General features: G+C 37.5%; 1 protein-coding gene and 1 pseudogene across 1 annotated transcript; both read right to left on the reverse strand.

The window, feature by feature from the left end:
* Positions 1-26,505: 26,505 nt before the first annotated feature.
* On the reverse strand, positions 26,506-28,440 carry LOC113625344 (synaptotagmin-like protein 3 pseudogene; annotated as a pseudogene).
* A 31,553-nt stretch (positions 28,441-59,993) lies between these two features.
* On the reverse strand, positions 59,994-202,158 carry CPS1 (carbamoyl-phosphate synthase 1). The gene is made up of 38 exons (XM_027122405.1): positions 201,897-202,158; positions 182,736-182,845; positions 179,387-179,531; positions 178,187-178,276; positions 175,828-175,884; positions 163,432-163,524; positions 161,001-161,090; positions 158,723-158,851; positions 158,063-158,169; positions 157,058-157,196; positions 156,343-156,420; positions 154,287-154,385; positions 152,524-152,619; positions 149,402-149,591; positions 148,241-148,398; positions 146,461-146,589; positions 136,208-136,352; positions 134,291-134,501; positions 132,724-132,922; positions 130,504-130,680; positions 127,071-127,189; positions 108,248-108,389; positions 106,845-106,910; positions 106,331-106,394; positions 104,481-104,662; positions 97,897-98,091; positions 97,409-97,476; positions 95,671-95,746; positions 89,953-90,030; positions 87,421-87,528; positions 78,218-78,307; positions 76,639-76,809; positions 73,893-73,967; positions 71,057-71,155; positions 66,057-66,116; positions 65,201-65,313; positions 61,803-61,932; positions 59,994-61,077 (listed from the first exon to the last, which is right to left on the reverse strand). Exons 1-38 carry the CDS (start codon positions 202,020-202,022, stop codon positions 60,979-60,981), a joined length of 4,503 nt encoding a protein of 1,500 aa, XP_026978206.1. The 5' UTR covers positions 202,023-202,158; the 3' UTR covers positions 59,994-60,978.
* Between the last annotated feature and the right edge of the window lie 86,200 nt (positions 202,159-288,358).

The raw sequence follows: 288,358 nt of genomic DNA on the forward strand, positions 1-288,358 counted from the left end.
TCTAAATCTTCAAGTAGACTCTTGAAGGTGTTTTCCCCTGTGCTGTTCCATATTTCTTATCAGTGAATTTTAGTGAAGGTGTAAAAATTTAAGAAGAAAAATGTCTGACTACATTGGAAGTAATAAGAGCAGTTACGGTAGTTGAAAGATTCAAAAGCACAAAGAGTTAAAACTGGGAGAACTTGGAAGCACCATAAACAAGATGAAACTGTTGCAAGCTCAAAATGATCCCCATAAGATGGGTGGCTGTCAGTTGTTTCTGGACATTGAGAAGGACAGTATGCGTCTGAGCAGCATCTTGGCAGGGATACCTTAGTCGACATGAGACTGCAAAGTTGTGGCTGGCTGGCGTGGCTGAGTATTTAAAGGCTCATGAAGCAAGGATAAGATGCCTGGGAAAGACCCCAAGACAAATAACTCTGAAATGAAGACAAAGTTTTCATTTGTTGACTTGCTCTTTTGACTTCTCTTGTCTTTTATGCCAAAGACCTCATCGCTTATCATGGAGTGGGTGCTATTAGGATGATCAGAAGGAAAGAAACCATGAAAAGGTAATTATAAATGATCATACATAATATAGAGAGAGATATAGTCTAAATAAACTTGTCAAAGTTTATTCCTTTGAGTTATGTTTTAAAATGTTATCCCATATTTTCTTGATGTCACCATGCATCCTGTTTCATTTTTTGTTTTCTTTTTTGGCGGCACCATGTAGCTTCTGGGGTCTTACTTCCCCAACCAGGGATCGAACCCAGGCCCTCAGCAGTGAAAGCACGGAGCCCTAACCACTGGACCGCCAGGGAATTCCCTACCATGCATCCTGAATTCCATGGATCCTTCTAAGATTTCCAAGGAGAGCATGTCTACTGTCTAAGGTATGAAGAAAGGGTAATATGAATAAACTTTCAAGTCAACAGCTTCAGTCAGGTGTAAAACTAAACAAAAAAACAAATAACAAAACAACAGACAAGGTTAGGTCAGAAGGGAGGAAGGTGGGAAGCCAAGCCAAAATGTCTGGATGAACTTGACTAAACCATCTTTTATTTCAAGTAAGGTGAGAGCGTGGTCAATGTCCAGCAACATTTAATCTTTACTCTCTTTAATGAGACTAAGTTTCCATGAGGATAAAGATCACAACTTTATACACTCTCTTCCAAACTTCCTGCAGTGCTAAGCTTCTACAGTCCTCACACAAAAATTACTTTTTTTTGTTCATTGAAGTATAGTTGATTTACAATGTTGTATTAGTTTCAGGTGTACAGCAAGTGATTCAGTTATATATATGTATTTTATCTCAGAAAATCCAAGATCGAATATTTCTTATGTCATAATGACCACCCAATAACATATTTTACCTCTTTTTTTCTACTTTTCAGCAATTTGTGTAGTAGAGATGCATCCAATAGAAAGTCAGTGCTTGTAATTGTAACGTCTACATGAATGAGAAAAATTAGAAACAAAAGCACTAATTAAATTTAATTAGGTTAGGTGGAGACTGATCATCTCACTTCATGCACTGAATTATTTGAGCCTGAGGAAATGGTAACTCATTAAACATTTCTCATCACACTTCTGTCATGCTAGCAGATACTATTCTCTCCATATCATGATTAAAACAAAAAGAAAAAAATATGAGATAGAACTGATAGTGAAACTCCAAAAAAAAATTTATAGGGTTAACAAAAGAGACCAAATGGCACTTACAGATAATCATAATGAACTTGGAGTGACATACTCTTCCCCTCTTTAGCATATAGATAATTTTATAGTTAGCAGTAGGAAAAGGTTATAGTAGAAGAGACTAAGATATGGGTTTTTTCCCCCTCAGGCTAGATTTATAAATTCAGCACAGAGGTTCTTCAGAAGAACCTAGGGGCAAGATGGGAATAAAGATGCAGACCTACTAGAGAATGGACTTGAGGATACGGGGAGGGGGAAGGGTAAGGTGGAACAAAGTGAGAGCGTGGCATGGACATATATACACTACCAAACGTAGAATAGATAGCTAGTGAGAAGCAGCCATATAGCATAGCTCGGTGCTTTGTGACCACCTAGAGGTGTGGGATAGGAAGGGTGGGAGGGAGGGAGATGCAAGAGGGAAGAGATATGGGGACATATGTATAACTGATTCACTTTTTTATAAAGCAGAAACTGACACACCACTGTAAAGCAATTATATTTTAATAAAGATGTTAAAAAATTAAAAAAATAAAATAAAATAAAATTGATGGTTATCAAAAAAACGGAATTGAGTTATTTGTAGTGAGGTGGATGAACCTAGAGTCTATCATACAGAGTGAAGTAAGTCAGCAAGAAAAAAATTAATACCATATGCTAACACATACATATGGAATCTAAAAAAAAAGTGTTCTGAAGAATCTAGGGTTAGGACAAGAATAAAGACTCAGACGCAGAGAATGGACTTGAGGACATGGGGAGGGGGAAGGGGAAGCTTGGACGAAGTGAGAGAGTGGCATAATATATACTACCAAATGTAAAATAGATAGCTAGTGGGAAGCAGCCACATAGCACAGGGAGATCAGCTCAGTGCTTTCTGACCACCTAGAGGGGTGGGAGGGAGACACAAGAGGGAGGAGATATGGGGATGTATGTATATGTATAGCTGATTCACTTTGTTATAAAGCAGAAACTAACACACCACTGTAAAGCAATTATACTCCAATAAAGCTGTTAAAAAAAAAATCATTACCAGTTCAAGAAATGACACAATCTTACACCACCATTTTAACTTCAAATTTCTTAACATTCATGGGCACAAGTCTCATTTTCAAACTTTTCCTGTGTAGACCAATGTGGATTAGGTGGTAAGTGCATAGATTTTATAATAGAAAGGTTGTGAGGTTCACTATGAAACTATAAAATGAAAGGCTATTAATATGACATAAATCATTGAGGGAAATATTCTAGCTTTCTTCAGGCCTTTACTGGAATGTTTATTTTTAGTAGGTAGCTGTTATCTTCCCAGGAGGTGGGAGAACTAGCAATCCTCATATGATATAGTAGCACGAACTGTTAATTGTCTTCCAGGAGAATGTTTTTCTTTACCTCCATAATAATACAGCAAAATAATAGCCAGCTGGAACAAAGACTATAATTCTCAGTCTTCTTTGTAAAGCTCACGTGTGTAAGTTTTAGCAGGTGAGATAAAGCTTCATGAGGCACCTTCTTGAACACTCTTGAAAGACTTTGGCAAATGCTCTTTGTCTTTTTTGTGTGTGTGTGACCCTTCTTTCCTGCTGGATGTAATATGAATTTGAAAGTCGAAGCTAGAAGAGCAACCTTAGACTATGAGGTGATCTTGGGAATGGAGCCTTTTAACATTGTAACAACACGAGAGAATAAACTTGAGTCCCTAAAAATTCCATGAAGCAGAAATGTCCCTGTACTTCCATCTTGTCTACGCCAGTGTTGTAGTTAGGATTTCTTGTGAGTAACAGAGATCCTGACTCTACAACAAACGACCCACCCTTGTATGTGACCACATGACCTGGACTGGCCCATTATAGGACTCCCTATCCCCACAGTGGTGGCTGGCCTAGCAATGAGCACAAACTCTAAGTTGGATCAATCAGCAGCCTTCCCAGAAACTTTATCTATATAAGCCTCCTTCCTTTGGGCTGTTAGTCTGAATGATGCAAGTGTAGCAATGGTTGCAGCCTCTTAATTTCTCCTACCACATGGAGACACATCCTACAGTAATAAAGAAGGTGGAAAGAACACAGAGGGAAACAAAGATAGAAAAGAGGGGAAGAGACAGAAAAATATCGACATTATGTGAGTTTCTGATACCAACTCTACCCATAGATTTCCCAGTTCTTTACAGTACTCATTTGGTGGTGGGGCAGAGGTGGGTAGAATTAAGGTATTATGCTTTGAGTTGAGTTTCTGTCACTTAATCCTATAAGAAATCTAACAAGCCACTTTATAAAATGGCCATTCCAAAGACTAGTTGTTTCATGTGCTGTACCTACTTCCAATCCTCTTGATTTTTGTAGATGTTCTTACTACCTAAGTTATAATGGAAAAAAAAAAAAGAGAGAGAGAATCCATCATATGAAACTTCCTTTAACTTTTTAGACCACCCTAATAATATCATGTGATCAAACCCATTCTATCTACTGTTATCCTTCTACACTTTGGTACAATCATGGGAAAAGTTGCCCAGCTTTCTTTTCCAAACTAATGTTCAGCCTCTTCTTTCATTAATTTCTTCACTAAACATGCACTGAGCATCTGACCATGTTTATGCATCACTTATTGGGTTTGGCTCTGGAGATATAAAGATGATTAAAACTCAGCTCTTGCTCTTAAGAAACTCACAGCCTAGTAGAGGACACAGACATAGAAATGCACAATCGATCATTATTGCGTTAAATGAATAGATAAAGACATGCATAGAGCTTTGGGGGAACAAAGAAAGCATTCTCTAACCAAGCATGCAAGGGAAGAAGAGGAATGAGGTACTCTAGATGTAAGAGTTAGTAGGTATTAGGCAAATAGGGAGAAAGAATATTCCAGGCAGAGGAATCCATTGTAGAGGACACAGAGACAAGAAGCAGCACCATGTATGCAGTAAGCCAAAGTTCTAAGTTGGTGACAAAACTGAACCAGAGAGCCAAGAAATGAAGCCGTTTATAGTCACTGTAACAAGTATAATGGAGGGTCCAGCCTGTAGAGTGGAATTATTGGAGAATTTTAAGCAAAAAATGACATAATAAAATTTATGTTTTATAAGCTCACTCTGGATGCTCTGTGAAGATCATGGGGGGGAAGGGCTGAAGCAGAGAAACAGTCAGGAGCATATTTCTGGAGTCCGAGAGATGAACAATGTGGCTTGGCTAAGGGTGAATGTGGTTAAGAAATATTTCGAAGATGGAGCTAACAGGATTCATCAATGGGTTAGAAATGTAAAGGAGAGGAAACTAGAATGATACCAACATTTTTGGCCTGAGCAACTGAGGAAGTGGAAATGCAATATATTAGGATGGAAAAGACTGGAAGAGAAACAGTTTCTAGAAGAAAATGGGGACATTATTTATGATCATGGCATGATAGAGATGAAAAATAGACGTTCAAATAGAAGTATGGACAAAGAGGAGTAGTTAGGATTGAAGGCATACATTTAGAATGCATTAGTATGTATACATTATCTCAAGATATGAGGCTGTGTAAGATCATTCAGGGAATGAGTAAAAACAGAATGGAGACCTGAAGACTATAAGGTGTTTCAACATTTAGAGGCTTGACAGGAGGATCCAGCAAAGGACACAGAAGGAAGAGTTCCCAATAAGATCCAAAGAATATCAGAGAGGAATATGTGAGAATGTTTCTAGGAGGAAGAAGTAATCAAATGCTGCTGAGCACTTTATTTTCAAATTTAGGGTTGGAAAACATTTCCAGCAATACCATTCTGTCATCATTCTGTGCCCCTCCAGCACCCCCCGGCCTTAACCCTTACTCCATCTCCAGTGTAGTCCTGCCACCTGACAACTGGTTCTTGCCTAGCATCTAGGAAAGTAGCCCTTTTAAGTTTTAGCATCTCTTCCCAAAGATAGGGTAACTAAATTATATTTAATATGTATTGGGGGCGATAGTTTAATAGTGCACAAGACAGCAGAAGCAAAGAAAAACAGACTCAAAAAGCAATTACCTTGGACATAAAATTAGAAGTTGTTTAAATCAGGTGAAAAATGTTGCAGTCCTTTATGCTTTTCTGATTTTCTTGCCTCTACAACTCACTGAGGCAGCATTACATACAGCTCAGGGATTACCCCAATTTAGGAGCTCCAATTCTTTCCATTTGGAAAGTGATTCTGATTGACAGTATTAATATTATAATACTGCATCAGAACAGCTATCAAGTATTCATTTTTAAGTATTTGTAACACCAATTTTCATTACATAGAATGATAACAGACATCACCTAGGACAGTACGGGCAATTTCACAAACAAATCCTAAAATTGATCTAAAGCTTTTGTTGATTTAACCTGTGAAGCAGAGACCAGGGCATCATGTCAGTTAAAGAAGTAGCTCTTAATGTATGGTCCCTGGACTGGAAGCAGCAGCATCACCTGGAAATTGTTAGAAATGCAAATTCTCAGGTCCCAATGCAAACTTACTGAATCAGACACTCTGGGAGCAGAGGTCAGCAACTGGTGCTTTAATAAGCTCCCCAGGTGATACAATGCACAGAAAAGTTTGATAATCACTGAGTTAAAGGATGGGAAAGGGAGAGGCAAGGAATACAGAAGAGAAGGACCAGGAAGAAAAGAGTAGGAGGGAGAGAGAGAAAGGAGAAAAGGAAGTGAAAGGGAGAGAAAGAAGAGGCGAGGGCACAATGAAAGAACAAGGGATAAGGAAAGTGAGGAGAAGTCTGAGAAGAAAGAAGATGGGGGAAAGGAATAGGAGCATGAAAGGAAGAATCACAGGTGTCTTTTGATGGATAACTATGAGCACTTACATGGATATATGGTCATCAATTAGGTGTCTATTAATTAGAAATGAATAATAATCACCTCACAGTATTGTAAGAATTAATCTGAGAAAATTAAAGTAAAACATTTTTTCAAGTGCCCTGGCACCTAATACTGGTAATATCTGTATAAAATTACTGGCCACAAAACAGCTCAATATTAGCTCAACACAGCCCCTTCAAAACCTTTATTTTCCTCCATTATTAACAATTATTTTCATTTACTTTCTCCAAGGCCAACATCTCTTAGGAGGCCTATTCTCTGTCTAACTGCCCTCTTGGCTTACTTTACCTCTGCTTTGATTCTAGATTCTTCACTACTTCCTTGAAACTCCCTTTACTGCCTATATTCTAACCCATCCAGCTGACTTCCAACTAATAAAAAAAAGTTGAAAAAGATGCCATTTGGGGAGTGGTGAGACTTAGACCGCCATGTACAGTCCACCAGTGTAAAACAATCTCGGCCAAGAACTATAGATGAGATTAATATTTGTTCACATGGAGACAGGAACACTTCCCATTTAAAAGAGAACCAAAGAGAAGCAGTCAAATTGCTTTTTAGTATCCTTTGACTTCTTCATGGAGACCTAAGATTTCCTGGAGTTTTATTACCAACAGAAAGCACCTGAGAGGCCAACTACTTCCAAAGATTCAGCTCTTCTTCCTTGTTTAAGAAAAATCATAAAATCCACCTGGCTAGGAAATTCAAAGATAAAAACAACTAATTAAACTTAATTGGGTCAGTCTGGGCAGGCTGATTACTCTGATTGGCCTCAGGAGAATCTGATCATGGATTCACCAAGTGCAACTTGGCAAAGGAAAGCCTGAAATTAGGACAGGTGCTGTATTCCTAACTGGAGATGTAATTTTTAGCAAAAAATACACAAAAGAGGTTAAAGAGGAAACAGTGTATTGGGTATAGCACAATCAACCACAAACAAGTCATTTCAGGCCCATCCTAATTTCTCAGAGTGGAGCAGAGGGAATTATTATAATAATAAACAGGATTATTTTATACGCCCTGGATTTCTTTCACCTGAATTAACCAAATACATTTTATCAGGTTGTATTTTTTGGGTGGGGTTTTTTGTTTGTTTTGGGGGGTTTTTTGTGTGTGCAAGTTCTTTCCTGCTGGCAACCAAGAAGAGGAACTAAAGAGAGCCATGTGGAATGGCCATCAATGATGGTCAAGTTTGTCTGAGGGACCCAAACCACAATATATCACTGATAGGAGTACTGATTCCTAGAATTCAAGGACAATCTTATCCCACCAGCATACATGCTTGCAATAATCATTTACTCTGGGACCCCTTCTTCTGAATGTAGTACTAGTTAATCTGGTTAACTAAGATTGGTTTTAACTGCATCAAGATAAAAATGTTATAGCATATAAAAATGATTTTTGCTCTTATAAAACCACTTGAGAATTTCAATCTTATATCTTATCTTATAGAAAAACTCAAAGGATTAAATGAGTTTTAAGGTTATATAGATCTATGCTTCTCAAAGTGACCTATGGAACACCTGCATTTAACTCATTAGAATTATGGCTTAAAAATACAAATTTATAGGGAGACTGGTTCAAGATGGTGGAGTAGAAGGATATGCTCTCACTCCCTCTTTCGAGAACACCGGAATCACAACTAACTGCTGAACAATCATCTAGAGGAAAACACTAGAACTCACCAAAAAAGATACCCCATATGCAAAGACAAAGGAGAAGCTGCAAGGAGACGGTAAGAGGTGCACTATCACAATAAAATCAAATCCCATAACCACTGGGTGGGTGACTCACAAATTGGAGAACATTTATACCACAGAAGTCCACCCACTGGAATGAAGGTTCTGAGTCACATGTCAGGCTTCCCAACCTCGGGGTCTGGCAATGGGAGGAGGAATTCCTAGAGATTCAGACTTTGAAGGTAGCGAGATTTGATTGCAGAACGTTGGCAGGACTGGGGGAAAGAGAGACTCCACACTTGGAGGGTACACACAAAGTACTGTGCACATTGGGGCCCAGGGGAAGCAACAGTGACCCCATAGAGACTGAACCAGACCTACCTGCTAGTGTTGGAGGGTCCCCTGCAGAGGCGGGGGACAGCTGTGACTCACCAAGGGACAAGGATACTGACAGCAGAAGTTCTGGGAAGTACACCTTGGCATAAGCCCTCCCAGAATCCGCCATTAGCTCCACAAAACAGCCTGGGTAGGCTCCAGTATTGGGTCGTCTCAGGCCAAAAAACTGGCAGGGAGGGAACCCAGCCCCACCCATCAGCAGACAAGAGGATTAAAGTTTTACTGAGCTCTGCTCACCAGAGCAACAGCCAGCTCTACCCACCACCAGTTCCTCCCATCAGAAAACTTCCACAAGCCTCTTAGATAGCCTCATCCATCAGAGGGCAGACAGCAGAAGCAAGAAGAACTACAATCCTTCAGCCTGTGGAACCAAAACCATATTTAAAGAAAGATGGACGAGATGAAAACCAGATGAAGGAACAAGATAAAACCCCAGAAAAACAACTAAATGAAATGGAGATAGGCAACCTTCCAGAAAAAGAATTCAGAATAATGATAATGAAGGTGATGCAGAAACTTGGAAAAAGAATGGAGGCAAAGATCGAGAAGATGCAAGACATGTTTAACAAAGACCTAGAAGAATTAAAGATCAAACAAACAGAGATGAACAATAACTGAAATGAAAACTACACTAGAAGAAATCAATAGCAGATTAACTGAGGCAGAAGAACGGAAAAATGACCTGGAAGACAAAATAGTGGAATTCACTGCTATGGAAAAGAATAAAGAAAAAAGAGTAAAAAGAAATGAAGACAGCCTAAGAGACCTCTGGGAAAGCAATAAACACAACATTCGCATTATAGGGGTCCGAGAGGGAGGAGAGAGAGAGAAAGGCCCGGAAAAAATATTTGAAGAGATTATAGTCAAAAAATTCCCTAACATGGGAAAAGAAATAGCCACCCAAGTCCAGGAAGCTCAGAGAGTCCCATACAGGAAAAACCCAAGGAGAACATGCCGAGACACATAGTAATCAGATTGGCAAAAATTAAAGGCAAAGAAAAATTACTGAAAGCAGCAAGGGTAAAATGACAAATAACATACAAGGGAACTCCCATAAGGTTAACAGCTGATTTCTCAGCAGAAACTCTACAAGCCAGAAGGGAGTGGCATGATATATTTAAAGTGATAAAAGGGAAGAACCTACAACCAAGATTCCTCTAGCCAGCAAGGTTCTCCTTCAGATTTGATCAAGAAATCAAAAGCTTTACAGACAAGCAAAAGCGAAGAGAATTCAGCACCACCAAACCGCTCTACAACAAATGCTAAAGGAACTTCCCTAAGTGGGAAATACAAGAGAAGAAAAGGACCTACAAATACATACCCAAACCAATTAAGAAAATAGTAAGAGGAACATACATATTGATAATTACCTTAAACATGAATGGATTAAATGCTCCAACCGAAAGACACAGGCTTGCTGAATGGATACAAAAACAAGACCCATATATATGCTGTCTCCAAGAGACCTGCTTCAGACCTAGGGACACATACAGACTGAAAGTGAGGGGATGGAAAAAGATATTCCATGCAAATGGAAATCAAAAGAAAGCTGGAGTAGCTATACTCATATCAGATAAAATACACTTAAAATAAAGAATATTAGAAGAGACAAGGAAGGACACTACATAATGATCAAGGGATGAATCCAAGAAGAAGATATAACAATTATAAATATATGTACCCAACCATAGGAGCACCTCAATAAATAAGGCAACTGCTAACAGCTCTAAAGAGGAAATTGACAGTAACACAATAACAGTGGGAGACTTTAACACCTCACTTACACCAATGGACAGATCATCCAATAGAAAATTAATAAGGAAACAAGCTTTAAATGACACAACAGACCAGATAGATTTTATTGAGATTTATAAGATATTCCATCCAAAAACAGCATATTACACTTTCTTCTCAAGTGCACATGGAACATTCTCCAGGATAGATCACATCTCGGGTCACAAATCAATCCTCAGTAAATTTAAGAAAATTGATATCATATTAAGCATCTTTTCTGGCCACAACACTATGAGATTAGAAATCAATTACAGGAAAAAAACGTAAAAAGCAAGAACACATGGACACTAAACAATACGTTACTAAATAACAAAGAGATCACTGAAGAAATCAAAGAGGAAATCAGAAAACACCTAGAGACAAATGATAGTGAAAACACAATGATCTAAAACCTGTGGATGCAGCAAAAGCATTCAAAGAGGGAAGTTTATAGCAATACAAGCCGACCTCAGAACCAAGTAAAATCTCAAATAAACAATCTATCCTTATACATAAATGAACTAGAGAAAGAAGAACAAACAAAATCCAGTTAGTAGAAGGAAAGAAATCATAAAAATCAGAGCACAAATAAATGAAATAGAAACAAAGAAAACAATAGCAAAGATCAACAAAACTAAAAGCTGGTTCTTTGAGAAGATAAACAAAATTGATAAACCCTTAGCAAGAATCATCAAGAAAAAGAGGGAGAGGACTAAAATCAATAAAATTAGAAATGAAAAAGAAGTTACAACAGACACCGCAGAAATACGAATCATCCTAAGAGACTACTACAAGCAACTCTATGCCAATAAAATGGACAACCTGGAAGAAATGGACAAATTCTTAGAAAAGTATAACCTTCCAAGACTGAACAAGAAGAAATAGAAATTATGAACAGACCAATCACAAGTAATGAAATTGAAACTGTGATTAAAAATCTTCCAACTAACAAAAGCCCAGGACCACATGGCTTCACAGGTGAATTCTATCAAACATTTAGAGAAGACCTAACAGCCATCCTTCTCAAACTCTTCCAAGACATTGCAGAGGAAGGAAAACTCAAAATACTCATTCTATGAGGCCACCATCACCCTGATACCAAAACCAGACAAAGATACTACAAAAAAAGAAAATTACAGAGCAATATAACTCATTAATATAGATGCAAAAATCCTCTACAAAATACTAGCAAACAGAATCCAACAACTCATTAAAAGGATCATACATCATGATCAACTGGGACTTATCCCAGAGATGCAAGGATTCTTCAATATATGCAAATCAATCAATGTGATACACCACATTCACAAATTGAAGAAGAAAAACCATACGATCATTTCAGTAGATGTAGAAAAAGCTTTTGACAAAATTCAACACCAATTTATGATTAAAACACACCAGAAAGTAGGCATAGAGGGAACGTACTTCAACATAATAAAGGCCATATATGATGAACCCACAGCAAACATCATTCTCAATGGTGAAAAACTGAAAGCATTTCCTCTAAGATCAGAAACCAGACAAGGATTTCCACTCTCACCACTATTATTCAACATAGTTTTGGAAGTCCTAGCCACAGCAATCAGAGAAGAAAAAGAAATAAAAGGAATCCAAATTGGAAAAGAAGAAGTAAAACTGTCACTGTTTGCAGATGACATGATAATATACATAGAGAATCCTAAGATGCCATCAGAAAACTACTAGAGCTAATCAATGAATTTGGTAAAGTTGCAGGATACAAAATTAATGACAGAAATCTCTTGCATTCCTATACACTAATGATGAAAATTCTGAAAGAGAAATTAAGGAAACACTCCCATTTACCATTGCAACAAAAAGAATAAAATACCTAGGAATAAACCTACCTAGTGAGACAAAAGACCTGTATGCAAAAAACTATAAGACACTGATGAAAGTAATTAAAGATGATACCAACAGTTGTAGAGATATACCATGTTCTTTGATTAGAAGAATAAATATTGTGAAAATGACTCTACTACCCAAAGCAATCTACAGATTCAATGCAATCCCTATCAAGTTACCAATGGCATTTTTTTACAGAACTAGAACAAAAAGTCTTAAAATTTGTATGGAGACACAAAAGACCCCGAATAGCCAAAGCAGTCTTGAGGGAAAAAAACGGAGCTGGAGGTATCAGACTCCCTGACTTCAGACTATACTACAAAGCTATAGTAATCAAGACAATATGGTACTCGCACAAAAAGAGAACTATAGATCAATGGAATAGGATAGAAAGCCCAGAGATAAACCCATGCACCTATGGTCAACTAATCTATGACAAAGGAGGCAAGGATATACAATGGAGGAAAGACAGTCTCTTCAACAAGTGGTGCTGGGAAAACTGGACAGCTACATGTAAAAGAATGAAATTAGAACACTCCCTAATACCATACACAAAAATAAACTCAAAATGGATTAAAGACCCAAATGTAAGACCGAACACTATAAAACTCTAAGAGAAAAACATAGGCAGAAAACTCTATGACATAAATCATAGCAAGATCTTTTTTGACCCACCTCCTAGCGTAATGGAAATAAAAACAAAAATAAACAAATGGGACCTAATGAAACTTAAAAGCTGTTGCACAGCAAAGGAAACCATAAACAAGATGAAAAGACAACCCTCAGAATGGGAGAAAATATGTGCAAACGAATCAAAAGACAAAGGAGTAATCTCCAAAATATAGAAACAGCTCATGAGGCTCAATATTAAAAAAACAAACAACCCAATCCAAAAATGGGCAGAAGACCTAAATAGACATTTCTCCAAAGAAGACATACAGATGGTCAAGAAGCACATGAAAAGCTGCCCAACGTCACTAATTATTAGAGAAATGAAAATCAAAACTACAATGAGGTATCACCTCACCAGTTAGAATGGGCATCATCAGAAAATCTACAAACAACAAATGCTGGAGAGGGTTTGGAGAACAGGGAACCCTCTTGCACTGTTGGTGGGAATGTAAATTGATACAGCCACTATGGAGAATAATATGGAGGTTCCTTAAAGAACTAAAAATAGAGCTAGCATATGACCCAGCAATCCCACTACTGGGCATATACCCAGAGAAAACCATAATTCAAAAAGACACATACACCCCAGTGTTCACTGCAGCATTATTTACAATAGCCAGGACATGGGAGAAACCTAAATGCCCATTGACAGATGAATGCACAAAGAAGATGTGGTATTTATATACAATGGAATGTTACTCAGCCATAAAAAGGAACGAAATTGGGTCATTTGTAGAGACGTGGATGGACCTAGAGCATGTCACACAGAGTGAAGTAAGTCAGAAAGAGAAAAACAAATATCGTATATTAATGCATATATGTGGAACCTAGATAATGGTACAGATGAACTGGTTTGCAGAGCAGAAATTGAGACACAGATGTAGCGAACAAGTGTTCGGACACCAAGGGGGGAAAGTGGTGGTGGGGGGTGGTGGTGGTATGATGAATTGGGAGATTGGGATTGACATGTATACACTGATGTGTATAAAATGGATGACTAATAAGAAAATAAATAAATATACATTAAAAAAACAAACAAACACATTTCTAAGCCCTAACCCAGGTTACTAAATCAGAATCTTTGGTATTAGATCCAGGGAAATGTATTCTTTTATTAATGCTTCCAGGTGGCTATGAGTCCCTCTAAAACCTGAGAAATATACTTCCTGAGTATGAGACAAGAAATGTCATGCTAAGTAGCAAAGTAGTAAGGGATTGAATGCCAGCTCCACTGTACCATATAATGGTATAATTTACCTTAAGCAAGTCGTTTTTACCTCTTTGTACCTTGTTCCTAATGTAAGGATATTAAGAGCCTTTATCCAAAAATATTGTGACAAAGATTAAAACATGGAAAGTGTTTAGTATGGTTCCTGGCTATGTAAATCTTGGCTCTTGCGGTTGTTAAAAGGAACATTACCTACATAAAAATAGTAGGCCAATTAAAAAGAGTGTCTCGGTGAATCCACGTGGTGATCCTGTTTTACTATTGAGTTTCTGCAGTTCCTGCAACATGCTAGACACTCTTCATTTTACTGTATTCCTAACACTGTGAATCTCCTGAAAGAGAATAAATCAACAGAGAAGGAAACTTTCTATGGCACAAGGATAACACAAGACACCCACGTTGATGAGGTGCCTACCACAGGGCAGGACTGTCCACACGTGACTGTAGGAGGAAGTAGCTGTAGGTCTTACGACCCGCAATTACCCAACACAAAGGCTGATGACCCAGAGAAAAAAAAGCACCTCAGACACTAGCCACAAGTATCAAAAATGCATTAAGTTAGTTACGTGTATTGTGAAATGTTTCTCCTTACTCTGGGATATGTACATTTTTCACCAAGAAATAAAAACAAAAAAGATAACGAGGTGCATGTCATGGAAAGGACACAACCAAGTTATCTGTGCTTCATCAACCACAGTTTTTATGCTGTTCCTACAGATTGATATGCATGAGTTCATTTAATTTAATTGTCAGAAAACTATGCAAGGAAGATATTCTTTTTCACAGGGAAGGAACATAAGGTTAGCGAGATTAAGTAGCCTGTCTATGGGGGCAGTCTGCATTCAACTCGTGGCTGGCTGTTTCTGGCCCCAAATCCTTCTTTTCATCACTTGACCAGAGCAGTAGATACAAAGCAGCCTGCTGGGTGCCCAACACTACTAGCAGCTGAAGACACAGCAGCGACATGCCCTCAGGGAGCTCTCAGTCTAGCAGGGAAGCTAGAGAATGAATACATTCTGAGCAGCATTACAAGCGTTATGGACCACAGGAGGTATAAGGAGTTCTAAGAGCATACATCAGGGAGACTAATTTTACTGCAAGGATGGGGAAAAGCCCCCTCAAGGAAGGGACGTTTAACCTGAAAGATGAACAATAAGTAGGGTCAATAAAGGAGAGGGAAAGAAAGTACTGATAGCAGAAGGAACAGCATGTATGCAAAAACCGAAGCCAGAATGAGTCAGATACTTTGAAGGAAAACAATATCCAGGAAGGCTGGAGCACTGGAAGCAAGGGCTGAAAAGAGACTAAAGAAAAAATAATGGGAAGTCTTGCAGGTCACATAAGGTTCTGAAAATTCATCCTAAAATCAAATAATAATAATAATTTAAAATAAAAATTCAGGGGCTTCCCTGGTGACGCAGTGGTTGAGAGTCCGCCTGCCGATGCAGGGGACACGGGTTCGTGCCCCGGTCCGGGAAGATCCCACATGCCGCGGAGCAGCTGGCCCCGTGAGCCACGGCCGCTGAGCCTGCGCGTCCGGAGCCTGTGCTCCGCAACGGGAGAGGCACAACAGTGAGAGGCCCACGTACCGCAAAAAAAAAAAAAATTCAGTGAACAGATTAAGCAGATGAAAGGTAATGAGCAGATTTTCTGACTTACAAGGTTCTCCCACATCAGTGACTGGCATAGACATATTAGAAGACTCTATACTTAGGAGTTGTCAGCCTCTGCCCAACGTGTTTTTGAGCATCAGATCGATGGCTCTCTTTACACTGATGCATCAGTTCAGCTGATGCACCACAAATATTCAATACAGTAAGTATTATAAATACACTGCAATTTCTACTAAACTATAGCTCCAAGCACCACCTCTTATCTTGATCTCAAGATGTACATCATCTGTTCCTCTCTTGGCTTATTGCCTGCAGCTGTGTAATAATGACACCCCAAGCACCCATTAGAGTCAATTTTATTGGTAACTTCTGCTTACTTAGGAAGACTATTACTCAGCTTCTGGAAATCAAAGCCAACAACAGCCTCTGGGCTGACATATACCTGCAGTCCACCAAGTACTAGAACCATGTGGAAAGACAGACAGAACAATGAAAAAAAACCAAAAAACCAAAAATTTGTATAGAGAAATAGCCCTTTTGTGTCACTGGCTGCCTTAGTAGTTTTTCGTTGGATTCACTGCTGACTATAGGATGAAATTCATCGGGTAATCTTGACTAATGTCTTAGCCTTGAATTCTCCTCACACCTTCTAGACATTTTTTAACATTTCATTAACTGATTTACCTGATTTAAAAACAGGTGTGAGTCAACAACTGAGCTGATTTTCTTTTTTGATTTGCTACTGAACTATAAAGATTACAAAGTCTGCCCTTTTGTTCCCTTGCTGTTCCTGTTCTTATCTCATGTATACATTTGTCTCCTAAAATCTTCCCCTTGGCTAATCTAGTCCTGCTTCTTCACAATGTTTCTCTCCCAAAGTTCCCACTTTTAAGATTGTTTATTTATTAATAAATTTATTTATTTACTTATTTATTTTTTGCTGCATTGGACCTTCGTTGCTGTGTGTAGGCTTTCTCTAGTTGCGGCGAGCAGGGGCCACTCTTTGTTGCAGAGCATGGGCTGTAGGTGCACATGCTTTAGTAGTTTTAGCACATGGGCTCTAGAGCGCAGGCTTAGTAGCTGTGGCACACGGGCTCAGTTGCTCTGTGGCATGTGGGATCTTCCTGGCAGGGCTTGAACCCGTGTCCCCTGCATTGCCAGGCAGATTCTTAACCACTGCATCGCGAGGGAAGTCCTAAGATTAAGTTTAGAACAGTTTCCAAGGATGTATGTACCCCGTTGCTTGGAGGCTGAAGCCACAGAATGTAAAGTAGAAATGGAAAATAAATAATGTATATTGTAATCTGATGTTGTGATTCCCTTCAGAGCCTCCAGAGCAATACATGAAGTTTGGGGCACTGCCCTGGAAAGAAATTCTGCATCAAGGAGGTCTGGAAGGAAGATGTTCAGCCAGCTCTTCTCTGTGAACTGATTGTTCAACTAGTAACCCGCCACTGACTATCCTGAAATTAAATAAAACCCTGTATGCTGACATGTATTAAATATTCTTTTGAAATGTTGCTAGTATAGAAATTTGGAGGTCACCTTCTGAGGTGATCCCAATGAGTCATGCCCTCGTATAATTGCCTGCTCTTGAGTGCAGATGGAACCTTCTAGTGCTTCTAAATGATATATTATGGCAAAAGTGATAAGATGTCAAGCCTTTGATGAAGCTGCTTTATATAGCAAAGGTGATGCAATGTCACTCCTATGAATATGTTATATAAGACTCTGGCTTAGAAGATTGGAGAGAGAACTTCTCCTGCTGGCCTTGAAGTAAGGCTGCCACGTTGTGAGACGGCCCGTGAGGAAGCTCACATAGTAAGGAACTGGGGGGGCCTCTACTAGCTGAGAGCAGCCGACCCCCCAGATAACAGTGAGCAATACAACGGGGACCTCAGTTCCACAGCTGCAAGGAGATGCATTGTCAAAAACCAGAGGGAGCTGAGAAGCAGAACTTCCCTCAGCCGAAGCCCTGATGAGCCTACAGCTTGGTTAGAACCGAGATAGACTGAGACCCTGAGCAGAAACTCCAGCTAAGCTGAGCCTGTACTCCTGCCCTACAGACACTGTGAGAGAAAAAATAGCTGGTTTATTTTTTTTCTTTTCCTTCAGTACTGCAATAATATTCCATGATCTCCTTGCAACCAGTTTTCTGTTGTAAAAAGTGTGACTTAAAACTGATTTGGGGCCCTTTGTAGGTGATTCCCCTTGTTCTTTTGCAGTTTTTAGAATTTTCTTTTTATCTTAACCAAATTGAGATTTATACGGATTGCACATTCTTCTCAAGAGAGCATGGATAGAGACGTTTCGGGAACGGCACATGAGGAGCTCTGTTGACCCTATCTCTGGTGAAACAGCCATAACTGGTGAAAATTAGTGAAAGAAGAAAACTTTAGGTCTCTGGATATTGCCCTAAAGACATACAGCAAATGGAGAAACCCTTAAGAAAATCTATGCAGTCTTGGTAAGGAAAGAGAGAGTCTGCGGCATTTTGAGCCTTTACCTTCCCTTCCCGCAGCTCACCGTGACCGTAGCTCCACTACGGCAGGTTCAGCCGAGAACACAGGAATCTCTTCCGCCAGGGTCATGCCATCTCCCGTGGCAGGGCAGGATGCCAGTATGTCTCATGCTCCAGCTCCGTGTTGCAGAAGCCATACTCCAGGCAAGAGTCACTGAGCGGTCTTGCGCGCCCTTCTTCCACCCAGCTCTCACTCAACGGTGGAAGCCGTCTTCCAGGTGCATCAGATCAAGAATACTGGTTCCCGATTGGCTTGCTTCTACTCCCTTGTAGATAGGGCAGAGTTTCTACACCTGAAGACGCTAGCCAAGACCAGAAGCTAATGCCCCACACAGCGGCCCACTTGTAAAGAAGGAATATCATCTCTTGAGAAGTGGGTTACTGTCCTTGCCACCAGCTCTGGAGCAGTGGTGCTGAGGTTTTTGTGGTAAGCAATTAAAAGGAGGCCCAGAGCGCCATGAAAGCAACAAGCTAAACCATAGACCAGGTAGAGTTTAACAAAGAGCACCAGGGAAAGAAACAACTAGGAGGATCCCTTCTGGGGTCAGAACAAACCTGAAAGGCAAGCTTCAAAAACTACCCCTGCAGAGAATGGACTTTAATTGGACTGGTCTGTGGAGCGGTTTACACCCCAGGACATTGCTGAAAACAGTAGAACAATCAACCAGTAATTAGAGGAGGCTGGCAGCTAGATGTGATACCATCAGAGGCAGACAGTTTAACAAAGATCAGAAAAACAGAGAGAGATCAGCTAAAGCCATTGTCATCCCAGGGTAACTGTGTGTGGCCGGAGGCTGCATCCTCTGAGGCAGCATGCTGTGAGGAAACAGATTTCACTGAAATATCCAGCCAAGCAACTAAAAATACAAATAAACAAACATCAACACCCACAGCAAGTCCTGGAGGGACATATCAGTATCCAGAGTTGGAACCCACATAGAAGGCTGATGGAAATGCAATATGGTGTAGTCACTTTGGAAAACAGTCTGATGGTTCCTCAAAAGATTAAACATGCAGCTACCATATGATCTAGCAACTCCACTCCTAGTTATGTACTCCTCCCCCACAAAAGAAAGCATATGTCAACTGAAATAAAAGCATACAATGTGAGAGCCATGAGTTTCAGTTTTATTTGGTGACTTCCTGAGGACTGTAGCCCAGGAGACAGCCTCTCTGATCGTTCTGAGAAACTGCTCTAAAGAGGGGAGTGGTGGGGAGAGGCCAGTATATATGTGATTTTGGCCAAGGGGGTATGTGAAATCAAGCACACATCTCAGTTGAAGTGCCAAGGAACAGATATCAGTTAATGGTTTTGGTGCTTTTCTAAGTATGGGAAGATGCAAGAATCCAAGTTCATTAAATTTTCTCCTGAAAATATCTAACTATCTGAGGTTCTGTTGTGACAGTTTTCCCAGAGCAGAGTGCCTTATTTCTGATCTCCCACTGAATTCCTTTCAGGGTGTGTTGTAGGTCAATGCCTGCAGTGGCTAGTGACTTAATTCTTGTAGAACTGGGTAGTGAGCGACATTCCTTAGTTGCCACATGTACGGTTAGGCCATTCAGGATGGCTGTTCTCTGGCTCTCTGTACATCCTCTGCTTGACCAGGCCCTGTTTCACTCACAGGACGATCCAATCCTCTTATATAGAGCTTAATTAGTAACTGCCCATGTGCTTGCCCCCTGCCCCAGCTGCTGGTTTCCTTGGTAACTGATGAGCCACCCTGACATCAATTCCCCCTGTAAATGGTAGCCTCCTTCTCCCCCAGGTAGTGGAGATTGCTGTCATGTTCTGCTGCCCTCTGCCATCCACGGCAGGGTGTCATTCCAGGACATTTGGTTCATACATATAAAATCCCCTGTCCAATAAACTGTTGATGTCTCTGTCCCTGCCTCTGGGATCTTTTTTCAGTCTCAGGACTGGGCAACTACCAGGCTTGCAGGCCTGTGGGGTACAGCCCAACAGAACATACCTCCACTCAAAAACACATACACAAATGTTCATAGCATTAGTCATAATAACCAAAAAAGTAGACACAACCCAAATGTCCATCACTGGTAAATTTATAAATAAAATGTGATCCATATATTCATATAATGGAATATTATTTGGTAATAAGAAAGGAATGAAATGCTGATACATGCTATAACATGAATGAACCTTGAAAACATTATGCTAATGAAGAAAGCTACTCACAAAAGACCACAATTTGTCCATAGACAGAGAAGGTGAGTGGCTGCCTATAGCTGAGGCTGTTGGAAAGAAATGGAAAGGGACTGCTAAATGTTATGGGGTTTCTTTTTGGGGTCATTAAAATTTTCTCATATTGATTGTGGTAACGGTTGCACAACTCTGTGAACTTACTAAATATAATTTACTAAATATAATTGAATTGTACACTTTAAATGGGTGAATTGTATGGTAGGTAAATTATATTTCAGCTGTTTTTTAAGAACTGGCAATGCAACCAGTCACCTTCCTTAATGAACTTAATATTAATATTTACACTATTAGAATTTTACCTAAAACTTTGTGCTTCTGCCAGAGAATTTTTAGAGTATTCCTTTAGTTGTGTGGTAGAGAGAGAGAAAATTTTTTAATTAACCTCTTTGCAGATTTTTTTCAGTGATAAAGTATGTGTTGCTAGGTGAACACATGGCCAGGAATTGATAGGTTCAGCATTGCTCAGTGATGTGAGGTTTGCCTCTAAAGATTCTGAGGCTTAGTAAATAAAATCCATATTGTCCCTTCTGTTCCCAAATCAATGGTTGGCCTAATTCATTATTAGTAATTCTATTCAGGCATACAACATGCTTCTATGCTGTGCTTTTAGTTTAGGAGAGTCAACTTTTAAAATTAGGCTATTTACCACTCAAAGACATTGGACCCACAATTTTTTCTCACCATGCCATATCTGTGCTTTTTAAAAAGGCAGTTTAGCCATTTATATTTAAGAAAAGAGATTGGAATATATCTTTTGGTACTGAAACATAACTCTTTATTAAAGCAAGTAAATATAAGGGATATTAGGCAATGAAACATAATTCCTTTAGAGAAAGATTTCTTTCCCAAATAAAGACCTAGGATGTATTTCTTAGTAATTACTTTAAAGGGAAAAAATTTAAAAAGACCTCAGACATTTCTTTTTTTTAACACACATTACACAACTTGTGCTTAAAAACCTCTCCAGAAGTTTACGCTCAACCATCTTCAGCGTTTGAATGTGCAGGGGTCTCTTAACTTCTGTCACAGCCACAGACACAGTGTCCACATTAGTTAGGGAAAAAAATTGGTTTACTTTTGTAAACTGCTTGCATGCAGAACGTCTATATTCTTTCCTGCACATAGAAGAAAAGAGAAACTTCTACACTTTCCTTATACCTTTCACGTGATTATGGTCATTCAGAAAGCCCACTTTCACAGGGAGCAGTACGGTCCTTTCTTGGCTTACTCTTTTTAACTCCTCCCTCCCAGCAGTCATTTGTCATCTGACTCCCAAACTGGTGCCAGATGTCACTTAATTGATATTTATCTGTTTACATTTTGAAAATAACCTAAGGTAGGCCCCATCGAAAAACAAAGTTATAGAAACTCTTCTAAAGCACTGAGGTTCCTGAAATGATCATAATATTGTGAAAACAACTTAAATAGGACTTTTAAATAGAAATAATGCTTGTCAAATATGGCAAAATGCTGAACCTCACTGGGCATCAGTAAGAAGCCTGTGTTTAGCCAACCACATCCAATTCCGCAATCAGGCCCTGTCCTAGCTCATGGCAGCAGCAATAAATTGATGGCAAGGATGGATCATTAAATTCTGGTAATTAGTGGGATATTATTCCTTCTATCAAATTTGAAGTATAATTGATTAATCCCTTAACTTTGAGATATGTCACATCAATTTATTTTGCTTGTCTCGATAGCAATCTTTCTATGTTCTTAACACAGTTATTCCAAAATTATAGATCAAGCAATCAATACAAATTTATAAGTGACAAAGAGATGTGAGTTATTATGCTGGACTTTATGAGAAATATGACGTCAGATAAAATTTCTTTTGTCACTCAAGTTACTTAAATATTAGATGGAAAATTAGGAACTGATGGGGAGGGGGAAATTTCTGCCTCTACCTGTCTTGAGTTCTTGTGGCTAGACTAATAATAAAACTGATACAAAAGGGATTAACAGGAGAAAAAGAAACAAATTTTAATTCACAGGGAGGTCTCAAAGGAATGAGACCTAAGAAGTGTCCAAAGCAGGCAGCTTTTGTACTTTTTAGATAAAATAACAATAAACATATGAGAAATTGACAGGACAAAGAAATTTAGGATTTGGATGCTCAATTAGTGAAGAATCTAAACAGAATTTGGGCTTGGGTGGTAAATTAAAGTAATAAGATTTCTTTATACAGTCTTCTGGGCCTGAATTCCCTATCTCTGGCATTAAAGGTGTCCTTCTACCTCCTTTCACATAAGAGATTTATTTCCTGCTTTCAGGGAGATAGAAAGAAGTGTCAGAGTGTCCCTCTTGCATTGGCCGTTTCTTAAGTAACTTTAATTCAAAATAATCAATATGCCACTGTGGCATATTTGTGGGTGGCCTGCCTTGAGCCCCAACAGAACTAAATAAATAAAAGAAATTTTTAAGTAAAAGAGGTATAGTGAGACAGAGAGAGAATAAGACATAATAAGTATGCCAAATGAGTGGTTTGAATCTCTTTAAAGCAATGACCACCATATTGGTCTTCAGATTATCATACACCAGGTTTATTACTCATAGTGTTCACACTAGTTGCCCAAAGCTTCTTGTACTTGGTGGTATAAATAAGAATATTTTCACTTCCTTCAAAAATGAAAACTGTGAAACAGCCCAATTTCTAGCAACAAAGGTATTTTTGTTTTGACTTGACATTACAAATTATTGGCCTTTAAATTACTCATGGAAATATTGCTTAAAGCATTTTGATAATCAATTATTACTTTCCACATTAGGCTCTCATTTTTATTAGTGAATATTCTAGCTATGGTATAGACACATTTTTTAAAAAATTTAGTCTGCTAAACCAACTAATCTACAAATTGCAGAGTTGCCTACACTTCACACCCTGGGGAAGCAAAACTGACAATTTGGAAGAGTTTTAAAACATACATATTAGGGAAACCATTGACTGTGTGTTCATGGCTCAGTTATTTTCATTTTCATTGCTCATTTTTAAAAAAGGGAACTTTTCACACTGGATTATTTAATTAATGATGAATGTGTGACCCTGTGTACATTTCAGTTCACTGTGATCCCCGACTACACAAATAATTCATATCAAGGAAACTGCTCGTATACAGGAAAGAGAAGCACTGACCTGGAGCTCCATTATCAGTTTCATCTTTAGTAGGTGTCATATCATAACTCCTTCTTCCATTTCCTTTTAAATTTGATTAACAAAGAGCAAATATGTTACTGCGGTGCAAGAATGACGCATTCATTAATCACAATACCGTTTACAATTATGAGTACATTTGTTTTTTATACTAAAATAATAGCTGCCATAATAAATAATCTGACAATAATATTCTATTAAGAACGTTCAACAGTGCATTATAAATCTAAACTACAAAGAGAAATTAGAGTGATTGGCGAGTTACTGTGTTCCAGAATAGAAGGTATCATATGCCAACTATTGTCATGAGATGGTCAGTAGAAAATACATAAGGTGCAAATTCCATGGTGAAGATACCTGTAAGTAAACACAGAGGAGAAATATTTCCTTTTATCCTTATAGCATCTTGACTTCAGTTATAAAAGCTGTTTATTCAAAGAGTACATGAAGGCTTAGGGTTATTAAAGCAATTCGTTTAATGATATGTGCACAAAGATAAAGGTAACTACAAATGTCTGGCTTCTAACTCATGCTGATAGTTTGGAATTTTCTCTTTCTCACAAGCTGCCCTGGGGAAAAGGGACCTGGAGAGAAAAGGGTAGTAGCTATTATTGGGAGTTTACAAAGTGCTGCACTCCATTAACATTTCTCATTCCCTGGGAGCCTGTTTCTGACAGCTCCCAAAGCTCAGCACTAACGCAAAGCCTTAAGCAGGTGGATGGTGGGCTGTTACACAGGCGCCTCTGCATTCTGGAAATAACACAAGTTTAAAAATCACACAGATATGGGTTCAAAACATAACTCTGCCACCTACTAACTCTGTTGCCTTGGGCAGATGATAACCTCCTGAGTTTCAAGTTTCTCATATGTAAAATAAATAGAGATTCTCCTCCATCAAGATAAAATGATATTTTGGAGATTAATCCTTTGTCTGTTGTTTCATTTGCAAATATTTTCTCCCATTCTGAGGGTTGTCTTTTTGTCTTGTTTATGATAGCATCAACATATATACACTACCGAATGTAAAATAGTTAGCTAGTGGGAAGGAGCAGCATAGCACAGGGAGATCAGCTCGGTGCTTTGTGACCACCTAGAGGGGTGGGATGGGGAGGGTGGGAGGGAGACGCAAGAGGGAGGGGATATGGGGATATATGTATGCATATGGCTGATTCACACTGGTATTGTATTATACCAGTGTTGTGTAGCAATTATAGCACAGTATTGTGAAGCAATTATACTCCAATAAAGAGCTATTTTAAAACAGATAAAATGATATAATGCATACAAATACCTGGTAAATCTAAGTGTTCAGTTAATTAAGCTAGTATCTATTTGAAATACTTAAGGTCTATCATGTGGCAGGTACTACGCTGGGAGATAGTGGTGAGTAAGACAGACAGAGTGACTTAGCCTGACCAACTCTCCTCATTTGTCCAGGATTTTCCCGGTTTTAGCAAAGAAAGTCCTGCATCCCAGAAACCCCTCAGCCACAGACAAACAAGGACAAACTGGTCATCCTACCAGAGCATTCAACCTAAAAGACTATATCTAGATGCCATCAAGGATACGACCACAGCATGAAACTGTAGTTTCAAAGAGTTGTCAAAAGGGAAAGCAAAGTTGTCATCGCTCATCCTGAATTGAAGTGAGCCTGAGAATTACACGATTCTCAAGGGGCTGGCAGGAGAATAAAGAACTGGATTATGAACAGGGTGTGCTAGAGAAATTAGGAGAGTAAAGAGCTGACAGAGCTAAACAAGAGTCCTTGAAACTCCAACCTGTCCTTGAGGAAACTTTCTATAGTTTGTGACCTACCTATAGACATCCAATTCAGAAAGAAGGTATAAAGGAAGTCAGGCATGTGGGTAGGTAACCACATCACTTGAGGAGGCAAAACACTGAATATTTTGCAAGAAAGTCTCAGTGGACAAAGCCTGACTGGAGCACAGACTTGAAGCATCATATACTCTTGGATAATATCTCCATGGTGCCTCTATCTAGTAGTGATAGAAACTAAAGCTCCGGACGTCACCCTCAGCCTCGTGTTCCTGAGCCACTGCTCCAGATGTAAGCTCCTCTGTGTTTTTTCTTCCTTTCCTGGACTTTTATCCCAATACTTCTCCAAGCTTTCTGCCTCCAGTACTCCCTACCTTGCCTGCCCTCCCAACCAAACCTTCCTACAGCCTCCGGAACCCACAATTTCTATTGGGAACTCCCATCAGAGTCTATCTACTAAGTCTGGAAAGAATTTTTTTCAGTGTTTCTAGCAGCATTAATATTCCTCAAAAGATATTTTGGAAAGTGTTACTCTAGCCTCACCTCCTACCTGCAGTAGCCTTTACCCACTGTATATGGAGCTTCTGGAAGCCATCACACTCTTCACACTCTCCTATCTTTGCATGTGTTCTTTTCTCCTAGCTAATTTATACTGCACCTTCAAGACTAAGTTCAAATACACTGCTTAGGCCCCTCCATCTGGTTTATAGTCCCTTCCCCATACCTCCAGGGCACCCAGTTCATTCCACTTAGCAGTCAGTTTCCCAAGGAAAGAGCTCCTCTTATTTACCTTTGTTACTTCAGGGATTACTACAGTATCTGACTTTTTTTTTTTTCTAACTGTTGAACATTTATTGAAATCGGGTCATTTTCCACATCTCTCAAAGCACAGATAACCAACCTGAGACCTGACTAACGTAGCATCGATAATGGTTCCGTCTAAATACTCATAGAGGAATGTGGAAGAACATCTCAGCAGCAGGACGGCTGTAGACGGGGAAAGCTCACACCCCCCAGGGCCCTTCGCCACCCTCCACCCCCGTGCCCGCACGCCCAGCCCCGCAGCCGACCATCAGGCCCCGGCACCTGAAAACCCACTGCGCCCGGAGCCTCCGGTCAGTGCAGGGTGAGGGTCATGTCTGTCCACAGGTTGGGGCTGGAAAGCACTTTCTGCCATTGGAGTTTTGATTGTGAGCATGAGTCTGCGCCGCCCGCTGGCTCTTCCTTGGAACCAAGGCTGGAGCCTCCCAGCAAGCGGTCGTTCACACCGAAGGTGGCCTGGTCCCAAACGGTTAATTCTAGGGTGGATTGCCTCAGCTGAGAAGGGGTGACCCCTTTGAAAACGAAGGAGTGCTTCCACTGGGGACAGGCTTGCTTCTTCAGGACAGAGGACTTCAGTCTCAACCTCTGCTGGTCTGGCAGAGTGAGACAGCCCTTAACAAATGAGTTTAAGGTACCATCTGAGGGCACAGGTAAATTCTTGGCTCCCAGCACTACCAAACAGAGCTGACCGTTATGTGATGGCTGATCTCCCGTCCCTTCTTGAGCCTCCTGGAGCTTTCTGGGCCCTGCAGGGAGGACCAGTTTGGCCCGGACTACAAGTTCTCCGTTATTCGTGGGAACACAGTCTTCGTCTTTCTCTGCCTTGGCCTGGAGCGGATACCAATGGGCAGACTGGGTCGTGCGGTCATCAAAGTCCCACGTGGCCAGAGGGATGATCACTTCTCCAAGAATCACCCTCCGGGCGAGCGTGCCCAGGTGCCACACAGACACCCGCAGCTGCCGGGTCGCCAGCTGGGTAGGCTCCACCTGGTACTTCAAGGTCTCCTGAAAGGTCGGCTCCACCGTGTTCTTTTAGACTCCAGTCTTGCGTTTTCCCTGGGAGGATCTGTCAGGCAGCAGATAGGTCTTTACATACGGATTGCACTTTTTCTTCTTTTCCTCCCCATAGGCAAGGTTCTTACAGGCCTTGATGCGTATGCTAGGTTTTTGCTAATTGTTGAATAAATAAGATGTTGAAGACAATGGAGAATAAATCATTGAACCAAAATTTAATGGGGGAATTTGGACGAGCAGTATACCAACTGCCTCTCTGCAAATTTAGTAAGAAGAAACAAAGTTGTCTTTCTGGAGCTCTCTTAGAACAGGAAAATGAACTGCATGACTTCTGGGGTCTTCCTCTTGCCTTTGGAGTCTGTAAAGTTCTGGGAGAATAATACATATCTCTATGAGTTTGATCTAGCCCTTTCAAATGGATTTATTATTCTTTATTTAAATTATGTATGACTTACACTTCCAGCTGAATATCAATAGGAGAAACCAGTCTGATCTTAGATTTCTTAACATCTCCAAGTTAGAATCTCATTCAAATTCAACGAGATTAAAAGACCTTAGATAAAAATTATTAGGGATTTCTCCCCACTCTTTTAGCTGTCACGTGTATGATCTTTTTCACATCTATTTTGACTTTCTAAGTCCTCTTGTAGAGATTTTAAATTATCCTTTCTTGACTTGTTTAGTGAAAACATTTGAATGTTCAGAGGAAATCTGTTGCATTTATAACCATCTATTTTTCCCTTTTAGATTTTTTTCTCTTGCTCTTTTATAACTTCTTTTTTTCACTAATCTACTCTGCCAGGGATTTTGACAGCTGAAATATGTGATTAGTGCCATTTTATATCTCAATGTATGTATTTAAATCACTCACAGTGGTTCTAGTTGAAGTTTTGTTCTGTCAAAATATTTTAGTCTTAAATGAAAGCTACCCACACGTGCTTTTTACAAAAGCAATTCTTGCACAAAAAGATTTATAGCATCTCTCTTTTTGAGTAATTCTGAATAGGTGACCTAAAGCATCTAAAAATGACAGGTTTCATTTCACTTTCTGTATTTTGGGCTTAGATATACACAGTAAAATTTTTCATGCACACCAGTACTTAAGATTCAATAAAGGAGTTAACTTTCTTCCCCCTGGAAATCATTGTCTGCTACCTTTTCTTCCACCTCTTCCTGCTCACTCTTCAACACACTCAAGTGTGGCTTACAATCCATCACCTCATGAGAACATTATTTTAAATTCTTTTTAACATTTGTGACATTCCTCAGCATTGTATGAGAAGTAAGGGAAAATTAAGCAGTTCAAATTCTGATATAGATTAAAAAAATAGAATTTGGGAAAATTTGAACTGTCTCTAATTTTAAAAAATATATCCATATAATAATGTCTTCAACTCTATAAATGTAGTTTGTTACTCTTTTAAAGGAGAAATGTTACCAGAATACTAGCAAAGCCAGAAATTTCTAAGTCAAATGTGTTACAGAAACAGTATATTTTAAAATGTATTGCTCTAGAAATAATTTAGTTTTAGATTTATGCATGTAAATTTAATATTTGAAGAGTTAACACATTTTCAAAGTTTTGATGTGAACGTTAAGAAATAGTCTCTTAAAAGTAAACTCTCAGAACATCATGAATTCCTTGAAGAGCAGTCTATGCTTCATGCTTCTTTGTCTATCGTGACTATCATGCAGCTAGACACAATGTTAGTATGTAAGAAGCACTCCAAATTGAACTTGAAGTAGAGAATTGAGACAAATGACTGAAAAATCAATGAAAGGCAGATTTTGATTTCTTACTTTGGAATCCACCTGTTGGCCTTACCAATCACTGTTCCAAGGGGAGCTGTTATTTAAGAGAATAGAAATACCTTACATGGCGAATCTACCACATGATTTTCCTCAGTTAAGCAACAAAGGGAGTTTGTTCTACAGAGGTCAAACTAGCTTCTCTTTGGTCTAGTATTAAAGTACGTTGGAGAGAGACAACACAGAAACTCTTTCGGCCAGACTTGAGATGCCAGGGTCATTACCTTTAATCTTTCTTTTTTAGATGGTTCCAAATTGCTGGAGAAAAATAACACAGTGGGGCACACTTATGGTTTCCCAACCCAGCAAGGCCCTTAGGACTGCCTGACTAGCTTTCCTACTCACCACAATAATCATTTCAAGTCTTCTGCTTTCTTCTTAAATTTTGATCCTTCCCTATCCTCTGGAATTTCAATGGATGACACTCTCTCTGATTTTGCTAATAAATTAGAAACATGATAAGGAAGTTTTCACAGCTCTCATCACCAAATACACAGACCTACTCACATAGACACCTGGATTCACCTCTTTTTCTACTTTGAAAATGGAGGAAATATCCCTCCTCCTAAAAAGGGCCTTACCTGCCACCTTCTTATAACTCCATGGCTAGAGGTTATCTTCCCTGGCCTCTCTGCTATCTCTCTCTTAGACCCTACCCTCTACTATTTAAACATGCTTTAATCATTCTCTTAAAAATTAAGAAAGATAAAGTGTCCCTGGACCCTACATTCTCCTAACCTATTCTTCTGTCTCTTTTCTCCCCTAACTCTTGTAAAGAGCTCTCCGTCTTTAGTATCTCTACTCTCTATTGACTCTTCACCCATTTCAGTATGGCTTCTATTATACCACCAATGAAAACACATTTTAATAATGCAAATAATCTTTGTGACTCAAAGAAAGTTTTAATTCTTCATTTTACAGGACTTCCTAAGAGCATTTCACATAATTGGCCTCTCTCTCCTTTTTAAAATACTTTCTTCCTTGAGTTCTGTGACGACAGATCCTCCAGGGTTTCCTTCTACTTTGCTGTGACTGGCCATCTCAGTTCCCTTTGATAGTTCATTCTCCTCTACCCAGCCTGCTGAGATACTGACTGATGTACATTATTTAGAGCAATAGGAACAAAACAAATGGACTGGGAACTGGACTTTCCCAAGATTAGATTTGGTACTACAGAATGAGATGACACAGGCATGCCATCTTTACAGAAAATATTCTGCAGGTGAGTCTAAGGAGAGTCTTAATTCCAGTCATTTTGGGCAACTGAAAAGACAATAGATTATATGGGAACAGGAGGGCAAATAAAGCCTAAACAACTCATATACAAATTAATCTCTGCCACTTATACTATTGCCCCCACACATTCCCACATAGGCTTAGTGCAAATAGCTGACTCAAATGTGATTAAAAAGTGAATTATAATAATTTTAAAAGGATACAGCACAGACAAAATCATTTAAAAATACTTTTTAAGAAGGAAGGAACAGAAAAAGCAAAAGGCAGACCAAAAACAATAACTAGAAAAAATATTGCCACCAAGCAGATAAAAATGTAGGCCAAGCATATTGCCATAAATCCAATATAACCAAGTAGAGTAATCAAAGAGCTCAAAGAAGAATTACAAAAACTCAGAAAAAAACATAGTGAAACAACAGAGTGAGATGAAACATAATCTTTCAGAGCTCAGGAAAGAAGTAAAAAGAATCACAAGAAATCAAATCCATCAGAGAAGTAATGAAAAGAAAACAAGCCGGCTAAAACACAGTAGGAGTTATAGAGAAGAGGTTTGGGGAGAAGAATTTTAGAACTGGAAATGATGGAAATGATAACTGGGAAAAGAAGGAGATAGAAGTGTGTAAGACTGATTCCCTCAAATTTCATATACAGAATATAAAATATATTACTGAAACAGAAAATTATATAAGTAGTATAAGTTTATTTAAAGGAGGTAAACAATAGATAACCTAAGAAAAGTGATATAATCCATGGAAATCATTTCATAGACAGAAGGGGCTAAAAAGATAGAAATATATACTAACTTCTTACTGTTCATTCTGGGAAGTAAAATGATATAGGTCATTAGATCATGAACTCAGAAAAGAGATAAATGTAGATAAAATAAAATATTTTGGGTTTGAACTCAGCTGCTCCCATGGACACAACAAATATACAGCTACATATGGAATGATTTTCCTCTGAAAAGTAGATGAATGGTGTGTCTACAACAAAGGATAAGAGGCACATGGAGACAGGTAGGAGAAACAGAGATACAGTCTCACCCTGGACGATACCCCAGGAGCAGTGACCTACAATCAAGAGATACACCGAAAATATAAAGCTTTCCCTCAAGGAGTGAAGGAATCGAGCCCCACATCAGGCACCCTGACCCTTGAATCCAGCACCAGAAGACAAGCACCCAAAATATCCAGCTTTGAAAATCAATGTGGATTAAGTCCAGGAGAACCATAGCATTGTAGGGAATGGAGACTCCTCTCTTAAAGGGCTCATGAACTGTTCCATTTGCACTGATATCCAGCACAAAAGCAACAGTTTGAAAATGCCTAGAACATAAGAAAAGGAAGTCTACTTACAGATTTAAAGCTGCTGCTGGAGAAGCAGGAAACTGCTGGGACTTTCGCCAGGGATAGAAGCACTGGTGGGTGCCATTTTTGTAATCTCATCCTAACTAGCTCATGACAGAACTGGCAAGTGCCATTTTTGGTGCCCTCTCTCTAACCTGCTAGCACCAGTGCACGTGCTCTGCCCACCCCATGCCACAACCCAGCTGGGTGAGTGCCCCAAACCCGTATTCACCCCATGTAGCAGCCACACCACAACTAGGCCAGGCAAGCACTCTGTGCCTCACCCACCCTACACAGAAGCTGCAGCCCTGCTATAGCTGGCAGGTACGCACAGCCCATACAAGGGACACCTCTTTAGTGCCTGACTCTGGTGGCCAAGAGAGACTTCACTTCCAGGCCCCACAGATAATACCCTACATAAGGACACTCCCTCAAGACTGAGAGAGGTAGCCTGTTTCACCTAATACATATAAATAGAGAGTTAGGAAAAATGAGGAGACAGACAAATCCCAAACTAAACTAAAGAACAAGACAACCCCCCAGAAAAAGATCTTAATGAAATGGAGATAAGCAACCTACTTGATAAAGAGTTCAAAGTAATGGTCATAAAGTTGCTCACTGAACTCAGGTGAAGAATGGATGAACACAGTGAGCTTCAACATAGAGATAGAAACTATAATAAAATATAGAACAGAAGTTATAACTGACGTGAAAAATACACTTTAGGAATTCAACAGCAGACTGAATGAAGTAAAAGAACAAATCAGCAAGCTAGAAGACAGAGCTGTAAGGTCCATTGGCCCGGGTGAAAGGAGGCCTGGAGGGTAAGAGAAAACATCGACCAGTACGAGGTAGGAGAGGCATTGGGACATAACGACCTCACCTGTTCTGGGAATCAACAAGAAACTCTAACTTCCTGCCCAGAAAACAATGGGGCTGATGGGAAGGGAAAATGGGCTTACGCCCCACAACAGACCAACCAACACCTGGCCCTGCTGTATCCTCACCAAATAAGGAATTACCCTGTATAGCAAACCACCCCCTCCCCTTGCAAGCCACCTTCTGCTTTTACCCCAATAAAAATCCCCCTCATCCAGTACTGGATGCGACTTCTCTGGCCCCTTTCTCTCGGACCAGTGAACCTCGCCCGGGAGCGCTCCCTAATAAAGCTCACTTGAAGCTTTCCTCTGTTTCGCAGTGCCGTCTGTTAAGATCCGACCTTACAAGAGCAATGAAAATTACCCAGACAGAGCCACAAAATGTAAAAAGAATTTTAAAAAGTGAAGATACTGTACGGGAACTCTGGGACAATATCAAGCAGAATAACATTCATATTATTAGCTTCCCAGAAGGACAAGAGAGAGAGAAAGGGACAGAAAAATTATTTGAGGAAATAATGGCTGAAAACTTCCCTAATCTGGAGACGGAAACAGACATCCAGGCTCAGAAAGCCCAGAGAGTTCCAAAAGATGAACCTAAAGAGAAACACAACAAGACACATTATAATTAAAATGGTAAAAGTTAGGGGTAAAGAGAGAATTATAAAAGCAGCAAAAAAAAAAAAAAAAAAAAAAAACAAAAATAATTATTATGTACAAGGGAAACCCCATAAGACAATCACCAGATTTTTCAGCAGAAACTTTCCAGATCAGAAAGTGTAACATGATATATATATCCAAGGTGCTGAAAGGAAAAAATTTCCAACGAAGAATTCTCTACCCAGCAAGGTTGTCATTCAGAATTGAAAGAGATTATGAGGTTTCCAGATAAGCAAAAGCTAAAAGAGTTCATCACCAATAAACCATCCTTACAAGGAAAGTTTAAAGGATTTCTCTAAGCTAAAAAGAAAAGGCACTAATTAATAATAAGAAAACATAAGAAAGAAAAAGCCTCACTGGAAAGGCAAATATATAGTAAAGGTAGTAGATCACTTATAAAGCAAGTATAAAGGTTAAAAGACAAAGCTAGTAAAGTAATCATTTTAAATATAAATGATCTAAATATACCAATGAAATGACAGAGATTTTCAGAATGGCTATAAAAACAAAACTGAAATATATGTTGTCTGCAAGAAACCCACTTTAAATATAAAGACTTAGGTTAAAAATAAAGATAGCTCATGATAATACTAACTGTTTAAGAAGCGGAAGCAGTATATTAATTTCAAACAAAGCAGATTTAAGAACAAGGAAAACTATCAGGGATGAAGCAGAGGAAACACAACTGATTTAAAATTCTATATCCACAGAAAAACCTGCATGTAAATGTTTGTAGCACCAAATGTTTATAATCACTAAAGACTCGAAGCAACCAAGATGTCTTTCAATAGGCCAATGAATAAACAAGCTGTGGTATGCCCATAAAATGGATATTCAGCAATAAATGAAATGAAGTATCTGTATTAGGTTGATTGGATCACATAAAAAAATACCACAGACTAGGTGGCTTAAACAACAGAAGTTTATTTTCTCCCAGTTCTGGAGGCTAGAAGTCCAAGATCAAGGTGTCAGCAGATCTGGTTTCTCCTAAGGCCTCTCTCCCTGGCTTGTAGATGGCCACTTTCTTGCTATGTCCTCACATCCCTGGTACCACTCTGTTTCTCCAAATTTCCTCTTCTTATAAGAATATCAGTCAGATTGGATTAGAACCTACACCAAATGCCTTATTTTAAGTTAACCACCTCTTTAAAGGACCTATCTCCAATTAGAGTCACATTCTGAGGTACTAGAGGTTAAGACTTCAACATATAGATTTTCAGGAGACACAACTTAACCCATAACAGTGTGAAACCATGAAAAGACCTGAACCCATATTTATGTAAATAAGTGATTACATTCATAAATTCTGGAGAAGAGACAACTCATTGCAGAAGAATATCAAATAGTTTATATAAATATTCTGCTCTCAAAGCAATGGGGTATGACTCCCCACTCCTTAAATATGGGCTGCACATAGTGGCTTTCTTCCAAAAAGTACGGCATAGAATGGGGGAAATGAAGAGTAATTTTACAATGGAGAAGACTGACAAGCATTACCTCAGTCGGGGAACCAATATTAACATCAACAGTCATACCTAATACTGATAGTACGTACCCATCATACGATGTAATGAAAATAATACTTCACCGCTGTAGTATCTTTTCCCCAAAACACATAACTTCACTCTAATCATGAGGAAAATTTCAGATAAATCCCAACTGAAGAACTTTCAGTATTTGACAAGTGCTCCTCAAAACTGTCAAGTTCATCAAAAACAAGGGAAGTCTGGGAAAATCTCACAGCCAAGAAAAACCTAAGGAGACAAAGTAAATGTAACCTGGTATCCTGGATGGGACTGTAAAAAATAAACAGAAGCCTCAATTAAACAGAGCTGAGAGACCAGAAGGGGGAGCGCTCAAGCTCTGTGAAAGCAGAGTCCAACAGGAAGAAATACTCCTCTTCTTTCCCGGCAACACTCAGTTAATGAAAAGCCATGGATTCTTTACTTACTATAGCCCTGTAAATTTCCTTTTCTTCTTCATAAAAGAGGTCTTCCTTTGTTGTGCTTGGACTTGTGTGTGGCTTGCCGTGGTTGCAGACCCTGTATTACAATCCTCTGCTGATTCTAAATAAACCCTGCTTTGCAGGAGGAATAGCTGGCAGTTTATTTGTTTTAGGTCAGCAGGATCCTGGAACAGGAAAAGAATATTAGGTAAAAACTAAGGAACTGCATAAAGTATAGACTTTAGTTGATAATAATATGTCACTATTGGTTCATTAATGAAATATACCATACTAATATAAGATGATAATAATAGGGGAAACTGAGTATAAATTATATGTCAAATTCCTGTACAACCTTTGCTATTTTTCGGTAACTCTAAAAGTGTTCTGAAAGAAAAGGTTGACTTACCAAAAAAACCAAAAAATAAAAAAACCCAAAACAACAACAACAACAAAAACAGGAGTGGACACATAAAAACCAAACCTAACTGTTAGCTACATAAAATAAATGCATGTGCATTTAAATAAATGTGACTTTGAAGACTGAAAACAAAATTACGAACAAAGACTTACCTGGCACATGCAAATTTAAAATCAGTAAATAAATAAAAATAAGAAAATCAAAATTTGGCCATAATCATAATAGCTAACCAAGCTGAATACAAAGACAAAAGTAATAAAATAAGGTAGGGCATTTTTAATGATAATATGCCATATCAATACAATATGCCATATACAAAATATGATATGCAATAAAGGTCATCCCACCCTGAATATTTTTGTACTAAATAGAGCATTAAAATTCAAAGCATAAAATCTATAAGGACAATAAGTGAAATACACAAAAATAAATTTGCCTAACTCTAGCCATGATATATCAAGTGAAAAATATAAAAAAAAATCAGTCACTACACATATCTTGTTTGTATATACTCTTGGAAATTCAATTATATTCACCATATGTAAAGACACAAAAAACTGTTCATTAAAATTTTAAAAGTATAAATATAGCAATGTGATTTTTTTCAAGATGCAATAAGTCTAGGAATTAATAACAAAACTCAAAAACAGTTAAAATCCAAATACTTGGAAATGTAGGGCTTTTTTATTACAGAATTATTTGATTTAAAAATCAGGACTCAAATTGCAGATTTGTTAGGAAATAACTAAAGTTAAAACAATTGCAATAAGAACCTATGGGATTCAGATATAATGGTGGCTTAGAGTAGTATTCTTAGCATTGGAGACATATTAATTATAGAGAAAGAATAAAAATAAATTAATAGATCAATCAGCAAATGATGTTACAAACAAAATGTAACAAAATAACCTAAGAAAATTGGAGGAGGGCTTCCCTGGTGGCACGGTGGTTGAGAATCTGCCTGCTAATGCAGGGGACACAGGTTCGAGCCCTGGTCTGGGAGGATCCCACATGCCGCGGAGCAACTAGGTCCGTGAGCCACAACTACTGAGCCTGCGCGTCCGGAGCCTGTGCTCCGCAACAAGAGAGGCCGCGATAGTGAGAGGCCTGCGCACCGCGATGAAGAGTGGCCCCCGCTTGCCACAACTAGAGAAAGCCCTCGCAGAGAAACGAAGACCCAACACAGCAAAAATAAATAAATAAATAAATAAATAAATAAATAAAAAGAAAATTGGAGGAAGTAATTAGTCAAGGGAATAGCAGAAATCAATGACAGGAAAAAAGGAACATTTAAAATTATGAATAAATCTGGGTAGGTTAATTGTGAATGGGAGGAAGAAAAAATGATACAACACATTAACTATTAGTTAATCTAATGAAGAAACAAAGGATGGGGGAAAGCACAAATACACAAAAGAATAGTAATGGGGATCCAACCACATATAAATTTTAAAACATGGAGGTATATTGCTTAACTCTAAACAAATTTACTTTAAGCCTAAATTAAATGAATAACTTTCCTAGAAAAATATAAAGTTCCAAGAATAACCCAAAAAGAGATAGAAAACCTAAATAGAACAATTATTTTAGATTAAATGATGTTCAAAAGTCAACCCCTCCTCCACAAAAAGGTGCCAGTGCTGGACAACTTCACATTGGATTGATATCATGCCTTTAATTTTTAAGTTCTTAGTATATCAGAGACATTAAACCAGACTAAGATAAAACAGAAACGAACACCACAGTCTAATTTTGTTTATTAATATGGATATAAAAAGTCTAAATACAATAAGAGGTAACTGATATTTTTCTTAACATGATTATGCTTAATGGAAAAAGAAGCATCTCCTTAAGATCAGAAACACAAATACATCAGCTATCACGATTATTGTTTATAATTCTTTTGGAGAAATAACTAGAAGAAAGAGGAGTGAAAAGAAGTGAAAAGTGAACAGAAAGAGGAAAAATAATTATTTGCAGATGAAAACTTAGAAAACTCAAGCAACTGAAAATAACTATAAATAATGAAAACCTTCAGTTAAGACGGCTGGATACAAAATCAATATGTGAAAATAATAGTCTCAATATATACAAATAAAAGTCCATTAGAGGGTGTAATGGAAGAGAACATGTTCTTTATGGAGGTGATCATGAAAAAAAAATAACATAACTAGGAACAAGCTTAAGAAAAGTAAAAGATCCTTATGTAGAAAACCTTAAAGTGTTACTTCAAGGTTTAGAAAAGACCCAAAGAAGCCTAGGATAAATGGAAAAGCAATCCTTATTCTTGGATGTCAAAGCTTAATGAATTAATTTATAAATTTAAGATGACCTCATTAAATAAAAAAAGACAAGCAGTACACTGGAGAAAGGACAGTTTTTTCGAAGAGCAAGGCTGGGAAAGCAATAAACCCTACGTCCTACTTCATACTCTATGCAAAAATAAATTTTAGATGGATTGTAAATGTAAATGTGAAAGAGAGAAATATAAAGTTTCTAAATTTAAGGCAAACACATCATGACATTTAGTTAGAAAAAAAAATTCTGAAATGGTGTACAAAATGTCTGATCAAAAATAAATAAAGATGTTTAAAAAAAGTAAAACATTGTTAAATTTAATAGTTTGAACTTAAGATTTATCAAAATATTTCATTAAATTCTGAAAAAAGCAAACCGCAGAATGGGAGAAATTTGTAATACAACACAAACACATACATTCAACTATAGTCACCAAAAGTCTCAAATCTAGAATATATAAAGTGCTCCTGTAAATCAGTAAGACAAAAGAAGATGACCCAATAGAGAATAGATAAAAGATTTGAACAAGCAGTTACAATAAATGGTGTCCTAATGACCAAACATGAAGAGCTGTTCAGCTTCATTCGTCATCACTGAAACACAAATTTAAACCATATTACAACATCACCACACATCTACCAGGAGAGTTAAAATACAAAATAAATAAATAAATTTAAAAACATACAAGTGTTGATGAGGGTGTGGAGAGAATAAAACATTTACTGTTGGCGGGAGTGTAACAGTTTCAACAGCTTTGAAAAATTGCTTGACAGTATCTACAGGAGCTGACAATGTATGCACACTCTCTGACTCAGCAGTTCTCCTTTCAGATAAAAACCCAACATAACTCATATCCACCAAAAGATATGGACAAGGATGTTCACAGCAGTATAATTCAGAATAGCCAATAAAATAACTATTTCAATAACAATCCAAACACCCATTAATAGTAGAATGGATAAAAAAGAAATAGTATATTCACACCACAGACTATGATTTAACAATGAGAATGAACAACCTACAGCTACACAAAACAATGTGGATGAGTATTATTACCATATCTTTAGCCAAAGAAGCCAGACACAAAAGAATATATGTATACAATTCTATTTCTGTAAAGTCAAAAGCAGGCATAATGAATCTATGGTGTTAGTAGCAGGGTAATGGTTGTTACCCTTGTGAGGAGGTAGACCGGAAGTGACGTCTGGGGAGCTGGTTATATTTTGTCTCTTGGTTTGGGTGACGATTACATGCGTATGTTCACTTTGTGAAAATTTGTTAATCTGTATATGTATGATATGCACACTTCTCTGTATATATGTTATAGTTCAAAAACAAAGTTACTAAAGCAAACTTTTAGAACAAGATATGGTAAACTTTAAATAGAAAAACTAACATCAAGAATTAGCTGGGGGTTTCCCTGGTGGCGCAGTGGTTCAGAGTCCGCCCCCCCGATGCAGGGGACACGGGTTCGTGCCCCGGTCCGGGAGGATCCCACGTGCCGCGAAGCGGCTGGGCCCCTGAGCCATGGCCGCTGAGCCTGCGCGTCTGGAGCCTGTGCCCCACAACGGGAGAGGCCACAACAGTGAGAGGCCCGCGTACCACAAAAAAAAAAAGAATTAGCTGGGAGATTATAATAGTCGAAGTATAACAAGAAGAGACAAGTCTTTTATTAAATCATATTTCAAAGTTACAATAATTAAAAGCATAAAAGGGTCAAGTAGTCATTGCCTGCTTTCTTCTGCAGATCTGTTATTGCTTTTGTCTACCCTGCTCTGGAGAAGAGAAATGACTATCCTGGGGGACGGTTGTGGCCGGATGACATACTTTTTCACCATATGTACCATGTGCACAAACTACTTATCCTAAAAGTAAATTGATCATGGTATTTTGTTTAAATCAACATTTTCCCATTGCTCCTGGGATACAATCTAAAATTCTATTGTTGCCCAGCCTGATCTTCCTCTCAACTGGCTTGATGAGGCTGTCAACAGCTTGAGAATAATTATCAAACTCTTATTTCCAAGGCAACCCTCTCTATCAAAAAGACTCAAGGACCCAGGTTATAGAAAGCAAACTGTCTACACTGGCTGACTTGACTGGTGAGAAAGATCAGTCTCCTCGCTACCCCAAGAAAAGACCAAAAGTTTGGGAGAGGGAGTATCTGTATATACTGATCATGTGTTTTATTGTCATCAACTAAGAGTGGACTCAGTGGATAACTGATTCTGTCACCTAATTACTGACAGAAAGTATGGCTTAATAACACCTACTTGAAAGCTTTAAAATCAATTGGCAGACTAGCAAAGTTTAACTGGCTTATAGTTAAGAAGTTTATATCATAGGTCAATTCATTTAGTTACCTAGGGGTATATATTTCTAACCAGTTTATCTTGGAGATATACCAGAAATTGTCTTTGATTAATATTAAGCATTCTATTGTTGCCTTATTGATATTTTTATGGCTACTGTGAACAACTGGCAACACCTGCTTTGGCTTTTCTTTTTTCTCAGAATAAAATGGTTATGACCATGTTATATAGTTATCTGTCATAGAATTTGAGGAACTTGAATGCCCCTTTATTCATTTGTTGAAATAGACTTGACAGTAAAAAATCCTTTGAGATCATATGGCTTGTCAAATATTCTACCCAAATTCAGATAACAAGTAGAAGTGAGTCGCAGTCCTGACCTTAAGGGAATTTCTTCTGATTTCCAGGGTTTGCCAGAGAAGATATGGTCAAATCATCCAATGTTCAATATTTTTTAATTGTTTGACAGGAAATAAAACTCAAAGAGGATGTCAATTACCCATTTTTATAGACATTCCAAATCCTATAACCTGTTTCCCACTGCTCTTAGAATAAAACCCACATGTCTTACCACATGTTACTATGCCTTCTAATCCCATCTCCACCCATTCACTAAAGTCCAGCCACACCAGTTTCCTTGTTATCTCTCCAACTCACCAGAACTGTTTCTTTCTCTGAAACCTAAAAATTGTTGTTCTCTAGTAACTTTCTTCCTAATCTTGTCATGACTGTTTCCTTCCCATCATTTAAATGTGCTTCAATTATTGTTCTTCAGAGAGGCTTCCTCATCCTCCTAGTTATTCTCCATCACATAATCCTGTTGTATAATTTTCATGACACTTACCACTATTTGAAACAAGTTTAGTGATTTGTTTGTTTTATCGGCTATTTTCAAACAGTACATCATCTCTGAGACCTTATCCATCTCAGAGTGCAGAGTCCAGCACATGGCAAATGCTCAGTATTTTGAGTATTTCCTAACTGAATAAATAAAGCTAGATTATCAGACTAATGACCTACATTGAGAGTAATGACCTACAATCAGCCATAAAATCTAATGTTTATATCATATACAAGTTTGAGGATTTAATCCACTATACCCTACAGTATTCCTCTAAAGGATTTATAGGAGTTATTTATCTTACATATTTATATACAGGAGCAACTAGCAACTTGTGTGCTCTGATCTGGGATCATATATCTCTTGTACCCTATCTTGTTTCTATCCCTTGCTGCCAAGAAACAAAGGACCAAATCTGAGACCCATCTCCAAAAGCCAGACTGAAATTTATGGTGCATATTTGGAGTCCTGAGCTCAGCCCTAGAATCACTGCATGGTGTCGTTTTTTTCCGTCTCTATTTTATTTTATTTTGTTTTATTTTTTAATTTATTTTATCATGTTGTCCTGCATGCATTTTTGTAAGTTGTCTCAAATTCTATTTGGAATGAGACAAGTTAAAAAAAAAAGAGAGAACTATATAAAATATGTGTGTCCATTCAGTGTCTGTAGGCAACCTCACTCAGGATGTCCTCCTCTGCAAATTTCTCAAGTGCTTACCCTTCTCAGAATTAAGGTGGCTCTGGTCTATTGGTTACAGTCAGGTCCATTGGTTACAATTCAGCATTTGATCAAATACTCTCTTATAGTATGTTTTAGTTGCTTCATAATATAGATTCTATAAGATTTTAAATCCTTACCTGTTTACGTATGTTCTCCATAACACTTATAACAGTACTTGCCACATAATAGGTATTCAATAGACATTTATTAAATTAGTAAATGAGCAAATGAGTAAATCAGTCCCATGGCTCAATGAAGGGATAAAATTGTTTTTAAAGCCTCTAAAAAAAAAAGCAAAATCAGTTCAATCTTTCTAATATTCTGTAATCCTACCAATCAAAACAATGGGAAATTAGGGGATATTTTTTTGTCTATAGGTTTCCTACAAGAACAAAGAAAGCATTGATGATGTTCAACTATATAAATAATAAGAGAGTCTATGCCATGCTTTCAGGATACAGTATTTTACTAGACACAGATGTGTCAACCCTGCAGTGCTTTTGTATTGATTCTAAAGTGCTTTTTGGATGAACTTTGGAAGCCATTTGCTGAGTGTGGGATTTTGTATGCTTGGGGTTGTCAATAAATATGTTTTCCTGTAATTAATAACTGTATGTTCTTGCACCTGTGGGGAAGATGAAGCATCTTTCTAATTTCACATTCAGCAATAAACATGAACAACTGTCTGCAGGATTCCTCTTTTGATTCCAGCTGCCAACAGCTTGGAATGCTTCGAGTCCAGCTAACTCTACATCCCCCCTCATTAGCTGGTGCCCCCATTTATTTTTCTGCCTAAATGGGTAGAAAAGTCATTTTGTTTAGCTCATTTGGATGTGTTGAGAAAGATACCAGCAAATCAACACCTGTCACATTTCAGTAATTCCTAAGAGGAACTGGGGCTTTGTAGCAGATTTGCCTTGGCAGGAAACGAAATGCTGAGGATTGCAATAAATGACTGGGTTCTATGAAACTGCCATCTCCTCCCTTAAAGTGGAGAATGAACATCAGCCTATTATGGACATAATTAATCCAAATCACTTATAAGGTAATAAAACTTAATTATATATTCTTAAAAGCTAATGACCCACCAATTGGTGTTAAGCTTTTTCTTGTTTGTAGCTAGTGAGTTAAATTTTTGAGGCTATTTTTCCAACAGTTAATTTTTTTTTTAAATCTTTATTGGAGTATAATTGCTTTACAATGGTGTGTTATTCCTGCTTTATAACAAAGTGAATCAGTTATACATATACATATGTTCCCATATCTCTTCCCTCTTGCGTCTCCCTCCCTCCCACCCTCCCTATCCCACCCCTCTAGGTGGTCACAAAGCACCAAGCTGATCTCCCCGTGCTACGCGGCCACTTCCCACTAGCTATCTATTTTTTGTTTGGTAGTGTATATATGTCCATGCAACTCTCTCACTTTGTCACAGCTTCCCCTTCCCCCTCCCCATATCCTCCAGTCCATTCTCTAGTTGGTCTCTGTCTTTATTTCTGTCTTACCCCTAAGTTCTTCATGACATTTTTTCCCTTAAATTCCATATATATGTGTTAGCATATGGTATTTGTCTTTCTCTTTCTGAATTACTTCACTCTGTATAACAGACTCTAGGTCCATCCACCTCATTACAAATAGCTCAATTTCATTTCTTTTTATGACTGAGTAATATTCCATTGTATATAGGTGCCACATCTTCTTTATCCATTCATCCAATGATGGACACCTAGGTTGTTTCCATCTCTGGGCTATTGTAAATAGAGCTACAATGAACATTTTGGTGTATGACTCTTTTTGAATTATGGTTTTCTCAGGGTATATTCCCAGTAGTGGGATTGCTGGGTCATATGGTAGTTCTATTTGTAGTTTTTTAAGGAACCTCCATACTATTCTCCATAGTGGCTGTACCACTTCACATTCCCACCAGCAGTGTAAGATTGTTCCCTTTTCTCCACACCCTCTCCAGCATTTATTGTTTGTAGATTTTTTGATGATGGCCATTCTGACTGGTGTGAGATGATATCTCATTGTAGTTTTGATTTGCATTTCTCTAATGATTAATGATGTTGAGCATTCTTTCATGTGTTTGTTGGCAATCTGTATATCTTCTTTGGAGAAATGTCTATTTAGGTCTTCTGCCCATTTTTGGATTGGGTTGTTTGTTTTTTTGTTATTGACCTGCCTGAGCTGCTTGTAAATTTTGGAGATTAATCCTTTGTCAGTTGCTTCATTTGCAAATATTTTCTCCCATTCTGAGTATTGTCTTTTGGTCTTGTTTAAGGTTTCCTTTGCTCTGCAAAAGCTTTGAAGTTTCATTAGGTTCCATTTGTTTATTTTTGTTTTTATTTCCATTTCTCTAGGAGGTGGGTCAAAAAGGATCTTGCTGTGATTTATGTCATAGAGTGTTCTGCCTATGCTTTCCTCTAAGAGTTTGATAGTTTCTGGCCTTACATTTATGTCTTTAATCCATTTTGAGCTTATTTTTTTGTATGGTGTTAGGGAGTGATCTAATCTCACACTTTTACATGTAGCTGTCCAGTTTTCCCAGCACCACTTATAAAGAGGCTGTCCGTTCTCCACTGTATATTCCTGCCTCCTTTATCAAAGATAAGGTGACCATATGTGCGTGGATTTATCTCTGGGCTTTCTATCCTGTTCCATTGATCTTTATTTCTGTTTTTGTGCCAGTACCATACTGTCTTGATTACTGTAGCTTTGTAGTATAGTCTGAAGTCAGGGAGTCTGATTCCTCCAGCTCCATTTTTCGTTCTCAAGATTGCTTTGGCTATTCAGGGTCTTTTGTGTTTCCATACAAATTGCAAAATTTTTTGTTCTAGTTCTGTGAAAAATGCCAGTGGTAGTTTGATAGAGATTGCACTGAATCTGTAGATTGCTTTGTGTAGTATAGTCATTTTCACAATGTTGATCTTCGAATCCAAGAACATGGTATATCTCTCCATCTATTTGTATCATCTTTAATTTCTTTCATCAGTGTCTTATAATTTTCTGTATAAAGGTCTTTTGTCTCCTTAGGTAGGTTTATTCCTAGATATTTTATTCTTTTTGTTGCAATGGTAAATGGGAGTGTTTTCTTGATTTCACTTTCAGATTTTTTGTCATTAGTGTATAGGAATGCAAGAGATTTCTGTGCATTAATTTTTTATCCTGCTACTTTACCAAATTCATTGATTAGCTCTAGTAGTTTCTGGTAGCATCTTTAGGATTATCTATGTATAGTATCATGTCATCTGCAAACAGTGACAGCTTTACTTCTTCTTTTCCAATTTGGATTCCTTTTATTTCCTTTTCTTCTCTGATTGCTGTGGCTAAAACTTCCAAAACTATGTTGAATAAGAGTGGTGAGAGTGGGAAAACTTGTCTTGTTCCTGATCTTAGTGGAAATGCTTTCAGTTTTTCACTATTGAGGACAATGTTGGCTGTGGGTTTGTCATATATGGCCTTTATTATGTTGAGGTAAGTTCCCTCTGTGCCTACTTTCTGCAGGGTTTTTATCATAAATGGGTGTTGAATTTTGTCGAAAGCTTTTTCTGCATCTATTGAGATGATCATATGGTTTTTCTCCTTCAGTTTGTTAATATGGTATATCACGTTGATTGATTTGCATATATTGAAGAATCCTTCCATTCCTGGAATAAATCCCACTTGATCATGGTGTATGATCCTATTAATGTGCTGTTGGACTCTGTTTGCTAGTACTTTCTTGAGGATTTTTGCATCTAGGTTCATCAGTGATATTGGCCTGTAGTTTTCTTTCTTTGTGACATCCTTGTCTGGTTTTGGTATCATGGTGATGGTGCTCTCGTAGAATGAGTTTGGGAGTGCTCCTCCCTCTAATATATTTTGGAAGAGTTTGAGAAGGATAGATATTAGCTCTTCTCTAAATGTTTGATAGAATTCGCCTGTGAAGCCATCTGGTCCTGGGTTTTTGTTTGTTGGAAGATTTTTAATTAGTTTCAATTTCAGTGCTTGTGATTGGTCTGTTTGTATTTTCTATTTCTTCCTGATTCAGTCTCGGCAGGTTGCACATTTCTAAGAATTTGTCCATTTTTTCCAGGTTGTCCATTTTATTGGCATAGAGTTGCTTGTAGTAATCTCTCATGATCTTTTGTATTTCTGCAGTGTCAGTTTTTACTTCTCCTTTTCCATTTCTAATTCTATTGATTTGAGTCTTCTCCCTTTTTTTCATGATGAGTCTGGCTAATGGTTTATCAATTTTGTTTACCTTCTCAAAGAATCAGCTTTTAGTTTTATTGATCTTTGCTACCGTTTCCTTCATTTCTTTTTCATTTATTTCTGATCTGATCTTTATGATTTCTTTCCTTCTGCTAACTTTGGGGTTTTTGTGTTCTTCTTTCTCTAATTGCTTTAGGTGCAAGGTTAGGTTGTTTATTCGAGATGTTTCTTGTTTCTTAAGGTAGGACTGTATTGCTATAAACTTCCCTCGTAGAAGTGTTTTTGCTGCATCCCGTAGGTTTTGTGTCGTCGTGTCTCCATTGTCATTTGTTTCTAGGATTTTTTTGATTTCCTCTTTGATTTCTTCAGTGATCGCTTCATTATTAAGTATTGTTTAGCCTCCATGTGTTTGTATTTTTTACAGATCTTTTCCTGTAATTGATATCTAGTCTCATAGTGTTGTGGTCAGAAAAGATACTTGATACAATTTCAATTTTCTTAAATTTACCAAGGCTTGATTTGTGACCCAAGATATGATCTATCCTGGAGAATGTTCCATGAGCACTTGAGAAAAATGTGTATTCTGTTGTTTTTGGATGGAATGTCCTATAAATATCAATTAAGTCCATCTTGTTTAATGTATCATTTAAAGCTTGTGTTTCCTTATTTATTTTCATTTTGGATGATCTGTCCATTGGTGAAAGTGCGGTGTTGAAGTCCCCTACTATGAATGTGTCACTATCGATTTCCCCTTTTATGGCTGTTAGTATTTGCCTTATGTATTGAGGTGCTCCTATGTTGGGTGCGTAAATATTTACAATTGTTATATCTTCTTCTTGGATTGATCGCTTGATCATTATGTAGTGTCCCTCTTTGTCTCTTGTAGTAGTCTTTGTTTTAAAGTCTATTTTGCCTGATATGAGAATTACTATTCAGTTTTCTTTTGATTTCCATTTGCATGGAATATCTTTTTCCATCCCCTCCCTTTCAGTCTGTATGTGTCGCTAGGTCTGAAGTGGGTCTCTTGTAGACAGCGTATATATGGGTCTTGTTTTTGTATCCATTCAGCCAGTCTGTGTCTTTTGGTGGGAGCATTTAGTCCATTTACATTTAAGGTAATTATCGATACGTATGTTCGTATTCCCATTTTCTTAACTGTTTTGAGTTCGTCATTGTAGGCCTTTTCCTTCTCTTGTGTTTCTTGCCTAGAGAAGTTCGTTCAGCATTTGTTTTAAAGCTGGTTTGGTGGTGCTGAACTCTCTCAGCTTTTGCTTGTCTTTAAAGTTTTTAATTTCTCCATCAAATCTGAATGAGATCCTTGCTGGGTAGAGTAATCTTGGTTGTAGGTTTTTCTCCTTCATCACTTTAAATATGTCCTGCCACTTGCTTCTGGCTTGCAGAGTTTCTGCTGAAAGATCAGCTATTAACCTTATGGGGATTCCTTTGTGTGTTATTTTTTGTTTTTCCCTTGCTGCTTTTAATATGTTTTCTTTGTATTTAATTTTTGACAGTTTGATTAATATGTGTCTTGGCGTATTTCTCTTGGATTTATCCTGTATGGGACTCTCTGTGCTTCCTGGACTTGATTAACTATTTCCTTTTCCATATTAGGGAAGTTTTCAACTCTAATCTCTTCAAATATTTTCTCAGTCCCTTTCTTTATCTATTCTTCTTCTGGAACCCCTATAATTCGAATGTTGGTGCGTTTAATGTTGTCCCAGAGGTCTCTGAGACTGTCCTCAGTTCTTTTCATTCTTTTTTCTTTATTCTGCTCTGCATTAGTTATTTCCACTATTTTATCTTCCAGGTCACTTATCCGTTCTTCTGCCTCAGTTATTCTGCTATTGATCCCATCTAGAGTATTTTTAATTTCATTTATTGTGTTGTTCATCGTTGCTTGTTTCATCTTTAGTTCTTCTAGGTCCTTGTTAAATGTTTCTTGTATTTTCTCTATTCTATTTTCAAGATTTTGGATCATCTTTACTATCATTATTCTGAATTCTTTTTCAGGTAGACTGCCTATTTCCTCTTCATTTATTAAGTCTGGTGGGGTTTTATCTTGCTCCTTCATCTGCTGTGTGTTTTTCTGTCTTCTCATTTTGCTTATCTTACTGTGTTTGGGGTCTCCTTTCTGCAGTCTGCAGGTTTGTAGTTTCCGTTGTTTTTGGTGTCTGTCCCCAGTGGCTAAAGTTGGTTCAGTGGGTTGTGTAGGTTTTCTGGTGGATGGGACTAGTGACTATGTTCTGGTGGATGAGGCTGGATCTTGTCTTTCTGGTGGACAGGTCCACGTCTAGTGGTGTGTTTTGGGGCGCCTGTGGACTTATTATGATTTTAGGCAGCCTCTTTGCTAATGGGTGAGGTTGTGTTCCTTTCTTGCTAGTTGTTTGGCATAGGGTGTCCAGCACTGTAGACAGTGCTGGTCTTTGAGTGAAGCTGGGTGCTGGTGTTGAGATGGAGATCTCTGAGAGATTTTCACCATTTGATATTATGTGGAGCTGGGAGGTCTCTTATGGACCAGTTTCCTGAAGTTGGCTCTCCCACCTCAGAGGCATAGCACTGACTCCTGGCTGCAGCACCAAGAGCCTTTCATCCATATGGCTCAGAATAATAGGGAGAAAAAGGGAAAGAAAGAAAGAAAGAGAGAGAGAGAGAGAGAAAGAAAGAAAGAAAGGAGGGAGGGAGGGAGGGAGGAAGGAAGGAGGGAAGGAAGGAAAGAAAGAAAGAAGATAAAGTAAAATAAAGTAAGATAAAATAAAATAAAGTTATTAAAATAAAAAATATTAAGAAAAAAACATTTTTTTAAAGAAAAACAAATGGACGGATAGAACCCTAGGACAAATGGTGGAAGCAAAGTTATACAGACAAAATATCACACAGAATCATACACATACACACTCAGAAAAAGAGGAAAAGGGGTAAAAACCATAAATCTTGCTCTCAAAGTCCACCCCCTTAATTTGGGATGATTGGTTGTCTATTCATGTATTCCACAGATGCAGGGTACATCAAGTTGATTGTGGAGCCTTAATCCGCTGCTTCTGAGGCTGCTGGGAGAGATTTCCCTTTCTCTTCTTTGTTCTCACAGCTCCCGGGGCTCAGCTTTGGATTTGGCCCCACCTCTGTGTGTAGGTCGCCGGAGGGTGTCTGTGCTTCGCTCAGACAGGACGGGGTTAAAGGAACAGCTGCTTCGGGGACTCTGGCTCACTCAGGCCGGGGGGAGGGAGGGGTGCAGATGTGGGGCGAGCCTGCGGCGGCAGAGGCCAGCGTGACATTGCAGCAGCCTGAGGCACGCCGTGCGTTCTCCCCGGGGAGATGTCCCTGGATCCCGGGGCCCTGGCAGTGGCGGGCTGCACAGGCTCCCGGAAAGGGGGTGTGGATAGTGACCTGTGCTCGCACACAGGCTTCTTGGTGGCGGCAGCAGCAGCCTTAGCGTCTCATGCCCGTCTCTGGGGTCCGCGCTGTTAGCCGCGGCTCGCGCCCGTCTCTGGAGCTCCTTTAAGCAGCGCTGTTAATCCCCTTTCCTCGCGCACCAGGAAACAAAGAGGGAAGAAAAAGTCTCTTGCCTCTTCGGCAGCTCCAGACTTTTCCCCAGACTCCCTCCCGGCTAGCCGTGGTGCACTAACTCCCTGTGTTCACGGCGCCAACCCCAGTCCTCTCCCTGCACTCTGACCGAAGCCCGAGCCTCAGCTCCCAGCCCCTCCCGCCCTGGCGGGTGAGCAGACAAGCCTCGGGCTGGTGAGTGCTGGTCGGCACCGATCCTCTCTGCGGGAATCTCACCACTTTGCCCTCCGCACCCCTGTTGCTGTGCTCTCCTCCGTGGCTCCGAATCTTCCCACCCCCCTCCACCACATGCAGTCTCCGCCCGCGAAGGGGCTTCCTAGTGTGTGGAAACATTTCCTCCTTCACAGCTCCCTCCCACTGGTGCAGGGCCCGTCCCTATCCTTTTGTCTCTGTTTATTCTTTTTTCTTTTGCCCTACCCAGGTACGTGGGGGAGTTTCTTGCCTTTTGGGAGGTCTGAGGTCTTCTGCCAGCATTCAGTAGGTGTTCTGTAGGAGTTGTTCCACGTGTAGATGTATTTCTGGTGTATCTGTGGGGAGGAAGGTGATAGCCGCGTCTTACTCTTCCGCCATCTTCCCCTCGTCTCTCTCCTATATATTTTTAAGAGGCATGTAAATCACACAGGATCGTGTGGTGATTATCAATAAGCTACACTCTATGAAATATTTGTCCTATATTACCACATACACTCCATTTCACCCTGTATCCTAATGCTGCTAAAATATAGTAGAAAGCAACAGCATAGTACAGGGAGATCAGCTCGGTGCCCTGCGATGACCCAGAAGCAACAGTTAATTTTTTAAATATCGTTTTATTTTTAGTTAAGTAGCTTTGATATAACATTGCTTTTAGTGGTAGATCAAATACATCCATTAACTTCAGCTTAATTCCTGTATTTTGGGAAACATTAATTAGGAACTAACTTCCTGGATGTGTCTTTATATAATTGTCATTTTCTGCACCTTAGAGACTTTCTCTCTTCATTATCTATTAAGAGAAGTATTTCCCTCTCATCTCTGAACAGCCGTGTATCTGTCTTTTCATTGATTTTTAGGTACCTCTGTGCTTGAGAACACGAACATGACAAAACATTTCAAAATTCATTCTGATTTGGTCAGATCCTGTTGTGAGTTGACTGACTGTTGTAAATGAGTGAGATCATCCCTTGAAAGTGTACTAACAAGCACATTATGGATTTAATGACCCTTCTATCCACAAAAGCTTAAGCTGACCCCAGAAATCAGCTGTTCATTCTTAAAAAGTAATTATAAGAACTAACATTTATTAAACTTTTGCTTAATAAATGTACTTTTATTAAGTGTACCAGGTAATTTTCTATAGCAGTCTACATGGATTATCTTATTTACCTGAACTACAATTCTATAAACTAGGTACTATTACTGCCCCCTCTTTAGTAATGTGGAAACTGAAGCACAAGGAGTTTAGACAGCTTGCCCAAAGTTATACAGCCAGTTAGCGGTGAAGACATACTTTAAGCCCAAGAAATCCAGATTTTAATCGTGATACTCCAGTACTCTTGCTTGGCTAAAGGGTACAAAAGTATGCACACATACATGTACACTCATTTCTCTAAAACCTATCACATGCTTACTGTTGTTAGCACTGTGATATCGCAATACCATAAAATCTCATATGTGTGTATACTGTATGTAGGTGTCTTTTTGGTAGATCATGTCCAAAGGATGATCATGTCCATCATCTTGCCAGGATGACAAGTCTGCTCCTAGTTGTAGTTACACAGCTGCTTCAGAAATTCCTGCCTTTCTCTTTTCTAAACCTCATCCAAATAGACCTTTCTGGCAATGATTCTCTGTTTTCCTTTTGAGTCAGTCAGAATTACTATTATTACAGATCTTGACCTCGGTTGACTTTAAAGTACCACCTAGGCTACAACAGCAAAATATTACTTTGTGCCGTGGGAGAGCCAGGTATGTCTTCAAATAAGATAATGCTGTGCATACACTGCTGATGAGGTTTGCACTGTGAATGGCGTTTACAGGCATGATGGTGACGATGCCCAGAAGTCTTCAGACTCTTGAATCAATTGAAATTGTTTGCAAGTTATCTAATTGGAGTTAGGGATGTGTGATTAATTAAATACAGCTATAAATTCTTTGCTACTTCTCCCATTGATAGGTGGAGTTTCATGTCTCTGTCTCCTTGAATCTGACCTGGCTTTATTGGTGTATTTGACCAATTTCAGTGTGGAGAAAGTGATATTCTGAGACTTCCAAGGATAGGTCATAAGACTTGCAGCTTCCACTTAGGTCTTTCAAACGCTTACTCTGGGGGGAAGCCAGCTGCCATGTAAGAAGTTCAACTTCCCTGAGCTCACCATGTTGGAGATGCCAAATGTAGGCACTCTGGTCGACAGTCTCAGCTGGAGCCACGCTTCCATTCATTCTTTCCCAGGCACTAGATGTGAGTGAAGCCATCTTGGAACTTCAAAACAAACCCAACTACCAGCTGAGTATACAAAATGACCCCACCAACGTCACAAAAGCAGGTGAATCATACGGCCAAGTCTGGCCCAAATATCTAACGTACGTAACTGTAAGATATAATAAAAAAGTCGCTTAAAGCCACTGAGTTTTGGGGTAGTTTGTTATACAGCAATGGATAAATAACCACAGCAGAAAATGATAGATGGCTCTGCCACGAAAAATCAAACCTGACATTCTGTCATCACATAACCTCAAAGTCCCCAGGCTCTAAAGAAGTCATTTCACATTTGTAAGCAGATTTCACTTCCGTGTTGGGATCCAGATCAATAAACATGGATCTCTGACTCTCCCCTGTTACCGGCCCCTCGGAGTGCATCTCCTTTGTATTCATAAATGAGTCCATGCACACTGGCTACTCAACTGACAGAATTCTTTATCCCCTGGGTCCACTGAAAGCTCCCACAGCTTCTGATCATAATTCACATTTTCTTTAACATCTTCCCTGGAGCCCAAAATCAGTTCATGTGACCAAATAAGTATTCGGACAACACCCAACTCTTCCTTCATCTGCTTGTCCACTCCTCCTGACCTCCTCTCTCAACTTCTTTGATCTTCCCCTTGCTCTCGTTGACTCTCCCCTGCAGCTCCATCTCCTTCCCAGACCTACTGCTTCTTTCTACTTCCTCCTTTCACCTCTGTATGAACTTGGGCAGTCACTTTACCTCTCTTCACATCTGTAAATTAAGGATGCAGTGAACATTAAAATTGTCATATAATTTCAATGTTAGCATATCACAGGATACAGAGTAAGTGCTCAAAATATGTTCACCTTCATTAAGATCATTACTATTATCCTTCAGCCTAAAGCAATAGTGGCCCTGGCAGTCAACTCATGCCAATAAACACCTGTCTGACTACCAACTACTACAACATGTCGTCACTCCTTCCCATAAAAATCTAAATTCCATTTGGGCTCATTCAGGACCACTTCAATCATAATGAAAACCTTCAAATCAAAGTAACTACACTTCCCAGAAAATCAGAGCTTGCCATGGTATGAATAAGTATAATGTCCAACCCCAGCATACAGAGAAACTATCTGGCAAACTGTCACGGAGGTCCTTCCAGAAACCCAAATTTGTGCAACCAAATTACTCTTTATAATTTCATGGTTTTGTTCAATATGATTACATTATTTCTGATGGACATATCAAAGTTATTTCAGATTGGGTTAATCTGATTAGCAGAATATTAAAACTTGTTATTTTAGTCCAAGTAGTATAACACTGAACTACATTTTCTTATCAACCAAGAAAAATAACAATTTGCAATTTTGTCTTCCTAGAAGACATTCTTGTTCAGAAATTTCAAAACATTTTAATATTGCATGAATTTCATTTTTATATTGCAAAGAAGTTAATAATAACTATTAGAATTTCCTCTTCTGGGGCTCTTTTTCCCCCAGTATATGATAGATATTGAATATGGTATGTACTTACTTATAAGCGATATCTTTCCAATCTTTAAAACTAAATATAGAGCTGCCCGCTAGACATCTCCATTTAGATGTTCCATCACAATAACAACAACAACAATGATAATAATGGCTAACACTTACCATAGCACTTACTCTGTACCCAGCAGTATTTGAAGTACCTAATTTCATTTTCTCAATCTTACAATCATGACAAGCCTATGAATAGGGATTATTATTCCCATTTTATGGAGGAAACTGAAGTATGAAAAATGTAAATAAGCTGCTCAGGATCACACAGCTACTGAGTGTCAAGAGCCTGGATTCAAACCCAAGAAGATTGGCTCCAGAGTCTGGCTTTTAACCACTGACTACACACCATTTCCATTCTGCCTCTCATGGACACCTGAAACTCTCGTGATTAAAACAGAACTTATCGTTTTTAACCAAAACCCAGTACTAAACTCCTGTGTTTATTAATGCCAAAAATATCACATGATCTCTCACCTATTTGCTCAGGCAAACATGGAGCTCTGAATCTAAGTAACCCCTCTCACTCATCCAAACAAATCGTGACAGTTCTTTCTCCCAAATACATCATTCTTCAAATTGATTTCTCTTTCCTATTCCAGTCCAAGTGATGCTTGTCTCTCCCTCTCTCTCTCTCTCTCTCTCTCTCTGTCCTGGACCAGATCACTGCATTAGCCTCTTAACTAGTCTCTGCCTCCAATCCTGGCTCATACAATTCATTCTCCGTTCGGCAGTCAAAGTGAGTTTTCCAAAATGCTAAAGTAATTATGTCACCTTCTAACTTAACTTCAACAGTTTCCTGCTATCCTTAGCAAAGTGTCCAAATTCCTCAACATGGCTTATAGGGTGCTTAGGGTTTAGCCTGTGCTATTTCCCAGCCTCACCATCAACCGTGCATGAGTGATGCTCCAGTCACACTCAGCCTTCTTCAATTCTTCAAACACAGTATGTTTTCTTTGCCGCGGGGTCTTCACACACATTATTTTCACTGTGCATACACACTGTAGAACACACCACACTTCTTCACCTGGCAAATTCTTACTTATCCCTCGAGTTCCAGTTTATGGAAGCCTGCCCTGATCTGCCCCAGGCATGTGTGCATATAGCCCCTAAATTTCCCTTACAAAAGCATTAATCAAGTTCTATCATAATAGTTTTTTTTTAAACTCTCTGCATCCACCTCTAAACTGTAAACTTCATAAGTCCAAATCTATTTTATTTATAGACGCTCAACAAATGTTTGTGAATTTAATGAATAAATATAAGACACAAACGGCTAAAGAAAAGTGATACAGAGATACTATATACAAGAAACTACATATTCTTAAATTGTCTATTTTCTACCAAAAAGTAGATTTGCATGGCTACTCTGTGTGAACTACTCTATAATAAGCAATTATAAAGATGAAAAAGGAATGGTAAGTGAGTGGCCATGAGCAAACTACAATGGAGAAAGAACAAATGAAGGTATAGATTAAACATCACTCTTGGAGGTGATAAATATGTGCTTATTTAAAATCATGGTCACTGAGATATACACAAGTATTGATAAGATTACTGAAACAATAACTAAGGTTGAAGAGAATTCTGTTGATCTAGTCTTGAGGAGAAAGTTGATTGAAGATTTTGGAAAATTAGCGTTTACAGCGTTTCCTTTACAAACTCTGCAGCCCCCTAAATTTATGAGGAGTGAAATTAAGACTGGAGGTCCAGTGTAAACTGGATCAAGATTCCTTAGCCAGAGGAGGAGAATAGGAACTTATAACTAAAAGGGAGGACAGGAACACAATCATTCTGATCAAACACTTTGCACCACAATCATTTTTAAGAATCAAAATTTTGTGGATTCAATAGTTTTGAACACCTATTATAATTTAGGTTCCAGGAATGTAACAGGGAAATATGTCCTTACTTTCTGTAGATCTGTGTAAGTACCAGAGACTCATGATTTCTCCTCTAGGTTTCAGGTTGAAGAAAATAAGTGCTGAGATGACCTGAAATTATTTACAGTGGAATAACCTCAATGGATCAAAGAAAACCATCATTGATTAAAAGCAACCCCTTCATATGGACATTAGTACAAATATGGCAATCAAAGAACCATGTGTTTCATGTACTTCTGAAAATATGTTTGAAATCACCCTTCCAGAGAGATTAGCATGGCAAAACCCAATTAGGGTAAGCCAGGGACCATTCCCTGATGAATCAGTCTACAAAGTACCATGTGTTTACATTTATAAGTCCCTGGGGCCCCAAAGAGCCACAGATTTCAACAGAGTCAGACCCTAGAGTGAGTGAATTACTTCTGAAGAAAACAGGACTTCACACAGTACACCAAGGCAGGTAATGATAGATTTAGCACAAGGTAACATTTTGCTCTGGAGGCCCCCCCAACATTGGGAAAGTCAATTCAGTGTTGCTTTATCTTATTCTGATATAATAAATAAAGTATGAACCTAATTTACTTCAAATGCTTGTGCCTCATGGTTTTAAAACAATCTTTAAAAATTCCTGTTCACTCACGTCTTAACTGCAACAATACCATTTTCCCCCTGCAGCTCCCTATATATTTTAATTATGAAGGGGAAGGAAAACCTATAAAACCTGGCAAATAATATGAAATTATGTCCTTAGTTTAATTAGAAAACATTCTTTAAAAAGGATCCATATGTAACTCCTCTTGAATGGAGAGATTCAAATAAATATTAGTCTAAATTATTCCATATAAATTTCATTTGCAGCATTCTATGTGGAATTTTGTAAAGAGTTATGGGAAACACTTAGCAGAATATTTCTGTTATGCTAATGACCTCAAAGCCATGCCATATTTCATCCTTCAGGACGTTGCATAGGCAGGTAGAAGAGAGACTATGAAGGAGATTACTGAATGTGCTTAAATTTCAGAAAGGAAAGTATAGTTATCTAGACACTGGATATTAGAGTGTATTTTTATTAATAAAATACGTACATTTTCAAGTTCTTTCTCTTTTTTAATAACATGTTTTGAGCTTTTGTTTGGATTCTCTCTCTTTTCTGCATGCTCACATCTCACCTGTCTTCATTGCAGCTGCCGACAGCACTAAGCTTTGTGTGGGAAATTATCACTTGGGAACACAGCAGTTTTGACTTTTTTGTGAGACTGCTTGTTTCTTCCTTTGATGAACAAAAGCACTTCTACAGAGTTTGTGTGTTTCTTCTAGGAAACACCTTAAAGAAATAATTAGCTAGGCTGGTAGTTTCAGGAGAGAGAAAGTGAACCTTTACCGCTAACAGAAAAGCCTATTTTTTTGTTTTGGTCAATAATCAATAGTTTTCTTTGTGAACACAAGTCCTTTATAAAATGAAAGTTGTAAAGACCTTTAAAAATGATCTTAAAGCAACAAGGATCACTCAAAAATGGTGCTAATTTTGACTTGCTGAGGGTTTTTTTTGTTTTGTTTTTTATTCATTACTGCATTGATCTCAACAGCTGTAGGTACTTAAACTCTCTTTCTGGACCCCTTGCACCCTACGCTGTGCACAAGAGAAGAAGTAGGGACAATTATTACCAATTTTTCAGAGCCCAGGGAGCTGCTTAGGAGGAGGATGGACGTTCTTCTTTCTGCCACATTCCCCTCACACTCACCAATTGCAACAGCGTCTCATAAAATAGCACAGTAATATTCATTAGGAAAAATAGAATTTTTATACATAAGAACAAAGGAAAAAGAAGTGGTAAGAGAAAGACAGGAAGGAAGGAAATTTAAGCTAGTCTTTTTCAAGCTAAGGGTGTCTCCAGTGGTATACAATGAAAGGTCTTTGTGGATTTCATTGGGTGTATGTGAGCATTTATGGCACCTGTGCCTGCAAGGGAGCCGCACCAGCATCCAAATGGTAATACTGGTGTGTAATTACAAGCACTTAACTGCATTCAGCCTTGGTTTGTTTCTCTGATAATTTCCACTTTCCCTGTTCAAGAAGCTGTGGACACTGTAGAAGCTGAGGTTCAAGTACCTGCAGCTGTTGAGATACATGAATGTAGTAGCTGTTTTTAAAAAAGTTTCCAGTAGGAATGCTGTTTAAGAGGAAAGTTTGACAAAAGTACAGTTAAGATACTCTACTTACCTTTCCAAAGCCGTAAAATCCTACATCTCTAATTGGATCATTCTTTAGTCCTCTTTCTTCTTCATTTCACAAACTGGCTGCGCTCCTTCACACCCCACTCAGTAGACCTGGTCCTCCTTGCCCACTGTTGAATTCTCAGCATGGAAAATGCTACTTTGATTTTTATTCAGCTCTACAGACAGACATAGCCCGTATGTTGTCTGCACTGGTGATATAAAACAGATTCAGAGGTTTTAAAATGTGTTAACCTGTTTGTATAAAAGAGTACAAATGTTCCAAAAGGACAAAGCCTTGTCAAATGTGAACACAAATCTGCTTTCATTTTCTTGCATTTCCCTCCTCCAACCAAACTACTGAATGCGTTATTTATTTGTGTTTAGTTCTTCTTAAAGTTTGGAACATTAGGAAACCCAAAGGTAACAAAACCAAAAATTAATATAATTTCATTTTCAGCACCTTGGAGAGAGTGTGTATCATCTTCCGTTTCCCCAAAACCCTTTATTTCAGGAACAAAAATATAGGGATTATTTAAAAACAGTACTGCTTGATTAATTATTACTACTCTTCTCATTTTATTGTATTTTACAAATAGCTTCTTCAAATTAATATAAAAATTGAGAGCCTTTATAAAATTTCCACGACACAAAGCTTAACTATTACTTTGACCTTTTGGTACTTTCAGCAAGCAATTCTTTTGTTTCTAATTATGAGTTACTTTTCTAAATTTGTCACTAACTGCTTACTTTTGGTCAAAGTGTAATTTTTCTCTTCCTCTGAGTGTGTATATACATATGTGTATTTAGATAGATAGATACATGATAGATACATGATAGATAGATGATTGATAGAGGATAGATAGAGAAAGCAATACTAAGTCAAATGGGGTAAAATATTACCAATAGGTAAATCTGGGTAAAGGATGTACTATTTTTATTTTTGCAAATTTTTAAGTACAAAATTCTTTCCAAATAAAAAGTTTTAAAATTTCTATGTGGCTTAAACACGCATAACTAAGAATTCATTCTCAACCTCTCCCCATAGCTCTTTCTCTCCACACATGCCTTGAGCTCCAGGTATACCAGGCTGCTTGTAATTTCCTCAAATGAGTGTGCTTATCCTCTAGTCTACCTGGAGAACTACAACACACTGTACAAGACAACACCTGAGACCATCTCCCCAGAAAAGCCTTTTCCTGATCTCTGCAAGCATTTTCTTCACTGTGAGAAGTGATTTTTTTTTAACATGTCTGTCTTCATTAAAATACAAGATATAAAAAAATGAAACTGCATTTTGTGTGACCCTGGGCATGTTAATTAACTTCTGGTCTTCAGTTTATTTATAATATGGAGATGACAGCAGCTACTCATAGGGATATTTTGAGGATTAAATGGGTTAACTCATGTAAAGGACTTAGAACTACCTGAGGAATAGCAGATACTCCATAATGTTAGTTACTTATTATGGTTGTGCTGGTGGTGTGATGGTGCAAAGTAATACAGCAACAGAAAAGTACTAGAATAGGTGTAGGAGGGATCATAGTATATTCTACACTAAAACTTGAAGAAACTCATTAAGTATTTTTAGGTGAATGAATCAATGATCAGGGAGTATATTAATATAATATTACGGGGAAGAAGTAAGGAAGGTCTTGGGCTTCCCTGGTGGCACAGTGGTTGAGAGTTCGCCTGCCGATGCAGGGGACACGGGTTCGTGCCCCAGTCCGGGAAGATCCCACATGCCGCGGAGCGGCTGGGCCCGTGAGCCATGGCCTCTGAGCCTGCGCGTCCGGAGCCTGTGCTCCGCAACGGGAGAGGCCACAAGAGTGAGAGGCCCGCAAACCACCAAAAAAAAAAAAAAAAAAAAAAAGTAAGGAAGGTCTCAACCACAATGATAACAAGAGGGAAAGAAGGGGAAAATAAATTTTAAAAGCCTTCATGTAGATCTATATCAAGGGAAAGGATAAAAGCTATTATGTCCTCATTATCTTAGAAATTTCACAAAGCCACGTTTTAGGTGGTATTTCTGGGATATGGTATCACCACGGCCATTGGCACTATGTTTCAGACGATATGGATCAGCCTCTGACTGGGTTCAAGTGCTGTTCTCTGTGTTATGCAAGACGTTTTTTAAAAGTTTAGTTTATTATGTATGTGTGGCAATCATTAGTCAGTGTGTGATTACAGCTGTATGTTTGAAAGGGTCCAGATCAAGGGTAGTATATAACTACATAAAAAGATAATAAATTTTTAATGAGATAAGCAAGCTATGGGAGGAGAAAAAAAAAGAGAAATGTAACAGTTTAAGCTTCATTAATTTTAATATTAATTTGTTCATATCCTATAGGGCTTTGAATAGAAAAAGAAAAAAAAGATATAATCTTGGCCCAAAACCCTGTTTCATCAGAGAAATGAACAGATTTTGTGTATCAATGTAAAAATAAATGAACACATAATAGCAAGAATACAACTGTCTTGTCTGTTGATAGTATTTTATTTAAAAGTTCACAATTAGAGCGCTTGTAATAACACAAAAAGTTTAAAAGTGACAAAGGCTGCCTGTAGGAAGGACTTTTCTTATATGTAGAAGGAACAAGGATCTTGTGCTTAAAATGTGTAAAACGCTCATCGCAGAGTGGGACTCAGTAGATCAACAGAATCTATAATCTGAAGGGAATGAACATAACTTCCAAGTTATTCCAAAGTTGGCAGGAAGGAGGGGGGGTTGCAGAGATGGCATAAATCTGAGGATTTCACTTGGCTCAGGTTACAAATCCAAAGGAAAACAAGAATAAACCACCTCAGCGGTATCCACCATCTGCTGACGTACTACAAAACACAAAACTGCAAACCAGTGTCCTTTAAAGAAATCCATACTTTAAAGACCTCTGTCACACGTCTCAAATTCAGCACTGTGGGAGGGGATAAGGATATTCCTGGTTAAGCCAGACAGAATGATGATTAAAAAGAAGCAATACACAAACATCATGATGGAGGAGTTCATAAATTAAATCCATATTTCATTTGAACCATTTTTATCGTATTCTGCCTTTGTTAAAGTGTCCTGAGTATGGCAGATGGTATTTAAAAACAATGACAATAGTGTCCGTAAAGTATATATAGAAAGAGTTCAGAAGATAGAGCAGCAACTTTTTCGACCTTGATCATCGTTAATCAGCACCATAAAATGTTAGCTGCAAGGAAGCATGTAGGTAGGCTTAGCACACCAAAAATAAGGCATTTAGTAAATGAAGGAATTCTCGTGAAGGACTCTCTAAGTAAGGTTTTTAAAAAGTGACTGACAACAATTTAATTGTGAAAGAAGAGAATATTAAGGCATAACTAAGTAAGCTGAAAGAAACCTTGATATCAATATTCATCTCTGGGAAAGAAAGTTGTGAATCAGTTTCTTTAGATAAAAAACTGGCTTAGGTTGATTTAAGAATGGAGATGGGGCATCCATTTCTCTATGCCGCTTTCCCAGCACGGTACTGTCTGTAGTGGAAGAGACTCTTGGCGTCCACATTGCGAGATTTCTTCACAGCTTCCGCAAAAAGTTTGGTCACCTGAAAATATAAGGGTAGGAATCTTAGCAACGCATATGAAATGAAAGCGAATGTTTAATGCAGCGGGAGTGAAAAGTCAGTTTCTGTTCCCAATTTTCAAAGGGGCAGGAGATGGAAGACACAAACATTTTTATTTAACGGGGACTTTCTCCTGTATCTCAGACCTCAACATGAATAAGCTTGTTTCCCCCCACCCCCCATGGGGATTAAAACTGACTGAGGGGGAAAAAATACAATGGGCAGAAAGTTAACGAGTCTTGACAAACATTTCTTCTCCCTGTGATAAATTTGGTGGGTCATGTCCAAGTAGAAGGGAACATACCTCCTGCGATCATTTCCTGTGAATTGGACAAGTGCTTGCACTGTATCTGGATCTTCAATGATCATTAACCTGTTGCTTTTATGCGGTGGCTTTCATTTAGACACGATGGAATAAAATTGTGTATCTTTATTCCATGCCACACCACACATGTTATTTAAAGGATAATTGTATGGGTAATGAGAGAACCATGGCTATCCATGGCTTCTGATTATCTCAACTCCTTGATCACCAACTGTCTCAGATAGGCCATGACCTACCAAAATAGACCATTATCTTAGATTCTATTTAGAAATTCTTCTCCATTCTGAAAGTTACAAGAAAGGGAGAAGAGAGATGTGCACTCTTAAGGGAGGCGCAGAAATAAAAACCCTCAGGCAGGCTATCTGTGAGAAAAAGAACATACCTGGAAATTAGTGAGGAGAGCAATTCCACTGTCAACAGCTGTCCTCCGAATCACATAATTATCATGGACAAATTTAGTGTTGTTATTGGGGAGGTTAATCACCAAGTCAATGCTGCCGTCTCTAATCAACCTGGAGGAATAAACAAAATAAACACAAGTTTGCAGGAGACTATGTATATTTTATAATTAGTTTTTTTAAATACTAATGTAAATTACTTCTCTTAACCATTCAAGTCCATTCCATACTGAGTTGATTGACACCTGCCCTCCTTTATTCCTAAGCAGATGTACAAATTACACACATTTGGGGGTTATAAATTTCTGTTGTGTTCTTGAAAGAATTCTGGTGAATGCCTAACTAATCGAATGGAAATATTTGTTTCTCTTTAAAATGCTATCTATCCATAGCAAGAACTAGTAATTTGATAGACAATTATTTATTTTACAGGAGGTGGTTCCTCCAGCACTGAAGGCCATTTGGCCCCCATACTCCCCCCTCAGATCAACTTTACTTCATTGCCTGTTTCCCAGTGCCTTAGCTGATGGTGTGGAAATACAGGTCGCCTGATTTTAAATTAAAACATTTCACATTCTGTTGCTGGGCTACTACACACACTAGGAGACATTTAATCAAAATGTCAAAAGCATGAAGTATTGTTTTACAAAGCCCTAAGGAGGGCATATAGCATCATTAGAAGTCTACTAAAGTCAGAACCATGTGCCCTTCTTTTATTAATTTGATAATAATTTAGGTTACTTTCTTAAGAGCCCTATCAAATAGTATATCACATAGAATTTGGCATGACTTAGCCATTCAGTAGGCTGTAACATCCTGTAGCACCTGAGAATTATCTCCCATGTACCCGTGCCACATAGCTCCATAAGTGTTGATGTAATGGTGTTCCTGAAGGCTCACGTAGTGTGCTGAAATAAATGTCTTACAAAACCTAGTGATGTACAGAATCCTAAAGACGCTACCAGAAAACTACTAGAGCAAATCAATGAATTTGGTAAAGTAGCAGGATTCAAAATTAATGTACAGAAATCTCTTGCATTCCTATACACTAATGATGAAAAATCTGAAAGAAAAATTAAGGAAACACTCCCATTTACCATTGCAACAAAAAGAATAAAATACCTAGGAATAAACCTACCTAAGGAGACAAAAGACCTGTATGCAGAAAACCATGACACTGATGAAAGAAATTAAAGATGATATAAATAGATGGAGAGATATACCATGTTCTTGGATTGGAAGAATCAACATTGTGAAAATGACTATACTATTGAAAGCACTCTACAGATTCGATGCAATCCCTATCAAACTACCACACTTTTCACAGAACTAGAACAAAAAATTTCACAATTTGTACAGAAAAACAAAAGACCCCAAATAGCCAAAGCAATCTTGAGAAAGAAACACGGTGCTGGAGGAATCAGGCTCCCTGGCTTCAGACTATACTACAAAGCTACAGTAATCAAGATAGTATGGTACTGGCACAAAAACAGAAATATAGATCACTGGGACAGGATAGAAAGCCCAGATATAAACCCACACACCTATGGTCAGCATATCTTTGATAAAGGAGCAAAGAATATACAACGGAGAAAAGACAGCCTCTTCAATAAGTGGTGCTGGGAAAACTGGACAGCTACATGTAAAATAATGAAATTAGAACACTCCCTAACACCATATACAAAAATAAACTCAAAATGGATTAAAGACCTAAATGTAAGGCCAGACACTATAAACTCTTAGAGGAAAACATAGGCAGAACACTCTATGACATAAATCACAGCAAGATCCTTTTTGACCCACCTCCTAGAGAAATGGAAATAAAAACAAAAATAAACAAATGGGACCTAATGAAACTTAAAAGCTGTTGCACAGCAAAGGAAACCATAAACAAGATGAAAAGACAACCCTCAGAATGGGAGAAAATATTTGCAAATGAAGCAACTGACAAAGGATTAATCTCCAAAATTTACAAGCAGCTCATGCAGCTCAATATCAAAAACAAACAACCCAATCCAAACATGGGCAGAAGACCTAAATAGACATTTCTCCAAAGAAGATATACAGATTGCCAACAAGCACATGAAAGAATGCTCAACATCACTAATCATTAGAGAAATGCAAATCAAAACTACAATGAGGTATCACCTCACACCGGTCAGAATGGCCATCAACAAACAATAAATGCTGGACAAGGTGTGGAGAAAAGGGAACCCTCTTGCACTATTGGTGGGAATGTAAATTGATACAGCCACTATGGAGAATAATATGGAGGTTCCTTAAAGAACTAAAAATAGAGCTAGCATATGACCCAGCAATCTCACTACTGGGCATATACCTGAGAAAACCATAATTCAAAAAGAGTCATGCACCACAATGTCCATTGCAGCTCTATTTACAATAGCCAGGATATGGAAGCAACCTAAGTGTCCATCGACAGATGAATGGATAAAGAAGATGTGGTATATATATATATATAAAAAAAAAAAGGTTCTGAGGAACCTAGGGGCAGGACAGGAATAAAGACGCAGATATAGAGAATGGACTTGAGGACACGGGGAGGGGGAAGGCTAAGCTGGGACGAAGTGAGAGAGTGGCATGGACTTATATATACAACCAAATGTAAAATAGATATCTAGTGGGAAGCAGCCATATAGCACAGGGAGATCAGCTGGGTGTTTTGTGACCACCTAGAGGGGTGGGATAGGGAGGGTGGGAGGGAGACGCAAGAGGGAGGAGATATGCGGATATATGTATATGTATAGCTGATTCACTTTGTTATAAAGCAGAAACTAACACACCACTGTAAAGCAATTATACGCCAATAAAGATGTTAAAAAAAAAACCCCAAAAAACCTAATGATGACATAGCCTAAGGCATAACAACCAACCTGATCAAAGAATGGCAAATTAGGTAATACAATAGATGACATTACCATAGCACGCCCCCTAGTGTCCTGCATGCTGCAAGTCCTCAGTAAACTGACTGATTCATTGATGTACAACCTCAGTGAAATGCAGCTGAGCATTCTTGATATACACAATATAAGTTTGCCATAAAATACAGAGTGCTGCATTACATTCTTCATGCCCATGATTCTCACCACTGAGATCTTGGTGTCAGTCAAGGAATGGATACTTACTAGGAGACATTTTGAGAGATGCTACATATCACCATGTACATATATGGAATTATGTGTTTTGTAGTAATAGCAAAGTTCATGAGAAGGAAGCTTTACTATCGTTCACCAATTTCGTCATTTTAAATTGGATGACTAAGAAGACTTGCTATAGGGTAAGGTGATATATTTACATCACAATAGTTCCCAAAGTTAATCCTTCATCTGTTTTGCTATCTCAGAATATTCTGCCCAGTTCTTACTTTCTGATGGAAGAGAGGCTGGGATTCTGTCCTTCTTGAGACGGCCACGCCACTGGGGTGGCAGGGACATTGTTGGCATTGAGCCAGTCTGATGTGGCTTCCGTAGCAAAGAGCTGCATTTAAGATGGAAAAGTCGGTTACTGTATCACAGGGAAAGTTTTCACAGAACAAAGACACCCACTGGGACACACGTGTCATTTAAAGCATAGAGCAGAAAAAACTGGTGAATATGAGATGCAAAATGATGTCAGAAATAGAGATTGAGACTCAGCATCTAGAGTCATGGGCACTTTAAATATTTTTAAAATATTTTCAGTAAGAAAAAATTTATTAACCTCAATTGTAACTGCTTTTGTAGAGGAGAAAAATAAAGAGTTGTTGATGGCTGAAAATTCATTGTTATTAGGCCAACAAACCCTCATGACCACAGGTCCAATGAGCCTTGGGACTCATTCTGTTTTACAGAACCAGGCTTTGTGTGGAGATATTCATGGCAAAGAATTTTTGCCTGTAACTGTAACTGTAACACCTGGAAACTATGACTTCGTATGGAAACAGAAAAAGGAAAAATGGAAAATATATGGAAATACATTGAAACTTTATCCCAATTCTGTGTATGCAAAACTCTCTAAGTTTTTAGCCAGCAAATTTTATTGAGTTTGTGGTAATTGTGTTAAAACTTAAAGCTAGTCTTTCTAATTAGTTTATTCCATTGAAGTTTTGAAACTGTCAAGTTAGACATCTTTCAAGTGGAGAGGTTATATTTTGCGCTATTTTATTCGCTAATATTCTTCAGTATGCTTTTTTGCAGATAGAATGCTGACAGAAAACAACTTAAAAAAATAATATCACATACCTTGAAGCCTTCATTGTGTAATTGTTCAGCCACACCAAGGAATTGTGGACGGAATGATTGCTGAAATTAAAGGAATTTAACTGAATTCACTTTCCAGATATACATGTTATTCATTTAGTCATGCAATGTGGCATTCTCTCATGTCATAAAAGGCAATGCCATGTGTTGCCAGGTGCTTTCTATTCAAAGATGACAAGTTTTATCCTTTTATTCTCCTTTAATGAGTATAACCTCTTACTTATTTTCCGATATAGATGAAATTCCATCCACATTGTCTTGCTTTCTACTGTCTTACTTCTTACCCCTCAAATTCCTTCACCCCCTATTTAATCCACTTAGTCTCTGCCTGTAGAATCAGATTCGCCCCAGTTCTGGATGAACCCTTCTCCTGGATTTAGAGTCACCTGGATTAGGCGCTCAGCACCAAGTCAGCCTTGTTGGATGTTTTGCTGTTCAACCTGTTCTAATTGCTGAATTCTAACTTTGGGCTGCACTTCAGTAACTAGGTCCTGTCCTAGTAGTTCATGCACCGTTCCCTACAATAAGTCAATCATTTGGAACTCAGTTTGGCAAAGGGTAAAAGAATGGGCTCTGGAGTCACTAAGCTGCCTTTCAAATACTGTCTGACCTGCAGATACCAGTCAGAACCTCATTATGGATCTGTTTCAGTGTCGTCCCCCAGGTGGAAAAGATAAATATTTGATATGACAGTATTGGCAGTTTCCAGCCAGGGAGCTACTCTGCCTTCTGGTCTGGGGTGTTGGCTTTCATAGTCACATTAAAAACTTCTATCACACATGTATTGAACACTTGTGACACATAAAATAGGCTCTCTACAAAAAGAAATTACAGCTGTCAGCTTGCATCTGAGTAGCCCCAGATTTAACAGCTGATTGAAAATACCTGGGTAAGAAACCATTTGTTACTAAAGGTGAAAAGTACAAGCTGATTTATTTCCTGGAGAACATTTATAAGGAAGAAAGTCTTTTAAAAATGATAAAAATAAATATTTCCTCTAATTATCATTTTCACATTAATCCAACTTCTGGCTACAGAACCAAAAGCCAAGTTAAGGCTGTGTCATGCCTGTGGACTCTACTGGGACGTCTGGATTGACAATGCTATGGTTGTTCCTAATGATTCTGTATTGAAGATAAAAGGTTATTCATGTCACTTGGAGTCGTCTCTTCCAAATAAAATGCTTGCTTTGTGTTCCTGGGCAATGCTGAAGCGCAGATGTCAGGATGGTACTCTTCACAAGCATCACTGAATAGCCCAATCAGAGGGGAAAAAACAGTGAGGGCTCTTGATCTACTCTAGAGTAAATCATTTATTGTTAAAGGGTGTTCCAGAAAACTTCAAAACAAGGCGATTGCCTACTCATAGCAACTAAAAATAAACCCTGATGGAAATATTGCAGGAAAATCAAAGACGATTTTGTTGCCACATAAACCTACATTACGTCTTTCTTATATTAGGATCTATGCTTATGGAAAGGGTCTTGGTAGAGATACAGTACATATACTAGTTGACAAGGATCCGTTTTTTTTTTTTTTTTTTTGCAGTACGTGGGCCTCTCCCTGTTGTGGCCTCTCCCGTTGCGGAGCACAGGCTCCGGACGCGCAGGCTCAGAGACCATGGCTCACGGGCCTAGCCGCTCCGCGGCATGTGGGATCTTCCCAGACCAGGGCACGAACCCGTGTCCCCTGCATCAGCAGGCGGACTCTCAACCACTGCACCACCAGGGAGGCCTGACAAGGATCCTTTGACAAAATCTAAATCTTGATTTTTTTTTCCCTAAGTCCTAGTTACGCAAGATTGATGTCATGAATATTTCAAACTTCCCAAGTAATTTGACCATAGGATTAACTTTGAGAAGGCAGAAACAGAGGGTCTCTGTGTGTGAAGGAGTAGGGTAGGAAAGAGAAAATAAAGAAAAATTAGGAACACTGAAATATAACCAATGAGCATGTACACATGAACACACACACACACACACACACACACACGATCTATTTACTAAATGTTGAGTCGTGGTTGATACTTGCTAGTGATAAATTAAAATTTGAAATATGTGTTAAACTACCAACAATAAGAAAAAATGTTTCCCGGCTCAGCGTCCCTTTTGCCTTTCCTCCATATTTCTCTTTTCCCCCAATTTTCTCTTGCAACCTGCTGTGAAAAGTTAGAGGTAAGGTTTCTTCCATTAAATCTTTCTACTCATAGCAGGTAGCTGGGTCAGGGTGGGGCAATGACGAGAAAAGAAGACCTTTACTTCAAATAAATGGTATAGATGTTGACCAGTCTCCCCATATATACATGAAGGAATAATAAAGCAAATTAACTGCAACAGTGCTGGCTACCAGGGCTCTTCCGTGATTGAAGTCTACATAACATCATGCTAAATGAATGTGTATCTCAGGAAATCAAAATGCAATGGTGGACTTTCTTTCTTAGTACATAACTCAACGAAATGTATTCTCTTGTATTTACCGGCCTTAACCCCGTTTATATATTAGCAGTACTATTTTAGGTCCTTTTCAGTTCTGACTTTATGTATTTGGATGAATTTATATGAATTCTTCTGTCCAAGTGGAATCATGTTAAACAAAATGTGTTTTTTTAAGCATAATGTATCCTGAAATATGGAATTATAATTACTTTATCCACAGTTAATATGAAGCTTAGGTAGATTTGTTCCCATTCTGCCTAAGAAGATGTCCAGTGAGTTTTAGCTATTAACTCTAGGGTTAGTATATTCTGTCATATTGTTCAGTTAAATTTGTGATTATCCTTTTTAAAGAAATCACTATAAATGAAAATCCTCCATATAATAGTGAAGAGATTATACACTGACTGTTGGTGACGGCAGCTTTTCTTTGCCTCCCATATAAAGTAGGTTAGAAAATGATTTCTGCATATCTCTAGAGGCTTAGAGTCTTAATGGTCAATTTTACCACAGCTGCAAATATTTTATTAAATATAACTTTATTATTAAATATTTCTTTAAATATACTTTTTAAATTCTGTAATTAAAATACATATATATTTAAATTCCTTACACTATGCATGCATGCATAGGGAGAAAGTTCTTTGCAAAAATTCATGTAGCTGCTGGAACACTGATTTCTTTAAAAAAGAATACACCGAAAGGTAAAACTCTAATGGACAAACCTCATTGCTTTAAGAAAGCTTTTTGTTCCCTACAAACCCCCTTTTTTCCCTACAAAGCAAAAATTCTGTTCACTGATGCCAAAATCACACTAGTACTTCATGGGGATCAAATTAATTTTTGCTTTACATTTCCCTGCAGCACTGGAACCAAACAAGGCACTATTTTATACATCACTGCCTTCTTAAAGTGGTATTTTAAAATGTTAGCATTATTCTGATTAGTTGTGAGGACGGGGACTAAGGGCATGGTCTCCTCTGGATGCCCCCAGGTCTCACATTAAACTTTAAGCCATAACTAGAAGTTGGAGAAATACTCTTATACTTGTGACTTAATAATACTTAATACCCATTATAATGTGATGAGTCTCTCATATGGTGTGATGTGTCTCTGAACTGCCATTAAGCTTTGCAATTGCAATTCATCTTGTTAGCTTCTGTTCTAACTGTTCACCATCGCCCTTCTGGCACCTTTATGAAGCAAAATCCCAATTTAGTCTTTGCAGAAACTTCTCCAAAGCCGCTACCCATCCAGTCTCCAGAGACTAATTTGCTGATATTAAGGCACTCTAATGCGACAGCATCTCTAATAATTACCCACTGATTTGAAAATACCTGGTATTATTCTAATTATATTTTTATTGATTTGTATGTAACCATGCAGGATTTGAAATTATTAAAAGTATGGCAGGGGTGATATATAAAACCATCTATTGTTATTATAGGCTCCAAGAATTACTAACCTCAAATGAAAGTGAATGATCAGTTGGGAAACATCTAGTATTTTTCAGGAAATTTATAAACAAACAGTTTGTACACTCTTGTAATAATATTCCAAGGAGTAATAAGAGTTTCCTGGCTCCCATTTTGCCCTAAGATTTACATTTGACTTGCAATAATAAACCAATAATGTCCTTCTCACCGTATGAAGATATTCACGTATAATTACTTCACCCTGCTTTGACTTAGAAGGTTTACTAAGTAACAATATTTCAGGAACTTCCACAGTACACTGTGGGATGTACTGACTTTCTTAAGCCCATTAAGTCACTGCCCTTTAAGAACTTTCAATTCGTCTTGGAGTGTCAGGCTAAGAAAATTTCTCAAATAATGCCCATGTCTTCTTCAACTTTGAATCTTTGACATCTTTAGTAGAAACTGAAATGTGAATGAATGAATGTAAGGAAGGAAGGAACAGAGGTCAGGAGGGGATAATACTGACTTCAGTTTGGGATGTGCTGTGTTTGAGACATCCAGATAGAGGTATCCAGCAAATTGTTGGAAACAGGGGATGGCTGAGGATAAAGATTTAAAGTTGATAGTTTTAGATGGAGAGTGGATACCAAAGACATGAATGAGCTGGCAAAGGGGAAAGTCAAGAGAAAGAACTAGACATAGACATAGACACAGACTCAGAAAAAGAGTTAAGACCCAACCTCATGGAAAGCCTAGGTTCAGAGGCTAAGGAGGTAGAACTAAGAATAAAAATATAGAAAAGATGTAACCAAAGAGTAGAATAGAATCCTTTTGAAGTTGCCCTAAATCCTGTTCAGGATAAGTATCACTTCCCTAGAGATTTTTTTCTTTTCTTTCTTTCTTTTTTTTTTTTTAGTTGTTTATTCACTTATTTGTGTTGGCTGCTGCAATGAGAAAAGGCAAAAATCAGGGAACAGACAGAGTACAAATGTCCATTCTTTATAGAAGTTGCTGGGTTTTTTTTAGTGGAACTTTAAACAAATCTCCCCTCTTCTATACCACCATTAAGGTCATTTCCCCCACCAACTCCCAGCATGTGCCCGCAGGCATGCATACAACCACACACCACTTACCTGAATTCCAATCAGGATGCCTTTCTGGGGTAACTTAAATCCTGTGGAAAGCATTGCCTTTAGGAAAGCGGTATGAATACCTTCACCAAAGCAAGCCACCTGTTTAGAATAAATGAAAAAAATAAAGTAAAAGAAAGCAAATGATAGTCACTCAACGTTACCAAAAAACAAACACAAATGAAAAGTCAGAGACTCCTATGCTAGATTTTATTGAGTTACCCAAGGACCATGTAATCTGAATCCAGGGATTAAAAATCTGGCTAGGGCAGACGTATCTTGTGTTTTTAATTAAGCATAATGAATAAATAAGCAATTCTTTCTCTATCCAACAACACTCCATGGAGCAACGCAACTGGATTCTACTGTGAGATATCTGGATACAAATTACAGCTTCTGGCCCATAATATGGTGAGTTACCAAATGTTAATACGACTTAACGTTTAAATAACGGTATATGTCTTGTATGCTATGCAACAGGGCATGAATTCATGGGTCAGTAGCACAAATGCATAACTGCTGATCAATCAGTTAGGAGTCATTTCATATGTATGAGAAAGCCTTCAGAGAAATTCAATAAATCTATGAAAATCTCAAAGGAACTTGTTCTTTTATTATTATTATTGTTTTCATAAAATGAACCAAAATACCTTGCTACTAGTTCTGAATATTATAGCCTAAAGTAAAAAAAATTCCAAATTAACATATAATGTTGGGATATACAGAGGCTTCCCCTAGGGTAACTGTGCTACAATATAACTACAAGTCAAACGCCCACACTAACTACAGAACAAGTGGTATATCTGAGCATGATAGGAGTAGGTTCTGCCATGCACATCATCATTTGGCACGGGTAGAGAACCACCATTAAAGTAAATAACACTGATGGCTAAATTCATTCTTTAAGCAAATGACGACCTTACTGTCAAAGGAAAGTTCTCATGACTATGATTTTCAGTTGATCACCAGTACATGCTGCTTTTTACTCCACAGTGAACATTTTCTTTGGTCAAGAACTGGCTAACCAAATTAGTAATGTCACCCTAAGCTAACAGAACCCAAACCATACTGAAAGAACCTGGGCAATTCCATCATAAGTGCATATACAACCCACAAGAGGTTTCAGCAGTTTTCTACAAACAACATAAAAAGTAGTTAAATATGTAAGTAAAGATTAGGACTAACATTCCCACCTCACCACTAGGAAAGCTAAAGGTTTATTTAATCCCACAACAAGCCATTTTAACACTGAAAATGTCTCTGAAGCATAACTGAGATTTCACTAAGCTAGAATTATTATTATGATTTCAGTTATAAAACAGAACTTGTAATATTGTACTTAGTGACACTTGGAAATATGACTCTAATGGAAGAAGAATTATCTCTCTGTACTTCTGAAACAGATACAAGTAAGGGGGAGCTGAATTTCTAATTCTCTCATATTTTCGTATTTCAACAACTCCAATAACGTATGTCTGGAGGCAGAATGGACATAGATACAGTACTGAAAATAGATTTGCCACACTAGAGAAAACAGCATGAAGGAAAACAGATCTCTCCCTGATGTGAATCCTGGGCTGGCTGAAAACAGCCTTGCTACTGAGTGACCAAGGGATCACGATGAATATCAGAGTAGCTCCTTAAACAGCAGAGAAATGTAATGTAAGTCCCTTGTTTTCAAGTTAGGTTTTCTCATCTATTAAATTAACAGAAGCAGCAAAGGAGCTAAGAGAAGGCAATCATCAGTCCAAATACGAACAAGATAGCCATTTATTCCTCACTGCCTCCCTTCCTGTTTCACTTGGCTTCTCATCACAGATCTTGCTTGCAACCAGGCAACCATATAAAATATCACGTATATGTTGCAATTAGGTATTTTCCCCTTTCAGGTTTTCCTCAACACCAAGAGGAAACAATGACGCCTCCCAGTCTGATGTTGCCACCCCCATGGGCACTGATGAGAATCTGAAGGCTGTACCTAGTAAGTCTGTCAAGGGCTAGGTGATTCATAAAATGTCCTGGCACTAACATGTAGGGAACTCTCTGGTATCTGACAGCTTTCTACAAGAAACACATTTCACATTCTTAAAGAAACCTTCAGGGCTTCCCTGGTGGCGCAGTGGTTGAGAGTCCACCTGCCGATGCAGGGGACACGGGTTTGTGCCCCGGTCTGGGAAGACCCCACATGCCGCGGAGCAGCTAGGCCTGTGAGCCATGGCCGCTGAGCCTGCGCAGCTCGTACCACAAGAAAAGAAATCTTCAGCTGACAGAGTCCTCAACACAAGTGAAGAGGGACATCCAGTGGCCAGTCCCACTACAGTTTTTAGATAATCCCCAAGAAGTTAAAGTTGCTTTTAAAGTGGTTCTGGGATTTTGCAAATATCTGCAGATCCCAAAATATTTTGGCCCCATTATCTTTCTGCTGCTGTACATTCATTCCACATATTGCTAGTAAAATCTCGATGATCTAATTTCATAGTAGCAAGGGAAGTTAGAGGAAGCAAGAGGTGCTGTTACAGAGAGATCTAAGAACCTTAAAATAAAAATACCTGGCAGATATTTACCTAGACATCTAGAGGAATATTTGAAAGATGTTCTCAATGTGTAATGTGGAAGTGAATGACACATGTTGAAATATAAGTGAGGATTTAGACTCTGGGCTACAAAAGTCAAAGATTTTTCCTCAGCTCAAAATGCCTAAGTCCTTTCAGACTTACTCTGATAGCAAAAGAAGTATCCCACTAACTACTTACTAACTTGCTTTACTATATTCAGATCATAAAAGCATAGATTTCAAAGTAGATTTAATGAAAGTGGTCATGGATCATTAACTAGTTACCTCTCCAGTAGAAGCCATCTCACAACGCAGAATGGGGTCAGCGTCTCTCAACCGGGGCCAAGAAAACATTGGAGCCTGTCAAAAATAACGGGTAGGAAAAATATGTTGAGAGAAGGGTATAAAAGGTATAAACAAGGATAAAAATATTTAGTGAATCATCTCTCATAGGGTTCATTTAGGCTACAGTAGACATGTAAAAAATTTCTTTGGTCCAAGCGTCTGACTTGAAAAGTGGCTTTAAACCTCTGTTCCAGGAATTTCTTGAGCTTTGGGCCAAAAATTGGATTAAATAATCACAAATTATTTCTGTAAATAGGGCCCCAGTGACCTGTCTAGGCCAGTGTTTCTAATCTGGCTTACACATATTCTTACTGGAGTGATTTCAAACGAAGTATATTGGGCACTGGTCTCCCCAGACACAGAGTTCAAGCACACTTTTTCCTTGGTAGGCTTCTGAAACATTCCTCTTCTTGTTCTGATTATTTGGACTTGCAACAAGCCACATTGCCAGAAAGGTCTGTCTGCAAGCTGACTTCTGAGACATTAAACTGCTGTTGATACCTCTTTAAAAGCTTTGAAAAACATTCTGCTTGGGAACACTTTTGCCCAGAACTTTCATATGAACTAGAACATAGATAGCAGTGCTTCCTTTTCATTTATTTTACCAATGCAATTCACTAAGAATCGAATTCTTGTTTCTTGCATATATCCATTTATCTAGCCTAGACTATACATCTTTGATTCTGGTACCCCTCTAAGTCATCATGGGAATTCTAGCTTGGGGTCATTTCACTGGGTCATCCTAAGTCAAGTTATCATATATTCCTGCCCTCTAGCCTCTCTCTATCTCATCTGTTGATATCCATCCACCTCACTAGGACTATATTAAGATTGACTTTGAATAAGTAATTTGACAAAAAAGTCAAGATTCATGCACAAGGATAACTAGGAAAGAAGTAAACTGAAAGATACAGTGCATTTTGAAAAATTCATATCTACCCCTCAGTATTGTTATTAGTTGGAAATTATTTCATACACATATGTGTGTGTATGTGTGTGTATATTCCTGTGGTTAAGAATAAAGAAACATGAATTTGAAATTCATATATACAATTTCCAGTGGAAAAATACTTTTCGGGGCCTTCTTCTTATTGGTCTCAAACAGTAAAATCCTATGTACATATATTCCCACTGAAAGCTTTTAACAATTTATGTTGTGTCACAGCTTCCAGGAATAAAATGTTACCCTCCCCCAACATAAGAGGTGACATTCCATCCCAGTGCACTATGAAATCCAAGGCATCCTAAATTATTAACTTAAATAAGATTAATAAATATTTTTTGATTTATAGCTTCAACTTAAAACTTCCACTGTAAAAGTCAGAAGTCAGAGTCTCAGCTGTAACACAATTATGGTTGAGGTCACTAGTACACATAAGAGTGGAAACCTGCGAAGGCATCCAAAGTACGTAAATGTCACATAAATATATTATACAATATAAATTAATTTTTTGTATGCTTTATCTAAAGAATTCAAATATATTTACATAATATCTCACTAATCCTCAAAATGTCCAGTGAGGTAGTTAAAGGTCATTATTATAAATACTCTGTTCATGGGTATACTGAGGCAGCTAGAGGAACACAATGGATTTATGATAAAGTTCTTATTCAAAATATACACATATACAGGCGTATCTTGTTTTATGATGCTTTGCTTTTATTGCACTTCACAGATACTGCAATTTTTACAAATTGAACGTTTGTAGCAACCCTACATTGAGCAAGTCTATTGGCACCATTTTTTCCAACAGCATTTACTCACTTCATGTCTCTGCATCACATTTTGGTAGTTCTCACAGTATTTCAAATTTTTTCATTATTATTATATTTGTTATGGTGATCTGCGATCGGTGACCATTGATGTTACTATTGCAAAAAGATTATGACTCACCAAAGGCTCAGATGATGATTAGTATTTTTCAGCAATAAAGTGGTTTTTAATTAAGGTATGCACATTGTTTCTTGAGACATAATGCTATTGCACACTTAACCAACTACAGTGCAGTGTGAATATAACTTTTATATGCACAGGGAAGGCAAAAAAATTGTGTGGTGGTCTGGAACCGAACCCACAATATCTCCAAGGCATGCCTGTATTTGAAGTTAGTGAACAAACCTTAAATTTTCCTGGTCACTCTTCCTAAAGGTGCCATCAGTTTCATTGCCCTCACAGTACCACTGTGAGAAAATTCTGCCACTAGAGAAAATAGGAACTAAGCCAAGGCAGTAAACATTTAACCACCACCACAAGGTGACACTTTTACAAGATTCATGCATTCCTGAAGTCTTGGCACAACTGAAGCCTTATCCCAAGAAGATACGTTCAGAATTTCTGTCTACCAACTAAACTGGCAGCATTAAGCATCAGCTTCATAAATGTAGTTTATAAGTCACTCAGCTAGTTGGTTTTGAAGTTATGTAATTCTAAATATTATTTTAATTTTTGAAATGCACAATAGTACACATAAATTTGCCTGTATAGCAACTGCACTGCTATACATTGCAATATGCTATACATGCATTGCAATGCTATACATTGCATCGCAACTGCATTCAAAGCAAACATCATAATCCCCTAGTCTAGCACTTCAGTTACAAGGTTCAGAAGATTATTTTTGATGAAAAATTATTCCTTTCATTTCTTTGGAACTTAAAAAATCACTAAGATTTTTGAAAATATTACCTTAATTGCAACATAGTCAGCAGGAATTATAGGATGCTCCAATGTTGGAAGGAGTTTCTCATCAATGTTCTCTCCAATCATCACCTTGGTGGCCACATCAATGAAGTCTACCCCAAGGGTCTTGGAAACAAAGGGGAAGGATCGAGAAGCTCTCAGGTTACACTCAATCACCTGGAGAGATAACAAAATTCAAAAGAAGAGGAAGGATGGTGAGAGACAATGACAATATTAATATGCTCCTGGCCACTTTGGTTCCAGCTGTTACTGGGGCCCAGTCTTGCTTTGCCAGCCTCTTCCTTTTCTCCCCACTGCTTGACTTTTGCTAACTGGTTTCCTTTCAGTCAGTGTCCTTGAACTCTGACTTTTTCCCATCCCCGTTCCACAATTCCATCCCCACACACTCTTGACAGATTTGTTTTAATGCAGAGTTCAGATAATGCCACAGCCCTACTAGAAAGCCTTCAGTGGATTTCTACTGGCCATGAGATTAATGTCCAGCCCTTGAAAGACTTCTATCCTCTTGCCTCTATGTTATCTTGTACCACTTTTCTGGCCCCAATCTTTCTTTCTAAGTTTACCTTCCATGATTTCCCTGGAAAAATAATAAACTGAGCTAATCATCATCAGCTGGTCATTGATAAATTGAACTAGTCACTATCTCCTAAAATGCGCCAAATTTACCCACACATATTGTATGTGTACTGTCCTTTCTATCTTCCTTTACTTGTCAAAATTCCAGCTATTCTTTAAGACCCAGCTCAAATTACAAAATCTTCCTTGAAATCTTTTATGATCCACCCCAAATCAGGCATATGACAGTCAAATACATGCTCATACACATATGTGCAGGCACACAGACATACAGACACACACACACACACACACACACACACACACACACTAATAGATAGGTTCTCTCTGTTCTGTGCCTCCGATACCACTTTACTTGTACCTTCCTTCTAGCAGCTATTATATTCTGACTTATGTTATAGTCATCTAAAAATTCATCTTCTCCCCAGTTCTCACTAAATCGTGGATCTTTGAGAGCAGAGACTGGGCTCTATACGTCTCTGTAGCCACCTTATGACTTTGCATAGTAGGTGAGGAATCAATATTGGTTACTGGTTAGTTACATTAAATAAACTAACTTAACTAAGACTAACCTAGTTGACTTAACATTTTTTATTTTTTTGGTAAATGGTATCCAAAACAGCTTTCTTCTCTGAGAAAGTAAACTTCAGTACATGTAATTTATGACTATCCTACAGTAACCTGGACAGATTACTTTATGATAGTTACTGCATCCATCTATATTGTACTGAAGATGGCAGTCAGTGATCTTCTTTCCAGTGGGTCAGAGTGCTTTTCAAAGCTGTGACTGACATCAGTGCCACCAAGAGCCAGTGCTTTCAAACAAGGCAGGCATTATGTGCTGTGCAACTCCCATACTCAGACACAATGAGCTGCAGGGGTCTCAGCTGCTCTGTGGCGGTGTTCACAGAGAAGAGTACCAGAGGGACACAAACCAACATGACATAACACAGCAGTGGTGTCCTCTAAACACCTTGGCATTTCTTACCAAGACCTCATTTCCTTTGACAAGAAACTGGACGTTGAATGGGCCAGAGATGGCAAAAGCCTTTGCTATCTTCCAGGTAGCATCCTTCACCTAGATAAAAAGGACAATGATACAGTGCTAAAGAACTTTCCTTAGTTTAAAAACAAACCAACAAAAAAGATACAGCACCTTAAATTTAGATTTCTTTCAGTTCTCTTTACAAAGAACTACATCTCCACTGATAACAATAATAGTAATAGTAATCATAGAAGCCATTATTAGGCTTCTATTAACAAAGTAATATTTGTACCAAATGTACTGAATATTCACAACAGGATAGCAGGGAAAAGAACAAATAATCTTACAGGATTATCTTTCTGCCAAATGCATCTATCTACCTACAGTTATATACTCTGGTTTTATTTTGAGGGCTAAATGGAATCCTTTCAGTCTAGTTGCTTTAGCACCAAAACTGCAGTCCAAACTCTGTATCAATCTAATGACCCACCTGCTGAGAGGTGCAGGTCCTAAAATTACATGGTACTGCAAAGAGACCAGAGAGGTTTCTTTTATGTGCTTTTCTTTTGCCCTAGACTGCAAGGGTAGACATTATGGTCAGAAGGAAACATGTTCCCTTGCAGAGAGGCTCTGCATGTCACATATAGGAACTCCTGTATCCAACCAGAGATAGAAGGTACTCATGCAAAGAGAGAGCACTGACTGCTGGAACCAAGAGTTCCTCATTCATTACTCTTACAAGAGTGGTTCAGCAACTTAGTCAGTTATAAAAGGAAGCAGAGTCCATGACACAATGAGCTCTGAGAGATTTGGAAAAATCTGAGTTCTAGAGGTCATTTATCCTGATATAAAAAATTGAAGTACATTTGAAATCCCGGGATAGTGTTCCTTTATGTTGCTGCTGTTACAAAGCATCCTGCTACCTTCACATTCTAGAACAAAGTAAGACCTTCAGAATTCAGTCCAATGTACAACTAGCCAGACAGGCCTGCCTAGATTCTGATGGCAGGATTATTGGAAAGTCTCACTAAAAAAGCTAAGCCTAACCTCATATACCAGAAGACTAAAGGAACATCCCCAAGTTACTTAAGATGACAGAGAGGGACCTTCTAGATGGTGGAAGAGTAAGACGTGGAGATCACCTTCCTCCCCACAGATACATCAGAAATACATCTACATGCAGAACAACTCCTACATAACACCTACTGAATGCTGGCAGAAGACCTCAGACCTCCCAAAAGGCAAGAAACTCCCCACGTAGCTGGGTAGGGCAAAAGAATAAAGAAAAAATAGAGACAAAAGAATAGGGACGGGACCTGCACCTTGGGGAGGGAGCTGTGAAGGAGGAAAAGTTTCCACACACTAGGAAGGCCCTTCATGGGCGGAGACAGGGGATGGTGGGGGGGAAGCTTCAGAGCCACAGAGGAGAGCGCAGCAACAGGGGTGCAGAGGGCAAAGTGGAGAGATTCCCGCACAGAGGATCGGTGCCTACCAGCACTCACCAGCCTGAGAATATTGTCTGCTCACCCGCCGGGGCGGGTGGGGCCTGGGAGCTGAGGCTCAGGCTTTGGAGGTCAGATCCCAGGGAGAGGACTGGGGTTGGCAGCGTGAACACAGCCTGAAGGGGCTAGTGCACAACAGCTAGCCGAGAGGGAGTCCGGGAAAAACTCTGGAATTGCCTAAGAGGCAAGAGACCATTGTTTCGGGCTGTGAGAGGAGAGGAGATTCAGAGCACCGCCTAAACAAGCTCCAGAGATGGACATAAGCCCCAGCTATCAGCGCGGGACACCAGAGATGGGCATGAAACACTAAGGCTGCTGCTGCAGCCACCAAGAGCCTGTGTGCAAGCAAAGGTCACTATCCACACTTCCCCTCCCGGAAGGCTGTGCAGCCCGCCACTGCCAGGGTTCCGTGATGCAGAGACAACTTCCCTGGGAGAACACACAACGCGCCTTAGGCTGTTGCAATGTCATGCTGGCCTCTGCTGCCGCAGGCTCACCCCTCATTCCGTACCCCTACCTACCCCCAGCCTGAGTGAGCCAGAGCCCACTAATCAGCGGCTCCTTTAACCCCATCCTGTCTGAGAGAAGAACAGACGCCCTCAGGCGACCTACACGCAGAGGTGGGGCCAAATCCAAAGTTGAACCCCAGGAGCTGTGCGAACAAAGAAGAGAAAGGGAAATTTCTCCCAGCAGCCTCAGGAGCAGCAGATTAAATCTCCACAATCAGCTTCATGTACCCTGCATCTCTGGAATACCTGAATAGACAACAAATCATCCCAAAATTGAGGCGGTGGACTCTGGGAACAACTGTAGAGTTGGGGTTTACTGTATGCGACTGACTAGTTTTTGATTTATACGGTTATCTTAGTTTAGATTTTAGTGCATGTTGACACTGGTAGATTTGTTTATTGGTTTGGTTGCTCTCTTTATTATTTTTTTAAATTTAATAATTTTTTAAAAATTTTATTTTAATAAGTTTTTACTTATTTTATTTTTTTAATTTTTTTTTCTTTCTTTCTTTTTCTCCTCCCTTTTCTTCTGAGCTGTGTACCTGACAGGGTCGTGGTGCTCTGGCTGGGTGTCAGGCCTGAGTCTCTGAGCTGGGAGAGCCAAGTTCAGGACATTGGAACACCAGAGAGCTCCCAGCCCCACGTAATATCAAATGGCAAGAGCTCTCCCACAGATCTCCGTCTCAACACTAAGACCCAGCTCCACTCAATGACCAGCAAGCTCCAGTGCTGAACATCCCATGCCAAACAACTAACAAGACAGGAACACAACCCCAACCATTAGTAGAGAGGCTGCCTAAAATCATAATAAGGTCACAGACACCACAAAACACACCACTGGAAGGGGTCCTGCCCACCAGAAAGAAAAGATACAGTCTCATCCACCAGAACATAGGCACCAGTCGCCTCCACCAGGAAGCCCACGCAACCCACTGAATCAAACTTACCCACTGGGGGCAGACACCAAAAACAAAGAGAACTACGAACCTGCAGCCTGTGAAAAGGAGACCCGAAACACAGTAAATTAAGCAAAATGAGAGGACAAAGAAATACACAGCAGATGAAGAAGCAAGGTAAAAACACACCAGACCAAACAAATGAAGAGGAACTGGCAATCTACCTGAAAAAGAATTCAGAATAATGAGAGTAAAGATGATCCAATATCATGGAAAGAGAATGAAGAAAATACAAGAAATGCTTAAAAAGGAACTAGAAGAACTAAAGAGCAAACAAATAATGATGAACAGCAAAATAAATGAAATTAAAAATTCTCTAAAAGGAATCAATAGCAGAATAACTGAGGCAGAAGAACAGATAAGTGACCTGGAAGATAAAATAGTGGAAATAACTACTGCAGAGCAGAATAAAGAAAAAAGAATGAAAAGAATTGAGGACAGTCTCACAGACCACTGGGACAACATTAAATGCACCAATATTTGAAATATAGGGGTGCCAGAAGAAGAAGAGAAAAAAAAGGGACTGAGAAAATATTTGAAGAGATTACAGTTGATAACTTCATTAGTATGGGAAAGGAAATAGTCAAAGAAGTCCAGGAAGCACAGAGAGTCCAATACAGGATAAATCCAAGGAGAAACACGCCAAGACACATATTACTCAAACTATCAAAAATTAAATACAAAGAAAAAATATTAAAAGCGGCAAGGAAAAGCAACAAATAATATACAAGGGAATCCCCATAAGGTTAACAGCTGACCATTCAGCAGAAATTCTGCAAGCCAGAAGGGAGTGGCAGGACATATTTAAAGTGATGGAAGGGAAAAACATACAACCAAGATTACTCTACCTATCAAGGATCTCATACAGATTCGACAGAGCAATTAAAACCTTTACAGACAAGAAAAGCTAACAGAATACAGCACCACCAAACCAGCCTTACAACAAATGCTAAAGGAACTTCTCTAGGCAAGAAACACAAGAGAAGGAAAAGACCTACAATAATAAACTCAAAAACAACTAAGAAAATGGTAATAGGAACATACATATCAATAATTAACTTAAATGTAAATAGATTAAATGTTCCAACCAAAAGACATAGACTGGCTGAATGGATACAACAACAAAACCCATAAAAATGTTGTCCACAAGAGACCCATTTCAGACCTGGGAAACATACAGGCTGATAGTGAGGGGATGGAAAAAGATATTCCATGCAAATGGAAATCAAAAGACAGCTGGAGTAGCAATTCTCATATCAGACAAAACATATTTTAAAATGAAGACTATTATAAGAGACAAAGAAGGACACTACATAATGATCAAGGGATCAACCCAAGAAGAAGATATAACAATTGTAAATATTTACACACCCAATATAGGAGCACCTCAATACATAAGGCAAATACTAACAGCCATAAAAGGGGAAATCGACAGTAACACAATCACAGTAGGGGAATTTAACACCCCACTTCCACCAATGGACAGATCAACCAAAATAAAAACAAATAAGGAAATACAAGTTTTAAATGATACATTAAACAAGATGGACTTAATTGATATTTATAGGACATTCCATCCAAAAATAACAGAATACACTTTTTACTCAAGTGCTCATGGAACATTCTCCAAGATAGATCATATCATGGGTCACAAATGAAGCCTTGGTAAATTTAAGAAAATTGAAATCGTATCAATATCTTTTCTGACCACAATGCTATGATACTAGATATAAATTACAGGAAAAATATCTGTAAAAAATACAAACACATGGAGCCTAAACAATATGCTACTAAATAAACAAGAGATCACTGAAGAAATCAAAGAGGAAATCAAAATATACGTAGAAACAAATGACAATGAAAACACGGTGGCCCAAAACCTATGGTATGCAGCAAAAGCAGTTCTAAGAGTGAAGTTTACAGTAATACAGTCCTACCTCAAGAAACAACTCAAATAAACAAACTAACCTTACACCTAAAGCAATTAGAGGAAGATGAACAAAAAAACCCCTCAAAGTTAGCAGAAGGAAAGAAATCATAAAGATCAGATCAGAAATAAATGAAAAAGAAAAATGAAGGAAATGATAGCAAAGATCAATAAAACTAAAAGCTGGTTCTTTGAGAAGATAAACAAAATTGATAAACCATTAGCCAGATTCATCAAGAAAAAAAGGGAGAAGACTCAAATCAATAGAATTAGAAATGAAAAAGGAGAAGTAACAACTGATATTGCAGAAATACAAAGGCTCATGAGAGATTACTACAATCAACTCTATGCCAATAAAATGGACAACCTGGAAGAAATGGACAAATTCTTAGAAAGGTATAACCTTCCAAGACTGAACCAGGAAGAAATAGAAAATATGAACAGACCAATCACAAGCACTGAAATTTAAACTGTGATTAGAAATCTTCCAACAAACAAAAGCCCAGGACCAGATGGATTCACAGGTGAATTCTATCAAGCATTTAGAGCAGAGTTAACACTCATCCTTCTCAAACTCTTCCAAATTATAGCAGAGGGAGGAACACTCCCAAACTCATTTTACGAGGCCACCATCCCTCTGTTACCAAAACCATACAAAGATGTTAAAAAAAAAAAAGAAAATGATTGGCCAATAAACGCAAAAATCCTAACAAAATACTAGCAAACAGAATCCAGCAGCACATTACAAGGATCATACACCATGATCAAGTGGGGTTTAGCCCAGGAATGCAAGGATTCTTCAATATATGCAAATCAATCAATGTGATACATTGTATTAAAAAACTGAAGGAGAAAAACCATATGATAATCTCAATAGATGCAGAAAGAGCTTTTGACAAAATTCAACACCCATTTATGAAAAACACTCCTCAGAAAGTTGGCATAGAGTGAACCTCCCTCAACAAAATAAAGGCCATGTATGACAAACCCACAGCCAACATCATTCTCAATGGTGAAAAACTGAAACCATTTCCTGTAAGATCAGGAACAACACAAAGTTGCCCACTCTCACCACTTTTATTCAACATAGTTTTAGAAGTTTTAACCATAGTAATCAGAGGAAAAAGAAATAAAAGGAATCCAAATCAGAAAAGAGAAGTAAAACTGTCACTGTTTGCAAATGACATTATACTATACGTAGAGAATCCTAAAGCTGCTACCAGAAAACTACTAGAGCTAATCAACGAATTTGGTAAAGTAGCAGGATCCAAACTTAGTGCACAGAATTCTCTTGCATTCCTATACACTAATGATGAAAAATGTGAAGGAGAAATTAAGGAAACACTCCCATTTACCATTGCAACAAAAAGAATAAAATAGCTAGGAATAAACCTACCTAAGGAGACAAAAGACCTGTATGCAGAAAATTATGACACTGATAAAAGAAATTAAAGATGATACAAACAGATGGAGAGATATACCATGTTCTTGCATTGGAAGAATCAACATTTTGAAAATGATGATACTACCCAAAGCAATCTACAGATTCAATGCAATCCCTATCAAACTACCAATGGCATTTTTCACAGAACTAGGACAAAAAATTTCACAATTTGTATGGAAGCACAAAAGACCCCAATAGCCAAAGCAATCTTGAGAAAGAAACACAGTGCTGGAGGAATCAGGCTCCCTGGCTTCAGACTATACTACAAAGCTACAGTAATCAAGATAGTATGGTACTGGCACAAAAACAGAAATATAGATCAATGGGACAGGATAGAAAGCCCAGATATAAACCCACACACCTATGGTCAGCGTATCTTTGATAAAGGAGCAAAGAATATACAACGGAGAAAAGACAGCCTCTTCAATAAGTGGTGCTGGAAAAACTGGGCAGCTACATGTAAAAGAATGAAATTAGAACACTCCCTAACACCATATACAAAAATAAACTCAAAATGGATTAAAGACCTAAATGTAAGGCCAGACACTATAAACTCTTAGGGGAAAACATAGGCAGAACACTCTATGACATAAATCACAGCAAGATCCTTTTTGACCCACCTCCTAGAGAAATGGAAATAAAAACAAAAATAAACAAGTGGGACCTAATGAAACTTAAAAGCTCTTGTACAGCCAAGGAAACTATAAAAAAGACAAAAAGACAACCCTCAGAATGGGATAAAATATTTGCAAACAAAACAACTGACAAAGGATTAATCTCCAAAATTTACAAGCAGCTCATGTAGCTCAATATTAAAAAAACAAACAACCCAATCCAAAAATGGGCAGAAGACCTAAATAGACATTTCTCCAAAGAAGATATACAGATTGCCAACAAGCACATGAAAGAATGCTCAACATCACTAATCATTAGAGAAATGCAAATCAAAACTACAATGAGGTATCACCTCACACCAGTCAGAATGCCCATCATCAAAAATCTACAAATAATAAATGCTCGACAGGGTGTGGAGAAAAGGGAACCCTCTTGCACTGTTGGTGGGAATGTAAATCGACACAGCCACTATGGAGAACAGCATGGAGGTTCCTTAAAAAACTAAAAATGGAACTACCATGTGACCCAGAAATCCCACTACTGGGCATATACCCTGAGAAAACCATAATTCAAAAAGGGTCATGTACCATAATGTTCATCGCAGCTCTATTTACAATAGCCAGGACATGCAAGCAACCTAAGTGTCCATCGACAGATGAATGTATAAGGAATATGTGGCGCATATATACAATGGAATATTACTCAGCTATAAAAAGAAATGAAATTGAGTTATTTGTAGTGAGGTGGATGTGCCTACAGTCTTTCATACAGAGTGGAGTAAGTCAGAAAGAGAAAAACAAATACCATATGCGAACACATATATATGGAATCTAAAAAAAATATTTTTTTGAAGAACCTAGGGGCCGGACAGGAATAAAGACGCAGATGTAGAAAATGGACTTTAGGACACGGGGAGGGGGAAGGGTAAGCTGAGACGAAGTGAGATATACACTACCAAATGTAAAATAGCTAGCTAGTGGGAAGCAGCCGCATAGCACAGGGAGATCAGCTCAGTGCTATGTGACCACCTAGAGGGGTGGGATAGGGAGGGTGGGAGGGAGACACAAGTGGGAGGAGATATGGGAACATATGTATATGTATAACTGATTTACTTTGTTATACAGCAGCGACTAACACAACAATGTAAAGCAATTATACTCCAATAAAGATGTTAAAAAAAATGTACACAAATAAACATGTGTTGACTGATTAAAAAAAAAAAGATGACAGCCTCAAAGACAACACCTAGCATGCATATTGAGTACTGAGGCAGAGTCATTATTACTGGAAAGGTCTTTAAAGCAGTGGTTCCAAAAGAGGGTTTGAAAGAGATATATCATAAGGTACTATTTGAGGTGAGGGTAAGGGCAGACAGTGAAAGCATCGGTTCTAGAAAGTTCTCACGTGACTGCTGCATACCTGCTTCTGAGAAACATTGCTTTAGATGCCGCTCACCTGTAAGTGGCCCAAACATTAGAATCATCTGCAGCAGTAGTTATGCAAATGTGGTCCCCAGTCCAGCAGCAATAGCATCACATGGGGACTTGATAATAATACAAATTCTGGGGGCCTGCTCAGAACTACAGATTTAGAAACTGGGGAGGAGTCTTGTAACCTGTATTTTAACGAGTCCCCCAGGTGGTTATGATGCATACAGTTAGAGAACCACTGCACTATCATACAACCAAATGGGCTCTGAAGGAAATTGTCATCTTTAAAATACCCAGCAGACTCAGAGGAGGAAGTTCCCCTCAAAATTAAATTTTACCTGGGGCATGTCCTACTGCTACCTAGTTAACAAAATGTTTTTAATGGGATTCCCTGGTGGCACAGTGGTTAAGAATCCGCCTGCCAATGCAGGGGACACGGGTTTGAGCCCTGATCCAGTAAGATCCCACATGCCACGGAGCAACTAAGCCCGTGCGCCACAACTACCAAGCCTGCGCTCTAGAGCCCATGCGCCACAACTACTGAAGCCCATGTGCCTAGAGCCTGTGCTCCGCAGCAAGAGAAGCCACCACAATGAGAAGCCCGAGCACTGAAACAAAGAGTAGCCCCCGCTTGCTGCAACTAAAGAAAGCTTGCATACAGCAACGAAGACCCAACACAACCAAAAATAATAAATAAAATAAATAAATTTATAAACAAAAAGAGAAAATGCATAATAAAAAAAGACCCTTCACAATCCAGCCCCAATTAAATAAAAATGTTTGAAATCTTTTTCCCCTTCCACTTTTCTTTATAAATGATGACCTTTTCAATGGCTCCTTGGCTGATGGTTTGTGTGGGCAGCATCAGAGTAGCATCTCCTGAGTGGACGCCTGCATCTTCCACGTGTTCAGAGATGGCATGGGAGATGACCTGGCCAAAAGAAGATTTGCAAAAGAAGTGTCAGCTCTTCTTCAATGAATCTACTGCCTGACCCATCCCCCTAATTCTAACAGATGCCTCCAGCATTGAGCAGTTTCTTTGCTAAGTCTCTGATGAGAGGAGTAGAAAGAGCTGCATAGGTAGCGTCACCAAGCCTCCCTGTGCAGTGACAGATCATCTCTAAGGGCAGCTGAGAGTGTCTGAAAGCTTACCTCCCTCTTCCATTGATTAGAATAGTTATTAATACCAGGAAAAGAAGGCAACTAAGCCAACTCATAATGACTTTTAAAAATGGATAGGAAAATAAAGCATTTGGGGGGCACTGGAGATAGCTTTATCTTTTCCTTCCAGGTTAAGTTTTAAACACTGGAAAAGAAAAGATGGGAGAGGTCAATATCTAGCTTAGGTAAATGTCATAACTTAGATGGATCAGAAAGAAAATGTAAGATCTAAAGATCAAGAGCTCTTTATCAGCCCCACACTCTAACCAACTGAGCTAACTGGCCACCTACAAGAGATCTTTAAAATGAAATTTGAGACAGGAAGGAAGCAAGAGGAAAATATTCTTGTCCTCTTTTAGAGGTAAGAAAACCAAGGCAATATAAGAATAAATAACCCAAGTCCATGTGACTGCTATGTGACCAAGTCAGGATTTTGAACACTTATCTGTCCGATTGCAAAGTTTACGGTCTCAACCACAATAACCTGAATGTTAACAGTATGTGTGTCTTTGGCAAATGATAAAGCTGAGAGTGGGGGAGAATAATTGGGTGGCGGTAAAAGACTTAAATAAATTACAGTGAAGATTTGTTTATCAGATTTATAGATGATTTAAAGCAGAGTGACATTTGAGTCCCAGTACTCCTGCTGTCACTTATGAGTTCTGTGACCTGGGTGAGAGACTTTATCTCCTTAGCCTTGGTTTCTGATAAGATAGGAATAACAATGGTATCTGCCTCACAGAATGTTTGTAAGGATAAAACAGAACACATAAACAGTGCCTGGCATGATATTTAGTGCAGAGTAAGCGCTCAAATTTTTTACACTGTCTAGAAATGGGGAGGCAACACCTCACCGAACTCTGAAAAAAAGTTATATGTCTGAAGTACTAGGTCCACGTCTGAGTGTGACTGTTTAAAACTTATGTGAATAACCTGGAACACTTCCAAAAGAAGGAGTCCAGGATGATAAGCAATGGTCAAGGTCTAAGAGAATCTTAGGGCAGGAGCATATCCTAGCAAAATGGAACCAAATCAGGCCAACTGACCAGCATTACTTTACCAGCACAATATGTGAAAAAACATAAATATCTGTAGGCCAGTCTTACACTCTCCACTTCCACATTGGTATGATCACATTCCTCTTATTTTATACCTCAGTCTCAAATACATAAATGTTCAAGGGGGAAAGAATATACATATGCTCCATAACTCTGGAGGCCAGCAGGTCAGGGATGAACATTCTAGGGCAGCAGATCTTAGTTCAAGAGAAGGAATATATTGGATGTCCAAGAAGTAAAAGCAAAAACAAAACAAAACAATATATATATGTCATCTTACAACTTTTTATGCTCTGTATAACCAAGAGTTAAACAGAAAGCAAATGACCACTTTCCAGGGTTGCTGTGAAGAAAATTCTCATCCTTGGGGAGTAAGGGGTTGAAATAAATGATATCTAAGGGTGCTGAAACTCTAGATTATAGGATAAGAGGTCATCCTTACTATATATATAGTATTTTTTTGAAACAACCTTGATTTGAACTGTTAATCTGGAAGAGAAAAAAAAAAAAAGACCAAAACAAAGAAACAAAAAAAGCTTTAACATGCTTTATTAGTACAACTTGAAAACTAAAGGAAAGAATTCTTATACTTTCATTTCTCCCTGAAGTTTGAGGCATTCATTGTATTAGTGATACAAGATGTGATATGGTAAGCCAATTTTATGTTATTATCTTTACCCACCCTACTCTGTTTAGTTTTGCTTTTATTAACCCAATAAAAAGGAGAAGGATGGAAAAATCAAGAGAGAAGAAAAACTAGGGATTCAATTAGGAACTTCAGAAAGAAAAGTATTGGATGTTTTTCTAATACCCATTGAAACAAAAAAGGAAACACCAAGACAAAAGAAAATGAGAGAGAAAATCTATTCAAAAAGAACGAGTACAGGATGATAATTTTTAATATCATCAAAGAGAATTTCTAACAGTATGAAAAGCAGAAGATATGATACCCATGACACATCAACTGAATTATCAGTGAAATGGAACAATTTTTTTGACTGAGCAGACTTATCCATTATTTTTAGAGAGCTGTTTTGTAGAAATCACGGACTCTAATCTGAGTTACGTTTCTAAATTGCCAAGAAAAAAATTCTGATGGGAAGGCAGGAAGAGGGGGTGGGAGATAAAGCACTTACTCTTCCATCTCTGCCAACAGCATCCATTTCCACTTCCCGGGCCCCCTCAATAAATTTTGTCAGCACCACTGGGTGTTCCTGTCACCGAGGAAAACAGAAGGGCAGAAACTTTAGCTGAAATTACATGTATGGGGTCAAGTAAATCGTGTACCTTAAGTCAGTACCACGGCAATACTTGAAAAAAAAAACAATGCTCAACATACTACACAAACTCATTAGCCAGTTTGTTTGGTAAGAACACGGTCATTCTCTGCTAACAGTGAGGAAGAGGAAATCTTTCTCCTATTTTCAGTTCTCAGTGAATTGAACATGAGTTTTGAAATTTCAAACATCGACTTCTAGGTGAGTTAGAGAAAAGAGGAGGCTAAGGAGAGGGCAGAATGAGTTTGCTTTTCTGTCTCCAGAGTTATAAATATCTCTCTATTTTATTTATAATTATATATCAGTATTGGTTCAGGTTTTTCCTCTCTTCCTACACTTATCTTTTCTAAGCACTACAATGCCCTCCGTTAGTTCTCTGTATGAGAATTGTGAATGAACTTAGAAGGAGAGCAGCATTTTGTTTCAGTTTTATTAGGCCAAAGATGGAATTATTTACATGGAATTGACATGCTTTAAATCACTTCTAAAGTGTGACATTTGTGACTGCAAAATCAAACATTTTTCTATATAAATCTTAAAATGTTCTCCCTCTCTCAGCTGTTTCAGACCCCTTATTATTCTTGATGTTCTTCCCACACTCAGTTCCTTCACGACAGTGCTGCAATGCCCTCCGCAGCTTGATCACTAGGTGCTTTTCCAGACTAAAAGAAGTGGTTGAATGAAGGCCTCCAGGGTTTAGGCATCTCTTCTCCCCTGCCCCAGGCACCAGCAACCGGCACCACTTGCTGTTTTCTTACCAGACCCTGTCTTTACCTGTCTCCATGCCTCTCTTCCACAAATGCACTCCACCTTCTCTCCTCAGCTTCATCTTTCAAATTTCAACCCATGCTTCAAGGCCTAGCTTCAATGCCACCTCCTCCCTGAAGGCTTCTCTGAACATGTCTTTTTGCTCTGAACACTAACTCCTTTTGGCCACTACCTTGGAGTTTATCATCTTATGCATATGTGTTAAATATATCTAAAATACAAGCAAAAATAAACAAATGGGACCTAATTAAATTCAAAAGCTTTTGCACAGCAAAGGAAACCATAAACAAAACGAAAAGAAAACCTACAGATTGGGAGAAAATATTTGCAAATGATGTGACTGACAAGGGATTAGTCTCCAAAATTTACAAACTGCTCATGAGGCTTAATATCATCAACAGAAGCAACCCAGTCAAAAAATGGGCAGAAGACCTAAATAGACACTTCTCCAAAGAAGACATACAGATGGCCAAGAGGCACGTGGAAAGATGTTCAACATCACTAATTATTAGAGAAATGAAAATCAAAACTACAATGAGATATCACCTCACACCAGTCAAAATGGCTATCAGCAAAAAATCCACAAACAATAAATACTGCAGAGGGTGTGGAGAGAAAGGAACCTTCCTACACTGTTGGTGGGAATGTAAATTGGTACAGCCACTATGGAGAACAGTATGAAGGTTCCTTAAAAAACTAAAAATAGAGCTACCATATGACCCTGCAATCCCACTCCTGGGCATACATCTGGAGAAAAAGATGGCCCAAAAGGATACACGCACCCCAATGTTCACTGAAGCACTGTTTACAATAGCCAAGACATGGAAGCTACCTAAATGTCTATTGACAGACGAATGGATAAAGAAGATGTGGTATATTTATACAATGGAATATTACTCAGCCATTAAAAAGAATGAAATAATGCCATTTGCAGCAACATGGATGGACCTTGAGAGTGTCATACTGACTGAAGTAAGTCAGACAGAGAAAGAGGAATATTGTACGATATGCCTTACATGTGGAATCTAAAAAGAAATTATACAAATGAGCCTCTTTACAAAACAGAAACAGACTCACAGGCTTACAGAGCGAACTTATGGTTACCAGGGGGGAAGGATGGGGGGAAGGGATAGTCAGGGAGTTTGGGATCAACATGTACACACTGCTGTATTTAAAATGGATAACCAAAAAGGACCTACTGTATAGCACAGGGAACTCTGCTCAATGTTATGTGGCAGCCTGGATGGGTGGGGAGTTTGGGGGAGAATGGATACATCCATATGTATGGCTGAGTCCCATTGCTGTGCACCTGAAACTATCACAACATTGTTAATCGACTATACTCCAATATAAAATAAAAAGTTAAAAAAATGTAATATATCTTATGTCCTTTAACAGAACATTTTAAATAGAAGTGAATTTTGTAAAAAAATTCAAAATAACCAATGTCTCAAGCCATAAATAAGCTTCTCTCTTCTTAAATTTATTATTAAATGAAGAAATTTCCCCCACTTCCTTTTCTTCAAAGTCCTATCGGACATGGAAAATTTTTTTCATCTCTGTTTCTCTTTTTTAAAATATTGGATGTTGACTGTTGGCAGGCCTGGTAGAGCTGTGTTGAGACTTACGTGGGAATTTTTCCATATATTATAATAACAATATAACTGCAAACAAAGATAAAGTTTAACAGCTGTCTTAGTCTCTCTAGTCCAGCCTAAGACAGGGGTTCTTGTTCAAGTGATATATTGAGGGAGTGAGAAAAGCAGGATGGGGCAGCAGGAAAAAACTAGGAAGTTCGTGGTCTCAGTGGGGACTGCATTTGGCCTTACCACAGAGGGAGCTCTGAGTTGCAGCACAGAGTAAGTCCCATCTTAAGGCAAAGGGCAGTCACTGTCCAGCATTTTGAGCGTGGTAGTAAGGTGAGGTATCTTGCCTCCTGGCTGACAGAGGCTCCCATTTGACTGAGAATAGTTATCCTGAGAAGTATAGCTAGGAGGTGTCATCAGCTACCACAGCAGTTGGGGGATGGGTGCCCCCACTGGTAAAGGGATCTAAGGGGGGCAACAACAGCATCCTCCATCCTGGCCAATTGAACACATTTATGAAATAGTCCTTAATATGTTGAGGAAGAAAATTTCTTAATACATTTCAGTCTTTCAGCAACATTATACATTGTTGGCCCTCTTAAAGCACTTCTTTCCTTAGGTGTCCATGATCACCTTTTCATATTTCTTTCTCAGGCTCCTTTGTGGTTCTTTCTTCCCTGCTCAGCCATTAAATGCCAGTACTCCTTTCAGCTCTGTCTTAACTGTTCCTTTTCCTCTATACTATCCCAGGTGATTGCTTCCAATCTCAAAACTTCAATTACAATGATACGCTATTGACTTCCAAATCTATATCTACATCTCTGTCTTTAGCCATGATCTTGATCTTCAATTCCAATTCTATGTAACCCTCTGCTTTCAGAACATCTCTACTTGGACTTCTCACAGGCATCTCACATTCAAAAGGTCAAATACTACATATATGATTTCCCCCTCTAAAATTTCTCCCTGAAGTGTTCCTTGTTTCAATAAATGGTACCACTGTCCATCCAGATGTCTAAGGCAGAAACTCAAGAATCATCTCATCCTCTCTCACCCTCCACCTCCATCCATTCACAACCTCAACACATTCTCAATATTTCTAGAACACATGCACTTCTCTCCATCTTTACTACCATTACTCTGATCCAAGGCACTGTCATCTCTACCCTGAGCTACACAACAGCCCCTTAACCTCCTTCCATGAATTCAGACTTGTCCCAGATTTTACTCTCTATACTATAGAAGAGTGATCTTTCTTTTTTTAACTTTCAATTGCTCTTTTTTTTTTAGTTTAAGTATAGTTGATTTACACTATTGTGTTAGTTTCAGGTATGCAGCATAGTGATTCAGTATTCAGAAAATATGACTAAAATCCACCTCAGTATATAACTGACAAGGTTCTCTTTATCTGCTCCTTGTCTTTCTGCTTTCTACCATCGTTATAATCAACACTCCTCACCATGTTTGGCATCCTAGCCATATAAGTGAATGCTTTATCAGTTTCTAGAAACTTCATGCTCTTTCTCAGCTTCAGGCCTTTACATATGCTGTTCTTTCTTCCTACTCACACACAATGTAAACCTTTTAACTCTGAATCAACCATTTGGAATCAATTTAAAAGTCCCTTCTTCAAGGACTGGACCCTGATACTTTTACACTCTCCTTCAACATCATGTATTTTCTCTATTGCAATGCTCATCATATTTAATTATAATTATTTGATGTCTGATGTCCCTAGTAAAGAGAGTCCTCTGTGAGACTATCTTTTCATGAATGTAACCCCTGATACTGAGAACAATGTCATTATATAGCAGGTGCTAAATATGAATGGATACATAAATAGATCAATGATTAATGGGGGCTAGTTTTACTCTAGATTCACTGAACTGAGAACCCCAGATTCTGCTGTAGTTTGATGGGGAGACTTGAACCAGAAGTACTCCATTAAGACATCTCTATTATAAAACTTTGGCCCTGTAAGGATTCTATCCACCTGCTAGCAGAAAAAAAATATTTAAAAAATATTCTACCAAGTAGAGGCCCTATAAGATACACTGTCCCAGACAGAGAACACCTGCCTCATCACTCACATGAGACCAGCTGGGTCAGCCTGCTGGTTTCTCAAAAGATGAGTGTGGCAGGATCCCTTGCAGGGAGTGAGATAGAGAAGAGGACAGTATCTCACTCCAGAGCACATTAATGAAAACTGGCTTTTTGGAGAGAGTCCCTCCTCAGTTATCTGACTTTCACACAAAAGTGAATTCAAAATCCACTTGGTTTCTTTTTTATACTCTGTCTCTTCTCACTCTTTATCCTTATGCACTCTTTTCACTGACCAAATTTCCTTGGGGAGCAACTGCCACGCAGAAACGAAGCCCAGCTTCATGTGTGCAGGAACAGTCCATGCTCTTTATTCCTCTTTCAAATGCCTCTGATTTCACTCTTTGGCTCCCTCCAAACTCCACTTGCCTAACATCAAACTCTTCTCTATGAGTTGTGTTTTCTCTCTCTCTCTCCTTTTTTTTTTTTCTTTTAGCCCTATCTAGCTTTTGAAAGCTTTTAAAAAGAAAACATTACTTTTATCCTCTACAGTACAAGGTCTGCAGATCAATAACCCCACTGGGTAAATCTTAAATGGATTACACTCAGGTAACGCCGAAGGAGAAAGTAAAAGCTGGGGCAGTGGAGAAAGCCGGTTGAGTGAACACAGAATTATAAACATTTTTATTAACTTAAAAATGGAATGTACCAAAATGAAAAAAATCAATAGGTGAGTGAGGGGATTTACTATTGAAGTTGCAGGATTGACTAAGGCAAAGAAAGGCTCTCCAGGTGTGAGAATTAAAAATCAGGGAAGCCTTCACTTGTGCGTGATGACAATGCTTGGGCTGCCCTTGAGGCTGGGAATCCCATGGATAACTTGACCAGCATCTAACTCATTAACAGACAAGTTTGTGCTTATGCAGCCTTGCTCTTGGAGACTAAAATCGTATAAATCTCTGTTCTGATCAAATATTCACTGGTCTTCCTCTTCTTCCACTAACCCTAAGGATCCAAATATAATTAAATGCATATGTGTTTTCTCATTTCTATATTTAGGACTATAATGGGTAGAAGAAAAAAGGAAAAACATCATAACATCCTGTGCAAAGAAAAACAACATGAAAACAAGGTAGTAATGAACAGAAAAGGTAAAAGTCACCAGAAGGAAATAGGACACTACCTGAGAGACTCTAGTGGCCTCCTCTAGGAATTTTTTCATCTCATCCTCGGAGAACACCACATTCATGGCAGACCCACTGGGTAAGGAGGGGGAAAAAAAAGAGGTCAGTTTCTTTTACCACTTCAGAAGTAAAGCATGCTAGAATTGATTGCTTCTCAGAACAGTTCCAGGCAACCTCTAGTTCCAGACTAGGCTAAGTAAGAAGGTGTCTCTTTCTACATTGAGACTTTATGTAATCAACAGGACAATCAACCAAAGTAAAAAGTCCCCAAAGTTGGGGACGAGGAAGGGGGGTGGGACATGTGATAATGCCCAAAGAGAACCATGGTAGCTCTTAGCAGTGGCACATCCCCAAGGTCCAGCCTTTCTGATTTATTGTTTTAACTCTCTTCTGGTTCCAGGTAACACTTATACTGTAACAGGATTCATCCCAGGATCTAGCTTTCTAAACTTGTGTCTTCAGAGTTCATTACCCATAGCTGATCTTAACCCACAACTATGCTGTCAAAGCAGGTCATTCTACTATCTCAGCTGGGTTACTGAAGAATCAACTTTTTAGTAACATTTGCAAATATAATGTACGGTATCTGACTGAAATGTATTCAGCTGTGTCCTTTCAAATTCTTGAGAAAGAATACTATCTGAAATCAATTTACTCTGAATTTTGGCATTTTCAGAGTGGGATGGGAGGGGAGGAAAGAAGGAAGACTAAGCAGAAGGGAAGAAATAAGGAAGAAAAATATCACTTTCCACTTCCTTTTAAAAGTAACTTTTTCTTCACCTTTTCTAGTATATTGCAAATTTTATGCTTGAAGAGCTTTCAATTTCTTCATCTATTTAAGACATGAAGGCTAAGGTCCTAAAGACGCTGATAATTCACAGTATAGGGAACTAAAAGAAAGATACGGATCGCAATGATGTGAGGGAGCACAGTAGTCAGAGTGACCCCCCCTTAAGTGCCTGTGTTGTTTAAATTAACGTACATTAACACCTCAGAGAAGCAGTAGAATTGGACTGTGGTTTACACAGAATGTCACTTAAAGAAAAAGGAAAGTTTCCCACCTCACTTGAAATTTTTCATTATTTTAAAGGATCCCATCTCACATTCCATTTACACTTTCAAATTGTGCACAACAAATTACGTTTCTCTTATTATCCCCTGTTCAGTGAAGTAGCTCTTTATATGTGGTAACATCTGAAGAGAGTGACAATTGACGACTTCTCCTTTGATGACAGAACTTAGTTTCAAAGTTTATTATAAAAGACACTGTCCATGAACTCCAACATTGTAATTCATTTATTTAAAAAATCTAATCTCAAAAAAAAAAAAAATTCAAACCATAGGCACCATCGGAAGGTGCTGACAACAGTCAAAGATAAGCTGTCATTTCTGGGTATCAGAGAACAGATGCTGGTGAGAGATATCCCAAGTTTGTTTTGTTTTGTTTTTTTAAATTGTCCTCTTCTCTAATGTAAAGGTATCCTCCTCCATTTGGCAAGGAGATGCCCTAAGCCATGCTCCTAAGATGTAGGATTGGAGACACTGTGTTGTCACTCCCTGAAGGAAAAGCATTAGGCTGAAGAACTGTGCACAGGTCTTCACTCTGGCTGTGTTGGTATGGGGATTGTCGATGGATTTACGAATTACTACACATCAAAGCCTAGTGCTGTTAGCATACAGAATGCAGTTCTGTGTCTCCTGACTTTTAAATAATAGTTTTAGAAAACAATATATTACCTCAAAACATAGGAAGGTCTCAACAAGCAGGGGTAGCCCACTGACTTCGCAAATTCCAATGCCTCATTCTAATTAATAGAAACAACAACAACAAAATGCATGAATAGTTTAAAATATGCAATAAAAATGCAGAATGGTATCGTTAGAACAAGTGGTAACCCAACTCCTTTTATTCTTTCTCCCAAAAGACACCACTAAAATGTAAACTGGACACCAAAATACATAAAACTTCTAGTTTCTAATTCTAAATATCAAGTCTAGTTCAAAAATAGTTTGAACTTCTTTTCATTGTTGGAATCAGTGAGAATACTCCTATCAATTTATAACCAGCATTTAACTGCAATCATGGAAATTCAGCAACTTTAAAGTAAATTCACTGAGCGTCGTGCATTCTCTCTGCCCTGCAGTTAGCATCTGCGGTAGTTAACATTTAGGTTACGACTCTTCAAAATGGAACATTAAAAACAGACTCGTGTTTCTCTCCTTACCAAAGTGTTAACAGCTTTCCATGGTGCCTGAGACACCTTCAGCTCATCCAAGACAGCTGAGAAGATGGAGCGATCCTCAGCCCTGTCGATCTGCAGAGGGCTCGTGCCCATGATCTTGACACCGTTCTTGTACAGGGGGACTGCCAGGTTGTTTGGAATCTGGCCCCCGACTGATATGATACAGCCACCACATGCCTGAAAAAGATGTCCTCGATATCAGCCACTGGATAATGAACAACTGTGCTAATACTGCCTCTGTTGCCTTCCTGAGAATGCTGAATGAACATGACTGTGATATTTTCATTATTCCCATCAATGAATATATTGTTATGCCACAAAGAGGTAAACGGATTTAGTCCTGACTTTCCAGGCACTTACCTGCTAAAGTCTTTGTAAGACTCCCATACAACTAACTACACATGATAACCATGTAAGACTCCCATAAAACTACACGTGATTACCGTACACGACTTCCATACAGCTGCATGTAAACGTGTGACATTTGCATGTGTGGCAATTAAAAGAAAATTAAGTCAATGAACATTTCCATCCTGTACTTTACATTATAATCAACTAATTCTTGAACTACTGTTGTAATTTCTTAAACGGATACAGATCTCTCCTTTTGACATTCCCCTCTGCTGTTCTTCTCCACCCCAGCACTTCACATTCAGATTAATCATTCAAAAGACTGCTTCACCAAGTTACTCCTATACTCGGAGTTCTCCAAAGGTTTCCTTTGCCTAAAGGATATAGTGTTAACTCATTAGCACTGGGGCCATCAAGACTTTCCAATCTTATCTATGATCACTCCTGTCAGCCCCAGGAAAACCACCTACCCACTGTCCCCACCTTCATGCATTCCCACCAGCAAGCTTTCTCACCTCCACGTAATCTTTCCCTGCCTGCTTCCTTTCTCCCTTCTCCTTTCCCTTATCAATTTTCTAACCATCCCTAAAGTCCAGTCTAAATCCTACCTCTCATTGTGACATCCTGCCTCCTTTACTGCTGCTTGGTACCTGTCTACAGTACCCAGAACTCATTTTAATTCCTATTTCCTTACTATTTGCCTTACAAGCAGTCCCTGAATCGTTAAACTTAATCTCCTATGAGCAGTCAAAACTCCAAGATTTTTTTCTTAAAAGCCCACCAGATCTCAAATGTTCTTGAGACTAGTGGTATAGAGGTGAGGGTGAGCCAAAGAGGGATGGTGGGGAATTGGGTTTGGACTTAAGTCCCTCCTCTTCTTGGTTCCCTCCGTGAAACTCTCCCTGAGGTTCAATCTTCTTGTCTGTAAAATTAGGATAATACCTGCCTACTTCATAAGGTTCCTATGTATGTAGATCAAATAAGATAATAAACATTAAAGGTGTTACTACATTATAAGACATTATTATTTATATTAGAAAATATTACAATATCTGACAGGCCATTGATCTGGGCGTAATTTGTGTTTGCTTTAATGACCTACTAATGAATGTTGCTGAAGTGATACCTATGTGCCAAAGGTATTTTGTCATTATTTGAAGTTATTCTGAAATATTTTTTAAAGGGATGAAGCTCATTTCTCTCTGATAAGAGAAATTACGTACTGCCTAAGCAAACACCCTGCAATTGAGTGCTTAAATTCATTGTAAACATTATGGAAAATAACAGTCCACATTTCTGCATATTTATAAGTACACTTAAACTGCTTTTATCGTCATTTTTTATGTTCAATATCCATTTTTTGCAAAACCTTTAATAAATATTATTCTCTTAACTATAGTATTTTTATTTGCTTATTATTTTTAGTTTATTAGCAGCATTAATATTTTAGAAGCCTAGAAACGAATTCCTCAATTAAATATATAGAAAAGTCTCTTATGTGCAAGACTTCAAAATAAATTCTAAAATTAAGGGAGAAGTAGCCAGTTAGCAAATATCAGAGTCAATTGGACTAAATAGGTACTTACAGTTGAATAAAAAGGCTCTAAGTAATAAATATATCAATATTTTCAAAAACAACTCTATGGAATTGATTTTTATTTTTCAATAAATCAACACATTTAAAAACAATAATAATATGCACTGCTACTATTTACTAAATACATTACTGTATACCCTAGACGATGTTTTGACTTTCATGGTCATGGTATCACTTTGAGGCAGTTATTACTATCCCCATTTTGCAGTTAAATAAACTGAGGCTTGGTGAAGGTGAAATGACTTGCCCATTTTTCTCATCTAGCAAATACAGACTTACTTGAACTCAATTCTACGTATTGTAAAGCAGTTATGCTTACCTAATATACCAAATCTTTGAATCTGAAGCTAACCCTGTTTTTCTGGTTGGTTTCAAAGGTAGTGAATGTTAGAAGTTAGTAGAAGAGCAATTTCTAAAACACTCTTTTTGGAAAGTGGTAGATAGAAAAACATTCACTGCAAAACCCTATTCTCGTCTTTGACCTCCAGAAATAAAGACCATCATTTGGAAGACAAATCACATCCATAGGAATGTTTTAGAGTAATGGTGTGATGGTTTGTGCAGGTTTTGCCTGTACAGCAAAGAGAATTCAGTAGAAGAGAACATTTATGGGATGAAGTTAATAGATGAGAGTTTTGTGGAAGAATTTTATCTTAAATTGGCCCCAACTCCAAGCACAGAACTTGTAGGGACTTAGGGAAGAGAATCTGGTATCCCACACAGATAAATTATTATCATACATATTGATACAATCACACAAATAGCTTCAAGTAACTTTCTGAAATAAAATATTCTAAAATTCAGATTTGTTTCCCAGATTTCCAAATACTTTAGGCCTAAAGTAATTCCATTAGTGTCCCAAAGTTCTACCAATGTTACCTAGATTTGTTTGTAGTATTTTTACCCAGCTTAGTTTCTTAGTTTTTTAAACCTGATATCACAAAGCTAAGGTATCACTGCACAAAAACATTTCTGAAATAATCTTTAACCTGAAATTTATTTTTAGCAGTGAGGAATGAAAAGAAAATTCTTCAAATTTATTTGAGAACATCTCAATTTCCCTTAGACACTAATCTCTTTGGTCAGTCCTTATTTTTATAAACAAATTAAATGCTGTATTATTGACAGAATACAATGTAAGAAAACTTGTCTTACTAACAGAAATAGCATTTACTTCATCAAAAAATAGCCTTGATTTTTGTAATTTCATGTATTATCTCTAATGTACAAGCCTCCACTATTTATATTCTGTCAGTGAGGTTGATCATGCACTATTTTTTAGTAATTTGCATTTTAGTAAAACATTTTTAACATTTCAGACAGAATCTTAAGCTTATACTTAATTACAATTAAACCAAATGCTAGGAATGAACCGCAATCCTGGTTTAGAGTGATGCATTACCTGATGGGTTCTGCCTGTCACTAATTAATGTCTGTCACTCTTTCATTCACTTAACTCAAGTTGTAGTAGAGGTACCATTGTCTACATATACATATGGTATTAGGTGTTAAAAATAGGAGAATTATATCATTAAGCAGAGTACATATCTATGGGGTAGGATCCAGTAAATTATACATCATAAAAGCAAGAAAAATTGTATAATCAGGACTCAAATCAGACAGGGACATGGTAAGGTGTCAAATATGTTGCCTGGTATTTTTGTTTGTTTGTTTTGAATACTTGAATTGTATTTATTTTTTTATACAGCAGGTTCTTATTAGTCATCCATTTTATACGCATCAGTGTATACAAGTCAATCCCAATCGCCCAATTCATCACACCCCCACCCCCAACCCCCGCAGCTTTCCCCCCTTTGTGTCCACACGCTTGTTCTCTACATCTGTGTCTCAACTTCTGCCCTGCAAACTGGTTCATCTGAACCATTTTTCTAGGTTTCACATATATGTGTTAATATATGATATTTGTTTTTCTCTTTCTGACTTACTTCACTCTGTATGACAGTCTCTAGATCCATCCACGTCTCTACAAATGACCCAATTTCATTCCTTTTTATGGCTGAGTAATATTCCATTGTGTATATGTACCACACTCACACACCAAAACATAAAAGATAAAAATGCAAATCTCTTCTCAGGGAGCAGAACTCATGAGCACAGTCATAAGGAATTAATGACTTCAGTTTAAAGGGTTGCTCTTTATAAAGTTAAAAAAAAAATGTCTGCAGCCAAAGGGATATATCGCTATAACATTTTCTCTTAAAAAAAAAAAAAAGAACAAGTGGGAAGGAGATTTTGGCATTTCTAGTATCTCCTCTCACTCAACTTCTGATCAAGACCTCCCTCCAAAGCAGCCTGCTTTACTCACAGGCCACGTCACTTTTCTGACTTCCCCTTAATGGTTTCTTCAGAGGTGCTTCTTTGATTCCATGGAAACAGGCTTGCTCCTGAACTAGACCAAGAGACCTGGACCAAGGGACCTATCATATTTTCTATCATCCCATGTAGCTATGTATGCTTGGGAAAGCCTATTGCCCTTCTAAGTGACTCAAATGTGTGCTTTTAAATAAGTTTAGACGTGCTTCCAATTTTCCGCAAATTTACAGCTGAATGCCTCAGTGCCTTCAGAATCTCTAGGGGCATCCGAGGTCGAATAAGGGCAGCCTTCCGAAGGTTGAGGCACACCCGGTATGAGGGACAATGCTTGTAAAGCCTGCTGTGAGGAGACACACAACAAGGGAACACATACACAAATATATGTACATATGTGTATGATATGTGCATATGATATATAACATTTCTTGTGGGGTAGTTTAAAGGATACATCAATGGCATATTGTTCTTATGTTCTTCAACATAACATTTACAATTACCTTATTATATATAGTAGCACTATAAAAACCAATTAGCTTCAAATAGGGCCAATTTATTTATTTCTATCATACTGAATTCAGTTATAGTAAAAGGACCTCATTATCATCCATATGTAACTGCATCCAAAGGCAGTTGTAGAAGTTTTTCATCTTTCCTCAAACCATTTCATGGGGAAATAATTAATTATGTGTGTAAAACACCTGCTGCTACTGCTTGTAATGCTTGTTAACATTTTTAAAACAATTATGTAACTTTTCACATATTACGTCATGGATTCCAGTTTTATTTTAATGTCTTAAATGTAGGGACCTGGTTTTATAGCTCTCTATCCTGCTGAACCTGATTTTTAAAAGGTATTCAAGAAATATTTGCAGAATGTACTTGTTTTGATCCCCACTTATGTGTCTAAAATGAATTAAAAAATCATTAGAAACATCAGGTCAGAGAGAGAACTAAAAATTGTGTATATTCTACCTAATGGTTCAGTTTCATTATATTACAATATTAGTAGGCCAGGCCTAAATATTGATAGAAAAACATGATGATACATCAATTTTAAATTTGTCTATATTTTTCTTCATAATAATAAAATCATTACAGTGTTCTAGCACAATACTTTATACTTGACAATGTGATCTCAACTACAAATCTCATGTTGCCTTCACAATACCTGCATGTAGAACATTTAAACACTCATATGATTCATAAACAAAAAAAAAGATGAAGCCCAGAGAATTTATATAACTGGCCCAAAAAAATGAATTTTCAAGTCAACAATTTAAGTCTTGCAGCTCCAAGTTAGAATATTTTTTTCCTTAAGTGACCATATTTTGTACATAGGGATAATTCTCTGTAGTAGGAAATGAATTACAATAACATCAAAAGGCACAACTATTGGACATCACTCTAAAATTTTCAAGTAGGTTTTTTTTTTTTTTTTTTTTGCAGTACGCGGGCCTCTCACTGTTGTGGCCTCTCCCGTTGTGGAGCACAGGCTCCGGACGCGCAGGCTCAGTGGCCACGGCTCACGGGCCCAGCCGCTCCGTGGCATGTGGGATCTTCCCGGACCGGGGCACGAACCTGCGTCCCCTGCATCGGCAGGCGGACTCTCAACCACTGTGCCACGAGGGAAGCCCCAAATAGGTATTCTTTTAATTGTAAGCTAACTTGTTCTACAGACTTACAGTAACCTGGGATCATATAAATCCACAGTGAAGATACACTCAATAATATTGGAGTGGAGATGGAAGAGCTACTTAAGAGCAAGCTATAAAGGCACCAAAATCATTCAGAATGAACTCACTGATTTTAAATTGAAGACTACTGGCTTCATCTGATAGCATAAAGAATTAACCAGTCCTCTGTGAACGACTGACTGTCTCCTCTGAGAACTGGTCATCATTAAACTGCAACAGCACGTGAACTAGAGAGACTCGGCTGCTTATCTATGTCTACATGACCAATTAAATCATTTTGCAGAATATTTATTGGGGCTGTCTTGTGCTAATTAATATGTATCGGGCACATGTTACCAAGAAGAATTTTCAGTAGAGCTAGAATGCTTAGAAAGAAAAAGTGAATTTTATATGAAAAATAATTACTCTGTGCCAGGGCCTCAAGAATCTAAGGCTAGGTGATTCTTTTTAGAGTTTTACTACGAAATTAGACAATGGAAGACACCGGCAGCTCTTTCTCCTAAGGGGAATTGTAATGTAAATCTACATACATGAATACACATATATAAAGTATGCACTGCATATATTTTTCTCTCTTTTTTTTTTTTTACCTCCTGATGATAGATGTCTAGGATTCTCTCCAAAGACAACTCTTCAAAGTACAGTTTGTCACACTCATCAAAGTCCGTGCTCACGGTCTCGGGGTTACAGTTCACCACCACTGTCTTCTTGCCAAGTTGACGCAGAGTGCGGATACTGGAGACAGCACACCAATCAAATTCCACGCTGCTGCCTGCAGAGACCATGAGATTAGGGAAAGGGGGGAAGAGAAGCCTGAAGTTACCGCACAAAGAGAAGCAGAAATATATTGCCAATCAGTCCAGGCTAAGGGAGCTAATGCCCTTTTAAAACTCCAAAATATAAAGGTGAGATCTATTATGCACACTATATTATTAGTAGTAAAAACAGGGACTAATTAAACTACGACACGTTGGCTTGTTTTGTACGCTAAATTCTGCAAGAGGTAATCTCCATATTCAAAGCATTCAGAATCTGAAAGTTAATGGGAGATAACTGTAATAATAATTTTAAAAACCTCATTTACTGAAAAGAAACTCCAAGTGAACATATTGACCTCAGTACACAAAAGTAGTTACGTTAGAGATCAAAATACTTGAGTTCTTATTTCAGTCCTTCCACTTACCCTGTTGTCTGAGGGCCAAACCCAATGATCCCTGAGGTGCCTTGCAGCTCTGACATATCTTGATTGATTGGAAAGCCCTGGCCTTTCCAACCATATCCTTTTACGCTTGGCAAGGCCACCCCATGCAGAGTGAGCGACCTTCTAGGAAGTAATCTGAAGTATAACAATGGCCTAAATGCCTCAAAATATCACCTCTACTGGGATGCCATAGAACTGAAAGTTCTGGGATTTGTACTAATCCTTTGCATTAGGACTTTGTCTCCTAAAAATTCTTATGGGAATAATAAGTTGTCCAAATATAGTAGCATGTTAAATCTCACTATCAATTAAGTATGCACTTGATTATCAGCTCAGCTAATCTTTCCTAGGCCCTAAAGTAATGTAGAATTGTTGCATAAAGGTTTTGAGAAGAGAAGGGTAGATCCTGGTGAAGGCGTCCAGACCATTTAGCCATAAGATAACTGAAGCGGCAAAGGTATACTTTTGACCTACTTTAAGATCTGGCCAAAACTTGGCAAACTACCATATCCTAAAGCACTTAGTTAATTGTAAAAACTATAATAAACTATGCTTAAAGTAACAAAACAAGACCACATACACTTAAATCATATATTTCATCATTTCCATATTAGAACACCTTGCAGAGACAAAATGTTAGATATACTTATTAAGAAACATCATTGTCTATTTAAATATATACTTTGTAACTGTAATAGATCTTGATTCATTATTAAATATTCAGTTTTAAGTGACTGGGAGAAATACAACAATTTCTCGTGAGAATGTTTTAATTAAATTATGTAATACTCTTCCTGTGCCCCAAAGAGAAGAGCTCTTTGCATCTAATGTCAACACAAGTCATATGTTAGGTCAGACAATGGGTCTACAAATATAATTACTGGCTGATGTATAAAGTTCTTGAGCAAATATAGATCTTTGTGAAAAACTATGCGGGAAGAGAAAAAGTCAAAGTGTAATTCATTCCCCAGTAAGAGGCTCAATTTAGTTCATGAGGATGAAAATGATAAAGGGATGACATGATAAAATGAAAGAAGATGGAATCTGTGGTTGAGACCCACATTTGAGTCCTACTTCTACCACTTAATAGATGTATAAGTTGGGCTACATGTCTCTGAACCTCTGTTTCCTAATTTGTAAAATTTTTATTATGACAGCATTTGGTTTACATAGTTCTTAGAATGGAATTAACATGGATGAAACTGAAAAAGCCTTTGTAAATATAAGTTATCACTTTACCAATGTGATATGGACCACAGCCCAGTACCATCATTCCATGTTCATCAAAACTGATATCATGCTCCTGAGGGGAAAAAAAAGTTAAGATGTGGAAATTATTACATTATTCTTCCCTCTATTTAAACTGTGTCCTGTCTTTGAGTGTGTCTTTCCCATTCTTCCTCTTGCTGATAAGCATCCTCTATTAGTCTTTGGGAACCCATAAGTATAAAGTGTTATACAAGCCCTACTTATTCATTAAAAAATTATTCAATATTTTTAATTAGATAGTCATGAGAAAACAGCATAAGTGTATGATCATGTAACCACTGTCTTTATCTCTTCACTTGTTTGATTTCATCATCTTAGGGCAGTTCTTAAAAGATTGGGTACAGAAACATATCATCACATTCAACTCACATGATGTCACTGTTTATTACTAGATAACCAAAGACACACAAAACGTATATTCCCCCACGTGGACCATTTACTAAATCTAGAGCTTTCTGCATTATAGAAGTTTGGCAGTTCCTACCTGACCATTGTAGGTAACATAGAGGTAGTTTGTTACTGATGGGTATTCTGCAGCCAGTGTATCAATCTGCAAGATAAAATAAATAAATACTTACATACATAGGGATTTTTACTCCCCTTATTATAATTATTTTTCAAGGATGCTGTGGATTTTTTTTCTGTTCTGCATTCATATCCCTTTAACGTCCATTACTATCAAATATAAAGACAAGAAAAAGGTATGTACAATCCAATTGCTTTCTAATGCTAAAAGTGAGAGGGGAGAAAAAAATAATGACACAATTTAGCTATCACTTGGGCAATGAATGACAATACGCATTCCAGAGCAACAGATCATTACATAGTACCTCTCAGGAACACAATAAGGTGGTCATATAGTCAACTGGTTATCAGGAAAACTTACCCAACCAGCTGTCTAAAGCAACTGCAAATAAAACCTAAAATCAAAGCAAAATGACCTATATATAAGGATGTCTTTGGTTTGCAAATTAATGCATAGGATTTAAGTTACCTATGGCACTGAGCAATGGGATGACATAAATACCACAAAGCATGAGGAAGAAGGGAAGGGGACAAGATCTCATTGAACATATTTGGAAAGAGTAAATCAATTCAGCTCTCAAGGGCCAGGAGCTCAGCTTAGTGAGCAAGAATTTGGCGCTGACAGGGCAAACTAATGTAAGGCAAGTGAGAAGGAAGAAAGATAATAATTGCTGAGTAGAAAATATTCGGCCTCAAGCCTGAGACCTAAGGTTATGTGTGTGCCCCCTGAGCACATGGGGAAAAGCCAATGATTTTAAAGGACAAAAACCAGCTGGTGGTACTTTAAGCCAAAGCATCTCTTCTACTAAAGACCCAAAAAAACTCACAACAGTACACCTATGAAAATTCTTGTGTGATTGTCATGAATACTAGATGAGCTCATTATGCCCAACCCTAACACAATGAATACTAAATGAACCATAATGATGGGGCACTTAAAATAAAGTATTACCCTGTAAAAAGTCAGTGCCAAAAGAGATGACTATTCTTTTCAAGAGGGTCAGTCACTACGCTAGGGCATTTCAAGTCCTTCTATTATGCTAAGGATTTCTCTTACTACAGATATATTTGCACGTGGGTCAAAAAGTAGAGGAGAGGTCATTTTGATTTTTGTTTTTCATTTAGGCCAAGAAAATCATGTACTCACTCTTCCCTTTATATCCCAGTGTCCCTTCCTCCTTTCCCCTTTAAAGCATAAATCAATCCTGTGCTGAATAAAATAAGTGACGTCATGGGCATCAATTGAAAAAGTAAAATCACTTTCGAATTCGCCCCTTTTTATTGAAAATGGCTCTATGAATTGGTGCCTACATTTCACCCAAGAAATCCTGGGAAGAAAGAAAAACTCCTTTTCTCCTTTACCTGTTTAACCCAAGGATGAATGTTTTTCTTTAACCTCAGCTCCCTTGTCTGCGCCTCAGTCAGCCCGAGGCATTTTGAAATCTGCTTGTCTGAGAACCCAATCTCCTTTGCCTTTTTCAGGGTTTCTTCTGTAATGGACTCACTAGAATTTAATGAAAAAGAGGATTCAAGTTTAGACCAAACACAATAAGAAGAAGTGAACTATTCACTTTCAAAATCACCAAAGGCTCCTTATTTTCCAACTTCAACATACTTAGGTCTCCTGCCTTTTAAAAATACGCGAATAACCAACTAAATGGTCTAGCCTCTAGGAAGTCTACTATTTGCAATACTGACTTTCTCAAACATGTGGTTTCCCACTTTCACACCCTATGCACCCTCTTCTCTTCTTAATTCCTGAAAAGTGACTTCTGTACCAAGTGTCCTAATGAATTTGCTCTTTCAAAAATAATCAGAACCTCTTAAATCCAGGAGTCTTTCTTAATTTTCATTTTCTCAGTTTTTCAGCATATGTCCCTTTTGATGTTCCATTCTTTAAAAAGATATTTTTCTCTGGCAATAAGTTGCTTCTCACCCTACTTTATTACAACAATCATTTACTGTTTTTTTCCTCCAAGGCTCTATCCTCTGTTACCTGCTTACATCTGGCTACTTTCTCTCCCTTCCTAAATTTAGTCACTGTCATTGGCTCATAATGACTAGTTATCCTACATAACTAGTTGATGATTCCCAAATCCGTAGCCCCTTCTCCAGTGTCTGACCTGTGTTCCAGGTCTTTATGGGCTTTGAGAATTTCTTCATCTGCACATCCCAACATGGCATCAGACTGGGTGTCCTCTCCATAAACTGTCTCTATTTACTAATGTTACATATCTGTCTGTGTTGAGAAGATAGTTCTGTGATTTTATGATTATTTCCCACTGAAGCCAGATTTGTCTCCTCACTTTCCCCATGCTCATTTCCACAGTGTAGACACCACTCACGTTATTTCTCTCACCTGTAATGCCTTTGACATTCCTGTCACCCACCCATCTTCTCTCCAGCTCCCAGCTTCATAGGTCAGCTAAAGCCAGGGCTCATCCTCAAAGCCTTCTTAGTCTGCCCTAACTCACACACATCTTCCTGGGTTCTTAACTGACTCTTTTACAGGAGCTAGGGGCATAGTTGGAATCATACTGTTTAGCATGTATCATTTCCTGATATTTTTAATGTTTGTTAGCTTTTATTCAGCAGCCAGACATTTTTCCTGCTAGATTCAAGTTCCATGAGGGCAAAGAATACGTTTCGCTCATTTACTAGATTATTCCTAAAGCTTAGCTCACTGTCTGGTTCACAGACAGCATTCAATAAATATTTATTACATGAATGAAGGAAACTGTAACCCTAGAGTTTTTTTACTTTATAGAAAAGACAAAGAAGTTATTGAAATCAGTTTATAACTAGAATTCAAAATGTACACAAAATAATTTGCAAAGGGTTGAGTTACAGAAGAATTACATACTACTATAAAAGCATCTCTAACCAAATAGCTGTGGCCAACCTGTTTCAAGCAATAGTCAATATGATAAAATTCAGTTATAACAGTTTGATAGTCAATACAATGAAATTAAAATATAACAGTGTGTTGCCAGAGATCTAATAATAAATAAAACATTTTCATTGAAATTCTGCTAATAGAATGCAGTTGAATTAAACCTACTGCATTTTGTTCATTCTATCCTTCAATCTTCTTAATTTAATTAACTCATATTCTGAGTTTACAGAAGAAGCAAGATGGTACATTTAATAGCTACTTCTCTGGCTTTTTTATATCAGTGTTAGTTTGGATTTCTGAAGCTACAGGCCTTCCTAATCAATTCACTTTCTCTATGGTACATACTTTGTCTTGTCTCTCAAATCCATTATTTCTCCTAGTGAATTTAATTTCTTTTTTCCTATTCCCATTTTGATTTCTCAGTCTTCTCAAGTATTTGATAAGCATTCTCTCAGAACGACACATTTTCCTGTCAAATTCCTGAACACAGTCTATTAAGTATTATTGGTCACTTACTATGTGCCAAGCACTGTGCTACCTATCAAATATGGTAGCCACTAACCAAACATGACTATTTAAATTTAGATGCTAATTAGTTTAAAAGTTTTTAGATTATTCAGAGCCACACCTTCACTGGTCACATTTCAAGTGCTCAATAGCCATACAGACTAGTGCCTACTTTATTGGACAGTGCAGATTATAGAATATTTTATCATCACAGAAATTTCTACTAGACAGTGCTGCTCAAGACGATACAAAACAGTATTTGAGGCAATGCAGCGATAGAGAGTGATCCAAACATTTTGTGAAGAGATAAGCTGTGTAGTGCAATGTGAGGTCAGAGAAAGTAGACAACAATATGAGCGGTTGCACTTGCGAAATACTATGGCAGTAGAGGGATGAGAACAGAACCATCAAATACGCTCAGGTTTATACAGATGAAAGGAGTTGACAAGGCAAGGGCAACTGCATTCACAGTAATGTGAGGAAGCAATCGTGGCAGGCATAGGAACATACTGAGGATTTGTAGTTGGAAAGAGTTAGTAGGACATTGTGGATGGTGAAGGCGGGGCAACACTCACTGTCATTTCCTTCATTAGTGCTTTAACATTTAGTGAACAAGTGCTCTGTGTATCAGAGCACTGTCCTACGTATTTTGATGGAGAGATAAAATATCAAATCTCTACATTTAAGGAGATCAGAGTATATAAGAAGGCGAACAAATAGCCATTCCTCTGATAGCACAGTGAGAGGTGCTGTGAGGAAGTGCTCCCAGCTTCTACTGGGGAAGTCTGGAAAGGCTTTACCCAGCAGGTGACTGCTGAGCTTCTAAGCTTCTTGAAACACCCAAATTTGTGGTGTTTGCCTTTAGTTTAGCAAAAAAAAAAATGTTTGAGACAAAAGCAGAGGAAGGATTTGTTGTTGTTGTTGCTATTTGTTTTATAAAGGCGTATTTCTCCTCTCCTTGCCAACACTATATTCCTAAACCAGTTGCTCATTTGCTTATGTGCAAGTGTGCATGCAGCCTCAAAGTGGAAGTGTTTGACAAACAATTTTCCTAAATTAAAACTTTGGATGATGTATTTTTTTAATCATGAGTTTCCTGGATGGTTTCAAATCACGTTTACCTGTATGAGGAACGGCTACACATTTTCCCTGTGATCTGCAATCTTATTACAAACACAGGTACGAAGCTTGAGTTAGGTGGAGAAACACTGTGCATACAACACTGAGCCAATTCTTACCTGTAGATTTTTTTAGCTACCTGCCAGAGCATCTTCCCATCATTGTGGGATAGCAGTAAAAAGAAAAACAGGCAAAAATAAATAGATTTTCAATAAGACATTTCTTTATTCTTGCAAAAAACTATCTGAGGCAAAACCTATATTATGTTTCTATATCAACAACCACACTAACTAAAATGACTAAATGCTAACGCTGAACAGCGATGGTCTGGACACACATAAGAAACATGCCTTGAAAAGAACAATCACACCTATAATTATGACTATGGACTAGCACAAATGCAAGTTCTTCAAGTCCAAAGAAAACCAGAAGTAACGTATTTATCTTTAACTCTTCTGGTGAGATTTTTTTTTTTTTGCTTTGAATGATTTATTTTTTATTTCTTATTATATGGAGGATCAGTCAATTCTTCAAAGGCTGCTATATTGCTTTAAATAAAAATTATAAATAATGGTATTAAACAAACAAAAAAAGAAACCATTTAGATTCCTCAAATTTCTGTTAGGGATGCAGTAAATTTGCATTTGTTGTGTCCACATTCAGCAATGCAGTCTTTTCTATTGCTGAAATATGCATAATTCCTCTTATTCTTTTCCACCAAAAGAGTCCAGTAGAGCATATAAAGACATCTCCAGCAAATATACACAGTCTTCCTCCTCCACCCACCAAATAAAATTGGACTCTTACCAACAAACAAATTAAAAAAAATAGAAAAAGGAAGGCTGATGGATAGAATTGGCCTCGTGCATACAAAAGCAAAGTGAATTAATTTTGTGCTCAGCTCTACGGCAAAGCAATAGCTAAGACTAACTCAATCATTATTGCTCCCCATAGCATCCCCACCTCAGAGAGTTTTCATTATTTAAAGGGGATGCTGAGAAAAGCAACAGTAACACAAAATAATGAATGAGAGTTTCAGAATGGGGGTGAAAACTACTTCTCCATAGGCACCCGCTCAGGTGAGAGTTCTAAAACAGATGCTTCAAGCTAGACCTACAAAGTGCATGTTTTAAGCTCACAAGCTGATTCTCAGAATATTTTCTTGGTGAGCCAAAAACTGATTTAACTTTCACTCGATATTCAAATAACTAGATCAATAGCATGATATGATATTTAAACATCTTAAAATTAGGGTGTATTAAATTGGAATGGCATATGAATATATTCATGTTCATCTATTTCAACTTGAATGCAAATATTGGGTAGATATGTTCCTATGAAGTTCCAAGTAATATATCTTCTACAGTACTTCATTCATGGCTTCTCTGGTTATTAATTTCTACTCTTTAGACATGTTTATGAAATAGTGCAAAGCACTTTGCAATCCTCCTCCCTGAGAAAAGAGATGTTGATTCTGATCCACCATGGCAGTTACAAAGACACAGACAAGTTAGAGTTCTTTCCACGTCGATCATGGTCCTAATTCTGTGTGTTACCCCTAACTCCGAGACAGGACGTAGGTGGCCGCTCTCCATCATTTCCCTCATTCACTCTCTCCACTGTTTCTGCGTAACACAAGGTTGGCTGGCATGTCATTACACACAGAAGAAAATTCACTTCATTCCCTACTTGTTCTGATACAAAATTTTATTCTGAGTTCCATTATAATAAAATAAGAGAAGAGACAGTTTGAAGACATGATTCATTAGCTTTGCGCCAGTGATTTAGATAAGGTTAAACCTCTTCAGAGTCAAATACAAGATGAATCATCTTAAATGAACATAAAGCTCATTTAACAATGTGATTTAGATATATGCTTCTCATCTTTATCTGCCCATATTGAGGTGCCCCCATTTTGTCTGCTAAAAGGAATTCCCACCAGAGTGAGGTTTTTTTTTTATATCAAGCTAGGTAAAAGCTTGTTTTAGGGACAGGGCTATAATATTTCTATTTTTTTCAAGGGAAAATGAAAACCTTAATTTGGAACAAACTCAAAACAGAATAATTACTAAAAGAAAGATAAACACTGAATTTGTAATTCAAAACCATTTTAGAATCCTCAATAGGAAATGCTCCATTTACATTATATGGTAAATCGAGGAAGCATTATACCAAGAGAGAAATGTGCTCAGCTGAATGGAACATATTGCACTAAAGAACACAGTGTTAAAATATGTATAATAAATAAATTACCCTTCTGTTATTCGATATGTATTTGAGTATACTAGTATGTTTATCTTTACTCCTTTGAACATGAACACATTAAATCCATATTTCAGAACTGTGTCCTCTAAAATATACTACGTATACAAATTTTCCTTCCCCTACCAGCTTTCCTTGCTTTCAGACTTCAAGGGCAAACTCTTCAAAGGTTACACGTTCATCATTGCATAACAGATTCTAAACAATTAAACAAAGAAACCCAAATAGCTGTGAGCCTGGCCTTTTCATAATCTTCAGTTTCTCCCTACTTAGCAGCACCAAATGACAGTCTGAAATTTTAGAGGGGGAAAAACGTCTTAAAAATAGAAGATCAGACGTTTACACGCTCTGACATCACCTTTTAACGGTTAGACAGGATGGCTCAGCTTCTACAGCGAGAAGTCTCTCATGTGTTCTCCCCGTTTTATAAACAATATAAGCCTCTCTCTTTCTCCTCGACTTCCGATGTAGATTTTGTTGTTGTTGTTTAAAATTCTACCCTACCCTGTCATCTCTGAAGCTTCCGCCACTCACACTTAGTCTTCAATAATAAATGATAAAAGGAAATGGAATAAATTCCCCTTAATGAGGAAATTTTCACCTGGCACACAGGAGCTGGGGAAATCTCTTAACTGACTGGAGGAACGCCTGCAGCTTCGCAATTACCAGGGGAGCCCGCGTACTTCACTCGGTCCTCTCTTCCACTTGACTGGCTTTTATCTGATCCACCAACTCACAAGTAATACTAAACAAATTTCCCTCCAGATTGCACAAATTCTAATGTGAAAATGAGCACTCCACTTGGCCTACAATTATGGGATGGGCTTACAATTTTATTATTATCTTCTTTTAAAACATCCCCCAAAAGGCAGAAGCTAAGAAAAACACTAGGCCTGATGTTCAGTAATGACACCAGTTTTAATAAGGAGAGAGAACTGAGAAAGATGTATGTGCTCTGTTCCAAGACCCCTCACCAGCCTCTCCCCTGAGTTTTACAGGGCTTCACTGATTATTTTTGGCATTTCACGGGTTCAGGACCATGCCACAATCACAATAACGCAATCAAGTGGAGAAGTTGTCTTCTCATTTTTTCTGTCAAGGAGACGGGTTGTTACCTCTTTCCTTGAGAGAAATGAAAAAGACATTTTTCAAAAGCAGAAGCAGCGTTTAGAAAAGCAAAGGATAAAACCCAGGAAATTGGGTAAGTACCACTAGTTTCTCTTAATTTTTGAGAGCACCATGCCTTATTTCTGTACAGCAATGAGGTCTTTGGAAGAGTTAAAGAAAACCTTGATCTTTATCTCTCATGTCTGGGACAAACAGTGATCCGATGTTCATGTGAAACCATGACAGTATGAAAAGCATTTATTAGGATTTGGGTTCACTTAGCACTATCACAATAATGCTATAAAATTGCAAGTGCTGATTTTCAAGGGATGACACACTTAAAATTATACTTCGCCTTAAAGGCTATTACAAACAACAAAATCAAAACCTAGAAGAAAACCTTATGAGAAATTGATACAGTAGATATTTTTAAGTAGGCAATTTTTAAATTCCTGAATCCTATGTTCATTTTTAACCAATCTTTAGTGATCCCAATAATCCAGAAATATTGTTATATAACTTTTAATCTGGTAAGCTCATTTATATACATCATTAATATATGATGATTATAACATCATAATTATATTCTATGAATACCAAGTCATGAAAATGAGGGAAATAACCTAATACAGGTTAGGTTAATCATAATTTTTGATCCTTAATAAATCACATTTTGTATCTCAGTGATCTCTAGTTGAGAATGCTGTGACTCTCTTTCTCTGCCCTTGATTGCTAACAATGAAAAACAAATGGAAACCACCTAATCACAGTAATAAGACTTGTCCATTAGTATATAAAAAAGTGTTCTGCTACATTCAAAAGAGCAGGCTTCTACTAAGAAAATAGCTTTCACCTGATCAGACTGAGCTAAAAGGCAAAGTCTATACTATGGAATATCGCTTCTGTTATTTCTGCTTAGAAAATGTATTTATAATTTAAAATACACTCAGTGTATTCTTTTTCAAAACTTAAGAGGATGTATTCAGTAAGCAAAAATCCTGGATTTTCCCATGAATATAGGTTTGTTATACCTCCAGAATTTAAATCCAGTGGATAAAAAGAAATATTGTATAAGGCCCCAGTAGAAAACTGACACTGAATGAGCATTCTTTGATGTCACAATAAGTTTATTTGGAAGTCCTATATTTTAAAACTTCTCCATCATCTTTGTTTAAAGCAAGTCACGTTTCCACAGAGTAGTTTTCCAAATACCACATATGTTGTCCAAGCAACAAATATATAACAAATGTGTAACTTTCTTTGACTTTTAGAAACTATTACTTAGAATCTTATTAAAATTATTTACTTAAGTGAAGCCTATCTACTGATAACTACTGCATAGATTTTTTTTTCTTGCTAAATGTAACTTGTGTAGAAATAATTTTTCATCTAATTTTTCTAGTTCTTAAATGAGAAAATGTAAGCCTTTTCTAGAAAGGGGAAAAATAAGAAGCCATTTCTAGAAAAATTGTAGAATTAAATGTAGAAAAATGTAGATGTAGAAAAATTCTAGAATTAGATTCCTGGTGACATGTCACACTAGATCTATGATAATTTGAGGATTACTATGTACATGGAAGTCAAAAATCTTTATCACTGAGGGTTTTTCAGAAGAAGACATATAATACCCAGATAGCAAAAATTCTCATCTGTTTCATACTAAAAACTATATACTCAAGAACCGAGTGAGTAGCTCCCTCTTCAAGTTACCTAGAGCTAAGTATGGTCAATTAAACCAGACCATCTGCTAAAGATAGGTGGTAGGTAGGGTATGAGGCAGTATGGGCAATATCAACATAACCATGTGATGGCCATTATGTTATCATTACTATATTTACATAGGCAAATAGTGCCTAACTGCCTACTTCAACCCGAGATGGGCCAATATCACTGACCGAATCTTAAGTCAGGGAGGCAAGGCCACTGCCTCACTCCTCGAGATACGCATCACCCACTTTAGCTCCCAGGGCACTAGCGGAGGTTATGCGCCCATAAAGGCATCTCAGGTATGAATGAGAAGGTGAAAAATCCTGAGGGCCAGTGAGTGATTACCTAGCATCTGTAATTATAGCTCAGGCAGACTATTTTGTCTACATTTAATTTCCATTGTACACTTCAGGAGCTTTTAACTCACACCCGCATTAACATGGAAGTAAGGCATTTACATTTTATTTAAAGAAAAAAATATATGTACATGTATGTATGTGTGCATATATACACACATGTATATATACTGTCACATAAATACAGAAAAATTTAAAAAGAAAATCCTTACGCTAGCTCTCCATTCTCTTGAAAATTCTGTTTACAATGTACTCTTAAAGGTGACTCACCAAGGCTTTCTGCTTTCCAGGCCCCCGCGTTTTCCTCACAAGGGTTTAGAGAAGGGCACATCTCTTACGAGGCTTCTGCTCTAAGTGGGGTCAACAATTCAGGCAGGGAAACACGCAGCTCACAACTTGACAGCTAAGGAGGAGCTGATCTCCAGCTGTCTGATTTAAAAGTCATATCTCTACAAAGAAGCTTTTGAAAAGGGTTAGCGACCAGAACTGAAGGCAGAAGCCCTGGGCTAGATTTCTTGCTTTCCTCTGACTGGTGTGACATAAAATATGACACACACCTCTGTGTGACTCAGTTTCACCACCTACAAAGATAGAATAGTGAGTATTTTCCACCTGTATTATAACAGAAATTCACCTTAAGGTCACCAGAGAAATACAAATCTGTGCATCATAAGTGTTATGATTATATATTTTTCACCTTAATCTTCTTTGCTGGTTAATTAAATCAGAGCCTGCACTACCATTGTACATATTTATGAATATTTCTCATAAAAAGTTTTCTAGAAATTTGCAATTTTGAAAACTTAGATAACTTTTAAAATCAAAACTAGGTAGGGGCTTCCCTGGTGGTCCAGCGGTTAAGACTGAACTTCCACTGCAGGGGGTGTGGGTTTGATCCCTGGTCGGGGAACCATGGCACAGACAAAAAACAAACAAACTGTGTAAATTTTGGCTTGTTCTCAACAGGCAATAGAGTTTACAATGTCCATGTAAGTATTATAGTGCTCCCAGTATATATAATTTCTATTTGACTGTAAAAAACAATTAGATATATCCCCTTTTATTAGAAAATAGGCATTCAGAGACTTCCTAGCTAATTAGTAAATATATAGTCACTTAAATAATGAAAACCTAGAGATGCTGATTTCCAGTGTCTTCCAACACAGAGTTTATATTCTGTTTATTTTATTTTATTTTTTGGCCACACTGTGCAGCATGTGAGACCTTATTTCCCCGACCAGGGATCGAACCCATGCCCCCTGCATTGGAAACACAGAGTCTTAACAACTAGAAAGTCCCCAGATTTTATATTTTGGACTACACATTTTCCAATTAATAATTTTGTGGGTCCCTTGAGCAACCAGGAATTGTAATATATTTTCCTCCACTCCAATCTCCCTTCTTTGGCATGACTGAAAAATTCTGATTTTCACTTTCTACCAAAAATATTTTTTATTTATTTAATGGGAATATCATCATACAAATATTATTGAGATTTTACTCTATGCAAGGTCAATTTCCAAGAAAATATATAGTATATAAAGAACTGAAAATCATTCTTATCTGTTTCAGAACTGACACTATTTTTTAGAATGGTGAAGTCCATTCTTCAGTCACACAAATCAGCAAAAGCTTTTAAGAAAATCTTATAATAAAAGTATATTAAGACATGGTATTTGAAATTTGCCCTAATGGAATTTACAGATTAATTGGAGCATTCTCCTAGTATGTAGTAATTACAGAACAATGAGCGAAATTGTGTGGCTCCAACTATAACGTACATTGAGCAAATAGGTAGAGAGTATTCATTTTAATTTCTGTTCACAGCCTTAATTTCCTTATAGGAAGATTCTCATTTTTATGAAAAACAGCATAAATATAACAAAATAATAGCAAACACGATTTGTCACTTCCTGAGTACAATTCATCCATTTACCTACTTCTTTCTCATTGCACATTTGGTCCTTTTAGTCTAGCTCCTACTCTTTCCTCCCCATCAACAAATTTGGTGGACTTGCTCAATTCTCTCCCTCTCTGCTCTCCCTAAACCATGACATATTGTTGACAGTGTATTCCTATTTATTTATTTATAATTCTCTCTTCCCTTGGTTCCCATGGCATAGAGATATATTGAAGGAAAGATGCTATCCTTGGATTCCAAAAGTCCTGAACTCAGATCGTGGCTTCCGTGTGCACTTCCCCTGAAATCTTGAAAAATTTATTTAAATGTTCTGAGTCACTGTCTTGTTTATAAAATATGGGGTAGGGTTGCATACCTTCTAAGAACTCTTAAACTGTGACTTATATGAGATAACTTAGTACACAAAGATCTTAGAGCTTCTTGGTCCATTAAAAGCATCCTGTCTTATGTATACCTAAGCATATACAAATCTTCAAAAATAGATTACAAACCCATTGAAGGCAACTAACAATACGATTTGGTCTAATAACAGCTCCTAATAAAGAGAAATGTCATCAAGTAAATAACCTATCATGCTGAGATCACAGATGTTGACATACGGATAATCTATTAAATCCTGGCTATTAATAGATACATACATACTACAAATTATGAGTATATGTTATTTTAAACCAACTTAAGATTTTTGGAACTATCGAACATATAAGAATCAATAAGCAGAAAATATATAATATTTATTTTATGAATGATGTGAACATCACTCTGAAAACATTTTAGGTGAAACATGCATCTTGCCCATGCCAGACTCAAGTTCTCTCTCACTCTTTCAAAATGCAAAATTATTTGTCAAAACTATGAAAGCAATGTTTCAATAATTAATTCAATGAGGGTTCTCAGATCATTAAATATTTGATGCAAAATTTTATTCACAATATACCTGATATAATAAATTATTAGTTAGAAAAATTAATAGAGGCTTGTCAAATCTGTGACATCGCCTAAAATATCACATGGAACATAAAAACAAATTAAAAATAAAATGTATTTTTGGCATTAGTTCACGGGCATGGAAATTCCCACAGTAATGTTCCTCTTTTCCAGAAGAAAAACTAACCTTTTTATGTAAGGTCCAATAGTTAGTATTCGTGAAGAGGTTTATTAGATAAATGGTTTAGGGTATGAAGACAAACCATAGGATACTAATATGTAGTAACTAATAAAATTGTTTTCCTTTAGAGTCAATTACTTTATATATAATATATATTCAGCTTAGAAGCATGGCTAACTAGTAAAATAAGAGAATATATATTTTTTAAACTAGGGTGAAACTGAGACTTAGAAATATAGTGTGAGTTGATAGTGAAGTCAGAGGACATAACCTATTTTCTGCAAATCAGAACAATGGGTTCCACTAAAGTGTCCAACCATCTCTATTCTCATTCTACATTCAAAATAATAAACACCCAAACACTTAGTGTGTATATATATATACACACACACATACATTCTTTAGTGTGTGTGTATGTATGTATGTGTGTGTGTATATATATATATATATATATATATATATATATATATATATATGTTCATATATATATGAAGGTCCACAGACTGGGGTGGAGAAAACAACAAATGGTATCACAAGCATATATCATAGTAAAGGATCATAAAAATTATAACATGTGATTATACATTATATATAGTGAAATGTATATTTTTCTCTAAATTGCTTCTATATTAAATACCCTTTAAGGCTAAATGATTACTTTTAATTTTTTCTACCAAAAAGTATAAATTATCATTAGAAAGTAAAGTACTGATCCTTCTCTGTCTTAAGCTTAAGTTTTGGTGTTTTTTTAAATTTTTATTGGCGTATAGCTGCTTTACAATGTTGTGTTAGTTTCTGCTGTACAGCAAAGTGAATCAGCTATACATATACATATATCCACCCTTTTTTGGTTTCCTTCCAGTTGGGTCACCACAGATTATTGAGTAGAGTTCCCTGTGATAAACAATAGGTTCTCATTAGTTATCTGTTGTATACATAGTAGTTATGCCTAAGTTTTAATGACTTTTAGGTGACACTTTTCCCTAGAAAACTTCAATCAAATACAAGCACAAAACGTTCTTGTCTGGTTTTGCCACGCCTCCTGAACAAGTTAAATAAAAAGTCAATAGAAACTAACGTGTGTAGGAGAGGACATTCAAAGGGAGTGTTCCAGCTAAGGTGACACCTGCATTATTACATCTGCCAGAAGTTTGTGGCTGCAGGGAAATGGCCAACTTTACTGAGCTCAATTTAGCACTTGAATGCCCAAGTGGAACTCACCAGGCTTGCCCCAGATTGTTTTCCTAAGCTATAGGCACACCTATGACTTTTCAGCCCTCAACAATGGATGTAGTTTATCACATTGAACATAGTGATGTTCAGATGAAAATTAGGCCCTTCAAAAGCACACCTTCCTCTTTTTTTACTACATTGTAGCAATAAGTGGCAGTGAAGGGGGAAGAGAATATTAATATTAATATTATCAGAATTAAAAGTTAAAAAAAACAACATATGAGCCTACAGAATAGTGGACAAAAGCAATTTCTGAATAACTTGCATATTAATCCATAGTAAATTAAATTTATATCAATCATTAATAGAGAAATAAATCCAAAACTTAGCCACACATATGGTGCCCCCAAACTTAGCCACATATATGGTGTAAACTGTATCACAGTGGTCATATCCCCTACTTTTGAACATCTAAAATGGATGAAAACAGAGTCCTTTTAAACAGTCAAGCATTATGTTGCTAACATAAATAGCAGCATTGTGCAAAAAAAACACCAGAGAGCAAAATGGACCATACTGGGAAAATTGCCCAAATTGAATGAAATGCAAAAGAACAAGCAGTCATCATAACGGGTGGAAACTTTCCATTTGCTGATTTAACGTGGTACAGCACAAGCAGTGGATGGCTGCCTTCTTTAAGCTAATCACTGAAAGAAGGATTCAAAACTTAATTCAACTTAGTTCCAGTCAGTAAAAGAGCAAAATTATACGACTTAGGCAGGTATAATAAAGTTCTTCAGCTACACATGTCAGTCAGAAATAGCAAAAGAAACTAAAAATTAAAATAAAGAAAAAAAATGTAAAAAAGAGTTATAGGCAGAAGATAGGCAGGTGCTCAAAGCTGGTAATTAGCATATTCACATTTTTTCTTGCATATTCAGGTTGGTTTTTTTTTTTTAAGTATCATGACTGTCTTTCAATCTAAAATTGTTAATCCAACTTGATATTATAAATAAAAAGGTTTGGGGTGTCGTGTCTTTAAATAGTTCTTGCCCACAAAGAAGATTTACTACAGTTGACTAACTTCCTTACTTATAGTGAAAGGGGTTCAACTGTGATATTTTTGTACCTGTGCTTATCTATTTATTACTAATATTGTTGAAACCTTTATCAAATGTGCTAGTTCTATGATGATGGGACTATCATCGCTTTATTAAATACTGTCACTATGCTGGAAGTGTCTACTACATGTAGTCTGATTTCCTCCAGATGTTATATAATTCACCTTTCCACCTTTCCACATCCCTAAATATATATATATATATATATATATATGTGTGTGTGTGTGTGTGTGTGCATGTGTATAGGGTTTAAATATAAAACATCCTAGGCTCCAGAGTCCTGCTCAGGTTTGATCTCAATTCTGTCATTTATTAGCATGTGATATCAAGGACGTTGCTAAATATCTCAGAACCTCAGTTTACTACCTATAAAATTGGGATAATTACTGACTTTCTTAGGTTGTGGTAAGGATTAAATGAAATAATGCAATTAGAACAGTGCCTGATATGTAGTCAATAAATTCGTTGATCATTATCTTACACCTGGAAGGCGTTTGATGGAATCAAAATTCAAGTTTCTGTATTAACACATAGAGCTCGATTATCCATTCTTTTTTTACTTTAGAGAACCAGCTATATCAAGAGAACCTAGCTGATAAAGACATTTGACATATTTATCTGTTTAACTTATACTACCTGTGCTTCTGTCCTCCAATCCAGTTTTATTTGCGTGACTAGAATTGAATCTGTCTATGGACTAATGGAGGAAAGAATTAGAGGTAAGACTTCTGTAATTTTTAATAGACCAAAATAAATGCATTTTTCTTCTAGTGAAAATGCTATATGGGAGGAGCATTATGTGTAAAAGAGTCAATGTTGGTAAGATGAGTGAGTATGGGGAAAAGAGATACACTAAAGTCTGGATAGCTTGGTAGTGAAGGCCAATGAAGAGAGCTTTTGAAAATGTTGCAATTACACTGAAAATTCTGACAAGCTCAATTTTCCTAAACTACTTGCAAAGTGATCTGGTAATGTGAGGTTAATAGATCAAACATACGAATCCCAATGCATATGCATAATAGGCATTGGAATCCTCCATGATACAACTCACATCACATTGAGTAAAGAGAAACTTTTCAAAACCTAAAGAAATCCAAAGTGAAATATGTTATCACTCTAGATCGATTCATTCCACTACACTAGCTTATAAATTTGGGGAACTGCCTAGGACAGTCAACTTTCCTAGCATGCCCTCGGGAAGCAATAAACAGTTTAAGAAGAAAAAGAGAAAGTCAGTGAACCGAAGTATAGAAGAGAAATTCTTTGCTGAAGCTGTCTGAATAATGATTAACACCTAAGTTGGTAAGAATGGCTATTGCCCTGGAAGTTTCCAGAGGGTTGCCATTGCTATGATCATGTATTGAAGATAACAAACTGAGTTCTGATGGAAGCAAGCACTCAGAGCTGGGATGCTGAGGGATACTGAATTGATTATTCTAACACCTGTCTAACTTGGCCCATCACCCTGAAGAAGACGGGATTTCATACTTCATCCTCAACAAGAAACATGTTTATCTCCACCCTTCAAGGAAGTGAGAAAACTGTAATTTCTACTTTCTCATAGACATGTAAAACTCATCCGTTATTTCCATAATGCTAACCTTGTTACAATCATTGTTTTCTTTTCTCTACTCCAGTCTGTGGACATTCACATATACACCTAATACGTGGGTATATTCTATTTGGAAGTCAAATTCTGGACTTCATTTCAGGTGACTATATATAAATACAAGTAATAGACTGCCATCAATCTAAGTGCTATTCTCATCTTCTGCTAGTGAATGTATTTATTGCATTTTAGAAGAATTTTAGCATGATTAACAACTGTAAAGTGGGAATTTTTGTTCATTATTATAACGGAGTGCTATTGATCTTTTGATAAGAATGGCATTTGTATCACTAGCTATCATTGCTTTCTTATTTTAAAAAAATAGGTCTGGTATTAAAATAAGTGACAATGCATCATAAAGAAAATTAAGAAATGATACATTGCAAAATATATATGCAAATGCAAATCGTGACTCTGAAAATGAGTCTTAAAATGCATATATCAGTATAACAAGTAGCACTTTCATTTTCAGGGGGAAGAAGAGAAAACTTTCTTGGACACTCATCATGTGCCAAGGGTCCTTTGCATTTATATCATTTAAACTCCACAACAAAACTATAAAGGAGACATTAGCAGGAAGCACGTGAGGTTGGAGAAGTGAGGGAGGTGACGTGCCCATGATGCTGCAGTTGGTAATACTGTGCACCCACATATCTGACTGGCTCCATAGCCTGTGCTCCTTCCAGCGCACAGGAAGGAACCAGGTGAAACTTAACCCACGTCTAGCATTCTACACTTTACCCTCTCTTTAAGTTTCTCCTTTCTCCTAATTAAGATCCCCACTGCCCATTTTGCCAGGGACTTATAAGAAAATTGCAAAGGGACCTGGGCACATTGGTACCAGAGACATGCTAAGGCAAGAGAATTTGGGGGTTGGCCCAAATCAGACCAAATAAATAGCTACTTCCTGGGCCTACATCTAAAGTCAGCCTTTCGAACATGGGAGCAGTTGAAATTTTGAAACAAATCACAGATAAAAAAGAACCAGCTGACCTTAACCTTCCTCCAATATATAACTCAACCATATAATGCCAACTGTTATTAGATAGCTATTACTGTTGGAGCAGTATCTGCCTCGATGACCAAGCCTCTCTGGATATTTAGAAACTGATAAAAAGCAGAAGATGTCATAATCCAGGCTAATCATGAAGATAATCAAAATAGGGCAAAAACAAACAAACAAACAAATGTAAGTCCTGCACTCACCCACCATCAGTTGCAATATCCTTTCAACTTCAGATCCCAATGTGCCACAGAATGACTGAGACAGGGGGCTTCAGTAGCCATCTGTTCTTATTCTATTTATCCAACACCTCTAAATAACAGTCATTATTGAATTGCTATGTGTGCATCTAAGATACTCAAAAAAAAAAGGACGTAAAGTGTCCATCAGATAATAATAAGTTCAGAGTTTAGGTTTACTAACACCATAAATCCTCTGTTGAGGTCTTGAAGCAAGAGACAATTGTTAAGTATTATGTTTTAGAATCTTTTAAATTATTAAGTTGTATATAAAAAGTTTTTATTGTAGATGATTATGAACAATAGAAAAATCTCTATTTACAATTATACTTATGCCAGAAAATGGAGACTTTATTTTAAAATGTCAAATTAACAGCAAAAAATGCAATAAAATGTTGAAGTCAGAACGATGTTGTAAGTGATCTACGACTGTGAGTCGTTCTAATAATCCTCCAAACAGCTTTTTCACTATCAATATACACTTATTTCTGCTTAGTTAGAATTTCAACCTGCCTTCTGTTTGTAACAAAAACTATTCAATTAAAACATTGAATTTGTCCAAAAATCAGAATGGATATCAAGTGGAAATTTAAATCACAATAACATCTGCTGTTTTTCACCCCAGGACTCCTCCACTGCTACGGTTGGCATACTGTAAGTTTCTAGCACCCTCATGTGGTTTAATTGGAATGGTTTCACAGGCATTTGAAATCAGTTGTCTGAAACTGAAAACAGTGGAACAGACTATAATTCAACATAGAAGTTCTGCTGGCATCATAAACCAAGAAAGGAAACCTCAAGTCAGCAAAATTCTAAGACGAATGTATAGGCTCGATTCTTAACTTCTATCTACTGTTCATTTTATATGATCACTACAAAGGATGACTTACAAGCAACTACGGCTAGTTTCATTTTTGGCAGATTGGAGTCCCCCATTTTCAAAACCAAGCATTTGTTGTGGGTGATTGTTGAACAGATGAAAAAGAACCTCCTTCTGCTCAAAAAGAGAAGCAAGTGCCCAGTTTGTGTACATTTTGATTAAGTAAACCCAGTAACCCAATTATATGTTGCAGTTTCTAAATAGTCGAGAAATCCAGTCACTGAGAGCTTCCACTGTTTTCAACATTTTAAGCAATTAATTTTTCTACATTTACTAAAATCATTTGAGAATAATTTCTGCAAACAAAATTTTTCCCTCTCTAAACATGTGCCTAGGCTTGTAGGTGAGATTTCTTTCCATTAGTAGTGTATTTCAAAGCCCTCTTAAAGAGGAGAAGCTAAAGAGAAATACACTGTCTTTCTTAAACTGGTAATACATGTTCCTGTTATCACAGATCCAAGTTTAAAACCTATCTGTGACTTCATATGCCTGAGGTGCCTCAACAAACGATCTTCTCAGAAAATAGAAAAAAGTAGATTTTAAAACACTGACATTATAGGAATGTTCTGAACATGAAATAAAATTTTTAAAATAATTGGCCATAAAGGAGATAAAAATGCAAATTAGTGAGAGGTAAAGGGTCTATTAACAAAAATTTGAATGTGGCTTATTTGTATGCTGAACTGGATGTCCCAATGTTAAAAATATCAGTAGAATGCAAGAGGAATATGTTTGCTCATCAATACACAGCAATACGTAGGTTGATATTAAAAGAGAAGAATAGACTTCAGAACTTGGAAAATGTATAGAAAACAGAAATAGTATTCATTTCATTATTGATTAATAAAATTTAAATCTAGGTAATGTCTGGTAATTAAATAGCACATCAATCCATAAATGTACACCAATTTTTGTAAATTCAGAAGACCTAATAAAAACATCACTATGTTTCATGTCAAGGGTAGGGCAGGGGTAGAAGACAATTAAAATTATTAATAGATGCCTTTAAAAAGGTAAACGTCTAAAAACTGCCATTTCTTCTGGTTGTGGCTATTGCTTTGCAGCATTGGCACTATTTACTTCATTGAAGCAGAATTTTGGCCAAATGTGTAAGGGTAAGAGGAAGACAAAACTGCACAGAAGATACCTGGAGTGAATCAGAGCACAAGTGCCTTACCTGTTGAGCCCTTTTAGTGTCTTTTCCATGCTTAAAATGTCACGCATCTTATACAAAAACCACTTGTCAATGGATGTGAGCTTCATAATCTCATCCAGGGACACATTGTCTTCCAAGGCCTGCCAAAAGGAGAAGAGATGCTTTCTTTGGCAAACATCTTATAAAGGTCTTATTTGGTTGAAAACATAGCAGCCATTCCTCTCCATGTTAAGAGAGCCTGAGGCTATAGCCTGAGAATGAAACTGATATCACATCATTGACGTTCCTCCCAATAAACTTACAGATACTGCCAACTATATCCACAAATGGCATGAACAGGAGGTACTCTGAGTTAATCAGAGTAGTGTGTGCTCAGAAAAATTCCTGTAACAGGCTCTGCTTCCCTGCTTTTTATATGACTGTGTTACCAATTATATTCTAAATCTGGTATATCTTTTTGGCATTAAAGAGAATCTCTTGAAACTATAGTTATGCCAAATTGGTAAGAACATGTAGAATCAATATAATGATCATTTAACTTGTATTTTGGATAATTACCCTTTAGCATATTTAGCATATTTTTATCACTTCATTCCATATTCACACCAACCAGTCATTGAGAATTTATGGATCACATTTGGCTTGGTGTTATTTCTCTCAAATATTACCTCACAGAAGACTTCAAACAAAAAATTATTTTGAATCAGTTACTGTGACTTTTGTGCTAAGACAGGCATTTTACAAAATCCTAATATATTCCAAAACAATGTAGTAATAACTTCTGTTCTGATAGGCAGCTCAGCTTTTTCCTCAAGCTTAGTTTAGCAATTTCTCAAAAGTAAAATTACAGCTATGGGTCATTAAGCTGAGTATAAAAGGCAGCTGAAAGAAGAGATAAACTCTCAAAACCAAAACCTTCATATTCAAAAGATGCCTACTCTTATTCTTTTCTATGTTTAGATAATATTTATACTCAATGAAAAATGATAATCAAATATTTCAAAACAACATATTTTATTATGGCACACTATATTTTTAAATACCATTAGGAAATATATGTAACTAATAACTGCTGTTATATTTCAACCAAGGAGCTTAATTTTCCTAAAACTTTTACTTATTTCTGGTATCAGAGAGACCATGGTCATACATGTGGAGAAACAATATAGCTCATAATTCTATTGACTAGAATAAAATGACATCTAAGGTGAATACTGAAAGACATATTCGTTTCATAAGTCTATTTATGTTTTTTTGTTTAATTCTTCCTATAACTATAGCCAGGTTCCCAAGGACTTAATGTTATGCCTTATTTGCCAAGGGATTAAAGGGACAATTGGCTCTTTGACCATCAACACTGTGAGGGGAATAGAACCTTAAGGTCGTAGTGACACTTCTGATAGACCAAAGGACATTTTCACACAATCGCACACAGTAATTACACTGCGACTGATGAAGGACCTAGAATCTGCAGTCATTTTACTGTGAGGAAGGACAACTAGAATCACATCCACAGTTTTGAACAGAAAGCAAGATCCTGCCAGTCTTTCAAGAGCTGCAGCTTTGCCATGTCACACAGCCGTAATGAAGTTCGTAATGACCCCAAACAAGTTGGAGGTTACTCTAACGTTCTCCAAATCAAAAATAATGCCCTGTATTCTCCCCAAATCAAAAGAGGTGATGATCCAGTCATCCTGAAATAAGACTGCTGCAAAAATCAGACCTCAGAGCAAGTTGCCCTTTCTAAGAATTATGAAAGTGAGCAAAGATTTACTCACTCCCTCCAATCTTTTTCCCCTTCAGCCCACCACACTCCTCACACTCTTCGTCAAAATCACCAAGTTCCTGGTTGCTGTGGAAATGAACAGTAATGATGACCTCTAACAAACAGAAATCAGTTCCTTCTCCCAGCACGCTGGCAGGCAATAATTTATACCTCAGACCCTGCACTTCTTGCTCATACTCTGTGCAAGAAAGAATCTCCACACATTTTCCCTGAATTCTCATCCTTATAAGTCTGTTAGAAAAGAATGAGCGATACGCTTGAGTTTTACAGCCTCACTGGGAACCTGGAAATACTTCCCTTGTTCATCCACCTCAAAATGGCAGAAGTATGATGACTAGACTCAAGGAAAAAATCTATTTACTGTCCTTTGTCTGGAAAAAAAAATTATATGTATACATACAGACACACACATACACATATATACACTGAAATAAGAACAATAAAGAAGGTGAAACGGTTTTCTAGAATGACCTCTCATTACTAATATCACTCCCACCACCATGGAAAAATGTTAATTCTCTATTCCCTTGAAAGTCAACTTTGAGAAATGTCCATCAAAAAATACTAGTATCTCTCAGACTACTTCAGAATTTCAATGGAAATGAAATATTCTGCATTTGGAAACCATAAAGGTGAGGAGAATACATTAAATGCAATGAAGGAAACATTCCCTCCCCTCCTTCTATATATGAGCATAAAAGTTGCAGAGTTCGAAATCACTAACAGCATTTTTCTGTCATTACAAAGACCAGCATTTTTCTGTTGCTACAAAGACAAGTTACAAAGACAGATTCCCTTTTTAAAGACAAAATTCATATTTTCATCAACTCATTCCACATGTACATACACACACATAAAATGGTCAGAGGACTTTGTAGCTCCAGTGTGGTTTGGTACTGTTGGAGGATTAATACCTAACCTTCCTTAAATGTCAAAAAGCAATTCAAGGATTTCTGACCAGACAGATCCCAGCTGCCCAAATCACCTTTTATAAAATCAGATGAACTAAAACTTCAAAACTCTAAGCATAGTAAACATGAAAGGAGATTAATATGGCATTTAATTTGCATTAAAGGGAACTAGTGGGTGGAAGTGAGAAATGTGGGGCTTTTTTGTTCTATAAGTAAGACCAATAAAATAATTACATAGAAAAGCCTATAATCATGGAAGTTCTTTAGAGTTTGTTGTTTAAACACAGAAGAAGAATCAAATAAAGATTATTCTAGAGTCTTAGGTAGGACATACTAAGTGATACCATTTTACGCATCTTCCTTTCTAAAATATAATTTTACACATTTTCAATGAGCAAGTAATGAGAGTGATGGGAAATCATAAGTCAATATTATCAAACATTTAAGAGTATTGATAATATATGTACTAAAAGGGAAGAACATTTTATCTATGTGATCATCCTTTAAAACTGCAGTGTTCCCTTTAAGTCCAGGCTTAAGGTGAAAATAAAAAAGGGTAATTTTTCATTAGCTATAGAATAATCTGATGAAGTCCATAGAAACCTCCAGTTTGATACTATTAAAGAGAATTAAAGATTTTCCAAAAATTCCTGAATTCAAGACCACTTTGTGATTCAGTTTTACATTCAAGTCCAAGCTGATTGTATTCTGGGAAAGAAAAAAAAAGGGTAGCTCTCCGCCCCTTGTCACATATTACCTTGGCGATGGCATAGATGCGGGTGCTGGATGGTTCAGCCAGCTCTCTTCTGAGATCAATGTTGGATGGCCACTCTTTGTTCATTGGGAGACGGGAAGTAAAACCAGCTATAGAAGGGTGGCACATCCGTAAAGCCTTCTGGAAACTCTCCTCAAAGGTGCGACCAATAGCCATGACCTGTAATACACATTTAAGACTCATATTTTTAAAAAGAGCTTGCATATTTTTAATTTGTAACAAAGCTAGAAGTTGACTGTTTTTCAGAAAAGACTTAGGAGCAAGACATATATCAAAAGAATGCTACTCAAATTTAAGTTATTTTTCTTTCTTGCCTTTTTACTGTGGTTTTGATGTAATGAGTCTTTAACATCATTAGGTCACTCTTTTACCACTTAGGGAATTTAGCTTGATTTGCTGAGACTGATGAGGAAATCACCTGTACTTGCTCTGGACCATAGCATTAAAAGAAAGAATCTGTGGCCAGAGAACATAGACCCTTCCTCAATAAGATCTTGCTTTCATGCAGATGTCCTTTAGAATAAAAAAGCAAATGAAGAGAAACCAGACATATATTAACACAAAAACAGAACTATTTCTAAATGGGTATCAGTCAGTATCCCAGACAGGTTGGCTTTCTTTATAGCTAAGCATTAATATTAATAGGACCTTGAGAATCATAACAAATACTGACAGATTCAGATTTTGAATATAGGAGACTAAATTCCCCATGACAAATTCAACATGTCGTCCCACAATCTTTGCAGCTGATTGTATGCTAATCAATTAGGAAAACCATGTGGTGATTTAGTTTGGACAAGTTACAAGTGAGAACTAAAATTAACCTTGAAGCCTACCCAGTTATTTTCAGTGAATAAATACTGTCTTTGATTCTTTCCATGGAATAATAGATTGCCATGCATTTTTGGTCTACAATTTAAAATAATAACAGTCATAACACTGCCTTCAGTAAACTTCTGTGATGCCTCAAACAGACCTGAATTCTCATTAATGTCAGTTTAGTAAATCTTCATGTCAATTGCGTGACAAGCTACATATACAAAGATCACTAAAGCCAAACAGATAACCTTTTCACACTGCTCCAAATTTAATTAGAAATAAGGGAAGAGTCTCAAGAGCAGGGATAAACAAAATATTAGTCCAATTCAGATACGTAATTTATGAGGCATAGTGGTATTTGAAGAGTTAGACAATATATTCATAGATTTTCTAGCCTAAGCATAGGAGAGGGTACCAGATATAAGATAGTTTACGGCACTATCAAATTAAGAAAATATTTTTGGAATATTTAAGAAAATTTTAAAGTATTATATATTTAAGAGTTGGCCCTAAAGTAACTAATTCTGTAAGTAATTCACCATGAATTTTCATTAAAGTACACTGTACATAATAGTATATGGAGTACATTCAATAAAAGAGAAGTAAACATAATAATAAAGGAATACATAACAGTGTTTGCTCAAAATTTGTCCTTTTTAATACTTTATATTATTAAACTTCATATTCATTAAGTGAAGATTTCACCATTTTTCAGTGGAATATCTATTGTGGCTTTCCCTGACCCTATTCTACTACATTCTCACAGCACCTGCATATAAATACTGCATTCCAACTTTTACCACAGTTTAATTCATATTATATTTAGTTCTGTGAATATATTCTGAACTCACCAGCTGGAGATAATGTCACAATTATCTACATCTTATTCACTGATTTATCATCCCAGGGTCTTGCATGTAGTAAGAACTCAGGAAATGTCTGTTAACTTGAGTTGAACTAAATGTAAAGTGTTAAATATTCACTGAAGACAAAAACCTTTCAGATAATAAACCCTAAATTAACACATTACAAAATTGTCTCATATTCCTTGGCCTACAAATTTTCCCATGCACATTGTGAAAGGGGAATCTTTCCATGAAATGTAAACTGAATAACAGTTGTTTATTTGGCAGAAACACCACCAACAAAACTTTTCCTGGCATTTGAGTTATAATTCTATTGTGCACCTTGAAGCATGATAAAAAAAAATAAGATTTAAAACAGCTATGCCTTATGTGGAAACACTAGGGAGGAAATGAAATTCATATGTATCCTCCAATCAGTAACCCAGTATCCAAGGAAACTGAAGACTTTCAACGACATTAGGGTTGGACAAAATAACTGAGAACAAGGATGAAAGAGAGGAATTAACCAAGGACTCACCTCTCCTACACTTTTCATAGAGCTACCAATTCGGCTAGAAGTGCCGTGAAAACGATCAAGATCCCAGCGAGGAATCTTGGTAACCATGTAATCCAGGCTCGGTTCAAAGCAGGCTGATGTTTTCCCTGATACAACGTTCTTGATTTCTGGAAGTGGAATTCCTAGGGCAATCTTTGCAGCAATGAATGCCAATGGGTAGCTATAAAGGAGGAGACATTTTTTTTTCTTTCAGCAATAAGTATTAAAAACAGCTCAAAATATAAATTGGTTTTTCTTAGAAATTCTGGTATTATTTCACATCAAGGTATAAAACACACCTGATTCTCAGTTCTGTATGAAAATTTAATAGCTCCTTATAAAATAAAGTGAGTCATGATAAAGTACAGAAGAACAGATCACAAAAGAGTTCACTGTCTATGCCTGACATGCAGTGCTACAACTCCCAACCTTCACCTCTTCAAGCCAAAATCAATAGCTTCCTTGAGAAATAAAGTACTCACTTGTGTATAATTTCCACTAAGATAAGAATCTGCAAAATATTCTTTTATAAAAATATATACATGTCTGCACCTAGGAAGACGGTGCAGTTAGCTGGTACTATGGGGTATGTAAAGGTCATAAAATGCAGTCCTTGAAAGTTTGGGTCCTTGCTCTGTTTCCAAATTATCTTTGAACTTTGGGCTCCTTACACAACTAACACTCTGGAAACTTGACCATACTCTTCTGGAATGTCAGTTTGGGTAATTGTATTTGAAAAATTAATTCACAGAACTACAGAATTACATATGAGTCCATTAGTACAACTTCCCCACCTAAGAGGTGAAGAAACTGACAGAGACAGTAGTGATTTATCCGAAGTCCCACAATTAGTAGAAGGACCAGAAGGAGAACTCAGGTCTCTTGACTCTTGTTTAGCTCATCACTCCTTCCACACTCCATGTAGCACTGTCTAGCTACATAAAAATAGCTTGAGAGGTAAATATTTTTTAAATATGATGTAATTTAAATACCAGATGTTAAAGATATTAATAGTAACAAAAGATATTAATTAGTGTTCCTTCCAGTCATGCTTGCTAGCAATTGTTAAGTAGATACAAATTTATTTATTTAGTTGCAAGATTTACCTATAGAAAAAAGCTACTGTTGTTTGCTCTTGTGAAGTTTTGCTAAAATAAAATAATGTGATTGCATGCTTGAGTCAAGTGAACTCTATTATTTGTCCAAAATTTGTTATATACCTAAAAAAGTCAGTGAAGGACTAAAATTAAGGATTAATTTGTACTTTTTAACAACATCTGCAAAGTGCAATTAAGAAGCAGATTTTTCACAGCCTGCTTTGACCACCCAGATCTTGATTAGTTTATGATTAGCCAGCAAACAAAGCCAGCTAGCAATACCATTTGCCTCAATCTGGCGGCAAACTCATTAATAACCATGTCCATAGGACATGACTGGGAGTCAGCATACAGAAATGGGGACTATAGTTTGCAAATGCAGCACATTCTTCCACTAGCTTTCAATTTTCCAGTTCAATCTGCAAACCCATGGTCAATCGTTCTGGCCTTACCCAGTAGCTTTTGAGGCCAGGGCAGAGCTTCGGGACAGTCTGGCATTCACTTCAATGATGCAGTATTCCATTGAGGTAGGATGAAGGGCAAACTGAATGTTGCATTCACCCACAATGCCCAAGTGGCGAACGACATTGATTGAAACACGTCTCAACAACTGAAACTCCGCATTGGAGAGCGTCTGGGCAGGGGCCACAACAACTGAATCACCTGTACATCCAAGCAACACTTGTTATTTGGTAGCATATCTAAATAACCAACTTTAGTAACTTAACAATCTATTTGCATGACACAAGAAACACAACAGGCTGAGGGTTTGCTGGGAAAAGAATTATCTTAGGGAAACACATACAAGGCACATTCCCTCTGATTGTTTCACCTGTATTACTCTGACATATTTACAGAAATCACTCTAAGCTTTCCCAAGATCATGAAGCTATCAAGGCTTAGTCATCTACTTACTGGATTGACATTAACTTCTTCAATTTCCCTTCTATGTCTCATGAATTAGCTTTCAAGTTCTTCCTTCCATAAAATATCAGCTCGTCTTCAGCCATCAATTTTCTAAATCTCATCCCTTCCCATTTTCTCACTTCTCTCCAATTATAGCCCCCTGTATCTTCAATCTCTTAGTCCTTAGTCACCATCCCTTCTGCCTACAAACAAGCTCAGATCACTACAGGCTCAAGGAGCCCCTCTCTGAACTGCCAGATGGTTATAAGAACCATCTCTCTCATTCCTTACATGACTAAACCTTTTGAAAATTTACCAGTTCTTTTTTTTGTTTGTTTGTTTTTTGCGGTACGTGGGCCTCTCACCGCTGTGGCCTCTCCCGCTGCGGAGCACAGGCTCCGGACGCGCAGGCTCAGCGGCCATGGCTCACGGGTCCAGCCGCTCTGCGGCATGTGAGATCCTCCCGGACCGCGTCGCAAACCCGCGTCCCCTGCATCGGCAGGCGGACTCTCAACCACTGCGCCACCAGGGAAGCCCTACCAGGTCTTCTTATCACTCATAGTCATATAATTCCTTTCCATACGGCTCACATAACCAACTTTGCATTGAAACTGTCCTCTTGAACATCCAAAAGCAACATTAAATCTTCATTCTTGACCTTTCATAGTATTTGCTACAGTCAAAACCAAAGCTCTTTTATAAAATATTTTTGTGCATTGGCTTATAAGGTAACTATCATTCCCTTCTTTTTCTTCAACACCAATCTGTCCTTTTTCTTCTGCCCTATAAATCTGAATGTTCCCCAGGGTATGGTCCTTGACCCTATTCTCTTTCCTTCTACACCTATGCCCTTGAATACTCAGTCTATGCTTCCAGCTTCCGCTATTTTCTTTATTCAAAGACTTCCAATGACCTTGCATCAACTTCTTTATTTCTATCCTCTTTACTGAGTTCCAGCTCTACATTCTCCTCTTCTTGAGATTTCCGCCCACTTTTAAACTTTAGCATTTCTAAATCCTAAGTCATCAGCTTTGCCCTCTAGTCTAACCAGTTTCCCTTCCTGAGAAACCTATTTATTTCACCTATTTCTATTTACTGTGGCTATTTTCTCATTCACTTGGTGACTAACACCCAGTCTGCTTCAAGCCTTCTTAACCTCATGCCTTACTTCTCAACACCAAGTCTTACAGATTTTACCTTCACAGCATTGCTTATATTCTACCCCTTCTTCAAATGAAATCAGGATAATAATATCTGCCCTACTTCAGAGGGTTTTTGTGAAGATCAAATTAAATATGAGAGTATTTTCAATGCTGTAAAATACTATATATGTGTACAATTTTATCACTAATGTGTATGCTAAGAATAGTAATTTAAAGAAAGGGACTTAATAAAGACTGCTATGAGCCACCAGAGATATGAGCTGAAGCCATTACCATAATGCTTGAAGATTTCTTGCCTACCTGTATGAACGCCCATGGCATCAACATTTTCCATGCTACAGACAGTGACACAGTTGTCATCAGCATCTCGGACCACTTCAAATTCTATTTCTTTCCAACCTGTCACTGACCTCTCCACCAGAATCTGGTTGGTCATAGCAAAGGCCTGGAAATTGGTGACAAAAGACATCGAAGAGTAAGGAAAGGCACTAGCATTAACGTGGCTATTTGGCAAAGCGCCCTGGCCTAAATCCTGGTCTGCACTGCCTAGTCTCCATCCTCCTCTATGCTGCAGAAGGCACAATGTGTCGGAAAATCAGCGAGGTACTAGGAATAGCATTCTGCAGTGAATATGCTTGATTTACATTATTGAGTCTTGCCATTCAAAGTGCTGATATGACATTAAAGCAAACTAATTTAGGAAAAAGAGAAAATAATTGAGCAATCAGGCAAAGGGAAATGAAATTATTTTTGCAGCTAGGCTTCTGTGAAAGCAGAGATGTGATAAGTGCAAATAAATATGGAAAAATAAGTCTAAAGATTCTGCCTTTCTCTAAAATAGCTGAGGGTGCTTTGTAAAGAACACACACAATAAAAGTCAGTTGATGTTGATGAGGAGAAGAAAGGAGATGATGATGGTTGTAAACAGTTAGCCAAGATGGCACATGAAACTTGGGAATTAAAAGAACCATACACGACTATTATTATGGGTAATCACTGCCTAAGTGCTTAAATACTGAATCGTATATCATGCCTGCCTGATTAAACAGATATGAATTAGTATAATTATCATTCCTTATTTACTCTGTACCCCCTGGTGGGTAGAATGCTGAACCCAAAATCTGAAAAAGATGGTCTCCGACCTTAGGACATTTAGTGGCTGAAAATCCAAGACAGAAATGTCCCTTTGTCTCATAATAAATTTGATTTTTTATGGCAATGAAAGTAAGAGAAAGCAACTGGGGAAAGTAATTTGAATTTTTTCAAATTATTAGCAGGTAGCATAATGAAATAATAACTCAATGTAAGTTATTCCGTGATGGGTCTCAACACTGTTTTTTTAACCTCAGCAAACACTACAGGCTCCAGCATGTGCACTTCAAAATGTAACACATTTGTCTCCACAGCTACCCATGGTGAGGTTTTCAAAGTGGTTAGGAAACTCTGTAGCCAGTGTGAACAATTTAATAATGATTTATTTGTCATTAGGATAGCCTGCTAATAGAAAAAAAAAATCTGGGAAACAAAGGAGATGAATCTGAGGAAGCCTTTTGCATTCTAATGGAGTAGACTGGACACAAGGACTATTGAGATCATCTTCACCTGTTGCCTCAGCTTCTTCTTTCTCTTTCAAGTCTCAGATTTTATACAAAGATTAATTTAGGGACCTAGATCAGGTTAATGCAGTTTCTAATAATGCTAAATATAATCCCAAGAGAGTAAGCGGTAGCTTGGGATATAACAAGTCATTATTCTCAAATGAAAAGCTAGGGTTTCAACAAAGAAAACCATTCAATAGCTTACTAACTATTTTAGAGGAATATAAATAATTTAAAAATATCCCATTCCAAAGTTGTCTTCATTGTAAATATTTTTATACGACTGAGTGTTTAGAATGCTTTTTATACTGTAAAAAAAAATACATTTTTAATTGAGAATAAGTATACATTGGTCACGACTGACAGTAATAATGAGGTTGTTAATATTAAAAACATTGTTGGGGGGAGACATACAAGATGGCGTAAGAGTAAGACGTGGAGATCACCTTCCTCCCTACAAATACATCAGAAATACATATACATGTGGAACAGCTCCTTCAGAACACCTACTGAATTATGGCAGAAGACCTCAGACCTCCCAAAAGGCAAGAAACTCCCCAAGTATCTGGGTAGGGCAAAAGAAAAAACAGAGACAAAAGAATAGGGACGGGACCTGCACCAGTGGGAGGGAGCTGTGAAGGAGGAAAGGTTTCCACACACTAGGAAACCCCTTCACTGGAAGAGACAGGGGCTGGCGAGGGGGAAGCTTGGGAGCGACGGAGGAGAACGCAGGAACAGGGGTGCAGAGGGCAAAGCGGAGAGATTCCCGCACAGAGGATCGGTGCTGACCAGCACTCACCAGCCCGAGAGGCTTGTCTGCTCACCCGCCGGGGCGGGCAGGGCTGGGAGCTGAGGCTGGAGCTTCGGAGGTCAGACCCCAGGGAGAGGGCTGTGTTCACGCAGCCTGAAGGGGGCTAGTGTGCCACAGCTAGCCGGGAGGGAGTCCGAGAAAAAGTCTGGACCTGCCTAAGAGGCAAGAGACCATTGTTTTGGGGTGCGTGAGGAGAGGGGATTCAGAGCACCACCTAAACGAGCTCCAGAGACGGGCGCGAGCCGCGGCTATCAGCACAGACACCAGAGACGGGCATGAGACACTAAGGCTGCTTCTGCAGCCACCAAGAAGCCTGTGTGGCACAGGTCACTCTCCACACCTCCCCACCCGGGAGCCTGTGCAGCCCGCCACTGCCAGGGTCCCGGGATCCAGGGACAACTTCCCCGGGAGAACACACGGTGTGCCTCAGGCTGATGCAACGTCACACCAGCCTCTGCCTGCACAGGCTCACCCTGCATTCCGTACCCCTCCCTCCCCCTGGCCTGAGTGAGCCAGAGCCCCCGAATCAGCTGCTCCTTTAACCCTGTACTGTCTGAGCGAAGTACGGACGCCCTCTGGCGACCTACATGCAGAGGCGGGGCCAAATCCAAAGCTGAGCCCCTGGAGCTGTGGGAACAAAGAGGAAGGGAAATCTCTCCCAGCAGCCTCAAAAGCAACGGATTAAATATCCACAATCAACTTGATGTACCCTGAATCTGTGGAATACATGAATAGACAACGAATCATCGCGAAACTGAGGCAGTGGACTTCGGGAGCAACGATATATATATATATTTTTTTCTTTGTCTCTTTTTGTGAGTGTGTATGTGTACGCTTCTTTGTGTGATTTTGTTCCTATAGCTTTGCTTTTACCATTTGCCCTAGGGTTCTGTCTGTCTGCTTTTGTTTTTTTTAGTATAAATTTAGTACTTGTTATTTTTGGTGGATTTGGTTTTTGGTTTGGTTGCTCTCCTCTTTCTTTCTTTTTTTCCTTTTTTATTACTTTTAAATATTATTATTTTTAAAAATTATTTTTTATTTTAATAACTTTGTTTTGTTGGTTTTTTTCTTTCTTTCTTTCATTTTCTCTCCCTTTTCTTCTGAGCTGTGTGGAGGACTGGGTCTTGGTGATCCAGCTGGGTGTCAGGACTGTGCTCTGAGGTGGGAGAGCCGAGTTCAGGACATTGGTCCACAAAAGATGTCCCAGCTCCACATAATATCAAACAGTGGCAGTTCACCAAAATATCTCCATCTCAATGCTAAGAACCAGCTCCACTCAACGACCAGCAAGCTACAGTGCTGCACACCCTATGCCAAACAACTAGCAAGACAGGAACGCAACCTAACCCATTAGAAGAGAGGCTGCCTAAAATCATAATAAGGTCAAAGACACCACAAAACACACAAAAGGATGCAGACCTGCCCACGAGAAACACAAGATCCCACCTTATTCACCAGATCACAGGCACTAGTCCCATACACCAGGAAGCCTACACAACCCACTGAACCAACCTTAGCATCTGGGGGCAAGCACCAAAAACAACAGGAACTACGAACCGGCAGCCTGCGAAAAGGAGACCCCAAAAACAGTAAGTTATAAAAAATGAGAAGACAGAGAAACACACAGCGTATGAAGGAGCAAGATAAAAACCCACCAGACCTAACAAATGAAGAGGAAAGAGGCAGTCTACCTGAAAAAGAATTCAGAGTAATGATAGTAAAGATGATCCAAAATCTTGGAAATAGAATGGAGAAAATATAAGAAACATTTAACAAGGACCTAGAAGAACTAAAGAGCAAACAAACAACGATGAACAACACAATAAATGAAATTAAAAATTCTCCAGAAGGAATCAATAGCAGAATAACTGAGGCAGAAGAATGGATAAGTGACCTGGAAGATAAAATAATGGAAATAACTACTGCAGAGCAGAATAAAGAAAAAAGAATGAAAAGAATTGAGGACAGTCTCAGAGACCACTGGGACAACATTAAATGCACAAACATTTGAATTATAGGGGTTCCAGAAGAAGAATAGAAAAAGGAACGGACTGAGAAAATATTTGAAGAGATCATAGCTAAAAACTTCCCTAATATGGAAGAGGAAATAGTTAATCAAGTCCAGGAACTGCAGAGAGTCCCATACAGGAAAAATCCAAGGAGAAACACACCAAGACATATATTAATCAAACTATCAAAAATTAAATACAAAGAAAAAATATTAAAAGCAGCAGGGAAAAGCAACGAATAACATACAAGGGAATCCCCATAAGGTTAACAGCTGATCTTTCAGCAGAAACTCTGCAAGACAGAAATGACTGGCAGGACATATTTAAAGTGATGAAAGGGAAAAACCAACAACCAAGATTACTCTACCTAGCAAGGAACTCATTGAGATTCGACAGAGAAATAAAAACCTATACAGACAAGCACAAGCTAAGTGAATTCAGCACCAGCAAACCAGCTTTACAACAAATGCTAAAGGAACTTCTCTAGGCAGGAAACACAAGAGAAGAAAAAGACCTACAATAACGAACCCCAAAAAATTAAGAAAATGGTAATAGGAACATACATATCGATAACTACCTTAAAAGTAAATGGATTAAATGCTCCAATCAAAAGACATAGACTGGCTGAATGGATGCAAAAACAAGACCCATATATATGCTGTCTACAAGAGGCCTACTTCAGACCTAGGGACACAAAGAAACTGAGAGTGAGGGGATGGAAGGAGATACTCCAAGCAAGTGGAAATCAAAAGAAAGCTGGGGTAGCAATTTTCAGATCAGGCAAAATAGACATTAAAATAAAGACTATTAGAAGAGACAACGAGGACACTACATAATGCTCAAGGGATCAATCCAAGAAGATATAACTATTTTAAATATTTATGCACCAAATGGAGGAGCACCTCAATACATAAGGAAAATGCTAACAGCCAAAAAAGGGGAAATCGACGGTAACACAATCATAGTAGGGGACTTTAACACCCCACTTTCACCAATGGACAGGTCATCCAAAATGAAAATAAATAAGGAAACACAAGCTTTAAATGATACATTAAACAAGAAAGACTTAATTGATATTTATAGGACATTCCATCCAAAAATAACAGAATACACTTTCTTCTCAAGTGCTCATGGAACATTCTCCAGGATAGATCATATCTTGGGTCACAAATCAAGCATTGGTAAATTTACGAAAATTGAAATTGTATCAAGTATCTTTTCCGACCACAATGCTATGAGACTACATATCAATTACAGGAAAAAATCTGTAAAAAATAGAAATACATGGTGGCTAAAAAGTACACTACTTAGTAACCAAGAGATCACTGAAGAAATCAAAGAGAAAATCAAAAAATACCTAGGGCTTCCCTGGTGGTGCAGTGGTTGAGAGTCCACCTGCCGAAGCAGGGGACATGGGTTCGTGCCCCGGTCCGGGAAGATCCCACATGACGTGGAGCGGCTGGGCCCGTGAGCCATGGCTGTTGAGCCTGCGTGTCTGGAGCCTGTGCTCCGCAACGGGAGAGGCCACAACAGTGGAGGCCCACATACCGCAAAAAAAAAAACCAAACAACCTAGAAACAAATGACAATAAAAACACAATGACCCAAAACCTATGGGATGCAGCAAAAGCACTTCTAAGAGGGAAGTATATAGCAATACAATCTTACCTCAAGAAACAAGAAACACCTCAAATAAACAAACTAACCTTACACCTAAAGCGGTTAGAGAAAGAAGAACAACAAACCCCAAAGTTAGCAGAACGAAAGAAATCATAAAGATCAGATCAGAAATAAATGAAAAATAAATGAAGCAAACAACAGCAAAGATCAATAAAACTAACAGCTGGTTCTTTGAGAAGATAAACAAAATTGATAAATCATTAGCCAGACTCATCAAGAAAAAAAAGGGAGACGACTCAAATCAATAGAATTAGAAATGAAAAAGGAGAAGTAACAACTGACCCTGCAGAAATAAAAAGGATCATGAGAGATTACTACAAGCAACTCTATGCGAATAAAATGGACAACCTGGAAGAAATGGACAAATTCTTAGAACTGCACAACTTTCTGAGACTGAACCAGGAAGAAATAGAAAATATAAACAGACCAATCACAAGCACTGAAATTGAGACTGTGATTAAAAATCTTCCAAGAAACAAAAGCTCAGGACCAGACGGCTTCACAGGCAAATCCTATCAAATATTTAGAGAAGAGTAACAACTATCCTTCCCAAACTCTTCCATAATATAGCAGAAGGAGGAACTCTCCCCAAATCATTCCATGAGGCCACCATCACCCTGATACCAAAACCAAACAAGGATGTCTCAAAGAAAGAAAACTACAGGCCAACATCACTGATGAACATAGATGCAAAAATCCTCAACAAAATACTAGCAAACAGGATCCAACAACACATTAAAAGGATCATACACCATGATCAAATTGGGTTTATCCAGGAATGCAAGGATTCTTCAATATATGCAAATCAATCAATGTGATACATCGTATTAAGAAACTGAAGTATAAAAACCATACGATCATCTCAATAGATGCAGAAAAAGCTTTCGACAAAATTCAAGATCCATACGATAAAAACACTCCAGAAAGCAGGCATATAGAGGGAATTTATCTCAACATAATAAAGGCCATATATGACAAACCCAGAGCCAACATCGTTCTCAATGCTGAAAAACTGAAACCATTTCCACTACGGTCAGGAACAAGACAAGGTTGCCCACACTCACCACTATTATTCAACATAGTTTTGGAAGTTTTAGCCACAGCAATCAGAGAAGAAAAAGAAATGAAAGGAATCCAAATCGGAAAAGAAGAAGTAAAGCTGTCACTGTTTGAAGATGACATGACACTATACATAGAGAATCCTAAAGACTATCAGAAAACTACTAGAGCTAATCAATGAATTTGGTAAAGTTGCAGGATACAAAATTAATGCACGGAAACCTCTTGCATTCCTATACACTAATGATGAATAATCTGAAAAGGAAATTAAGGAAACACTCCCATTTACCATAGCAACAAGAAGAATAAAATACCTAGGAATAAATCTACCTAAGGAGACAAAAGACCTGTATGCAGAAAACTATAAGACACTGATGAAAGAAATTAAAGATGATACAAACAGATGGAGAGATATACCCTGTTCTTGGATTGGAAGAATCAACATTGTGAAAATGATTCTACTACACAAAGCAATCTACAGGTTCAATGCAATTCCTATCAAATTATCAATGGCATTTTTCACAGAATTAGAACAAAAAATTTCACAATTTGTATGCAAACACAAAGGACCCCGAATAGCCAAAGCAATTTTGAGAAAGAAAAATGGACCTGGAGGAATCAGGCTGCCTGACTTCACACTACACTACAAAGCTACAGTAATCAAGACAGTATGGTACTGGCACAAAAACAGAAAGAGATGAATGGAACAGGATAGAAAGCCCAGAGATAAACCCATGCAAATATGGTCCCCTTATTTTTGATAAAGGAGGCAAGAATATAGAATGGAGAAAAGACAGCCTTTTCAATAAGTGGTGCTGGGAAAACTGGGCAGCTACATGTAAAAGAATGAAATTAGAACACTCCCTAACACCATACACAAAAATAAACTCAAAATGGATTAAAGACCTAAATGTAAAGCCAGACACTATAAACTCTTAGAGGAAAACATAGGCAGAACACTCTATGACATAACTCACAGCAAGATCCTTTTTGACCCACCTCCTACAGAAATGGAAATAAAAACAAAAATAAACAAGTGGGACCTAACGAAACTTAAAAGATTTTGCACAGCGATGGAAACCAAAAACCAGACAAAAAGACAACCCTCAGAATGGGAGAAAATATTTGCAAATGAAGCAACTGACAAAGGATTACTCTCCAAAAGTTACAAGCAGCTCATGCAGCTCAATAACAACAACAACAAAAAAACTCAATCCAATAATTGGCAGAAGACCTAAATAGACATTTCTCCGAAGAATATATACAGATTGCCAACATGCACATGAATAAATGCTCAACATCACTAATCATTAGAGAAATGCAAATCAAAACTACAATGAGATATCACCTCACACCAGTCAGAATCGCCATCATCAAAAAATCTACAAACAGTAAATGCTGGAGAGGGTGTGGAGAAAAGGGAACACTCTTGCACTGCAGGTGGGAATGTAAACTGATGCAGCCACTATGGAGAACAGTATGGAGGTTCCTTAAAAAACTAAAAATAGAACTACCATATGACCCAGCAATCCCACTACGGGGCATATACCGTGTGAAAACCATAATTCAAAAAGAGTCATGTACCACAATGTTCATTGCAGCTCTATTTACAATAACTAGGACGTGGAAGTGTCCATCGATAGATGAATGAATATAGAAGAAGTGGCACATATATACAATGAAATATTACTCAGCCATAAAAAGAAACGAAATTGAGTTACTTGTAGTGAGGTGGATGGACATAGAATCTGTCATACAGAGTGAAGTAAGTCAGAAAGAGATAAAAAAATACCATATGGTAACACATATATATGGAATCTAAAAAAAAAATAGTTTCTGAAAAACCTAAGGGCAGGACAGTAATAAAGATGCAGACATAGAGAATGGCTTTGAGGACACAGGGAGGGGTAAGGGTAAGCTGGGATGAAGTGAGAGAGTGGCATGGACATACATACACTACCAAATGTAAAATAGATAGCTATTGGGAAGCAGCCACATAGCACAGGGAGATCAGCTCGGTGCTTTGTGACCACCTAGAGGGGTGGGATAGGGAGGGTGGGAGGGAGACGCAAGAGAGAGGAGATATGGGGATATATGTATATGTATAGCTGATTCAGTTTGTTATAAAGCAGAAACTAACACACCATTGTAAAGCAATTATGCTCCAATAAAGATGTTTAAAAAATTTAAAAAATTTTTTACATAAAAAGATTGGGAACATCTAATATGCTAGAGGAAAAAAATGTATACCTCCACAAACATGTCTTTTCTTTAAATACATGATTCAGAAGTCCAGATGGAAATAGGGAACATTTATATTAGATATGTTTCCCTTTTGGAGTTTTTTTTTTGGCAACTTTAGAAAAACTCAATCCAATTTGTAGACATGTACGTTTGTCATTGCAGTTATTAAAATACATTTAATTTTATCTGTTTGTTCTCAAAATCTTGCGTCAACAATTCAAGGGCTCATTCTTTTTCACTCTAAAACGTAAATAATGATAAGGGTATAAACTCTGCTTGATATTTACTCAGCACCCCTAAAAATAGCCATCACAATAATTCTGTCAGCTTCACATCCATAACTGCTACATGGAAAGTTACATAAGCCTCTTTGCCCACACACATATTCATTCATTCAACCAGCACTTACTGAGCCCCAGTATTGCAAGGCACTGCTGTATTCTGTGGAAATAGAGTGTGGGCAAAAGTCGCTGATTTCATGAAGCATGATTTCTGTGTTAATTTCTAATTTATTTTTTGGAGCATATCTTAATTTTCAATATCTTCCCTTTAATACTTAAGAGAAGGAGTATTCAGAAATAAAGTGATTTTTATGTAAATGGTAAGCACTCAGATTTCACTTTTGCTTATATATGTGTGTGGCAGTTGGCAGAGTAATCACTCATTCGTAGTACTAAGAGGTTTATATTGTATATATGTTAAACACCTGAATTTGAGGTAAAGCTAAACTACTCAATGTGTTTTATTTCCCTTACCAGATGTCATCCATGTCTTATTGTTTCAAAAGATAATGGCAAAATGGGACATTATATTGTTTTTTTTTTAAACCACTAAAATATATTTTAGCATGATGGGTGTTTTGGAGCAGATTTTGTAGCAGAGGGAGATGGAACTGGATTGACTGTCTATCAATGAAATCAATAGACAGTACAGTAAAGATGGACTTTGGGTTAATGCTATGTTCCAGTGTAAGTAATTGCACTGTATTTCCCTTTCAAAAGTGTCACCTCTTGGACAACAATTTAGAGATGTGGCAGTGATTTATAAACAGAGAAAAGGTTATTTCTTATCTACATAACTTTCTCTAATTGAAAGACGACTATATCAGGGAGTTTTCTTGGCTGGTCAGAATTTGGTCTGCGAAAATACATACCTTTGTGCTGAGGTCCAGTAAGGTCTCCTTATTAGGACAGATGCCTGAGCCTAACCCACCCAGGGCATAGGCAGAACGGATCATCACCGGGTAGCCAATGGTGTCTGCCGCCTTCAGTGCATCCTCAATCTGTCAACAAGAACAAGGACTCAAAGTTTTAAAAGCTGACAGTAGAAAAGACCAACCAAGGGAGTCTGGTAATTCAGGTAAATCAGTTTATTTGGAAAAAATGACTATGAAAATGTTCTATTATTCCCTCATCTCCTTCTGAAAAACAAGTGTTATTTTACAAATTTTAAGTTAAATTTTAGAATTTTTTAATATACAGTGAAGGTGCTTTTTTTTTAACACCTTTGGGGTAAATTTTATTTTGCAGTATAAAAAATAAAACAATGGCCAGAGGTGAGATAGTTGCCATTAATTTGAGAATGGGAGCTATACTGAATTTTTAAGTTCAGTTTAAAAGTCTTCGTCTCTTAACAAAGCAAGGTTTTCTACTACAGAATCTAACTTGATATTACTGCAATAAGCCATTTGGAATATTATATAGAAAGAGATTTTTCATTTTTCCAGTTCAGTCAGAGAGTAGTCTCAGAAGCTTGGGATTTTTTTTTTTTTTTAACTTAAAGAATACAGCATATGTTGGCTATATTTTTCTGTCATGGAATATTATTACACTACCAATGGGAATGTAATTATACCTTTCCCATATGCCTGTTTCTCATCCTAAGGAAGCAAGGACATAATTAAATCTGGCAATGAAAGAATAAATATATGGCAGGAGCTTTCCACGTGTTCAGCAGAGCTATCCTGGGATTGTTCCTGATTGACAGCTTTGCAACATGCTATATACTTGATAGCATGCTTTTCTGAAAACATACATAGCCCATTTTTAGTTGTCCCAGCAGTACTTGCCTTATCCCAGAGGATTTGCCTATTTCTACACTGAGGAAGTTGCATCAGAAACTGTCTCCAGTACCCCCATTTCACTGACTGAAATCAGGAATAAAGTCAGGGACAAAAAGAGATGTACAGGAAGCTGATCTTTTCCTGGCACCTGGTAATAGCCCATCAATAGGCACAGGATACGATGGAAAATGATTAAGAGAAATGCAAAACAATCTGTCCTCTTTAACCATCTAAGCCACAGGTTTTTCAGTCATAAATATTACTGATTAGATCCAATGGCTTTTTTTTTTCTAGATAATTTTATTGTAAAATGTTTATTCCATTCTAACAAAAAAAAAATTTGTTCGTTTATTTTTTGGCCATGCTGCACGGCATGCAGGATCGTATTTCCCCACCCAGGGATCAAATCTGTGCCCCCTGCAGCGGAAACACAGAGACAACCACTGGACCACCAGGGAAGTCCCTAAAAAAATTTTTAAATTCAACCATTTCCCATTTGCAGGACATTCGCACTTACAAAATGTGTGACTGATCCCAGGAAGAAGGTAAAAATTACTTTGGCTTTGCAAGTTGATATGGTTCTTTGGTTTGATTCAGGAGATTTGATACTCAGGTCACATCAACCATTGATAAACCACATCACCTTTGAGATTATGCTTCCCTTTTCATAAAAATAAACTATTAATACCTGTCCCTAATGTTTTAGCATTGAATGCCACAATTAATACACAGTGTCTCTGAAGTAATAACACATTTCTGGAAGATACCATATACAAATATAATACTTTATTATTTTTAGGCATGACAAATCATTCTCTCTACAACGCAAGACACATAATGGTCCTGTTTCTCCAGAACAAAGATTTCTTACCGATTCCACTGCAAAGCTTGGAGCAATCTTTTCATTAATCTCATTTAGTTTGTCTGAGAACAGCTGTCTATCTTCTGTGGCCATAATGGATTCAACTGAGGTTCCCAGGACTTTCACGCCATATTCCTTGAGCACACCTCTCTTAAATAGTTCCACTCCTACAGAAAAACAAAATAAATCAATTTTTAACATATCAAACTCTTATGTTTTCTGTAATAGACATCTGAATACAACTTTTTTTTACAAAAATCTTAACTCCAAAAAGCCACCAGAGTCCACAACAGAATTGCACTTAGAGTAAAAAAATTTTTGAAAGAAAAATTCTGAAGTCATTTTAGCAAAACATTTTGCTGGTGCTACTATTATATATATTATCACCTTCTCCAAATGATTTTTATTATTCTCGTTAATAAAAATCATAGAATTACAGTGAGCCTTAAGATTTTAGTATATTTCATTTCCTTCTAAGGAAGGTCTATTCCTATAATGAGCTTCTCTTGTGTAAATAATCTCAGTGATGTGGATATCTATCTAGGTTAAAAATTAACAAAATCGTTTGTGTTCCCACGAACTTAACATCTAACTTTGGCTGTTTTTTATAGTTGACATACAAATTATATCACCAACTGCTTACCCAAACTAGCCAGTGAGATTCTCATTTATGATCTAATTCTGAAGGTTTGAAATATTTTAAATAGGACAGAGCATTGGACTCAGCAGATGCATGAAGGGATGGTAGAGAGACTGATCTATGTAAACATGAAAATATATGTGAAAGTCAAATGCCACAGGGCTGATACCTAAGAGCACAGAGCACTTAATCAATGTTAATTCCCCCTTTTCACTCATAATAGTTCTCAGAGTTTCACTGGTAACAGAGAAAAGCAGTATCCTGGGACGGAGGAGGGGGACTCAAAAAACCTACTCAGTCACCATGCAGCATTAAAGCAAAAGGTTTCTTTTTGTCCCCCAGCTGTTCTGTGGAATAAACTGGTAATGTTCATCATGTGACATTTTCAGGTTGCTGTTTACTAAGCTTCCTCACACAGCGGAAAACTTTTGTGAACACACAGAGCACAACTGCTAAATAAATTCAAACAAAAAAATATTATATATAAGTGTGTGAACCAAAACTCTGCAATTAAACTTAAAAGAACTCACCACAGTTCAGAGCTGTCTGGCCACCCATGCCTAGAATTAATCCATCTGGCCGTTCTGCCTTGATAACCTCTGTGACAAACTGAGGGGTGATGGGGAGGAAGTAGACAGTATCTGCTTGCTTCAAGCCCACTTCATTGGTTTGCACCGATGCAATGTTTGGGTTCATCAGGACAGTTTTGACATTTTCTTCCTGAAATAAAAAAAAAGATCTAGAATCTTAATATATGGTCTAAAGAGAAAAATCATATTCAAATGAAGGGTATTAACAGGTAACAAAAAGTTATTCTGTGGGCTCTAGAGATCAGTAATGGGACCAGTGTGAATGGAAGTTAAAGGATGACAAACATTTGGTAAAAGGAAGGAAGAAAACTGCTTGAAAATAAAACTATCCAAAAAGAGCTGGCTACCTCATGAGGATCACCCTGAATTCCTTGTCACTGTAGGTATCAAGGAAAGCTGGAGATGTTTTCTGTAGAATTTGACTGGAGGTCCACAAATACTACTCAATTTTATAGCTCAGTCGACCTTAAAAGAATAAAATATTCCAAATTTTTTTGAATGAGTAAAACATAAAATGGAAAAAAGGCAGCATCAAAGCTGCTTCCTTTTCTAACGTTTATTGAAGAACAGCATTGAGCATACGTTTTAAATGCAAGATAATGTGTTTCCCTTCTAGCTGGGAGCACTGAGAGCCTTCTGCTGGTTTCCATTTTCTTTAGATTTTCATGCCTGCTGTAGTGCTTTGACAAAGACCATTATACAACTGTTTATACATATTATATAAAAAGAAAATGACCGTATGGCAAAAAATAAAAAATAAAAATTTGTGTGTGTGTGAAGATATTCATAGCCCTATCTCATTCCTGACATCTGGAGAGACCCCTAAAATAATTCTTCATGTAGGCTACTAAGGATAATAGCTTTACAGACCAGGATGAGGGCGACATTTAGTAAAATAATTATTATGAAATCTGGCCAGATGGTTCTTATTTTTTTACCTATTAGCATGTCAATTTTGAAGTCTTCTAAAAACTCAACAAAATATTCATATGAAAGTATAGAAATCATCATTGAAAGCCCTACATATCCTTGGGGGTGTGGTGAATCCAAATGAAAAATTAAATATATTTCATACTACTTTAAATTCAAATAGTGCCTTAAAACTTGTAGTGTACTTTTTTGTTAATTTATTTGATTTTTATAGCAAGACTATAAAAGAAATTTTCACCTTACAGATGAAGAAACTGAGATTCAGTAAGGTTAAGTGACCTTCCAAAGATCATACAGCTGATAAATGACAAAATTAGGGCCCTAATCCAAGTCTTATGACTGAAGTTCTACACCCTTTCCTCAATATGAGCCCCCTCTAAGATTGTAAGGAACATTTTAAAGACTACTGTTAACAAAATATTGAATAGATACATATAGATAAGCAAATGCATTTAAAATATGGGTTAGAATTTAAATAATTGAGTCCAAATGGAGAGCACATCATAAACAGAAGTTATAGACTGTCTCACTACTAGAGAAAAGTACCAATGGATAGGTATATTTGTTAAATATTTTCCTGCATGTGCTATACAATGAATATAGCTATTTTTATAAATCAAATTACATAGGAAAAGGTCCCATAAATTCATGTGATGAGTGTCTATTCAAACCATTTTAATAAATGTTACATAATTTTTCTCTAATATAATTCCAGCTATAATTTATGCATAATCTAAGTTTCAAAAAATACTCAGTTCATAAATTCATCTTTATTAACCTCTTAATCACAATACTATATCTAATAATTCCTATTCTTCAGTTCAAATCAATAACTTCACCTTTTGGATGTAATGCATATAAAAAATACAACCTATGGAAATATTAATTCTTTATAAAACTACCAAATAGGATAAAAAATTGCATGCCACTTAAATGTGTTCTAAACCCTTAACACACTTAGACTGTGTTCTAACCAATCTGAACCATTGGATACCCACTAATTATCTAAAGATAAACTGAATCTTAATACAATGAAATAAAGCACACTTTGAAAATGTACACAAAAAACATGTGTACATGGGGTGAACATCCATGCGTGTATGGAGAAGAGTATTAAAAATAAAAACGAATGGGAAGAAGAGGAAGGTAATTGGGGGGTTGTGTCTGTTTTCAACAGACATCTGTCAGGTGAAAATCTCTGTATATAGAATACTGAATAAAGTAAAGAAAAAAAGGAAAATTTTGGCCAACTGTTTCTCTTGTTGGTTGTCCTAGTCTCCTGCTTCCTTCCCTATGTTGCTCTCTCCTAGCCAGGTCTCTTGGTAAGAGTGGCTTGACTCCACAAAGCCTGTGGCAAGGTCACAGAGAGCTCACATTGACTTTGGATGGCTTGATTAGCACCAAAATGGGGACTATCGTGGAAAATAAGGACACCAAAGAGAAGCCAAGTTAGCTCTTCAATAGAAATATCTTACACTTACAGTGTCAGTTTTCTAAAGGTTTATTTTACTATGATAAAGGTTGGGGAGATTTCGAGAGACTCTGAAGAAACAGGGAGGATATTCTTCCCAACTTAGGTATCAAACCCTCTATTCCACTTGAAAATCCAGCCATACCTTCCTGGTAAGTCATCCAGTCCAAGTCACAGATGGGGGAATTAGGTGACCTGCAATAACTTCTAAAGCTTGAACAAAAGGCATTGTTTCCTTTGTTCCTCCAGCTGGATCTTCCCCCTTTCAACCAAAGAGATGCCTGAAGCATCCTGTAGAACACTTGAAGTACTTTAGAGCACCAGGGATACCCAAATTCCCTCTTTCACACAAAAGACAAATATGTTTTAAAAGCTCACTGCCTCATTGAGTAACATCTATAAGTGTAGATTTATGTTTTCAATATAAATAGGTGATAACATAGACAATTCTGGAGATCAATCCAACCTTCTTAATTTGCAGGTGTGCACATTTAAGTTAAAAATCTTGTCTGTGATCAAACTTCCTTTCATATAAGATGTGGAAGGAAATTAATTATAGTGACTTTGAAAAGAGGTAGTGTCATAAATCTAAATTATAAAATACTAATTAGACTCATAAAGGGAGTGTATATTAATTCCAGCAAAGATCAGAGTCTCTCACCTTCATGGCTTTTACAGCTTGCGATCCCGAGTAATCAAATTCACCTGCCTGACCAATGGACAGACCTCCGGATCCTAGGATAAGGACTTTGGAAACCTGTAAGCAATAAGAAGATAGCATTGCTTTTATTATTAAGATGGGGAAATTAGTCATTGTTAAGTATGGGAAAGATAAACTATATTGTCTGTGTTTATGTGGTGATTTAAAGTACAATGTTTTGAAATATACATAATATATGAGTAAAAAGACCAACAATTTAAACATCTCTAATTTCAAAAAGGAATTTCCAAAGGTCATGGTTTTTTTCACTTAAGTAAAAACTTTTTGGAAGAGGTCTACATTTTAATTAAACATATATAAGTATCTAAAAATAACTACATAAATATATATGGAAATGTATATCTATATGTGTATATATAATAAATATAATTTATATATATAATTTTTAGATAAAAATCTCCTTAAAATTTAATTGACTAAATGTGTTACTATTCCATGGGTTTCTACTGGACAAAGAATAGGCATAAATACAAACAAGCCCTTCCTAACAAACGAAGAGAAAACACAGGAGGCAAGGGGACACAGGGACACCTTCATATTTACATTTTGCCTTTACTTTGCAGTTCAGTCCAGAAATATTTACAGAAAATACAGTAATGAAAAGATCATGTTTTGGCAGCATACTGAAATTCATACAAATTGTATATATGATTTCAAGCAAATAATAATTCTGCTTATTTTTTAACCACAACTGCCAAGCCCTTCAGAGGAGAAAAATGTTCTAGGTCACTGCAAGAGACAAGGACTTGGGAAACTTGTTTTGTATTTATGGAGTGCCTGCTATGTGCAATGCAACGTAGAATCCCAAATTACACGTTTCCCTCACTATTTAAAAAAAGAAAAGCATCTGAAAAACACGAGTTGATATTTTGAGAAATACACTGTATGGTGGGGTGGCTTCTTTAGCTACCAAGAATCCACAGTTTGATTCCACATTGAGTGGCTGGATTACCTCCCAACTCTCCATCTCAGGAAAAAAGGCTGTCACAGAAATCTACAACAAACCATCTAACTCAATTTATCATTTCATGTAAACATATAAATCAATTCTTTTTGTTCATAAAAAGAGGATTATATATATATATGTATGTATATACTTAAAAATATACATACACCCTTCTAAATTTTATGTAATAATGGTGTGGGTGTGGGTGTGCCTTAACTATGAAGGAAATGTGTAGAAACCTTTCCATATTAAATACATATTCAAACAAATAAGGAGTCGAGTCTTACACTATATTAATCCTTATCTATCTGCTCTTTAGAGGTATTGGGTTGTCCAAAAGTTCGTTTGGGTTTTTCGTTGAAACAAAAATTTCTATCATCTATAATGATTCTGTAGCCTGAACTGTATCTCAAGCATACACAGGGCTGTGGTTTATCGAGTAATGGAAAATATATCAAATTTGAAACTAAATTAAACCTTATTCTCTGTTAAATTATTTTCATTACAAATGTTCTAGAAGAAGTGAACTTTAAAAGATATGATTTTTAAATCAAAACATGAAGATCCCAATGAACATCCAATGAATCATCTAGAACAGACCAAATAATTAGATGCTAAAATGATGGGTGATTGCAATATTACCAATCATTTTTCATAGACATCAAAAAGGTTTACATCATTCACTTAAAAAAGAAGTCATCACACAATAGAGAAAATCCAAAATACATAAACGAAAAGGAAGCCCACATATACTGACCTCAACTCGAGATGCTACTAGGGCCGGCTTCGGTAGAACTGATGTAATTGTGGTACCTTTCTCCTTCTTTATCAGTGAGAAAAAGGAATCAAACAGGTACTAGAAAAAAAATATAGCCAACTAGTTAGAAGCGTCAAAACTCACAGAATTCTCAGATAAAATACAGTATACCCAGTTCAAGTTGAACTTTAGATAAGTAACAAATAACTTTTTAGGATGAGTATTGCTATGCAGTATTTGTTTTTTGTTTTTTTTTTGTTTTTGTTTTGCCAAAGCTGGCAAAACTAAATATTTACTACTATAAGAATTAAATCAAATAAACACTTCTAACTGCTCATGTCAAATCCTATTAAAAGAAAGTTTTCAATATAGGTATACATATAACTGATTCACTTTGTTGTACAGCAGAAACTAACAGAACATTGTAAAGCAATTATAATCTAGTAAAGATGTAAAAAAAAAAGTTTTCAGCAGAGAATGAACATTTTAAATAATGCCTTCTGAGAATGTCATTTTCAGCCCCTTAATTATGAATCATTTTCTTCTTCTAAATAAAATTCTAACTATGCAAAAAAATGAAGCTATATTACTTATGCACCCTAAAGTTAGAAATAACTGGATATTTAAATTTTCTATCAGGTCAAAAATATCTCTAAAGATTGTATTATGTATTAAAATATCTCTAAGGTTATTCTTAAACTTTATCAATGATTTACTTCCACTGTTGCACTAGAGGTGACAAATTTCAACAAAGATATTTATTTTGCAACTATTTGGCAGGACAAGAGAAAAAAAGAACTAAGTGATACTGGATATCACATATCTTAATTTCAGTGTTCCTAATCTGAAGTCCTACTATAGGCAAATAATTTAAATTTTAAGTTAAAAAACTATTAACATGCATTAGGCAATAGATATATGAAACTAAATTTTATTTTTGAGTGTCATCATGGGTAGGTAATGTTGTAGTGACTTTGGCTATTAAGAACCATTCTTTCCTAATAATATTAAAACAAGAACAAAATACAAATATCTGAAAAGGCAACTCAGGGATGAGGAAGTAGAGTCTACAATGGGAAAATTTTTATTCTCCTCTTTGTTTTACCCAGGTGTCTTTTCTGAGACCATCTGCTGACAAGGAAGAATTGTCAGCATTACTACTGGAAGCCCTAGGGTATAGGAGAGGAAGAGTCACTTCAGACTTCCCAGACTTTTCTGAGTATCACCACAAGCTCTTGTTTGGAAAGATGTTCTTAAACATTTCACCAGAAGCTTACAAAAAAAGTAAAAATATTTAAATTAAAAACAAAACTCCTCTAAGCATTCCTTATGGTTCTCTTAAGCCATCTGACTCGTATGTATGTGCGTGTATACCCTCCCCGACACCCCTGACCTCCTTCCTGCTCCTGCTGCTGTTTATTCTCCCTTCGTGGCTACGCAAACAGTTGCCATAGGGATTTTTGTGAAGTCACAGATGGGGGATTAAAATTTCATTTCAGTTATGAGAATGAGATAGCAAGAGGGAATTCATTTGCATAGTACCACAATTGTAAATTTCAGAACTAAATATATTAGAATGATACTCATTTAAATAAAAATCACATTGCATCAGTTTCTTAAGCACTTTCCCACTTTAACTGTTTAAAACGATAGAAATTTCCTCCATGATATTCATGGGGAAATTTTCTTACAATATAGGCATTATCAAAGCACTCTTTTTTTTTTTTTTTTGCAGTACGCGGGCCTCTCACTGCTGTGGCCTCTCCCATTGCAGAGCACAGGCTCCGGACGCGCATGCTTAGCGGCCATGGCTCACGGGCCCAGCCGCTCCGCGGCATGTGGGATCTTCCCGGACCGGGGCACGAACCTGCGTCCCCTGCATCGGCAGGCGGACTCTCATCCACTGCGCCACCAGGGAAGCCCCAAAGCACCCTTTTTAAGAATGTTCTGTACTAAGACCACCCAGGTGATTATTTTGGTTTCTCAATTTTTCACATAAATATATTTCTGATTTAAAAAAATTTAATACATAATAGGCCTCATCTTTCTGACATACCTCAGTGTCTGTTGGCCCTGGGCTGACTTCTGGGTGGAACTGCACACCAAAGAAGGGTTTGCTCTCATGCATAATCCCCTAAAGGAAAAAGAAACGGGAAGAAATTCCTTCAGTAGCAAAGAATGTCAACCAGGACTAGGTATGATTCAGTGGACAATAAAGTCCAAACTTTAAAAACTAAGTTAAAAGTTTGAGAACATTCTAAAAACAAACAGTACTAATACAAATAGGCCAATAAAGATTCAACTGGTGTCGTTCCCTTACTAAAAACAACTGATTTGGTCTATAGCCTTTGAGGCCCCTCTAGGCTCTGGTTCAGAATAAACTCAAATCCTCTTCTTTTCTCCAACTCCTAAATTACTTCTCCAAGGGTCTTCTCAAAGGCTACTTCAGTGCTAAGTGAGTCCCAGAGACCCACGTAGACTAGGCTCAAACAGACCTCCACCAATCACCCATTAGCAATGAATGTGTAAGACAGCCATTGACTAACCACTCAAATTGTGGATCTTAATGAGTCAACCGATAAGAGAATAAGACAGAGAGAAATGACTTTTTAAAAAGCAGAGGGCTGTGGGAAATAATCTGTGACAAGAATTCTTCCACATACAAACCCCAGAAAAGCCCACATAAACAAGGGAAAGGTAATTGTAAAACAGAGTATTAAAAGTCCTGCACTTCTCATCACACACTCAATGGGTTTACTGAGAGCACTTACCTCATTTGTTTGATCATTGACATTCACAAAAAGTGGTTTCCAACCAGCAGGAAGAGTGCTGTCCAGGGCATAGCCATGATTCTGAGCAGTAATGAAAGCCTGTCTGTTTGTGATATTCAAAACAGGCTGATTCTGCCCTCTGGAGGGAAAAGGGGAAAAAGAATATGGAAAAGGAAAAGTGAAGAAAAGAATATAAATGCATTAGTTGTAAAATAGTGAGCAAGAAAAGCCTATTAAAATTCAAATGTTTCAATTGCTTAGTGAAAATTACTGCAGGAGAAAAGTCACAGATTGTTAAGCCCAATAATTTTAGGAAAAAATTCAATTCAGGAAGCTTTGCTGTGTGTTAAATATCAGTTCTATTAAACTTCTGTAATCAGTTTTAGAAAAGGGGAATTGCACTCATAACAAAAAGCTAAGATTTGCTCACTAGCTTAACAGAGACACATATAAGCCACTTATTTTAAGGGAGCTACAGTAATTTTAAAGCCAAAGAAGAGTTCTTGGGGGATAATAAAGAGATAACTACTCAGTCCTGAATCAACCTGAATTATACTTTATGTGGAGGGTGGACTGTGAAGGAAAGTTCCATGTTGAATAAATTAACATCATTTGGGGTAAGGAAGTAAAACCAAGAGGAACTGAAGATTTCTTGGCTCTTAAGTCACACTAGAGTTTTACAATGTTATCAGTGCTCTGAAATCAAGCTTAAAATCAGAATAATTTCCCTTGGAATGTTATTTGATTGAGTATTATAACTTCAATGTATGCCAAGGAAAGGAAAATAACTTTAAACTACAGCAAAGTTATCATTAGAGAAGGCTGCCTTTCCAAAATGCAATAAAAGTGGTATCAGGTAGTCAGACAACCGTGAACCATATAATAGTGTGCTTATCGATTTATTCTGAAGAAAATGGCACGTAAGTTCTCTAAGTCTTTTCGGTTTAGTTACTACCAGTATTTCAGAGCCAGTTTGACATGTAAACAGAAGCATAACTGCCTTACCTGTTGGCCATAGACATTTTGTAGGCTTGGGCACCGGCCGCCAATCCTGTTATTAAATTTCCTGTACTGATTCCAAACAATGGTTCCTTGCGATCGCTCTCCAAGATCTAAGTCAGGGAAAAATTTTATTACTCCAGAAGAACGATTCCAAAACATGCAATCTCTGAAGGAATAAAATGAAGCATTCTTTTTTTTTCTTAATTTACAAGGTAAAGAGAATAGTAATTGAATAAAAAGTTAGACGATAAATAAGGACGGGATTGACAATTTGCAGCATTGAAGTTCAATAGAATGTACTTAACATCCAGACTAAACTACATCTAATTTGATATTTCTCTGGAACCTTGAAGGTCTTATAGGTCCCAAGTTGTCATTTTCCAGTTGTACAGACAACACATTTGGAGATTGGACTCCAGCTCTCTGCACTCAAGGACACAATCCCAGTCACTTTGTCTAAAGTTCTTTGTTCTTCTTCCTGTTGAACTCTCTCCTCGTTGGTTCCCCCTATATACTATCTGTGCTGACATTGCCTCAGAGGTCACAAATAGGAGTACTAAAAAATTACTTGTATGAATAAAATATATTACAGCTTTTTCGGCCATGCAGAGCAGACTCTCTCCACTTCACACACAGACACAGACTATCCCAGGTTCACTGCACCTTTTTGACATTCTGAATTAGTGGTTGTGCAAGAGCTGGGTTCCCAGGTCCTCCGGCAATTAAAAGCCCATCATACTCCATCTTGGTGAAATCATGATTCCAGGGCACTACATGCACTTCCGCTCCTCGCTGGAAAAGAAACACAAGAATGGTCAATTTAATAACATTTTTCTTCGCCAAAGCAGTAAACCTTCTCTTGGCTAATTAATCCCGAAAGGGAAGGGAAACAGAGTCCACGATTCAAATAAATAATGCTGAGCAAAAAACTCTCTGTTGACTCATATTTTGTGTGATGTAAATGGACCCTAGGATAGAAAGTGGAGGAAAAAAACACTATTTACATTTTGATTCTGAAAAAATACATAATGCATTTCCCCCCACTTCAGGAGGTTGTAGACCTAAAGGCTTCATGACTGGGCACAAGGAATACAGTTTATCTTCCCTAGCTCTGGGAGAGGGAGTTGCAAAAGAGAAGATAAATTCATTTCTCCAAAATTTAATTTGGTCCACCTCTCACCTTTTTCAGTTCTGTATTTTTTTTTTTTTTTTTGCGGTACACGGGCCTCTCACTGTTGTGGCCTCTCCTGTTGCGGAGCACAGGCTCTGGACGCGCAGGCTCAGCGGCCATGGCTCACGGGCCTAGCCACTCCGCGGCATGTGGGATCTTCCCGGACTCGGGCACGAACCCGTGTCCCCTGCATTGGCAGGCAGACTCTCAACCACTGTACCACCAGGGAAGCCCTCAATTCTGTATTTTTTGTCTGACCAAATTTTAGTGACTTCTTTCCTAGGGATTTTTCATATTATCTATAATACCTATATTCTGATAGAAAAATTAGAACTTTTCTATACAAAAGTGGATGGGAAGATGTCTTTGATTATTTTGCTAGAAGCATTTCCTGATATAAGAATTTGAGAGAAGTTTCTTTGGAGGGGTTTCCAGGAAATACCAATAGAAAGCAACATGGGGAAAGACCCTAATAAAGTGTGCATTTTGGGGCAGTTACCACAATGAAGAAAAGGAGCTTCAGCCCACTGGGGAATTCTGAGAGCCAGTGTAGCATATTTCACCTAACAACAGCTTAGCAATGTGGCAAAGGAGCTGGGGAATTTATACTCTGTCATTGATTGGGGCTGCTCCAGGGATCATTAATTCTATGTCATTTCCTGCCTGCCAGCAGCCTCCAACCAACCAAAGAGAGCTCTGAGGCAATAAGATGCAAACACTTGCAATTAGAAGATGAACAAAATGCCTTAAGATGATAAAATGAGAGGGAGATATGGCTAGGCCAACCACAGCATCTACTATTTAAGGGTCCACGCACATTTTTGTTAATAAAATTGACCAGCATTCAAAATCATGATCTGGATGTTGGTGATATTCTATAACAAAAAAAGTGAATTGAAGAATTCTCCTTTACCCATGCTAATTTGGTGTTATGCAAATATATCTAGCGGTGGGGTGCATGTGTATAAGAGAAATAGAAAGACAAAGAGACAGAGGGAGACAGAGAGAGAAAGAGAAGGAGAAATCTCAACAAAACAATGTTTAAGAAAACATTGTGGGCTTCCCTGGTGGCGCAGTGGTTGAGAGTCCGCCTGCCGATGCAGGGGACGTGGGTTTGTGCCCTGGTCCGGGAAGATCCCACATGCCACGGAGCGGCTGGGCCCATGAGCCATGGCCACTGAGCCTGCTCGTCTGGAGCCTGTGCTCCGCAATGGGAGAGGCCACAACAGTGAGAGGCCCGCATAACGCAAAAAAAAAAAAAAAAAAAAGAAAACATTGTAATAATGGTTATGTTCTCCTCAAGTATTCTTTAAGGTCTAATTTCAGTTGGTTCTCTAAGAGTTGATATAAAGCAATGTGCAAGTTTGTACTATATCAGGGCATAATCCCTACAAACATGTGGTACATAATAAATGTAACCCAAAGGGGGAGTTCTCCTACTGACTACCTTTTTGGTTATCTCTAAACCCCAAGAAATTGAGTGTGTCTTGTCTCAGAATGTCCGTCGGTAAGTGAAAAGAACAGTCTTCATTTCCTTCTGTGTTTTTGTGGCCTTTGAGGTTTTTGGGTTTTTTTTAACAGAAATCTACATCTCTAATTTTAACAGGAATAAATGTGTCATCTAATAGATCAAAGGCAACAAGAAGAGAGTATATCCCCTGACATTCTGACAGAATACACAGCTTCCTCTGAAACAGATAGAGGAAATCAGATTAACACTAATGATCAATATTAGAAACCCCCAACCTTGAGATGGAACAAATTACTTACCTTTACTAGTAAGCGGATTACATTGTTTTTTATCCCACAGTCTACAGCTACCACTTTCGTGGGATTTCCTTTGCCATACACCTTGACATCCTGCCATTTTAAAAACCAGAGAGTAAGAGAGAAGGTCCAGCTATGAGCAACACACCAATATCATAAACACATCTCAGGATGCTCTGCACTTGGTAACAGATTGACTGCTAACTACTAGGGAGTGGCTGGCAGTTAACAATCAATTTGTAAGAAAGGCACAGCAAATGCCACAAACTCTATCTTCTTCATGAGAACAAAGTACCTTGCTGTTTTGCATAAAATGTTGATTACAGTAATAACAGTTATCCCTAAGAAATTGGTTGCTTCCATAATTAACAAATATCTTTCCCATGTTTGGCCTCATTAACAACCAGTAGCAATGGAATTTCCAAGTATTATTGCCTGATTCAGCACTAAACAGATGTAGTGATAGATATATCATGCTTTAAATACCATTTGATCCTCAACTTGCAATAAAGTTTGGATGAGATAGCGCTGTTGTGTGTTAGGCTTATGCAGTGGGGCTAATGGATAAAATCAGTCTGAGTCAGAGGACTTGCTAAGCTAGTGTAGACCCCTGGTCCCTTTAGGTTACTGTGCAATCATTTGCATTTAAATGGTAGACTTCATAAAAGGATCCCAGAGCATATCATAATCATTACCTATGTTTTAAGCACTGCTTGGAGTCAGATCCATTTTCACAGGCATTTACCCAAGAAGTAGTTCCCCAAAGTCATAAAAGAAGAAATAATAGAGAGAGAGAGAAAGCCTAGAGGGCTGGGTGCCCACACTGGTCCCAGCTTCAAGAGTCAGCTAGCACATTCTGAATTTAGAATGATTTCAAAGTTTATTAAAGGTTTTAGATGAAATTTGCAACCTGGTGTCTACACAAACACACCATATACTCTCTGTACAGAATGACAGAAGAAAGCAAGACCTCACAGACACTGGGATATATGAATCTGCTAGGAATCTCCAAGAGAGGAATATATTATGCAGTATTTTTCAACCTTATTTGACCACAGAATTTTTTTAAGGTGACTTTCTCCAGGCCAATACTTCTCACATTTGGAAAATCTAGACTAGATCCCCAAGGTAGTTCTAAACTCTAAAATGCTATAAAAATAGCCCTCTATCATGCTGTGTCTCAAACAAAATCACTTCATAGGAAAATATGCTAAAACCTCTTTCTCCTATTTGTCTGAGCCACCCTGCTGTCTCTTTTCCTGCTGTTACTGCTCAGGCTAGGCTTTCACGAGTTTTGTCCTAATTAGTTGCAATAACTTTCTAGTTATCTGCTCTTTTATCCAGTTTACTTTGCTCCAAAATGATGCCAAATGGGTTCCCAGTAGTCTCCAAGTTAGCTGACTTATTTAGCCAACGATACTAAACCATCTAGCTCTAGCCCCGTCCATCTCCACTCATCTTTGGCCAAATGCGAGAACCTATATGTGTGAACCCTTAGGTCAGCCACACCAAACTACACATAACTCTTCAAAGACACCGTATCGTCTCATACTTCTGTGCCTTTCAACACATGCCATTTCCTCTGCCTGAAACGAAGTTCTCCTTGTTCTCCATCTACCGAATTGCTCCTTATGCCTCAGAACAAGCCTAATTCCTCGCAGAACCTCCCCTGATCCACCTATTTCATTGGATGTTTCCCCACACATGCCTTTATGGTACCTCACGCACATTCCAAGGACAGCATTTATCATAGTATTCTCTCCATGGTGCCTACTTGCTTGCCTACCCCACCAATCTCTATGGTCCCCAAGGACAGAGGCTGTAGCCCAAGAGACTCACAACTACATTAACAGATATTCAATCAAAAGCAACACATCTTTCTAAGATGTATTCTATACCTTCCTGTAAATATACAATAAACATATCTTACTTTGGGGTGATACAGTCATCATCCTGAATACTACCCTTTGAACTGAGCTATAATACACTAAATCTTCAGTGTGCTCAGGAATACTTTTCCCTGCACAAAATGACCCCAGATTCTGATTACTGTACTGGGTCTGATTTCTATAAAGTGTTCCTGACTCTCTGGCAGACCATTCGCTCTGACTCCTGATATTCAGTTGAACGCCCTTTTATTTGACATTGTTAAAGTCTTGAGCTAAGGAACCACAAGAGGAGAGAAGAAAAATTAAAACAACAGTAAACAGCCTCTAAATCAGGCCATGAAGATCACTCTGTAAGTAAAAGTTATAACTTTAAATGCACTGATTTTGTAATATATCAATTTTAACTGCTATGAGACCCTTTTCTCCTTCCCTCTCTGATGCTTCTGGAAGATGACCTCTACCTAAAAGAAGATTTTGATATTACAAAAGAGGAAGGTCTAAAGGGAATAAAATAAAACTACAAAACATGAAGGAAAATTTCTCACCTTGGTTGAAACCTCAGCAATCAAATTCTGCTTATTTGGATCCACAAAGTCCACAGACTGACCTTCAAATTCAATCTTCCCAAGCATGGTACCCTATCAAATTAAAAAATTAGACAGTTAACAGGGAGCAATGATGCAGGTCCTGACAGTTAAATTCACAGGGACTTACACAGCTGCTCCACTATTTAGATGTCTTTAGAACATACTCATAACCATCAGCAAGAGATCTTCATCTTCTCAACTAGGAAAGTGAAGCAGTGTGCATGGTACATTTTGGGAAACACTATGAGAAGGTACCAGCTAGCAAGGTTAATTTGTGAAAACCTTACCTTAGTTCTTTTAGGGCTGAGACAGTCACCTGGGGTAAGCAAAGTCAAAGGGCAACAGAATTCAGGTCTCCAGTAGATGCAAATCGGAGTATTTAGAGTACTTATGACCTAAAGCTATTTCGCGGGTGACATCGACAAAATAATCGATTGAGAAGAAAAAAAGAAATCTAAAAATAGCTGAAAATTGAAAAAGAATGCAAACTTATTAGAGAATAAAATTCACAAACAAAAAACTGTGAAATGCTGTATAAGTCACAAACTTTGAGAAGTTGCAATGAAAGGGTTCGCTGCTTTAGACATGCTAATAAGGGCTTGAACTTTAGAGTACCCTTAACCCTCTGTAAAGTTTTCACAAATTAACCTTGCTAGCTTGAACGTGGCAAATGTTGTATTATTCTTAGCTGTCTTGAGATTTACTTATTTGTTAGTAAGTCTACTTTGACCTATTTAGAAAATGGTATATTTTGTAATCAAGACTTTATTGAGGGAGAGAACAAATCAAAATAATTCATTGATTTGCTTTTCTCCAACGAAATTGTTGCACTGAAGGAAATAGAGGAAAGCCTTTATTTCCCTTTGAAACGCATTCCTTAGGAGAAGAAGTAACTTGGGAGTGAGTGAGTACCAGCAACATGGTTAGAGGGTCAAATGGTTATTTCAGTGTGATTATTAAAACCAGAGTACTACATCACACTCTGGGAAAAATAGTAAAAGTCACCTTGCACTTCCATACTGGATTATTAAGTTTCATAGTGATCTCCACTTACTTTTATAATCCAAATCACAGAAGTCCTTGACTATAGTTATGGATCCCTAATTTTGAAATTCCGTTTTCAGTTCTCATTCCCTTTTTCTCAAAGCATGCTGAATGACAAACACCCTTACTTTTCAACCTAAGAGTAATAGAACTGAAAGCCACAACATAGTTTTGTTGTTGTTGTTGTTTTTAACATCTTTATTGGAGTATAATTGCTTTACAATGGTGTGTTAGTTTCTGCTTCATAACAAAGTGAATCAGCTATACATATACATATATCCCTATATCCCCTCCCTCTTGCGTCTCCCTCCCACCCTCCGTACCCCACCCCTCTAGGCGGTCACAAAACACCCAGCTGATATCCCTGAGCTATGCAGCTGCTTCCCACTAGCTATTTTACATTTGGGAGTGTATATATGTCCATGCCACTCTCTCACTTCGTCCCAGCTTACCCTTCCCCCTCACCGTGCCCTCAGGTCCATTCTCTACGTCTGCATCTTTATTCCTGTCCTGCCCCTAGGTTTTTTTAGAACGATTTTTTCTTTTAGATTCCATATATATGTGTTAGCATACGGTATTTGTTTTTCTCTTTCTGACTTACTTCACTATGTATGACAGACTCCAGGTCCAACCACCTCATTACAAATAACTCAATTTCATTTCTTTTTATGGCTAAGTAATATTCCATTGTATATATGTGCCACATCTTTTTTTAATTAAAAAAATTTTAATTTTATTTAATTTTTTATACAGCAGGTTCTTATTAGTTATCCATTTTATACATATTAGTGTACATATGTCAATCCCAATTTCCCAATTTATCACAGCACCACCACCCTGCCGCCACATTCCTCGCTTGGTGTCCATATGTTTGTTCTCTACAACTGTGTCTCAATTTCTGTCCTGCAAACTGGTTCATATGTACCATTTTTCTGCGTTCTACACATATGCGTTAACATACAATATTTGTTTTGCTCTTTCTGACTTACTTCCCCTGTATGACAGTCTCTAGATCCATCCACGTCTCTACAAATGACCCAATTTCGTTCCTTTTTATGGCTGAGTAATATTCAATTCTATATATGAACCACATCTTCTTTATCCATTTGTCTGTCAGTGGGCATTTAGGTTTCTTCCATGTCCTGGCTATTGTAAATAGTGCTGCAATGAACATGGGGGTGCATGTGTCTTTCTGAATTATAGTTTTCTCTGGGTATACGCCCAGTAGTAGGATTGCTGGGTCATATGGTAATTCTATTTTTAGTTTATCAAGGAACGTCCATACTGTTCTCCATAGTGGCCGTATCAATTTACATTCCCACCAACAGTGCAAGAAGGTTCGTTTTCTCCACACCCTGTCCAGTATTTGTTGTTTGTAGCTTTTCTGATAATGCCCATTCTAACTGGTGTGAGGTGATACCTCATTGTGGTTTTGATTTGCGTTTCTGTAATAATTACTGATGCTGAGAAGGTTTTCATGTGCTTCTTGGCCATCTGTATGTCTTCTTTGGAGAAATGTCTATTTAGGTCTTCTGCCCATTTTTGGATTGGGTTGTTTGTTTTTTTAATATTGAGCTGCATGAGCTGTTTATATATTTTGGAGATTAATCCTTTGTCGTTGATTCCTTTGCAAATATTTTCTACCATTCTGAGGGTTGTCTTTTCGTCTTGTTTGTAGTTTCCTTTGCTGTGCAAAAGCTTTATGTTTCATTTGTTTATCTTTGTCTTTCTTTCCATTACTCTAGGAGGTGGATCCAAAAAAATCTTGCTGTGATTTATGTCAAAGAGTGTTCTGCCTATGTTTCCCTCTAAGAGTTTTATAGTGTCTGGTCTTACATTTAGGTCTCTAATCCATTTTGAGTTTATTTTTGTGTATGGTGTTAGGGAGTGTTCTAATTTCATTCTTTTACATATAGCTGTCCAGTTTGCCCAGCACCATTTATTGAAGCAACTGTCTTTTCTCCATTGTATATCCTTGCCTCCTTTGTCATAGCTTAGTTGACAATAACGACCTTGATCATTACATAGTGTCCTTCCTTGTCTCTTGTAACATTCTTTATTTTAAAGTCTATTTTATCTGATATGAGTATTGCTACTCCAGCTTTCTTTTGACTTCCACTTGCATGGAATATTCTTTTCCATCCTCTCACTTTCAGTCTGTATGTGTCCCTAGATCTGAAGTGGGTCTCTTGTAGACAGCATATATATGGGTCTTGTTTTTGTACCCATTCAGTGAACCTGTGTCTTCTGGTTGGATCATTTAATTCATTCACGTTTAAGGTAATTATCGATATTTATGTTCCTATTACCATTTTCTTAGTTGTTATGGGTTTGTTTTTGTAGGTCCCTTACTTGTCTTGTGTTTCCCATTTAGAGAAGTTCCTTTAGCATTTCTTGTAGAGCTGGTTTAGTGGTGCTGAATTTCTTAACTTTTGCTTGTCTGTAAATCTTTTGATTTCTCCGTCGAATCTGAATGAGATCCTTGCCGGGTAGAGCAATCTTGGTGGTAGGTTCTTTCCCTTCATCACTTTAAATATATCATGCCACTCCTTTCTGACTTACAGAGTTTCTGCTGAGAAATCAGCTGTTAACCTTATGGGAGTTCCCTTGTATGTTCTTTGTCGTTTCTCCCTCGTTTCAATAATTTTTGTTTGTCTTTAATTTTTGTCAATTTGATTACTATGTATCTTGGTGAATTTCTCCTTGGGTTTATCCTGCCTGGGACTCTCTGGCTTCCTGGACTTGGGTGGCTATTTCCTTTCCCATGTTAGGGAAGTTTCTGACTATAATCTCTTCAAATATTTTCTCGGGTCCTTTCTCTCTCTCTTCTCCTTCTGGGACCCCTGTAATGCGAATGTTTTTGCATTTAATGTTGTCCCAGAGGTCTCTTAAGCTATCTTCATTTCTTTTCATTCTTTTTTCTTTTTTCTGTTCCATGTCAGTGAATTCCACCAGTCTGTTTTCAAGGTCCGTTATCCGTTCTTCTGCTTCAGTTCTTCTGTTACTGATTCCTTCTAGTGTATTTTTCATTTCAGTTACTGTTTTGTTCATCTCTGTTTGTTTGTTCTTTAATTCTTCTAGGTCTTTGTTAAACATTTCCTGCATCTTCCTGATCTTTGCTTCCATTCTTTTTCCAAGGTCCTGGATCATCTTCACTATCATTGTTCTGAATTCATTTTCTAGAAGTTTTCCTATCTACACTTCATTTAGTTGCTTCTCTGAGGTTTTATCTTGTTCCTTCACCTGGTACATAGCCCTCTGCTTTTTAATCTTGCCTGTCTTTCTAGGAATGTAGTTTTGGTTCCATAGGCTGCAGGATTGTAGTTCTTCTTCCTTCTGTTGTCTGCCCTCTGGTGGATGAGGTTATCTAAGAGATTTCTGTGCCACATCTTCTTTATCCATTCATCTGTCGATGGATACTTATGTTGTTTCTATGTCCTGGTTATTGTAAACAGAGCTGCAATGAACATTGTGGTACCTGACTCTTTTTGAATTATGGTTTTCTCAGGGTATATGCCCAGTAGTGGGATTGTTGGGTCATATGGTAGTTCTATTTGTAGGTTTATAAGGAACCTCCATACTGTTCTCCAGAGTGGCTGTATCAATTTACATTCCCACCAAAAGTGCAAGAAGGTTCCCTTTTTCTTCACACCCTCTCCAGTGTATACTGTTTGTAGATTTTTTGACGATGGGCATTCTGACTGGTGTGAGGTGATATCTCATTGTAGTTTCGATTTACATTTCTCTAATGTTTACTGACGTTGAACATTCTTTCATGTATTTTATTGGCGATCTGTATATATTCTTTACAGGAATGTCTATTTAGCTCTTCTGCCCATGTTTGGATTGGGTTGTTTGTTTTTTTAATATTGAGCTGCATGAGCTACCTGTAAATTTTGGAGATTAATCCTTTGTCAGTTGCTTCATTTGCAAATATTTTCTCCCATTCTGAGGGTTGTCTTTTTTATGGTTTCCTTGGCTGTACAAGAGCTTTTAAGTTTCATTAGGTCCCATTTGTTTATTTTTGTTTTTATTTCCATTTCTCTAGAAGGTGGGTCAAAAAGGATCTTGCTGTGATTTATGTCATAGAGTGTTCTGCCTATGTTTTCCTCTAAGAATTTACAGTGTCTGGCCTTACATTTAGGTCTTTAATCCATTTTGAGTTTATTTTTGTGTATGGTGTTAGGGAGTGTTCTAGTTTCATTCTTTTACATGTAGCTGTCCAGTTTTCCCAGCACCACTTATTGAAAAGGCTGTCTTTTCTCCATTCTATAATCTTACCTCCTTTATCAAAAATAAGGGGACCATATGTGCATGGGTTTATCTCTGGGCTTTCTATCCTGTTCCATTCATCTCTTTCTGTTTTTGTGCCAGTACCATACTGTCTTAATTACTGTAGCTTTGTAGTGTAGTGTGAAGTCAGGCAGCCTGATTCCTCCAGGTCCATTTTTCTTTCTGAAGATTGCTTTGGCTATTCGGGGTCCTTTGTGTTTGCATACAAATTGTGAAATTTTTTGCTCTAATTCTGTGAAAAATGCCATTGATAATTTGATAGGAATTGCATTGAACCTGTAGATTGCTTTGGGTAGTAGAGTCATTTTCACAATGTTGATTCTTCCAATCCAAGAACAGGGTATATCTCTCCATCTGTTTGTATCATCTTTAATTTCTTTCATCAGTGTCTTATAGTTTTCTGCATACAGGTCTTTTGTCTCCTTAGGTAGATTTATTCCTAGGTATTTTATTCTTCTTGTTGCAATGGTAAATGGGAGTGTTTCCTTAATTTCCTTTTCAGATTATTCATCATTAGTGTATAGGAATGCAAGAGATTTCTGTGCATTAATTTTGTATCCTTCTACTTTACCAAATTCATTGATTAGCTCTAGTAGTTTTCTGGTAGCATCTTTAGTATTCTCTATATATTTTATCATGTCATCTGCAAACTGTGACAGCTTTACTTCTTCTTTTCCAATTTGGATTCCTTTCATTTCTTTTTCTTCTCTGATTGATGTGGCTAAAATTTCCAAAGCTATTTTGAATAATAGTGGTGACAGTGGCAACCTTGTCTTGTTCCTGACTGTAGTGGAAATGGTTTCAGTTTTTCACCATTGAGAACGATTTTGGCTTTGGGTTTGTCATATATGGCCTTTATTAGGTTGAGGTACGTTCCCCCTATGACTATCGTCTGGAGGTTTTTTACATTTAATGGGTGTTGAATTTTGTCAAAAACTTTTTCTGCATCTATTGAGAGGATCATATGGTTTTTTTCCTTCAATTTGTTAATATGGTGTATCACATTGATTGATTTGTGTATATTGAAGAATCCTCACATTCCTGGGCTGAACGCCACCTCTTCATGGTGTATGATCCCTTTAATGTGCTGTTAGATTCTGTTTCCTAGTATTTTGTTGAAGATTTTTGCATCTATGTTCATCAGTGATATTGGCCTGTAGTTTTCTTTCTTTGTGACATCTTTGTCTGGTTTTGGTATCAGGGTGATGGTGGCCTCGTAGAATGATTTGGGGACTGCTCCTCACTATGCTATATTTTGGAAGAGTTTGAGAAGGATAGGTGTTAGCTCTTCTCTAAATATTTGATAGAATTTGCCTGTGAAGACATCTGGTCCTGGGCTTTTGTTTGTTGGAAGATTTTAAATCACAGTCTCAATTTCAATGCTTGTGATTGGCCTATTTATATTTCCTATTTTTTCCTGATTTAGTCTTGCAAGGTTGTGCATTTCTAAGAATTCGTCCATTCCTTCCATGTTGTCCGTTTTATTGGCATATAGTTGTTTGTAGTAATCTTTCATGATCCTTTGTATTTCTGCAGTGTCAGTTGTTACTACTCCTTTCTCATTTCTGATTCTATTGATTTGAGTCTTCTCCCTTTTTTTCTTGATGAGTCTGGCTAATGGTTTATCAATTTTGTTTGTCTTCTCAAAGAACCAGCTTTAGTTTTATTGATCTTTGCTGTTGTTTCCTTCATTTATTTTTCATTTATTTCTGATATCATCTTTTTTATTTCTTTCGTTCTGCTAACTTTGGTGGTGTTTTTGTTCTTTTTCTAATTGCTTTAGATGTAAGGTTTGGTTGTTTATTTAAGATATTTCTTGCTTCTTGAGGTAGGAATTTATTGCTATAAACTTCCCTCTTAGAACTGCTTTTGCTGCATCCCATAGGTTTTGGGTCATCATGTTTTCATCCTCATTTGTTTTTAGGTATTTTTTGATTTCCTCTTTGATTTCTTCAGTGATCTCTTGGTTATTAAGTAGTGTATTGTTTAGCCTCCATGTGTTTGTATTTTTTACAGATTTTTTGCTGTAATTGATATCTAGTCTCATAGAGGTGTGGTCAGAAAAGATACTTGGTATGATTTCAATTTCCTTAAACTTACTAAGGCTTGATTTGTGACCCAAGATACGATCTATCCTGGAGAGTGTTCCATGAGCACTTGAGAAGAAAGTGTATTCTGTTGTTTTTGGATGGAATGTCCTATAAATATCAATTAAGTCCATCTTGTTTAATGTATCATTTATAGTTTGTGCTTCCTTCTTTTTTAAAATTTTGGATCTTCTGTCCATTGTTGAAAATGTGGTCTTTTTTTTTTTTTTTTTTTTGCGGTTCACCGGCCTTTCACTGTTGTGGCCTCTCCCGTTGCGGAGCACAGGCTCCGGACATGCAGGCTCAGTGGCCATGGCTCACGGGCCCAGCCGCTCTGCAGCATGTGGGATCTTCCCGGACCGGGTCATGAACCCGTGTCCCCTGCATCGGCAGGCGGGCTCTCAACCACTTCACCACCAGGGAAGCCCTGAAAGTGTGGTCTTAAAGTTCCCTCCTACTATTGTGTTACTGTCGATTTCCCCTTTCTTGGCTGTTAGTATTTGCCTTACGTATTGACGTGCTCCTATGTTGGGTGCATAAATACTTACAATTGTTATATCTTCTTTTTGGGTCGATCCCTTGATCATTATGTAGTGTCCTTCTTTGTCTCTTGTAATAATATTTATTTTAAACTCTATTTTGTCTGATATGAGAATTGCTACTCCAGCTCTCTTTTGATTTCCACTTCCATTGACTATCTTTTTCCATCCCTTCACTTTCAGTTCTTTATGTCCCTGGTGTGAAGTGGGTCTGTTATAGACAGCATATATGTGGGTGTTGTTTTGTATCCATTCAGCCAGTCTATGTCTTTTGGTTGGAGCATTTAATCCATTTACATTTAAGGTAATTATCGATATGTATGTTCCTACTACCATTTTCTTAATTGTTTTGGGTTTGTTATTGTAGGTCTTTTCCTTCTCTTGTGTTTCCTGTCTAAAGAATTTCCTTTAGCATTTGTTGTAAAGTTGGTTTGGTGGTGCTGAATTCTCTTAGCTTTTGCTTGTCTGTAAAGGTTTTAATTTCTGCATCGAATCTGAATGAGATCCTTGCTGGGTAGAGTAATCTTGGTTGTAGGTTTTTCCCTTTCATCACTTTAAATATGTCCTGCCACTCCCTTCTGGCTTGCAGAGTTTCTGCTGAAAGATCAGCTGTTAACCTTATGGGGATTCCCTTGTGTGTTATTTTTTGTTTTTTGCTTGCTGATCTTAATATTTTTTCTTTGTATTTAATTTTCGATAGTTTGATTAATATGTATCTTGGCTTGTTTCTCCTTGGAATTATCCTGTATCGGACTCTCTGCGTTTCCTGGACTTGATTAACTATTTCCTTTCCCACATCAGGGAAGTTTTGAACTATAATCTCTTCAAATATTTTCTCAGTCCCTTTCTTTTTCTCTTCTTCTTCTGGGACCCCTATAATTAGAATGTTGGTGCATTTAATATTGTCCCAGAGGTCTCTGAGAGTGTCCTCAATTCTTTTCCTTCTTTTTTCTTTATTCCTCTCTGCAGTAGTTATTTCCACTCTTTTATCTTCCAGGTCACTTATCCATTCTTCTGCCTCAGTTATTCTGCTATTGATTCCTTCTAGAGAAGTTTTAATTTCATTTATTGTGTTGTTCATCATGTTTGTTGGCTCTTTAGTTCTCATATGTCCTTGTTAAACGTTTCTTATATTTTCTCCATTCTATTTCCAAGATTTTGGATCATCTTTACTATCATTACTCTGAATTCTTTTTCAGGTAGACTGCCTATTTTCTCTTCATTTGTTTGGTCTGGTGGGTTTTTACCTTGCTCCTTCATCTGCTGTTTGTTTCTCTGTCTTCTCATTTTGCTTAACTTACTGTTTTCGGCGTCTCCTTTTCGCAGGCTTCAGGTTGGTAGTTTCTGTTGTTTTTGGTGTCTGCCCCCAGTGGCTAAGGTTTGTTCAGTGGGTTGTGTAGGCTTCCTGGTGGAGGGGACTAGTGCCTGTGTTCTGGTGGATGAGGCTGTATCCTGTCTTTCTGGTGGGCAGGACCGCGTCCAGTAATGTGTTTTGGGGTGTCTGTGACCTTATTATGATTTTAGGCAGCCTCTCTGCTAATGGGTGTGGTTGTGTTCCTGTCTTGTTATTCGTTTGGCATAGGGTGTGCAGCACTGTAGCTTGCTGGTCATTGAGTGGAGTTGGGTCTTAGCGTTGACGTGGAGATACCTGGGAGAGCTTTTGCCGTTTGATACTAGGTGGAGCTGGGAGTTCTCTGGTGAACCAATGTCCTGAACTCGGCACTCCCACCTCAGAGGCACAGCCCTGACACCCGGCCAGAGCGCTAAGACCCTGTCAACCACACGGCCACTCACAAAAAGAGAAAAAGGGAAAAAAATATATATATATAGTTACTCTCAAAGTCCGCTCCCTCAATTTTGGGATGATTCATTGTCTATTCAGGTATTCCAGAGATGCAGGTACATCTAGTTGATTGTGGAGATTTAATCCACTGCTCCTGAGGCTGCTCGGAGGAATTTTCCTTTCTCTGTTCACACAGCTCCTGGGGTTCAGCTTTAGATTGGCCCCGTCTCTGCGTATAGGTCGCCTGAGGGCGTCTTTTCTTCGCTCAGACAGGACAGGGTTAAAGGAGAAGCTGATTAGGAGGCTTTGGCTCACTCAGGCCGGGGGGAGGGAGGGGTATGGTATGTCAGGCGAGCCTGCAGCGGCAGAGGACAACATGTCCTTGCAACAGCCTGAGGTGTGCCGTGTGTTCTCCTGGGGAAGTTGTCCCTGGATCACGGCACCCTGGCACTGGCAGGCTGCACAGGCTTCTGGGAGGTGAGGTGTGGAGAGTGACCTGTGCTTGCACACAGGCCTCTTGGTGGCTGCAGCAGCAGCCTTAGCGTTTCATGCCCGTTTCTGGTGTCTGCTCTGATAACTGTGGCTCGTGTCTGTCTCTGGAACTGATTTAGGTGGTGCTCTGAATCCGCTCTCCTTGCACACCCCGAAACAATGGTCTCTTGCCTCTTAGGCAGGTCCAGACTTTTTCCCGGCCTCTCTCCTGCTTAGCTGTGGTGTACTAGCCCCCTTCAAGCTGTGTTCCCGTGGCCAACCCCAGTCCTCTCCCTGGGATTTGACCTCCGAAGTCCAAGCTTCAGCTCCCAGCCCCCGCCTGCCCCAGTGGATGAGCGGACAAGCTTCTCGGGCTGGTGAGTGTTTGTCGGCACCGATCCTCTGTGTGGGAATCTCTCCGCTTTGCCCTCCGCAGTCCTGTTGCTGCGCTCTCCTCCATGGCCCCGAAGCTTCCCCGCTCTGCCACCTGCAGCCTCCATCAGCGAAGAGACTTCCTAGTGCATGGAAACCTTTCCTCCTTCACAGCTCCCTCCCAGAGGGGCAGGTCCCGTCCCTATTCTTTTGTCTCTGTTTTTTTCTTTTTTCTTTTGCCCTACCCAGGTACGTGGGGACTTTCTTGCCTTTTGGGAGGTCTGAGGTCTTCTGCCAGCATTCAGTAGGTGTTCTGTAGGAGTTGTTCCACATGTAGATGTATTTCTGATGTATTTGTGGGGAGGAAGGTGATCTCCATGTCTTACTCCTCCGCCATCTTGAAGGTCTCTCCCTCAACATATGTTTTTAATATGAGCCCATATCACTCATAATCAAATATAATAGGCAATACCATTATTTTGTCTGTGCTAATCTATTCAGCCAAACTTTGAAAACCTAACTGCCTCTGATAAAAGCAGGGTTCACCTTAAACTAACCTATCACATGAAGAACATGATATGGTCTTGTAAAGTGTTTTCCCCAATACTAGGACTGATTATATTCTATTCAACCTGCCAAATCTACAGCTTGAATTGAATTTCCCAATTTTATTCCCTTCCCATTCTGGTATCCTGATCATTGTTTACTGCTCCCACAACATCATTGGGCTACAAAAACACAAAAATCTACCTGGGACATATAATCTCACTAACATCTATTCTCAGGAATATCATGGAGGAGGGAATAAAATCAGAGATAGAGTAGAAGGATTGCATAAATTCTCAGTGTCTTTCTTCTGGTCATGGGTATGTGGCCATGTTCTTATTTTCAAAGTTGTTCTTTCTGTTTATAGAGATCCTGTGTCTATACATATGCCAACAATCTACAACAGATTTTCTTGAAGAATCCTTTTCATTTTGAAATTGTATCTTTTTTTTTCTTTTTTAAGAAAAAAATATATAATTTAATGAGAAAACTTTGGTGGCATTAAGGGAATTTAGTTAACATTCATGAGATAAAGTTTCTTTCTGTTCTGGGATATGAAGGTTTCTAAAACAAGTGTCCACCTCTTATAACAAGAAGGAAGTAGATGGGGCTGAGATATTCTCAGAAGAAGGGTCAAATATCTCATGTAGCAGATATGAAAGCAAAAGATAAACTTACCTTCATCTTGGTCATTGGAACAATTTCAAGAAAGACTATATAACTGAGGTAATACATGCAGGGTTCATTTAATATACCCATGAACTATAACTCACTAAGTTCAAAAACTCCTCCAAGAGGGCTAAACAAATAATGGCCCCAGTGCTGTACACTTCCTGGTTTTCCTTTTTCAGCAGGTAGGTATTCAATTTAGGCAAAATTCTTATGCACCTAGTTACCTTCTCCACTTGTTTACTAGCCCTATCACATGAGCTGAATTACAACGGCTTTAACTTGTCACTTGGAATAGTAAACATAGAGTGGGCACTCAATAAACTACTGCTGAGTGAAGTAATCTTAAAACCATTCAGTAACAAACATCCCAATCAAGTATTCAGTCTTGAAGATTACATCAAAAACAGTAAAACAGGATGGCAGAGACCCAAATGATAGAAATTGACCAGATCTGTTCTTTTACACACCAATGGGTTCCTTGGGCAAAGGGAAAAAAACATATATATATATATGTAAACATAGATTTGGCTAAATATGATTATCATACCTTATCTCGAATTATTTTAGTCAGCATTCTTGTATCCACTCCATAAATTGCAGGGACCTGTAAGGAAAATAATTGTAGTGACAGTAAAATTGGAGGAAATTTGGTCCAGCAGAGTGTTTTCAAGTTACAAACTTAACATCATCTATCTTCTTGAGCAGTAAATAATTTCCCTACTCCTTTTCTCTGATCCAGGGTGTCTGTGTTACAAGAACAAGGTAAATTGCTGTTCAGTTGGGCACAGGACTCTTAATACCCAGACCCTTCCTCAGAGTGAAAAGTGAGAAATTCTGAACATCAGTCTTCTGCTACAGCTCTTTTGCTTTTAATCCAAGATGTTAAATAAGTAATATAATTTTATAGATACATATATATTTTTAAAAAATGGAATTTGTGAACTTCATAAGCAAAGATATGTAATTAATAGGCAAATCCATGTTGTGAACCACATGTTCCTGGCACATGGTAGGCAATCCTGAAGGTTTTCCTGAAGGTGCTTGTTAGGTAGTCATGCTGTATTAAAATTTTGCCCAATCTATTAGTAAATCAGGCACCACCATTTGTTTTAGTTTCTTTGACTAGGTTGGATAGAGATAGATGTAGTACAGTAGGTTCCCCCTTCTCCCCAGTTTTGCTTCTAGTGGTTTCAGTTACCTGTGATCAACCATAATCTGAAAATATTAAATGGAAAATTTCAGAAATAAACAATTCATAAGTTTTAAATTGTACACCACTCTGAATAGTGTGATGAAATCTCCCACCATCCTGCTCTGTCCCACCCAGAAGCTGAACCACCCCTTTGTCCAGCGGTGCCCACCCATTAGTCATTTAATAGCCACCTGGATTGTCAGGTCAACTGTTGCGGTATGGCAGTTCTATGTTCAAGTAACACTTATCTTACTTAATAATGGCTCCACAGTGCAAGAGTAGTGACGCTGGCAATTCAGATATTCCCTTACTGTGCCTAATTTATAAACTAGACTTTATCATAGGTATGTACACATAGGAAAAGACTTAGTAGATATAGGGTAGGGTTTGGTACTATCCATGGTTTCAGGCATCCACTGGGGGTCTTAGAACGTATTCCCCGTGGATAAAAGGGGAAAGAGCAGCAAGTTAAGAATGAGGAAACAGGTTTTAGTTTCTTTTCTTCCATCATTTATCTGAGTGATATTTGAGCAAGATGTTTCCCCATTACCTGTACACAGAAGGAGGTAAACTGGTTATTATTTTAGACACTCTTCTACTCTATGTGTCTATGATCACGGAAGAAGATTCAAAGCACATTTTAAAAACAAACTAACAAAACATGGATTAAGTTTATACTTCAACTATTAGTTCTGACACAAAGCAGCTATAATATCAGGTGTCTAAATAACACAAAGGAAACATTAAGGGGAAGAGGGAGGAGTCTCCTGAATGATGATTACAAGGAGGTAAATTCAGATAATGATTGAGAAGAAACTTTAGCAAAGACCTAGGAGATAATACATATGCCTTCTTCTCTCTTGTAAAAATTTAGCAAGAATGAGGAAACAAAGATCAAGATTTTTTGCTTTGTTAGAAAGAGGAAACGTTTAGCCTCAGTTGGCAGATGCTCCTCAGAGAGACAGAGTTTCTCAGAATAATATTCGGTCAATTACAGGCCCAGTTGCAACTTAACAAAAAGCAGCTACAGTAACACTGGAAATAAAGCTTAGTATATTAGGTCTGTTAACTTTAAGTAGGTCTGACTTTCAAACCAGGAGAATCCCCTTATCTGATTAGAAAATAATAAAGTAAGGAAGATATAAGGTTAGTAACTTATTTATTACTTCAAATGAAGTGATATCTAATTATACGTCATAGTCATAACGTTTAAGCCCAAAGAGACTTGACGGCAATCAGTTTATATTAATTAAGAATTAAAATTAAGAATGTATGGTATGATTACATGACCTGAGCAAGGTCACACAGCTCGTTAATGGTAGAGCTGGTACTAGAATCCACGACACAAGTTACATCTCTAGATCCTCGTTAAAAGGGGGAGGTTATGTTGCTCCGGAGAGTAGAAAATTCTAAAATTTTCTCTAACCCCTTTCCAGAATGAGAAAGTCTGTCTACCAAGCATGTATGAGTGCCACCTAGTGGATAAACTGAAAATATAAGGTCCTCAGTGTTTATATAAAGAATGAATTCTGGACAGTTCTGGACAGTAGTAACAGTTCAGCCTGAAGGAATCGCGCTCTGAAACAAAAGGGTCCCAAACTGCCTGATCTGCTTTATCTGTTTGGCCCTTTTCAATTACATACACCTTCCCAACTTTCCACGGGCCCCACCAATCGTCCTTAGGTGATGCTGGATGACCTATCATATTTCTCACCTTTTCTTCCTGTAGCCATTGCCCTAGACTCTTGGCAGCCAGCCAGTGGTGGTAGTCATCACTATAATTCAGCACCAGCAAACCTGCAACCTAGAAAGACAGGCAGTCATTTTAAAAATGTGATCACAAAATACTACCCAACTCTTGTGACTTGTCTTCTTTTTAATTAATAAATTTATTTTTTTCCATTCTTTTTCAAATTCTTTTCCCATTTAGGTTATTACAGAATATTGAGCAGAGTTCCCTGTGCTATACAGTAAGTCCTTGTTGGTTATCTATATATTTTAAATATAGCAGTGTGTACATGTGAATCCCAAATTCCCAGTCTATCCCCTCTGTTATGACTTAAGAGTCAGTTTGCATTCTTCAAGCTTTATTATATTTGCTGATACAACACTTAAAATTTTGAAACTTGAAAAAAAATGTGATTAAAAAGTTTTCTCGTAAAATATAATAATTGTTACCTTAATTACCATGCGGGGAACAGTCTTACTTGGTTTTCCAAATCCTGAGAGTAAACTAGGTCCCCCTTCTCAGTACCTTGTACTTTTCCACAATGGCATTTATCGATAACCTAATTAATAATTATTTGCTTAATGTACGTAGAGAATAAGACAATTTTTAAATTTACATTTAAAAGAAACTAAATATTGGGGGAAATGGTGAGATATAAAACTAAATAAAATGATCAGTCCAAGTCATTCAAAAATAGAGTGGTGAATTTAGAGTGTAAATTTTTGAATCGTTTATATGGTTCACATCCCTAAGATATTATTCAAATTTGCCTTGAATAGGAAATTTTAATTGTGTTTACTTTTCAGCTGGCATACACGTTATCTTTTACTCATCTCCCAAAGAGGATAAGATTTAAAAGGTAAATAATTGATACAGAGTTGATTCTTAAAATCCATTTAAAAGGTGATTCAACTCGAATTCTTGCAGCATAGTTGCTATCTGAACTTATAACAACATTTTTCCAAATGAAGCCAGTTTTATCCACAGCATTAAAAATAAATCCAGAGTGCCCTGAGAAATGAAACTCAGAATAATGTCATGTTAAAGATTATTTTCATATACCTAGGAGTAAGATTGAGAATATAAATTTAATGATTTGTACTATAGGATTGAGGCCGAAATTTTGTCCAGCTTAGATTCTTAATAAATCAACTATGCTTTTTAAATAGTCATCACTGGTACTACCTTAATTCCATCGGACTCCAAATATTTGCTAAGTCCCAGTTCATCCAGTGCAGTAGTGTCAGGGGCTCCACCATTCCCAACAATAGGATTGGCCATGGTGAGAATCTGTCCCTTGTAAGCAGGGTCAGTAAGAGCTTCCGGGTACCTAGGTAAAGATGCCAAGAAATTATCAACAAAAAAATGTATTCTACATACATGATCTTAATTATTGAACCCTTGAAAATTAGAGAACATGAGAATAAAATCCTACAAGCTCGTCTCTAGATTTTGCCAAACCTAAGGAAATTTTATGATAGAATATGGAAATTTATCCCATGATATTACTGATATGAAAAGACTCTTAAGTAATATGGCATATTCTCATTTAATTTTCATTCCCTCAATTTCTTAAATTTTTTAATTCCTTGAAAAATTCTTTACAGGGTCTTAAGTTTTTAAATATTGCTCTATTTAAAGATTGCAGATATCCTCAAGAATCCCCTAGCCTACCAGACATGAGTGAGTCCAAAATGATATTTACTACTGAGGGCTGACAGTTTCACCAAAATATTAACTGTCAAAAATTGAAAAGTTTTTAAAAAATATCTTTGAGGATACTGAAGAGCATGCTGATTACGTCAGTGATGGTTGCCTGGGTATATATGTTTATTAAAATTCACTGAGCATTTAAAACTCTGATTTATTTTCTATGAAAGAAATACTTAATAAAGTTGATTTTTTTAATATTTTAGTTATATAGAGAGGTGTATGTTTGATAGTTATTATCAAGTTATCATTGATAGTATATGTTTGATAGTTATTATTTTATTACAGAAAAAAATCAATCCCAAAAAAATTGACCCAAAGCATTTCTGTCTTCTAAATTAAAAGATTCCAAGTAACTATTTTAAAGTACTGATGTGGAATTAAGAAGAAATGCAGAAGAGCTTTATTTTAAAGTGTAGGGAGGAAAAAATAAGAATACATGTATTCTTGGGCCTCCCTGGTGGCGCAGTGGTTGAGAGTCCGCCTGCCGATGCAGGGGACACGGGTTCGTGCCCCGGTCTGGGAAGATCCCACATGCTGCGGAGCAGCTGGGCCCGTGAGCCATGGCCACTGAGCCTGCGCGCCATGGCCACTGAGCCTGCGCGTCTAGAGCCTGTGCTCCGCAATGGGAGAGGCCACAACAGTGAGAGGCCCGCGTACCGCAAAAAAAAAAAAAAAAAAAAAAAAAAAAGAATACATGTATTCTTGTTTTTATTCTACATATAAATAAAATTATATATAAAATTTCTATTCTTAATAATAAGAAACATTATTCCCATAAATACCAGGATCTATCTACAGCTATTCCATGCATTGCAATAAGATTTTTTTCCCACCCTCTTAACATTTTCACTTCCCACAGAGACAGTTAAACCTAATCTTTCTTGTGGATTACTACTGAAGGTGAATTTAGGTGCTGAGGGGGACAGACTGACAACCTCGAAAGCAATAAAATTCAGCTCCAGCAGTAGTCAACACGAATTCTTCAACCCTCATCCAGACTAACTTCTCCCAGAACTCCCTTTGCCAACAGAATACTTAGTCTCTCAGCCCAGCAACCTCTAAAGTGACTAAGATGCTGTGATATTTACCCACACCTCCATCAGCTAATTTCTCAGATTCCCTCTCACTTGTCAGGAACTAATAATTTTTTAACCAAGGCTTACACATAATATAAATGAATTTCTTGAAGATGAAAAACAAAATAACTCCCGTAATTATCAACCCCTTGCTGAGTGAGCCACGCATGAATAAAAGCAGCATTTCTCAATGGAAAATAGGATGTGTGGACTAATCTTATTAATGAATGCATTTTTCTACATCAAAAGAAGTCTTTAATTAATTTAATTTTACTTCTTTTCTTCTTTCTTCCCATGAAAGAACTGGCCATTCCCTTTAAACATATGCCTACAATGCTCTCTCCAGAAAATGAATAAATATAGCTTGTCCTAGAGAACTGCAGTGTTGGAAGAAAATTAATCCATCAGGTCCTGTTTGACTTTTGTGATGTGACAAGATTTATTACCCATAATCTATCACAGAGAAGAAAACTCGAGTGCCCTCCATCATTCTGATCTATATTAAACAGCTGTTTGTTGGCAGGTATATTAACACAGTTAGTAATTAGTGCTGTCAAAAGGCTTAAATAATTGCCTGGTGAAGCAAAACTTTGCAAACAGTTTTCATACACTGTAATTTAATGTTCTCACCAGTGGAACTATTTTAAAAACCATCTAATATTCTTTATTTCAAACAGAGAGCTAAGAGTTTAGAGGATAATGCACATTAATAATATAATGGAAGTTTGGTCAATCAATATCTTCAATACCAGTTAACCCAATGCCTCCTTGTCTTTAAAAGGCTAACTGAATTTCCCTAAAGAATTCATCAAATATTTTACAGTTTAGTCTACTGAATCTCTAATGGAAACCTTTTGAAACCATCTAATTTTTTAAGATGTAATTTTTTAAATTCCTAGCCATAAATTACTATCTAATCCAATCCCCTCACACTTTACATGTGGAAACTAAGATTCAGAAAGGTTAAGTGATTTTCTCAATATCACATAATCAGTTACCATTAGAACTGAGACCAGAACTTCAGCCACCTGGTTCCCAGATGAATATTTGTTGGCTAGATAAGAACAGCTACATGATTTCTGTAGCAACTCTTACCTTTGTTGCTCTACACCTATTAGCAGAAATTAAATACTGAATTCAGTCTCAGTTGATAAATTTTGAAAATATCCGGTCTATGAACCTGCTCTCCTGTGTATTACTTTAAGATAATAAATGTATCTGTTATTTTACCTTTCTTATTAGAGTGTAAATTATATATTGTATTTTATATAATTTTGCACTATAATACCTAAGGAATTTCTTAGCTCTTTATAATAGTTCATATTAGATGTGCAAAGTTGATTCTTAATTTCACTAATGGAATGGCACTAGAGAGTGCTACCCATCCTTTTCCCTGTTCGATTTTCACCTTAAATCAGATTGATACTGACCCCCCACCTTACAGAAACCACTTGGTAATCTCACATAACTTGTGTCTTTGTATCCTAAGTTTCTAGAATTAATTTTGTTCTTTTTTAGCAGGGGAACACCAGTGTCTGTATTCTCTTCCATTTACAGCCACAGGGAGGAGTTTGTGTCTATGGCCCTTTTCAGGGTTGGCTTGAGCAAGCACAGGGCAACGTCAGGACAATGTGTAGTATTATGATGATGATGTGGTGATTTCAATTTCCCACCATGAATAAGATCATCCAGTTATTCCTCTATATAGAGGAAGAATAAAGCCTTGGAATAGAAGCATTACTCACCCTGCTAGGCCAGTATTAAAAACCACTTCACCAGCAACAGAGGATGGATGGCCAAAGGAGTAACCTTTCATCTTAGTTCCATCTTCCAGGACAATGTGCGCTGTCTGTGCCTAAAGAAACAGATTCATGAATCATAGCAGAATACAAAATATAAAGTACAACTAGTTGAAAAACTCCAAAAGTATACTACATAAAGGTATTAAATAAATGAACAGTATATTTGATGAAACCATGCTATCTAGATTCTGAGTCACTCTCCTGTTTTCTTCAAACGTATGGCTCTTGTCACAGGCAGGTGTTTTATTTTGTTTTGCTTGAAAGAGGAACTGAAGCATGTTGATACATTGTCTATCCTAAGTCTACTTGTAGAGTTATTGACAATCCAGAAATACTTCAGTTTAGCTGTAATGCTATGTGTCTGTCTTTTCCCTCTTAATATTCCCTAGCTTTGTCAAGTATAGCTTAAGGGAAATTCATGAGTTTGCAAAAACTTTGTGAATTTTACCATACAGCTCCTCATTACTCTGAGGCTTAGAGCTAGAAGGAATCTTCAAAGTTATACATCAAATTGTGTTCCATAGAGCTCTTGTGTTTGATGGAGTTGTCTCAGGGGCTGCCTCCTCCCTGAGCTTTAGGATCATAAAGAAACTGAAACTTTATCATTCTATTAATACTGATACAAAAGCAAGCACTGTGGAACTTCTGAAAATATATCGCATTTTGCTTTTTAGTAGAGTTAGTTATATACATGTCTGGTTCTCCCTTTAGACTACAAGGCATTCTGAATTTGACTACTTCACCATACTAATCTCTGAACCAGCTTCTATAAAATTCTTGGTTAAAAAGAGGGACAATTAGAGAAACTTATCTCAGAAGCAGGCATCATCTACTCTTCAAAAATACTCTAAATTCTATTGTTGAAACAATTTGGGTCTAATTCTCAATTTCCATACAATTCAGGGGGGAGAGAAGTACCACACTTTGGGGTGCAAAATCTAGACTCTGTAAAAAACTCTATGGGACAAAATAATGGGAACATTTTGATTTTATTAAAAATAAACTATAGGGCTTCCCTGGTGGTGCAGTGGTTGAGAGTCTGCCTGCCGATGCAGGGGACACGGGTTTGTGCCCCGGTCCGGGAAGATCCCACATGCTGCGGAGCAGCTGGGCCCGTGAGCCATGGCCGCTGAGCCTGCGTGTCCGGAGCCTGTGCTCCGCAACGGGAGAGGCCACAACAGTGAGAGGCCCACGTACCGCAAAAAAAAAAAAAAAAAAATTATAAAGGAAAACATCTCTGCAATAATTTAGAAAATTTGAAAATAAATTGATATTTTATTGTATTCAGTGTAATTTTTAAGATTGATGATGGCATTATGGTTATATTTTTAAGAATTTTCATTTTTTAAAGATATACACTGAAATACTTAAGCATAGACTAATATGATATCTGACATTGGCTTCAAAATAATCAGAGGTTAGGGGGAATGAATAGGGATATGAATGAAACAAATCTGGCCATGAGTTGAAATTGCTGAAGGAAGGAAGATCATTGTGCTGTTCTCTCTGCAAGGGTTAAGTGCAGCCATTAAAGATAGAAACATACTAATTCACTACTTTCCTTACTTTTTTAGCTCTGGATCCCATAGCGTCTAATCCTTTTCTATCCTATCACCCACCTCCAGTCTTACCACACACACACACGCACACACAGACACCAATCTCAGTATACAGCAGGAAGGCAATACATGATCTCTAGACCTCTGTCTCTATGTTCCTTTAGCTTTACAAGCACTCAGCTTTTCAAGAGTTAAAATGGTAAAACCTCATTATTTTTCTATAGTAACCTTCTCTTTAGAAATACGATGCCTCTTTTACTTGTAAAGTACACAAGTCCCTTGACACTGGAATGACTGCTTTTCAATGTAGTGTTTATCTTTCAATCAATAGACCATGTGCCTATGTATTGTTTATGTGCAGTGCATACACATTAATTTATATTTACACCCAAAGCTATTTTAGTATTCCCTATTAAAATTGGTATGTTTATGGTACTCCTCTCAACAGTAAGTTTAGTTTTTAATTGGAGGTACAATGCATGGATTTCAATTTATATTTTGAAGAAAGTTGGACAAAGTACTGTCTGGCACATTTTATATGTGTTTGTGTATGTGAGTTTGTATGTGAGTGTCCATGGGCAGAGTTAGCCAAAAGAATGTTGTCCTTCACCCAGCTTATCAAATAATCTTTGAGGTAAAGTTCTGTTTTATCTACAGCCTTGGAACCAGTGTTCAAGATCTCAAGCTTGACACTTTCTCTTTAAATAGTCATGGTTTACCTTCTCAGACAGTAAATTAAAAAAAGTTTTTGGAATTACTCAGCACAGAGGAAAGCACAATAAGTAATTAATGTAATACACATGATGACAAGAGTTCCCTGACAGAGACTGGCTTAACACACAAGTTCTGAATTCTGCCTCTGCATCCAGGAAGTCACCTTTGCACGTCACTTCTTCTAATAACACAATTTTCTTATTTTATATTTTATTCTAATTTGTCAATCATTCTTTACTTATAATTCAAGACAGAGGTTGTTGATTTTAGGAAGTAAGTGTGATTATGTTCAGTGTATTTCCAAAGAACATTATAAACTAATCAAATGTCTATGGTGATGGTTCTCAGTAGGGCTAAGTTTATTGGGAAAATCTCCTAGGTATCTCTGACATGTTTCACTAGGTGAAAACCTTTGGTCCAAGTAATGGAAATTCACTGTCAAAAAATATTTTCTACTGAAAGTATTATTTTCTGTTCTTGAGGAAGTCATGTGTAGCCTACACGCTTTCACCAAATGGAGGTGAGGTAGGAAACATTTTCTTAAATAATATTTAACTTTGATAGAACCTAAAATAACTGTACTTATTTGGCAAAACTTGACGTGTGAACTGCAAATTTCAATTGTCTTCTATATACCAATTTATCTACCCTACTCTGAGCCATACCTGCATAAAATATCACCTCTGTTTATTTTGTTCCTTTTGCTTTTCTCTATCCTATTCTCATCTAAGAATTTCAAATTCTCTGATCTATCTGACAACATCTAATTATTTTAAAGAAAGGTAAAAATTAGCATAAGCAATCTGACTCTTGTTAGCCTATTCGTACAATTCTATTTGGTATTTTTCTTCCTCTCTCCATGGGACTAGTTTTCTACTTTGCTTTCTGTCCTTTAAAGATATATTTGAGGAGACATTTACTGTTGCCCGAAATAGTCCCTGAGATTGTGTTCAATACCTCTTTTTTGCTCCTTTAATTATATTTTTTGTTCTTTTCGGCAGCTTTTATAGATTTCCCAATCCTTTTTTCCACTGCACGTTATATTGTTACAAGGCTTCTATTTACTGCCTATAGTACCCTTTATATTTCACTTAACTACATTGGCCTCCAATGAGTCTAAAATGATGGGTGCCAATTGACTTATCTATGAATTGATGGAGAAACTCTGAACAAAGAGCTATTATTTGGAATCCCCTCTTCTAGCTAATAAGTTCCCAAATGCTATTTCATTCCAACAAGTCTAAAAGAAATCACCTTGCTACCAGCGTAAGATATTTTAGTAGCCTCAGTCCTAGTAGAAAGAGGACCATAGTCTAGGAATTATACTATAACCTTAAGGGTTCATTTAAGTGCCTACTGCCAGAGCACTTTGGTAGTTTGAATGCTGAAAGTGCACAGGAAACCTTAATGAGAAGTCTGTACACTCACAGAATGTCAGGAAAAGTAACCAAAGGCTATATAAGTGTAAGTTCTACAAAATAAATGACCTATATCATGACATGGTCCCTAACTGTTTAACAAAAAATGTATATGCCAATAAGACAGTTTAGACCTTCAGGTCACAACATCATTTAGCTCCCATCATGTGCCAAGTTTCATCCTAGGCTTTGGAGCTACATGGATAAATATCCCCAGTCCCCCCCACCCCTTCCACCCTCAATGTAGTAAAAGGGCCAGCTATGTGCTTGGATGGTAAAATAGAGGAACCTCAAGAAGATTATCTTTGAAACACCTAGAAACACAAAGATAAATAAAATATCCTTTCCTTTCAGAGATTTCTCTTTAAAAAAATAATTCACCCTTTCCTTCCCATTCATGATTTCAGTAATAAAGTTAAAATTTTAAGAGAGAAACGCATCAAATTTTGAATCTAAAGTTTAAAGATTCCTTCAAGTCTTTACTCAAATGTCATCCATCTTCTTGGCAAAACCTATTTAAAATTGCAATATTCCTAAATGTCCATCAACAGGAATGGATTAAGATGTGGTACATATATACAATGGAATATTACTCAGTCATAAAAAAGAACGAAATAATGCCATTTACAGCAACATGGATGGACCTAGAGATTGTCATACTGAATGAAGTAAGTCAGACAAAGACAAATATCATATATCACTTATAAGTGGAATCTAAAAAAGAAAAAAAAGATACAAATGAACCTATCTACAAAACAGAAATAGAATCACAGATGTAGAAAACAAACTTATGATTACCAGGGGGAGAAAGGGGGGGAGGGATAAATTGGCAGATTATACTAGATATATTATACTAAATATAAAATAGATAACTAATGAGAAACTACTGTATAGTGCAGGGAACTCTACTGAATACTCTGTAATGAACTATACAGGAATAGAATCTGAAAAATAGTGGAAATAAATAAAATTACAATATACCCCTCAGCACCCTATGTACTTAGTCTACTCTTTCTTCACAGCACTTATTGCCTTCTAACATATCATCCAGTGTCTTATTTAAAACATCTGTCTTGTCCCACTAGAAAGTGAGCTTTATGTGGGCAGAGTATTTGGGTTTGCTTTGTTCACTGATGTGCCTGTCTCCAGGGCCAACATCAGTGCCTGGTACAGAGTAGGTAGTCATTTAATTTTTGTTGGATTAATAAAGCATCACTAAGTGACAATCTAAAGAAAAATACTGGGACTTCCCTAGTGGTGCAGTGGTTAAGAAGCCGCCTGCCAATGCAGGGGACACAGGTTAGATCCCTGATCTGGGAAGGTCTCACATGCCGTGAAGCAACTGAGCCCGTGCATCACAATCACTGAGCCTGTACTCTAGAGCCTGTGTGCCACAACTACTGAAGCCCATGTGCCACAACTACTGAAGCCCACGTGCCACAACTACTGAAGCCCACGTGCCGCAATAACTGAGTCCACCCGCCACAACTACCGAAGCCCACGTGACTAGAGCTTGTGTTCCACAATGAAGAGTAGTCCCTGCTCACCACAACTGGAGAAAGCCCACGTGCAGCAAGGAAGACTCAAAGCAGCCAAAAATAAATAAAATTAAAAAATAAAGAAATAAAATACTATTTTAAAAATACTGAAAGACATAATTATCCATTCGGTTTTTAGTTTATTCTAGATATATATTTTAAAATAGCAAATATCTGTTTTGAGTTGCCTTTTCACTATTTAACAGTGCCTTTCTACAATACCTTAAGTGTAGTCAATGTGGAGATATTATGGTGGGAAAGAGATGTGTGCGACATTGAGGGAGAAAGGTTAGTGGATGGTTAGCCCAGGATATGCATACTGAGTATGCTGCATGTGAGTGTTCAAATACATCTTATGCAGAGTTAAAACAAGTATCATGGTAATTCAAAACAAAAGGATCATTCATATCAATTTCCTAGGGATTTCACATGAAAGAGGATGACAGTGCTTGAATTAACATAACAAACTGTTTCAGTCCCTTTTTCACTTTGAAAATATAGAAAAAACGAGAAAGCTCTCCTTACCCAGTGTATTCTAAAATATAGGAGTATGGAAAGAAAATGCTGTATTCTTCTACTTAGTTTTAGAATAGCTTATACAAATGAATTTCGCAGAAAAAACATTTTACATTTCTCATATTATTCTCACATATTTTTGCCATAGCAAATTCATGTGACAGGTCTAAGTCAAATTCAAAGAGATCAAAAGTTATTTTGAACAGTGAAAGCTATTAACTTTTTAATCGTCAAAATTAGTTGAATAAGCATGGACTATTATTCACCCAGTTCAACTTGAAATTTGAGTCTAACTAGCTGCTGCCTCTCTCTAGGTCAATCACTACAGGGCAATACAAGCAAGCAATAAATTCTAAGGTGAGTTTAATCTGACTCTCTCTTAGTGGAATTGAGAAAGATTTTGTTCAGTTTGCTCTCACGAGACACAGAGAACTTTTCTCTTTCCGAAATATGAATATGTATACAAGCCTTATTGGCAGATGACTACTTTGGGTTTTTTTTCTTTGTTTTATTTTTTTCCCTGATCTGGAATAAGCAGTCTCAATTCTTTTAATATGTCCTTACAGCTCTTCATTTCACTTTTTCCCCTCTGGGTCTCTTACTAATATTCCAATAACTTTTCTCAGTAAAACCTTCATGTAAATTAAATTCCATGTGTGACAGGATCCACTTAGTGGCTTAATTTTAACTGGGTACTCATTTTCATTATAGTCTAATTCTTCATCACTATTTAAGTGCATATGAAGTTATAAGAATATTCTTCAACTCTCAAGATCATAGCCAATTAGAAAAATTTAACTTTTAGTTCATTACCTAATTTTAGATCTAAGTGCCTCAGAGTCAAAGGACTAGTTATATGTTGATGTTGCTATCTTTTATTCATATTGACTCAACCAAATAGACACAAAATGCTGAAATATAACAAAGAAATTTCGAGTTCCATCGTACTAGTCTTCAACTTAGAAGTTAAGAGATATTTAAACTGCTTTCATTAATCAAATGTAAATAAATCCTTCACTCAATGTAACTTATCAACCCAAATATACATAGTCCAATAAAGATAATAAGGGAAACCTTACCACAAGGGGCAGTGGAAACATTAAGCTTCTATCTGGAAATCTTATTTCAATAAGATCAAGCGCATTGGGTTTGGCAAATGCTTAGATCATAGATTTTGAAAGATAAAATAACTATCCATTATATATATGTATATATATCTCACTATTCCCTAAATAACTATTGCCCAAATTTGCTTATATATTCATAATCTAAATTGCAAACCAGTTTAGAAAGACATTTCCACATAAGAGTAGAGTATAATTTTCTATCCAACCGGGGAGGAATTATTTTAAGTATAAAGAGGGCAGACTTCTGGAGAAAAGCACTGAGAAGAGCAGATGCTTTAGGGGAAAAGAATATTCATACACTATGGCAATCACTTCCTCTACCCTGGCCCCATTATTCCAATCTATATGTAGCCCTATCCATTAGGAACTGTTTGAAATCGTGCTCTGTGTAAGGGAAGGAAAGGGGGTATGAATGAGGTTGGGCTGGAGACAGCACTTTTGATAATCTCTTCCACCTTTCACCATCTGGGTTTCTCTTTCCCTCCCATACCCTGCCTGTTGAAATACAGATTTCACTCGTTTTGGGTTTGCTTCTTTGTTTGCTTAGTTTGGGTTTTTGGTTTTATACTCTTGATCAATTGTTGTATATTAAAGGTCAGTTCTGCAGATGTCTTTGGAGACTTTGTCAGAAAAACAAACCTTGAAGATCACTAGGCATAATGACTCAGATATACCCAGGTCCTGACACCTCATTCCTGCCCTCTCTTCTTTCCACATATCCCAATTCTACCTCTTGCTAGGAACTCAAGCTGATCATCTTTGTACACTAACTAAACAGGTATTGAAGGATTCGTCACTTCTAAATTTAAGGTTAAGTAAAATTGGCTCTTAGAATTTACTGCCGTATACCCAACTATTTGACTAATTTCTCCAATAAGATCATAGTCAACACCAGACAACATCAAGGAGAGAGACCCTGCCTTCTGTGTCCAACACAGTATCACTAGCACATAACACAGCATCTGGCACTTAGTGGGTGATTGGGGAAACCACTTTGCATCTCTCTGAATTCATACTTTGGCCCATGAAGTTAACTTTCAGGGATTTTGGAAAGATCATTTAACCCCGGGTCCACAAGGGAGAGTAACAGGTATGATGGGTGACTTTGGGAAATAGAACTGAGCAAGACTGGCTCAACTCTTCTCAACAGTCTTTTCAAAGAAGTCTGTTTTCAGGTGCACATCAAGGTGGGAGATTTGCAGTTGTGAGCAAATACATTTGACTCAGGGAATGGGGATTTCTAAGAAGTCCATTTGGTTGCAGATCTAGACCCTGTTTTCCAAATATCTTTAACAGTAATCAAGCTGATATTCAGATCTCTATCTCTTTGAATTCTATGTCTTGTTGATTCTAAATTTAGAGGCTGAGAAGGAGGTGTGATTAATTATCACTCCTAGAATCCTACCTGTAGTAGATACCTAGCAAATACTGATTGGTTGAATGAATGGATGAATGGATGAATGAATGAATGAATGAATGGCTATCAGGTGGCAAAGATGCAGCATAATTCTACTTTTCTTTCTCTGAGACATAACTGGCTTGCAAATTGCACTCCTGCTTTACTCCAGTCGTATTTTAACTATTCCTCTTAGGCTTTGCTCACAAACATGAGAAGAAATGGGCAATTTATAGCTGTATTTAATTCTACGTGGTTTATTTCCTGGGAAACTAGTTAAGGGAATAAAGAACACCCACTTTAATAGTATTTTCTCTTTCATAGTCCACCAAGTAGGGATGTAAGTCGGTACAGCAATTCCTTTTTATAAAGCCATTATATAATAATTAAGCTTTATTCACACCTTAGTAAAGTTAATTTAGTTAGATAATCTACTAACTATTTAGCAGAGTACAGCTAAATGATTAAATAATGAACTCAGTGAAAGAGGGAAAATTACAACGGAAAACAGTAAAAGTATATACTCTCTTACCTTACATGCATCTTCCCCATTATTACTTTTCATACTTAAAATATTAAACATTTATTTTTTTCATTTCATACTTGATATAATATTTATTTGTAACCACATTTAAAATTAAACTTAATTGTTTTATGTTTGGTTGAACTCTTTTCTAAAACATAGATTTCTAATTCAATATTTTTCTAGTAGTGGTTAGTCTTACAAATCTTTCAAACCCACAGATATTAATTCTAATAGTAAGATATTAGAGTTACAGTCTCTCTCCCTTTGACATCTTTTCCTAACATTTCTTGGGAGTGAAACTTTCAAATCATATCTGGGCCTATAGGCTAGGTAATAAAGTTACTTAAATAGTTACTACTCTAATTAAAAATAATTCCACTGTTGATGGAAATACAAAATGGTACAGCCACTGTGGAAAACAGTATGTAAATTCCTCAAAAAAATTAAAACTGGAACTATCTGATCCAGGAAGCCTACTTCTGGATATTTATCCAAAGAATTGAAATCAGGATCTCAAAGAGATATCAGCACTCCAATGTTCATCACAGCACTCTTCACAATAGCCAAGATAGTGAAACAAACTAAATGTCTATCAATGGATGAACGGATAAAGAAAATGTGGCACATACACACAATGGAATATTACTCAGTCTTAAAAAAGGAAGGAAATCCTGCTATATATGACAACATGAATGGCCCTTGAGGGTATTATGCTAAGTGAAATAAGCCAATCATAGAAGGACAAATACTGCACGATTTCACTAATCTGACATATCTAAAATGGTCAAACTCATAGAATCAGAGAGAAGAATTATAGTTGTCAGGGGCTAGGGGAAGGAGGTAATAGGAAGTTGCTAACCAATGGACATAAAATCTCAATTGTTCTCAACATGAATAAGTGCTAGTGATTTGCTATACAGCATTGTACTTTTTGTTAGACTGTATATATCGTACACTTAAAAGTTTGTTAAGAGGGTGGATCTCATCTTAAGTGCTCTTACCACAATAAAGTAAAATTTTATTATCTTATGTTAACAGAAATTTAACCTTCCATCACTGGGGAAAAGAAAGAAAATTGAATTCAGCATACATAACCCAATTATTCTCTTTCCTCTCTTTACTTTTTATCTAAAGTGCTTGCCAATTTTACTGTATGTCAGTAGCAAATTTGTTTGTTTTCCTTTACTGATGCAGTCTCATAATATTCCAACTCTATGCCAAATTCCCAAATAGTTTACAACTGATAATTAGTCCATTTTTATCCCCCACTAAAAAAACCCTGAGGCTGCTATATTTCTATTGTTATTGTTACTGAGGTTTACATATAGTACTGATGCATACTTGACACTCAATAAATATTTGTATAATTAATTTTGAGGAGAGTAACTAAGGACAACATGTATACTTCAATTTTTCTCTAGTTTGAGTTCATGTGTTAAAGCACATCCCATTTTGTTTTGTTTTATTTTTTAATTCTGGAATAATCCTTATATTTGAAAAAAGTAAAGCATTAACATTTCTTAAGCATGCCTTATAGAAGTAGATTGACCTATCACTGTCCTATTTCTACCCTTCGGCATTTGGCATTGCTTTGGCATTGCTTTAATGAGACCCTATTAAGACATTAACAAGATTGCATACATAGTGACCCATGCTTATTAAAGTCTATATGCAGTTGCACAGATAAATTGTGTATATATATTTGAATGAGAAATTTCTACTGTTCTGAGAAAGGTATCTTACTTCAAATAAAACCATGAAGTTATGTTGGAAAAATATGTTTTGGGAGCACTTTGCCCTCACTGAAAACCCCACCCTGATCCCTTCCTTAAGACATCATTAATAATAGTTAACATAAATGTACTAGGCACTGCCTCTCTAGCTATTGATGGATTTTTCTCTAATCCTCACAACCCTCCCCCGCCCCCCACTGAGGTAGATTAAATTAAGCTTTCCATTTTACAGTTGAGCTAACTGAGGTTTACAGTAGTCAAGATCATTTCACTGGTAAATGCAGGAGTAGTGGTTTCTAAACCCAATCAGTGTGGCTTGGAATCCACAACCCTCCATCACTCTACGGTAGTCCTTCCCATGGAGCCATTACGTAGAAAATTTCAGCCTAAACTGACTTACATATTACCCCTCTTTTTCTTTTTCTAAGCTTACTTCTATTTCTGTTTTCTAATCTTTTAAAAATGGGGATAAAAAGCAATTCAGTCATAGACTGTACTTAAATTTATTTATAAGAATTTTAATTCAAAACTGCCACAGATAAGCTGCAACATGCCCAGGTCAACCAAGAATGACTTACCTGTAAATCTGTAAATCATCAGAGTGAAAACGTCAAGTCATTAATTACAACCTATAATCTGAAGAGAGCTAGCAGGTTTTAAGAACTCTTCACTCTGATTCCAGGCCCTTGAATTTTCAAGCTCTCAAGACTATCAGGACCAAAGATGCTGTAAACATGGAGATGCTCTTCTCAGTCCCCTTCCAGGAAGGACCTGCCATCCTGCTGCAAGGAGTGAGGTCAGTGGATGGTCACCAGCTGTCAGTTCCTTCAGGATCTACCTCAGTTGCAGAGAGCTGCCTTGCCCTTCCTGGAGTAGCCCACACCAGGTAACCTACCATATTAGACTTTTGTATATGTGGAGTTTACAGGACTATATAAGAAAGAAAGAAATTGAAAAACAGCCTGTTTTGTTACAAACACATGACAATATTTTGGTTGAAGTGGAAGAAATATGTCAACAAAACAGCACTGCCCTAAAATATCGTATTTATAGAATTACTAACGTCCATATAAAGCAGGAATCCTCGCTGATTCTTTGATTTAAACAACCTGTTCTCAAAATGGAATCGAAAAAGGAATAAAGGAAAGGAAAAGAAAAGAAAAATCTGATTTATTTTGTATTGAGATAAAGTACAGTGCATATGAGCTCTTGAGTAAGAAATAAAATCCAGCAGGAGAAGTTGTTTAGATCATTCTGAAGCCAGGTTAAACAACAAATATGGCTTCAGGTATACATATAAGCACACTAACAAAATGCCAAATTTAAAAGATCCAGATGATGTTTGAGGCCTAATTAAAATTCTACCCAGAGTTGCTACATGTATATTCGCTTTGTGTGCAGAAACAGACATCCATGTGTCCTTGTATTAACTACAGCACTTACACATCTATGAAATGGGAAGAACAGCATTGTTTCTTCCCCTGAGTGTGAGAATTCACCAGCAAAATGTTCTGGAGGTAAAGCTTAAGCTAATTTAGCAATAAGTTTCATAAAAGATTTGAATAAAACATTATAGCTACAATAATCCCCTTAAGCTAGTAATGGAAATGAAAATTATTTACTCTGGGAGTCTGATTGTATTGCTGTTAAATCATCTGTCTATGTAAATTATTTGCATATCAGAAAAGATAGAAGCCCCATGTGTTTATCTCCATTTTCACCCAGGCCTAAAGCTATATAAAATATTTGATTTCTGGTGCACCTGAGGTTTCTCAGCTATTAGTTGACATCAGTACTCATCCTCTTAAGAAATAAAATAAATCTGAACCAACCTTTGGAAGGTAGGAACCTTAACAGCCAGAATTTTAGTTTATTATTGCACAGATAATATGGTAAAAAGTTAAAATCTTGAAGTGTTCTTTATTGGTAAATGAAATCTTATTTTTTATTCTTAGAGTTAATACTTTCAAAATATGGATACTTAAGATTCAGTATTACAGCACAATTTGCTATGTCTAGAATATTTAATGAGACTTCTCTGCAGTTACAATGCCTAACACTTCAGGATTTCAAAGTACTGTAACAGCAGTAATCAATTAAGCCTTACAACATCTTAAGTTAATAGCCTTACAACATCCTAAGTTAATATTAAGTCATCTGCCTTTGGTTAAACATAAACCAATGTTGGGGGAAAAAATTACACGGTTAATTTACTTGAATACTTCTATGTTCTGAACATTTATAAACAAATGAGTCAGATTCATAAGTAATTTTTAATCTAGTTATGTTTCTTATTATAAATAAAACATTCAGAAAAATTCCACCACAAAATACATGTATAAAGTATAGGTTTACTAACAAGCACTTAATGGGCATCTGCCATGTGGTAAATCGTTCTGAATCTGGGAGGAATCTTCAATACTGTTAGCTAATATTTACTTTTTGGTTATAAGTTATTATGCATCTTATGTTTAGTTCTACATCACAGAAGAAATTTATTCAGTAAAATTCTTAGTGATAACAGCAACTCTATTGATTCATTTATAAGAACCTCACATTAGCCAATAACCTCCCTGTGAAATTTAAAAGATCAGTATGTGGCATTTATTAAGTTAAAAAAAAAAGAAAAAGAAGAGAGGAGCCTTGAAAATATTTTCATGAGTTGAACTCATTTGGACCAGATGAAGGAAATCAAGTGTAAGATAGGGATTGCTAGGGCTGAGCAGTCCAACACCAGGCCCGACCTTGGCCCATGTAGCTTTCTTCAACCTTCAGTCATTGAAAAGACCCTAGGAAATACTGGTCACATCAAGGACATTCAGTCTTGCATAGCAAATTCCAGAAGCCTTGAAGTGAGCTCTGGTATGACCATTGCCCAAGAGATCTTGGAAACTCTCTACTACACCCTCCAACCTTTGGTACTAGTCAGAAATATGAAGGAAGTCTAATGAAGACCTGAAAGCAGAGGAATGTTCTTTATTTCCACAGCAGTAGGATCTAAATTTGCATTTAAACTATCAGTAAGTCTGGCCACACATGGTCAAATAGAAACGCAAGGTGCCGTCAACAGGAGAGGGTTGCCTGACGCCAAGACTAGTGCCAGTTCTCCTGGCATTTCCCCAGCCAGAATTCTTGGCTTCTGACCCAGGGCTGGGACCAGGGTGAGGCGAGTGAGGTGCTCAAGGCACAATATCAGACGAGGCACATCGTGGGCCTGGTAGTGAGAGCCTCCTTCAATGTTGTACAATAGACATCCCACTCGCCTACCTCAGTCTAGGTCCTGTCCGACTATAGCTTTTTCAAGGGTTTTATGGCAAGAAGCTCAAAATGTCAAGACACTGTTGATGACAAACAAATGAGTCTATACCTCAGAAAGGGAGGTTATGAATGGTAGAGTACATAAAACAAGAATGTTCAAAAGAGAGGCCCCCTCCCAGTTAATGAAATATTGTCCAGCAAAAATATGTAAAGTTGCTAAATCATCTGAACTAATTCTACAACATTTCATTTGGGATTGGAACACAATTTATTATTTCAAAAATTTGGATTATCATGGATAAAATCCATCCTTAAAATGTATCTAGGGACTTCCCTGGTGGCGCAGTAGTTAAGAATCCGCCTGTCAGTGCAGGGGACATGGGTTCAAGCCCTAGTCCGGGAAGATCCCACATGCCGCAGAGCAGCTAAGCCCGTGCGCCACAACTACTGAACCTGCGTTCTAGAGCCTGCAAGCCACAACTACTGAGCCTGCGTGCCTAGAGCCTGTGCGACGCCACAAAGAGAAGCCTCTGCAATGAGAAGCCCACACACCGCAACAAAGAGAAGCCCCTGCTCACCGCAACTAGAGAAAGCCCATGCACAGCAACAAAGACCCAACACAGCCAATAAATGAATAAATAAATGTATCTATATGTGGTAAAAGTCTAATACAATAATTAGTCTTGAAGATGCATAATAAATTTACCCCTACCCCCACCTTTAATATGTATAAAGAGGCTCCTATATAATAATGAATTTTATTTCCTATGAATGTCTTTAAAGCTACTACAATATAATTAAATGATTCTAATTGTAGGAGTTTTTGTAGTTGCCAATTTCTAATCAAATGACAACAGCTCCTCAAAGGTTGAGCTAAATAGCTATTTCTATGTTACAATCAGAATATAATATCTTACAAAATGAAAACGTTTCAAAAGGAATAGTGATTCTGGGGGTTCATTCATATCTGAAGTACCAGAGTGAAGGACACTTGGAATGTTAGGTTCCTGGCTTAATTGTAACACAGGTCACCATTTTTATAAATGAGTGGATTAATGTTAGAAGCAGTACTTATTGAATCCTTTTCTATTCATAAGGAACTTATCCTTTTCAACTTAATACCTTTCATTCCCAAATTCATTTGCAAGTAAAAATAAAACTATTTAGTCTTAGTGACTTTCTAAGACTTGTGAACTCAGAATTTTTTAATTTGTAAGTTTCCTGCAGTCAGAGACTATCCACTTATTATCCATTTATTTCAACTTATTATTCTCCCTGTATACTCCCAGGGTACAAGTTTCATGTTTATTTGTTAAATAAATAAATAAATAGGATAGTAAGATGTACATCCTAACTTTTGGAATTGAATTCAACATAGTGGAAAAAAAATATCTGCTTCATAGTCCTTGAGTCTAATTCATTATAAGCAATATCTTCCTAGAGATAGGCTTGCTATTAAGGCAAAGGTGAAAAAATCATCAAAGATATTTAAGAATTTTTATCAGATATCTTGTCATTGTAATAATTTATAGCCTACAAAAACATGAAGAAACTCTGATCTAACTTTCTATTAAGTCCTTCTACTAAAATGTATAGAATTGAATGTTTTTTAAGTATCAAGTTTTTACTTTTTGGAAATCAAGCCCTTGTCAGCTGCATCATTTGCATATATTTTCTCCCAGTCCATAGGTTGTCTTTTCATTTTGTTTATGGTTTCCTTCACTGTGCGAAAGCTTATAAAATTGATTAGGTCCCATTTGTTTATTTTTGGTTTTATTTCTATTGTCTTGGGAGACTGACCTAAGAAAACTTTAGTACGATTATGTCAGAGAATGTTTTGCCTATGTTCTCTTCTAGAAGTTTTATGGTGTCTTGTCTTGTATTTAAGTCTTTAAGCCATTTTGAGTTTATATTTATGTATGCTGTGAGGGTGTGTTCTAGCTTCATTGATTTACATGTGGCTGTCCAACTTTCCCAATACCACTTGCTGAAGAGACTGTCTTTTCTCCATTGTATATTCTTGCCTCCTTTCTCGAAGATTAATTGTCCATAGGTGTGTAGGTTTACTTCTGGGCTCTCTCTTCTGTTCCATTGATCCATATGTCTGTTTTTGTGCCAATATCACATTGTTTTGATTACTGTAGCTTTGTAGTATTGTCTGAACTCTGAGAGGTTTATGCCTCCTGCTTTGTTCTTTTTCCTCAGGATTGCTTTGGCAATTCTGGGATTTTTATGATGCCATATAAATTTTAGGATTATCTGTTCTAGTTCTGTGAAAAATATCATGGGTATTTTGATACATATTGCATTAAATCTGTAAATTGCTTTAGGTAGTATGGCCATTTTAAAATATTAATTCTTCCAATTCAAGAGCATGGGGATATCTTTCCATTTCTTTGAGGGATGACTCAATTTCCATTATTAATATTTTGTAGTTCTCAGTATATAGGTCTTTCACCTCCTTGGTGAGGTTTGTTCCTAAGTATTTTATTTTTTTGATGTGATTTTAAAAGGAATTGTTTGTTTACATTTCCTTTCTGATATTTCATTGTTATTGCAAAGAAATGCAACCAATTTCTGTATCTTAATCTTGTATCCTGCTACCTTGCTGAATAATTTTTACTTTTAAAGTATTTTATAGATTTTTAAGCACTGATCATGTGTGATGGTCACACAATTCTTGGAGTAAATCAAGAACTGTTTCCATACTATGGATGACAAAATTTGGGTTCAGAGAGAATATGTGACTTGACTAAGTTCAGAGCATTGAAAAATGCATAAGAAAGGTTAGAATCCAGGTCCTTTTATTCCTATCCAGTGTGTTTTCCACTGCAAGGTACAACTGGCTGAATGTAATAATGAGCACTGAAAATTTTAGATACTAATAGAAAAAGATTACTGTCTCTAGAGATTTCATATTTTATGGTGGTTGATCATTTATACCCTTGATATCAAATTCCTTTAAAATGTAGAGTACCTTGAAATTCTTTCTTCTTCCTTATACGTGAAATATAACTGTGCCTATTAACAAGGTACACTCTATAAGTATTAGCTACAAACAAACGCATGAGGAAGGACCACATAAAAGTACAAGTGCGTCACTGCTGTCGTCAAACCCACTCTCCTTGTCCCTCACCAAGGGGAAAGTGACCTCCAAAGACATTGAAAAGGCAACCCATTTACACTGCAGTGCTTATATATCTGATCCCAGGGTATCGTCCACAATCCATTTACTATCTATAACTGGCTATAATGTTATTAACCTTTAGTGACTAGTCTCATTGCCCTTCACTGACCATATATAACTATACCCTAATGATTTTAACTATCTTTTAAATAGGATACTCATATAAAAAGAGTAAGTTTAAATATATCTTGCTAAGAGAATTGAGTTTTAAAAGTGAAGGCATGAAGAAAAGTTGGTAGAGGACTGTTTCAAAATAAGTGAATAGTAACACAAGTTCCCTTAGATTGCTGTATAGAATTGTAATTCACTACTGTGAAGTTCAAGAACTTCTATTTTTCATGCCTGGCATTCCTCCAAAACTTTGGCCAGAAATGATTGAGTATGAGTAATGGCTTTTACACTGTGAAATGATGGCTTATTCCTCCTAGAAACTTGTCATTCTTAGCTGTGAACTTTGGCAGACCCTTAAAACAGATTTGCCACCATGAACTAGAACTACTTTCACAGTGGACCATCCACGTAATTAAACTATTTTGTTGTAGTTGTGGTTGTATAGAGTGCTTATTATGATAGTGGAGAATTGGCTTCTAGTATCAGTCACATCTATGCCATTTTAAGTAGTTACTCAATTTCTTTGTTTCTGATGTCTGATGGAGATACACCTAACTCTATCTACCTATTTTTGTGAGAAGAAAAAGATATTCCAAGGGACACAACTTCAAAGTCTTAAAAGACATGTCTAACTTTAAGTAATATAATTCATCACTAGTTATTCTCTCTGAAGTGATATAGGAGTACCCTTGAGATATTACTAACCCTAAACTGAAACCAAATACTCACTCTCATAGCTTACATGTAGTCACTCTATCGTTGATGATGGTTTAGAACATATCTCCTTTCTGGCTCTCTTGGTACAATTAAACTGAACCCAAGAAAATGGCTGTTCCTGGGTTTCTTAATTTAGAATGGTAGTATCTTATACTTTCTCTTGAGATCTTGAGATCTCTTTTTCTTTCTCTCTCTCTCCCCACCATCCCTACTCCTTCAGACCTCCTTTCTCTTTCTGTCTCCCTCTTCTTTCTGCTTTTTATTCACCCCTATTTCTTTCCCACTCCAGTCAGTGGAGGTCACAAGAATCTACGGGTGTTGTTTAGCCCTGCAGATATCATTTGGGCTAAAATCATACTGAATCCTTCCTTGAGCAATCTAAGCAATAGAAGCTGGGAAGTATTTGGAGGATTTTTAGCCAACTCACTGAGCACACAAAGTATAAGCAGTACACTCAAAACTATTACAACCTATTTTTACATCAACAGCTAGAGGTTGTTTGGGGTTTTTTTTTTCCTACTGCACTTTTTACAGCTCTTACTACTATAGAAGCAATATATTTAAAGCTACTGTGATTACTTAAATTTTATATTCACTAAAGATGATTTTCAGTAGCAAAGTTCCCTTGTAGTAATTTCAGATTTCTCTGGGAAATAAATGTCTTCATAAAGGTATAGGAAGGAACAGAAGTTCCTACAGGAATTTCATAACTCACTGGTGGGGGCGGGGGAAGAGCACTTAATGTTCTCTTCCTGAACCTGCTCCTCAGTTACAGACACATTCAGAGAGACAGGCTCATCAGCTGATAATTGCCTTAGTGTCTTAATCTGCAAAATAAATATAATAAATTTGTCCTTCTAAAAGAAGAGCTAAGAGGGAAAAGGAAAAAGCAAAGGAACTGTCTACATGATGATCTGTAAATATCAAAATTATGTAGATATTTTCCTCTCAACATTTCTTCCCAGAAAACTTTACGGTGAGCCAACACAGAATAGGGGTTAAACACACTACCTACAGCCATGTGGCTCATGTACATATAAACAACTCCATGCTTGAACCCAAAGTGTGAGCAATAGTGTCTGGGCACAAGCAGAGACCTGATAGCCTTTTGAAAAATTTGTTTTCTAAACAGAACACTTACATTTTTACATATTCACAGGAATTGTGATCCTTCTTTATGTTGGGTGAAAATTAGTAAGTTAGTAGTTCAGAACTATGTTTTTCCTTTGTAAGTGACACCTTTGCTTCATGATAAACTACACCCCATACAATCTTATTGGAAACAATGAATACGGGAATAATACCTTGACAGAAAGGAGCCTGATGCCAGGTCTTGAAAATTTCCATGGATGGTGTGCAGTCACATTGTTTAAGCCAAAACCTGTCTTCAGGGTCTTCACCACTTTGCAAGCTGTCAAAATCCTCATCATTTTGAAGATGCTGATTTGTGACTAAAAATAAATGAAATTGCATATACTTTATGAGAATTTTGCTATAAGATTTTTAAATTAATGTGAAGAAAGCTGGGGGTGTGCAATCTAGTGTTTAAGGCTGACTGCACAGTGATCTTTGAAATTCCATTCATTCTGTCATTAAATGTCTTCGGCCATAGCTCCTCCTTCTCTTAAGCCCTCCTCCTGAGGTAATGTCCAGAGATGGACATGTAATACAAATTGCAACACATCAAACACTACCTGCTCCTGCTGAAATAATGTTAGTGTTGTGGAAAAAGTCATCTGTCAAAGGAATTGCTTATGCAGCTGAATAGAATGATCTAGAAGCAGTGGACACCCTCAGGAATATCACTTGCCCGAAAGAGTAGCAACTTTCTAATAATGCTAAGGATCAAAGGTTTTCGCTTGTGTGAGATGTAATGCCTAATTTGCCTTAAAAGACATTTTGAATTCCCAAAGAATCTGAAGACTTGCAACTTTCTGCTTGGAAAAGACAATGGAAATCACATAGAGTAAAAAGGACATCAGAATAAGCTTTTCTCCACAAATAGAGAACAAACCTTTCTACACTGTGTTTTTTTTTCTTTTTTTTTAGTTAATAGTGTATTACATTCTTACCATTGCATTGTTCTTTGTTCCAAATTTTAAAGCAATCAGTAATATCAACTAAAACACAACTGGAGCAAAGTAGCCTATTTCTATCCCTCTTAATTTTTCAATTTGTAAAAAGTATATGAAATAATGGTAAACACTGATTTTAATGAGAACATATTCCTAAGTCAAGATTTTTTTAGTTGTTTAATTGCTACATATAAAATTCTCAAAACGTGAATATTTGTTTTTCAACCTGAGTTGAAATTGATTCACTTAGCCCTCAATCCCATGTTTAATCAGGCAGTCAAAGGGTCTCATTGGCTGGAGGAAGCTCTCACTTAAGTCATGTGTTTATGTAGATTAGGAAACTCTGCAGTATTGTCCTTTGATATCCTTGCAAAGGAGGCCAAGAAATAAAGGCTTTTTCCTAGCACTTTTCACAATGGAAAAGACGACATAGAATGGCACAGAGATTGTAAACTTCATGATGTAGGATGAGTGCTAGAATTAAGTTGGGGGGGAGGGTTTGAGGATTTTTTTGTTTTTAAGGAACAAAGTTTAAACTCCATCTTCTTCTGCCTTACTTAATGTATTCATGTATAAACATTCTCTGAAGCCAAACTGCTTCACAGCTCCTGGTGCTAGAAAACTGAAAAAACAGTCTCAATCTAGTGTATATAATTAATAAAATAAGTAATGTATGGTAGTGTGTCCAAATACAATGGAGAAAGAGAAAGAAAGAAAGGGAGAGAGAGAAAGGGAGAGAGAAAGGGAGAGAGAAAGGAAGGAAGGAAGGAAGGAAGGAAAAGATCAACTCCCTTGTGCATGTTCAGTAAAATTTAAATATGTGATTATGTTGAACCATATTATCTTGAAGGATTCAAAGAGTATACCAAGTAGATGGAGGGGAAAAAAGCAGAAGGGACAGCATGAGCAATAGCACAGATACATTAAACCATATGGCATATTAAAAAAAAAAAAAGCTAAAACAGCCTGCTAAAGCCTAGGTGCACAGTACAGGTTGGGGAAATGAAGAGGAACCGTAACAAGGAAGATTATGTGTGCTTTAAAATGGTTGGTCTTAATCCATAAACAGTGTCCCTGGTGGTCATGAAAGTGTTTTGAACAAAGGTGAAATTACTGTGAAAGAAAGATTATGGAAAGTGAACTGAAGGAGGATGAAACTAACAGAAGAAAAACTCCCAACTCAAAGAACTAAGAGCTTAGAAACAGAGCTTACTGGTTTAGACCAGTAAGTACGTTAGGTCGTGGACTCATCCTTGTCTCTATACATAAAAATATATATATAGTGAGGATTTGTCTTTCTCTAATAAGAAAAATAACATGTACTTATCACAAAAAAATTTTAAGATGCACAACAAATTTAAATCAGTCATAGTCCCATTACCCAGAGGTACCCATGCAGTGAACACTGTGGTATGTTTCCTCCCTTTATTCTCTACGCTTTGGGGTACTAAGGAGTCCAGAACTTAAAGAAGGAAAGACATTAGTAAGTGACTTCATAACCACTTTTAACAGTTGACCAAAAAGCATGGTGAACTGAGCATGGTTTCCCAATAAGATGTCAACAACTTTAGGGTACAATTCCATAACTCTAGAACCTAAAGAAAAATATAAGCCTGAGAGTTGTAATGGGCTTTCACTTTTTTCAGGTCCTGGATGTAGGCTATGGTCCATGTTTCTAGTCACCATAATAAAAGAGGAAAGGGCAGAAGATTTGGAGAGTTTGGTTAAATATTCTGAAAATTCATCCATCATGATTCTACAATCATCTCAGGAATTGGAAAGACCAATAAATTAAATGGTGGGTAGTTTCAGATTTGAGTGTTCAGGGTGGACTGAAATCTACAACCAAACTGAAAAAGAAAATTATGTTAGTTAGGGAGTTTACATTTGGATAGATCAAAGGGGTGAGGTGATAAGAGTTGATTAGTAGTGAATATGAAAGACATAAAGATAGTAGAAATATTACAGTTTTGTGAAAGACATTTTTTCAGCACACTTTAAAAGAAAGTATTTTTCAGTTTGGAATGATTTTTTTCTCTGATCCCATTTACATGGTCCTCCTCTCACATAAGCTATCCGCATACAACTAAGCAGGGTAAAAGCATGAACACATGTACACACAGAAGGTTGGGGGAATCTGTATTTGAAATGTATTTTGTATGAGTCAGGTCATTAAGGGTTCTCTAATCTTATAAGTCACTCACTCAAAACAGCAAAATACTGTTTATGAATTTAGCCCTTCTTTTCTACTGATACACTTATTATAGTTATCACAGTTTACAGCATTAGGCTATTTTCCTCTGTACACCCCCATATGGAAAATTAAGAATTATTGAAACTAAACATTTCTCAGTTTTGATGAAGTAAGTAACATTCTAGTACTTTTTAATCTAGTGCTAATAAAGCATTTTATTTCTTCCATAAATTGGAAAATGTATTATATATATATGAATAAATATGTATTTATGTGTATGCAGAGAGATTAAAATATGTATGTACATATAGAGAGACAGCAAGAAAAGTATCCTTAACTAATACAATTATTTATTATTTCTTAAGAGAAATGGAAGCATTCAGCCTCCCAAATCCCTGAGAAGACTTAATTGATGAATTTGTCATTAGGATATCTGGTATTGAAAATGGTGCTGTATCCAGCACTAAGTGGTAGTTATTTTCCTGTTACTTAAAGAAATTTAGAAAACACTGAAAAATAGACAATAGCCTACTCCCAAAACATAACCTCTGTTAATATTTTAGCATATCTTCCTCTAGCATTTATTTCTATATACAAGTCATAATTTTGAAAACAGTGATCAACTTGCATTACGCTTTTGTGAGGTAATATTATATTTAAGGTATGTTCAATGTTATTACATGTTCTTTTCAAACCTTAATTGAAATGGCTACAAAATATTTCATTTTCATTGTTTCTATTGTTGCTACAAAGCATATCAATATTGCAATTTTTTATAAACATTGCCAAATTTCTCTTCAAAAAGAATGTACCCAATACCAATCACAATGTGAATGTCCCTTTCAATACACCCCTGCCAACTCTAGGTGTTATCTTTCATTTGCTTATTTGAGCACAGGAAGTGGTATTTTGTTTTCATTTGAATTTTAAATAACTCGTGAAGTCAAACACTTCCATATACCTTTACTTAGTACTATCTCTCCTTTTTTTCTTACATCTTTTTGTTCCCATTAATCCATTCCCATTAATGATCAAGAAAGCCTCTTAAAAGGAAACGTAAAGCAACACTGATTGATATAGCCTGTATTTGTACTAATTTCAAGTGTCCTCTTCATTTGGACGATCCATTGATATAAGTAAGGGAGTCCTGCTACCATTTGGGAAAAATCAAACCAGCTCATCCTGGATAATAAAGGCTTTAGGTTTTGGAATAAAGAGAAAATAATGGCATTAGTAATTCCTTCTTAAAAAGTACAGAAACTGCCAACAGCTTTCTTGAAGTGTGTCTTACTAAGGAATGAATAGAGACAACTCTAAGAAAGTGATGCATTTTTCAAAAAGTCTCTAATATAGCAAGCATGCAAGAGGTGCTTCTGAAAAATGACTGAATGAATGAATTGGTTCCTGTGTGCCGAGTTCCTGCCTGATCAATGACGTTTATTTAAGCAGAAACAAATAAAATTAGGTCAGATGAACATAAGAGGAAGTAAAGATGCTTTGGAATAGGAAAAGAGAGCTGTCAATTAAGAATTATACAAAAGACGATAAATTTAAGGCAAGAAGCAAGGTATGTCTGGAGAGCAAATAAACTCAGAGTAGAAGAAAATAAAGAACCACCTCCCTCAAAAAAAAAGTTCTATTTTGTGTTTGAGCAGGGATGCATGAAGACAGAATAGAAAAGGTAGACATGATTATTATGGTTCAATTCTGATTTTTATTAGCCTAATATAACAAGGAACACTGTCACAAGTGAGGATATGGACAAAAAAGGGCTACTCTTTGAAGAAAAGTGGTGTGGATTTGTACCTACATAAAAAAGCATATACTTTCTCTCACCATAGAAAGTAGGATAAGCTGGTAGAAAGATTCCTCAAATAAAGTTTGGCCAGGGAGAAGATTTGTCAATAATGACAATAGATGTTAGGTTGTTAGATGATGAGGTTTTTAAATAACCAGATGTCTTTGAAAATCCAATCAAGTAAGACACATTCATTAAGGTCCAATTGGCATTTTGAGGAATAGAAGGTGAAGAACCAAGTTCATGAATGTGCTTATCAATCTAACATTTGATAGCATAAAGCTTGAAGTGATTCAAAGGAAGGTGAAAAAATGAAGCTGGAAAAGAGACCTGGAAAAAATGATTTCACACATTAAAATCCAAGGCACAAGTGATTATATTCTAGGATAATAAAAAAAGCAATCATTATAAGACCCCATTTGTAAAAAAAAAAACTTAAAGAGAACAGGTTAGTTGGTACAAGCAGCATGTGTTTGTAAAGAATAAATCTTATCATACCAATTTCCTGCCTTTAAAAAAGAGACATTATTACCAGACTATGTAGAAACGTTAGACGTAACCTACTTTAATTCAAGAGCATTGAGTATATATTCTAGACCATTATTAGGTGCATACACATTTGCTGGAGAATGTATATAAATGTAGGAGGGTGTAGTGAATTACCCAGTGAGTAAAACAAGCTTTCTATGATTTGTGGGATTAGAAGAACAGAGTGGACAATGCCTTAGAAAGCTGATTCAGAATTCACAGTGACCTTGGCAAACTGAAGACATAGTCAAACACAAACAGATTAAAGTACAAGCAAAGGGAGGTCAAGTGTAAGTCCAAAAAGAGGAAGAAAAACAAGCTACAAATACAAGTTGTAGAGGACTGATTATATAGAAGTAGGTCAAAAAGCATATGTAGCAGTCATACAGTATAGCAACTGCTCAAAGTTAGTCATAATAAGCTGTAATCATTAAAGCTCTAAATCATTGAATCATAAATTATACAAAGAAGGAAGAATTCAGAGTGAAATTTAAGAAAGAAAACTCAAAGTCACTAGAAAGTTAAATATTAAATAACTTGAAACACAAAAAATAAAATTTTGACATTGAGATAACTATAAATTTAAAATCATGTCATGTAGGATTCCTAATCAAAAGCTTTCAATCTTCCTAAAAGTCTAAAAAATGTTTAAAGAGGAATTTCTTGGGTATAAATTTTAAAAATCCTACAATAGAAGCTAAAACATTGGAATTTATAACCACAATATATTAGCATACACCTATATCTATAGAGAGAGATATATATACCACTTACTATTATGCCAGTAAGTGCAAATAAGTATTTAAATAAATCAATTTTAATGAGTCCAATGATGATAAATATGATCCTGCTTGACAGTTGAGGTACTTGTCATTTTTTGATCACCTACTAAGTGCCATCCCTTGAGCTAGGCACTTGGAATGCCTTTTTTGCTAATCTTAAAAGCAATCTCTGTACTAAATGTAGCTAATAATATCCCTATGTCATAGATGAAGACGGTGAGTGTGTCCCAGAGAGTTTAGCTTGCCCATGATCACACAGCTAATAAGTTGCAAAGCCAAGATCAGAACTCAGGTCTCAGCCAATGTCCATTCTTTTTCCAGCATGTCAAGTATACCTGGGAAAAACAGAGGCAACAACATGAAATGACTTAGAAAGAGTAGGCTGGTTAAGATGAATTTTGCAGAAAGAATACATGATTGCAGAAGTTGCAATGCTCAGAAATACTATGACATTACCTGGAAATGGATAAAATGTAACTTCAGTAAAAATCAAAGAATGAGAAAGAAGAAAGTATCCATAACTTCTCTGATTTATTGTTATGTTTAAAATTAAAATAATATAAAAAATGAAGAAGGTAATATAGAAATAAAACTATAAATTTTTCCCAATAATCTATCTAGTGGGACTAATTGTCCTGGAAGTCATACTTCTAGTTGGCTAACTGATTCAGCCCAACTTACCTAAAATAGCAAAGGAAATTTTATATTTTTCTGTGTTACATCCTATTGCTTTAAGTTACTTATTTCAGAATCTGAATAATTTAATGCCATTGAATTTTCATAATTGCTCATAAAGTTAGAATTGCTAAAAGAATAACCTATTCAGGAACTATTTATTGAGTGCTTTCTATGTATCAGATGCTGTATAACAGGAAAAAGGATTGTTTTCAACTAAAAGATACTTTGTAGGAAATTAATCTCTTTTTAAATGTATTGCCTAAACTATCATCAAACAGAGAACATGATAATTATCTAATAGATAGTTTTATATAGTTGAAAGTGATTTTTAAAATCATCTTTTCTAATTGCTCTGTTTTATAGATATAAGAAATAGATATCTAAATAAGCCAACGTTATCTCATTATTTTTGAGTTAATACCAAATCTAAAGCCTTTAGTAGAAATCGCTGTAGAAAAGTAAGTTCCTAACAATTACTACCTTTCCAATAGAAATAATTTTGTAAATGATGGAACAGTTAGTGAAAGAAATTAACAACTACATAAATCAAACTCTACACTTAATTTTGGCCTAAGCATTTCCTTAAATTTTGGCCTAAACATGCCTACAACATAAATTTCATAAAATGGAATGACTAAATCATTAGGCAATTGTCACTCTAAAGAGTAAAATATTTCTAAGGAAAATTTTAAAATTTAATTCATCACCAGCCTTTTTTGCACAATGATTATCATTGCAACAAAATCGTCTTTTGCTGAACAGAACAGCTCTGATGGGCTTGTTAATTCTTAACTTTTGCCAAGAGTAAACACAAAAGATTTTGCAAGGCTCTAAAGAGCAACCCTAGCCATGAGGAGGGGTTACCCATGGTACTCCAGGTCATGTGCTGGGAGAGTACTGGATCCTCTTTAAATTAAATATATTTGAGGATCACAAAGAAGCAAGTTGTGCAACGTGTCTTGAAATTTCTGACCTCGTGAAGTAAGGGGCGGCCGGTTACATGGGAATGACGTAGAAGACTTTTTTTTCTAAACTAAAAACAGGTCACCCACGCACATTCCTACTCTATTCCCTTTGTAGTGTATTTGTTACATTAAATCTGATTTCTTTCACGACCTCTCGCTTTCAAGGGAACTTGGTCCAGGAAAATATATTCCGCCCTCCTAACAATCAGATCACCACTCTCACAAACAGTAAAGTTCCATCTTTCTAAACTAGTATTGCAAATTTCCATGAATGGACCATACAGCTATTTCTTCTTCCAGATTTGGAGATTCCTAAGTTGAATGATTGAAAGGTGGGGGGCCTTTTTTAATTTTATCGAGGTTAAAAATTTTGGGGGGAAAGTAATGCTGTAGAAAAAAGAAAAACAAGAAGGAGACACAGAAGAGGAGAAAGGAGGAAAAAAAACATCCTCATCCTTCAATGCTACAAACTGCTAACAGTCAAAAATGCCTATTTGGATTTTAACTGCTGACATTCCCTGGGGTGTTGAAGAATTAAGTGTTTTATTCTGGTATTGTTTATTTGATGTCATTTATTTTTAACCTCTACTTGACTTAATCAAGATCATCCTCAGCTGAAAGGAAGAGGGAAATATATAACGTTTTTGCTATTGGACTCAAGGGATTGATTATTTCAAGAGAACACTCTTGAAAGCTTTGCAGACCAAAAAAGCAAGGGATTGAGCATTAAAAAGTTGCAGACTGTGTCAAGGTTTCAAAAATTTGTTTTTAAAAGCTAATTGACTGGGATTAGAAGTTGAAGTTAATCAGTAATAATAAAAATCCGACAAAAGAAATGATTAGACATTTTGTAAAAAACAGTAAGACAAATGAAAGAAATAAAGTTGTATAAAGGAAGAAGTATTATCACCATGTTACTTACTATGGATGGGACACCAATATGTAACTTGGAAAAAAAGGGCTGTCAAGTTAGAAAATATTTGTACTAAAATTGGTGACTGCATTCCTCAAATTATTAAAGACCCTGACTTAAAAAGTCACTTGTCCGTACATGTCTGTTTTTCTACCATTAATTAACTGAATCAATTAGTATTTGATTAATTAATCAATACTTCTTTATTATAACAAGACAAAGCGAGTTTTTAGGGACATAGATTAGTTATAAATTATTGCTACTCCCAACACAAACCAAGGATTCTCTCAAAAACATATCTCAAAAAAAAAAAAGAAAAAGAAAAAAAATATATCTCGTTCTTCTCCAAATTTGCAAATAGTAAAATTATACATCCTCTAGATAAATTTATTGTGTGATAAAACTTTAAATAAAAGACAGGTCTTTTATTAGGACATAATTTTTTTCTTATTTTTCTATTCATATAAGTTTTGAAGAATTAATAGCTAATGAAAATTACTGAAACCTTCAACTAAAATTCTTTTAGGGGTGTCATTTAATTTCCCCGTTCATATGCAAATCAGAGCACCTGTGATCTAATGACCACTCTGTTAACATTATATGAAAAGAATTGCTACTCACTAGACTACATAACTCTCATCTTTTTAATGTACAGGGTAAGAAAATTTGGAAATTTCTTTATTGTGAAGATATCCCGATACATATCTTGCTAATACTTAAAAGCAATTGAAATATCACAGTGAACTGAGAAAACAGAACTCAAATCCAAGAATAAACTTTTTTAATGACTCAAAATTAAACTCCTGAATGGGGTGCATATTTTGCAAATTGTCTTTGCCTTTAACTCTCTGTTTAGAGACCAGAATCAATTTCAATGAAAATCAGTCTTTTAAAGAGAAAATACTTCTTTTAAAATAATGTTTACCTTTAAATAAAAATTGTTTATCATGTTAACTGACAAAGAATGACCAAATACGTCTATGAAGCACCATCATTTTTTTAGCTGTTATTTTCAGTTCTTGCAGTTTATAAGCAGAGTCTTTGGCTCAGTTCCTGGGCAGACACAAGGATGTAGGGCAGGGACGGTAACGGGCCCAGATGGCTCTTGAACATTGAAGGTAGGACATACAGCTATTTCACAATGGTACTATAAGGAATAAAAGCAAAATCCTATGCAAAAGAGGGGTGGGATAGGGAGGGTGGGAGGGAGATGCAAGAGGGAGGAGATATGGCGATATAGGTATATGTATAGCTGATTCACTTTGTTATAAAGCAGAAACTAACACACCATTGTAAAGCAATTATACTCCAATAAAGGTGTTAAAAAAAAAAAATTAACACTGAAGGCTAAGACTGACTCCTGGCAGAGACTAGAGCCATTCAGTAATAGGAGGGTCCAGTTTTGCTGATGTTCACTTACCACCTTCAGCTATGGCCACCAGCTAGAATCCGAGACAACTTAGTATTCCCCATCTCTGATTACCTTTTTCTCTTCTTTTCCTCATCCTGCCACACAAATTTCACCAGAGAAAATGCTTAGGACATGATAGAACGAGTACAAGGAACAAGAAAAAAAGAGAAGTCAAAAGAAGAATGTTTGATTATAAGACTATACATTTAAAATATGTAAACGGATCTCACAGTGACTTGACATACTGCCAATGGTGTCAAAGACCACACAACTTCTGTCAACTGAAGTTTTCTCTTTATAAAGTTGAGTTGCTAAAGAAAACTATGAGGAATAATTAACAAAACAGACTGTGAATCATTTAGCCAACATAAGATGATGCAGTATTTTACCTGATGAAGAAATGTGAGGCTGTACATTTGTTAGATTAATTTTCTCAACTTGTTTATATCCTGTCAATCCTTCAAAGCCATGTGAAATCCTACTTCACAAACTTTATCTATATCTTGTTTGTACCATAGTTAAGTTGCTATTTACATACTCTTATTTCATATATTTTCCTGATCAAAATCATTAAACAGCTCCACACTGCTTCTTGACTACAGTATAAAGCTAAAAATACAATATATACTCTTTTCTGCTATTTTAGGCTCTTTTATACATCATTCATGTTGTATGATCCAAAGTAGTTTCTCCATTGTCTCCGTTTTATATGAACAAATTGGAAATAGTAGCAACTGTGCCCTCTCATAGGTCATAACTCTTTCCTTCAATATTTCTTGAAGGCCATTTATATGCCAAGGACAATGCTAAATCTTAGAATAGAAATAAGACTCGAACACAGACTTGTCCCCCAAAAAGCTCACTCTTGAAAAGCCTTTCAGGTTTATTCTTAAAAAGAGATATGACATCTATTTTCTACTCTCAAGACTGAGCAATAAAGAATAACAGAAAGAACTGAAGACCTAAGAAACTCAAGACCTGTGAGACCCAAGCATAACATTCCAAATCAATATTCCTCTCCAGCAGCACTCCCAGGATGAAATGGGATCACCTGTTAATGCACTTTATGAAGTAAAAACCCCTCATATCATCTTTCACTTTCCAAAGGAGCTGACCCACACCTTAGAAGCCACTTCAGATCCAACAACTTCTCAAGAGAACAAAAAGAATAACGCTTCTTCACCAGCCAATTTTGGCTAAAGGGTATAGTGATCAACACTGAACTAATTAACGAGAGAAAACTGAATACCCACTCCACATGTAACTACAAAGAACAAGGAATAAACCATGAACTCTCACATTAATGTCTTTAAGAAACCAAATGCTTTCTGAAAAACACATGGAAGAGAAATTTATGATAAAACACATTTTAAATAAGTTTAGGTTAATATTGAATTACAAACACTTAAGGCCTAATATTTAAAAACAGCAAATTTTAAAATAAATAAAATCCCAAACACCCATGAAATTATAAATGTATAGCTACTGTAACACTCAACAGGAATACCAAAATATATTTAATTACTAAATAGTAGAGAAAAAAGTAAAGGCTCGTACCCAATTTATATTAAAGTTACAAGGGTTTAAAACTCAGGAATAATAAAATTTCTCAAGAGTGCCTCATCAGAATCCAATGAATTACTCAGCTCACCACTGTTCCTTCTTTTCCAAATCTTGAATATGAGCAGCTAAGAAAAGATGAGCCACATCAAAATCAAAACAAACAAACTTTTGGCTGCTAAAGCTTATACACAGGATGGCTGGAAACAGGATTGCCATGTCCAGGCCCAAGTCAGCAAAGTCCTTTTTTAAGGAGCTTAATCTCTTTCTTCAGGCTTGAAAACCTTGTGCTATGTCTGGGAAAATACCTACTCCACTACCCTGATGCTGGACTCTGTGCTTCTTCCAGACCTAAGATAAGAGACTTCTCCTTATCTCCTCTGAAGAAAATACATGGCTCCAAAGTCCAGGAGACAGGTTATATTCTAATGCCAATAGAATTAGAGGCCTTGCCAGATCACCTGACCTAGAATTAGTAGGGAGGGCGAAAAAAATAAAAAGTACTAGATACTTTAATTCAATTAAAAAAATTCTTCAAATCAACATATTTCTTCAGTAAATACATTCCTAACTATCCCGATAAATTTCAAGGTGAAATATGACAACCATTCTTTTACATACTTAATATATTATACTTCAAAATATCACACCACACTTTGACTTAACCAGCAGAAATTCACTCCAATTTTATTTGCAATTATGTCATTTTTTTTCTACTTCAAGGATTATCTATATACTCAAACTAATATGAGGAAAATTCTCGTTAAAGCCAGTTGAAAATAATTTATGCCTTTAAACATATTTTAAGTAATATTTTCATGTATGAATGGTACCTAAAGAGTTAAGTAAAAGGTTACACAAAATGTTTCCCTAGAAGGACTCAAAGCATTCTTGTTCCTATTAATCTTCCTTCCATATGTTAAAGTCTTAGCAATCAGGAGAATTAGGATTTTTAATATTAAGTGTATAAACCTTTCTTCAAATGAGGATGAAAAACATAACTGAGTGTTTATACAAGTCAACTCAAAGCCCCAGAATGAAGCTTTAACATGAATTAATTCTACCACAGTGACTGAGTTATTTAACCTTTGTCCTTATCATTTTCTCATAAGGAAATTGAGAAAGATTAATGACCATGAAAAAAAGAGTTCTTGGCCTAAAGGTGTATCTCATCAAATATGCTATGTGCAGAGAAGGAATATTTATAGTACTACATTTCAGAAGGAATTTTCCAGTTTTACAAACCTACTGATGTGGATATATTCCCAATATGTTTTCTTTAACCACTAACAAGTGTGCAAAATGCTAAACTAGTTAAGAAGTAGAGGCAAATTCTATCCCTGGCTCTGTTGTAAACTTGTTCTATTCTTAGCCAAGTCAATTAACCTTTCAATATCCCAGTTTCTCTAAAAACTGGGCAAGTCAATGCCACATAAGTGACAGAGACACGTGAGTTAATGAGAGAATATCTACCAAGGCTATGATCTCAGAAGAGAGCACAGAAGAACATCAATTTGATTAAACATCAAATGACCTTATATTAATAGCCTTAATAGAATTGTTAAGGGATAACCAGAGAACAAGTGAGTGTTTCTTGATCCTCTGATTTTGTATGTCTAATTTATTCATCATTTATCCATTCATTCATTTATTCATTCAACAAGTTGAGTATATTTTACCTCATACCCAATACTCCATTAGGCAATGATGAAGTGAACTGACATGGCCCCAAACCTCATGATACCTCATAGGAGATGGTTGCAAATATGAATGAATCAGGGCTTTCAGTGTATTAAGACAGTTTAGTAATTAATCACATAGCATATAATTACAAATTATATTACAATGTATAATTACAACTCTACAGGAGAAAAGCAGGGTATTTAACTAGAAAATAATAGTGGAGAACAAAATTTAGATTGGATGGTTAGAAACAGTCTGAGGAAATGATATTTAAGCTGAAATGGAATGATTCATATTAATTAAATGGGTAATGTTGAGGAAAAGTATTCTAGCCAGAGGGAACACCATTCATGAAGACTCTGAGTTGGGAATTGATGATACCTTCCAGGGACTGATTGGTGGGATAAAAGGATGCTGAACAAGGGAGGAGTATGACATGAAGAGAACTGAGAGATAGTCAGACTCCAGCTCCTGTAGGGGTTGGTAGGACATGTTAAGGTGTAGATTTATCATTCATAGTACAATAGGAAGCCACCGAGGGATTTTAACATGGTGTCAGTCTGCTCAGGCTGCTAAACTAAATACTATGGACGGGTGGCTTGAACAACACACATTGATTTCTCACAGTTCTGGAGGCTAGAAGTTCTGATATCAGGGTGCCAGCACGCTCAGGTTCTGCTGAGAACCCTCTTCCTATTTTTCTCACAATGAAGAAAGAAGGAGGAAGCAAGCTCTCTTGTGTCTCTTCTTACAAGGGCACTAATCCCATCTGGAGAGATCCACCCTCATGACATAATTACTTCCCAAGGGCCACATCTCCAAATACCATGGCATTGGGAATTAGAACTTCAACACATGAATTTGGGTGGGTTTGCAGGGGGGTGAGGGGGACATAAAAATTCAGCCTGTAGCACAAAGAAAGTTAAATTATCTTGTTTATGTTATAAAAAGATCAATTCAATTGCTTTAGAGAGGATGCATTGCATATGAGGTAAGTCCACACAAAAAGCTAACTGTGGCAGACCTGTTTGTGTGCCCTGCTCAGAGACCCTCTACCAGGCCAGCATATCCATCTCCCAGCCACTGTGGGCTGCCTGCTAATCAGTCACATCTGACACCTTTTCCAGAGAATTGCCCTGGTTGACAATGTTGCCTTGCTCCATCATAGGGTCATGAAAGACCAAACTCCTTTCCCTCAAGAGCAGACAACTCTGCCATGTGATTTGTGCTCCACAGCCCTCCCCTGTGGATCCGGTCAAGGCTAGAATTTATCTGAGACCACATATTTAATTTAATTTTAGTGGTGAAGGGAGAAGCCAGATTGAAGTGCATAGAGTGAATGGGACATAAAGAAATGGAGACAACATGGGAAGAAAAGCAGTTAAGTAAAATAATAGAAACTGGATGAGAATTTGAAGCAAGGGAGAGTTTATTTGCTGTGTGTGTGTGTGTGTGTGTGTGTGTGTGTGTAAATGGAAAGTGACCAGGGCATACCTGCACTTGATGAGACTGCTCTATCTGAAAGGGAGGGGTAAATTTGCATCAGAGTATAACTAAAAGGTGATGACTTTGGGAGAGTCAAGATGAAATCTAGAGAACATGGAAAAGGACTCATAGGAAGGGGCACATTTCCACCATTGTAACAGGAGGGCAGTAGGAGTAGATGTATGAAATATCCCTTCTCTAGCTGAAGATGGGTAGACTTGGTGGTATAAAGATGAAAGCATGGTCACTTGATAGTTCCTACTTTACATGAAATAAGAGGCATGGTTTTTAACTGAGGATGGAAAGGTTTAAAATAATTCCTGTGAAGAGTCAGATCATGTTCTCATTAAAGAACCACTGCAGGAGATCCAGTAGTATTAGATGCCCATTTGAGGTTGGTGATCATGAATTTATAGCGACACCAGAATGTCCATGTATGTGGTTTTCTCCAGCCATGTTCAAATATATGAGTACAGGCATGGAGATGGAGGATTGTTCACCAAAGGTCTGAGTTTTGCCAGTTCAGTTAGAGAGAAACAAGGGTGGGGAAGTTGAGAATATCTGCAAAGGAACGATTATAATGGTAGACCCTAATCTAAGCTACGTTAAAAAAAAAAAAAAAGAGATGCTCAAAAAAATGTTAACAGCGGGAATACTTGAGTGCATGAGGTCAAAGAATAAGGAAGGGGTATGTGGAAAGAGGGATGCTTGAATTTTGGAGGTGGTTCAATTTCTGGTAAAGAGAGGTCTAAATGTGGCCACAGGAGTTGGTGGCTGAAGTCAAAGTTAAAGCATAGGAATGGGATGGTTTGCTAAAATTGAGTTTCATTATACCCTTCAGTTCATGCAACTCCAGTACTCTGTGGTCAACCAACATCTGCCAAATAACATGAATTCTCTTTACAAAAATAATTAACCATCATTACATTACAAACAATCTGGATGAGTAAATTATGCTAAGTGAAGCACAAGTATTTTCCCATTTTTCCCTTTGGGGAAATTTATAACTTTTTAGCTCAAAAATATTGGTTCAAAGAAAGTTCTAAAAACTTTTTTGTTGTTGTTTTTCAGGGGTTAATAGTACTAATGCGGCCTTGAACTTCTCTAAGTCAGCACAACTGATCAATCAGCATTTCACTGATTGCTTAATTCCTCCTTCTCTACATAAGAGGGGGAAAAAGCCCTTGCAAAATGTGTTTGTTCTGTTTGTTATTCTGGACAAAGCCGATAACGAGTTGCAGCTGCTGTACAGAGTGTACTGCTTGCCGAGGCCATTGCTTTAACTTATAGATAGAAATGGAGCAGCCAGAGATGTGCCTCGGGCTGAAGTGGGTGCTGTAAATAGGACATCACTTTCCAACTACAGCATATATGTTTCATTATCCAACAGTTTGTTCTGCCGAGGAGAGTTTGGCCAGGCAAGAGACCAAAGGAGAGATTTTTAAATATCATGACCCAGCTGAAAGAGTTCTGTTTTCTGACCTGAGGAATTCTGTCAGTCTCAATAAAGATGCTTGTAATAGCAGGTGATATAGACTCTGAAGGTATGTGTCCCTCTGCACCAGTGCACCCCTGATGATTAGAGTCTTGGGGCTATGCCTCAGGCCTCACAATTCCTAGTGCTAAACCTACTTGCAGATCAGCCCTTCATCCAACTGAGTTGTGTTCTTCTGTATCACTAATGACTGCAAGTCAAAAACATGTGAGGTCAACTATTTGCCTTTGACCAGTAAATAGGTGTTTAAACTGAGCTAACTAAGGAAATAGCATCATTTGTCCGTCCTTGCGTATCATTTTTCATTTTATCATAGATTATTAACTAGGACATGAGAAAACAATTGTAATCAGTATCATAAAGTTTAACCCAAAATAGAGACTGATTTCTGGAATGGAGGGATTAAATAGTAGATGTCATGCTTTGCTTAAAAAGGTTCCCAAATTAGCCGCTTACTATCTGTGTGACCTTGAACACGTTGCTTTAACTCTTTGAACCTCAGTGTTTTAATATATAAAGTGGGAATAAGAATCCCTCCTGTGGAGGATTGTTGAGAGAATGTAAGTGGAATAAGTTACGTAAAATGTCTGGTACTGGTGAGTAAAGGATCCTCTCAAGTCATTCATAATGTGAGTGTACGTCGGTCTAGCCACTTTGTAGCATAATTTGTCATTATATAGTAAAATATATAATGTAAAATGTGCATACTCTATGGTAATTACTTTTCTCAGTATGTAATCTAGAGAAATACTAAAACATGAGCAAAATGATAGACAGCACAGAGAGCAGACCAGCTCAGTCCCTCTGTAGGTATCAACAAGGATCCAGAGACACTACATCAATCCGGGCCCCCTTCCTTTCTCCACCACCAAATCATGTAAGCCAAACAACCAGATGCCACCTTGAAGAGGAACAGGGTGAGCAGATGGGATGTGGAAAAATTGAGCATCTACATAGGTCAACCAAGCATGGACAGAGTTACCTAAAAGGAGTGTTTGAACTGCAGCATTGGACTCAATACAACATTGAGCAGATTAAACTTAAAGTTTAATTTTTAGCAAGTGAAATAGATCAGATCATTCATAAAAACAAAAAAAAAAGTTACATTTTTTTAATAAAGTTGAGCCTTCTGTGGGTAATTCCAAACTTTACTTCAAAATATCTAATGGAGATATGACAGAGTGTGCCAATTTTGTGGAATATTTTGCACAGGTGAAAAGATTAAAGTAGATCTTTACGCACAAAGAGGAAACACTGACACAGCGTTTACTTTGTGTATTGGCACTGTTCTAAGTGCTTCATGTGTGTTAACCCACTTCATCCTTCAACAAGCCTGACATGCTGATTCCGTTGTTATTCTCACTTTATGTGTGAGGAAACTGAGGCACAAATATTAAGTTGTCGTCTCAAGATTCCCCTACTAATTAGTGCTAAGGCCTAGATAGAAAGATTTCTGAGCCATACTGGGGAGTGAGAAAGGCAATTTACAGAATAATACCTACCATATAACATTAATAAAACACACAGAGGCAAAAATGAACACCATGTGATTTTTGTCTGTAAACAACTGGAAAAAGGTCTGAAAGGATATAATCAAACTGGTAATAATATTCTTCTCTACAGCAGGAAGCGTTTTTGCATAGAGAGGAGTGTTGTCAAAGAAGATTTTAGCCTTATCCATAATGTTTTAATTTTCACATTGAGGCTACAGCAATGCACTCCTCATGTTGCTAAGTTGACAAAATATATGACACTAAAAATGGTGGTATGATGATATGTAATGTTTTTATTTTCTACTTTATCTGCAATATTCATATATTACAATAAATTATAAGAGAATGCAAGCATATGTATTGGGTAATGTTGGAAGTTAATAAATTGTACAACATTCATCCTACCATCCTCACCAGATGTCATTAGACTGATTTTTAATCATGCAGTAGTAATTAAACAGGGATCAATGGCATTCTCCCAAGAACACTAACACAGCCAAAAACAGTTCCTCGAGACAAGATCATTTCTATTAAAAAATAAAAGAATGTGAAGTTAATTATTGAAATTAAAATGCATATCTTTACTTAAATGCATAAGGATACCTTGTTTTAATATAATGAATTAGTTTACCCACTATAAAATTCTGTTTTCCTGATTCTTTTCAAAGATCAAATGAACCTTCACTATTGGGCTGTATTATAAAGTCTTTAATATATAAAAGTTGAACATTTCAAGTGTGGCATCATTATATACATATATACATAAATATGGAAAGAATTAAGGATACAGGCTTTATTATTATTATTATTATTAACATCTTTATTGGAGTATAATTGCTTTACAATGGTGTGTTAATTTCTGCTTTATAACAAAGTAAATCAGTTATACATATACATATATTCCCATATCTCTTCCTTCTTGCGTCTCCCTCCCTATTGGTCACAAACCACCGAGCTGATCTCCCTGTGCTATGTGGCTGCTTCCCACTAGCTATCTATTTTATGTTTGGTAGTGTATATATGTCCATGCCACTCTCTCACTTTGTCACAGCTTACCCTTCCCCCTCCCCATATCCTTAAGCCCATTCTCTAGTAGGTCTGTGTCTTTATTCCCATCTTACCCCTAGGTTCTTCATGACCTTTTTTTTTCTTTTTTTCCTTAGATTCCATATATATGCGTTAGCATACGGTATTTGTTTTTCTCTTTCTGACTTACTTCACTCTGTATGACAGACTCTAGGTCCATCCACCTCACTACAAATAACTCAATTTCATTTCTTTTTATGGCTGAGTAATATTCCATTGTATATATGTGCCACATCTTCTTTATCCATTCATCTGTTGTTGGACACTTAGGTTGCTTGCATGTCCTGGCTATTGTTATTATAGGAAATCCAGGCTCCTATAAAATTTACAATGGCCTTTAGAACTTGAATAGCATATTGAGACAAGATAAGAAATCTGAAAATAGCACCTTATTAATTTGGAAGATAATTTCATTATATAATTATACAACCTCTTATGTTATTTCAGATCCTGCCATAAACAAAAATGGATCATGCAAGAGGATCTTAAAAAAGGATTGTGAATTATGCTGCCTTCCCCCAGGCCAGGAGGATCAAAGCACCATATTCTACAGGAAGAGAACCAATTGCTATAGTATTGTTCTTTCAGCCTGCAAAGATTAGTAGTACTGGAGAGTAGTGTGGAAGAGGAAACGGCATGTGTTTTGTAGGATAACAGACTGCTCTAGCCTCAGTGCAAGACCAGACTAAGCACAAGCACATCATCTGTCAACAGTACCCGATGAATCACTTCACCACTGATCCTAAAAGAATCACTGCTGTCTTACAGTTTTCATGTAAAATGAAACACCATTCAGGGAAATGTGGTAGCTTACTACAAATGGGTGGTACAAGACATCCACCTTGGAATCAGGGTATCATATTTGATTAACACTACAATTGAACAGAGTTGAATATTGCTGCTGTAAAACGTAGAGAACACTCGGGTATGTCACTACTCAATACTTCAGGGGGCTCTTTTGGCAGGTGCTAAGTATGTTATTTGTGTGTGGCAGGCTCACGACTGGAGGAGGATGGCAGTTCCATGTTGGAGCAAACTTGCTGTCCTGTACATAAAGTCTTTACTGAAATCCCATGCCTGTTACTCCAACCAAACTGAATTAGGCAGTTGTCATTCCTGCTGGAACACACAGCAATTACAAAAGAAAAAACAATATTCACATGGAGAGAGTTTTACCAGTTATAATTGCTTTTGTCTCCTTCTCTTATCACTAGCCCTTCTCTCCACTCATTGGTTTGAAAATTAACTCCTTAGCAATGTGTTGTAACTGAACTTGGTGGTGATTTGAGGAAATAGAAATCCAAAATCGATAATTCATTTTTAGCTAATGTAGGATACACCTCTGGGGCTTATCAGCATTTCAAAGTACAAGAGTTTTAAAAATTCCTATTAAAATGCATCTGGTATTATTAAGAAAGGGTTTCTGGTGTGTTTATGAGTATGACGTAAATTTATCACAGATATCAACTGCTGACATGTCTACTACTTGAAACAATGAAATCACCTGTCAATATTACATGAGCTTTTTTCTACTCATGTTTATTTATCTTGTACTATTTAATTTTAGTTTTAGAAGTAATCTAAAAACTATTCAAAGTTTCCATCCAATAATTTATTCTTATGTTCTTTCTCTTTTACTTTCATTTCCTTCTTAATGGATATAAGGTCTATCAGGCAAATTAAATTCTCTACAAAGGTATCATATGGAAAAACATACAATTGGTATTTGTAATTCCAGTATTCTTTGAAGACCTACTGGCACATTTTAGATTGCCAGACAACTGGGCTTATACCTAAAGAACCACTTAAGCACTATTTAATCATGATTTTTGTTTGTTTGTTTGTTTGCGGTACATGGGCCTCTCACTGCTGTGGCCTCTCCCACTGCAGAGCACAGGCTCCGGACGCGCAGGCCCAGTGGCCATGGCCCACGGGCCCAGCCGCTCCATGGCACGTGGGATCCTCCCGGACCGGGCCATAAACCCGCGTCCCCTGCATCGGCAGGCGGACTCTCAACCACTGTGCCACCAGGTAAGCCCATAATCATGATTTTTTATTAGCTATCCAGAAAAAACTTTGAGATTATTAGAAACTAGAGAGCTGATTTTCTTTCAAATATAAAAATTGTATGTAATTTTCTAATTGTATACATATAAAATCCTTTTGTAGGAAATTAATTTCCATGTAATGTATTCAAATGGACTTAGCTTAATGTCTGTTTGATAAGCTTGAAATAGACTCAAATTGGAAATGGCAGTATAATGTCAACTTTAGAAATTTTAGATAGGAAGTTACAGACCTGAGTTTGAATCCCAGCTTCATCACTTACTAGCTAAGTTAATCTGGACATAATCTCTCTAAATCTGTTTTCTCATCTGAAAAATCGTAATAGCACCTCCCTCATAGTCAGCACCCATTTTACATGGTCTATAGATGGGGAGCACTCTGATTTGGGGGAGCAGGGGTTAAGTTGCAGTTGCACAGAACTTTACCCAGTAATGAAGAAGTTTCAATGTCATCAAAGAATAGAGAAAGAAAATAAAAGAGGAGAGACTGAACTTTTTTTTTAAGTGCATGCAGTTAAAAAAAAAAGTGTTATAGCTAGGATAATATTTTTGAAATAGTAACTGATGCATTTTCTTCCCCAGGTGTCCCTCATGTTTGCTACTCTACCCACTGAATTCCTTCCTTCCAGGAGAGAACCAAAATATCATTCCTCAGCTTTGGTATTCAAAACTGGCTTTTTAAAAGTCAGTAGCTGAGACAACAGTCTGAAAAGCAAGGCTTTCAGCTATTATTGTGAGAAAACCGATTTGTGGGTCCCAATAAGCCAGAGCTCAAGTGACTCAGCATAGTATTTATAGTACAAAACTTAGAGCAGGGATGAAACATGAGGTTTTTCCAACACTAAAAGGTAGATAAAGCCTTCAATGGGAGGTGGGTGGGCGAGAGGAGATGAGCCCTATGTGAGGCTTACAGAGATCGGGCATATTGTAGCACGCTGACACGGGTGGATGAATAACTTACAGTCTACATACCCAGCCACCCCACTATGATTAAAACTCCAGAATAAAAGAGCAATTAAAACACCCATAGCAGGGATGCAAATGTTTTGTTTCTCAGAGCATAGCCAGGGAACCCTGCAAGTTCTTAGGAAAGTTCAGCATGACACCAAAGCAACATGGCGCAAGGGCCAGCACAATGGCTGGGGAAGGCTCTAGACAGCTGAGCCACAGGCAGCCTCCTAGAGTGCCACAAAGTCACTTTCTGCAATACAAAGCCGCTATGAGTACTTGAGCATCCTCTAAGGAAAAACAAGGAAGTGCTCAGAGGACCTGTGGTCTAAGAGAACCTAAGAGAGCCAGGCCAAGTACATCAGCACCAGATGCTGCACACCTCAGTGGAAGCCAACAAGGACCAAGACACTTCTCTCCCAATGGCAGGATGAGTTATAAACCACACAGCAGATCATCTCCAGAGACAATCAAAGAATGGGGCCAGAAAGATAATCTCAGAATTTGACGGAATAAACTGGAAATAACTGAACTAAGCTTAAGAGGCAAGAGTAACAGTCTTCAACCAGTGGAGCGAGTAAGGGATTAATTAGTCAATAATAGAAAAATAAACAATCATTTCTATACACCCGAGTTATGACTGTACGTTTTAACCCTACTATATAATACCTTAGGAATTATGTATTTCCACGTAAAGTAGATCCACTGAGAACTCTTGGAGATTCACTGCCTATTTCTCCTAAGACACTTTCAAGTTAACAAAAGCACGTAATCAATGCCAATGAATTTGTCCCCACGGAAAAATCCTAGAAACATACAAATCCGATGCACAGCAATGTGTATTCGTAGATTTTGGTAATGGTTACAAGAGTGGACTGTCATTTTTCTTTCCATAACGAATTTGCATTAAACAAAAGAAAGATGACATGATTATGCATGGTCCCTCCTCCTTCAAAGGTTCCCTTCATACCTTTCCCAGCACAAATGAAGGAGCAGTATCACAAATGAAGGGAAAAGTATATCTGTCAGTCACGGAAGGGCTGGCTGTGTGCCTAAGCAAGTGTGTGCCACTGTGGGCAGTCCCTCCTCAAGCAGCCTTTTGGCATTTGAAACATTGCTTATTTCCCCACAGGATATCCTAATGCTCCTTTTAAGAAGCTGTGTGACAGCAGCAACTGACTGCTAACTCATCAGAATATGTGGCTCAAACATCCAACATGTCTCTGTCACTCACATTACACTTGGCCTAATCAAGGAGCAGCTAAAAAAGGGCAGCTAAGGACACTGGCTTGATTCAATGGCTCATTGTCTGATTAAACCAGACAGAGAGTTCTAGCAGTTGGTTTCCCTGTCCCTCAATGGCTTTCCTTTGAAGAGAGAGAAGAACAAAAGATCATTTTTGATAACTCTGAAATGAACTTGTTCCTATGGTGCTTATTAATGATCATTTGATTAATACCCCTTCGCCACTGGCAGCTGGTGCATGACCCCTCAGGTGCCTTCCAGAAATAGATATCAAGAAGCCCCTAAATAGGAAATAGCCCAAAATGATTCCTTCCCAGAAAACAGATGAATTTTTATTGTTTTAGAAGGCCAGATACATAGCCTGTTTCCACTGCTTCCAGCACTTTGAATCTAGACATGCACAGCCTCCCTTGGTGGCAATATGTTTTAGGAATCTGGTTCCTTGTGCAGTTTGTTACTGAGAACACAGACCTGGGAGTCCGACTGCCTGGTTCAGTTCCTGACTCCACCACCTACTAAATGCGTGAACTCCGGAAAACTGCCTACTTGCCTTTTCTGTGCCTGTTTCTCATCTGTATAATCAGAATAAAGACATTACTTATCCACTACTATATATAAGACAGAAAACCAATAAGGACCTACTCTACACCACAGGGAGCTCTACTCAATATTCTGTGATAACCTATATGAGAAAAGAAACTAAAAAAGAATGAATATATGTATATGTATAACTGATTCACTCTGCTGTACACCTGAAACTAACACAACATTGTAAATCAACTATACTCCAATAAAAAAAGACATTACTTATCCAATAGGATCATACTGAGAATTAAATGAGTGATTTATAGATGGAGTGCTTACAACAATATCCAGCATATAGTTAGTGCCATAGAAGTGTTAGCTTATTTATCATTGTCACTACTGTTATTTTTGCAATCTCAAGACACCCTAATCATGAAAAGTTTTCAGTTTTCCAAACCTCTGACTTAAATTTAAGCCTTCAGAAAATGAGAAACCCTTTTCATTCTTAGGGTCTCCTCTGAGTCCATAAGATTTATCCATTTGAGGCAGTGTGGGGATGATGATGACAGGCCTGCTGATGTGAGCTTCTTGTTCTTCGTGGTCCTGCCACTCGGCAAGAAAATCTTTCACCTGAAGTTACTTCCCTTCTTGGTGCTGCTCTTCCCTACCTTTCTCAACTTCATTGGTCACTAAGTCTCAGAGGGTTGCCACTTGAGTCTGATAATAACTGAGATTAGTTCTTGCAGGATCATCTTCTTGAAGACCTGTTTAACCTAGAAGACTCGGCCAATCTCCCTCAGAGAGTGTGATCTTTAAGGCTCAACATTTTGTCATTAAAAAAACAAAAATCTTCCCATTTCAGCTGTGAGCCAGATCTGTGATCAGATTCATAGAACTGTTAACCAGGTATAAGGCAACATGTATAGGAAAAATTTTTAGTACTAAATTTGTTTGTAAACATATATTTTTATTTAGAAATAGCTATCTCCTGAACCAAAGTTTTAAATACATAACTTCAAACTAAATATAAACTATTTAATTGAACAGAACAATTCAGAATTATGAGCATCAGAATATATACTACTACAAGAAAATCTAAATATCTGGCTATCTTCCTTAATCTAACAAACTCCAAATTAAAAAGCAAGACATGAGAAAGCAAGAACTACAGTCCTGCAGCCTGTGGAATGAAAACCACATTCACAGAAAGAGAGACAAAACGAAAAGACAGAGGACTAGGTACCAGATGAAGGAACAAGATAAAACTCCAGAAAAACAACTAAATGAAGTGGAGATAGGCAACCTTCCAGATAAAGAGTCCAGAATAATGATACTGAAGATGATCCAGACCCTTGGAAAAAGAATGGAGGCAAAGATGAAGAAGATGCAAGAAATGTTTAACAAAGACCTAGAAAAATTAAAGAATAAACACCTAGAAGAATTAAAGAACAAACAGAGATGAACAATACAATAACTGAAATGAAAAATACACTAGACGGAATCAATAGCAGAATAAATGAGGTAGAAGAATGGATAAGGGACCTGTAAGACAGAATGGTGAAATTCACTGCCACAGAACAGAATAGAGAAAAAAGAATGAAAGAAAAGAAGTCAGCCTAAGAGACTTTTAGAAAACATTAAAGAAACCAACATTCGCATTATAGGGGTCCCAGAAGGAGAAGAGAGAGAGAAAGGACTCGAGAAAATATTTGAAGAGATTATAGTAGAAAACTTCCCTAACATGGGAAAGAAAATAGCTACCCAAGTCCAGGAAGTGCAGAGAATCCCAAGCAAGATAAACCCAAGGAGAAACACACTCAGACACATAGTAATCAAACTGACAAAAATTAAAGACAAAGAAAAATTATTAAAAGCAACAAGGGAAAAACGACAAATAACATACAAGGGAATTCCCATAAGGTTAACAGCTGATTTCTCAGCAGAAATTCTACAAGCCAGAAGGGAGTGGCACGATATATTTAAAGTGATGAAAAGGAAGAAGCTACAACCAAGATTACTCTACCCAGCAAGGATCTCATTCAGATTCAATGGAGAAATCAACCGCTTTATAGACAAGCAAAAACTAAGAGAATTCAGCACCACCAAACCAGCTTTACTACAAATGCTAAAGGAAATTCTCTGCAACAAATGCTAAAGGAACTTCTCTAAGTGGGAAACAAAAGAGAAGAAAAGGACCTACAAAAACAAAACCAAAAGAATTAAGAAAATGGTAAATGGAACATACATATCAATAATTACCTTAAATGTGAATGGATTAAATGCTCCAAACAAAAGACACAGGATCACTGAATGGATACAAAAACAAGACCCATATATATGCTATCTACAAGAGACCCACTTCAGACCTTGGGATGCAAACAGACTAAAAGTGAGGGGGTGGAAAAAGATATTCCATGCAAATGGAAATTAAAAGAAAGCTGGAGTAGCAATACCCATTTCAGAAAAAATACCCATTTCAGATAAAATAAAATAAAGAATGTTATAAGAGACAAGGAAGGACACTACATAATGATCAAGGGATCAATCCAAGAAGAAGATATAACAATTACAAATATATATGCACCCAACATTGGAGCACCTCAATACATAAGGCAAATGCTAACAGCTAAAAAAGAGTAAATGGACAGTAACACAGTAATAGTGGGGGACTTTAACACCTCACTTACACCAGTGGACAGATCATCCAGACAGAAAATTAATAAGGAAGCACAAGCTTTAAATGACACAATAGACCAGATAGATTTGATATTTATAGGACATTCCATCTGAAAACAGCAGATTACACTTTCTACTCAAGTGCACATGGAACATTCTCCAGGATAGCTCTCATCTTGTATCACATATCAAGCCTCAATGAATTTAAGAAAATTGAAATCATATCAAGCATCTTTTCCAACCACAATGCTGAGATTAGAAATCAATTACAGGGAAAAAAACATAAAAAACCCAAACACATGGAGGCTAAACAATACATTACTAAATAACCAAGAGACCACTGAAGAAATCAAAGAGGAAATCAAAAAATACGTAGAGACAAATGACAATGAAAACACGACGATCCAAAACCTATGGGATGCATCAAAAGCAGTTCTAAGAGGGAAGTTTACAGCAATATAATCCTACCTCAAGAAACAAGAAAAATCACAAATAAAGAATCTAACCCTACACCTAAAGGAACTAGAGAAAAAAGAAAAAACAAAATCCAAAGTTAGGGTTTCCTTGGTGGCACAGTGGTTGAGAGTCCGCCTGCCGATGCAGGTGACACGTGTTCGTGCCCCGGTCCGGGAAGGTGCCACATGCCACGGAGCGGCTGGGCCCGTGGGCCATGGCCGCTGAGCCTGTGCATCCGGAGCCTGTGCTCTGCAACGGGAGAGGCCACAACAGTGAGAGGCCCGTGTACCTCAAAAACAAACAAACAAACAAAAAAACACCCAAAGTCAGTAGAAGGAAAGATATCCTAAAGATCAGAGCATAAATAGATGAAATAGAAACAAAGAAAACCATGACAAAAATCAATGAAACTAAAAGCTGGTTTGTTGAAAAGATAAACAAAATTGATAAACCATTAGCCAGACTCACCAAGAAAAAGAGGGAGAGGACTCAAATCAATAATATTAGAAATGAAAAAGGAGAAGTTACAATGGACACCACTGAAATACACAGCATCCTAAGAGACTACTACAAGCAACTCTATGCCAATAAAATGGAAAACCTGGAAGAAATGGACAAATTCTTAGAAAAGCACAACCTTCCAAGACTGAACCAGGAAGAAATAGAAAATAGAAACAGACCAATCACAAGCACTGAAATTGAAACTGTGATTAAAAATCTTCCAACAAACAAAAGCCCAGGACTGGATGGCTTCACAGGCGAAATCTATCAAGCATTTAGAGAAGAGCTAACACCTATCCTTCTCAAACTCTTCCAAAATATAGCAGAGGGAGGAACATTGCCAAACTCATTCTACGAGGCCACCTTTATCCTGATACCAAAAACAGACAAAGATGTCACAAAGAAAGAAAACTACAGTCCAATATCACTGATGAACATAGATGCAAAAATCCTCAACAAAATACTAGCAAACAGAATCCAACGACACATTAAAAGGATCATACACCATGATCAAGTGGGGTTTATCCCAGGGATGCAAGGATTCTCCAATATACGCCAATCAATTAATGTGATACACCATATTAACAAACTGAAGAATAAAAACCGTATGATCATCTCAATAGATGCAGAAAAAGCTTTCAACAAAATTCAACACCCATTTATGTTAAAAACTTTCCAGAAAGTGGGCATAGAGGGAAACTACCTCAACATAATAAAGGATGTATACAACAAACTCACAGCAAACATCATTCTCAATGGTGAAAAACTGAAAGCATTTCTTCTAAGATCAGGAATGAGACATAGATATCCACTCTCGCCACCATCATTCAACATAGTTTTGGAAGTCCTAGCCATGGCAATCAGAGAAGAAAAAGAAATAAAAGGAATACAAATTGGAAAAGAAGTAAAACTGTCACTGTTTGCAGATGACATGATACTATACATAGAAAATCCTAAAGATGCCACCAGAAAACTACTAGAGCTAAGCAATGAATCTGGTAAAATACAAAATTAATGCACAGAAATCTCTTGCACTCCTATACACTGACAGTGAAAGATCAGAAAGAGAAATTAAGTAAACAGTCCCATTCACCATTGCAATAAAAATAATAAAATACCCAGGAATAAACCCACATAAGGAGGTAAAAGACCTGTACTCAGAAAACTATAAGACACTGATGAAAGAAATTAAAGATGACACAAACAGATGCAGAGATATACCATGTTCTTGGACTGGAAGAAACAATGTTGTGAAAATGAATATACTATCTAAAGCAATCTACAGATTCAATGCAATCCCTATCAAACTACCAATGGCATTTTTTTACAGAACTAGAACAGAAGATCTTAAAATTTGTACGGAGACACAAAAGACCCAGAATAGTCAAAGCAATCTTGAGGACAAAAAAATAGAGCTGGAGGAATCAGACTCCCTGACTTCATACTATACTACAAAGCTACAGTTATCAAGACAATATGATACTGGCACAAAAACAGAAATATAGATCAGAAAGCCCAGAGATAAACCCATGCACCTATGGTCAACTAATCTATGACAAAGGAGGCAAGGTTATACAATGGCAAGGTTATATAGTCTCTTCAATAAAGTGGCACTCGGAAAACTGGACAGCTACACGTAAAAGAATGAAATTAGAACACTCCCTAACACCATACAAAAAAATAAAACTCAAAATGAATTAAAGACCTAAATTAAGACCAGACACTATAAAACTCTTAGAGGAAAACCTAGGAAGAACACTCTTTGACATAAATCACAGTAAGATCTTTTCTGACCCACCTCCTAGAGAAATGGAAATAAAAACAAAAATAAACAAATGGGATCTAATGAAACTTTAAATCTTTTGCACAGCAAAGGAAACTATAAAGAAGACGAAAAGACAACCCTCAGAATGGGAGAAAATATTTGCAAATGAATCAACGGACAAAGGATTAATCTCCAAAATACGTAAACAGCTCATGCAGCTCAATATTAAAAAAACAACCCAATGAAAAAATGGGCAGAAGACCTAAATAGGCATTTCTCAAAAGAAGACATACAGATGGCCAAGAGGCACATGAAAAGCTGCTCAACATCACTAATTATTAGAGAAATGCAAATCAAAACTACAATGTGGTATCACCTCAGTCGGGTCAGAATGGTCATCATCAGAAAATCTACATACAACAAATGCTAGAGAGAATGTGGAGAAAAGGGAACCCTCTTGGACTGTTGGTCGGAATGGAATTGATACAGCCACTATTGATACAGCCAGTATGGAGGTTCCTTAAAAAACTAAAAATAGAATTACCATATGACCCAGCAATCCCAGCAGAGGAAACCATAATTCAAAAAGACACATGCACCCCAATATTCATTGCAGCACTATTTACAATAGTCAGGTCATGGAAGTACCCTAAATGCCCATCGACAGACTAATGGAATAAGAAGATGTATATATATACAATGGAATATTACTCAGCCATAAAAAGGAACGAAATTGGGTCATTTGTAGAGATGTGGATGGACCTAGAGACTTCCATACAGAGTGAAGTAAGTCAGAAAGAGAAAAACAAATATTGTATTTTATCGCATATATGTGGAATGTAGAAAAATGGTACAGATGAACCAGTTTACAAGGCAGAAACAGAGACACAGATGTAGAGAACAAATGTTTAGACACCAAGAGGGGAAAGCAGTGGGGGTGGGGTGGGGTGGTGGTGTGATGAATTGGGCGATTGGGACTGACATGTATACACTGATGTGTATAAAACTGATGACTAATAAGGACCTGTTGTATAAAAAAAATCAAATAAAATTCAATAAAGAAATAAAAATCAAGGCATAACTATTAGCTATTTCTTGTGCACAAGTCTCCCTTTCTAGTCACCACCCCAGTTTTAACAGGAGGATGGAAAGAAGAAAAAGCTACATCTACTTCAGTTTTATGTAAGACTATTTCAAAACAAGAGAGTTATTCACAATTTAGCACTGCTAAGTAGAAAGCTATTCATTTAGCACTTTATCAGGTTCCCTCTCCATTCTTCAGAATAATTTTAATCTTCTACTTTCCAAGTACCATAGTCCCCTTCCCAAAGACTCTAAGGTCAAAGACGAATGAACATTTTCTCTTTAAATTTGGCAATGACACACACCTTGTTGTCTTACTTTAAAGTTTAGAGTTGTCATATAATCTTCCAAAATTAATTACACATTCTCTAAAATGCCTCATAGTTCTTTGTGATATAGTTGAGACTAACAAAATGCTTAAAGTTTCATCCAAGGGGCCCTAAACTAAAACCATGATATAAAAATATAATGGTACTCAGAGACCTAACTAAATAAGATTATCAGAGGACTGTGTTCAGAGTTAACAAAACCCTGCACCTTAGGAAGACAGCATCACATGGGCCAATCAGGAGAGTTTGCTCTTTTAACTGCCTTAGGGACCAGGAACTGCTGACCTAATGCACAAGTGTACATTTTTCCAGCAATTAAATAGGGAAAATTATATTCAGAGTCTCCACCTCACGAGAACAATGCAGTGTAGAAAACCATGTACCACGCAGAAGAACAGAAAAATAGGGTTATAATCATCCATTTGTGCTTAAATCTTAACATTCAGGACATTCTACAACATGACTAAAATCTCACCTCATATCAAGACCAAATTATAATCCTGTTCCCATGTCCTTTTTGGTAGTGCACCGTAAACAATTTAAACCAACCATCTGTTCATAGAGCATTCTACTATAAACTCCTCCCCATAAACGACTTTTTTTTGCTGCTCAAAGTTACCAAAAATTCTCCAATCATTTTATCTTTTCTCATTCATTAGGCCAAGTTAAACAGAGCTGGAGGCATAACTTCCTCAAACTTGTACAAATACTTGAATGCAAAGCTTCGAGTTGGATTGCCTCATTAAAATGTTCCCAATTGATTACTCTTATTGTTCACTTTTTTCAGTAGGTAGGGATGATAAGTACCAAAGAAATAGGAATCCTAAAATAACTGGTAAATCACTGGACAACTGAGAGACTATTACACAATGCTAAATAAAAACCACAGGTGCTAACGGCTGGCAGAAGAGTTCTATTCAAAATTCAAACTGAACATAGAATTATCTGTTCTGCAGAGTTCATACTTTTTTTCCCTGTCTTTGCCCATTCTGGCTAAAATTAATTCCCTGGGGCTTTCAGCCCCAAGGCCATGATCTTTCAACTGGCATACAAGTTGTTCCTCCTGTCATCATTTTTCCTATATCAGAAACCAGAAATTTTAAGTCAGGTCTTAGAGAGTTTTCAAGCCTTGTAGTTTTATTTAACTGGTGACATGGCAAGAGTTTTCAGTACAATATTACCACTTATTTTTCAAAATGCATACGTAAGAGTTAAGTAACAATCAAGATTAAAAAGCCATTATCTCTCTCATGAACGTTTTCCTGATATTAAATAAGGCTGCTGTTCTCCAAGCTTATTGTGCATAAAAAGGGCAAGGAATAATAGTTTAAAATACAAATTATTGGGCCACTCACAGGATCTACTGAATCTGAATGGCTACAGTTGGAACTGGGAGCTGCTTTTTTAACCAGCACCCCAGTTGACACTGAAGTAGGTGGTTGTCAGCTACACATACATCATCAGAACTAGAGTATGAAGGGAGGTTGAAGTCAAAACAAATAGTATTTGTGATGCTGAATGGAGATTCTGAAACTTGGCTTTCTACAGACTTTACCATCACCAGTCACAACTACTTCCTTAGGTTAAGCTATTCACTCTCCTTAGGCTCGGTTTCCTCATCTGAGGAATTAAAAACACTAATACCTACCTCATAGCACTATTGTAAGGATGGCTTTACAGTACTGAAAACACTCAATAAAAGATAGCTACTATCAATCAAATTGAACACCCTTCACAGCAGGCCAGAAAAAAAAAAATCTTTGCTTTAGGAACTGTGATGTACATCCTTATGTCTTTCACGTTCATGTGTACATCAAAGACAGCTGTCTCAGAAATGGGAGACAACAGTGGTCAAAAACGCTGATTCTGTAGTTAAACCATCTGAATTTGAATGTTAATGCTACTGCTTATTTGAGCAAATTAATGAACAATTATGGGCCTTGGTTTCTTCCTCTGTAAAACCAGCATAATGAGTACCTATCTCATGTAAAATGATTAGCAGAGTTCTAGTCAATGCTCAATCATTTTGCTATTATTGCAACATATGAAAGGGAATGTGATGGAGAAGAGTGAATAATTTTATAGGTAAGGGTAGAAGAAAAGATGATGCAAATTACCTTATTAAGAATCAATGGCATTTAGGAAAGCAAATTGTTGTCATTTTCCACAAACATGATTCCAGAAGAGTCAAACTCATTTAAAGAGCCTAGTAACTCCACTCATCAAAATCTGTATTTCATTTAATAGTATAACAACTGATTTTGTATAGGAATTTGATAATTTTGTACAACTTTTAGATAAGTGACCTCATCCTTTATGCAAGTCCCTAAATTGCCTTTAATATCAACTATCATGGAAATAATTATAAAGTGGTAACCCTTACCAAGATATTATAGTAATACACTTTTAATAAAATGTTTAAAGTCTACAAGTTTAAAAAATAGGAGCTTAAAATCCCTAACTCATTACAGGAAACTTGAACTCCATAAGAAGAGAATTTAGCTGGTGACAAGATCGGAAAATGTTTTTGAGTGAAAGTGCCTAGCATTATATTGCGTGTATATCTCAAGTTAAAATAGAATAGAATTGAACTGACATGGAGCAATGAGTGGGCAATAAAATGTAGATAGAACAAATGTAGTTAAGATGAAACCAAATAAAATCCATATTTTATCCCTCCCCATTCATCTCCACAATACTGTTGCTTATTATCATGGTGTCTAACTTAGTTTCTACTTTCACTGTGAAGGAAAACATCCTGTCTCCTGCTGCTGGTGGAAGTATTGATTAAGTAGTGAAGAGTAAGCAAAAATATTCTGGAATACTATCTTTCCAGATCTTTTTTGTCAGAATCAAAGGAAAACTCAGACTTCAATGCTTCTCATTGTTTTCTCTCAAGATGCTAATGTTTAGGGCTTAAGCATCTGTAATGCAATAAACCCAGCAACCAAGAGAAGGCAAATGAAAAAAATCCTTCCCTAGTCATATATATCTGACAGGAGGAAATAATGGTGTAAATGGACTCTCTGTTTATCGAAAAAGGTAGCCTTTAAAATAGGTTTATGCTGGCAGAGCCTTAAAAAATGAAGGTGAAATTTTGAACCAGTTCCAGGAGAAAGTGGAAATTCCTTAGCACTCCGCTCTTTCCCCTCTAAACTTTAATTACATTTATTGTCAGAATGACTTCTCTTGCACCTACTAAGTGCTAAGCCTTAGCAAACTGAAAGATTGCTAAGGCGTGTTTCCTATGTTCAAGGAACCTAGAAGAATCAGAGATGCACAGACTTCACTCCAGGAAGTGGAGTGTTCTGATCTCATGGCTACACCAACACCTGACTTTATGTTTCCAGTATTTTTTTTCTACAGTAGGTACTTGTTAGTTACCTATTTTAAATATAGCAGTATGTACATGTCAATCCCAAATTCCCAATCTAGCCCTCCTCCCCACCCCTCCCCCCTTGTAACAATAAGTTCATTCTCTGTCTGTGAATCTGTTTCTGTTTTGTAAATAAGTTCATTTGTATCATTTTTTTAGATTCCACATATAAGCAATATCATACGATATTTCTCTTTCTCTGTCTGAATATTTCATTTAGTATGATAATCACCAGGTCCATCCATGTTGCTGCAAATGGCATTATTTCATGCTTTTTAATGGCTGAGCAATATTCCATTGTATATATGTACTACATCTTCTTTATCCATTCCATTCCTTATCTTCACCATAACTCCCTTTAAAAATCTTAATTTGGACATGTCACCATCATGATAAATTCAAATATGTATGAAGCCAAACATATAATAATTCCCTCTGTCCTCCTCCCATAAAAATCCCTCTACATTTTAACTTCTTTCTTGGCACCACTATTTTCCCAATCACCCCAGATTGTAAATGTTAACATTTTTTAAAATTCATTCTTTTCTTTCCTATCCCATATTCAATTAGCCACTGTGTCCTGTCAAATTTTCCTGAGGAATTTACCTCATAACAATATTTTTCTGTCAATCCTACTATTAACTGAGCCTTAATTCAAGTTCCCTTGACCTTTGTCTATTATAGTCATGGCTTGACAGGGACTTGCCTCACACCCATGAACTTGAAATTAAATGAATAAAAATGTAGTAGACGCAGCTGGAATGGCTTCACAAGTTTCACCACTGAGGTCAACATCATTCCTGCCTTTCCTGAGGCACCATTATTTGGTTCATCCTCCCGTTTGAGCTACCTTGGTATATTTCCAATAAATTACCTTTTTTTAATTGAATGATTTCTGTTGCTTACAACCAGAAGTGTAACCAATAAAAAGGGAAATAAGATTGAGAGTTAAATGTATTAAATCAACAAACAATAAGAAGAGATAGAATGTCTTCCAGATCCATAATATTTTGCTATAACTTAATTGATACTTTTTTTTTTTTTTTTTTTGCGTTATGCGGGCCTCTCACTGTTGTGGCCTCTCCCATTGCGGACGCGCAGGCTCAGCGGCCATGGCTCACGGGCCCAGCCGCTCCGCGACATGTGGGATCTTCCCGGACCGGGGCACGAACCCATGTCCCCTGCATCGGCAGGCGGACTCTCAACCACTGCACCACCAGGGAAGCCCTAATTGATACTTTTGACACAAAAAAAGCATGAATGTTAAGTGGAAGCCAGTGTTGAAACATTTAAGGGGACTAAAGTAGCACTGTGTACATCAGAGAGACTGTAGTCAGGTAAAACAACCCACATAAAATAGGCCTCAAAATCATCACCTCTCTTTTCTCCACTAACCAATCAGCTGAATATGATTTAAAGTCCCCACATACCTCAGCACTGGCAACAGGGTGACCTAACCTGTGTTGAGAATGTAAGCACTTTAAAGGGACAGTTCCTATTTTAAATGAACGCTGCCTCTATGCATTTGGTTACTGCGAGTCTCTAAGAGTCAAATTATTTCTGAGTGGACCAATAAAGACTAGCATATATCTCTAAAACAGTAAGGAACATAACTTTAACTGCCATGAACTCACAAGGAAAATATCAGTGTCTGAGTCTTTGATGCAACCTTCTTGTCACGGACGCTCATCCCTCACTTCCGCTCTGCTGTATCAAGTTTCAACATCTGCATAATTGCCACCCCTGAAAAAATTGCCCTCCTCATTCATTCATTTCTGAGTATTTTTTTAATCTTTCAAGCACTGTATTAGGTAATAAATATATAGCAGGCATAAAAGATAGACAGTAAGTAGTTTATTAATAAGTAATAATTTACTAATATTATGCAACAAATAACAAATAGAAATTCTATGTGGACATATAAGAGGGTGACTTATCTTAGTCAGGGTTATCAGGGAACACTTCCCCATGGGAAATATCATTAGAGTTGTGTCCTGAAAGATGGTCTCAGATTCATCCCTTCAAACTGTTTTTCCCCACCACTGCCAGAGTAATCTCTAATAGAGGTTTCCACGCTTCTCTTATGTTCAAAATCTCTGCCCACTAGGAAAATAATTAAACTGGGGAGACATATCTTTGCAAGTTACTAAGCTAGGTGATCTCTAAGGTCTATTACGGATCTAAAGATTCTATAAGTATTTTTCAATATGTGCATAATGTTCCATATTATGGGAGTCCTGCAGTTAACGGGATGTCTCTGATGTATTTTTATGTAATAAAAGTAAGTAACAAAGAAATGTATATTGTTATTCCATTTTTAGGAAAATAACAACAGTTTAGTATAGGTGTTTTTGTTTGTATACAGTTTTATGAACATAGAGAAATATATGGGAGGGAAATACATCAAGTTGTTACCAATGATTTCCTAAGGAGAAGGAAGAAAGTAGGAAAAAATAAAGAAGAAAAATGGCTATCGAGTAACTGAAAAATATCATGGCTTAATTTTAAGTAAAACTTCAAATGTAAATATCCCATCTATATTATTTGTACAAAAGAGTAAAAGTTGAAAATAGTAGAATTTTGGTCTTTACCAAATAGAAATATCAGGGATAAATGACAGTATTGATTGATTAGTTGACAAGATTGTAGCAATTTGTATCATTGGTTTCTGTTTTCATTTTTAATACTAAGCTTGCAATTAAGTAATGTTTAAGCTTGTGACTTTAGCTCACAAAAGCTTCTACCCAGCTTCAAAGGTTCTCTTTAAGCCAGCTTCATCCTCTCTCTTCAATCAATTTTTCACTACTTTCCAAATGCATCCACCAAGCACTTTTTATCAGTAACCTTCAGCTTTTATGGCTTTTGTGATAAATTTCAAGGTGGGTGGGGGGTGGGTGAGAAAGAAAGATTTCTTGAATTCTGCTACATGGCAGACACCATTCTAAGTACTTTACATTCATGAATCCATGTAATCCTTACAACAATGTTAAAAAAGAGGTACTGCTACCTTCTCCCTTTTACAGATGACTCTAGGTTAAGTGACTTTATTGATTTGACAGCATCAAAGGGGCAGAACTTGAATTTTCACGTAGGATATCTTAATTACAAAACACGTCTTTTACACACTATGCTTTGTCATCTGCCTACCTTTCCAGGCTCATTTTCCACGAGTCCCCCAGTGAATTCTTCACTCCCGTCATATCAGTCATATTGGACTACCTGCATTTTCTAGCACAGGCTACTTTTCCTTTCACCCCATCTCCCCTTCCCAAGCTCCTCCTCTTCTTCCTCCTCCATCTCTCTTTCTCTCTCTCTCTCTCTCTCTCCCTCTCTCTCTTTTACTTTGTTTGGAATGTACTACTCCTATTCTACCTGTATATTAATCAAACTTCTATTTGCTCCCTAAGACTCACCCAATTGTTCTCTCTTTCTGCACACCATCCTTGGACATCTCCAGTCAGATTCAAGACCTTCCTTTGTGTTCCCATCATGTCTGTTTTTATACCTCTATTGTGGCACTTATCACTGCCATAATTATTTGCTTATTTAGCCACCACGCCACTGCTAACCAACTTCCCTTCCCCTGACTGTGAGTCATTGTCAAGCAGAAACTGTAATAAATTATTCTTTGTAATTCCAGAGCCTCATACAGGGCCTGGGACAGAGCAGAAACTTAATAAATGCATGCTAAATGAATACATAATTGAATTGTTCCCTAGAGTTCAGTACACAAACTCAAGGTCATTAAAAGAAGACAGGTGAGTGAACAAGACAGAATGAACATGATAGCTTGCCCTCTGCTCTTAGAAGATTGCATAGACTCTCAGATAAGTTAACTGTCTGAGGGAGGTTTTGCACCAGAATAATTAGCTGGAGAGTACAAAGTTTCAGAAAAATTATATATATTTCATATACTAAGTTTTACATGGTGCACCTATAGAAACTGAACCCTAACTCAAGGTGTCCAGCCACATCAAAGATTTTCTTACCCCTGGTATGGCACAGATGCTGGGATAGTGGATATTTCAACAGTGACCCATGCAGACAAGTGACTGAAGAAAACAGGAACCTCCTGAGTTCTTATCCCTAAAGGGAAGGAGGACCCACTAATAAAAATTAATTTCCTGCCAACACAGTGGATGAGACAGAGTTGAACTTAAGTTAATAAAGAGAGGTAAAGAAATGTAATACTTCTTACTTAACCAATTTAGTATAGTTAGGTTTACAGGGTTCCAAGCAACACAAAACTCAATAACTTAAACAAGAAATATTGAAGGAGAATTGCACGGAAGGAATAGTCAAAAAATAAGGCCTTTGCAACCAACAGGAATTAGTCAAGATCTGAAGTTCTAGATAACAGGAAACAATGGCCTTTGTCGGAGTGCCATCTGTGAGCTGAATTCACTCCAGTAATTTTCAGTCCTTTTGTTACTCAAAATGATGGAGCATCTGATTGGTCCAACATTGCCATGTGTCCACAAACTGGCTAAGGGAGATTGGAGTAACTTGAGAGTCAGTTCCACTAAGATTTTAAATCAAAGGAAGATGACAAGTTTTCCATAGAAATATTGGGGTGCAGTTACCATGAAATAAGAAAATAGATAAATGGACATGGGGACAGCAAAAGTGACATATCTATTACTGATTCATATCCCTACTTTTCACTGTTTAGAATGTAAGCTCCATGGAGACATAACCTGTTATTTGCATTGTTCTCAAAGGTATCTTCATCACTAGAATATTACCTACCATATGGTAAGCACTCAATAAGTATGTGTTAAATTAATACCTTGTCTCTAAATAAATTGCCCTTTGGTTCTATTAGCTAGTTACCTAGTGTGTCCAGGAAGCAAAAATATGTACAGTGGTAAATTTGGAGTAAAAGCAAAAGTTTAAAAAAGAATCAAAGCCTGAGGCAGATTTTAATTGAGAAACATGGATAAACAGAGAACAATATTAATGAAAGATAAATAGCATAGTACATGTTGTGGGACAAGGCATAGGAAAGATGAGGTAGGAAAGTAATATTCATTGAACGCCTACTTTCTGACAGCTATTGTGGCAGGCAGTTTTACATATGTGTCTTACTAAATATGATGACCAAAACGTTAGGGAATATACAAATAATAACCACTGCAGAATGCAACTTTAGTTACTTCATAATTGTGTGTATGGCTAGCTTTTGACCTCCACTAAGCACACATTTGTTTTGCACAATGGGGCCCTTGTCTCCAATAAACAGCAAAGGATCAACATCACAGGTTAGAACAACAATTTTCCAGCCCATCTCTGCCCCACTCTCAAGCACACCCACGGCAGGAAATAACACCAAGCATATGATACCCACGTTTACATAAGCATCTCTCCTTAAACGTGTGCAGACATTAGTCAGCTCACCTTTTTAGGAACTTCATTCTACTCTAGGACCTAAAGTGGAAAAAATCCAGGTCACTCTGTCTTAAAATAAAGACTGCTGTTTTGAGGTAGAAAAGAAAATGTTTCCAGACGATTATCTATAGACAGTTATAAGCCTAAAGAACTCTGCAATATCTAGTCCATGCTGGAGATGACAAAACAGAGGCTCAGATAAGAAAAGTGAGTTGTTCAATATCTCAAAGCTAGTTAGCCTTGGGTTGAGGCCTTGAACGTGGGTCTCCCATCTCATAATGCAGTTCTTATCTTGCTTCACTGAAGTTTACTTAGACGTTGAGATTCCATGGTGGCTTTAAGTTGTTTACAATAAAAAGTAGTAGATTAACTACCTTAATTGTTTATTAAATAGTATTTTTACACTTGCTTAAATTATTCACCTCTGTCTCTCAGAACTGTTTTTCTCAATCCAAATTTTACCCAATAAAACAGAGCACTAGCTTCTCCTAAGAACCATGGGGACAAAAATCATGGGTTTATCATAAGAGGTTTTAACTTTGAGGTGCTATTTTTCCATTTGAGGCCTCACCAACATGATATGCTCTTTCTTCCTAATTATCTATGAATATGATGAGATCCATGGATCCAAGAAGCAACATAAAATGTCCACTATGATCTCTACAGTGTTTTAGATCAAAACAACTTCAACCATTTAGATAAAAATATCCCTTGGTAAGGCAATCAATAGATTCAATGCAATCCCTACTAAATTATTAATGGCATTTTTCACAGAACTAGAACAGAAAATTTAAAAATTTGTATGGAAACACAAAAGACCCTGAGTAGCCAAAGTCATCTTGGGAAAGAAAAACAGAGCTGGAGGAATCAGAGTCTCTGACTTCAGACTATACTACAAAGCAACAGTAATCAAGACAGTATGCTACTGCAGAAAACAGAAATATAGATCAGTGGAACAGGATATAAAGCTCAGAAATAAACCCATGCACCTAAGGTCAATTAATTTATGACAAAGGAGGCAAGAATATAAAATGGGGAAAAGAGAGTCTTTTCAGTAAGTGGTGCTGGGAAAACTGGACAGCCACATGTAAAGGAATGAAATTAGAACATTCTCTAATACCACACACAAAAGTAAACTCAAAATGGATTAAAGACCTAAATGTAAGACAGGATACTATAAAACTCCTAGAGAAAAACATAGGCAGAACACTCTTTGACATAAATCTCAGCAATATCTCTTTGGATCGGTCTCCTAGAGTAATGGAAATAAAAACAAAAGTAAACCAATGGGAGCTAATGAAACTTAAAAGCTTTTGCACAACAAAGAAACCATAAACAAAACGAAAAGACAACCTACAGAATGGGAGAAAATATTTGCCAATCACGTGACTGACAAGGGATTAATCTTCAAAATACACAAACAGCTCATACAATTCAATATCCAAAAAAACCACAAACAACCCAATCAAAAAATGGGCAGAAGAACTAAATAGACATTTCTCCAAAGAAGACATACAGATGGCCAAGAGGCACATGAAAAGACGTTCAACATCGCTAATTATTAGAGAAATGTAAATCTAAAATACAATGAGGTATCACCTCACACCAGTCAGAATGGCCAATATAAAAAGTCTACAAATAATAAATGCTGGAGAGGGTATGGAGAAAATGAAACCCTCCTACACTGTCAGTGGGAATGTAAATTTGGACAGCCACTATGGAGAACAGTATGGAGGTTCCTTTAAAAACTAAAATTAGAGCTACCATATAATCCTGCAATCCCACTCCTGGGTTATATCCGGAGAAAACCATGGTTCGAAAAGATACATGCACCCTGATGTTCATCACAGTACTGTTTACAATAGCCAAGACATGGAAGAAACCCAAACGCCTACTGACACATGAATGGATAAAGAAAACGTGGTATATTTATATAATGGAATATTACCCAGTCATAAAAAAGAATGAAATAATGCCATTTGCAGCAACATGGATGCACCTAGATATTATCATACTAAGTGAAGTAAGCCACACAGAGAAAGACAATATTATATGATATTGCTTATATGTGGAATCTAAAAGAAAAAAAATGATACAAATGGATGTATATACAAAACAGAAACAGACCCACAGATATAAAAAAACAAACTGATGGTTACCAAAGGGGCAAGAAGGGGGGAGGGTTAAATTAGGAGTTTGGGCTTAACATATACACACTACTATATATAAAATAGATAACCAACAAGGACCCACTGTATAGCAGAGGAAACTATACACAATATTCTGTAATAACCTATAAAGGAAAAGAATCTGAAAAAAATAGATATATATGTTTGTATAACTGAATCACTACTATACATCTGAAACTAACATAACATTGTAAATCAGCTATAGTTCAATTTAAAAAAAAAATTAACTACCCCTTGGTAGATGAGCCTATAGCTCTCTCTGGTTGGCAGCAGAAAAGGCAAGCAAGAAAAATTATAACTGTCCAAATTAAAGTTTTATGATTCCACACTAGCTTGCGCCCTGGAAGCAAAATCTCTGGATTAGGAATAGAATTCTTTTGGTCTCCTTTCTAAATTATCATGTCAGTCAGTTTTCTTAGATGTAAACAATAAAATCTACTCTGACTAGTTTAAATAGAAAACTAATTTCTTAAAATTCTTAAAATTTCAGCTACACCAAAACATGATGATAAAACTTTAAAATGATTAATTGGACTTCATCAGAATTAAAAACATTTGCACTACAAAGTTACCATTAATTACAGTAGCTTTGTAGTAAAATAGATAGCCAGTGGGAAGCAGCCACATAGCACAGGGTGATCAGCTCAATGCTTTGTGACCACCTAGAGCGGTGGGATAAGGGACAGTGGGAGGGAGACGCAAGAGGGAGGAGATATGGGGATATATGTATATATATAGCTGATTCACTTTGTTATAAAGCAGAAAGTAACATAAAGCAGAAAGTAACACACCATTGTAAAGCAATTATACTCCAATAAAGATGTTAAACATAAATAAATAAATAAAAATTATAATTGGTCAGAGCCAAAAATTAAAAAAAATAAAACCACACTTATAAAGAATAAAACTTGAAAAAAAAAGTTACCATTAAGAAAGTGAAAAGATAAGATACAGACTGGAGGAAAATATTTGTAAATCATATTATTGGTAAAGGCCTTGTACCCAGAAAATATTAAGAACAGCTACACCTCAATAATAAGACAAATAATCTGGTTTAAAATGGATAAAAATATTTGTATAGATGTTTCACCAAAGAGGATATACAATGACTAATACGCACATGAAAAAATGCTCAACATCAGTGGTCACTAGGAAAATGCAAATTAAAACCACAATGAGATACCACTTGATGCCCACTAGATAAGATATAAACAAAAAGAGAGACAATAAGAGTGTTGATGAAAATGCAGAAAAGACAGAGACCTTCAAGATGGCAGAGGAGTAAGAGGTGGAGATCACCTTCCTCCCTACAAATACATCAGAAATACATCTACATGTGGAACAGCTCCTACAGAACACCTACTGAACGCTGGCAGAAGACCTCAGACCTCCCAAAAGGCAAGAAACCCCCCACGTACCCGGGTAGGGCAAAAGAAAAAAAAAAAAAAAACGAGACAAAAGAATAGGGAAGGGACCTGCACCTCGGGGAGGGAGCTGTGAAGGAGGAAAAGTTTCCACACACTAGGAAGCCCCTTCGTGGGCGGAGACGGGGGTGGTGGGGGGTGGGAAGATTCGGAGCCACAAAGGAGAGCACAGCAACAGGGGTGCAGAAGGCACAGCATAGAGATTCCTGCACAGAGGATCAGGGCCAACCGGCACTCACCAGCCCGAGAGGCTTGTCTACTAACGCAACAGGGCGGGTGGGGGCTGGGAGCTGAGGCTCTGGCTTCGGAGGTCAAATCCCAGGGAAAGGACTGGGGTTGGCTGTGTGAACACAGCCTGAAGGGGGCTAGTGTGCCACAGCTAGCTGGAAGGAAGTCCAGGAAAAAGTCTGGAACGGCCTAAGAGGCAAGAGACCATTGTTTCGGGGTGCACGAGGATAGGGGATTCAGAGCGCCGCCTAAATGACCTCCAGGGACGGGCGTGAGTCCCAGCTAAAAGTAGGGACACCACAGATGGGCGTGAGATGCTAAGGCTGCTTCTGCAGCCAACAAGGAGCCTGTTGGCAAGCACAGGTCACTATACACACCTCCCCTCCCAGAAGACTGTGCAGCGCACCACTGCCTGGGTCCTGTGATCCAGGGACAACTTCCCCGGGAGAACACATGGCATGCATCAGGCTGTTGCAACATCACGCTGGCTTCTGCTGCTGCAGGCTCGCCCTGCATTCTGTATCCCTTCCTCCCTCGGGCCTGAGTGAGCCAGAGCCCCCCAATCAGCTGCTACTTTAACCCTGTCCTGTCTGAGTGATGAATAGATGCCCTCAGGTGACCTACATGCACAGGCAGGGCCAAATCCAAGGCTGAACCCCAGGAGCTGTGCGGACAGAAGAGAAAGGAAAATCTCTCCAGCAGCCTCAGGAGCAGTGGATTAAATATCCACAATCAACTTGATGTACCCGGCATCTTAGGAATACCTGAACAGACAACGAATCATTCCAAAATTGAGGCGGTGGACATTGGGAGCAACTGTAGAGTTGGGGTTTCCTTTCTGCATCTAATTTGTTATTGGTTTTATGTTTATTTAAGTTTAGTATTTAGAAATTATCATTGGCAGATCTGTTTACCGATTTGGTTGCTCTTCTCCTTCTTTTTTCTTTATATATAGATATACACTTTTTCCTTTTTCTCTTTTTGTGAGTGTGTATCAGTATGCTTCATTGTGTGATTTTGTCTTTATAGCTTTGCTTTTACCATTTGACCTAGGGCCCTGTCTGTCCATTTTTATTTATTTTTTTAGTATAGTTTTTAGCGCTGGTTATCATTGGTGGATTCTTTATTTTGTTTGGTTACTGTCTTCTTTATTATACTACTTTTAAATTTTTAATAATTCTTTTATTTTAATAACTTATTTTATTTTTTTCTTTGTTTCTTTCTTTTTTTCTCCTTTTCCTTCTGACCCATGTGGCTCACTGGGTCTTGGTGCTCCGGCCGTGTGTCAGGCCTGTGCCTCTGAGGTGGGAGAGCCGAGTTCAGGACAGTGGTCCATCAGAGACCTCGTGGCTCCACGTAATATCAGATGGCAAAGCTCTCCCAGAAATCTCCATCTCAATGCTAAGACAAAGCTCCACCAAATGACCACAAGCTACAGTGCTGGACACCGTACGCCAAACAACTAGGAAGGCAGGAACACAACACAACCCATTAGCAGAGAGGCTGCCTAAAATCATATTGAGGTCACAGACACCATAAAACACACCACCGGACGCGGTCCTGCCCACCAGGAAGACAAGATCCAGCCTCATCCACCAGAACACAGGCACAAGTCCCCTCTAAGAAGAAGCCTACACAATCCACTGAACCAAACTTAGCCACTGGGGGCAGACACTGCAGGGAACTGTGAACATGCAGGCTGTGAAAAGGAGACACAAAGCACAGTAACATAAGCAAAATGAGAAGACAGAGAAACACACAGCAGATGAAGGAGCAAGGTAAAAACCCACCAGACAAAACAAATGAAGAGGAAATAGGCAGTCTAAAAAATAATTCAGAGTGGGCTTCCCTGGTGGCGCAGTGGTTGAGTCTGCCTGCTGATGCAGGGGACACAGGTTCGTGCCCTGGTCCGGGAGGATCCCACATGCCGCGGAGTGGCTGCGTCTGTAAGCAATGGCTGCTGAGCCTGCACGTCTGGAGCCTGTGCTCCGCAACAGGAGAGGCCACAAGAGTGAGAGGCCCGCGTACCACAAAAAAAGAAAAAAAATAATAATAATTCAGAGTAATGATAGTAAAGAAGATCAAAAATCTTGGAAACAGTATGCACAAGATACAAGAAATGTTTAACAAGGACCTAGAAGAAATAAAGAGCAAACAAACAATGATGAACAACACAATAAATGAAACTTTTCTAGAAGGAATCAATAGCAGAATAACTGAGGCAGAAGAACAGATAAGTGACCTGGAAGATAAAAGAGTGGAAATAACTACTGCAGAGCACAATAAAGTAAAAGAATGCAAAGAATTGAGGAAAGTCTCAGAGACTTCTGGGACTACATTAAATGCACCAACATTCAAATTGTAGGGGTCCCAGAAGAAGAAGAGAAAAAGAAAGGTACTGAGAAAATATTTGAAGAGATTATGGTTGAAAACTTCCCTAATATGGGAAAGGAAATAGTTAATCAAGTCCAGGAAGCACAGGGAGTCCCATACAGGAAAAATCCAAGGAGAAACATGCCAAGACACATATTACTCAAAACATCAAAAATTAAATACAAAGAAAAAATATTAAAAGAAAGAGAAAAACAACAAATAATATACAAGGGAATTCCAATAAATGTAACAGCTGATCTTTCAGCAGAAACTCTGCAAGCCAGAAGGGAGTGGAAGGACATATTTAAAGTGATGAAAGGGAAAAACCTACAACCAAGATTACTCTACCAGCAAGGACCACATTCAGATTCAGCAGAGAAATTAAAACCTTTACAAACAAGTAAAAGCTAAGAGAATTCAGCACCACTAAACCAGCTTTACAACAAATATTAAAGGAACTTCTCTAGGAAGAAAACACAAGAGAAATAAAAGATCTACAATAACAAACCCAAAACAATTAAGAAAATAGTAATAAGAACATACATATTGATAACTACCTTAAATGTAAATGGATTCAATGCTCCAACCAAAAGATATACACTGGCTGAATGGATACAAAAACAAGACCCATATATATGCTGTCTATAAGAGACCAAATTCAGACCTAAGGACACATACACACTGAAAGTGAGGTGATAGAAAAACATATTCCATGCAAATGGAAATCAAACAAAAGCTGGAGTAGCAATTCTCATATCAGACAAAATAGACTTTAAAATAAAAACTATTACAAGAGACAAAGAAGGACATTACATAATGATCAAGGGATCAATCCAAGAAGAAGATATAACAATTGTAAATATTTATGCACCCAACATAGGAGCACTTCAATACATAAGGCAAATCCTAACAGCCATAAAAGGGGAAATCGAGAGTAACTCAATCATAGTAGGGGACGTTAACACCCCACTTTCACCAAGGGACAGATCAACAAAAATGAAAATAAATAAGGAAACAAAAGTTTTAAATGATACATTAAACAAGATGGACTTGATATTTATAGGACATTCCATTCAAAAACAACAGAATACACTTTCTTCTCAAGAGCTCATGGAACATTCTCCAGGATAGATCATATCTTGGGTCAAAAAACATGTCTTGGTAAATTTAAGAAAATAGCTCATATCATATCAACTATCTCTTCCAATGATAACGCCATGAGACTAGATATCAATTACAGAATATTATCTGTAAAAAATACAAATTCAGGTAGGCTAAACAATACACTACTAAATAATGAAGAGATCACAGAAGAAATCAAAGAGTAAATCAAAAAATACCTGGAAACACATGACAATGAAAAACCGACGACCCAAAACCTATGGGATGCAGCAAAAGCAGTTCTAAGAGGGAAGATTATAGCAATACCATCCTACCTCAAGAAACATCTCAAATAAACAACCTAACCTTACACCTAAAGCAATTAGAGAAATAAGAACAAAAAACCCTCAAAGTTAGCAGAAGAAAAGAAATCATAAAGATCAGATCAGAAATAAATAAAAAGGAAAAGACGGAAACAATAGCAAAGATCAATAAAACTAGAAGCTGGTTCTCTGAAAAGATAAACAAAATTGACAATCTATTAGCCAGACTCATTAAGAAAAAATGGAGAAAGCTCAAATCAATAGAAGTGAAAAAGAAGTAATAACTGACACTGCAGAAATACAAAGGATCATGAGAGATTACTACAAGCAACTATATGCCAATAAAATGGATGACCTGGAAGAAATGGAAAAATTCTTAGAAAAGCACAATCTTGACAAACTCAACTGGGAAGAAATAGGAAATATAAATAGGCCAATCACAAGCACTGAAATTGAGACTGTGATTAAAAATCTTCCAACAAACAAAAGTCCAGGACTGGACGGCTTCACAGATGAAATCTATCAAACATTTAGAGAATAGCTAACACCTATCCTTCTCAAACTCTTCCAAAATATAGCAGAGGGAGGAACACTCCCAAACTCATTCTAGGAGGCCACCATCATCCTGACACCAAAACCAGACAAAGATATCACGAAGAAAGAAAACTACAGGCCAATATCACTGATGAACATAGATGCAAAAATCCTCAACAAAATACTAGCAAACAGAATCCAACAACACATTAAAAGGATCATACACCATGATCAAGTGGGCTTTATCCTAGGAATACAAGGATTCTTCAATATATGCAAATCAATCAATGTGATAAAACTTATTAACAACCTGAAGGAGAAAAAACTATATGATCATCTCAATAGATGCAGAAAAAGCTTTCAACAAAATTCACCACGTATTTATGATGAAAACCCTCCAGTAAGCAGGCATAGAGGGAGCTTACCTCAACATAATAAAGGCCATATATTACAAACCCACAGCCAACTTCACCAACTAAGTGGTGAGAAACTGAAAACATTTCCTCTAAGATCAGCAACATGACAATGTTTTCCACTCTCACCAATATTATTCAACATAGCTTTGGAAGTTTTAGCCACAGCAATCATAGAACAAAATGAAATAAAAGGAATACATAACAGAAGAGAAGAGGTAAAGTTGTCACTGTTTGCAGATGACATAATAGTATACATAGAGAATCCTAAAGGTGCTACCAGAAAACTACTGGAGCTAATCAATGACTGTGGTAAAGTAACAACAGACAAAATTAATGCACAGAAATCTCTTGCATTCCTATACACTAATGATGAAAATCTGAAAGTGAAATTAAGGAAACACTCCCATTTACCATTGCAACAAGAAAAATAAAACATCTAGGAGTAAACCTATCTAAGGAGACAAGAGCTGTATGCAGAAAAGTAAAAGACACTGATGAAAGAAATTAAAGATGATACAAACAAATGGAGAGATATACCATGCCCTTGGATTGGAAAATTCAACATTGTGAAAATGACTATACTATGCAAAGCAATCTACAGATTCAATGCAATCCCTATCAAACTACCAATGGCATTTTTCATAGAACTAGAACAAAAAATTCCACAATTTGTATGGAAAATCAAAAGACTCCGAATAGCCAAAGCAATCATCAGAAAGAAAAACGGAGCTGGAGGAATCAGGCTCCCTGACTTCAGCTTATACTACAAAGCTACAGTAATCAGGACAGTATGGTACTGGCATAAAAACAGAAATATAGATCAATGGAACAGGATAGAAAGCCCAGAGATAAACCCACGCACATATGGTCACCTTATTTTTGATAATGCAGGCAAGAATATACAATGGAGAAAAGAGAGCCTCTTCAGTAAGTGGTGTTGGGAAAACTGGACAGATACATGTAAAAGAATGAAAGTAGAACACTCTCTAACACCATACACAAAAATAAACTCAAAATGGATTAAAGACCTAAATGTAAGGCCAGACACTATAAAATCCTTACAGGAAAACATAGGCAGAACACTCTTTGACATAAATCACAGCAAGATCCTTTTTGACCCACCTCCTAGAGAAATGGAAATAAAAGCAAAAATAAACAAATGGGACATAATGAAACTTAAATCGTTTGCACAGCAAAGGAAACCTTAAACAAGACAAAAAGACAACCCTCAGAACGGAAGAAAATATTTGCAAATGAAACAACTGACAAAGGATTAATCTCCAAAATTTACAAGCAGCTCATGCAGCTCAATGTCAAAAAAACACACAACCCAATCCAAAAAAGGGCTGAAGACATAAATAGACATTTCTCCAAAGAAGATATACAGATTGCCAACAAACACATGAAACAATGCTCAACATCACTAATCATTAGAGAAATGCAAATCAAAACTACAATGAAGTATCACCTCACACCAGTCAGAATGGCCATCATCAAAAAATCTACAAACAATAAATGCTGGAGAGGGTGTGGAGAAAAGTAACTGTCTTACACTGTTGGTGGGAATGTATATTGATACAGCCACTATGGAGAACAGTATGGAGGTTCCTTAAAAAACTAAAAATAGAGCTACCATATGACCCAACAATCCCACTACTGGGCATAAACCCCGTGAAAGCCATAATTCAAAAAGAATCATGTACTGCAATGTTCCTTGCAGCTCTATTTACAAGAGCCAGGACATGGAAGCAACCTAAGTGTCCATCGACAGATGAATGGATAAAGAAGATGTGGCACATTTATACAATGGAATATTACTCAGCCATTAATAGAAACGAAATTGAGTTATTTGTAGTTAGGTGGATGGACGTTGAGTCTGTCATACAGAGTGAAGTAAGTCAGAAAGAGAAAAACAAATACGTATGCTAACACATAAATATAGAATCTAAAAAAAAGAAGAAAAAAATTGGTTCTGAAGCACCTATGGTCAAGGGAGGAATAAAGATGCAGACATAGAGAATGGACTTGAGGACACCGGGAGTGGGAAGAGTAAGCTGGGACGAAGTGAGAGAGTGGCATGGACATATATACACTATCAAAAAAAAAAAAAAATAGCTAGCGAGAAGCAGCTGCATAGCACAGGGAGATCAGCTTGGTGGTTTGTGACCACCTAGACGGTTGGGATAGGGAGGTTGGGAGGGAGATGCAAGAGAGAGGAGATATGGGGATATAGGTATATGTATAGCTGATTCACTTTGTTATAATGCAGAAACTAACACACCATTGTAAAGCAATTATACTCCGATAAAGATGTAAAAAAAATGTAAATGCAGAGAAACTGGAAACTTTACATATTGCCTGTGGGAATGTGAAATAGTACAGTGGCCTTGAAATCATTTTACTGATTTCCTAGACACTTAAACACAAATTTAGTATAAGACTCAACAATAACCCTCCTAAATATATACTCAGGAAAAATGAAATGAAAACATTTACCCACACAAAAACATATTGATAGTCACAGAAACATTCACAATAGCCTAAAAGTGGAGACAATCCAAGTGCCTATTAATTGGATAAATAAGATGTGCTATATGCATCCAAGAAGATACTATTCAGTCATTAAAAAAGAACAAACTGGGCTTCCCTGGTGGTGCAGTGGTTGAAAATCTGCCTGCCAGTGCAGGGGACATGGGTTCGAGCCCTGGTCTGGGAAGATCCCACATGCCGTGGAGCAAATGGGCCCATGAACCACAACTACTGAGCCTGCACGTCTGGAGCCTGTCCTCCGCAACAAGAGAGGCCCGTGCGCTGCGATGAAGAGTGGCCCCCGCTCGCCGCAACTAGAGGAAGCCCTTGCACAGAAACGAAGATCCAAAACAGCCATAAATAAATAAATAAATAAATTTAAAAAAAGAAAAGAACAAACTACTGATAAATGCTATTACATGGCTATGCCTCAAATCACTCATTTTAACTAAAGGAAACCAATGCAAATGTTGTCTAATTCCATTATGTAAACATCCAGGAAAGGTAATACTTTGAGACAGAATAAAGATTAGTAGTTTTCTGAACTGGTGGTGGAAACAAAGATGATTGATTGCAAATGGATATGATATCTTTTTGAAGTGATGGAAAAGTTCTAAAACTAGATATTGATGATGATTGTACACCATTTAAAATGGGCAAACTTTATGGAAATTAAATTATAACTTATAGAACTGCTGAACAATCATTGAGAGGAAGACACTGGAACTCACCAAAAAAGATATGCTACATCCAAAGACAAAGGAGAAGCGACAGTGAGATGGTATGAGGGGCACAATCACAATAAAATCAAATCCCATAACTACTGGGTGGGTGACTCACAAATTGGAGAACAATTATACCACAGATGTCCACCCACTGGAGTGAAGGTTCTGAGCCCCACATCAGGCTTCCCAACCTGGTGATTTGGCAATGGGAGGGGGAATTCCCAGAGAATCAGACTTTGAAGGCTAGCGGTAAAGGATTGCAGGACTTTGACAGGACTGGAAGAAACAGAGACTCCACTCTTGGAGGGCACACACAAAGTAGTGTTCATATCAGGACCCAGGGGAAAGGAGCAGTGACCCCATGGAAGACTGAACCATACCTACTTGCTAGTGTTAGAGGGTCTCCTGCAAAGGCAGGGGGTGGCTGTGGCTCACCGCGGGGCCATGGGCACTGACAGCAGAAGTTCTGGGAAGTACTCCTTGACATGAGCCATTCAGGAGTCCACCATTAGCCCCACAAAGAGTCTATAGATTCCAATTCTGGGTCGCCACAGGCCAAACAACCAACGGGGGAGAACCCAGCCTCACCCACCAGCAGAAAACCAGATTAAAATTTTACTAAACTCTGCGCACCAGAGAAACACTCAGCTCCACCCACCACCAATCCCTTCCATCAGGACGCTTGCACAAGCATTTAGATAGCCTCATCAACCAGAAGGCGGCCAGAACAAGCAAGAAGAAATACAGTCCTGCAGCCTGTGGAATAAAAACCACATTCACAGAAAGACAGACAAAATGCAAAGGCAGAGGACTATGTCTCAGATGAAGGAACAAGATAAAACCCCAGAAAAACAACTAAATGAAGTGGAGACAGGCAAACTTCCAGGAAAAGAGTGCAGAATAATGATCGTGAAGATGATCCAGGACCTTGAAAAAGAATGGAGGCAATGAATGAGTAGATGCAAGAAATGTTTAACAAACACCTAGAAGAATTAAAGAACAAACAAACAGAGATGAACAATACAATAACTGAAAGGAAAAATACACTAGAAGGAATCAATAGCAGAATAACTGAGGCAGAAGAATGGATAAGGACCTGTAAGACAGAATGGTGGAATTCACTGCCACCGAACAGAATAAAGAAAAAAGAATGAAAAGAAATGAAGACAGCCTAAGAGATTTCTGGGACAACATTTAAAGCACCAACATTTGCATTATAGTGATCCCAGAAGGAGAAGAGAGAGAGAAAGGACTCGAGAAAATATTTGAAGAGATTATAGTAGAAAACTTCCCTAACATGGGAAAGGAAATAGGTACCCAACGCGAGGAACAGCAGAGAGTCCCAGGCAGGATAAACCCAAGAAGAAACACACCAAGACATATAGTAATCAAATTGACAAAAATTAAAGACAAAGAAAAATTATTAAAAGCAACAAGGGAAAAATGACAAATAATGTAAAAGGGAATTCCTATAAGTTTAACAGCTGATTTCTCAGCAGAAACTCTACAAGCCAGAAGGGAGTGGCATGATATAATTAAAGTGATGAAAAGGAAAAACCTACAGCCAAGATTACTCTACACGGAAAGGATCTCGTTCACATTTGACAGATAAATCAAAAGCTTTACAGACAAGCAAAAGCTAAGAGAATTCAGCACCACCAAACCAGCTTTACAACAAATGCTAAAGGAACTTCTCTAGGCAGGAAACAAAAGAGAAGAAAAGGACCTACAAAAACAAATGCAAAAGAATTAAGAAAATGGTAATAGGAACATACATATCAATAATTACTTTAAATATGAATGCGTTAATGCTCCAACCAAAAGACACAGGCACATTGAATGGATACAAAAACAAGACCCATATATATACTATCTACAAGAGACCCACTTCAGACCTAGGGACACAAACAGACTGAAAGTGAGAGGATGGAAAAAGATATTCCATGAAAATGGAAATCAAAACAAAGCTGGAGTAGCAATACTCATATCAGATAAAATAGACTTTAAAATAAAGAATGTTATAAGAGACAAGGAAGGACACTACATAATGATGAAGGAATCAATTCAAGAAGAAGATATAAAAATTACACATATATATGCACCCAACATAGGAGCACCTCAATACATAAGGCAAATGCTAACAGCTAAAAAAGAGGAAATCGACATTAACACACTAATAGTGGGGGACTTTAATACCTCACTTACAACAATGGACAGATCATCCAGACAGAAAACTAATAAGGAAACACAAGCTTTAAATGACACAATAGACCAAATAGATTTACTTGATATTTATAGGACAGTCCATCTGAAAACAGCAGATTATACTCTCTTCTCAAGTGCACATGGAACATTCTCCAGGGTAGATCACATCTCGGGTCACAAACAAAGCCTCAGGGAATTTAAGAAAATTGAAATCATATGAAGCATCTTTTACGACCACAACATTATGAGATTAGAAATCAATTACAGGGAAAAAATCATAAAAAACACAAACACATGAAGGCTAAACAATACATTATTAAATAAACAAGAGATCTCTGAAGAAATCAAAGATTAAATCAAAACATACCTAGAGACAAATGACAATGAAAACACGATGAACCAAAACCTACGGATGAAGCAAAAGCAGCTCTAAGAGGGAAGTTTACAGCAATATAATCCTACCTCAATAAACAAGAAAAATCTCAAATAAACAATCTAAGCTTACATCTAAAGGAACTAGAGGAAAAAGAACAAGCAAAACCCAAAGTTAGTAGAAAGAAAGAAATCCTAAAGATCAGAGCATATATCAATGAAACAGAAACAAAGAAAACCATAGCAAAGGTCAATAAAACTAAAAGCTGGTTCTTTGAGAAGATAAACAAAATTGATAAACCTTTAGTGAGACTCATTAAGGAAAAGAGGGAGAGGACTCAAATCAATAAAATTAGAAATGAAAAAGGAGAAGTTACAATGAACACTGCAGAAATAAAAGGCATCATAAGAGTCTACTACAGAGAGCAACAGCCAGCTCTACCCTCCACCAATCCCAACCATCAGGAAATTACCACAAGCCTCTTAGGTAGCCTCATCCACCAGAGGGCAGACAGCAGAAGTAAGAAGAAATACAATCCTGCAGCCTGTTGAACAAAAACCACATTCACAGAAAGACAGACAAGATGTAAAGGCAGAGGGATATGTATCAGATGAAGAAACAAGATAAAAGCCCAGAAAAACAACTAAATGAAATAGAGACAGGCAATCTTCCAGAAAAAGAATTCAGAATAATGATAGTGAAGATGATCCAGGACCTCGGAAAAAGAATGGAGGCAAAGAACGAGCAGATGCAAGAAATGTTTAACAAAGACCTAGAAAAATTAAAAAACAAACATCTAGAAAAATTAAAGAACAAACAAACAGATGAACAATACAATAACTGAAAGGTAAAATACACTAGAAGGAATCAATAGCAGAATAACTGAGGCAGAAGAATGGATAAGGGACCTGGAAGACAGATGGTGTAATTGACTGCTGCAGAACAGAATAAAGAAAAAAGGATGAAAAGAAATGAAGACAGCCTAAGAGACCTCTGGGACAACATTAAGTGCAACAACATTCGAATTATAGGGGTCTGAGAAGGAGAAGAGAGAGAGAAAAGTCCCAAGAAAATATTTAAAGAGATTATAGTCGAAAACTTCCCTAACATGGGAAAGGAAATAGCCACCCAAGTTAAGTAAGCACAGAGAGTCCCATACAGGAAAACCCAAGGAGAAACATGCCGAGACACATAGTAGTCAAATTGGCAAAAATTAAACACAAGGAAAAATTATTGAAAGCAGCAAGGGAAAAATGACAAATAACAAACAAGGGAACTCCCATAAGGTTAACAGCTGATTTCTCAGCAGAAACTCTAAAAGCCAGAAGGCAGTGGAATGATATACTTAAAGTGATGAAAGGGAAGAACATACAACCAAGATTACTCTAACCAGTAAGGATCTCATTCAGATTCGATGGAGAAATCAAAAGCGTTACAGAGAAGCAAAAGCTAAGAGAATTCAGCACAACCAAACGACTTCTAAAACAAATGCTAAAGGAACTTCTCTAAGTGGGAAACACAAGAGAAGAAAAGGACCTAAAAAACAAACCGCCCAAAATTAAGAAAATGGTAATAGGAACATACATATCAATAATTACCTTAAATGTGAATGGATTAAATGCTCCAACCAAAAGGCACAGGTACACTGAATGGATACAAAAACAAGACCCATATATATACTATCTATAACAGACCCACATCAGACCTAAGGACACATACAGACTGAAAGTGAGGGCATGGAAAAAGATATTCCATGAAAATGGAAATGAAAAGAAACCTGGAGAAGCAATACTCATAACAGATAAAATAGATTTTAAAATAAAGAATGTTACAAGAGACAAGGAAGGTCACTATGTAATGATCAAGGGGTCAATCCAAGAAGAAGATATAACAATTATAAATATATATGCACCGAACATAGGAGCACCTCAATACATAAGGCAACTGCTAACAGCTATAAAAGAGGAAATCAAAAGTAACATAATAATAGTGGGGAACTTTAACACCTCATTTACACCAATGGACAGATCACCCAAACATAAAATTAATAAGGAAACACAAGCTTTAAATGACACAATAGACCGGATAGATTTAATTGATATTTATAGGACATTCCATCCACAAACAGCAGATTACACTTTTTCTCAAGTGCGCATGGAACATTCTCCAGCATAGGTCACATCTTGGGTCACAAATCAAGCCTCAGTAAATTTCAGAAACTTGAAATCTTACCAAGCATCTTTTCTGACCACAAAGCTATCACATTGGAAGTCAATTACAGGGGAAAAAAAACATGAAAAACACAAACACATGGAGGCTACATAATACTTTACTAAACAACCGAGAGATCACTGAAGAAATCAAAGAGGAAATCAGAAAATACCTAGAGACAAATGACAATGAAAACACCACCATCCAAAACCTATGGGATGCAGCAAAAGCAGTTCTAAGAGGGAAGTTTATAGCTATACAAGCCTACCTCAAGAAACAAGAAAAATCTCAAATAAACCATCTAACCTTACATCTAAAGGAAACAGAAAACGAAGAACAAAAAAACCCCAGTGCGAGCAGAAGGAAAGAAATCATAAAGATCAGAGAAGAAAGAAATGAAAAAGAAACAAAGAAAACAATAGCAAAGATCAATAAAACTACAAGCTTGTTCTTTGAGAAGATAAACAAAATTGATAATCCATTAGCCAGACTCATCAAGAAAAAGAGGAAGAGGACTCAAATCAATAAAATTAGAAATGAAAAAGAAGTTACAACAGACACCTCAAAAATACAAAGCATCCTAAGAGACTACTACAAGCAACTTTATGCCAATAAAATGGAAAACCTGGAAGAATGGACTAAATCTTAGAAAGGTATCACCTTCCAAGACTGAACCAGGAAGAAATAGAAAATATGAACAGACCAATCACAATTAATGAAATTGAAACTGTGATTAAAAATCTTCCAACAAACCAAATTCCAGGACCAGATGGCTTCACAGGTGAATTCTATCAAACATTTAGAGAAGAGCTAACACCCATCCTTCTCAAACTCTTCCAAAAAATTGCAGAGGAAGGAACACTCACGAACTCATTGCATGAGGCCACCATCACCCTGATAACAAAACCAGAGAAAGGTACTACAAAGAAGAAAATTACAGACCAATATCACTGATGAATGTAGATACAAATATCCTCAACAAAACACTAGCAAACAGAATCCAACAATACGTTAAAGGGATCATATGCATTGATCAAGTGGGATTTAAGCCAAGGATGCAAGGATTCTTCAATATATGCAAATCAATCAATGTGATACACCTAATTAACAAATTGAGGAATAAAAACCATATGATCATCTCAATAGATGCAGAAAAGCTTTTGACAAAATTCAACACCCATATATGATAAAAACTCTCCAGAAAGTGGGCATAGAGGGAACCTACCTCAACATAATATAGACCATATATGACAACCCCCCAGCAAACATCATTCTCAATGATGCAAAAACTGAAAGCATTTCCTCTAAGATCAGGAATGAGACAAGGATGTCCACTCTCACCACTATTATTCAACGTAGTTTTGGAAGTCCTAGCCACGCAGTCAGAGAAGAAAACGGAATAAAAACAATACAAATTGGAAAGGAAGAAGTAAAACTGTCACTGTTTGCAAATCACATGACACTATACATAGAGAATCCTAAAGATGCCACCAGAAAACTACTGGAGCTAATCAATGAATTTGGTAAAGTTGCAGGATACAAAATTAATGCACAGAAATCTCTGGCATTCCTATACACTAATGATGAAAACTCTGAAAGAGAAATTAAAGAAACACTCCTATTTACCATTGCAGCTAAAAGAATAAAATACCTAGGAATAAACCTACCTAGGGAGACAAAAGACCTGTATGCAGAAAAGTATAAGACACTGATGAAAGAAATTAAAGATGATACCAACAGATGGAGAGATATACCATGTTCTTGGATTGGAAGAATCAATATTGTGAAAATGACTCTACTACCCAAAGCAATCTACAGATTCAATGCAATTCCTATCAAATTACCAATGGCATTTTTTACAGAAATAGAATGAAAAATCTTAAAATGTGTATGGAGACACAATAGACCCCGAATAGCCAAAGCAGTCTTGAGGGAAAAAAACAGAGCTGGAGGAATCAGGCTCCCTGACTTCAGGCTATACTAAAAAGCTACAGTAATCAAGACAGTATGGTACTGGCACAAAAACTGAAATATGGATCAATGGAACAGGATAGAAAGCCCAGAGATAAACCCATGCACCTATGGCCAACTAATCTATGACAAACGAGGCAAGGATATAAAATGGAGACAAGACAGACTCTTCAGTAACTGGTGCTGGGACAACTGAGCAGCTACATGTAAAAGAATGAAATTAGAATACTCCCTCACACCATACACAAAAATAAACTCAAAATGGATTAGAGACCTAAATATAAGACCAGATACTATAAAATTCTTAGAGAAAAACATAGGAAGAACACTCTTTGACATAAATCACAGCACGATATTTTTTGATCCACCTCTTCGAGTAATGGAAATAAATACAAAAATAAACAAATGGGACCTAATGAAACTTTAAAGCTTTTGCACAACAAAGGAAACTATAAACAAGACAAAAAGACAACCCTCAGAATGGGAAAAAAATACTTGCAAATGAATCATCAGACAAAGGATTTACCTCCAAAATATATAAACTGCTCAATATTAAAAAAGCAAACAACCCAATCAAAAAATGGGCAGGAACTTCCCTGGTGGCGCAGTGGTTGAGATGCAGGCAACACAGGTTCATGCCCCGGTCTGGGAAGGTCACACATACCACAGAGCGGCTGGGCCCATGAGCCATGGCCGCTAAGCCTGCACGTCCAGAGCCTGTGTACTCTGCAATGGGAGAGGCCACAACTGTGAGAGGCCCACGTACTCCGCAATGGGAGAGGCCACAACTGTGAGAGGCCCACGTACCGCAAAAAAAAAAAAAAAGAAGAAAAAACAAAAGACATATGCACCCCAATATTCATCATGGAAGCAACCTAAAGGCCCATCAACAAACGAATGGATAAAGAAGATGTGGTACATATATACAATGGAATATTACTCATCCATAAAAAGGAACGAAACTGGGTCATTTGTAGATACGTGTACGCATCTAGAAACCGTCATACAGAGTGAAGTAAGTCAGAAAGAGGAAAACAAATATCGTATATTAACGCATATATGTGAACCTCAAAAATGGTACAGATGAACCAGTTTGCAGAGCAGAAATTGAGACACATAAGTAGAGAACAAACGTATGGACACCAAGGGGGGAATGCGGCGGAGGGTGGGGGTTGTGGTGTGATGAATTGGGAGATTGGGATCGACATGTTTCCACTGATGTGTATAAAATGGATGACTAATAAGAAAATAAATATATAAACATTTAAAAAAAAAGAATCTACTACAAGCAATTCTGTGCCAATAAATTGGACAATCTGGAATACATGGACAAATTCTTAGGTATAATATTCCAAGACTGAAATAGGAGAAATAGAAAATATGAACAGACCAATCACAAGTAATAAAATTGAAACTGTGATTAAAAATCTTCCAACAAACGGAAGTCCAGGACCAGATGGCCTCACAGGTGAATTCTATCAAACATTTAGAGAAGAGCTAACACCCATCCTTCTCAAACTCTTCCAAAAAATTGCAGAGGAAGGAAAACTCCCAAACTCATTCAACGAGGCCACCATCACCCTGATACCAAAACCAGACAAATACACTACAAGAAAAGAAAATTACAGACCAATATCATTGATGAACATAGATGCAAAAAATCCTCAACAAATGCTAGCAAACAGAATCCAACAACATATTAAAATGATCATACATTATGATCAAGTAGTATTTATCCCAGGGATGCAAGGATTTTTCAATATACACCAATCAATTATTGTGATACACCATATTAACAAATTGCAGAATAAAACCATATGATCATCTCAATAGATGCAGAAAAAGCTTTTGACAAAATTCAACACCCATTTATGATAAAAACCCTCCAGAAAGTGGGCATAGAGGGAATAGTTTCCTCAACATAGTAACGGCTGTATACAACAAACCCACAGCAAACAGCATTCTCGATGGTGAAAAACTGAAATCATTTCCTCTAACATCAGGAACAAGACAAGGATGTCCACTCTCATCACTATCATTCAACCTAGTATTGGAAGTCCTAGCCAGAGCCTTCAGAGGTGAAAAAGAAATAAAAGGAATACAAATTGGAAAAGAAGCACAACTGTCACTGTTTGCAGATGACATGATACTATACATAGAAAATCCTAAAGATGCCACCAGAAAACTACTAGAGCTAATCAATGAATCTGGTAAAACTGCAAAATACAAAATTAATGCACAGAAATCTCTTGCATTCCTATACACTGACAATGAAAGACGAGCAAGAGAAATTAAGGAAACAATCCCATTCATCATTGCTACAAAAAGAATAAAGTACCTAGGAATAAACCTACCTAAGGAGGTAAAAGACCTGTCCTCAGAAAACTGTAAGACACAGAATGAAAGAAATCAAAGATGACACAAACAGATGGAGAGATATACCATGATCTTGGATTGGAAGAATCAATATTGTGAAAATGACTATACTACCCAATGCAATCTACAGATTCAATGCAATCCCTATCAAATTACCAACAGCATTTTTTATAGACCTAAAACAAAAAAATTTTTAATTTGTACGGAGACACAAAAGACCCCACATAGTCAAAGCAATCTTGAGGGAAAAAAACAGATCTGGAGGAATCAGACTCCCTGACATCAGATTATACTGCAAAGCTACCGTCATCAAGACAATATAGTACTGGCACCAAAACAGAAATATAGATCAATGGAACAGGATAGCAAGCCCAGAGATAAACCCACGCACCTATGGTCAACTAATCTATGACAAAGGAGGCAAGGATATACAATGGATAAAAGACAGTCACTGGAGAAAATAAGTGGTGCTGGGAAAAGTGTACAGCTACATATAAAAGAATGAGATTAGAACACTCCCTAACAGCATACACAAAAATAAACTCAAAATGGTTTAAAGACCTAAAGGTAAGGCCAGACACTGTAAAACTCTTTGAGGAAAACATAGGCAGAACACTCTATGACATAAATCACAGCAAGATCTTTTTTGACCCACCTCCTAGAGCAGTGGAAATAAAAACAAAAATAAACAACTGGGACCTAATGAAACTTAAAAGCTTTTGCGCAGCAAAGGAAACCATAAACCAGATGAAAAAACAACCCTCAGAATGGGAGAAAATATTTTCAAATGAAGCAATTGACAAAGGATTCATCTCCAAAATATATAAACAGCTAATGCAGCTCAATATCAAAAAAACAAACAACCCAATCCAAAAATGGGCAGAAGACCTAAACAGACATTTCTCCAAAGAAGATAAACAGCTTGCCAACAAACACATGAAAAGATGCTTAACATCACTAATTATTAGAGAAATGCAAATCAAAACTACAATGAGGTATCACCTCACACTGGTCAGAATGGCCATCATCAGAAAATCTACAAACAATAAATGCTGGAGAGGGTGTGGAGGAAAGGGAATCCTCCTGCACTGTTGGTGGGAATGTAAATTGATACTGCCACTATTGATACAGCCAGTAGGGAGGTTCCTTAAAAAACTAAAAATAGAATTACCATATGACCCAGCAATTTCACTACTGTGCATATACCCAGAGTAAACCATAATTCAAAAAGATACATGCAGCCCAAAGTTCATTGCAGCTCTATTTACAATAGCCAGGTCATGGAAGCAACCTAAATGCCCATCAACAGATGAATGGATAAATATGATGTGGTACATATATACAATGGAATATTACTCAGCCACAAAAAGCAATGAATTTGAGTCATTTGTAGAGACGTGGATGGACCTAGAGACTGTCCTACAGAGTGAAATAAGTCAGAAAGAGAAAAACAAATATCATATATTAACACATTTATGTGGAATCTAGAAAAATGGTACAGATGAACCAGTTTGCAAGGCAGAATTAGAGACACAAATGTAGAGAATAAACATATGAACACCAAGGGGGGAAAGTGGGGGGGTGGGTGGATGAACTGGGAGTTTGGGATTGACATATTTACACTAATATGTATAAAATGGATAACTAATAAAAACCTGCTGTATTAAATAAAATAAAATAAAATTCAAAAAAAATTATAACCAGAATTCCCTTTGAAGGCTTTCTTTTTTGGTTAAGATGGAGTAAGAGGAACTAGATACACCCTTCCACATGAAACAATCAAAAACAAACAGTATATATGAAACAACTCTCTTTCACCATTAAGGAAAAAAGCAGTCAAGATCAGGGGGTCTCAGACAGACTGGATAAAAATGAGCCCTGTGATTGCCTTAGCTTACTGTCTTGAAGACTTTTCAGGTTTTGGTTCAGGGAGTCCAGTGGACTCCCTGTCTCTAAGGACATGAAGCTGAGGCTGGGGAGATAAATACAGCTATAGTTCTCAGTATGGAGTGTCAGAGAGGAGTGAGACATACAAAGACAGAACTTTGGAGCTCTACAAAGGGTCTCTCTCTAGTACTCAGCATGGGCATGCAAAGAAATTACCTAAGGCCAGGAAAAGAACGATCTGAAAAGATCAGAGAGAATAGCTAGACTAAAAATATTCAGAATTCACAGTGCATTGGGTAGTGTCATAAGGGTCTTGCTTTAATGGGGTGGGGAGGGGAGGGGATAATTAGCCCTAGACTAAACACAGGTCTGGTTCCACCTAAGAAATCATAAGAGCAAGAGCCAAAAGTATCAAACTGTTACCAAGTACCTTAGCTGTGTTCTAAAACAAAGCTCAGGAATATTTATAGGAATTATAAGATCTCTAGAACCCAATAAGGTAAAATTACAATGTCGGCTATCCAATCAAAAATTACCAGGCATACTAACAGGCATGAAAATATGACCCATAATGTAGAGAAAATAAAATGAATCAACTAAAATTGACCCAGGACTCACACAGATATTAGAATTAGCAGTAAAGAAATTAAAACAATTATCATAACTATATTTCATATGTTCAAATAGTTGAGTAGAGACATGAGAGATATTTTTAAAAAACAGAAATTGACTTATGGAGATGAAAATCACAATGTCTGGGGTTTCCCTGGTGGCGCAGTGGTTGAGAGTCTGCCTGCCGATGCAGGGGACACGGGTTCGTGCCCTGGTTCAGGAAGATCCCACATGCCGCGGAGCAGCTGGGCCCGTGAGCCATGGCCGCTGAGCCTGCGTGTCCGGAGCCTGTGCTCTGCAATGGGAGAGGCCACAACAGTGAGAGGCCCGCGTACCGCAAAAAAAAAAAAAAACAAAACACAATGTCTGATATTAAAAATCCACTAGATGATAACACCAAACTAGATATTGCAGAAGAAAAGATCAACGAACTTGAAGATAGCAACAGAAACTTTCTAAAATGAAACATGGAAGGAAAAACCATTTTTTTAACAGATAAACAAAGCATTAATGAGATGTTGGACAACTTCTAGTGGTCTAATATATAAGTAGTTGGAGTCCTCAAAGGAGAGAACCATAGGGACAGAAAAACATTTGAAAAATAATGGTTGAAATTTTCTGAATTTGATAAAATTATAAACCCATAGATCAAATAAGCCCAACAATACTCAAACACAACAATGAATAGAAATGAACTATTGATACACACAACAACATGGATGAATCTCAAAATAATTATGTTTGGTGAAAGAAGCTAGACAGTCATATTAAATTCATGTAAAACTCTAGAAATGCAAATGAATCTACAGTGACTGAAACAGATCAGGATTTGACTGGGAAGATAGGTGGGAAGGAGGAATTACAAAAGGGTGTGAGGAAACTGGGGGTGATGGATATATTCATTATCTTGATTGCAGTTACAGTTACACATATGTAAACATATGTCAAATTAAATACTTTTTAAATATAGTTTATTAGATGTCAATTATATCTCAATAAATGTGTTTAATAAATATATATATATATGTTTTATATGTATATATCAGTATTTTAAACTCATAAGTTTAGCCAAAATCCATACCAAAGCGTATATCACCATCTTAGCATCTTAGCATGAACTAGGATAAAAGAATAAATTCTAAAACTGATAAAATATAAATAACTAAATAAATAATAATTTGTAGTCCTCAGAACTGTTTTGAAGGATATAAAAATAAAAATAAACATGTGGCTATGCTTCCAGGAACATAACAGAGACTTGGGCTAGTGAGGAAACCACAGCTGTAACTGCTGCCTCTGAACACTGCACACTGAAACTTGTCTCTGACAATATCACTATAACCACTAGAACCAATGCTACTTTTTCATAAGGAATTTTTCCAAAACTCACTGCCCCTTCCTAAAGCCAAATACTGCTGCCAATACTTGCATCAGAAAAGTACAAACTCCACTGATGCCTCGTAGTGCCCACCTTTGAACTGAAGTCTTATTCAGGTTCACCTGATGGTGAGGCCTGGGTCACATGTTTGGTACTCAGCTACATGTAAGGCTGGGAATTAGAGTTCAAAATCCAACTAGAATAGGAAATGCTTTTGATGCATTAGTTTTTCCATAGACAGAAAAGCTGTTTAGAAAATAATGGGCAGCTATAAATAACGATGGATGTCCACTACAATTATTATTCAGATTAGACCCCAGCCAAACTACTAACATTTCGTTAAACATCACTTTCTAAAAAGAAAATTTTGTAAATTTCAATACTTCAAACTATAGATATAACACTCTTCTTAATTTAATGCTTATAAGTGATGCTAGAGAGATGGATAAAAGTTTTACTTTCAGAATTGCATCAAAAATCTGAAATAGAATAACTTAGATGCATAAGTTCTTTACATCTTTCAGGGATTTCCATGTAACTTATTTGTAATTTCAGAAAGCAGTGGTCACACCTTGGGCAAAATGAAATCAGGTCTCCAGACACTGAATTAAAGTATTAAATAGCAACTCTGCCTGGTTAGGCAGAATTAATTTACGATGCAGGAAAAAAATGGTGTACATATACAAATCACAAGTAACAACTTGGCACAACTTACTAAGTAAATTTACTTTTCTATGGAAACTGATCAGGAAACTCAGTGAAGAATGTATTCTGATTTTTCAAGACCATTTCAGGGAGAAAATCTTCTTGACTGTGGTAGATTCTCTCATAATAGCATGAGAAGGAAAGGAACTAAAGATGTTTTCAAGGTTTAGTTTAGAATGAACAGAGGTAAGAAGAACACAATAGGAGTGAATCTGGAGAAGAAACTAATAAGTTAAATTTGGGTCATCCACATGGAAAGGTTCAGAAATCAGAAGTTTTGGTCTGGAATTTAGGAATCATGGACTCATTACTTCAATTCTCAACATTTATTTTGTTTGGAATTTATTATAATGAGAATTAGGTTCAGAAAAAAAGAAATAGTGGAAGTTTAACAAATTAGAAACATGGTTCTCTTTCCTATCCAATAAGTCCAGAAGTTGGTCTGGTAGAAGGCTCCACAGAATCAGGCACCCAGTTCCTTTTCTTAAGTGACTTCCTTTCCCAAAGTTATCTTGTGGCCCAAGAAGGTTGCTGGAGCTTCAGCCATCATATCCATCGTCCAATCAACAGAAAAGTGAAAGAAGACAAAAGAGCATGCCCCCTTCCTTTAGAGACACTTCCTATAAATTGCACATACCACTTCTACTTTCATTCCATTGGCCAGAATTTAGTCAATGGCTACACCTATCTACAAGAATGGCTGGGATATATGGTCTTTATTCTAACCACCCATGTACTCAGCTAAAAATCATGGCTTCTTTAAGGAAAGGAAGTGAACAGATATTGGGTAGTAATTAGCACTTAGCATAAAAAACTAAGACAGGGGGCTTCCCTGGTGGCACAGTGGTTGAGAGTCCGCCTGCCGATGCAGGGGACACGGGTTCGTGCCCCGGTCCGGGAAGATCCCACATGCCGTGGAGCGGCTGGGCCCGTGAGCCATGGCCGCTGAGCCTGCGCGTCCAGAGCCTGTGCTCCGCAACGGGAGAGGCCACAACAGTGAGAGGCCCGCGTACCGCAAAAAAAAAAAAAAAAAAAAAAACCTAGGACAAATGGCTCTAGCACTATTATTTTTTCCACTAAAAAAAGTGGCAGTAACAGCATCATCATAAGAATCACTGTGAATCCAATCTAATTATAAAACAAAATCATTCACAATCTTGGGTATCTTAACAATCTTTAGTGACCAATTACTTGTAAGCCACAACAGATTTCAACATATCAACTTGTCAGGGCGTCACGAGTACACAGAACCTCATTGATGGTGGTTAAACTGTCACAGCACCACCATATGAAGTTACTAATCACTTTGTATAGTGGCAAATGAACAAATCCCATGGATAGCATGTATAATGTTGTGAGTCTGATATATAATTATGATACAAAATTGCAAAAGATGGCTTGCAGTTATCAAAAATGAAAAACTCTCATTTTGGATAATCACTTGGTGGACAAGTTCAAAATGAAGCATAACCAGAAGGAGTTTCAACAAATAAAATTATTTAAGACATCCCTCTGAACTGTGTGCTGTTTTGTATCACATAGTCCTCTAGAAAAAATTCAAAATCTACATGCTCTTATCAGTCAGATTAAAAAAAAAAAGGAAAGAAAACTGGAAAGAAACATCAATGAGAAAGAAAAAAGGCTAAACTGTGCAAGTGTAATAACTGCTATCATTTTTCTTTGCCATTACTTTGACAATAAAAGTTTTGTATGGAAGCTCCTGATTTATGGTCCTTTCAGGCAGTCACTGCTGAACAAAGCCACATTGATTTCCCAGGATCCGAGGTGGGGCAGTTCAAGGCCACGAAAAATTGCAACTCATACTTCTGTTGGCTGAATGTCTATGAATTGGATTTGACCCAGACCAAATTTATGAAAGGGGCTGCTCTTGGCCTACCCATCTTATCACTGACAAATGGAAACCTTTACCTTGCCATAAGTCACACACATGAGTGCACCCTGGACTTCTGACCCATCCTCGCTCTAGTCTTAAGGTTTGTAGACCTTAAGACTCTCTTTGAAGATTATACAACAATAAACTGTATTAATATTTGATACAGACAAACCTTTAACTGCTGGGAACAGTATTATTACAGTAAGAGGACTAATTTAAAGGAATTAGGTAGAAAAGTTCAATGTGTTTCTTCCTGGGTTTTCCTTAGGTTAATGTCATTGATAAAGCAGGACTAAAAATTCCTTTGTAAAATAGTTCCTTTTTCACAAAAGATTATAGGGCAAATATGTACAGGAATAAAGTAAGGACACAGAAATGAGTAGACCAAAACTTAGTATATATTAATCTATGCATAAATGTAAAGAAGAGAGAGATCAATAAAAGAATAGTAGAAAGAAAGGAACTTAATATTTTAATAAGTAACTGAAAAAAAGAAGAAAAGCCTGACACCAAGGAAATGATAAAGAAAGGAATGAAAAATATTGGAGAAAAAAAGAAAAATTGAAGTCTTAACTGTACAGGTGAGGTCTATCATTTAAAGGCTTTCTGGAGGAGGAGGCATGAGCTGACTTTTGAGGGAAAAGTAGGCGTTGATAGAGGGACAGCATGTGTGAAGACAGATGTGCCACAGCAACTTATCTGACAAACTGCATGCAAGGGTGAGGCGGGGGTATAAAGGTAGAGAGGAGGCCAGTGTTCAAATCTTCAAGGGCTCCATTTACTAAGGCAGAGTTTACTTTATGCTGAAAGCTCTATGGAACTGCTGGAGTTTAAGCAGAGAAGTAACATGATCAGATATGTATTTTTTTAAAAAGTCATCAAACCAAAGAGAAGGATACACAGGAATGTAGTCAAAGAGGAGAAATAAAGATCAATAATACAAATGAGGAGCAATGAGATCTTGAACTTAAAGGCACTTAAAGAGGAAAAGAAGATAGATTCAAGAGGCATTAAGAGATGGAAACCACAGGACTTGTAGATTGATTGGATGAAGGGGTGAGAGTAGCATTAAGAAGCTACCAACCACATTCTGGGTTTGAGCAACAAGGTAGCTGGTTTTGTCGTTCTCTGAAATATGGTTTCCAGGAAAATTAAGAGGCCTAGGGGAAAGATGGTGAGTTTAGTTTTGATTAGGGTGGTCAGGGGACAATTCATTGTGAATCGGAAACAGTATAATTCATGATGCAGAGACTCACACAGAACAAAACTGAGAGAAAATTTTTAACTAGAGAATTATACTGACATGAATAAGTTTGTTGAGAAGCCTCAAAACTGCAACGTATAAATGAAAAAAATATGCCCCTAACAGTAAAAGTGTCAGTCACTTTTGAGTTTCGTCTAGTCCTTTCTCACTAAGGAATTGGTATTGACCCTCAATCAGTGTGGCTCAGGTAACAGCTGCTCTAAAAGCCTTTCCATGTTGTTCTAGACATACAGCATATTGCCCTTGTCCCATGTGGCTAAACTAGCAGTGTGACGTAAGCTTATTTCTAAGCCTCGATGTTTGCTTATGGAGTCATGAAGGTCCTTGAATACTGAGTCTCTAGCAGCTCCCTTGGATGTCTGCACAGTGATGCTGACTCTTGGATTCTTCTATTGAGACCTTAATTATTCTATAGCAGGGACTGTGCTCTTTTCCTCTTTTTAGTAGCTAGTTTCTTCATGATATGTTGATTGAAGGGATTTCAAAACCCCAAAGATTATGATTTTCTTCCTTCTAGATTCTCCATTCATAATACTATTATATGCCCCCAAAAGTCATTCATTCAGAGAAGTACTACTGTCTGCTCTCTTCATGCCCCAAATCACATGAATTACACTAAGAATGCACTCTCCTAGGCTGTGGTTGTGTCTCTCCTCTTGACTTCTTCTGACCTAAAGCAGTTAGTGTATGGCTAGCAGGGAAAGCTTCCAAATGCCATCTGTTAGAGTTTTATATATATTGTCCCTATCTCTGCCCCCTCTCAGGTAATGCAGAAGTAAGTCACCAAAATCCAAACAAGGATCACGTTCCCAGTTGCTTGTTTCTCAAACTTATTTAAGATTGTGTAGACCCACTGAATCATGCCAATCACAATTAAGAAAGAAGTTTCCCTCCTTTTGATTGCCTAACCAATAAGAAGTGGGAATACCAGAACGCACTTAGTTCCTCCAGAATGGGGAAAGACTGGGTTTGGAGCATCTATTCAATCTTACACCAAAGAAAATATAGTTATGTTAACAGGAAATACACCCTTTCCTAATGACTATTCAATTGGAGAACGTATCCTTTATTTCAGTAGGACTCTAATACCCAACCCTTAGAGTCTACATGTAGGGTTAAGTGACCATAACCTCTGGTGTCAGGTTGCTTGAGCTCAGAGTTTGGCTCATCTATGTATCAGCTGTGTGGCATTGAGCAATTTCCTTACCCCTGCTTTTACTCAGTTTCCTCATCTGTAAATTGGGGATAATAATAGACCCTAGATCATGACATTGATGTGAGGATTAAATGATAGGATATATGTCAAGTGTTTAAAACAGTACCTGGCATAGAGTAGGCACTCAATAAACATTAACTATTAATTTAAAGAAAGGATTTTTAAAGTATTTTTTGTTTTTTGCATTGTTTGGTGGGGTTTTTTTGTTTTTTTTTTAGTTGGTTGGTTGATTGTTTTGTTTTGTTTTTGTAATGAAGATTGGTATCTGATGCTGCCAGAAGGAAATAAGAGAATAGTAAACAACAAGAGTTCTTCACAGATGGACACACATCATGCTTTGCTCCACTGTTCCAGGCAATGACCCATCAGAATATGTCACTCAGGGAAGAAGAAAGCTCAGTGGTATACTGGCACCAACAGCACAGCATCTCCCTGAACAACAAGCAGCTGGGCTGGAACAAAGCCAGGGAAGGAATGCAATCTCTTTGGGGGAAAAAAAAAAATCACAGCACATCTTCCTCTTTTGACAGCCCAGGGAAAACAGGCAGCTATACAGAATAAAGCAGCAAGTGTGCTTTGAGATCTTGGGATGAAAAGCATTGGAGAAGCACACCCTATTATTGTACAAAACCCCTACTTACATGTACACCCAGAGCTTTGGCCCTCACCCAAATTGTGCTGTAAAAAGAAGAGGATTTTGCCTGTTTTTCTCTGATAGGCACATAAAATTCTTCCTTTCTTCCTAGATTTGGCTGGTGCTGCCACAGCTGTTACAGAAGAAGTCCCCTGAATAAGAATTTCCCCATTGTAACCTGGATACGTTCACCCTTCTAAGGATGCTGGGTCTGAATCATTTTTAGATTCCTGAAATTTTTATCAACCACAAAGGTAGCAAAATAAAATGTATTCTCTCATTAGTTATTATAACCAAATTATACATAGGGGTTAGAGGTAGAAACCAAGAAAAAAGAGAAAGAAAGGAAAAGAGAGGCCATTGAGAGAAAAAGAGAGAGAAGAATACAGAGAACAAGGAAGGAGAATACACCTGCTGGAAATAATAAGAGAAATGTGAGCTAATATCTATGCAGGGGTTCACTTTCTCCCTTCAGACGATAGAAGGTTTATTTAATGAGTCTCTATCAGCTTGTCAAGAAAAACAGCTGCACTTCTGGGCCTCTGGCTCAGGGAAAGGAACTAAATTGTCAAGTCCCCACAAAGCTTCCTAAGCTAGGTGTCTCAAGTATATTACACAGGGAAGGGAAAAATCCCAAATAACTAGAATCACCTCCATCCCAGGAGTTCCCACTACCATCTAGTGGCAGCATGTAATATAACCTCCAAGAAGTTATCACAGGAAATCACTAGTGATTCTGACTTTATTTTCCATAGAATTAGAAAGACCTAAATTATCCACCCAGTCACAAGATGTCAATGCTGGGAGGGACATTAGCAAGACCAATGGTCTAGGCTGTGGCTGCACAAAAGAATCATATGGAGAGCTTTTTTTTGTTTGTTTGCCGTACGCGGGCCTCTCACTGTTGTGGCCTCTCCCGTTGCGGAGCACAGGCTCCGGACGTGCAGGCTCAGCGGCCATGGCTCACGGGCCCAGCCGCTCCGCGGCATGTGGGATCTTCCCAGACCGGGGCACAAACCCGTGTCCCCTGCATCGGCAGGTGGACTCTCAACCACTGCGCCACCAGGGAAGCCCTAGAGAGCTTTTTAAAAGTATATATTAGTGTTTGGCTGATGAAAGAAATTAAAGATGATACAAACAAATGGAGAGATATACCACGTTCTTGGATTGGAAGAATCAACATGGTGAAAATGACTATACTACCCAAAGCAATCTACAGATTCAATGCAATCCCTATCAAATTATCAATGGCATTTTTCACAGAATTAGAACAAAAAATTCCACAATTTGTATTGAAACACAAAAGACCCTGAATAGCCAAAGCAATCCTGAGAAAGAAAAACGGACCTAGAGGAATCAGGCTCCCTGACTTCACACTACACTACAAAGCTACAGTAATCAAGACAGTATGGTACTGGCACAAAAACAGAAAGAGATGAATGGAACAGGATAGACAGCCCAAAGATAAACCCATGCACATATGGTCCCCTTATTTTTGAAAAAGGAGGTAAGATTATAGAATGGAGAAAAGACAGCCTCTTCAATAAGTGGTGCTGGGAAAACTGGGCAGCTACATGTAAAAGAATGAAACTAGAACACTCCCTAACACCATACACAAAAATAAACTCAAAATGGATTAAAGACCTAAATGTAAGGCCAGACACTATAAACTCTTAGAGGAAAACACAGGCAGAACACTCTATGACATAAATCACAGCAAGATCCTTTTTGACCCACCTCCTACAGAAATGGAAATAAAAACAAAAATAAACAAATGGGACTTAATGAAACTTAAAAGCTCTTGTACAGCCAAGGAAACCATAAAAAAGACAAAAAGACAACCCTCAGAATGGGAGAAGATATTTGCAAATAAAGCCACTGACAAAGGATTAATCTCCAAAATTTACAGGCAGCTCATGCAGTTCAGTATCAAAAAAACAAACAACGCAATCCAAAAATGGGCAGAAGACCTAAACAGACATTTCTCCAAAGAAGGTATACAGGTTGCCAACAAACACATGAAAGAATGCTCAACAGCATTAATCATTAGAGAAATGCAAAACAAAACTACAATGAGATATCATCTCACACCAGTCAGAGTGGCCATCATCAAAAAATGTACAAACAATAGATGCTGGAGAGGGTGTGGAGAAAAGGGAGCCCTCCTGCACTGTTGGTGGGAATGTAACTTGATACAGCCACTATGGAGAACAGTATGGAGGTTCCTTAAAAAACTAAAAATAGAACTACCATACGACCCAGCAATCCCACTACTGGGCATATACCCTGAGAAAACCATAATTCAAAAAGAGTCATGTACCAAAATGTTCATTGCAGCTCTATTTACAATAGCCAGGTCATGGAAGCAACCTACATTTCCATCAACAGATGAATGGTTAAAGAAGATGTGGCACATAGATACAATGGAATATCACTCAGCCATAAAAAGAAACGTAATTGAGTTATTTGTAGTGAGGTGGATGGACCTAGAGTCTGTCATACAGAGTGAAGTAAGTCAGAAACAGAAAAACAAATACCGTATGCTGACACATATATATGGAATCTAAGAAAAAAAAATGGTCGTGAAGAACCTAGGGGCAGGACAGGAATAAAGATGCAGACATAGAGAATGGACTTGAGGATACGGGGAGGGGGAAAGGTAAGCTGGGACAAAGTGAGAGAATGGCATGGACATATATACACTACCAAATGTAAAATAGCTAGTGGGAAGCAGCTGCATAGCACAGGGAGATCAGCTCCGTGCTTTGTGTCCACCTAGAGGGGTGGGATAGGGAGGGTGGGAGGGAGACACAAGAGGGAGGAGATATGGGGAGATATATATATATACATATATATATATGTATAGCTGACTTACTCTGTTATAAAGCAGAAACTAACACACTTTTGTAAAGCAATTATACTCCAATAAAGATGTTCAAAAAAAGATAACCAAGTAAACAAAATAAAAAATAAATAAATTACATAAATTAAATGGGGTGGCCAGGAAAGGTGTTGCGGAGAAGACAAGGCATGGAGTCAAGCATCTACCAGCACAATAGGTTTACTTTTTACTCACATGATGATTGTGATCCATATAGTAATTCAGGGTACATGGTAATTCAGGGTCTTTTCCATCTTGTGGTCCATCTCTCCCCCAGGTCCTCAGTGTTCTTCTCTGCATTTAGCTGGAGAATGTGGAAAGAGAAAGAGTGTGGGGAGGGCACACACTCCTCCACCTGAGGAGGCTGGTGCCTCCACATCTAGGTTCACACCCATGATGAGAACCAGTCATACAGCTCTCCCTGGATGCCAATTCGCCAAGTGCTGTGCCCACCAAGAAAGGAAGAATATGCACCTACATGAGCATTAGCAGCTCCTGCCCGCAACCAGTTAGGAAGCTACTGCAGTTTCCCAGGGGGAAGATCGTGCTGACCGGGACCAGGGCCATGACAGGTGAGCTGTTGAAAACTGAAAGGATTCTGGATACATCCTGAGTTAGAGTTAAGTTTTATGGAGGAGGTGTAGGTGGAGTGCATGAGAATGAGAAGAGTGAAACTTAAAGCCGAGATAGATGAGCTTCTGATGTTTGGACATTCCTGCCCAGGGGCTCCTCGAGAGGACTCAGTTTGCATGAGTTAACTCCTGTGTGGCTCTTAATTCCCATGTGGCCAGAGGAGGAGGAATATTTTATTCACAAACACCCAGGGAACAGAGGCAGGAACCACAAAGTTCTTCTGCGAGATGGATGGAGGACTTGTTTCCCCAAACTGCCCTGGAGACAGAGACATACACAGGTTTTTAAATTCTTCAAATAGTAAAATGTGGAGTGGGAAAGTTGAGTATTCTCTCATGTACATCACAGCAGCTAAGGGGGCAGCAGATGCCATAGACACTTCTAGTGCATTGGCAGTGCCCTGCTGGGTTGAAATTTTTGGTGAGGAACCTATATAAGACATACTCAAAGAAATACTCGGTATCAGAGACAGGGCATTTTGATGACAAGGATCTGAAGTTTTGAAAAATAAATGTTTGGTGTTCCCCATCAAATAGCCTGAAAGAAGAAAGAAAGGAAAGAAAGAAAAAGAAAGAAAGAAAGAAAGAAAGAAAGAAAGAAAGAAAGAAAGAAAGAAAGAAAGAAAGAAAGAAAGAAAGGAAGGAAGGAAGGAAGGAAGGAAGGAAGGAAGGGAGAGAGAGGGAGGGAGGAAGGAAAGAAGGAAAGAAGGAAGGAAGGAAGGAGGGAGGGAGGAAGGGAGGGAGGGAGAAAGGAAGGAGGGAGGGAGGGAGGAAGAAAGAAAGAGGAAAACTAACTTATGGTACCCTATTCCCCCATATACACATGTACACACACACAAACTACACACACACATTCACACATACCTCAGGTAGTAAATTCACTGCTCAGTGACAGAGAGAGGTGTGGCAAATGGAAGAAAATTCAAAGTTGTCCACTAAATACCTTTCTTCATATATTTTGCTTCCATAAGTCTAAGACCATTTTGGGGAAAGCGCTAAGAGGAAATACTCCTGAAGAGATCAAATATGCAAGCCAAATATGCAGTCGTGATGGCAAAAGGAGTTTCCTTGGATTAAATGAGATTTCTTCAACTAGAAGGCAGGAAGAAAATCCTGTGTTGCTAGAGAGGCTGTATTTCCCACACAAAAAAAAATGCTTGATGATGAAGGATATACAGATCCTATCTTTCTTTAAAATTTTGATATTGTTCATCGTGAATTTTTTGCATTAATTTAGAATTTGTGAATTTTGCATTAAAATATGACTTGGGTGGTAACTGAATTTTGTGGCACCCCCTTAGCCCTAGTCCTGGTGACTTGGTGAAGCACAACACAGAAAGACACAAGTGCTCCAAGCATCCTACACCACTAGACCCCAAGTGCCATCCTAATGGGAGGGTGGACACACAATGGTAACCTCAGAGGGCAGATGACCTACAAATAAAGAGGCACCTCTGATCCCCCAAATTTTGCATTATGTAACAACTTTGAACTATTGGGGGGGGTTAAGTAAACCATAAGAAAGATTGAGGTTAATAGCGAACTTGAGGTTAGGAATAAAAAATAGTTTGAGTTCAGTTTCTTGCCCATTTGCGTTCGTAGACTGATATTCACATCCATTATACCAATAATTCTCAACTATGGCTGCACATTAGAATCGCCTGGCGTGTTTTAATACATACCAAAGACAGAGGCCCACCACCAGGGGTTCTGACTTAATTGGTATGTTTTAAAAGCTCCTCACATTATTCTAACATGCGGCCAGGACTGAAAACCTCTGCCTTATGCTATTAAGCATCAATGGTGCCTGCAGTGTACACTCTTGACAGTTGAGCCTAGCAGAGGTCCAGCAGAACGGTGGCTTGCCCCCACTGTCTTCCCCATCTTCCCTCTTACCTGGCTTCAAAACAAGTCTCAGTGCATACTGCTGTGAACCATAAAACAAAACCAAGCTCACTACAAAAAGTAGGAGAGCTTGAGAACATAATTAAAACAACAAATTTAAAAGAATGCCTTCATCTAAGGCTCATAAAGCGTCAATTCTTCAAAAAACGTGCTTGCACTTATGTGATCATTTCTTTCAAGATGCCAAAGTCATTTTATAGTTAGACAAGTTAGGCAATAAAGAAAACATATTTAGAATAAAATAGCACACGACTCATTTTAGTTCTTTTTTATGAAGTTAACGTATTGTCAGAGCGTAAATATTTTCTCTGTGCTACATGACAGCAACATACACCACACCACCTTTACCTCTTAAAGCCTAGAGGTGAAGCATACCTCTCTACCGCGTTGATATGGCCCTGGTTTACGTGAGGTTTAACCCTGGTTTTCAAGGTGCTTATAATCTAACAGACTATTGGTGGTTCAAAATTCAGGATCATGACACCACGATGCCCTGAAAATAGCTTGTAAACCAGGTTACAACCTCAGACAGCTTTATTAACCCATCTGTTCACTCACAGGAATGGAATCATTCCTCTACAAACTACAAATGACTATCACCTCAAATGACAGCACTGCAAATGAGATGTTCAACTAGAAGTATTTGCCTGCCCCTAGGGAAATGTTACTGCCAGGATAAGTAAAACCAAGAGCAAACTGCAAAAGAACTACTTCCTTCTGTTTGCCAAAGTGCACCTGCCTTACGGGTAGGCAAGAGAAATAGTCAAGCAGGAAGCGGCTGAAAGGTATCAGTAACGGCCAAAGGTATCCCTTTACCCACCTCCCCAGGTGCCGAAGAATCCATCACCGGCACTGGATTCCTTTGGAATAAATAGTGCCTTCTCCCTGTAGACCACATGTAAACATACGTACTGAATGTCTGTGTAAAAGCTAAAGCATTGCCACTAACAATTACGTCTAACTGAATGGTTCATATCACTCAGAAGCACGGAGCACCTGACTTGGAGGAAGATTATGTAGAAAGAACAGTGAATGGGCAGAAAAAAAAACCTTATTACTTTATAATTCGATCTAGGATTCATCTAGCCTGTGCTCTTACTGCAATCCTCTGCTAACTCCACTCAGTTCTCCTCCAGTGAAGCCACCAGTATGCCCCCTATTTGAAAACTTATTGGGGAGGATCCCTATTTGAACACCATCCCAGAGAAGCAGGTGAAAAAAGATAACTTAGAAACCCAGAGGTTCTTCATTTTGACCCCCAGAGAAGGGCCCAGGGATGGAATTCAAAGGATCCGTGAACTTGAATTTCTTAAATTAAATGACATCACTTATTTTCACTAACATCTAACTGAAATTTACTGTTTCATTCAAATATAAATGCAGGTACCAAACCCCCGTAGTATCAGCAGTACATGTCACTTTGTTGTAGATAGAATATACTGATATTTCTATTTCTTGTTACAGTCTTTACAGACATACTGAAATCCTGTATATGTCACCACCTTGGATTTATAATGATTACTAGGCCAGCCATTAAATTCTGTTACTTAATGCATAAGAAGCACACATATTACTCTATGACAATTTAAAAATTATTTTGATAACTATTTCAGTGTGATGTGTTTTCCTTGAAGCCTTTGTACTTTATATTGTGCATTTCAAAATTATTCTGAGGAGGAGTGACGAGCTTCACCAGCCTGCCAAAGCAGTCACAACACAAAAAAATTTAAGAACCCCTGAAATAAACCTCTCCTTTCATTGTAATTCGACTTTTGTGTACTCTTACCATGTATCCCAAGTGTGTAATCCTAAAATTCCTATCAGCAAGGCAGACAAGAAACAAAATATTCTCTACTAGATTCTTTGCTACCCTCTGGGCTAGCCCTCTTGGCTTCATGGTGGGGTAAGGAAGGCAGATAACCTCTATGCTCCATTCCAAATATCACATTAAAGTTATCTTTTGCAGATGACCAAACTTCGACGATAGGAAGTGCTCTTCCTTGCATTTCTTATAAAAGAAAAGAAATTGTCCACTACCCATTCATGGTAGTTATCCTATTTCTGAATTCTATAGTGACTTGCTAGAGGACTACATCAATTAATTTAACCTTCTGGAACTTCTACTTCTCTATGTGTAAAAAGCAAAAAGCTGTAGGTCATTAAACTATATAACTATGTCTAAAGCATTCTCTAGCCATCAAATGCTGCTATTGCTTATAACGTATTTTGAGAATTCCAGATGATGAATGTTATACGACCATAACACGCTATAGCACAGAAAAAGAATTCTGGAAGGATAGTGAAGCCTAACTCTCGTCAATTGGCATGTTGGGTTGGCTTCAACCTAAATTTGTAGCAGTCAACTTTGTTGGCTTCAGTCCTACCACAAGGTTCTTCATTACCAGCAACTCCTGATACCACAGCGTTGGTTGCTGCCAATGGCTCTGTTGCACTGTCACCAGCTCTGCTACTACCACCGCTAAATCTCCACTGAAGCCCCTGCTAAGTTAAGGAGGAAGAACTGAGTGGAATGACATGACTATTCCTCAGGTTAATAGGCTTGAGGGAAGGCCTGGTCCTCCAAGAGGAAAAGGCCCCCCCTGCAGAAGATTCCTCTTAGGAGGGAGCCATCCACAACTCCCCAGGGCTGTTAGATCTGCTAGAGGTGATCCCACATCCCTTTTTATGAGGGAATTGGTGGATACCTGGTGCCTTAATGGTGGTGGCGAGATGGTAACTGCCTACTGTCACAGGACACTCAGAACACCAAGGGGAACTAAATAAACCCACAGATATCAAATGCACACTTGTACAACCGATGCAATTCAAATACATCCAACATTTAAATCATTCCTGCAGGAACTCAACACAGGCAGTAATTACATCATCCGAAGAAACAAAACACTCTCTTATAACCAATTAAACTCATTCAAGTCAACTATTCAAACAATTGCTGGCAATACACAGTTTAAACCTTCACATCAAAATAATTTGTTTATAAACCAACTAATCGCCTCTAGAAATAGCTCTCTGGAAGCACTGTAAGATGTACCAGTCCAGGGCTTCCCTGGTGGCGCAGTGGTTGAGAGTCCGCCTGCCAATGCAGGGGACACGGGTTCGAGCTCTGGTCTGGGAAGATCCCACATGTCACGGAGCAACTAGGCCCGTGAGCCACAACTACTGAGCCTGCGCGTCTGGAGCCTGTGCTCCGCAACAAGAGAGGCCACGATAGTGAGAGGCCTGTGCACCGCGATGAAGAGAGGCCTCCGCTTGCCACAACTAGAGAAAAGCCCTTGCACAGAAACAAAGACCCAACACAGCCAAAAATAAATAAATAAATATTAAAAAAAAAAAAAAAGATGTACCAGTCCAGAGCATCACAGCCCTCAAGAGGGGTTTCCAACTTTGCCCCACAATATTCTGCATCTTATAGATGAGCAATCCAGCAACCAAGGAGTTTTAAGGGACTCCTCTGAGACCACAGACTCTTGAGGCAGAAACATAACTGGAATCTCAAGTTGGGCTCTGTGGATTATATTGCTATTTCAGACACACAGGAAAAAATATAAACTGAGCTTTTTAAGAATTACATTAACAGACCAAGAAGTTCACTGTGTACACATGTATTGTGTGGTCCGCATTTTAGACGACAGTTTGATGGTACAAGAATTGGACTAACCCACTTTTAATTTTCCAAGAAATCCAGCTTTTGTTGATTATAGCCATGGCTCACCACTGAAAGAAGAGAGCCTTTCTTCTCACTTTTGATATACCCTGTCACCATTAATTAGGCCAATAAATGCCCTAATCCCCACTACCTTCCACAAGTACTCTGAAATCCTATCTCTGCAGACACAGTGCGCCTAACTCCACAAGCAGAAGAGGAGTTCAAGCTGCAGTGGCAAATTCAGATGTTAACATGCATCATTTAAAATTTTTCAATTCTGCAATAAAAATGCTATTGTACAATCACTTAGGACATAATTCTCCATTTACTTATTAAAGTCGTATGCATATATTAGGTGCAAGATTATTTTTTACAACCAATGCTAAGACTGATCTACCAAAGTCACATAAACCCATATAGAGAAACCCATCATGGCTGCGCAGGAAAGGAAAGAAGGGTTTATGCACAATTATAATCTATACTGGGGACAGTTTGTGGGTCAGAGGTAAGTCTATATATATATCTCTGAGAATATTACTGCTAGCAACAAGGCTCCAGTTCTAAGAGATTTCCTAAATGCTATTCAGAGGAGCAGAACAATGCTGATAACACTGTTATGTGCTGATAACACAGTTATGTGCTGATAACAGCTGAACCACTAACTGAAGCAAGGCTATATATAAAGTTGAACTTTCTTTCTCTCTTTCTCTTTCTTCTTCCTTTCTTGCTATCTTCCTTCCTCCCTTCCCTCTTTCCTTCCTTCCTCTCTTTCACTCTTAGGATAGTATAAGGAAAAGAAAGTACGACCAAGGTTCTGTGATTGGTTTATGGCTCTGTCTCGCCATTTTATGATGTGTGACTTAAGCTAGATTTCCATATCTTTGATTGTTCCTTGTCTAATATTTATTTACTTGCTCCTATGACCTCCACATTGGAAATATCAAAGTGCTAGCAGATAAGTATGCCAGGGAAGGGAAGTTTCTCTCCTGCTCACACGTGAAGTGGAGCAGCCTTCTTTCTGGGTCGCTCCACTGGTGTGGAGTCCATGTGCAGGGAGGAAAGTGTTCCTTCCTGAGATATGCCGGGAGTGAACCAGTGCCAACACACACCCACCTATACTGCACCCAACAAGAGATGTACTCTGTCTTCTGGAAGTTCTGTAGCCAGAAATTCAAAGCAAAGTCAACAGCAGTTGAATACCTCACCCCTCAAGTCAAACCAACCCTGGGTGCAAAGAGGGAAAGGAGGACCCCTTTCCCTTTAAATCCTGGAATAAATATTCTTCAGTCCTAAAAGGTAAATCAAACTAAAGATTTTCTTCTAGGGCTGCTTGCATGGATCCAGGCCTCCTCCAAACTTCCCCATCATTCTATAAATTTGCAGTCTAGACCACACAATTTGTCAAATGTTAAAATAATAAGTTTCTTACCAAGCTCTCTAATGAACAAATAGCAATATTTCTTAATAATTTGCTGCATCTTTAATTTCCTAGATTTGTATGAAAGTAAGGATGAGAGGGATATATGTGAAAAGTGTGAACCTGCAGTCCACTAAGATTTCTTCTAGATTTGCTAGGAAAATCTCAGTAAACGTACTTGGGCAAATTTTTTCACCTTTTTTTTCCTATAGAACATAAAAACAAATTAACCGTTCCATGATTTTTCTGGCTATTAATTGCAATTATAAATAAAAAGTAAAAGGGATGAGGGAGTGGGAAAGGGGATGTAGGCACTGTTGTAAACACAAGTTTTAACTCCCAATTCCCAAAGGAAACTTTACTTTCCCAAGAAGAGATCTTTCAGTTATTGTCCAAAAGGTGGGTAGAATTTGTACAGTCACTAATAGATCCGTTGGTTTATTTCTGCTCACAATGCACCCTTAATCTCTGAGGGCAATAGTACCTATACACACAAAACAATCACTACCACAGCAGGGCAGCAGGAGTGGACAGAAGGAACAGGCAGCACGCTAATAATGAGACTTAGAAAAAGCACAGTTTGTCAAGCCCTGGAAAAGAAATGTGGTCATGAGCAATTCAGCCTGCAATCAGAGGCAGGGTTTTTCTGAATGAGGATGATGGGCCCAGATATATGTTGTCATCCTTCCTCACTTTTCAAATAGAAAGGATGTTTCTGCTTCCACTATGGCACTGGAGACATTATAATAATTCTTTGTATTGAAAACTAGTTCGTCTCCCATCTAAACCAGAGGAGGTGTGTCTTTTCGTCCAACACGAAAGGAAAGGATCTACCTGTGATCTAACAAACAGTATGATTTAGCCCCAATTTTTTCTTTTCTTTTTCTTTCTTCTCTTTCAACCTTGGAGAATAGCCAACTTGTGCAGCCAAAAAAGAATAATGCAAGCAAGCCAAAGTAAAAGGTTGTCGAGCAAATCAGATATTTAATAAAGAAAGAAAAAGGCCATTTCAATGTAGATTCACTTAGTTTCGAGTCCAAAGGTTTCCCATAGGTCCCCTGTATGGACCCATGAGTTATACTGAGTGAGTTTCAGTTGCTCCTTTTTTTTTTTAAAGAACTAGGACATATCCCTATGGTCCCTGACACAGGCACGAAAACTGATTTAATGGCCTAATTCCATTCTCAAAATTTGAAACTCCAGTATTGCATTGGTGCCTTCTGGGCATTTTCCTGACATTTCACTGGTGCTAAACAGTTCTCTATTTGGCTTTTTACAAATTGATATGTATGGCTGGGAACACAGACATGTGTAAAGGTAAATTTACTCACCAAACACTTGAATGAGGAAATACAAACTGTGGGGAAGAGAAAACAAAAAAAGAGAAATCAGACTTTGCTTTTAAAAAGGGGGTGGGAAGGTGGGGTGGTGCATCTCAATGTCCTAAACAACACCTAAGATAAACACAAAGACAGCAAGTCATTCAAAGAATGCCAGTGCCAAGAGGTGGCTTGGAGGAACATTAATATAATTTCCATCAGCTTCCTCATCGTTCATTCCTTCATACACACAACAGACGCTTTTTCTTTCTTAGGTAAAGTTTTTTGCAAATGCAAGTTCAGACAACCCCATTCTGTGTTCCACCCCATGAGACAGCTACCTGAGCCACTCCCACGTACAAATTATGGAGCTGCCACAAAATTCCAATGACTCAGATTGAATCTGTTGTATATTAGGGTCCATGCATGATTTGTACAGCTAGTTTTAAGACACAAGAATGCATATCCCTCTGCTGAATATCTAAATGGCTAAGGTCAGAAAGGTGACAACAGGCTAGCAGGCAGGAGGTCTGGAGGTGGAGGCACTACACCTAGAGCCACATGAAAGACAAGCGGAGTGGCATGTGGTTCAGTAGATCCTTCTGAGAAAGTAACATACAGCTTCTTTAAGGAAAAAAGAGGGTAGAAGAAGGATATGTATATTCTTGAGTTAGACTTGATTTCCAGAAATTTTAACTAGGGACAAACAAAGATGTGCTTCAGTGTACATTTTTGTGTGTGTATAGGGTAGGATTCAGTTAGAGAGTAAGGATTTAAAGCAAGCAAAAACAGTCACAGGCCCTGCTTTAGGCGTGGCTCCTGGAAACTGACTCAGAGAGAAACCTGCATGTAAGAGGTTATTGTAGAGTATCCTTTGGAATAAGAGCTGTGAAGAAGAGAGAAGGCAGATTGCAGACGGAGAAGCTGACCCATAATGTAGTCAGAATAGAAGCCCTCACCCATCCCATGGGGAGCTCTGGATCTAAGATGTCCCTTCAGAGTCATCCCAGATTGAAGCAAGGGTTCTGGGCACTTATACTCCCCCAAATAACCAGTCATTAGATGCTCTTCAAAGACAGTGTTAAGAAAATGAGAAGACAAGACACAGCCTGAGATAAAACATTTGCAAATCACACATCTGATAAAGGACTTGTGTACAGAATATATAAAGAACTCTCAAAACTACTAAGAAAATAAACACCCTAATAAAAAGAGGGGCAAAGGAACTGAACAGACACATCACCAAAATAGACATATGGTTTGCAAGTAAGCATATGAAATGATGTTTAACAGTGTTAGTAACTGGAAGAATGAAAAGTAAAAGTATAATGACATACTACTGCAAATCCACTAGGACGGCTAAAATTAAAGGACTGAACACACCGTGTGTCAACGAATATATGGAGGAACTGGAACTCTCATACACTGATGGTGGGAATGAGAAATGGTACAGCCACTTCGGTGAACAGTTCACTCATTTCTTAACGTCACACATACACTCTACGTACTACCCAGCCATTCCATTCTTAGGTTTTTACCCAAGAGAAGTAAAAGCGTATACCCTTACAAAGGCTTGTACATGCTTCTAGCACTTTTATTCGTAAATAGACAATAATTGGAGATAACCCAAATGTTCATGAAGAGGTGAATGAAGAAGCAAATTGTGGTATATCCACAGAATAGAATAAAACTGAACAATAAAAAGGATATTGATATATTCAATATGGATAAATCTCAAAATAATTATGCCAGGTAAAAAGGAGGCAGAGTACATACCATATAATTTCATATATATATAATCTAGAAAATGAAATCATTCTAGTACAGAATGATCACCCCTGCTCACTTTTATTTAGCTCACTGCTACACTTCCTTCTAGACTCGTCTCAGGTGTCACCTGCGAGGAAACCTTCCAGGCTCCCCCAGGTTGGGTTAGGTGCTCCTGCTATGATTTCCCAGTTTCCTGCACATCTTATAGCATAACTTTTATGTAGGTTGTACTCATCTATTTACTTGTTCCTCTTCTTACTAGACTGAGATTCTTTAGATCAAAGACCACACCTTTTAGCTTTGTATTCCCAAAACCTAGAACACAATAGACGTTCCACAAACATCTACTTGAAATACCTATGTGAAAAGTAAAAGGATGAATAGTGAACAAAAAAACCAACAAATGAATAAGAGAGTATAATTTGGAGGCATGTTCGAGGCCCAGCCCTTATACAGCCAGGCAGGGCCAAACTCGTGTATAAACCAAATATATGGAAACAGATAATAGGTGATTTTTGCAGAGGCAAGTGTAAAATTTTACCTCCCACCACGTACATCTGCATCAGGTTATTTGAACTCTAAATATTCAGAGGGAGAGAAACACAGATTTGGAGCAGGAAGAATAAATAGGAATTTACAAGGAATGGTGGGAGTTATGAGAGGGTCTGAGTAACTGACAGGCAGCACTGGGGCCCTAATGTCAGCAGGGGGCAGGGACGGAAGCACTGAGGGCTGGAGCTGGGTTGAAGGAGAAGGATAATGTGTGAGCATGCTGGCTCTCCAGTTGGAAGGTCTAGGGCCACCTTGGAAAAGTGTCTTAACTTTGGAAGTCTTGGTTTCCTTACCTGCAAAAGCAGGATGTTAATAGTAGTGACTACTCGCGAGACTGTTCCGAGTATCAAAGCAAATATCTCAGGTAAACTTCCCAGCACACGCTAAAGGCCCTGTATACAGTAGATGTTGTTATTAGGAAGGGGCTGTGGACCAATCTGTCCTTCTTGGCCTTTTTGTAGCCCCGTCAACAACACCGAATGCTCTGGCAGGTTGATGAGTGACAGCAACCTCCTGGTCCCCTCAGCACTATCTGCCTGGTTCCCAGCTTGATGGTTTGGGGCTTTATTAAAGAAAAACAGTAAAATAAATAAATAAAAGGAAACTAAAGGTAAAAAAAAATGGGCAGAGGTGCAAAACAGACATTTTTTCAAAGAAGTCATCAAGATGGACAACCAATGCATGAAAAGATTCTCAACATCACTAATTACAAATGACTATAAATAATCACTAATTATAAATGAGATTCCATTTTCCAGTATATTTTCTTGCTAGTTTGTATATTTTGTATATTTCCTTGCTAGTTTGTAGATATAAAGGAAAACTCCCATTTTTTTCTTCATATTTTTCTTTTCCTCACCAGTCAGATCATAAAATCTCATTAAAATTTTGTCACTTTTATGTAGGAATCTTTTTCACTTACTTTTCTTGAGAATTTTTGCTGGAAAAACAAAACAGAAACAACTATTCAACCAGCCAATTAGCAAATAAAAACAAACATTAAAAAACAGAAAAAATAAAAATAAATTTGGGTGCCCTCCATGCACAGGTACAAACTGATCCTCTAACCATCAGCTTCTTACAATCCAATAAAATCCATGGGATTGATACTTAGGCTGGAAAAGGTTCTGCTGACTCTGCAGACCCCAGAAAGCAGTTTGGAAGTTGCCAATTGTCAGTTGGTCTCTTTAGACCTCTTGCGAATGACACCTTTGGAAAGTCAAGAGGTGGACTGAAAATCTTAAGGGAACTCTCCACTTGTTACACGTTGACTGGTGTCGTTCACAAAACTCATATGTAGAAGTCTTAACTCTCAGTACCTCAGAATATGAGATTGTTGTATTTGGAAACATTTGTTGTTGTAGATATAATTAATTACGATCAGGTCATACTGGAATAGGGTGGGCCCCTAATCCAATATGACTGGTGTCATTTAACAAAGGGAAAATTTGGACACAGAGGCATGCCAGGGAGATGCCATGTGAAGACTGGAATTATGCTTCCACAAGCCAAGGAACTACCAGAAGCCAGGAGAAACCTGGAACAGACCCTTCCCTAGAGCCTTCAGAGGGAGCACGGTCCTGCAAGCAACTTAAGCTCAGACTGCCAGCCTGTATAACTGTGAGACAATACATTTCTGTTGTTTAAGTCATTCAGTTTGTGGAACTTTATTATGGGATCCCTAGATCACGCATATTCCATTTTTCTTCTTTTAAAATATCAGTTTCTTATTTCCCCTATCCTCAACCTTTCCATTACTTATGGCAGCAAAATTGCCTGAATCTTACAGGCACATATATAAGATTTATTTCTTTATTATATTTTCAAAGAGAATCTTTAACTCTATGGGATCTTCCTAACATTATTCCTTCACTGGCCATTTCATTTGTTTCCCTTTTATATCCCAGGCTCCTATGGATTTGAGGATCATGAAATACCACCACGAGGGCAGGTAGGATGTGCTGTCACAACAGAGCTAATTATCATCTCTTCATCACTAAACTATCAATGAGAACAGGGCAGAGGGGATTTCTGCAGTCTAGACTGGAACTCACAATGGATAGAAATGACCTTGCCACTCATGGAGGCAACGGCCCAAGATGGAAGTATCCCAGGCAAGGCTCAGCCTTCCCAGTGATCTGAGGGACACACTAGGGGTTTTGTCTTTCTTACCCAAAGATCCAAAGCATACAGTCCCTCCCAGGGGATGGTTAGAGGGTTTACTCACTTATTTTCCACATCGTGGATCGTGTCAGGCAAAGGCAGATTTCTGGTTTCGGGTAGCAAAAGGAGAACAGGACCGGCAACGATGGGAAAATCTCCATAGATGATGCAGGGCAAGGTGGGTAGATATACCACTAGGGTCATCGAGAGTGGAGCCAGTGTTGCCCCACACCTACTAGCCATCATATCTAATCTTGAAGCTTTTGCCCTGAGGGGAAAACAATAATACATAACAATTCAGTAAAAATCCACACAGGTAACTTATGATCTAATGTTTTGATGTGATTATGGAAGACATAAAACACAATTATTAAATAGATGGGTTTGA

Source organism: Aethalodelphis obliquidens, unplaced genomic scaffold (assembly GCF_003676395.1).
Source record: "Aethalodelphis obliquidens isolate GAN/ISIS:26980383/991018 unplaced genomic scaffold, ASM367639v1 scaffold2, whole genome shotgun sequence".
Taxonomy (NCBI): domain Eukaryota; kingdom Metazoa; phylum Chordata; class Mammalia; order Artiodactyla; family Delphinidae; genus Aethalodelphis; species Aethalodelphis obliquidens.

Excerpts from the sequence above, each read along its gene's own strand:
- CPS1 (XM_027122405.1), bottom strand. The coding sequence starts at position 202,022 with ATGATGAGGATTTTGACAGCTTGCAAAGTGGTGAAGACCCTGAAGACA. Across the intron at positions 132,923-134,290 it reads CTGGCCTCAAAAGCTACTGG|CTACCCATTGGCATTCATTG; the intron begins GTAAGGCCAGAA and ends CCTCCTTTATAG. Across the intron at positions 65,314-66,056 it reads TACACAATGAAGGCTTCAAG|CTCTTTGCTACGGAAGCCAC; the intron begins GTATGTGATATT and ends TCTTAAATGCAG.